Source organism: Bubalus bubalis, chromosome 2 (genome assembly GCF_019923935.1).
Source record: "Bubalus bubalis isolate 160015118507 breed Murrah chromosome 2, NDDB_SH_1, whole genome shotgun sequence".
Classification (NCBI taxonomy): domain Eukaryota; kingdom Metazoa; phylum Chordata; class Mammalia; order Artiodactyla; family Bovidae; genus Bubalus; species Bubalus bubalis.
The window spans coordinates 30737715-31020259 of NC_059158.1; the positions used below are offsets into that span (position 1 = coordinate 30737715).

The following is a 282545-nucleotide window of genomic DNA, read 5'->3' on the forward strand; positions in this document are numbered from 1 at the left end:
CAGGAATTTGGAGTAGGTTGTCATGCCCTCCTCTAGGGCATCTTCCCAACCTAGGGATCGAAACATATCTTTTACCATCTCCTGTCTGGATACAGAGCCCCTGTTGAGTTTCCTGAGTCATACAGCAAATTCCATTGTCTATCTATTTTACATATGGTAATATAAGTTTCCATGTCACTCTTTCCATACATCTCACCCTCTCTTCCCCTCTCCCCATGTCCATAAGTCTATTCTCTCTGTCTGTTTCTCCACTGTAAATAAATTCTTTGTACCACTTTTTTAGATTCTGTATATATGCGTTAGAATACAATATTTATCTTTCTCTTTCTGACTCACTTCACTGTATATAATAGGTTCTAGGTTCATCCACATCATTAAACTGACTCAAATGTGTTCCTTTTTATGGCTGACTAATATTCCATTGTGTATATGCACTACAACTTCTTTATCCATTCATCTGTCGGTGTTCATCTAGGTTGCTTCCATGTTCTAGCTATTGTAAACAGTGTGCTCCAACTTTGGGATACATGTGTCTTCTTCAATTTTTGATTTCCTCAGGGTATGCCTAGGAGTTGGATTTCTGGGCCATATGGTGGCTTTATTCCTAGTTTTTTAAGGAATCTCCATACCATCTTCCATAGTGGCTATTTCAATTTACATTCCCACCATACAATGCAAGAGCGTTCCCTTTACTCCACAGTCTCTCCGGCATTTATTGTTTGTAGACTTTTTGATGAGGGTTATTCTGACCGGTGTGAGGTGATATCTTATTGTAGTTTTGATTTGCATTTCTCTAATTATGAGTGATGTAGAGCATATTTTCATGTGTTTGTTAGCCATCTGAATGTCTTCTTTGGAGAAATGTCTGTTTAGGTCTTTTTCCCACCTTTTGATGGGGTTGATTTTTCTTCTGGTATTGAGTTGTATGAGCTGCTTGTATGTTTTGGAAATTAATCCTTTGTCAGTTGTTTCATTTGCTTTCATTTTATCCCATTCTGAGGACTGTCTTTTCATCTTGCTTGTAGTTTCCTTTGCTGTGCAAAAGCTTTTAAGTTTAATCAGGTCCCACTTGTTTACTTTTGTTTTTATTTTCATTACTCTAGGAGGTGGATCGTAGAAGATCTTCCTTTATGTCATTGAGTGTTCTGCCTATGTTTTCCTCTAACAGTTTTATAGTTTCTGGTCTTACATTTAGGTCTTTAATCCATTTTATCTTTGTGTATGGTGTTAAGAGTGTTCTAATTTCATTCTTTTACATGTAGCTGTCCAGTTTTCCTAGCACCATTTATTGAAGAGGCTGTCTTTGCCCCATTGTATATTCTTGCCTCCTTTGTCAAAAAGAAGGTACTCATAGGTGCATGGGTTTATCTCTGGGCTTTCTGTCTTGTTTCATTGGTCTATATTTTGTTTTTGTGCCAGTACCATACTGTCTTGATGACTGTAGCTTTGTAGTATATTCTGAAATCAAAAAGGTTGATTTCTCCAGCTCCATTCTACTTTCTCAAGACTGCTTTGACTATTCAGGGTCTTTTGTGTTTCCATATAAATTGTGAAAATTTTTTTGTTTTAGTTCTGAGAAAAATACCTTTGGTAATTTGATAGGGATCGTATTAAATCTGTAGATTGCATTAGGTAGTAGAGTCATTTTCACAATATTGATTCTTCCTACTGAGGAACATAGAATATCTCTCCATCTGTTTATGTTGTCTTTGATTTCTTTCATTAGTGTCTTATAATTTTCTGTATATAGTTCTTTTGTCTCCTTAGGTAAGTTTATTCCTAAATATTTAATTCTTTTTGTTGCAATGGTGAATGGTATTGATTCTCTAATTTCTCTTTCTGATTTTTCATTGTTAGTATATAGAAATGCAAGTGATTTCTGTGTATTGATTTTGTATCCTGCAACTTTGCTAATTTCACTGATTAGCTCTAGTAATTTTCTGATACTGTCTTTAGGGTTTTCTATGTACAGTATCACGTCATCTGCAAACAGTGAGAGCTTCAATTCTTCTTTTCTAATCTGGATTCCTTTTATTTCTTTTTCTTCTCTGATTGCTGTAGCTAGGATTTCCAGAACTATGTTGAATAACTGTGAAAGTGGACACCCTTGTCTTGTTCCTGATCTTAGAGGGAATGCTTTCAGTTTTTCACCATTGAGAGTAATGTTTACTGTAGGCTTATCATATATGGCCTGTACTATGTTGAGGTAGGTTCCTTCTGTGCCCATTTTTTTTAAGTTTTAATCATAAATGAGTGCTGAATTTTGTCAAAGGCTTTGTCTGCATCTATTGAGATGATCATATGGTTTTTATTTTTATTTCAACTTGTTAATATGATGTATCACACATTGATTTGCATATACTGTAGAATCCTTGTATCCCTAGAATAAACCCAACTAGATCATGGTATATGACCTTTTTGATGTGTTGCTGAATTCTCTTCACTAAAATTTTGTTGAGGATTTTTGACTCTATGTTCATCAGTGATATTGGCCTGTAGTTTTCTATTTTTGTGTTGTCTTTGTCTGGTTTTTGTATTAGGGTGATGGTGAACTCATAGAATGAGTTTGGAAGTGTTCCTGCCTCTGAAATTTTTTGAAAGATTTTTAGAAGGATAGGCATTAGCTCTTCTCTAAATGTTTGATAGAATTCTCCTGTGAAGCCATCTGGTCCTGGGCTTTTGTTTTTTGGGAGATTCTTGATCACAGCTTCAATTTCAGTGCTTGTAATTGGGTTGTTCATAATTTCTATTTCTTCCTGGTTCAGTCTTGGAAGATTGAACTTTCCTAAGAATCTGTCCATCTCTTCCAGGTTATCTATTTTTTTTGCCATATAGTTGTTCATAATAATTTCTTATAATCCTTTGTATTTCTGCCTTGTCTGTTGTAACCTCTCCTTTTTCATTTCTAATTTTGTTTATTTGATTCTTCACTCTTTTTTTCTTGATGAGTCTGGCTAAAGGTTTGTCAATTTTGTTTATCTTCTCAAAGAACCAGCTTTTAGTTTTATTAATCTTTACTATTGTTCTTTCATTTCTTTTTCATTATTTCTGCTCAGATCTTTATGGTTTCTTTCCTTCTACTAATTTTGGTGTTTTTTTTGTTTTTGTTTTGTTTTGTTTTGTCCTTCTTTTTCCAGTTGTTTTCGGTGTAAAGTTAGGTTGTTTATTCTATGTTTTCCTTGTTTCTTGAGGTAGGATTGTATTGCTATAAACTTCCCCCTTAGAACTGTTTTTGCTGCATCCCATAGGTTTTGAGTTGTCGTGTTTTCATTGTCATTTGCTTCTAGACTTTTTTTGATTTCCCTTTAGATTTCTTCAGTAACCTGATGGTTATTTAGAAATGTGTTGATTCGTCTCCATGTATTTGTGTTTATTACACTTTTTTTCTTGTAATTGATATCTAGTCTCATAGCATTTTGGTCGGAGAAGATGTTTGACATTATTTCAATTTTCTTAAATTTACTGAGGTTTGGTTCATGACCCAAGATGTGGTCTACCCTGGAGAATGTTCTATGTGCACTTGAGAAGGTGTATTCTTCTGCATTTGGATGGAATGTCCTGAAGATATCAATGAGATCCATCTCATCTAATATATCATTTAAGACTTGTGTTTCCTTATTAATTTTCTGTTTTGATGATCTGTCCATTGGTGTGAGTGGGGTGTTAAAGTCTCCTACTATTATTGTGTTACTGTCAATTTCTCCATTTATGTCTGTTAGTGTTTGTCTTATGTATTGAGGTGCTTCTATGTTGGGTGCATAGATATTTACAATTGTTATGTCTTCCTCTTGGATTGATCCCTTGATCATTATGTAGTGTCCTTCCTTATCTCTTGTAATCTTCTTTATTTTAAGGTTTATTTTTGTCTGATATGAGGATTTCTACTCCAGCTTTCTTTTGCTTCCCATTTGCAAGGAATATATTTTTCCATCCTCTCACTTTCAGTCTATATGTGTCTTGAGGTCTGAAGTGGGTTTCTTGTAGACAGCATATATATGGGTCTTGTTTTTTGTATCCATTCAACCAGTCTGTGTCTTTTGGTTGGAGCATTCAATCCATTTACATTTGAAGTAATTATTGATATATATGTTCCTATTGCCATTTTCTTAATTGTTTGGGGTTGATTTTGTAGATCTTTTTTCTTCTCTTGTATTTCTTGACTATGTAAGTCCGTTTAACTTTGTTGTAAAGTTGGTTTGGTGGTACCAAATTTCTCTTAACTTTTGCTTGTCTGAAAAGCTTTGTATTTCTCCATCAATTCTGAATGAGATCCTTGCCGGGTACAGTAATCTTGGTTGTAGACTTTTCCCTTTCTTTACTTTAAATGTATCTTGCCATTCCCTTCTGGCCTGCAGAGTTTCTGCTGAAAGATCAGCTGTTAAACATATGGGGATTCCCCTGTATGTTACTTGTTGCTTCTCCCTTGCTGCTTTTAATATTCTTTCTATGTGTTTAGTTTTTGTTAGTTTGGTTAGTATGTGTCTTGGCATGTTTCTCCTTGGGTTTATCCTGTGTGGGACTCTTTGTGGCTCCTGGATTTGACTGACTATTTCCTTTTTCATGTTGAGGAAATTTTTCACTATAATCTCTTCAAAAATTATCTCATACCCTTTGTTTTTCTCTTCTTCTTCTGAAACCCCTATAATTCAAATGTTGATGCATTTGATATGGTCCCAGAGGTCTCTGAGACTGTCCTCAGCTCTTTTCATTCTTTTTGCTTTATTCTACTCTTCAGAAGTTATTTCCACCATTTTATCTTCCAGCTCACTGATTCATTCTTCTGCTTCAGATATTCTGCTATTGATTCCTTCTAGAGTATTTTTAATTTCAATGATTGTGTTGTTTGTCTCCGCATGTTTATTCTTAAACTCTTCTAGGTCTTTGTTAATTGATTTTTGCATTTTCTCCATTTTGTTTTCAAGGTTTTTGATCATGTTTACTATCATTATTCTGAATTATCTTTCAGATAGTTTGCCTATTTCTTCTTCATTTATTTGGACTTCTGTGTTTCTAGTTTGGTCCTTCATTTCTGCAGTATTTCTCTGCCTTTTCATTACTTTTTTAAAAAATTATTGTGTTTGAGATCTCCTTTTCCCAGGCTTCAAGGAGAGTTAAATTCTTTCCTTGAAGACATTTGAATTCTTTCTTCCTTTTGGTTTCTGCCCTCCTAAGGTTCATCCAGTGGTTTGTGTGAACTTCATATAGGGTGAGATTTGTGCTGAGTTTTTGCTTTTTTTGTTTGTTTGTTTTCCCTCTGATGAGCAAGGCTGAGTGAGGTTGTAATCCAGTCTGCTGATGATTGGGTTTGTATTTTTGCTTTGTTTGTTGTTTGGATGAGGTGTCCTGCACAGGGTGCTACTTGTGGTTGGATGATGCTGGGTCTTCTATTCAAGTGGTTTCCTTTGTGTGAGTTCTTACTATTTGATACTCCCTAGGGTTAGTTCTCTGGCAATCTAGGGTCTTGGAGTCAGTGCTCCCACTCCAAAGGCTCAGGGCTTGATGTCTGGTAAGGAATGAAGATTCCACAAGTGGTTTGTTATGGCATTAGGTGAGATTAAAATGAATATCCAAAAACAAGAAACCAAAGATGAACCCCAGACAAATGGTAGTTACAAAATCAGGCAAATAATAATTAAAATAATGAAATATACACATATACATATACACCCATGAGCAAAGTGAAAACAGTCCAACAAAAATAAAGTACAGTAGATTAACCCAGCAAACAAAGGAAATCAAAAATTATACTTACCAGTTAAGAACAAAACTAACTTAAGCACAAACTAGAAAACAAAGCTAAAGCAAGGTGCTAAGTGGAGGAATAAAGCAATGAAAACAAAACCAACAAATATGTTGAGAGGAAAGGAAAGAAAGAATAGCTATGTAAAATTAAATAGAGGTAGATGAAGAAGATTTATATACATTAAAGATTAACTGCAGGGGGAAAAGAACAGTAGGAAAGGCAAACAAAAAATAAATGTGGAAAAAATATAATAGGTTTAAAAAATTAAAAATTTATAAAAAAGAGAAAAAATGAAAAAAAGGGAAACTCCACAGAACTGCAAAAGCCCAATGTAGAGGCAGAGGTTTGTAACAACAATAGAAAGTGTGACTGAATATACACACATATATATATACACCCATAAGCAAAATCAAAACGGTCCAACAAAAATAAAGTACAATAGATTAACCCAACAAACAAAGGAAACCAAGAATTATATCTACCAGAACAAAACTAATTAAAGCACAAACTGGAAAACAAAACTAAAGTAAGGTATCAGTTGGGGAATAAAGTAATGTAAAGAAAACTAACAATAATGTTGAAAGGAAACCAGACAAAGAAAAAAAAAGAAGGAATAGATATGCAGAATTAGATAGTGGTAGATAAAGAAGATTTATATATGTTAAAGATTAACTGCAAGGGGAAAAGAACAGTGGGAAAAGCAAACAAAGGAACAAATGTAGAAAAAAATAATAATAGGTTTAAAAATTAAAATTAAAAAAAGAGAAAAAATAAAAGAGGAAAACTCCAGAGAACTGCAAAAGCCCAATATAGAGGCAGAGATTTATGACAACAATAAAAACTGTGACTGAGAAAAAAAAAAAAAAAGGCTCAAAAGCTTAATCGGATTCCTTATTGCCAGTGAAATTGACAACTACAACAGAAGGGGGAAAAAATCCGAAAGAATCTACAGAACAAGTCAAAAAATAAGAATAATAAGTGTTTTTCTTGAGTCACTGCTGTCAGAGTCCTTTCCCTTGCTGGAAATCACAGCCCAAATTACCTCCCTAGGATGTCCTCCAACACTGTGCTGATCTCTGGACCTGCTGTGGGGGCAGCTCAGATTCTAATCTGGTCCTATTCCTGTGTGTTGTTGCCTCCAATGTCCACAGCTATCAGAGCTGGTGCATTTTCTTTTGTGGGAGCTCTCAATAGCTTTTTATATATTCTATAGACACAGAGTCTGCATAGTTGATCATGTGGATTTAATCTGTAGCTTGTACAGCTGGTGAGAAGTTTTTGGGTTTTCTTCCTTAGCCACATTGCTCCTGGGTTTCAATTGTGGCTTCATTTCCACCTCTGCATGTGGGTCATTCACTGGGGTTTAGCTTCTGAGGCTGCCTTGTAGGGCTTGGGTTTGCCCTGTGAGGGCCAGGTGTGGAGAAAACTAATACAGCTGCTTGGGTTGCAGGGCTTCTGGCAGCATCAGGTACTCAGAGAGGTTGACAGCTAGGGCAGCAGAAAATATAATGCTCTAGAAGGGTATGGCAACCAGTATTGGCCAATATGCTCCAGTATTCTTGGGAAGGCAGGTTATTTACCACTAAAGCCAACTGGGGAACCCCCTATAATATGCACCATGTCTTATATAATTTCATTTTCATTACCACCATCACCAGATGTTGAGCAATGAAAAAGAAGTTGTGCTTTTGTTTTTGGTAAAGGAGAGTAAAAGTCACAAACATTTTTAAAAGTTTAAAGTGAGTAGAGGTCTTCCCCAAGATGGCAGCATAGGAAGAGCTTGTGCTCACCTTCTCCCCAGGGCACACCAAAATTAAAACTACTTACAGAGCAACTGAAACTCCAATACTTTGGCCATCTGATGCGAGAACTAACTCATTGGAAAAGCCCCTGGTGCTGGGAAAGATTGAAGGTGGGAGGAGAAAGGGACGACAGAGGATTAGATGTTTGGCTGGCATCACTGACTCAATGGACATGAGTTTGAGTAAACTCTAGGAGTTGGTGATGGACAGGGAGGTCTGGAGTGCTGCAGTCAATGGGGCTGCAAAGAGTAGGACATGACTGAGTGACTGAACTGAACTGAACTGAACAGAGCAACTGTCTATAAGAACAACTTGAAGACTAGCAGAAAAGATTTCCACAACTAAAGATATAAAGAAGCGCCCTCAACAAAATGGGTTGGAGGGGTGGACACCTGGTATAGTCAGAACCCCAAGCCCAGATCAGTGATAGTTAAATGAAAGAGATTTCAAACCACAGAAGTTCTCCCCAAGGGAAAAGAGGTCCAAGCCCTGAATCAGTCTTCCCAGTGTCCTACATCAAGAGGATGAGTTCTTAGAATATCTGGCTTTCAAAACCAGTGGGGCTTAGGTTTAGGAAAGCTGCAGGGCTACAGGAAACAGAATATGCTCTCAAAGTGAAAGTGAAAGTGAAGTCGCTCAGTCGTGTCCGACTCTTTGCCACCCCATGGACTGTAGCCTACCAGGCTCCTCCCTCCCTGGGATTCTCCAGGCAAGAGTACTGGAGTGGGTTGCCATTTCCTTCTCCAGGGTATCTTCCTGACCCAAGGATCGAACCCAGGTCTCCTGCATTCCAGGCAGACGCTTTAACCTCTGAGCCACCAGGAAAGCCCATGCTCTCAAAAACCACGTAGAAAATGCCTATGCTCCAAGTCCAAGTACAGAGGAAGTAGTTTGAAAGGCGCCTGGGTCAGACCCACTTGCTGATCTTGGAAAGCTTCCCAGGGAGGCAGGACACAACTGAGACTCCTCCTGAGGACTGAGATGCTGGTGGTAGCCATTTGGGGGAGCTCTTTCTACCTGAATGATACTGTCACTGGCAAATATCCCACTGTTGGTGGGATGTAAATTGGTGCCGCACTGCAGAGGACAGATGGAGCTTCCTCAACAAATTACAAACCAAACTAACATATGATCCAGCAATTTCACTTCTGGATATTTACTCAAAGAAAATAAAAATACTAATTCGAAAAGATACATATACTCTAATGTTTATAGCAGCATTATTTATAATAGCCAAGATGCAGAAGCAACCCCACTGTTCACTGACAGATGAATGGATAAAGATGTTGTATCTATATTCAGTGGAATACTACTCTGCTATAAAAAGAACAAAATCTTGTCATTTGCTGCAACACAGATGATCTAAAGGATATCATATTAAGTGAAACAATTTAGATGAAAGACAAATGCTGTATGATCTCACATATATGTGGAATGTAAAAACCAAACCAAGCAAAAAAACAAGATGAAAACAGACTTATAGATTCAGAGATCTAACAGGTGTTTACCAGAGGGGAGTGTGGTGAGGGTTTAGATGAAATAGGTAAAGTAGATTAACAGGTAGAAACTTCCAATTACAAAATAAATAAGCCACAGGAATATAATATACAGCATAAGGAACATAGTCAATAATACTTTAATTATTTTGTGTGAGGACAGATGGCCACTAGACTAAATGTGTAGGCAAACACTGAATCACTATGTAGCTCACCTGAAACTAATGTAATATTGCAGGTCATCTATATTTCAACAATAAAAAAGGCTAACTAAAATGTGCTAAAATATAAAGATTTTGTTTTTCTGTATTTTCCTTCACCTCAATTATCCTTTGTTGTTGTTGTTCAGTCGCTAAGTCATGTCCAACTCTTTGCCACCCCATGGACTGTGGCCCACCAGACTCCTCTGTCCATGGGGATTTCCCAGGTAAGAATACTGGAGTGGGCTGCCATTTCCTTCTCCAGGGGATCTTCTCAAGCCAGGGATCGAACCCAGGTCTCTTGCGTTGGCAGGTGGATTCTTAACCACTGAGCCACTAGGGAAGTCCTCAGTTATCCTAAATTATGGTGATTTTGCCCATATATACCTTGATGCTGGATACCATCAAACCAAGAGATGGTAAACTTTCAGAATACAGGCTCTATCAGAAATTGCTTATAGTATAATTTTTAAGGAATTTTTAATAGAAAAAAATGCTTTGCTAGACATTTGTTTATATAATAAGTGTGCAGTGAAATTTTTGGTGTGAATTGAAAGCTGTGAAGAATTAAAGTACTAGGGAGCATGCTCTTTTAAAAGATGACTGAGCACTATTGAACTTTACTTCTTTCAAGAATGAAGCAAAGTCAAGACGGAAGTGCAATAGTTGATGAATATCACACATGACTTGTTTTATTATTTGAATATTTATGGCTACTAAGGTAGCTACCAATGCTCATTCTATATTTTGACGTATTGTCTGCAGTATTGAGTGGCCAGTGCTATGCATGGCTAGATGGCAAAGGATAGAGATCTGCAGCCGTTAGCAGCCTGATGTTCTCATAGAATAATTATTTTTGTCTCCTGAGGTTTGTTTGCAGCCTACTGTGGAAAAACAATATATGTTTTCAAATCAGGATGTTTCAGTTCAAATCCTAGCACTGATAATCATTAGCAGGATGACCTCTATGAGCCTGCTGCAAAATGGCAGTGAAAATATCTGCTCGGCAGGGCTGCCGTGAGGATTAGAGACAATGTAAGCTAAGCAGCCTGTAAAGTGCCCAGCTGATAGCCGCAGCTTTCTAAGGAGAAGCAATGTTTTCATAAGCTTCCCTGGGAATGACTTTCTCTCCAGCCAAATACCCAATGATCATGTAAAACAACTCTTGTTAATTTATCAATATTGACACAAAAGATAGCAGGTAAGTAGTTAAGTAGTGACGATTTATAAAAACTTGTGTGCATTTCTGAATGTGTATTTATTTAACATTGTTCATAATTAGGTCTGGAACTGTAGCTAACATTAAAAGACCTACTTTAGAAAGACATTAATTTTCTTATAATAATGATGTAGGTTCTAAGTATTTATTAACTAAATCAAAGTTTAATATACCAAGAATTATTGAAATGGATTGAAATCTATAAAACAGCTCTGATAAGCTATAGTAAAATGGTGATAAAACATTAAACGATACATCAAATTGACTCTTCAACCAAAACAAACTTCTATACAAGAAGGTAGATGGATAGTATTAAAGAAAAAGAACAAATAGAAATGAAAAGAGAGGTAAAGTAATCATGTAGTGGTGCAGGATGTGAACAATAAGAAAAATAATCACACAAGAGGCATAGGAAGGGACACCCGTGAGATAAAATTCCAATTTATAACACTGGGAACAAAAAGTTGTAATGCAGTTGATAAATGTATTGAATACTACCCAATGAAAAGATTTTTCTCAACCTGCTGAATGATATATATACTCTATATAAAAGAGCTGATTAAGGAAATTTAAGAAAAAAAAACTTCCAAAATTTTACACAAGAGTACAGTTCAACAATGGGGGTTATGACAATGAGTGACAAAATTAAACCAGTAATCTAAATATTCATTCTCAAAACATTTCTCATCTCATATGAGTATGATTATTGGTGGTCTTTGACTGTATGGTTGACTACATTTTAAAATGTGTTACTATTTTACTACCAGTCAGAATCTGTTAAAACAGTAAGTTCTACATAGGTATAGCTAATTGTGATTCTTGGTTTTATGGAGACAGACTAATAAACTTTATATACCCAATTCACCACTGATTTAGTGACCATAACTTTCCATAGTCTTAGAGTCCACTGTTATGTAATGTATTAAATAAATAATATTTAGAGCATCCTTAAAACCCTGTCTATCCTAGAATATGTACATTGTAAATTGTTCTGCTGTCATTATCATTTAATTACTGTCAACCTTCTAGGAATTTCCACCTTACCTAGCCCTGTTACTATTGACCTCACCCCGTTATGGCGTCAGTATCCCTTTGTTACATGGGCAAGCTTTCATCAGAGTGATGGTCACCCGTGTTTCTTTAACTTAGAAATTTGGGCAAAGCCTGCATGCTGAGAAACAATACAGGTCCTTTAGACTTTGTGAAATATGTACATTTCCACCGCATTAAAATCACAGAGCTCTTTAGTCCTCCAAACACTTACTGATATTCTTAAATGATGTTAGAATTTGCTAGAGTTTTCTTGCTCTCAGCTTTGAAATAATAAGACCACTTCAACAACTCACATCTACACAACCACCCAGACTTATGAGTAGTCATTTGAAGCACTGCTTAAAAAAAAAAATGTCTCCCATAGTCATCTTTAACACAATCAATTGATAATGATTTAAACAGAGGCCAAAAATTCAACTACTTTTTTATGGAGACAAGAGGTATTGGAAACTTACCCATTTTAGAGCTTGGAGTTTTCATAAAATAAGTTTTCTAAAATCAAATCGACTTTGGAGCAGCTAAACTATGTGGGGTAAATCAATCAGCTGACCGAAGAGGTGAGGCCCAGTCTTCCAAATAGGGCACACCAAAATACTAACAATGGAGACTTCTAAAAAATATGGAATATTATTTGCATTTTATCAGATCAACCAAAAGATGGATGCTTTCTTATAAACATTCCACAAGAAAAGACAAAGAGTCTATGACCCTGAGTTTCTTATTGACAGTGTTGTAACCTAACACGTTCACTCAAAAAATTATTTTGGTTTTGAAATAAATACAATTAGTGGTTATATTCCCAATTTATTGCAATAGCATAAAATAACATTTACATTTTATCTGAGTTGTTCTTACATTAATATATTCTGTATACTGCCCACTTCGTCTGAGATTTACCTTCCTAAGAGGCTACCACATAATAGTTTCACTGAAAATAGAGAGGCATATACATTATAATTGATACATTATACATTGAAAATAGAGATACATATACATTATAATTGACCCTTGTCTTGGCTGCATAACTCTTTAATAATTGAGAGCTGAGGGAAATAACATTTCACACAATAGCAGATTAATTTTTTTTAGATAGTTATAATGTTTTCATTTACCTCATCAACTTTCTCTTTAGAATCTATATACAGGCTTTGGAACAAAAAAACATCTGGATTGAATCTAGGGTCTGCTATCTAGCAGTTATGAGAACTTAAGAAAGTCATTTATTCTCTGGGAGCCTCAATTAATTCATCTAGAACCCTATAACAATGAATACCATCAACTCAGCAATTTTGTGAGAATTAAATAAAACAGTGCATGCAAAGGTCCTGGCTCTTAGTAAGGGTGCCATAAATGTTCATTATTATGACTGAGATCATTAGCATTATAACTGATTTATTAATATTGTTGCTGTTCAGTCGCCAAGTCATGTCCAACTCTCTGTGACCCCATGGACTGTAGCACACCAGGCCTCTCCGTTCCTCACCATCTCCCAGTTTGCCCAAGTTCATGTCCTTTGAATCAGTGATGCCATTTAACCATCTTATCCTGTTGCCCCCCTTCTCTTTCTGCTTTCAATCTTTCCCAGCATTAGGGTATTTTCCAATGAGTCAGCTGTTTGCATTAGGTGGCCAAAGTACTGGAGCTTCAACTTCAGTATCAGTCCTTCCAATGACTATTCAGCATTTATCAGTAAGAAGTATTACGATAGCACAACTTGGTTTATCAAACTTGTTATTGTATCACCAAAAGGTACTAGTTTGAGAACCTGTCATAGGGCCTGAAAACTAGTACTAAGTATGAGACTCTGGGTACTGGGACTTCTGAAAGCATCAAAGAGGCCAGAAGAAGCAAGCGTTGAGAGTTGTCACAAGGGACAAACACCAAATCCCATTTCAAAATGTATCTAGGTTCAGCCTAGTCCTGTTCTGAAACAAATGCTGTGTTATATCACTACACAGATAAAACCAGGCCTAAGGAGGGGTAGCTGGGCAATGGGTAGGTGATAGGAGTGAAGTTGGAGCAGCCTCCATGTCTTCCATTTCAATGTTTTAAATACTAGGCTGCTCCATCTCTGCGTAATGTTTACTTTGATACAAATAGCCCTTTACAGAAGCTTAGAATATTAAGATAAAGGGATTCTTCTCATTACCTCCTTTAGATTAACAAGAATATTGATATAAATGATTTCTTATTTGCATTTTTAGAAAACAACAGGGATTACAAAATCTAGTACAAATTTGATCATTTGTGCAAAAACAAAACAAAACTAGTAATTGTAGAGAGTTGTGGTGGGAATGTTTATTTCCTCCTGTATATGTGATATTTTCCTCTGCAGGCATTCTCACTTTCTTGAGCTGATGCATTCCCCCACCCAACTGAAATTCAAAAATTTAAAGGGAAGAAAAATCCAAATGTCACTTTTCATTTATGTTAATCTACTGCCATCTCCTCATAGTGACCTGAATTCTTAGTTCATTAGTTCATCTATAAGCAGAGAGTGCCCTGAGACATAAGTCAATGTCCTTCTCCTTCAACCTCCATACTCACCATTTTTCCCAACTACTTTTGCACTGAAGCCTATTAAAAAAAAAATGGTAAATATTTAGTGGTTTAAGTTTATTTGGAGAAGTAAATGGCAACCCACTCTAGTATTCTTGCCTGGAGAATCCCATGGACAGAGGAGCCTGGTGAGCTATAATCCATGGTGTCGCAAAGAGTCGGACACGACTAAGTGACTAACACATACAAACACACACGTCTATTTGAAATTTTTGATCTTTTATTAAAGGATATTCTTCTGGTATAGGGGTCTGCAAACTACAGCCCAAAGGCCAAATCTCAACTTCTCTTTTTGTATAGATTATGAGCTTTGAGCTTTAAACAGGCTTTTCCTTTTTAAATCACTGAAGCAAAATCAAAAGAAAAATAATTATTTGTGGCATGTGAAAACTATATAAAGTTCAAATGTTAGCAACCATAATAAATGTTTTGTGAGAATTCAAACATACCCATTCATTTATACATTGCCTATGCCCGTTGCCTTGCTCCAACACTGGAGTTGAGTAGTTGTGACACAGACCATATGTTATACTCTCTTTGCTTTGCATCATTGCTTCGTTCACTACAAAATCACAGTGACAGTTCTAATTCTATGGCATTTCTGATGCCATGAATATCACTATACCACAGCATTTATTACCATGACATATCATGTCAAAATAACAAAGTGGAATTTGAATATTGCAATCTAATGGTACAGTAGACTATAGATTATTTCATTATCAAATTAGATGACAAAATATCTTCTTTATTAAGCAATGATACTTAATAAATGTTGATCTTTTCAGACTATGCACTCATCACATCTCCTACTTATGGAAAAACAACAACCAGGGGAAGTAGAAAAATTTAAGTAGAATAATCACAGTAGAATTTATTCACAAAAATTAAAAATGAGGCTACAATTCCTCAGCAGCTCACTCATTAGCCAAGCAAGAAATGAATTTACCAATGTTGACTTAGCAATTGAAGAAATGTAATGAGAGAAAGTAAGTAAGACTATCAAATTTTTAGCAAGAACAGTTTCTCAAGGTGTTGAAAACAGAGTGACATCAATAGTCAATTATAAACAAGGCAAATGGTCTTGAGTGGCACTCCTTGGCACTTAATGTCAAAAAATGTTACTACTTCTGTCAAAACCAGCTCGACAAGCAGGGTTTTCGAACGCGCGATACGGCGAGAGAATGAGAAACGAGACACAAGAATTTAGAGAAAAGCAAGGGTCAGGGGACCGACAGCGCTCCAAGGTGAAGGTGGCGAAACTGAATCCAAGCCAGCTTTATTATACTTTCAGCTGTAAATGAAAGAATATGTGGGGAGTTAAACTATAACTCATGTGGCCTTCAGGAACAAAGAACAAAATAATCCTTAACTATTGAGTAATTAGGAAACAGTAATCAATAACAAATCAGTAACTAGGACTAATATTCTTATCTATAGATTTTCCACCAGATACGTAAAACATGTGACTCTGAAACACCAGTTGAGAAACATTCTGGGGTCAGTTTTCCAACCCCAGGATCATATCCTGTTTTCAAGATTATGAACTGTTCCCTCTGGACTTGTTCCAAGAGTCTCATGCCTTATAGCATCCAGTTTATCAATAATTATAAATTTCTTTTGCAGCCCTTGCCAGGGCCTGCTTTTCTTTTATTCTTCCTGTCTCCTACATACTACTAATCAGCTGTCGCTTATCAGAGAAGTAATTGAAGAATTACTTTCTGGGACCAAGCTGGATGGAACATAGTTAGGTGAGAATATTTTCAAGGAAGTTGAGGAAAACTAATTCAGTACAACCTCAAGTGGAATCTGCTAAGATGTGTTACCACTGATGATGGTAAAAATGTGTGGAACAGAAAAGGGCTTTTTTTTTTTTTAATTAATTCACAGACCTTTTGATGAATTCAAGTGTTTAAAGCTTAAGGTTATTCCCTGCATTATTCATCAACAGGTACTTGGAATATTGAATATTTGAATCTCTCTGGTATCACTGAATCAGTGGTGTCAACAGTGAACTTCATTCACTCTTGTGGACTTAAGCATTGTCAGTTGGATGATTTTGAACTCAAGACCAATTTTTCTGAATGAGAAGTTCTCTTAACCACTGTTATCAAATCCTGAGCAGCTCTGAAATTAGCTTTGCTGCTAACTTGATAATGTTTCTTAATGAACATGAAGAAAAGCAAAATAGTACTTATATGTAAAATGCATACTTCAGTATGGTCATTTACGCAACAACTGATGTTGCTGAATCACAGTAATGTCAAACATTTTTTTAATAAGTCTTATGCTGTCAAAAGTTAAAACAACAAGCTAGATCTCCATTCTTAGATGAATTGGTATTGGGCTAACTTAGAGTTCTGAGCTAAAACGACAATCACAGTAGTATTTGCCCTTGATGAATATGCAAGGAAATTTTCCATATTTTGAAATCAATTTAATGGTGCAGCTGAGGAGCTTCCATCTAAGCTTCTTTGGGCATGGTCAGTCTGCAAGGTAATGACATGTTAAAAGGCAAACATTAAGAAAAGCACCTATCAGTCTATAAATTCCTCCCAAGAGATGAATATGTTCAATTAAAAACCATATATTTGTGGATTGTTAACAGCATATGGTAGTACCTACTTGTGTAAAAAGACATTTCATTGATGAAATATTCAAAATCTCATTTCAGATCAACACTGATAGATGGACATTCCCAATGAATTTTGATGATACAGCAAACAAAATGTGAAAGCCCAAATTTTGTCGTGAGTTTTCAGTCACTGCTCTAACAAATGACCACAACTTAGTGGTTTAAAGCAATACTCAGTTATTATCTCAGTTTTGTAAATCAGAGTCTGAGTGGCAGCTCAGAATGATGGCTAAGCTCAAAGTCTCAAAAAGCCAAAATCATGGTGTCTGCAAAACTATGTTCTTTTCTGGATGCGCTGGGAATGATTTCACTTCTAAGCTCATCTAGGATGTTGCATGAATTCAGTTCCTTATGATTGGAGAACTGAGGCCCTCATTTCTTTGCTGATTGTTGTCAAGGGGCCAATCCCTGCTCCTAGATACCCACCATGATCTTTCTCATGCCTTCCATATGGCCCCTCCACCAATGGGGGTCAAGTCCTTCTCATGTTTCTAATCTCTACAATTTCTTCCACTGCATCTCTTGGTCTTGAGTCTAATAGTATTCTCTCTGCTTTTAAAAGCTCATTTGATTCAATTAAACCTACCCGCCATGAATAATCTAGACTAATCTATTTTAACATCCATAGTCTCAAATGTATCTGCAACTTCTCTTTTGATATATAACATTAACATATATAGAGGATTTGAGGACCAGGATGTGAACATATCTGTAGGGTCATTATTCTGCCTAACATATATAACTAAGCAAAATGCTATTTCCCAAAAAGAATCTATTCTTTTTATTAGCAGATCTGTGTTACAAAAATATTGTCCTTTATTCTTATTCTCCTTATTATTGTTATACTTTGCATTTTGTTAAATAAAAATGTATGGGAATGTGGTTCTCTCTTGTTATATAAATACCTTCTTAATATCTTCAATTTTTCCTTTGGCCTGTAAACCTAAAATATTTACTATCTGATTCTTTACAGAAAGTTTTTTGATCCTGTTATAGTGGAAAAATAAGTCAGCCCAGACTTTCTGGAAGGATGTTTAACAATGTGTTTCAGTAACTAAAACCAAGAAGACAGAAAACTGTACTAAAAACTATATCACTAGGAATTTTTCCTAGGAAATTATGGATGTGTGTGTTCAAATTTAGCAACAGATTTTATTAGCATCATTTATAGAGGCCAAAATTTGTAGTTAAGTATGTACCAATAAGAGAATGGTTAAGTAGGGTAAAGCTATTTGGTACTAAAATTATTTTGTAATAAATGAAGTTATTTTTATCATCATTGACTATATGCATTTTAATGTTTTTAATTATGCCTATTTATAATATTTAAAGACATAACCATAATTAAGTTATTTTTATAAAAATAATTGACTGAATTTTGTGAGAAAATTTTTAAAAAGCAATAGAAAAAGGTCTAAAATGATTAATCCTGAAATAGAGCTCTATGACTATTGTTTAGAGATGTGGAGAAATCTTTCAGAAGAAAGAGATAAAAAATAATGAGTTGTCTCTCAGGAGTGAGACTGAAAGTAAGGATTTTTAGAGAAGAGAGCCTTGCTTTTCATTATAAGGTCTGTGTACTATTTGATTTTACCTTGATAACAGTGTAAAAATAGGAATTGTGTGTGCGTGTGTGTGTATGTCTGCGTGTGTGTTTGTGGTTTCTTCTTTTAAGAAACATGGCATGGAGGCTGTCCTTTTCTCAAGAAATCATTATGCTCCACAAAACAGAAATGACCGAAGAATTGAAAGTGGAGCTCATTACTAAATTTGCTCCTTTTGACCAAACCGGCCAGAGCTTAAGTGAAAGAAAGATAAATTGAATGAAATCTCAAGGGACTTGAAAACAATCTTTTGTAGGTCACATTTTCTTTTTGGTCCAGCCTGTTCTCTCTACACTCATTTCCTGAAGAGAAGTGTCCCGAATTCTGCTGTGTTGTAGAAAGCCTTTCTTTCCCACCAAAATAAGGGAAATAATTAAGCAAAGGTCTTTTTCTCCCCAGCGGGAAATTTGACGCAGGCAGTGGAATAATTCCCTTGAATACATGAGGAGGAAAAGCAAGAAAAGGTCAATAGATAGGCAATTTTTCTAAACAAGGAAAAATCCACGGTAAACTAATACACAGAAAATTCTACTCAGCCTGAATATCAGAATAAGCACATGCTTTAAAGTAGGGAAAACCGATTTCAAATTTTAATAATCCTTAAGCCTACGAACCTCAGTTCTAATATCTGTAACAGTGAGTAAGTGATATATAGGCCACAGGATTCTTTAGCAATTAATAAAATAATGAATATAAAGTAACTAGCAAAATATTTAGCATTCATTAAACATTCAACATAGCTAAGGCTCTATGCCTATTAAGGTAAATGTCTCCCCTTAAACTACATCCTTTGAAGTATCTGCAATCTTATAAATAACATCTAAACCTAACTCTATATAGGCACTTAGATACAACTTTTAAATAAATACAAATGAATTTATCTGTTTTACTTCCAAGTAATTATGTAGTTCCTTTCACCTTAAGTACTTGAAGGCAAGAAGCACATCTAATAATTCTCATATAACTCTATACAAACCTGAATCCTTCTATTAATGTATTTGCATATTTACATTCAGTATTTCACTTTATCTGAACACTAGCACCTGAGGTATGAACTTGTATTATCCCACTGTTACAGATGAAAAGGCAAAAACTTAAGAGTGGTTATTAAATATCCTGGCCAAAGTAATATCACTAGAAGAAGGAAGAAAAGAAGTCTGAGGGATTTGAACCAGATGTGTCTACCCAGAGGCCAGATACCCATTACGTGTACTGCGATCACCTGTAAAAATGCAAGGGAAGAGTTGTTGGGGCAATCTGAGCACAGTTTGAAAGAGAATTTCCAGACACAGGGTATTGCAGAAGGGAGTGAGTTTATTAAGAACAAAGAGCAGAGATAAAGTGGGCACTGTGAGCGCAGTGGGCTGACAACTCCTGACAGGCCAGGGAGAATCGACAGTTTTCATGAGTTAATAGCCAATTTTTATAGCCTTGAGATAAAGAAAATTCCTGCTGGAAGGTTGGCATTAGGTGATTGGGGAGCTTTGGGTGTTTCATGAAGTGGGCATCTTGGCCTAATTTGGAGTCAGGAAGCCTGTTAGTGATGTTCAGGGGCTTTTGGCAACTATTACAAAGGGGCTTGATTTTGGAGGTATCCTTGGTTCTGGGATCTGCTTCTGTGACCTTGGTATAAGACCCCACACCTGTGGCCTGGGGCAGGACTCAACATTACTGCCATTGCTTTTATGCTTATCTTTGTAGGTGCATTGAGGGGGTATACTCTCTCTTTCCAGTGTACACATCCACATTTAATCCAGCAGCAAATTGTATCTATTTTCACTTGCAAGGGACCCTCAAATCATTTCATTCCTTAATATCTCTGTGCCTATTACCTTGGTCTAGCACGCTCTTGTCATTGGCTCAAACAACTGCTTTGGCTTCCTCTTCACTCTTGCGCCATCCAGCTCACGGTATACACTGCAGCAGAGCTGTGCTCTAAAACCCAATCTGTTTCCATAACACTTCAGTAGCCCCCACGTGGCTCTAAGGAAGAAGCTCCAACCCTTTTTGCTCCCCTTACAATGTAAGCTCTGGGTGACAGTAGCCATCCTGTCCAGTTTGCAGAGGAAGTTTTGCACATTTTTGTTATTCATTAACTCTTCAGTCAGTGCACAAACCTAGTTTTCAGCTTCTTTATGTTCTTACACCTGACCGTTCCTTCAGCTTCATCTCTTGCCAACTGCTGCCGTTGAATTTACACTCCAGCTATAATGTTTATAATGTTGTTTAGATCCTGAAAATCACCAAAAACAGAAACAGTTATCAGAAAAGCACAACACTGAGAAAAAGAAAGGTAAAAGCTCCAAGACTCAGACAATCTGATAAAATGAGGAGAGCCGAGGCTAGTGACAGGGCAGTTAGTAGAGTCAAAAAGAGATACTTGGGAATAAAAGGCAAATGGACAATGGACACAAGCAAACAGGAGTACAGACCTATGTCATCAGCCATGAGGACCAAATCTCTGGATCAAATATTGTCTATATACCTGTCCTACCTACCTTAGTGCCTTTCATTGATTGGAAGAGCCTTTCTGGGATGAGTTAAGTAGCTATTATGCTACTACATGGTTATTATATGCCAAGCATCCTGCTAAAAACTGAGGGTGCAAGATCAGTGGGTAGCAGCCACTGCCCTTATGAAGACTGCAACATATGTAGGCAGGCGATATTGATTATTTCAGTATAATAGAAGACAGACTGCATAGCAAAGGAGGGGTACTTTGCCAAAGATGAGGGCTTGCAGAAAAAGGTTTCATCACAGTTTCTATAAACGTCTATTGATTTTGCCTATGTCAACAAGATAACTAAATCTCCCGATGTTTAGTCTACATGTTTCATGGACATGCATGGTTGTTTACGTAGAACAGGTAAACGGTCATAGGAAACTGTTATTTTCCCATTTGAATATGAATTCATTTTGTTGACATGGCTTTACCTAGCTAAAAGGCTGAATTTTTCCCAAAGGTCACAGAGGAATTCCTCACTTTGTTTGACAGGCTGAAGACCAAATTTTTGAATGTCAAGCACACTTATAAATAGTTTGAGTTTATCTGATGTCCAATGCCATTTAACTTATATTTTTTTCTGAAGAAATCTGTTTTCCCCAGCATGAAAACTCTATTTGAAATTAAGTCATATGCAGGTCCTGATGCACCAGGAGTGAGGCTCTTTTGTTTCTCTCCCTACAATCTCCACACCATTGTGGGAGGTGGGGAGATGGGGAATCAGCCAAGGGACGGGGGTTGCAATCATATGAATAGTGCAACTCAGTCTTTCATATTATGATCCCAAATGTGCCACCCCAATATTTTCAGAAATATGCTGCATTGAATATGCAAAGTAGGGACTTGCTCAGAAATCACAGTTGCAATTCCAGGGAGCAGTGATTTACCGGTACAGGAAGAGGGCAGAGTGGTGGAAGCCCTCCACCTAAGTGTAGGCAGTAAAAGCACTGGCTGTACAAAACTGAAAGAAATAATAAGACTGATTAAAGCCTTGTCTGTTTTTTATTATCCCCATATATTGTCATTCTAAACAATGTCAGTGGTAAAAATCCTCCTTTCTACTGGGTTAAACCATTCCCACTGCACCACACCCTTTCTACAAAGGAAGGGAGTCTCTTTCTCCTGCACCTACTAAACAAAGGCTGCTGTTAACCAGAGACAGGAAGTGTTGCTGTCATCTGCTGCTGTTTTTTTTTTTAATATAAATTTATTTATTTTAATTGGAGGCTAATTACTTTACAATATTGTGTTGGTTTTGCCATACATCAACATGAATCCGCCACGGGTGTACATGTGTTCCCCATCCTGAACCCCGCTCCCACCTCCCTCCCAGTACCATCCCTCTGTTTTCTTTACAGTGGCATCAGTGTTGCTATTAGATGCAATATTTACATTGCAATAGTAAAGGCGGAGCTCTATCAAGGGGCAACATCCTACTGCTTCCCTAGTAGAATATCTCTTCCCTGGCAAATAGGATGCCCACTTCCACTCAGCAAATGGCTTCACAAAATAAGTTTGCCAAGATCTGATGGGAGAACTGCCTTATCAGGGAATAGGAGTGATTTTCAAGTCACACCTTGAAAGTGATGAGCACAGTAGTTAATAACCGCTGGTCCTTTAAGAACAGGTTTCTCCCTGGGGCAGTAACACCAATAAAAGGCTAGTTCAGGGCTTCCCTGGTGACTCAGAGGGCAAAAAAAGTCTGCCTGCAATGTGGGAGACCCAGGTTCAATCCCGAGTCAGGAAGATCCCCACTCCAGTATTCTTGCTTGGAGAATTCCATGGACAGAGGAGTCGTGCTGGCTACAGTCCAAGGTGATGAAAAGAGTCAGACACAGACTGAGCAACTAAACTTTCACGCTTTGGAAACCAACAACCCATTTCAAATTTAAACTCAAGTCTTTCAGAAAATGTATAACTTTTCAAATAACAGGTAAGTAACAGCCTCTTGAGTTCATCTGGAAGAAAGAGATATTTTTTAGAACAATTTGTAGAAGGCCTTGGTAGGAATATTTGAGCAAACAGAACTCATATTGAGTGGAAGGGAGGGAGGGTAAAAGAGAGGAAATAAGGAGGGAAGGAAAAATGTGTAGGAAATTCTTCAATCTTTGTAGAGCAAAAGTGTACTACATTTGGATTTTTTTTAGAAAAAGCAAAATTAAATTTTAAAATGCTTTAAAAAAAAGCAGTGTGGTCTGGGTCTACCTAAGTTAGAAAATGTGTATTTAAATGGCTGAAAATTGACTGTGTACAAAGCAGCATGTCATCTTTGTGCATTGATCCAATAAGACTCTGCACTAACTGTATTTTGGCAGGCAGTTTCTAATCTTCAGTCCAGCTACTCCTCTGTGGCCAGAGTATTCTAAGTATTTTTCCAGCCTCCATCTATCTTTTTCTAGACCCATGGCAAAGCTTGTGGTCTCCTTGAATGCTGGGCCTCTCCCCACCCTCAGAGATTCTGTATTTGATATTGTATAAATAGTATGGAATTCTCTAGACAAGAATACTGGACTGGGTAGTCATTTCCCTCTTCACAGGATCTTCCTGACCTGGGGATCAAACCCAGATCTCTTGCATTGCAGGCAGATTCTTTACTGTCTGAGCCACCAGGGAGGCCCAAATAGTAACCAGGAAAGGTAAACTGAGACTTGGAAATCAGAGGTTACAATTGTTGAGATGTAGCAAACCTAGAAAATGAACCCCATGAAGTCACATTCCAAAAGGATAGAGGCATCAAACCTGGAGTGAAATTAACGTCACTTTAGCTCAATTATAAAACTTAATTTACAAATATAAATTGTATGCATATGGATATTTAATGATTTGACCAAGGTGATACAGCAGTTAAGCAGGAGAAGAAAATAACTAATGACTATAAGACAAAAGCAGAACCTTGCTGCATGAAGTCTTCTCCAGAACTTTAATCATGTTCCACCATAAGAAAATAATAGTTATGGCAAAAATAGTCCTGATGATTTATTTATAAATGGTAGAACGTGGATGTCTACAGCCTTCTGTTCCTTTTTTGAATGTGTACTGTGGATATTTTACTGTTAGAATGAGAACAGTTTATATTTTAGGTTTTAAGCATACAGGGTGTAACAACATAGCAGTGAGATGGAATACTGCCACATTTGATGCACAATCATATGTGATAATATGTGGGTTATCAATTAATGCAAATCCTGTCTGAACTCCTTATAATTTTTACTAAGGCAAGATGTTTGCATAGACACCTGGGTCAGTCAGTTTCATCCTATACGAATATGGTGATCAGAGACAGTGAATTTTCTAGGAGAGTAACATCTGTCTGTATCCTATTTAAATGAAGGCAATTTTAAGATACCAAATATTCATTGTATACATAGTATTTTAGCATAAATAAATTTCAAACCAGAAAAACAATCCCTTTGTTAGATTAGAGCTCTAATTTCCATTTAGAAAATGTGGTCCCCCCAAAATAATTTCCTCCACACAGAAAAACTCAGCACCAAAGTTAGTATCAGATACCCACATTCAAACATCCCCGCCATCACACCATGCTGCTGCTGCTGCTGCTAGGTCGCTTCAGTCGTGTCCGACTTTGTGCGACACCATAGACGGCAGCCCACCAGGCTCCCCCATCCCTGGGATTCTCCAAGCAAGAACACTGGAGTGGGTTGCCATTTCCTTCTCCAATGCATGAAAGTGAAAAGTGAAAGTGAAGTCGCTCAGTCGCATCCAACTCTCAGCGACCCCATGGACTGCAGCCTACCAGGCTTCTCCATCCATGGATTGTCCAGGCAAGAGTACTGGAGTGGGTTGCCATACTTTTTCCTAAAAACGAACAAACAAAAGAAAACCTTTGCTTAAAATAAAGCAACAACACAAAACAAGCTAACAAAGTGAACCCCACATAAACTTCCGTTTGAGGAAGCACTCAGAGAGGCGGCTCACCCCTTTCCCAGCCACAGTGTGAGTCCAGATTGGTCTAAGTCCATTACTGTGTTATTATTCCTCTCACCAGTGACTGATTTAGATGATGGTCTTCTGGGAAAGAGTTCCTCACTCTTAGAAGAGATTAAGAGAAAGAGGCGGCTTCCTTTTCTTTGGGATCTTGTTTTGCCTGAACGTATGGCCCATAGAGTCAGCAGGAGCTTGGAGCCCATGCTCTAGGGATGGGTAAAGCAGAATGAGCTTCCCCAATGGCTCAATGGGTAAAAATCCACCTGCACTGCAGGAGACACGGGTTCAATCCCTGAGTCAGGAAGATCTCCTGGAGAAGGAAATGGAGGCCCACTCCAGTACTCTTGCCTGAAAAATCCCAGGCGAGCCTGACAGGCTACAGTCCATGGGGTTGCAAAAGAGTGGGAGGTGACTGAACAACTAAGCATGATGGATGCACAGTGCAAAGCAGAATGAGAAAAAAAGACTTGGATTCCTAGTGATACCCTAGAACCCAAATTAACCAGTTCTATAACTGCCATTCTTCTGGACATCTTGTTATGTATAAGGAATGTTCTTATTACTTAAACTAGTTGCAACTGGAAACATCCAACATGAAAAAAGACCAAAACTGCCTCTAAAATTTCCCTCTCAGACATGCTTTTTCTGGATACAACCAGCCTTACCAAGAGGGTGGGAAAGCTGAGGAAAGTTCCTTAAAGCCATTACAGAAGGAGATCAGTTCTGAGTATTTCCTTCAAGCCCCAAAGCCAACATAGCTGGCAGTGCAGAGCAATGAGTCCTCTGTGAACTGGCAAAGGGTGCCAGATGTTCACCTTGAACACACATCAGGGGTTTAGGGTAAACAGGGCAAGAGAGTCCAGGAAAGGGATGAGAGAGTTGGCACCATGATTGCCATACCCATCTCTTCTCCCTAGATACACAGCTGACCGGCACCATTCATCTTCTCTTGTGACTAATCGGAGGCATATAAGACGAGGTGATGTATGCCTCTCTCCAGACTGAGCCATAAACCTTCCAGATGTGCGCTTCCAGGCTCTCTCCCCCATCCAGCTGGCTAGCTAGAAAATGGCATTAGGAATGACCTCGGGAGCCCTGAGTTAAAGGCAGATGAGTGCCCCAAGGAAACAGGCCTCTGTCTTCTACCTGTTCTGCTCAGCAGGAATATCCAAAATAGACTGTTAATCTTGAACAAGATATAAACTTTTAGTGTTTTACACTGCTGAGTTTTACTGTTTTATTTGCTACAATTGCTCTTATTACAGTATTAATTGATTCAGCAGAGTTACACAGTTTTGGTGAACAGCGATATGACTGAAGTGAACAAGTAGGTTAATATAATCTAGGTTTATAAATAAGGACAACCTGAGGCTCAGAGATTTAGTGTCCTGCCCAAAATATCCATGAAGTAACTTGTAGAGCTGACCTAGAACTCAACCATTCTGTGTCCAAGTTCACCTCCTTCTGGTATCCTAACCTACAAAAGGACAAGTGGATAAAATCTGACTTGGTTCCAACTCTTGAAATTTCACCTTGACCAAGATATATCAGAAAAGACAAATCCTGTATGAACTAAACAGTATAGATTATTGTGCTATTACTGACTGGTCCCTACGTGCACTAATTTCACCTTTATACTAAGCTTTATTTTACATCAGATTAACTAGAATTATCACACAACTGGTATCCACTGAACGGTTTAGTGCAAATTAACCTGTAGGTTGATCTGGAATATTGTTAACATCTCATTTAATTTTGGCATATAATTTATCTTTCTAATATGATATTCGGCATTAACTTTTTGTAAAACTGAAATTAAGAAACCATACTTTTCTTCTTTCTCTTAAATATTTTTTTTTTCTAATTATAAGTTAGTATGCTTTCATTATAGCAATGTGATTTCAAATTTTCCCACAGAGCCAGTGTCTCATTGTTGGAGGGGAAAGTTACAGGTAAGCAAGGGGAAGAGGCTACAGTTATCCATCTGGCAATAGATTATAGCTGGAGACATAAGTATAAACTCATATTTAGCTTAACATAGATACAGAGAGTTACATAAAGAACTCGATATATACACATATACAGGGATTAGTAAAGACCCATGTGTTTCCTTTCTCTGTCAGGCTTAGAAGCAATAACATCCCAAGAGCAAGCAGCACATAAGGTGCCCAGATCTTTGTTTCTATGACCACCGTACAATAAAACGAAGCATGGCTCCTTGGAAAAATGGATGATTTTAGAACTGGGGCAGGAAAGATAGAAGACGAGCCTGGGGTATCTTATAGTGCCAGAAAATAAGGAATACTTTTAAAAAAGGTATCCCACAATAATGGGATATGTCAAAGGAGCTCCCTATAACCAAAACTGGAACCATTTGGGAAACAAAGTAATATCAAAATTATAGCCCAAAATATAAAAGAACTCTCTAGAAATATCCATGAGTCTGTATTGATACAAAATATGGACTAAATGAACGGAATAGAATTGACAAGTATTCCATGTAGAAAAATTCCAAATAACCTAGGGAGACTCCAATCTCAAGGAGCAAGGAGGTAGACCATAACTCCCACCCCTTAAGTGTAGGTTGTATATATTGACTTCTTTCCAAAGAAGACAGTGTGGAAAGGCAAAGGGAAGAAGAGTAACTTTAAAGCGGAAAAATCTAACAAGCACTACTTTAGGTAGGGTATTCAAGGTTCACATCCACAGTGACAAGTCACATTGATAGAATGTACCCTCCACAAGCTGTACTGAAAGCAGCTGTAATGAAAGAGGTAAAGAATACCTCTGTATTGTTCTTCAACAAAACTCCTTACTCCTGTCTAAACACAGAAAAAAAAAAATCAAACAATTCCCAGGTGAGGGACATTTTACAAAGTATGTGACCAGTACTCCTGAAATCTATCAAGGTCACCAAAAAAGGAGGAAAGTTTGAGAAGTATCACAGCCAAGAAGATCCTAAGGCAATAAGACAACCAAATGCAATATGATGTCCTGAATGGGATCCTGGACCAAAAAAATGGATGTTAGTAAAAATGAAGACAATCTGAATAAAGTATGGAATTCAGTTAAAAATAATGTGTCAATATTGGTTCATGAATTGTCATGCAAGTACCATACTAACATGAGAAATTGATAGCGGGGAACTGAACGTGAAATGTAAGAGCACTGTGTGCCCTGTCTTCACAACTCTTCCATAACTTAAAACAATTCTAAAATTTAGAAGTTATTTTTTCAAAAAAAAAAATCTTAATCCTATCATCTTGCAATAGACAGACATTTTAATGCCAATTTAACCTTTTTTTAAAATGGGTCTATCTTCATTTTTCAAAGTCATTTCATCCTGTACATACTTGTTCACTTAAACTTTATGTCATTACGTATTTTCATGTCATTATAATCTTACAACATAATTTGTATTCATATCAAGGTAGTTCATCTTAAGGATGTATCCAAAATTATTTAGTCAATTATCTACTGACTATCCTTATTCTTCTGTGTGCATGTGCTTAGTCGCTCAGTCGTGTCCAACTCTTTGAGATGCTATGGACTGTAGCCTGCCAGGCTTCTCTGTCCATAGGATTCTCCAAGCAAGAATACTGGAGTGGGTTGCCATTCCCTCCTTCAGGGGCTTTTCCTGACCCAAGGAAGACATCTCCTGTGTCTTCTGCATTGCAGGCAGATTCTTTACCTGCTGAGCCATTACGGAAGCCCTTATGCAGGTCAGGAAGCAACAGTTCGAACTGGACATGGAACAACAGACTGGTTCCAAATAGGAAAAGGAGTACGTCAAGGCTGTACATCGTCACCCTGCTTATTTAACTTATATGCAGAGCACATCATGAGAAACACTGGGCTGGAAGAAGCACAAGCTGGAATCAAGATTGCCAGGGGAAATATCAATAACCTCAGATACGCAGATGACACCACCCTTATGGCAGAAAGGGAAGAGGAACTAAAGAGCCTCTGGAGGAAAGTGAAAGAGGAGAGTGAAAAAGTTGGCTTAAAGCTCAACATTCATAAAAATAAGATCATGGCATCTGGTCCCATCACTTCATGGGAAATAGATGGGGAAACAGTGGCAGACTTTATTTTTGGGGGCTCCAAAATCACTGCAAATGGTGACTGCAGCCATGAAATTAAAAGACGCTTAATCCTTGGAAGAAAAGCTATGACCAACCTAGATAGCATATTGAAAAGCAGAGACATTACTTTGCCAACAAAGGTCCGTCTAGTCAAGGCTATGGTTTTTCCAGTGGTCATGTATGGATGTGAGAGTTGGACTGTGAAGAAAGCTAAGCACTGAAGAACTGATGCTTTTGAACTGTGGTGTTGGAGAAGACTCTTGAGAGTCCCTTGGACTGCAATGAGATCCAACCAGTCCATTCTAAAGGAGATCAGTCCTGGGTGTTCATTGCAAGGACTGATGCTGAAGCGGAAACTCCAATGTTTTGGCCACCTCATGCGAAGAATTGACTGACTGGAAAAGACCCTGATACTGGGAGGGATTGGGGGCAGTGGGAGAAGGGGACGACAGAGGATGAGATGGCTGGATGGCATCACCGACTTGATGGACATGAGTCTGAGTAAACTCCAGGAGTTGGTGATGAACAGGGAGGCCTGGCATGCTGTGATTCATGGGGTCTCAAAGAGTCGGACACAACTGAGCAACTGAACTGAACTATTCTTCTTTAATCCTACTGAATTTACTGAGGAAGGAGGTATGGAAAATGGACAGAGTAAGAAGACAGGAAACAATTCTGACATATTTGTTCATTGTGAGAAAGAGAGGAATGGGCCCAATCCAAAGCTGCCAGGGAAATTGCATTGGGCCCAGAAACAGGAGACCAAGACCAGTCACTGGTATCAGCTCTGCAAATAACTCTAAGTGTAGCCTTAAAGTCACTTCACTCTATAGTTCTTTATCTACAAAATGCCTTTATCCATAACATAAAGTAGTTAACTTACTTGACACCAAATAAAATTCCATTCCTGAAATCTATTCTATATTTTGCAACAAGACTATTTCTTAGAAAATTTCACATAGGTGATACAGCCAAATATACTTAATATAATGAAGAGGGTGTAGAAAATGGACGACAGATACATTTCCTCTTTGTTGTATAGCCAAAAACAATTCTCCATCATGTGGCACTAATGGAATACATTACATAAAGTGACTGTTGGATGCACAGGGGACTCTTCGAGTGAAAAAGAGGGAGTACTAGTCCATGAATGTTGCAAGAACAGTGAGTTTAGCTGAACGTAAGAAAAATGTCTAACAACAGAATGGTTCCTAGAAAAATTAGTGAGTTTTTAGTTGTGAGAGTTTTGCAGCCTGGGCTGGATAGAGAACCATTGAGAATACTACAGAAAGTATTTCTGTCCTGGGTAGGAATTCAAGCTGAATGGTCACCGAGAACACTTTCCATTTTTAAGGGCTAAGATTTTTCTTTACTCTTATGAGCAACACCATCTTTAGTAGTGACCCTGTTTCTGAGCTCTCTCCTATCTCCTTGGTCTCTCAACTGAAGAACAGATTCATTAACCAAAATAAAGGCATCAATTAGGTGGATAAACCCTTTGACTAGTTTGTATGCTTTGATGGGTGCATCTCTAAGTATCCTGTGAAGGATGTGATTAAGAGAGTGTGAGTGGAATCATCTCTATTAGGTCAATGCAAAAAGAATAGAAACTATGTAGAGCAGATCTCCAGTTCACCATCAAACTTTAGAACCTGCCCTCAAAATTTCTTCCTATTCTTTCTAGAACATGAATTTGTGAAAGTCCCAATAGATAGTATACACATTTATTAAAGGTTTTGAAATTGATCTGATTTGCAAGTAAAGATTCTTCACCTTCACACTGTGGAGGGTATATATTAAGGGAGAACCTGGGGGTTTTCTTTTCCATATGGGGAAGGTGACTGTTTTATACACGGTTCTGCTGCCAAGTCGCTTCAGTCATGTCCGACTCTGTGCGACACCATAGACGGCAGCCCACCAGGCTCCCCCATCCCTGGGATTCTCCAGGCAAGAACACTGGAGTGGGTTGCCATTTCCTTCTCCAATGCATGAAAGTGAAAAGTGAAAGTGAACTCCCTCAGTCCTGTCTGACTCTTAGCGACCCCATGGACTGCAGCCTACCAGGCTCCTCCGTCCATGGGATTTTCCAGGCAAGAGTACTGGAGTGGGGTGCCATTGTCTTCTCCGATTTTATACATTAACTGACTCCAATGTGTATCCCTTCTACCTAGCTCACCTTCTTTCTTCAAATAAAGACTAGGCGCTAGGCGTCCCAAAACTTTTGTTTCTGGAATTTCCCTCCGAGGAAAAAAATCAGATAGGTTCTCAGTCCTCAAGGATGAGGGGCAGAAGGCGAAATGGGAGAAAAAGACTAAAACCAATTTTAGGAACTTTTGGTCCTAAACTTCAAAAGTACGGAAGTGAATGCAATATTTTATGAGAAACCACATATTGCCTGCGGATCTTCACTTCCCAACACACACACACACAAACACACACACACACACACCCCGAAGCCAAAGGCGACTGCTATTGGCAAATGCCTCCTCTCCAATCACCAGAGCAAGGAAGGATCCCTAGAGCCCCAACGCACCGCCAATAGACGGGGTCTCTGCAGCCCGGGGAAAGACAGCGTGGAAGGAAATCCCTTGCAAGCTGTGTGGTGTGTTAAAAATGCAGCATCATTCTCTCAGCTCCTTTTCTTGGTCCGACAAGCCGAATTCAAGAGCACAGGGAAACTGGAGGGGCGAAAAGGCTGCCTCCTCCGGAAGCCCTCGAGTCCCTCCTTCCACGCCCCTCCCACCCCCCTTCTGAGGCTCCCATCGCCACAGCTCCAATGGGCCGGCGGCGCCTTCCCCATCTTGTCTTCCATTCACTCCGGAGGGGAAGGAGGAAGAGGGAAAACAAAACTCTAAAAATAACTGTTAGCCTCTTAAAAAAAGGAAAAGCTTAGCTGCCCACCCCCCTCCATCCCCCGCTCCCGCCCTCCTCTTCTCCCTCCTCCCGCCCCCCACCCCCCCGCCTTCGTGGGGCACATGTCTGCTTCTTACAACACCGAGCCACATGGTTCCAGTTAGGCGCCGAACCCCACCGGGACGAAGAGGAAATTCACATCTGTGGGACGCTCCGCACGGAACCAGCTCCAGCGAGGGAGACCGGGGACTGCAGCACCGAGATGAAGGGCTAGACCGCGGGATCGCTGCTCATGCGGTGAGAAGGGGGCGCGGGAGGCGGCCGGGGCGGGCGGGGAGGGGGTGGGCCCGGGGGCCCTCGCAGCGCCCGCCGGCCACCCCCGCGCGCGCGGTCTCTATCTGCCCGCCTTGCTGCAACTTGCTGCAGTGTTTGAAAGAGTAGTAGGAGCGCATGGAGGTGGGGCCGGGGAAAGACCGGGCGGAGGAGAGGGGGGGCACGGGGAGCGCGGAGGGGGCTGGGAGGCGGCGGAGGCTGTGGGGCGGGGGGCCGACCCGGAGCGGGTAAGACGGGGCGGGGGGGGCGTGGAGAGAAGCGGGGTAGCCCGGCGCTTACACATGTCACATGTGCTTTTTAAGACGGCCGGGAGCGCCTGCGAGCTGGATTTGGTGGAGGATGCTGCGGCAGGTGCTTCGCAGAGGGCTCCAGTCGTTCTGCCACAGGCTGGGCTTGTGCGTGAGCCGGCACCCGGTCTTTTTCCTCACCGTGCCCGCAGTCCTGACCATCACCTTCGGCCTCAGCGCGCTCAACCGCTTCCAGCCCGAGGGCGACCTGGAGCGCCTGGTCGCTCCCAGCCACAGCCTGGCCAAGATCGAGCGCAGCCTGGCCAGCAGCCTTTTCCCCCTGGACCAGTCCAAAAGCCAGCTCTATTCGGACTTACACACCCCCGGGAGGTATGGCAGGGTGATCCTCCTCTCCCCACCCGGGGACAATATTTTGCTCCAGGCTGAGGGGATCCTGCAGACCCATCGAGCCGTGCTGGAAATGAAGGTGAACTACAAGGGCTATAATTATACTTTTTCCCATCTGTGTGTGTTGAGAAATCAGGATAAGAAATGCGTGCTGGATGATATTATTTCAGTGCTAGAGGATCTCAGGCAGGCTGCCGTCTCCAATAAGACAACAGCCAGGGTGCAAGTGAGGTATCCCAACACTAAATTAAAGGTATGCTCCTCCTGCATGCTTCTGCCAATTAAAGAGGCAGCACTTCATTTCTTGCCCTAAACAAGCAAAGAAAATGCAGAGGTCTCATCCTTAAGACTCAGAAGCTGATGCTTCTTTCATTTTGGCGGGGTGGTGGGGAACGATGGGCAACCGAGTGAAGAAAACAGGCAATAAATGGCATGACTAGATATTAAGCAATTCAAAGCCAAACAAATGCCAAAAATGAGAAAAAAAAAATGGATGGAAAAAAAAAGTTGTTTCTGAGACCCTGCAATTACATCTTTGTTCAGGGTTAATAAATCAGTGAATGGAAGGGGGAGGGGGAATCCTGAACAATTTGGGGGATTTCTTTTCATTCTGGGGCTCAATGTATTTCTTATTACTGATTACACATCCCACCTGGTGCCATATCCACCCCTTTACATCTTCAGCCTTGCTTGATTTTGACATGTAGGGAGTTTGTGCTTGGCTGCCCTGCGAGTGTGTGTCTGGAAGCAGTGGGTATGAATGGCTAAGGATTCCAGGAATTATGTGTGTGTGCGTGTTTGCACAGGGAAAGAAGCAGGAATTTTCTCTGTGTGAAAATGGAGATGTGCAGCTTACTGATGTAGTAGTTAACTGAGTCCTGTTATTTCCTCCCCACCACACACACAGACACTAAATCCAAACCAAAGCAAGATTATTATAATAGCCCAATAGCAAAAGAAAAAATTCCACAGTCAGCAAAAGTTGCCATGAATGATAATTCTGGCATTAAATAGACAGTACTGTTTAAACTCTCAATTCGGATTTTGTTGCTCAAATGAGATTTCTAAACTCATTCCACACTGTCAGGATAGAGCTGCTGCAGGCAATGAGGCATGCAGTCTCCAGGTGACTGAAGTTTCAGGGACAAATGTGACTTCCAAAAGAGTCACTGCACCATTTGTATGCTCAGCCCTGAGCAGCTCAGAGGCTGCACAGTCAAGAATTCCTAAGGCAGGTGTTTCCCAAGAAGAAGGAATTTTCTTTCTTCTAATGTGTATGAGGTTGTGTGTGTGCTTCTAGGGAAATCATGGAATAGAACATCCCAGTTTCGATGAATGGGTGGCCAGATATAGGAAATTGCTAATATTTCTATTAATTTATTTGATACAATCAGCATCTGTACACAATTTAGAAAAATTAATTTCTCAGGATTTTTGAGGTAAAGGGCTCTTTTTCCTGAATTGAAGGAGAAGTTATTGCACTTGGAAACTAGGGATTCCTCAGAAAATCCCATAACCTGCCTCCTTTTAACATATTGCCCTTGTTTATGGATCCAGAGGCTGACAAGGTTTCAGCCCCCTGTTCGCAGGAGCAGTCCCTTGGAGTTTAGTGAGACTAGACAGATGATTCATTAGCTTGAAGTCTAGGTAAGGGCTTGCCTGCCTCACACTTATTGAAGGGAGCGTGATGAATAGATGTGGTCGGGTTGCACGCTTTTCATTTCCCAGACCCTTTGCCATCAACATTATTGCTCGTTCGAGAGAAGGACGCGGTGAAGAGGTGATCTTCTTCACCTACAGTCTTTATCTGAGTTCTTTCCTATGTCAAACATCGGGTGTAAAGAAAGATTTGAAATTGTGACGTATTTAAATTTCAATTTGTTTTCCCTATTGAAGCAAGTTTGCAGTTTATTAATATGCAGGCTTAATTGAGCCCCTTATTTAGTTTAGTCAGCAGTACTCTCCAGGTGTAAGGGCTCTGTCCAATCAGCCACCATGGGCATTTTATTTATCCAGCAATATCATTATGATATGTGGGATACAAACTCCTAAGGCCTCTAATTCACCTCTTTAATAATGACTGACTGTACTCCTATGATTTACTGGATGCTCTTCTAGGCACATGGGACAAGTCTGCAGCAAGAAAAGCAAAGTTCTTACCTTCAGGGATCTTAATCGTCGATGTCAAGGTCCTTCCCTTGATTATCTGTAAGCAGGGACTCTAATCCTTGGGTCCAGAGGTTCTCCATCTAAACTTTCTGGCTGATTGGTTGGTTCATCTACATCTTGATAGGAATCAGTGGATAAGCATAAAAGAATGGAGTAATTGATTACAAAGGGCCATGTAGTATTAGTGGAATTATTCTGCTAACCATAATAAGAACAGGAGAATTATACACTGGCTATCTGATTTATAAAGCCCTTTTTCTGCTACATTCTATCAATAATATCAATGTGTCCTCCAGTGCATTGGCATGACTCTTTCTGCATGCAGTCAGTGGGGTCCTTAAGGTATTTTGGGGTAAATGTCTTCTGAGAGGAGTGGACTTCCCTGGTAGCTAAGATAGTAAAGAATCTGCCTGCAATGCAGGAGAGCCAGGTTCAATCCCCAAGCTGGGAAGATCCCCTGGAAAAGAGAATGACAACTAATTCCAGTAGTATTGCCTAGAGAATTCCTTGGACATACCATGGGGTCCCAAAGAGTTGGACATGACTGAGCAACTAACACTTTCACTTTCTGAGAGCAGTGGGTTCTCTGAAGCATCCAGATGGAATATCACACATGCTAATGTAATATAAAGTACAACTGGTGGAATTCCAGGGATACCTAGAATCCTATGAGTCTCCAGGGACTTTCAGGTGAAGAACTCCCTCACACAGAGCGAAGTGAGATGGCCCTTTGTTTTGTTTATATGTGATATGGAAATTACTTTAATTCATACATGACAGTGATGCTCAAAGAATGTCCCTAGGATGCTGACCCATAGTAAACTTTGAAAACTTCTGTTGTATGATATTTGAGAGAAATTTTATATTCACAGTTTTTGGCCGTTTAATTAATGTTGCTTTCATCTGCTACACTTGGGTCGCCAATCGTCCCAACTCTGGCCAGTATGAAAAATTTCAGTGCTGGATAATGCCATTGGTGGACAGAGAATCAATAGTTGAGGGAAAATGCAAAATAAATAACAGGGGCAGGATGGTGTGGATAGGAACTGGCAATCTCCTGACATAGAAGGAGCAGTAGGTCAGAGCCTGGAGATAGTCTGAAGATGTATAAACACTGATTGACAGAAAGCTTAGGACAGAAAGCTTTTTGGCAGAGGTCAGAAAGCTTAGGTTATGACAATTGGAAGGACATCTTCCAAATATTATTAAGACACCCAAGTAGTTCTGAGCACAAAAAGGTTTAGAACTTCTGATAAACATGATTATCTTGACAAGGTGATCCAGACAGGCAGGAACACAGAAAGTTGCTGCTATGGAATTCTAAAGAGAGGCTCAGATAAAGATGATATGAAAAAAGGAGCAGTCAGCTTAGAATACTACAGAAGAAACATATGCACTTTCAAATGCTGTGTAGGAAAGGAGCCATGATCGGAAATCCCTACACCTATATAATACAAACTCTACTGTTGTGCCTGTCATTATATTCTTTATGTTATTATATCCCTGAGCAGGCACAAAGCTCAAGTCTTACATTCCTTCTGTACTATTCACATCCCCCAAACCCAACCTGTACAGTTCTATGCAGGCAATATTTCCATCATTGATTAGTCTATTGACTAATGTGTTCATTTATACTGTAACATCACAAAGCTATTATCAACCTTCAAACCTCTATGATGTGCTTTTACTTTAAAGATATTCTCTACCCTCTCCAGATTTCTATAAATTTTTTGACCCTACTAATTCAGGGACCATTTTTTCCCACTTATTTAAGCATACATATTGTATAAATTGCTATAGTGTAGCCAGGCTGAATTTTGAAATTAAACACATAGTGTTGGAACCAGTCTCCTGATTAAAATGAGACAGGCACTCAAAATCCTTAAGCAAGGACTGCTCTGGACTCCAAAACATAGTGTCATTATAATTCCAGGGGCTCAGGTGGTTACAGGTAATATTTCCTTACTTCTTAGGTAGGCCATGATGACCTCACTTTTCCATCTGGCTAGTTCTAAGAAAGTACCAACTTCCATATGTCCCTGTTTCTTTAATTTTGCCACTGAAAAAGGCCAAGTAATGAAGAAGCAGAGAAATGTGGTCCATGACAAATGGTAAGAAAGAAGTGAAACAATCCCCTGCAGCCTGTCCTTCCCATTAAATTCCATTAATACATACCTCTGAACAGATGTTTAAGTGAAGTATATATTTTCCAAGGTACCACATTTAAGAAGAGGAACAAAGATAGATTTTCCTGCTTCTTAAAAGAGTGTTTCTCTGGGCACATTTTGAGTACACCTTCCTAATTTGGAAGCTGTTGCCATTAATTATTTAGTTCCAATCTCAGTGGAAGGGCAGTTAAAGCCCACATGAAAAGTAAAAAACAAGCATTACTTTTAAAGATTTCCAAGAAAAGTTATTCCATAGACTCCTTTCCCTAATTCATTCTAAAACCTTAAAAACTAGCTATGTCAGGATCTTCTGTTAGATTTAAGTTTGCATTCCTAATTCTCTCTCTTAATGGAAAAAAAATCACTACCTTATTGAATACATAGTTTGTGTCTTAACTGACATGGTGTTTCATACACAGCATGTCATTTTTGCAAGCTTATGAATCAGGAAGAATATTTTTATTCCCATTTTATGAGTTGGGAACCTAAACCTAAAGACCAGGAGATTAAGTAAATTTTAAGAGGACCCCATGTTAGTGCATGTTGGAGCTGGGCTTTAAATCCAGGTCTGTCTGACACTGAAGTTGATATTTTTAACCATGAATACTGTATTGGGTCCTTGCATATCCTGCATCTTTCTCTGTGACAGCAACCCCTTGTACTAAGGAAGAACTAGGTTGTAACTCCCAAGCCATCTCACATCCACACTTTGACCGCTGTTCTCTCATACCAGTCCCCTTGCTTACTGGAGAGACCAGCCCAGATGAAGGTGCAGTGAAGCTTCTCTTCCCTTACTAACCCACAAAGGAGTAATACTTCCAGTCTGGGTAAACTCTGATGTTGACCCAGGTGCTGCAGTGGTAAAGAATCTGCCTGCCAATGCAAAAGACGCAGAGTTTGATCCCCAGGTCTAGAAGATCCCCTGAAGGAGGAAATGGCAACACACTCAGGATTCTTACCTGGACAAGTCCATAGACAGAGGAGCCTGGCGGGCTACAGTCCATGGGATTGCAAATAGTCGGACACGACTGAGCAGGTAGTATCTGTATACCATCCATATGGTACATGGATTTGCCACAAACAATTTAACAGATTCCTTAGCAACATGTGATTTCACCTTTCATATTATTTCACATCAACTCAGAACAAACTAATGATCCACTGAGAGTGGGGAAGCCTGTTAGGTGACCGAGTTCCAAGCCAGGGTCTTATGTGCCAGACAGGCTTGAGTCCTTCTGTTTAAAATTGGCATCAGGAAAAAGAATTGATGAGATATGATGGGATAATACAATGCGGACTAAATTGAGAAATATTCAGGAGACCTGAGTTCTGACCCCAGTTCTGTAAAGACCAGTTATGTGACATTGGACAAGTCTTGTCACCAATCTGTGCTTCAAGCTCTGGGATTTCTCTGTGACATTCCACCATGCCATAGATAAATATCATCGCAGTGGATCTGGGGATATATTCTAGAATATTTCTTCTCTGGAGTGAAGTAGATGTCTTGATTAGTTAGATTTGAACTATGCTGTTAAGCAATAATCATAGTTTCCTAACTAAATAGTTGTACATATATTTCCAAGCCACTGTATCAGGATCAGTTCAGGCATTAAACTTTTCTGAGAAACCAGGTGGGCAAAAATCTTGCCTGGTATTGGGACACAGATTCTGCTCTTTGGCTTCAACAAAGACCTACTTTAAACTACATTAGGTAAATTTCATAAGTACTTATTCATGCTTCTTTCCATAGTTTTGGAATTCAAGGATTAAGGTAGAATTTTTTAGAAAGCAGAGAAATGACTTTCTCCCTTCTAATTTTCTTACCCTCAGCTGAGCTGATCCAGTGGTTCAGAACCACCAAGGGCTTGGGGTGGACACACGGAGCAAGAACGAAGTGTAGGAGGGCCTAGAGGCCTGTCTGCCCCCTAAATAAAGAAAAAACAAACATTCCTTTGCTCTCACTGCTCTTAAGTATTGCTTTAAGCAATACTTAAATTTAATAGCTTTGTCCTGAATCTTTTCTACTTTAATGCTATTATAACTGAAACAAGCTATGGTGTTGTGCTTTTCAAAATATATTGTGTTAGGAGAATATTTTCATTTTAACCCATTAGCCCTCACAGCATGATAGGGCTTCCCTGGTGGCTCAGATGGTAAAGTGTCCACCTGCAATGCAGGAGACTGGGGTTCTATCCCTGAGTTGGGAAGATCCCCTGGTGAAGGGAATGGCTACCCACTCCAGTATTCTTGCCTAGAGAAATGTCTATTGGACATGATTGGAACACATTGGTTTTATCTCAGTTTAGAGTTGATCGGTCAGCAGATGTGCATACCTATTCCAGATACATCCAGACATTTCTTCACATGCTCAATATCAGCATTTTTAAAGGAGAAATTTGGAAATTCCAAGATTCTGGATTTTCATGACACAGCTCTAGATTAAACAGCAGGCCTGTTTCTTCCCTAACTTAGTTCAACAGACAGGTCAAGCCCCTTCCACACGGAGAGGTCGTGGCAGCGATTCCTATCTCTAGATTGTTTCTGCTAGGCTGCTGGGGGACAGGGAGACAGCTATCACAGCCCTGGCACCCAGAAACATTACGGCAATGCTTTTGATTTAAAAGAGTGCCAAGCTGCTTTGTAAGCTACAGAATTAATTTCTTTTTGTTTCTAAAACCTTTTCCTCAAAGTGTTGTGTATGGACCAGTGGTATCAGCATCCCTGGGAGAACTCACTGGGAATAGAAATATCCCAGGTCTTACCACAGACCTACTGACCAGAACCTGTGTTTTAACCAGCTCCCCAAGTGATTCATAGGCCCCTGAGAGTTTGGGAAACTCAAGTCTCAGATGCAGGGTTGACATTAGTGTTCCCTATTCACAGCTTGAGTTTGAAGTCACGTGTGTTGGCTTAAACCAAAAACACCCTAAGAAAATTGAGTAATTAAGCCTGCACCATCTCATTTTGACATGTGATAGAGACATTAGAGAAATGCCTAGAGAATTATCAAGCAGCTATTCCACACAGAAAGGCTCACCCTTATCCTCTGTGGTTGGGCCCGTCACCTGGTTGAGCTTAAAGCCTATTACTGTCGGTCAATATTTTCCAAAAACGTCAAAATCAAATCTAACCGTGTCTTTAAGAAAAAAAATCAGCAGCGATTTTCTCAAGCCTCTTTGCGATTAGTTTACAACAGTAGCAGCATTAAGCCCTCGTTAGCCTAATCATGTTAATATTATATGGGAACACAAGGTATAGGAACTATACATAGGCACAAGGGTATTTGGGGAAAATGAAACACAAAATTAGAGTGGAGTAGATTTTTGAAGTGGCTTTGCAATCCATGCCTTTCTCAGACAGGATTATTATGGCAGAGCCATTCATTGAAATCAAGGCTCATTCTCTGTAATTCAGGGAAATTCAGGGCCTCTGAAAGGTACCTGATGAGCAGCACTTAAAATGAATGAGTCTGTTTAGTTACAGGCTTTGCGTTGGAACAGCCAATGTTTTCCCTTCAGAATTCCCCTTCTACAAGAAGAGGCTTCATCTGGGCCACGCTTACTTCCCTCTGCTGTCTCAAAGGCTAAAGGCAGAGGATGACTCGGCTTCTGGAAAACAGAAACCTGTTTACAGGGTTCTTAGAGCTTCAGGAGGGTCTGAAAGCAGTTCCAGGTGTTCAGGGTAGATGGAGGCTTGCCTGGACATTGAGCGCTCAGCCTCAAAGTTCTCTCTGCCCTTTGAACATTCAGGTCTGTTCTCTCACCTCACCAGGTTTCTTGATTATGTGAAGGAAGAGAATGTTCAGTTCTGATTGTCACTGTGGATCATACTACAGTAGGTGAAGTGCACCTTAGACTCAAAGCCATTCAACTATAGGTATACCTATGGCTGATTCATACTGCGGTTTGACAGAAAACACCAAAATTCTGTAAAGCAGTTATCCTTCAGTAAAAAAATTTTAAATAAAGCCATTCAACTAATGTAACAGATTGTGTCTGCTCTGTGCCACGCCCTGTGTTGGGTGCTGGAGACTTGAGTAAAGAACAAAAAGAAATGTGATGCATGACCCTCCAGGAGCTTGAGTCTAATACAAAAGACAAAAATCAGATAAATGTATCATTACAGATTATCACAGAGGAAAATTTCCTGGTGCTGTGAGAGGGAAAATTTCATGGACAGAGGAGCTTGGCGGGCTACAGTCCATGGGGTCACCAAGGACTAAGGACACACACCAACAGTGAAAGGAAGATACCAAGTCGTGGGCTCTTGCTCAACTTTCTTGAGCAAGGAACTGTGAGCTGATGTCGAGGTTAGATGGTGGAAGCATCTAGTACCTTAAGTACATTGAATGAAAGCCACTGTGGGTGGAAGTAAAACGCTGTCATGGTGAAGGTGCTAAGGGCTGTGTTGAGAATTTCTTAAGAGTTGGTGTCACACAGTTTAGATCAAGATCTGTGAAGCTTGATAGTCCAGTTTACATCTTTACTCTGTCCCATTAGCTCTATGACTTTGTTCAGATGTTTTAACTTCTTTGTAACTCAGTTCTATCATCATAACCCCGGACTTCTTATCATTCAGTTGGCTAATTAAAGAAGGGCTTCTCAAATTCTGATTGTCATCTGGAGATCTTGATAAAAATGCAGATTCTGTTCCTGGGATGGAGTGAAATTCTACATTTCTAGCAAGCTGAGGCCTCTGGTCCTTGAACCACACTGAGCAGGAAGAGTATAAAGCATTTAGAACAGTACCTGATTCTTTGCAAACTCTTAACAAACGCTCTCAGCTTAGCTCTTCAGGCACTGATATTCTGCCCTTATTCAGAATTGGTTAATTGATTTTTCTTGTGAACTCTTTTTTTAAATTTATCTTTTATTGAAGTATAGCTGAATTGCAATGTGTTATTTACTACTGTACAGCAAAGTGACTCAGTAATAATATATATATTCTCTTTCATATTTTTTTCCATTATGCTCTATCACAGGATATTAAATATAGTTTCCCATGCTATACAATAGAACCTTGTTTATCCATTCTGTATATAGCATTTTGCATGTGCTAATCCCAAACTCCCATTCCAACCTTCTCCCACTTCCCTCCCCCTTGACGAGCACCAGTCCATTCTCTATAGTGATCTCTTGATTAGATGAATATCTTTTTGTTTCAGTCCTCAAAACTGAAGTTGTTTCTATCCTATTATAGTCATTGCTATTTCCTTAGTAAGTAGAGTATGACAGGCATAGATTCCTCTGATTTTTGCTCCAAAGAACTTGAGCTGCCTTCATTCTGAATGTGACATGTCTTTGCTAAGGACAGTAACGAACAAATAAGGAAACTGTGAGACCTTGGTTTCAGTGTCCACTGGGTCTGGAAATATCTCAGAAGTTGTATATTCTTGTCACTTTCAGCACAGCTAGCCTTGACCCCTTATCCCCTCTGGGTTTCTGTAACATTCGGTTCTCCTCTTACATCTCTGATATCTCTCTGCTTCTTACTGGCTGACTCCCCTTGCTACTTCCATAGTTATAATTATTCCCATGGAACGATCTTTTTCCTGGTGTGTTCTCAATATTCTCATTCAAGCCAAACATCAGTTCTCTTCCACGTCTATAACTCCTTGAATGGCATCTCTATTCTGTCGTTTACTCGGGCTCAGTCACTATGATTAACTCTTCCCTTCCCTAGACTCCCACCCAGCAGAGACATAAACAGTAGGAGCTGATTCATTCTAGGCCAAGATGGCCCTTAGATCAGTAGTATCCTGATCACCTGAAAGCTTGTTAGAAATGTGCATTCTTGGACCAGATCTGCTGAAGCTGAGGATTGGGTCCCACAAGCCCTCTAGGTGCTTCTGATTCCTGCTGAAATATGAGAACTCTCGTGCAGAAGAGATGTTCAGTCTTGGCTGAATGTAGGCATCATGAGGGGAGCTTTAAGAATATTGATGTGTGGATCTCATCTCCAGAGGTTCTTAGTAAAGAGGTGACATGGACACTGAAATTTTTTAAATCTCCTCTGTTGATTATAATGGATTAGCAAGGTTGAAGACTAAGTTCTCCTTTTCAAATTTATTTTCCTTTTCTTTCTCACTGTCTCTCCCTTGGGTTTTCATTACCTTGTACCTGTTTTATCTAGGTAATAATCTAATCTCTATCACATGATTTCTCTCACCTGGAACCTAACTTGTGTAATAGGGTCATACATCTCTTGATATATTTTCCTCTAACCAAATCCTGCAAGAGTTTCTCATTGCCTAGAGAAGAAATGGCAAACTCCTGACCGTAGCCATTGAGAACTTTGCTTAGCCAGGCCTCTAACTTTACTTGAAGTTTCAGGTTGCAGTACATCTTATGCAGCAACCAAACCAAAGCAAACCCACCCTGAATTTTCCTGTTTTCTTACCTTCATTCATAATGTTCCTTTTGCTTGGAATTTCTTTCACACCGTCAAATTCACATCTCTTAAAAGTTGCTTTTTCCATGGAACTTCTCCAAAGTGCCTCCAAAGGTAGAAACCACTTTATACACTTTAAGAGGTACTTTGATGGCAATTTCCTTAATCACACTCTAACTTTGTTAAACTGTATGTGCCTGATGTAGGGCTGGTAGCTTTCACTACATACATTGATTTGCCTATGTGGAGCCAGCTGGTATGTGGGGAAGTTGCAAGGAAACAGGAAAAAAGGCCCATCCCAGCCAGCCTCCCCTTCTATCAGTTCAGTTCAGTTGCTCATTCATATCTGACACTTTACGACCCCATGGACTACAGCATGCCAGGCCGCCCTGTCTATTGAATCTTGCTCAAACTCATGTCCATCGAGTTATCCAACCATCTCATCCGCTGTCATCCCCTTCCCCTTCTATACTGCTGCTGCTGCTAAGTCGCTTCAGTCATGTCTGACTCTGTGCGACCCCATAGATGGCAGCCCAGCAAGGCTCCCCATCCCTGGGATTCTCCAGGCAAGAACACTGGAGTGGGTTGCCTTTTCCATCTCCAATGCATGAAAGTGGAAAGTGAAAAGTGAAAGTGAAGTCGCTCAGTCATGTCCGACTCTAGTGACCCCATGGACTGCAGCCTACCAGGCTCCTCCGTCCATGGGATTTTCCAGGCAAAAGTGCTGGAGTGGGGTGCCATTGCCTTCTATGGCTGTACCTAAACCTTAAAGAGAGATAGCTACTGGTAAAGTCATTGAGAATTGCCTCTCTGAGTAGTCCTGAGATGCATGAGCCACAAGCAAGATTGCTTGGGGCTTAGGAAACAAGGGGCCACAAGAATAGGGAGAGTCTTTCTCCACCTGTACATGGTACACGTGTGACTTCAGCTCAGGAGAGCCTGCAGGGAGGCAGCTTGAGCACCTGGAAGGGTTACCAGATTTAGCAAATAAAAATACAGAACATCCAGTTAAATTTGAATTTGGGATAAACAAAAATTTACGTTTTTAGTATAAGTATGTTCTAAATATTGCATTCTTCACTTATCTGAAATTCAGATTTAACTAGGCGTCCTGTATTTTATCTGGCAGCGTAGCACAGTGGGAACTCACAGAATCACATCTGAAGACCCACGCACAGACTTCAGAATGCCAGGAGACTAGCCCCAGTTCTAATGCACAGGACTCACCATCAGCCAGGGGGCCAAAGAGCAGAGCCTGAAAGCCAATTTGGGAAATAATAAAGATATTAGGGGCTTCCCAGGTGGTGCTAGTGGTAAAGAATCTGCCTGCCCATGCAGGAGGTATAAGAGATGAAGGCTCCGTCCCTGAGTTGGGAAGATCCCGTGGAGAAGGGCATTGCAACCTTCTCCAGTATTCTTGCTTAGAGAATCCTATGGGCAGAGAGACCTGACAGGCTACAGTCCATGGGATGGCACGACTAAAGCGACTTAGCACAGCACAGCACAAAGATATTCTAAAGACTCCCAGAATGGGTAAAAGTTTTCAGGGGCCAGAGTTTCTGTCTTATTCAAGTAGGGATGCAAGCAGATGAAATTTAAACTCCTTTTGATATGACTTCATATGTGTATTCTGTCCTGAGGAAACATAACTTACACTGGTCGTTTTAATAGTTCCAAGTCTTCATTTGCTAGTGAAATGAAAATTGAATGGATAAATGAAAGAAACCTAATTTACATTTGTTTTATATTTTATCTATGAGAAGATGAAAATATTTATACATAAGTGGAACTATAATTAAAGAAACTAAGTTATAAGATAAATAAGTCTTGGGGATACAGTGTGCGGCACAGTGACTATAGTTAACAATGCTGTATTGTATATTTGAAGGTTACTAAAAGAGGGATGTTAACTAATACAATATTCAAACATATCAAATCATTATATTGTATACTTAAAACTAATACAGTGTGATAACGTCACTTCTATCTCAATTTTTAAAAATTTAAAAAAGAAAAAAAAACTGCCCACATTTGCCAGAACCATATCTATATTGAAAACATCAATTTATGATATATAAATTAATTTTGGTCAACAGTATGGTTTCCAAAGACTTTTGTTTGCTTCTTTTTTAAAAGGGTCCATCAATTACTCAATTGTGAGAATCATTCGATTGGAGAGAGGGATATTTATTTAGCTACCCATGCTAAATGTAGGACTGAGAGTATCAAAAGCAGAAATTCAACTTTCTTAGTGGCTCAGATGGTAAAGAATCTGCCTGCGATGCTTGAGACCCAGGTTCGATTCCTGGATCAGGAAGATCCCCTGGAGAAGGGAATAGCTACTCACTCCAGTTTTCTTGCTTGGAGAATCCCGTGGACAGAGGAGCCTGGCAGACCACGGTCCAGACAGAGGAGCCTGGCAGACCACGGTCCACGGGGTCGCCAAGAGTCAGACGTGACTGAGAGACTAACACTTCCTAAGCAGAAATACTGAAGGTCATAAAATGTAAAGTAAGAGATTTTATCATTTCTATTCATGTGATGGTAAAGAGTGAAACTGATTTCTTAGAACTAAGGGAATTGGTTAAAAAAGTGAAGAGCAGAAGTCCTATGTTAGAAAGGAAGGGAGGGAGAAAGAAAATAGATGATGCAGCAGGTTAGTGAAAATTTGTTCAGTGAGAATATTAGCAAGCCAAAGCTAAACCCCTAGACAGGATTGGTTACCCTTTGTGTGTATGAAATGTGGCATTAAAATCGAAGAAGCATGCTCTTAAACATCTGCGCACCAGCACTAAGCACATGGGCTACTTAGAACCCTTCTTATTTTTCTTTTAAGATTATCAAGCTTGTTTTAATAACCAGATATGTTTTTATTGGGCTGTTGTTATCCTCTCTTGTGACATATGTTCCACTCAGAAAAATAAGTCTTTAAAAAAGGATCATTTGAACAAAACTGCTAAAATTACTCTCAAAAACAATTTAAAAATAGGTAATGAGTCCCCCATCCCTGCACTGATAAACTTTCTGTTTGTAATTTATCTGCAAGTCATCTTTTATTTATAAAGTGAGAAATCACCATTCTGTTGTATATTTTGATTAATATTTTTTTTGGTAAACTTATATAATTACATATGTATAGTGAAAGTGAAGTCTCTCAGTCGTGTCCGACTCTTTGTGACCCCATGGACTGTAGCCTACCAGGCTCCTCCATCCATGGGATTTTCTAGGCAAGAATACTGGAGTGGATTGCCATTTCCTTCTCCATATACATATGTATACATATGTATATATGTACATATATTCTTTTTTTTTTTTTCATTTCACATTTCTTGCTTAGAAAGAAATGGGAAGAACTTTCCTGGTGATGCAGAGGCTCCGGTTCGACATCCTGGTCAGGGAACTAAGACCCCATATGCCTCCTGACCAAAAGGCCAAAACATAAATCAGAAGCAATATTGTAAAAGAAAGGGACAAAAAGTCTAGCATGTCATTTCTCCCTTCCTAGGATCCAGGTCTTCTTGCACAATGCAGTTTGGAGGATGATTTCTAGACTCCTGGGTGGGCAGGGCAGAGCCTGAACAACAGAGCGTGAGGTTAGGGTCAGTGGGGCCCCAGTAAGTGCCCCTGGAGACAAACACCCTGCTTGGCTCCCCGGGGGGCGTGAGGCGCTCAGTGGCTGCACTAGCTTAATGACCCCTCTTTGTAGATCAAGCATACCTCTCTAAGGGAATAGCACACAAAACTGGTACTCGCTGCTCGACTTTATTATCATTACATTCTTTTCAACCATTGTACCCTTGGGGATTATTTTTAAGGACTTAGATCCTTTCTAGGCTATGAAACTTAAGACATCTTTTATCAACTAATCACATCAGCATGTCTCTTGCTAAACAATGTTCACTTACATTTTTAGTTAATTTATCTCAAAATGTTGTTTATAAACTGATGTTATCCTACTCATCTTCCTGACAGAAAAAATATTTTGGTAGTTGGTAACTAAACTGACATAAGATTTTTACTTCCCTTTTTGCCCTCAGCTCTGCATCCTTAAGTTATTGATGATGTTAAAGTTACAAGCATTGACAGTGTGACCCATTTAGCTTAAAACAGCAATTTTTTTTTTAATTGAGATGGGTCCTAGTTTTTAATGGATTGAGATGGGGGAGGCTCTAATTGATTGAGCCCCCCCTTTGAAATTATTAAATAATGATGAAGAGGGTAGTAAAAAGGAAATAGATCTATGTGAGAATCTAATTCTATCATTTATTACTGTATGACCTTAGATGTGTTATTTAGTGTTTTTGTCCCAGTTTTTCTATGTAAAAAAGTATTATTAATATTTTTTACATGACACTAAAAGTATTTTTAGTATCTACTCTCCATATTTTGAAATTTTCAGACACTTAGTGGTTTCTTAATAAATTGTAACTTTTTAATCTAAATCAACATCATAAAAACACCAAGTGAAAACTTGCTCACAATCCTATTGACCAATTTTATAAACAATTGATTTCCAGTCTTTGACTGTGAAGTACATAGATGCTATATAGAGTTCATGTCTTTCTTGAGGCTGTTAAATTTTTCCATAAAAATTTACATAATATTTTTTTGTAGCTCAAAAACCTGGCAAGTGATTGTAGCATAATTTACTTAATTGTTCATTTACTGTTATCTTGAGAGTAGACTAGGACTGTTTTTGGATTTCCACATTCCTTAGCAGACAAAAGGAAGAAAGCAAAATATTCTGGCTTGTCAACAGAAGCTGAAGAAAAAGAACATTTTCTTATGTGATTTAAAATGTAGCTTTCATAAGTATATGCACTTATGCAAGCACAATACAAATTTAGGTCAACAAGTTCCAGGGGAGCAGGTGTCCCAAGAAAAACCTTGGATAGAAATTAGAAGGACCTGATTTATTTATAGACCAACTACAAAATGCTGTAAATTGCTTTGTTAAGGACCACATCCAAGAGTAAGCTTATAAGAGTACCATGTGGCTTGTCCTATTACAAAGTGATTTTTAGTGCTTTTCATTTGGTATAGCTCAATAATTCTCAAAAGGAACATTTCAGGAACTTTCCTATTAAATGATGTCTGGGTCCCTTCCTCAGACCAACTGAATCAGAATCTCTGGAGAAGGGGCCTGAGAATTGGTGTTTTCTTAAGCTCTTTATATGATTCTAGTGGATAAGCAGGTTGAGAAACACTGAGAGACCTTAGACCAGAAAAAGATCCCCCTGTCCTACTCACCTCCTTTACAGATTCATAGGATGAAAAGATAAGGGAATGATACCGCTTCCTTTGACCCTCCACTTCAAGTCTTAATCTGAGGTCTCAAAAAAGAGAGCATTTGCCTTGACACAATCAATCACAGTACCATTTCCTTAGCACGTAAGCTGCCTCCGCAAGAGCTCTGTAGCTAAAGTAAACAACTTCATTCTCTCTTGTAATTCCCTAATCCGGTATTGATTGGCCAGAAATATGATGTCTTAATCATTTTGCTCTGCTCCAAAGATGTCCAGGATTGCCAATCATTGGGAAAATATATCCCTTGACATTTTAGAAGGCATCCTTTCTTAATATACTTCTTCTAGGAGATTAATAATAAAACCTCTAAATATTTATTATTATGGTGATAGAGCCAAAGGAAATGAATCTTGATAGCTCAAATAAATCTATTTCAAGTATAGGCTTTCAATTCTTACGAAGCTGTTATTAGCTCCTTGATTTCCATTGTGTGTGTGTGTGTGTTAGTCGCTCAGTCGTATCCAACTATTTGCGTCCCCATGGACTGTAGCCCATTAGGATGACCTAAATTCCTTCATATCCTGAGACAGTGTTTGCTACTTTGTAACCAGTTCATTAATACTACTCATTGTTAGCCCATTCTTGTAATAAGCATGTAGTAGGAAGGCAATGGCACCCACTCCAGTCCTCTTGCCTGGAAAATCCCATGGATGGAGGAACCTGGTAGGCTGCAGTCCATGGGGTCACTAAGAGTCAGACATGACTGAGCAACTTCACTTTCACTTTTCACTTTCATGCGTTGGAGAAGGAAATGGCAACCCACTGCAGTATTCTTGCCTGGAGAATCCCAGGGATGGGGGAGCCTGGTGGGCTGCCGTCTATGGGGTCACACAGAGTCAGACACGACTGAAGCGACTTAGCAGCAGCAGTAGGAAATAAAGAAATATGTACGGAATAAATGAAGGATCAAGTGAATTAACTATTTGGCTTTTTTTTTTTTTATATTTATTTTTTTATTTTTTTTATTTTTAAACTTTACATAATTGTATTAGTTTTGCCAAATATCAAAATGAATCCGCCACAGGTATACATGTGTGCCCCACCCTGAACCCTCCTCCCTCCTCCCTCCCCATACCCTCCCTCTGGGTCGTCCCAGTGCACTAGCCCCAAGCATCCAGTATCGTGCATCGAACCTGGACTGGAGACTAGTTTCATACATGACATTATACATGTTTCAATGCCATTCTCCCAAATCTTCCCACCCTCTCCCTCTCCCACAGAGTCCATAAGACTGTTCTATACATGAGTGTCTCTTTTGCTGTCTCGTACACAGGGTTATTGTTACCATCTTTCTAAATTCCATATATATGCGTTAGTATACTGAATTGGTGTTTTTCTTTCTGGCTTACTTCACTCTGTATAATAGGCTCCATTTTCATCCACCTCATTAGAACTGATTCAAATGTATTCTTTTTAATGGTTTTTAATTGTCCCATATTAAGTTTTAAAGAGCTTCCCAGGTGGCGCTAGTAGTAAAGAAGCTAAATGTAGGAGATCAGAGATGCAGGTTTGATCCCTGGATCAGGAAGATCCCCTAGAGGAAGGCATGGCAACCAACTCCAGTACTCTTGCTTGGAGAACCCCATGGACTGAGGGACCCAGCAGGCTCCAGTCCATGCGGTGGCAAATAGACACAACTGAAGTGACTGAGCATGCTCAAGCTTTGAGAGTATCATATTAAAGAATTTCAAAATACTCCCAGTGTTAACTTAGTCGAAATTTACTTAATCTTCAACCAAATCCCACACCTTCTATCTTTTCATCTGTGAAAATACTATTATCCTTTTCTAGATGAATGAGTTCTGGGAACTCTCTCTAGTTTTAGCAAGCCTGAGACTTCTAACTCCTTCATAAACGGATCTTGGCGCCCCCAGATCAGTGTGGCAAGTCCATTCATATAAAACAATATTAACACGATGTCTGATTACAGAAAAAGTATGTTCATTAAAGTGCAATGAATATTTAAAGTAGTTCAAACTATAGAGGAGCCATAAAAATCTAAGTGCCCTTCCTGGGTCAGTAGAAAGCTTTCCATTGGCATCCCAGTGGGTTCACAAATCTTATACTCCCTCTCTTATTATTTTTAAATGGCAATTATAAATCACCTGGTACAGTGAGGTGAAAGGATGTTTTCTGCATCAATATGAATGATGTGGGTATGCACCACTGGCCACCAGTAACTGGAAATTATACATTGCAAAAGGAAAGCCAAACATTTGGTGTCCCACGGTCACTTTCTATTAAATATTTTATTTTATTTATTTATTAAATATTTTATCTTAATATCTGTAAAAGTATTTTACAGAGTTGAATCCATACTTATATTTTGCAGAACCATATATAATAAAATAAGGAATTGACCTTTCTTTTATTTACTGTTCTAGAATAAAGTATTTTTTTTACTTTTTCTTACTTTTTCACAAATAGTTACTGTGACATGCCTTAAGGGAGTTTGACCTAATCCTTGTTTTGTGTGCACATATTTTTACAAGGCTTCAATGAAAGATATCTGGGAAGGTTATCTAACCTACATGTTTCAGAAAGCCCTGTTATATATAAATTGCTTCAATAAACTACTCACTATCTCTTCAGAAGAAAATTACTCCTCATATCTATTTAAAACAGGTATTTCTATTTGTTCTTCCTTCAGTAAAAAAGAAAACTGGTCTTTGCTATCATTTTTTAATCATCCTATGACCTTGGAAATGACCATTACTTTCTCCTGGACTTCTGTTTAACTGAATACTCTCTTATGCATAGACCTCATTTGCTACTACACAGCCTTTTTGTTTTTAGCAAACTTTTAAGTTTTGGGAAATTGATGTCTCCTGAGTTTTGAACACCTATGTTGTGTTCAAAAGATATACAAATTATCTTTCCTGATCCAAACATTCTCTACGTATTTGTCTTACCCCAGTGAATAGCTTTTCTCAATAGGAATGTATGCTATGCTTATATTGTTTCAGACACTGGGCTAAGTGTTGGAGTTATAGAGAAAAGTTACAGACCCTCTTTCCTAGAAACCTACAGACTAGTGAGGAAGAGGGGCAAGTGGGAAAGTAGCAGTAGAGCATGGTAACTTGAATCTTAAAGGTTAGTTCAAAATGATTCAGAGCACAGTAAAGTCCAGAACTGGTGTTGCATTAGATTCAGAATCCTCCAGGGCTCTATAATAAAAACAAATACTCTTTCCTGGTGGGAGAGGTCTTTCAGGAATGCTTATTTCAATTGGTAATAAATGCTTTATTTTTTGAAATGTATTCATTAAAACTAAGGTCAGGGGAGAGCTGCTTTCTGTCAGCAGGGAAATGTTTTGCCGTGATCGGTTACTCTGAAGGTTATGAAGTCAGCATAAAATCCCAATAATGCTGTAGACTTAAAAAGTGAATACAAAGCAGAAAAATTTTATGGGTGCAGACCAAGAAATATCAAAATGAAAAACATGAGGGTTATTCACCATCCACAAGATCTGGCCAGAAGATTGTGGGATACTGGAACTTTCCATGATCCCCCCAAGTCCTCCTACCCTCAGATCTTTCTTCCCAAGTGATAGTAACTGGTAAGGTAATTGTGCGATTATTTAACCAGCAAAAATAAAGGATCTATGCAAGTACAAGAGGGTTGTTTCACGATTTATTAAAGATGTCTTGTACTTACACAGATGCATCATTTTGCTAGCTAAATAATCCCACAGTTACCTTAACAAAATCGTAAAACCACTGATAAAACATTGAGCATTTTTAATAAGGGCAAAGAATAGGTTAATTCTTACTTTGGGGCCGGAGGGATAATGTCTGATTTAATAAACATCTCTGACTTAATGCCTGCTTGGATGGTAAATCAGCAATTTTGTTTCCACTAAACAAATGAGTTAAATCTCTCTGGAACAGGATAGGTAAATAAAATCAACAAAATGTATCTCACGTCTTTGCTGATCGAAAGGATGTTAGATGTATGCTTCGGAGAGTTAATGTTTATATTCAAATTCTAGGACTTTAAGTCTTTGTGTTGAGAAACATAAAATGAAAATGTGCCTTCTTTTTTCATAAGATTTTTTGTACTAACAAAGTGAAGTGGGGCATTAAAAAATCACCCAGTGATTTCAATCTTTATGGATAGAAAATCGAGACATAATTCTCTAACTGTCCTAAAGCCACACTTATTTTACTCTACTTATCTTAGTAATTACTACTTCTCTGAGATTTTGTTGTTGTTTGTTGAATTCACACATAGTACAACTGAAAGTTGGCAACTCTCTTTCTTTGAATTTTTTGGAGGCAAGGATAGACCATGGCGTTCGTGATGAAGGTCCATGGGAGCAGTTCTACCATATAATGTGGAAGAGTCATGACTGTTATGTGGAGCTGCTACCCTTCCAGATAACAGGCAGGAATTCATTTGGTTCTCACCAGCAGCCGAGTGAGGTGCTACCTTGTATTATCTTTTATCTCTTCACAAGGAGGAAACTGAGGCACAGATGGTTAAGTAACTTGTCAAAATTCATTCAGACAACAGGAAGCATGCATCCTTATTGCAGTGCCAACCACTCTTACTCCTATAACCACTGACCACACGGTTGACTGCTGATCATATGGGTCTCTCAATCTCTAGTTTGGCTGCACATAATATTTCTAAAGTTATTCCTGACAGTTTTCATGGGAAACTCAAGATTAAAAGTGGAAAAGGACTCACAATATCATCAAATTCATCCTCACCCAAAACTAATAAAAGTATATTCCCAGTAGCATTTCTTTTCCAAAGCAATTTAGGCAGTTTTATTAAGTTCAATTTATGTGCACCTCACTTAATTGATCGAATTTCTGCCACTTTCTTAGAATAGCTCTCTAAAGTCCTAATAAACCTAATATCATGACATTTTTCTGTTATAAAACTCTCTCTCTTTATTATGGTGATTCATTATTCCTTTTTCTATTAACAACTTAAATTGACCCTAAATAATTCTTCTTTTTCTAATAAGTCATGCTGATTTCCAGTTTTTTAAAAGACCAGAAATCAAAGCCCACATCCCAGTTTTGTGGAATAGGAACCATTGTAAATAGAAACATATTTGATGTAATTTTTAAATGACCTCTTCCTGCCCCAAATTTAGACTGGAGGAAACTGGCGGCTAAAGTTCTTCTAAATTTTATTTAGTAACCACTATGCTGAGGGTACCTATAATATTTGAAGACATGACAAATAAACATTGATAGAGTTTTTGCTATGCGCAAAGTCAGAGTTGACTGTGTTTCTGAAGCAGTCTTCTGTCCCTACTAGCAGGGAATTTACAACTTCATTAACATGTCACACGTGTGCATTGAGTATAAGGCAGTAAGTGCCCAGTGAGAACGCATACACAGCTTGCTATAGAAAGGAGTTCGGAAGAGTGATCACCTTTATCTTTTCCTAAGCTTTAAGGATGAAGTAGGATTTGAGCTAGTTCCAAAAGCAAAAGTTAGAGTCAGCTGAAGAAGTATGGGGATAGCACTTGAGACAAAAGAAGAGCACGTCTGTAGAGTGTGCCCACTGGGTGGTAAGTCAGCATTTTTTTTTTTTTTTTTTTGCATTAAACAAATGAGAATTATTTTCTTTCCTCGAACTGGCCCTGGTACATTAATTAGACTTATAGAAAGCCCTTTTGAAACAGTGAATTATAGGACTCCCTGAGTATGCCAAATTTATGAGAACTGAAAAACTGTGTAAGATTTCTAGGTACTGTTGACATTGAGTGGGATAATTCTTAGTTGTGCGGCAGTTCTGTACATCATAGGCTTCTCTGGTGACCCAGATGTTAAAAAATAATCTGCCTGCAATGCAGGAGACTTGGGTTTGATCCATGAGTCGGGAAGATCCCCTGGAGATGGAAATGGCAACCCACTGCAGTATTCTTGCCTGGGAAATCCATGGATAGAGGAGCCTAGGGGTCTTCAGGCCATGGGGTTGCAAAGAGTTGAACACGACAGAGCCACTAACCCTTTTTTCATTTTCTGTGTATCATATGGTGTTTAGGGGCATCCCTGCTCTTTATTCTGTAGACTGTGGTAGTATTGGCTTTCTCTCCCAAGTTGCAACAGACAAAAACAGTGTCTCCAGATAGTAAGCACCCAAAGGGTGCAAAATTGCTCCCCACTGAGAACCAGTACTCTAATTCTTTGAACATGGAAGGAAAGAGTCCTCTTAGAATTCTTCCCACCTTCTGTAACACAGACCATCAGGAAAATAGTCTTTATTTAACCTGAAGCCCTCATATTGCATGTTGTAAATCCTCTTCTTCAGTAGCCTGGGAGCATGTGCCTTGCATGTCAGGGGTACTCAACCCACTTGGCAGGGCGTCAGGCTTTTCTCTCCAGAGAATGTCTAGGATGCCTAGTGAAATCCACGAAGACATGCTCGCCAATATCTCTTCTCAGAGGAGGAGAAGCTCTTTAGGCTTGTTCACTTGTCAAAATTGTAGTCCCTTTTAGATTAGAAACCTATTTCAATTGTAAATTCCATTGGTGGGAGAAGCTCAGCCTTTAGGAGCAAGCACAGCTGCTGCTTCCTGGATGTTAAATAATTCATCTTCCTCATTTTGGGAGAGTCAGAAACAGCCGTGGTGAGATGCTAAATCCTCAAGGTAATATTGCAAAAGCTAGTCCTTGGCACCAAGGAGGCAAAAGGCCTCCTAAATCACAGAAGCCATCCTCCACGGCTTTAGGGGAAGCCAGAGAGAGGATGCGATTTGCTAACTTGATTTTCCCCCATTTTGGTAACATGGGGAAGATAGGTTTCCCTGGGAGAATTTTATGAGGCTCCGTTAAGCAAAATCAGCCTTTCCACATTTTATACATTGTCACGCCTGTGTCATTCACACATATAGTTCATTTTTCAAGTGAAATACTTTGACCTTTCTAAAATATATTTTCCCAAGAAATCAGAAACTAATAATGGAATGGGAAAGCACTTGCTAGAAAATAGGTGACTTTTGAACAATTGCCTAATGATAACTATTTCTCATTAATGGTTCTATTCTCACAGTTGGCTATTTATTTCAGTCAAAATTGCCCCTAGTACCTGAGCTCATTCTGGGATTTTCATATTATTTCTTTGAAGCTGTGTTAAATCTTCCAAAATGCACAGCTCCTCAAATAGTATTCCAGAGCAGTTCATTAATGCTTTTCAGCTAACGAGTAACCTTGGAACTTTTATTTATGTGCCCTGAAAGAAGTAACATTCTAACCATAATGCTGTTTTTAACGTCTTAATGAGACAATGTTCTTCTTCATATATGACAGGGTCTCCAGGTGTTACTGCACCTGTGTGCTCAATTCAACCAAGATTCTTGACTGTGGGACGCAAATGAGAATTTATAATGCCCCAGGATTGCAGAAGGGCTTCCCTGATGTTTCAGTGGTAAAGAATCCACCTGTAATGCAGGAAAGGTGAGTTCATTCCCTGGTTCGGGAAGATCTCCTGGAGAAGGAAATGGCAACCCATTCCAGTATTCTTGCCGGGAGAGTCCCATGGACAGAGGAGCCTGATGGGCTACAAACAGTCCATAGGGTTGCAAAAGAGTCAGACACAACTTAGCAACTAAACAACAATAGAAAATACAGAAACCTTCATTTTAATCCAGGATGCTTGTGTGGTTGATCCCACGTGATAAAAATATCAAAACTACCAAACTTCCATTTTTTCCTTTGGTTAGGATCTAAGAGTACATTAGACAAAGGTAATAGAGGAAGTTTGCCTCCAACTGTTGTGATTATCAAGGCAACACAGATTTATACTGATCATTTAGTTCTTTATCCAGGGGCATTTCACAGAGTACATAGCTAGACAAAAAATTGAATTTCCCAACTGGAAATTGGCCAGGTGTGATTTGTAGCAGCTATGTTCTTTTGAAAAAGTCATTGTAGTCATTAAAGCAAGAGAGAGTTCTAGCAAATACAATCGCATTTTGAGTTCATTTATTAAAGTCTTTCTTCGTTGTATAAGAACAGAGAGGAAAAAAATTATCCTGGTGATTGGGCCCTGGGCCAACCAACCCAGTATTCAGGCTCTGACAGTTTGAATCCAGGACATCTCAAACAAAGTTTATGGCAGTGATGCCAGGGGACATATAGGAACATCTACTTTTTTCCTTCATGATGTTCTCTTCAGAAGTTAAGAGTGTAACCTGAGCTCCTCTAGCTTCTCAATAACTCAGCTTGCTTTCATATACCCTGGAAAGGAGCATTTATTTCAAATAAGCCTTTGTTTTATTATGTTCCAAAGATATTTTCCAGGGGAAACCTCATTTTATGTGTATTTTGTTGCATTTGAAAATTGACAACTTGTATCATAAGTCAGATGTTATATTGCATATTTAAATAAAGACTTTTAAGAAGGCACAATTGAAAAAGCTGTTCTAATATAATATCAGTAAACTTGGAAGCATACAGTGGAAGGAAAATAGAAGTTGCTGAAGAAGTTTAAGGATCCCTAAATATAATACAGTTAACACAGTTGAAATGCTAGTTTATGACTAATATTAAAAGGTATGAAAGAATAAGCCTATACATATAATTTATAAACCTATAAATTAAATGTATATTTGCTTAATTGAAATTGAAATTATGGTACTGGGAATAAAACTGACACTTTAAAATCTCCATTCAAAGGAGATTAGATTGTTCACTCAAAACACTTTGCAGGAATGAGCTTTCCCAACAGAACTACTTGCATCTTGAATTCTTTTATTTCTGTAAAGGAACAACTCCAATAGGAAGGAGTGAGAGAAACAGATTTAAACATGGATTTTGTTGTTCAGTTGCTAAGTTGTGTCCAACTCTTTGTGACCCCATGGACTGCAGCACACCAGACTTCCCTGTCCTTCACTATCTCCCAGAGTTTGCTCAAGCTCATGTCCATTGAGTTGGTGATGTTATCTAACCATCTCATCCTCTGCCACCCTTTATCAATTAATTAATGACCCAGAAGAATGGTTATGAAAAGGCCTTAATAATGAGACGTTTGAAAATTAAACTAGTTCAAGAGATGGCAAGTTTTATTTTCTGATTTTGTCCTCCCAAGTAACTTGTCTTTATTTGTTCCCTTGTACTGTTTAATTTATAAGTGTATTTACTCTCTAATTTTTTGTTTTCTCTGAATGTCTGGTTCGACCTGAAGAAAGTGTTAGTTGTTCAGCTGTGTGTGACTCTTCAGGACCCCATGGACTGTAGCCCTCCGGGCTCCTCTGTCCATGGAGTTCTCCAGGCAAGAATAGTGGAGTGGGTTGCCATTGCCTTCTCCAGGGGATCTTCCCAACCCAGGGATTGAACCTAGGTCTCCTGCATTGCAGGCAGATTCTTTACTGTCTGAGCCACTTCCTGACATTCAAATTGTGAAGTAGCCAGGCTTGCTCGGTCACAGCTAAACCAAGACATGACAACTACTAGAGATGCAGCGAAAATTTTTATGTAAACATTTCACACTTTGTTTAGAGTTGGTTTAGCTCTCCTTTCATTCAGCGTACATTTGAATGAGATTCTCTTCAGTATCAGAGTTTGTGCTGGACCCTGGAAAAGCAAGAGGACTTAAAAACACAAACCCTGTCCTCCAGGTTGCAAAACGTAGTAGACAAAAGCCGTGTCTGTGGCATCAGACAAATCTAGGATTCCATCCTGATCTTGTACCACATTTACTAGCAGTGTGATATTGACAACAACAACTGAACTAAAGACATTCTCTTTCTAAACCTTGGCTTCTTCAGTTCAAAATGGGGTAATGATAGGAATGATCCTATAGTCACTGGAAGGACTGAAATAAACACTTTTCAGTATCTATAGCAAAATAAGCAATGAGTAAATGTCAGTGTTTATGCTCTAAACTGAAGCAACACATTTTTAAAATGCAAAACAGCTATACTGGAGAGGTCTCTAGAGGAGGGACACCAAGGATCTCTTGGCATCTCAGGTACAAGAAGAATGAAAATGAACCATCCTTTCTGAGTGAAGGTGTGGGTTAGTCACTAAGTCGTGTCTGACTCATAATTCCATACACTGTAGCCTGCCAAGCTCCTCAGTCCATAGGCTTCTCCAGGTGAAAATACTGGAGTGAGTTGCCATTTCCTTCTCCAGGGGATCTTCCTGACCAAGGGAGTGAACCCAGGTATCCTGCATTGTAAGCGATTCTTTACTGCTAAACCACCAAGGAAGTGGAGATATTGGTGGAATAATCAAACCCTGCAATTTTAGAAATATGACAATACAAACATTCTTAAGTGAGTTCAAGGAATTATTCTGTTCCTCATCTCTGCTGAGTTAAAGAAAATAGAATTAAACCATAATAAAATATTCTAGAGGTTGTTAGTAAAATTTATCACCCCCCAAAATGTATTTTTAGAAATACGATGTGTAGCTGTCTTCCCTGGATGATTTGGGTGCGGTGCTGACTGAAGCCAGAGGGGTGGAATCTCTAGGATCTTCCTCTTCTCCTATGATTGATGCAGGAATGACACGCAGGGTTGACAACGTGTAATAAACCATCCTGGCAGAGATGGAAGGGCTGTGGTAAAAGGTCAGAGAAAGAAGCAGCAGTTATATTTTTAATAAGGAATGGAACAGATTCTGTAATGTGTGGAATTGCATAGTCTTTTGAAGGTTTGATATGGAAATATCAACATATAAATTCTGTTTGCAAATGTTGTTTAACATTGCAGCCTCCAAATCTTATGGTGCTGTTGCATAAAAGCCCAATAGCGTTTCAGTTCGTAAGATGCTGTTTGACAAGATTTTGAGGACGGTGTCATTTGGAATGCGTGTCAAAAGTATTTGTTAATTTAAACCTCAACATTTCTCTGTGCCTTCATTTTCAAAATGCATGTCACTCATTTCAGCAAAAAAGAGATTCTAAGCACAACGAACCATGGGGATAAATAAAACTGAAACATACAGATATCTGTTTTGCATGCTCTAAAGTTTGTTCCAGGTGTCAGCAAGCTTTTCTGTAAAATTCCAGAAAATGCATAAAGAAATGAGGATGACTTTGTACCAGTTAAACTTTACTTAGAGAAATTGGCAAGGGCTGGATTTGGTTGGTGGGCTGTAGTTTACCAACTCCTAGTTTAGACTTTTTAAGCTATTTTTTCAAAATGATTAATAATATCTTCTTGAGCTGAGTATCAGAGGCCCCCATCTCAAATCTGGTTTACAAATTTGTTTTCTTCCAGTGTGCAGAATGCAGTGTCTAGAACTGCACTTAGACTAGGGAGTCTCAAAGAAAATTAGACAAATGTACTGCAGGTCTGTATTATAAACTTGCGTTCAGTTTAAAGAGAATTAGTGGACACTTAAAGGATGGCTGAGAAGAATCTAGTTCCGGTGACATGAGAATATCTTCATGGTATATTAAACCTTTCTGCAAGCAGGGAAAATAAAATGTCATATTTCCCCTTTGCATGTTCAAAATTGCTCCCTTCATGAAAATGTCTCATGAGGCAAGTGCAAAAATTAAAATATTAATGAAAATACATGAAAGAGCATTAAGCTTCCCTTGAAAAAGGCCTGATAAAATAAGACTTATGCTGGACCCTGCCTAAAGTTTCAGTGGGGAAGAATGAGGTTTCCCATTTTATTCCTTTTTTTCTCTCCTTCCCTGCAGATCCCTGAGTTTTTGCCATTCTAATTCTCACGTGAAAGTGAAAGTGTAGTCGCTCAGTGGTGTCCAACTCTTTGCATCCCCATGGACCGTAGCTCACCAGGCTCCTCTGTCCGTGTAATTCTCTAGACAAGAATACTGGAGTGGATGGCCATTTCCTTCTCCAGGGGATTTTCCTAACCCAGAGATTGAATCTGGGTTTCCCGCATTGCAGGCAAATTCTGTACTGCTTGAGCCACAAGGGGATCCTCGTTGAAGACAATTTTGCTTTAGATTTTAGATTGGGGTCTAAGCCTGAACACTCTCTATTTCTGCCTGCAAGTTCAATAGCATCTCATCCTTATAACCACAACAGTTTCGTGTGGCTGTTACAGTGCATCTGACAAGCTTCATACTCTCAAAGAGGCAGACAGCCTTACTTTACAAATACTTGGCATCTGGAAGTACATTTTAAATTTTTGAATATTGTTATGAGCTTGGCAACTATTTTTGGTGGCATTTCTTAGAGACATACAAAGTGAGAATAACTAGCATTGGACTCCTTTGAATTTAAGGAGTGATAACATTTTGAGTTTAAGATTATATCCATGCCATGCCATATATAAAGCATGCTTTATAGCAAATATAAGTTGCTGTATGACTGGAGGTGCCAGCAAACTCACGTATTAAAAAATATTCATTTATATAAATGTGATATAAGTTATCACTCCAGTGGCTTAAACTAAAACTGAAGAAGTATACAGAAAGTACAAATGGGCTTGAGGCAGAACTTTTGAGACTCAGATGAAAAAGTGAGAAAATAAGATCTAGACATTTCAAGTCAGAGTCTTTTGATTTGGGGCAACAGAAAATGTTGCCTCTTAGCATGAAAAGAATAATTAAATCCTTTGATAGGGAATGCATCCTATGAGGTGTATGCCTCAGATTGGCTTCTGGACATTTCTAATGTTGCTGTTGTTTAGTCACTAAGTCATGTCTGACTCTTTGTGACTCTGTGGACTGCAATACTGTTATAGATACTAAAAGAAGAGTTTGGATCAGGAAATTGTAATTGTGGAAAAAACACTCTGGGAAGGTTTGGGATTAACATGCAAATTTCGTCTAGTCAAGGCTATGGTTTTTCCCGTGGTCATGTATGGATGTGAGAGTTGGACTGTGAAGAAGGATGAGCGCCGAAGAATTGATGCTTTTGAACCATAGTGTTGGAGAAGACTCTTGAGAGTCCCTTGGACTGCAAGGAGATCCAACCAGTCCATTCTGAAGATCAGCCCTGGGATTTCTTTGGAAGGAATGATGCTAAAGCTGAAACTCCAGTACTTTGGCCACCTCATGCGAAGAGTTGACTCATTGGAAAAGACTGATGCTGGGAGGGATTGGGGGCAGGAGGAGAAGGGGATGACAGAGGATGAGATGGCTGGATGGCATCATTGACTCGATGGACGTGAGTCTGGGTGAACTCCAGGAGTTGGTGATGGACAGGGAGGCCTGGCGTGCTGCCATTCACAGGGTCGCAAAGAGTCAGGCACAACTGAGCGACTGAACTGAACTTATTGAAATGAAAAAAAATTTAAAGATAAATAGTGCTTGTGCATATTTATCTAATGTTTGTGCCTCCCTGGTGATGAGTAATTTTTAAAATGTGGGTTTGCTTGCACCTCCAGCCCTTTTTAAAAATGTACATGTGTTTGGAACTAATTTGTCCGAATTCTAATATCTGTTCCCTCACATTTTCAACTTAGTCACTAATGTTGTTCCTCTGGTACACAGTAGAAACTCTACAAATTTGTTTGATACATTAGCTAAGACCTAAGACTACAGATATTCATCAGAAATCAGAGTAGGCAGCAATTTGGCAGTCTTTCTTTTTGGCTACTATTCCTTGGGTTAAAATTAAGCAAACGAGAAAATACAGGCAACTCTTTGTGGTGCTGGATTTTGTTGGCAGTTGTTTCTGATTAATCCTTTTATTGATTGATGTAGTATTTATTAAGTTTCTACAGCATCAGGTGTCTGCCTAAGTGCTTTGACTAAGGCAAGACCTAGAAACTGCAGAATAGAGCTGCAGGGCAGAAAATAAGAAGGAAGAAACTGCACTGCAGTGGCCTGTGGAAGTTGCCCGAAAGTGCTTCCAGCCAATGGCATCCAGGAAAAAAAAAAGGTTGGGTCAGTGACTTGGTTGGAAGGGGCAGCTGTTTTCGTCAATTTCCATCTCTCTGTCCAGAATACTAAGCTCATATTTCTACCACACTTTTCTGCCTCTGTGAAGAACTTGTTTTATAAGGAACAGGGGCTCCTCTGGCCTGGACAAAGGTTGGAGTTTGTATTTCTATTGTACTGAAGAGTATTGCATTAGCATCCTCATTTAAAGATCAAATAACTAAGATTCCTGGAAGGAAGTGATTTCTCCAAGGTCACAGAGCTAGGAAAGAATGAACTCACATGCAGGACTTCTGACTTCAGGCTTAAATGTTGGCCTTTTTGCACATTGCCTGATAGGAGCCATTCTTACTCCCATATGGGAAGCCCCTGTTTGTGGACCTATATTCGAGTTAAAAATTGCTCAATATGGGTGATGATAGTAAGCAAAAACATTAAAGAGTGACTTTTCCCCCTTCTTTTCTTGGAGTTAATCAATGAGAAGAAAAGAAAGTGCTTATACCTGGCATACCATTGGTTAATATCCACACAGGTTGTAAACTTTAAGAGACTAGTCTGTTTTGTTCTAATAGCTATGACCTTGAGCACCAAGATTCTAATCAATTTGTCAATATGTTTCTGTGCGTGTCTTAAACTGTACCAATCAAAAGGAATTTTATAGTGTGTTGCCCTTTCTTCCAGCAACCTAAACATTTTGAAAACTTTTACTAGTTACATAAATATTCACAAATAATTTCAGGTGGATTTTAAAAAGATAATGAAAACTGAAGAAAGACAAAAATGAAAATGTTACTACACATTTGCTAGCAATTGTGGCCAAATGGTTACTAAGTTTCAACTTCAAATTGGGATGGTTTTCTAGATGCTTCTGGATACAGCTAAAAATAGTATGACCCTCTCAACAGGAAGACTATAATTCTATCAGTTTTCCCATCACTGAATCTTAAAGAACTGATATCCTGGACAATAATCCCAGTGACATTTGGGCAAGCACAGAGGGAAATTCTATGTTGCTGTTGCTATCAGTAACCTGTGTTAAAAATGGAAAGCATAGCATTAAAACATTTTAATGATGGAAACTCTGCTAGAGTTAGGTGTGCAGAACCCTCAAATTCTAATTGATACCAAGGAGAGATTTTAGCAAGTTCAGCAGGGTTGGTGGGCAACATGTAGGCAGTCAAGTGTTACTAAACATTTGGTAAGAGTTGAATTTCAAAGTGTTCCAAATTGCATGCTTTGATAGGGAACTTCAGAGCTGATGGCCTATATTCCTAAGTATGGAAGGGTGAATGCTTTTAGAAACCAGAGGAAGTATCAGGGTTGATACTTTATTATGAAAATTGAGAATCCAGTGAAATTTTCAACTGGTTAAAGAACAGCTTTCTCTCCTCTCTGTGATATAAATTAGTTTACTCACTAAATTGAACTTGTCATTGCTAAGTTACCTTGGAAACAGTTTTTAAACAAAGCTCATCTCACTGAAATTAAAAAAAAAAAATCTGGTAGTTTATATCTAATGAATTTATTTCTGGATTTTAGTTAACACTTGAGAATCAGAATTAATACCTGCCACAGTCATCACCAGGAGTTTTTATATATATCAAAGATACAATTTCTTAGATGTTTCTGAATAACCTAATGTGCATGGTGAAGTGAAAGCGTTAGTCACTCAGTTGTGTCCGACTCCTTGCAACCCTATAGACGGTAGCCTACCAGGCTCCTCTGTCGACGGGATTCTCCAGGCAAGAATACTGGAGTGGGTTGTCATTCCCTTCTCCAGAGTATCTTCCTGACCCAGGGATCAAACCCGGGTCTCCTGCATTGCGGGCAGATTCTTTATCATCTAAACCATCAGGGAAGCCCAATGTGCATGGTTCTCTCATTTATGCTTTACTAGAATGAGATTTTGCTCCTTTCTAGAAGCTACAGGGAGGCAGTGTGATGGGCCAAAAAAGGACAGTGCCTTGCAAATTAAGTGATTTTCATTTTTACTCCACCTATCATGAGATGTGCTGCTTTGGATAAGCCAAATGACTTCACCCTATAAAATGTGAAGAAGAATAATACTCATTTAATGACTTGTAGAGAGAATTAAAGCATAAGAAAGCCCCTACCAATGTATCCAGCATGCAGTACAAACTTGATAGATAGGTTTTACTTTTTTTTCTTCCTTACTCTACACCCACTGTTTTCCATGTTGTAAAGTCTCCATGCTATAAAACACTCACCGTTCATAATTTAGAACCATCCTGCATGCATGCTAAGTCGCTTCAGTCGTGTTTGACTCTTTGCAACCCCATGGCCTGTAGCCTGCCAGCCTCCTCTGTCCATGGGGATTTTCCAGACAAGAATACTGTAGTGGGTTGCCATTTCCTTCTCCGGGGGATCTTCCCGACCCAGGGATCAAACCAGCATCTCTTAAGTCTCTTGCACTGGCAGGCAGATTCTTTACCACTAGGGCCACTTCATTCACAATGATCCTATTGACCCTGAAATTTATAACTAATCATTATAATCACTTATGAAAACTAGAATGCAAGTCACACTTGATAGTTTTTCCTTTCTTTTTGATCACCCTGAGACAAAACCTGACTTATTCACAGTATAGGTGCCCTGAGGGAGGGAGGAAATTGCCTCTGGACCATGGTGGCTAGTCTTTCCACTCCGTGGGTTACAGAGAAAAAGTTAGGATGAATACTTACTAGAAAAGACCCTGATTCTGGGAAAGATTGAAGGCAGGAGGAGAAGGGGATGACAGAGATTGGGTGGCATCACCGACTCGATGGTTGGTTTTTGTGATTACTTCTTTCCTTGTTTTCTTTTACAGTTTTTTCATTTAAGTATACATGCTTAAATAATGATTGTGTTTCACCTTTTTTGAGCATTAAATAAATGGAATTCTATGGCATGTGTTCTTGCTAATTCTGTTGTTTTTGTATAGTTATGTCTGACATTTTGCAATCCCATGGACTGTAGCCCACCCGTCTCCCTGTCCATGGGATTTCCCAGGCAAGAATACTGGAGTAGTTTGCCATTTCCTTCTCTAGGGGATGTTCCTGACCCCAGGGATCAAACCTACATCTCCTGCATTGGCAGATGGGTTCTTTACCACTGAGCCACCAGGGAAGCCCTTGCTAATTTTATTCAAGCTTGTATTTGTATAAGTTATCCATGTTGATTTGTTTAGCTCTCATTGGTTTATTTTCATTGCTGTTGTAGTATTTCATTGACCACTGATTTCACAAGTTATTCTAATGTTGATGAACATTTGTGTTGTTTGCTCTTTGGAGCTGTTATGGACAATACCAACATGAACACTTGTGTACAGATCTCCTAGTTCAGTTCAATTCAGTTCAGTTCAGTTCAGTCACTCAGTCATGTCCGACTCTTTGCGACCCCATGAATCGCAGCACGCCAGGCCTCCCTGTCCATCACCAACTCCCGGAGTTCACCCAGACTCACGTCCATCGAGTCAGTGATGCCATCCAGCCATCTCATCCTCTGTCATCCCCTTCTCCTAATGCCCCCAATCCCTCCCAGCATCGGAGTCTTTTCCAATGAGTCAACTCTTCGCATGAGGTGGCCAAAGTACTGGAGTTTCAGCTTTAGCATCATTCCTTCCAAAGAAATCCCAGGGCTGATCTTCAGAATGGACTGGTTGGATCTCCTTGCAGTCCAAGGGACTCTCAAGAGTCTTCTCCAACACCACAGTTCAAAAGCATCAATTCTTTGGTGCTCAGCCTTCTTCACAGTCCAACTCTCACATCCATACATGACCACAGTACCTATGTGCAAAGCTGATCCAGGCTACCTAGCTGAGAGAGGAATCCCAGAGTCCTGGAGTCTCTGAATCTCCAGTTTGGCTTGATGATGCTGGGAGTTCTCCAAAGTGGTCCTGTCACTAACATTCACGTTTACATGACAACCAGCAGAGTAAGTGAGAATCTGGTCACTGTCCAGAAGAGATGTTTTCAGATGCTGCCTTGGTAGAGACCAGTGCACAAGGTCCTCTGTAATTCTTCACGTATCTGTCTGTGATTGTTTTTGCTTTAAAAGCAAAACTCAAACCAACATTTCATTAACCCTATCTCTTATCTTAAAATTGTTTACCCACTACTACCTGGAATATTAGGTTTCAAACCAACATCAATCCTTATAGAAGCAGGTGAGAAATGTCTTTCCTTTTTTAAAACCAGATTACATTTGCTCATCCCCAGGCTCCTGATCCCACGTCGTTCCCCATGATTGCCTCAACATCACCGTTGGCAGCTTCTGTTCTCTTGGAACAGTGGGTGGTAATTAACCCAGGTCAGGAGACAGATCCTTTAAAAGCACTGTTCAGCAATGTTTTCAGCATCTTCTATCCATTCCTTAGCTTAAATTCCTTTTTCCCCATATTCTTCCCACTCCTTCATTCTCATAGAAACAGAAGACAAAAACCAAGTCGTAGTTTTAGTCTTCAATTTCTTTTCTTCTTTGTTAACCACCAAGAGATACATTAGAAGCACAAAGCCGTGGGCCTATTTATTCTCTGAACTGCTCCGTCCAAAGAAAAACAAAACAAGTCAAACATTAACAGCGACAAACAAAAAAGAGCTCTTTTCTTACTTTTAGCATTTTGGTTGCTTATTTTAAATTTAGCCTTCGGAAAATTATTCTTATAGATCCATGATGTTCTTTTAAATTACTTCCTTCTTTTCATTATTTGGACTTCTCCTTTTAAAAGGTAACGTCATTGGAGAACATTCTGTGCCATCTCATTCTCTGTAGGTTTCTTCCCTTTTCCTTCCTCAGCGCATTTTCTTCTATTAACACAGTCTAAGTGGTATTTTAAAGACTTTTCCAATTTCTGAGCTTTCTTTTTCTGTTTTGGAGCTGCATGACATAGATTATGTCAGCTTTTCCTTAAACCTTTGAAATTCTTTCTGAAATTCACAGTGTATGCCTGATTAAGTGTACTTGATCAGAATGAGATTTTTTAAAAAGAAGAAAAAAAAAGACACAGATCTGTGTATACTTCCAGTATGATGAAAGGACCTTTGTTTCTAGAGTTTGTATACTCTGTGTTTCTTCAGTATAATACACCATCACTAAGTACTTTCCTACCTCCTCGCTTTAGTGTTTTCACTTTTTCTCCTGGCTGCCCAGGAGCCTCAATCTGTCTTACTAGCATAAACTTTCTCTTTAAATTTTTTTTGTTTTGTTGCCTTCTTTAAACCATCTCTCTGGTAATATATACATTCTTAAGTTCTTAAGAGCCCCTCCAAAAAACCTAAACTTCTCACCATGTTTCTGATATGAAATTTGACTCATCATCACCCATCATGCTAATGGGAAGATCCCCTGAAGAAGGGAATGGCTACCCATTCCAATATTCCTGCCTGGAGAATTCCATGGGCAGAGGGACCTGGCAGGTTATAGTCCATGGTGTTGCAAAGAGGCGGACACAACTGAAGCAACTGAGCATCCGTGCATGCAAGGGCTTATTAAAGTAAACATGACTCAAAAAAAGACCTAAATGGGAAAAGAACCTTAAAACAAAGTGGATATGTGTATATGTATAACCAATTCATTTTGCTGTACAGCAGGAACTAACAAAACATTGTAAATCAAATATCCTCCAATGAAAATTAAAAAAAAAAAAACATAAAACTGTGCCATACTCCTAAGGTTTTGATTCATAGAAATAGAATCTTATAGAATTTGTATTTCTATCAAGTTCCCAGGTGATGCTAATGCTGCTGGGTCCAGGGAAACACATTTAGAAAATCACTGTACTCAAGTGAAATCCTAGAATCTTCTGAAAGATTGATTTTCCTAATTCACAGAGACCCATCTTCATACTTTGTTATTATAAAGTCTCAGTGTGGGTTCATGCATTGCCATCTTCTAAGTGTTTCAATGGAATATTATATGTATTAGGAAAAAGCATATTTTAATATCACATATTTCTCTGCAGAATGAAGAGGTCATTATCTAGCACAAAGAGAATAACAACAACAAAAAAAGATTTAAAGAAGAAAAGAAAAAAGCAGTTACATTTTGCCTTTGATACACGGTATACAGGACAGTAGTGTATAATGATGCAAGGGTCCCATTCTTTGAGAAATAAGTCTTCTTTGGGTAGGGGTGGTAAATGTAAAACGTGCACAGCAACTATTCTGGAAGGTACTTCACTGTCCCTGATAAGGTAGCTCACTGCCCAGATGGCTTTAACCAGCATTTTATTATTGATCAGTTCTTCAGAACATTTTATCTTCTTCTCATTGTTTGGGGAGTGAGAAGATGAACGAGTGAAAAGCAAAATGTTCATTGATTGCAAAGGGAGTTTATTCTGATAAGAGATGGTGCCTGCAGTAATCAGGTCTTGAGAGATAGACTTGCCGACAGATTTGGAAAAGTGCACAGGATGCCAAGACTTAGACGAGAAAAAGCAGCAAATGAACAGAAAACAGGTCTGAAGACACCCTTTCTCCCACCCCAGCACTCTGCCTGTTACACTTTTTGTGTTAGTCTTTCGGTCCTTTCTGACTCTGTGACCCCGTGGACTATATCCTGCCAGGCTCCTCTGTCCATGGAATTTTCCAGGCAAGAATACTGGAGTGGGTAGCCATTCTCTTCTCCAGGCGATCTTCCCAACCCAGGGATTGAAACTGGATCACCTGAATTGCAGGCAGATTCTTTACCATCTGAACCACCAGGGAAGCCCAGTATGCTTTAAAATTTCAAACCTCTATTCAAATATGAATAATACTACAATTCTCTGAAGTCATAAATGTTTTTGAATACTGTGCCACCCTCGGCTTTGTTCTATATGTAACCCAAAAGGTCATCGGGCAATCTTTACTGTTTTTCAAAAGAAACTTAGAGAATGCAGTACAATTAACTTCTAATCTTTATCTATAATTCTTAATTCTAGTCCCTTTTAGTGAGACCTTTGCCCAGAAACCTCACCTCCCAGGGTCTACCCTGGCAACCATACCCAGTCACCTAATCACGACTTCCCTTAGCTCTCCTTATCCAAATGTGCCATCATTCTGGTCTAAACCTGTCTGCTTAAAACCGACCATTTTAGGTTGTATGCACCTGTGGGCTTTCTTTGTTTTTGTTTTCATTTTTAGTAAAATAAAAAGGACTATTGCATCAATCACACAAAAAAATTCCCACAGCGAATTTTAGTTAAAAGGGTACAATATGCTCAAGTTGCCTTTTCTTCTCCAGTATCTGGTAGCCCAGGGTTTCCTACGGTGTCCTTCAGGGCCCACAAGTCCTCAAGAAGTGCTGCCTGTTTGATTCTTTAAAGCCTATTTATTGAATCGGTCCTTCTTTCAGGCCCTTGCTCTGTGCCCTCCGAGGTAACAGACTGATACTCTGGGCTGACCTGAGAAAGCAGCGGTATCCAAGGTAACCATTTCCGTTGGGAATTAACATTCTTAAGGTTGATCTTCTGGGGAATGTTGCCTCCACCCCCTTTGTTCTATAACACACACCTGGTGGTTAGGATTTGGCACCTAGAGAATAGGTGAAGGCAAGGCTTGGATATTAATGGGAAAGATATTTGCGAGAAGGCGGAAACCTTCTTGGTACCAGCCCAGCAACCATTCTGACATAAGAGAAAGCCATGACTCACCTGGACCCCATCCTTCTGCCTGCAACTGTAAGGTCCTGTCCTCCTCTGTTGTAATCCAGTGTTACAAGTCTCCACACAATTCAAAAAGAAGAGCTTTTAGCTGATAAAGCACACATCACTCTTGGTTCAGTAACAGAGTTTTGAGGAGCTACTCTGTTGTAGGCAATTACACAAAACATAAGATTTATTCTGCCTCCGGGAAACTTCCAGTTTAAAAAGGGGAAGAACTAACATAATGAACATACCATATAATGATTGTAAATGCCACAGGAGCAGCCCAGAACATATCATAAGACTTCAGAGGAAAGCGCTTTCTTCCAATTTAAATTTCTTAAAATGTTTTATATCAGTTCTAACTTTTTATTCACCACTGATAAAGAAAAGTTTTCTTATAGATGTTACCTCAGACAGTTCTCAGGTTTCCTAAGAAATATTGTGGCCTTAATGGTCATATTGATTCAACTTGAAAATTTGTCCATTTTATTATTTAGTTATAAGCAGCACATGTAGCAAGTTGCTAAAGTTATTCTTATTGTAAATATGCCATTGCTTCATAAATAGGAGCTCATTTTTGTTATTTCCTTACTATTTAAACCAATGTCTCTCTCGTGAAGGTGTTGCTATGGCAAATTAAATTAGAATTTTGGACCTCTCTCCCCTTCACACACTCATACACTGCTATTTTCATGCTGACTCATGTGGCCCTGAGTGATCAAAACTCTTTTACAAATAATTCTTAGCATATTCAATGACCTAACCTAACTTGAGTCTATTTCTGACCTGTTCAGTCTTCACAGATGCCTGACTGTGAAACCGGAAATTCATGAGGTCACCTCTAAGATTTTTTTTTGTATTGTGTACAGCAGAGGGGAGGGAGGTATTTTTCGTACTTATTTTCTTTTAACTCTGCTTTTTAAAAACTTTCTGCGTCTGTCATTGCTATATGCTAAGCATATGGTCCAAAGAAGTTCCTGCTTCTGTGGAGAATAACCAAGTCAAGGACAGAGGGTACATTGTAATAATGAAATGCAAAGTTCTCATTAAAAGGCAAATCCTTCATCTCAAAAGATTGAACAGGATGCAAGCTCAGTTGACTGGTGGGAATCTCCTATTAAAGCACTAAAAAAGTATTCCAACTGAAGACTATTTTTTGGATCTGTACCACTTTCATTTCAATGAATTGAAATATTTGAGTGTACTTTAAGCGTACAGCCTATAAAAATTTATTCTGGGATACATAAATGTCAGCAAATGGGTTGCCAGCCATTATAATTCCTTCTTTGTTTAATATATATTTTCCCATCAGGGATTGTGACATGTTTCATCAATATAGACTCTACAAGAAATGTTGCCAGTTTTCTGCATTCTTGTGCCTCTTAATGAAATTTCCTGACCTTATTTTTCTCATTCCTGTGGAATCTCACCATCTTCCTTGTCTTCCTGCAGTCTGTTAGCTGCACAATAATTTTTGAAGTGTTCATCTCTAGCCTGTCTTAAACACTCTACCCATAACTTTACTCATTTCTAAAATCTCCACCTTGATGTTTTTCAGGTGCCTAATAAAGCTCAAACCCCATTCCCCTCATCCCACCTAAACATGATCTTCAGCGAGGGTAGGACCACTATTGTCTACAGGGTTGCTAAGCCACCACTGTGGAACCACCACCTCCCTCTCCCTGCTTCCATTTCTCACCTTCAGTCAGGCACCAAGTTCTATCCATGTGCTTCTTAAATACCCCTTTATTAACTCTCCTCTCTGTTGCCATTTGGTCCATTTAGGGATTCATTCTCTCTCACCTGGATTTCTACTGGAATTTGCTCATCTACTGCTGCCCTGTCAACATTGTCCTAAAATCCTGACATCAGTTTAATTAGGTCCCACTTGTTTATTTTTGTTTTTATTTTCATGACTAACAAGAACCTACTGTGTAGCACAGAGAACTCTGTTCAGTGCTCTGTGGTGACCTAAATGGGAAGGGAATCCAAAAAAGAGGGAATATATGTATATGTACCACTGATTCACTTTGCTGTACAGCACAAACTAACACAGCATTGTAAAGCAGCTATCTTCCAATTAAAAAAAAAAAAATTTTTTTTAAAAAAACAAGAAAAAGAAATAGAAGGAATCCAAATTGGAAAAATAAAATCCTGACACACACATACAAACATAAATAAATATGCACAGGCATTTCAGATCATCTCTCAAACTGCTACCAGAGGGAACTTCCAACATATACAACTCACCAGGTCACTTGTAGTTTTAAACATTTTTCAATGGCATTTCTTCCCAGTGACTCAGATGGTAAAGAGTCCGCCCATAGGGCGGGAGACCTGGGTTCGATCCCTGGGTTGGGAGGATCCCCTGCAAAAGGGAAAGGCCATCCACTCCAGTATTCTGACCTGGAGAATTCCATGGATTGTATAGACCATGGGGTTACAAAGAGTCGGACATGACTGAGCAACTTTCACTTTCACTTTCAAGCCCCTTTTGATGTCTGTCTTGGGGTGGGATCATCCTTTTCCATCCTAGGTGAGCAGTAACAAACATCATTGCTCAAGCTGCTATTAGAGGGTTAGTGGCCCTCATCGTCCTTCCAGGCAGGGGTCCTTTAATTTTCCAAACTGGGTAGCTTAGCCCTGAGTGCCATTTTATTCCTTTAGAACCTCACTCAAGATTTCCTTGTAAAGAGCTCCGATGTGGTGCAGACAGCTGCCAGCCCCAGTTCTCAGGAGTGTTGTTTTCGTGTGTGTGTTATGACCAGTGTTTTTAACAGCGCATTGACAACAATGTGTGTTTGAAAAGTCTCCCCTAAATACCTGCTTCTGTAACTGATTGCAGTGGCTTCAAGTAGCCCTGATCTTTTCAGCCAAGTCAGACACCCACTTTCCAAGTTAACTCTGCTTCCACAAAGTACTTCCATGTAAATGAAAGATGTTAGACTTCTTTACATAAGCTCTGTAAAAGAGAGAGCCTCTCACCTTTTTTATAAGGAGGCCTGAAATATTCACCGTGAATTCTCTCACCACTTGAAAAATTACAGGGAATTAATGTCTGTTGCAGTAAAGGAAAATGACAGTGAATAGTCTTAAGGAGAATGAACCAGCCTTTTATATTTTTGTGTCTGTAAAGCAGCTTCATTTGTAGCAGATACTTAAAAAAAAAAGGCTAGTTCTTTGTCGAATGTGCTTAGTTGAAAGCCATGTCTGTGTCTCCTTTTTGTATTTGCACTTCTCAGTAGGCATTTTTTTTTCCCTCTCTTTACTTAGATGTAATGGACTCATTTGAATGAAGATATCTGTGATCAATGGGGAAGATGAATAACATGGAATTTTTATTGACACTGCATTAGACACTGTTCTTGGCGTCCTTTGAGCATCAGTGACGCCTGTGACATGTGATAGAATATTGGAGAGAACACTGAATATCTATAGCAAGCATGAGAACTGGTACTGAAACAAATACATTAAAATCAAAGTTTCATCAGATATTTGGATGAAATTATATCCCTTGGAATGATCCAGTAGGGTGCTCAGATAGCACGTTAGAAAACACAAAATGAAGCCCTGTGAGTGTAGGGTCACTTCATCTGTCTTTTGTCTGCTGCCATTTTATATGTGAAATGTAAAGACAGGTGGTAAAATAGGGAAGTTATGTGAGGCTCCTGCATGATTTCACTGGGTGCTTTTAGTTACAGGGACTGGCAGTGGGGGCCGTCTGTATTGTGGAATCTGGAGGTTTGATTCTTATTTCCATCGTAGTCTTGGCTGCAAAGAAAGCCACAGAGCTGCAGCAGGCCCTCTTTTCACCGTGGAGTGTGTCACATCCTGAAGTCCACCTGTTTGCTGCCTAAAATAAAAGCACATGGCAGTGCGATGCTGGGCTGGACTCAGTGTCTCAACCCGGTGAATGCTGGGAGCCCCACAGTGAAGGAGCCTAAGCTTCACAAGCTCAGATGCCCCGAAAGTTTGCTTTGACAATAGACTGTTTCCTGGATTAGAAAAATCCTATGTCCAGGTGATCATTTGGCATATGTTAAAAAAAAAAAATATTTGAGCCAACTCCCCTAGATTTGCCCCAAAAATACTAGGTACATTTTGTCATCTGAACTTGGAGCAAGCTCTCAGTCATATGGCGAGTAGACACCCAGGATTGGAACACCAGGACAGGATCTTTTTGTTGCTCCTTTTAGCTAAATATACCCTACTTAGGGAACCCTGGAAACTTCCTGTATTTGTAGTGTAGGCTGGGGGTGGATGGAATGTCCTTGGTATCAAGGGTCATGGTCTGTTTTTAATTCATTTTAAAATCACAGAATCCCTCAACCATCATTTTGTAATTAGATAACAACTGTTGATAGAGCCCTTGCAAAAATAACACAGGGTGCCATCCCTCTTTCAATATCATAAAACATTTCTCATAATAAAGCTTATGAGCTAGGCAGTCCTATTTCATAACTGAAGAAAGAGACTCAAAGAACCTAAGTAACTTTCTAAAAGCCACAGAGGTTGTAAGTGGCTAAATCAGCACTCAAACCCAAGTTTTTAAACTTTAAAGTCAAGCTGCTCTTTCCAGCCCTGTGGCCCTTGATGCTGAAGTGGTTTTTGCTTCACCATCACCGTCATGGCAACCAGGCAGCCATGACCTGTAGTATGTGCTGTAAGTCTTTCCTCTGAAGAACAGGAGGGAACCTGTTCTTTTTCTACTAAGTCCATTTTCTACTAAGAGCTTTGGAAGAAATTCTCTCTGCCAAAGTTTTATAGTTTGAAAAGGAAGGTAGTGATTTGTTAAAGGAAAAAAAAATATGTTGATTGTCAGATTATGAGAAATTGGGCTGCTGAAACTTGGCCCTGTTTTGAAAAATCCAGAAGCAAATTGAAACCAACCTAAAAGAGGACTGCAATTTTGATTAGAAGCCTTGTCTCCAGACTCCATGAAATAGGGCTAGGTGACACAAGAACTGACGCAACGAAGAGGGATATTTATGGAAAATCCCATGGACGGAGGAGCCTGATGGGCTGCAGTCCATGGGGTCTCGAAGAGTCGGCCATGACGGAGCGACTTCACTTTCACTTTTCACTTTCATGCATTGGAGAAGGAAATGGCAACCCACTGCAGTGTTCTTGCCTAGAGAATCCCAGGGATGGGGGAGCCTGGTGGGCTGCTGTCTATGGGGTCACACAGAGTCAGACACGACTGAAGTGACTTAGCATAGCATAGCATAGAAGCAGCGATCATGTTTATGTAGTGAAGGCAATCAAGCTCCCAAAGGCTGGAGTGTGGGTTGGCCCACTTAAAATTGGCCAATTTTGAATAGTAAATTTACAGTGATGCTTACTGTCATTACCATGAGACTGGTCTTCATATTTTTCCCTGTTGCCTAAAAATCTAAGTAAATCAATTGTCATACCTTCTAGCATTACACATTGTTATTTACCCATCATAACTTTCTACCACCTAACTTACTCAGGTTACCATGTGATCCAGGCCAAAAGGGATGTGCAATCAAATTAAGGACTCTAGTGTGTGAATATTACTAATTAAAAAGCCTCACATAGGCATAGGACTAAAAACACACACCTGTAAGTGTTCCATGAATTGATCTTGTTTAAATAAGTGAAGTCACTCAGTCATGTCCGACTCTTTGTGACCCCATGGACTGTAGCCTATCAGGCTCTTCTGTCCATGGTATTTTCCAGGCAAGAGTGCTGGAGTGGATTGCCATTTCCTTCTCCAGGGGATCTTCCTGACCCAGGAATCGAACCCGGATCTCCAGCATTGCAAGCGGACATTTTACTATCTGAGCCACCAGGGAAGCCCCCCTTGTTTAAATAATAAATTACTAAGTTTTATCTGCCTTACTAAAACTAAAGTCTGCAGTCATTAGACATAACTTAAGTGCTTCTGACTTATTCCCTTGCTTAACACACTCAACTTTATGAGTCACTTTTTTCCTACATCAGACAAGCATTTATAAATGAAATACCAACAAACTTTAATATTAGCCTTAAACAGAAACAACCGGAAAGGCAACAAACCACCAGAAAAATTAAAGCAGGAATTTATTTTATAAATCTTTAAAGATTTTTGGATAATCTTTTCCTGGAATTTAAGTTATAGAGCAAAAAAAGCATGCACTTTACTTTTGGGTTAATTTTTCATTCAAGTGCTTTCAAAGTTTTAATTAATTTTTATTTTTATTTATTTTTATTATTTGCTATTTTTATCTTGTGGCTATGCCATGCAGTGTGTGGGATCTTTTTTCCCGACCAGGGATCAAACCCTCACCTCCTGGATTGGAAGAATGGAGGCTTAACCACTGGACGGTCCAGGCAAATCCCAAAAGTTTTAATTAATTTTTAAAAGTTTACCTCCCAAGACAGCCAGAGGCTCCTCTGTTAAACATCCAGGAATATAGAGCTAAATTAGCCCATATATTTGACTAAAATATGTCCCATCGACTTGGAAAATGCTAACATAGTTGCAAAGTGAGTCATGGCGGCCTCATCTCCTAGAAGTAATATTTAGCTCCCTCATGGAGCTGTGAGCTAGGAGAATACCTACTTTCTTGGGTTTATCAAAAGGCTTTCAATTATTTTAATATCTTTGAGACTGAATAGGTTGGTAGTGGTAAAGAGCAATTGCATGGATCTCATTAGAATGTATATCACACACAATACTTCCAAAGCATGTCTGTCTTTTCAGAGATTAAAAAGAAAAGGTAATTTAGGGAAGATAGAATGGACTTAAGCAAGCGTTGTATTCTTTATCTGGCATTTTACTGACATAGTTCAGTAATTACCCCTCGCTGTGGCTTTGTGGTAGTTGTCTTTCAAATAAAGGAAGGACAGAGATGGGAGGGGGAAGAAAAGGAAAAGGAAGGGGAAAGGTCAGAGCGGAAGGAACCAAGAATGAAAAAAATAGAGAGCATGCTGGAGAAAGAGAGACAGGAGAGGTAGGGAGAAAGGAGGTGGGGTCAAGAAAGAGGATGGAGGATGTTGATACAAGACCATGAGATGCTGTATTAAGGTCTGATTCGTCTTCAGGATAAGTCAAAAAGAGAAAAACAAATATCGTATATTAACGCATATATAGGGAATCTAGAAAAATGGTACTGATGAACCTATTTGCAGGGCAGGAATAGAGATGCAGATGTAGAGAATGGACTTTTGGATGCAGTGTGGGAAAGAGAGGGAGGGAGGAATTGAGAGAAGCAGTGACCTGTATACACTGTTGTTGTCGTCCAGTTGCTAAGTCATGTCCAACTCCTTTTCGACCCCATAGACTTTAGCCTGCCCGTCTCCTCTGTCCTTGGGACTCCCCAGGCAGGAATAGTGGAGTGGGTTACCATTTACTTCTCTAATATGTATACTACCATATATAAAATGGATAGCTAGTGGGAAGCTGCTGTACAACACAGCTCTGTGATGACCTAGAGTGGTCGGATGGCGGGGAGGGAAGGGAGGCTCAAGAGGAAGGGAATATATGCATACTTACAGCTGGTTCACGTTGTTGTACAGCAGAAACTAACACACATTGTAAAACAATTATCCTCCTACTAAAACATAATACTTAAAAAAAAAAAGATCTGATTCATCTTCAGTAGAGAAACAAAGGTGCACCTTCATTTTATTAAAGGATTAAGACACAGGTAACCTCACCCACAGCTGCAAATAAAGGCTGCACCACCGGTTTCTTCTTTCTTAGTAGGTCAATTTCTCTACATTTTGTTGAGATATGTGCCTCAAATTAATTTCCTTTAGCTGGAAAAAGCTCCTACCTTCATTTCCTATCTTCACTGAATTTGGAAATCTAATTGGAGTGATAAACAACAATGAAAAATGCATATTAATTATTGGAAGAAGCCTTTTCAATGAAAATTTTATACAACCTTGGAAAGCAAACAAAAATAGAAATTAGAAACATGGGGCACATAACTGGCAACATTGTTTTCAAACTGCCTAAATTAAATGGCCTGTCTCCTGGAAGTTTTAATCAATCTGATAATCATTAGAATTATCTGGATAATTTAAGAAAAAGAAATCAGCTTTTGCTTAGCTTTATGTTTTATGTATATCAAATCCTCAAAAAATTTTTTACTTTGATTAGTCAAATGATTTGGCTTCGTTTTCAGATTAAAGAAAAACCCATGGGAAGGAAAGGTACAAAGACAAAAATTAAAGAGAACCTCATAAGGACCATTTCTGAACTCAAGTTCAATACAAGGAAAACTATATTGAACTACCAAGGTCCCATGGTCTTTTCTCTGAAAACATCCTTTAGCCAAGGGCAAGATCAGATCACCTTGAGAGTTAAGTGAATGTTAGTACTGTACTCCACCCTTGGAAGCCAGGAATCTGCTGTTACTCTAAGTCGAATACCATCATTCCTTCAGTCTCAGTGGCCAGAACCACAGTCCTTCATGAGAATGAATAAACCACCATAATTTGTTTGCTTAGAAGCCTGGAGCTTGAATTCAAGTTTCGAGCTTGAATCTGAGACTAAAGGACTCTTGATTCTTGGCCTTCCTCCTCTCCCACTCCCTGTTAGAGTGAAATTTGAAGTCTTACTTAGTTTCTCCCTCTCCCTCCCATCTACCCTTTATTCAGTTCCCTTCACACGCTTATTTTTATACTTTTCGTGGGTGAGTCAATAGGTTTTTTAAAAGGATAATATAAAATAGCATAATTAGCCAAGGAGGTAGACATGACCTATATAAATTTTATACCAGATAAGAGCCAATGTTAAAATTTTGATAGTTTCCTTTGAATATTGATATGTGCATATCTAGTTTTACATGGTTGAGTTCGTGCTCTATGTGTATCATTTTGCAGCCCTCAGCAGTTACCTTGATTCTTCAACGGATGTCTCCTGAGTTCTAGTGCTGTATGCAGTTTTATTTTGTTACCATCTAATGGGCTTTGTTTTCATAACAACAATATAAACTCTTCTAAGGAAGAGACTTTATAGTCCATTTATTTGTCCTTGTTTTGCTTTCTACACATGCCTTCCTAAGCACTCAAAACATGTCTTGTTTTAATTCATTAGATTTATGGAAATCATTAAAAAAAGTAGATCCCTTTCAGCAACCCCTTCACCTCTAGAAAGTAAGCTTTCCTCTAAGAATCCTTCAGCACTCCAAAATGAGTTGTTCTTTGGGAAAAGGACCTGGGTGTGGGGAAAATTTACTTTCAAACAACGTGCATGCCATAAAATCTGAAAAGTCTTTTTTTGATGCTCATTTAATCAGTTATATAAGTCTTGGATTCGATAGAGCTGTGAGGAAGGCAAAAAACAAAAAAATGATCCCATGGACCTTCTCTAGTGTCCAGCTCCTTCCTTAAGGCCATGCATGAAGTTCATTTTTCACATTGCACTTAAAGAGAACTTTCGAATAAGCAAATCTCCATCCTCACTACCTGTACACATCTCTGCATCACCCTTTCTTGCCCCCACTGTATATCCCAGTCATTACCAAAGTGCCAGTAATGCGGTATCTTACACTTGTCTCTAGGCCTTTGCACATGCTGGTCCCTCTGCCTAGAAGACCACACCTCCCCATGTCCACCATCCAAATCCCCCATCTTCACTTGGGGAATTGTTATCGTGTTTCAGGTCTCAGCTAAGAGGCCACTTTCTTTGGACATCTTCTTAGTCCTCGATAGGCTAGTGATTCCATCTAGCGGTACCTTAACACCTTGTGTTAACTAGTATCATAATATATAAAATGCCTGCCTGCTTACTTATCTTCCTCCATCTCCCACTGCACGGCAAAACCACAAGCTGTTTGAGGATAAAAATTGTATCTGTTCACGATTCTGTCCTCAATAGCTGGCTCTCATAGAGCAGGTCCTCACTGAATATTTCCTGGAATGAAAGAATGACTTCCCTTCTTACCTGTTTCCACCTCTGTCATGTCCTTGGTACCCCATAAGTTTACCACACCTGGAGTACCTACACCTTTGATCTTCCCTAACTTTCCCCTTTATGGGAGAATGGCCTGGGCTATACACTGAGGTTTGCCTCAGTAGTTTGTTAGTCTGATCTACTGTTCCACTCACAGGTGCTAACATCACAGTCCTTACAAAGCGTGCATGTGTGTGTGCTAAGTTGCTTTAGTCGTGTTAGACTCTTTGTGATCCTGTGGACTATTATCCACCAGGCTCCTCTGTCCATGGGGATTTTACAGGAAAGAATACTGGAATGGGTTGCCATGCCCTCCTGACCCAGGGATTGAACCCATGTCTCCTTTGGCTCCTGCATTGCAGGCAGATCCTTTACCACTGAGCCACCCAGGAAGACTTCTTACATAGCACATGATTGTAAACTAGAGTCTTGCTGCTGCTGCTGCTGCTAAGTCGCTTCATTCGTGTCCGACTCTGTGCGACCCCATAGACGGCAGCCCACCAGGCTCCCCCGTCCCTGGGATTCTCCAGGCAAGAACACTGGAGTGGGTTGCCATTTCCTTTTCCAATGCATGAAAGTGAAAAGGGAAAGTGAAGTTGCTCAGTCGTGTCCAACCCCCAGCGACCCCATGGACTGCAGCCTACCAGGCTCCTCCGTCCATGGGATTTTCCAGGCAAGAACACTGGAGTGGGGTGCCATTGCCTTCTCCGAAACTAGAGTCTTAGCCCCAAAGAAAGCCTATCACAGCAGACTTTCAATCCTTCTCTGGAAGGGAGCTTTCTGCATTCCTCAAACACTGGCGTGAATTACAGCCAGCTTCTTTTGTGTAGACCAGTGTCAGCACTAAATCTCTTTGAATAGTGGATACTTGCCCTGAGTGGTCATTTCACTTTGTGAAAGACTAATTTAAAATGAAATTTAAATGAGTCATTTTAAAGGAAATGTAGGGGATAGGGTCACTAATGACTTAGAGAGAAATAAAAAAGTCATTGTTACATGCTTCACACTTAATGTAGATATTAATTCTACTTCCACATGTTACTTACACGTTTGTGCAATGATTTCATTTGAGTTGAGGAGAAATTAAATGTATTTATTTTACTATGTGAATAAGTGGGGAGGATACTCATGAAATAGAGATCTGAAGAAAACATGAATTTTACTATCTAAGAAATAAATGAATTCATCTGAACTACTTAGAGATGATTTCCATCTAGGTAAAATTGGGCAAAGTCTTGATTTTTTACCATTTGAGAAAAATTCTCTCTGGAAATTCCTCAGAGAGGAGGAAAAGCTACTTGGTTCAGATTTAAGAGAAGATAAAACGCTTCTTGTTTCTATAGAAATGAACATGGGTCATCTTGCGTTTCTCCTTTCTTCTTATTTATTTTTTTCCTTAGGGCAGATTTCTCTAGCCTGCTTTGTAGTGTCTGATAACTTTACCACAGATGAATCATTAAATACAGAGCTAGTGAAATCTTTAGAGATAATATAAGTCAAATCTTTTATTTTGGAGATGAATAGTTGGCATTCAGACAAGGCAAGTATTTTGTCCTCTGTCACCCTGCTATAGAGCACCAGACTTGGAATTCACAACCAGTCTGGACCCTGGACCCTGTATTCTTTCTATCACATCACAGACATTTACTGGGAAATGTGAAATAATGCTAGATGGCTAAATAAACAGCCCCACTCAAATATTTAATTGATGCCATGTTAACAATTTCCAACATTTTCTGACCACTGCTGCTGCTGCTAAGTTGCTTCAGTTGTGTCCGACTCTGTGTGACCCCATAGACGTCAGCCCACCAGGCTCCCCCGTCCCTGGGATTCTCCAGGCAAGAACACATTGCCATTGCCTTCTCCAATGCATGAAAGTGAAAAGTGAAAGTGAAGTCGCTCAGTCTTGTCCGACCCTCAGCGACCCCATGGACTGCAGTCCACCAGGCTCCTCTGACCACTACTCTAAGTGTTTTATGTATATTAACACACCTGATCCTCACAATACCTTATAAATCTTGATGATGACAGTCGCTCAGTCGTGTCCGACTCTGCGACCCCATGGACTATACAGTCCATGGAATTCTCCAGGCCAGAATACGGGAGTGGGTAGCCTTTCCCTTCTCCAGGGGATCTTCCCAACCCAAGGATCGAACCCAGGTCTCCCGCACTGCAGGCGAAATCTTTACCAGCTGAGCCACAAGGGAAGCTGAAGAATACTGGAGTGGGTAGCTGATCCCTTCTCCTGCGGATCTTCCCTACCCAGGAATCGAACCCGGATCTCCTGCATTGCAGGCTGATTCTTTGCCAACTGAGCTATGAGAGAAGCCCTTATAAATCTTATTTTAGCCAGTAATAAAGCTGACGTGCCCAGAGCTCAGGAGACTTCCACAGCTTGATGGTGATGACATTGGAGCTTTAAGTCCGACAGTGGCCTCTTGAATCTGTGTATCGAACTGCTACCTTGTATTTCCTTTCATTCAGGTATATTTGCAGATTATTCAAACATATGTGCAGGTGTGTTAAGAACATGAGCATTGGCGTTAAAAACAAGAATCAGACGACTGGCTCTGCCTCTTAGCTGTGTCACCCTACTTTTCTTCCTCTTGCTAGGTCCCTGTGTCCCAGGGGTGACCTGAAGCTACTCCAGAATAGCAACTTCCTCTCAGAGAGGCCGGAGAGTTACCTAGGTGAACGCAAATGAAGTGCTTGCATCTGGAAACTGAGTCTGCCACATGTGTTAAAAATTAATAAGCTAGAATGTTTTGTTAAACTTACTTTACATTCTCATTGGCTAAAGCTCTCGTTTTATTTCAACACCAAAACCTTACTTTTTTTAACCTTCTTTTTTGGAAAAAAAAAAAAAAATTTACACCACTTAGTAATGTCAAGCTTAGCCAGGTCACATAAGAAGTTTATTCTTTATTAGGGCATTTTAACACTTTAAAGTCTTCCTTCTGAAAATGGCTTTAAAAAAAAAAAAAAGCCCAAGTATCTTGTGGGAACTTGCTTTCTTATTATTTGCTTGTTTCTACTAAACATAAGGCTCTAGAGAAGAAATTCAAGATAACTGAAGATTTTGTTTAATCCTACTTTGTGTGTGTAATCAGTATGGAGAATAAAACAGAGATATGTTAAGAAATAAATATAAGAAAAAAATCTTATTTAAACAAACAACAATGGTACAAAATGTACCATTCTTTTAGAAATGTCACTCTATGGTACACTATCTGTACCATACATAGTCATTTTTCTTTTCAGCAATTAAAGACTATTGACCATCTAAAAATTTCCAGTATCCTTTCAGTGTCTACCGTATTGAAAATCTATGAGATCAAAAGTACAGTTGTTCTAGACAGGAGCTATGCTGCCGAATTATGTTGTACAGAAAATATCTTAATATCAACCTAACACACATTCCGAGCAGATATGAAACTTAGTCCCCTATAATTTCAGAGCATCATTGAATAATTTGTTTCTCTGCACAACAGTTTAAAACATTAACATCTCTTTCCTCTTGTATTTCTTTGAGAATTTATTCTTTGATCTTGTCTCTAAAGAGTTTGATTTCATTTCCTACTGCAGAGGTGTGGATTGGGTGGGAGTAATTTTAAAAGCTACAAAGTAGTAGCCATAAACAAAATAAGACCCGAAGAATGGAAGGTTTTTTTTTTTTTTTTTTCTGGCATTACTGCTCCTGGAGAGTTAATGTGATAATGTGATGAGCTTCCCGGCTGTGAGATAGCATCGTGACCTGTAATTCTATTGATTCACCTTGGAACCATTCACCTACTAGAGACATTTTTTTTTTTCATGCTGCATCGAGAAACTGAAATACTGCAGGGAGTTCCTAACTGACCTCCTTCGTTTAGAGTCACCCCAACTCCCTAAATCATTTCCCACAGTACAGTGAGAGAGCACTCCAGAAAGTAAATCATGTCATCCTCTGCTTAGAATTCACCAGTAGTTTCCTATTACAAGACAGTAAGTCCAACTCCTTTAATAAAGCTTTCCCGGTCCTTACAGAAGAGGGCCTGCTTTCTTGTCTAGTCTCAAATCCCATCACTTACCTCGGTTCCTTAAACATCATTTGCTGTTCCATGATGTGCATAATCCATGATCCAGCCCCATGATGTACATAAAGGCCTTTTCCAGGTACTCCCCAAGTCCCCTGTGTGTTCACCAGCTTATGGCACATGCTTGCTTGTGCAGTGAAAAATAGAAGAGGAAACATATTTTGGACTAAGGTCACACTAGATAAAAGAGGTTGAAAAAAGGATAAAGTTTGTTTTTTTCTCTACCAACTTCTAATCTCTGTATATACTATACCTCTTTTCATCTGACTGCCTGCTAATCTCAGACACTTATACTATCTCTTACTTCCCCTATTCTTAGGGAAGCAGGCTCTAAAAAATAACCTGTGATTAGTGAAATACACTCAGTGTGAATCACTGAGTCAAATATTACGGAGTGTTTATTATATACCAGGCTTTGTTCTAGGCTCAGGGAGATTACCAGCAAACAGGATGGTGCCAGCTCTCAACAAGCACACATTCTAATGAAGGAAACAGAAGAGGAGCAACTAAATCATTAAATAAGATGGTTTCAGGTAGAAATAGTAGGGAGAAAACAAAATATTTCTGTTACATCCTATGGAAAAATCTGAATGAACTTTTGGGCCAAGTCAATAGGAATAAGTGCTGGGAAGAAGGTGTCTAGTTTAGATTACGTGGTTCAAAGGGTCCCTTTGAAGCTAAACCCTCTGTGAGGAAGAAGCCTCGGCCTTAGAGTAGAAACACCGGGCAGAGGGGTGAGTCGTGCACAGGCCATGAGGTGAAAATTAACTTGGTGTGTTTCAGAGTAGAAAGAAAGACCAGGATAGCTGGAGTGGAGTTCAGGAGAAGAGGCCTGAGGGCTTGGCCAGCAGCAAGCCATGCAGTGCCTGGCAGACCTAGCAAGGGGTTCTTATTTTATTCCTAGTGCAAGTGAAAGCCAGTAGAAGGTTTTAGGTGCATAAATGATGTGAGCTTATTTAGAACTGTCCAACTAGGCTCTGGCTTCCATGTGAAGTATACTTCGAGAGAGAGCAGAAGTGGACCCAAGGATACGGGTTAAAGACCTAAATAAAGAATCTGCCTGCAATTCAGGAGACCCAGGTTCTATTCTTGGGTCAGAAAGATCCCCTGGAGAAGGGCATGGCAACCCACCCCAGTATTCTTGCCTGGAAATTTCCATGGACAGAGGAGCCTGGCAAGCTACTGTCCATGGGGTCGCAAAGAGTCAGACACGACTGAGCGACTAATGCTCACTACTTTCACTTTCACTTAATGATATTGGTTCAATTCATGATAGAGCTGAAAAACTTCTTCAGTATTATGTAAACATTTTTACTCATATCACTCTTTTTATAGATGAGAAAACTGAAACTTAGAAGGGAAAATGAACCAGCTAAGGGTTTCTTATCCAGTTATTAGGAGATGCACACTACAGCCCAGGCGCATGAATCCAACCTGACTCCTTACAAACCCAGGGAAGTTCTGCCCAGAGGATAATTATTGTACTCATTCTTTGTTTCTCCTACATAGAAGCACTCATGTGTTGGGAAATGAATTGACTCTTCTACCACAGAAGAGTAGAATTATCTCTTACAAATAATGTGCAGAAGTGTATTTCTGGACTGTATTGAGTAGATTTGATTGGGCCAATGGTTTGTACAAGATGTTCATTCAATAGAGCTTTTGATTCAAGGATGTGCAAAGACTGTTTATTTTATCCTAGTGTGTGAAGTAGAGCCGGTTAAAAGAGAGAAATGCATTCAATTTGTTACATTCATTTACATATAATAAGATGAAAGCATATCTTTTATGAAGTCATTTTTGTAAAAAATGGATATTAGACAATTTTAAAAAGAAGCAGTGAACAGCTAGCCAAACCCAGTATAGACCAGCTATTTAAAAATCTGTATTTTGCCTTCTTCAAAATTTTGACTTTTGTCCAGACACATTATCAGCACCCTCTTTGATCCAGAATAATCTCCAAACGAGGCCTGAGGGAGACATAAATCTTTGTTCTGCTGCTAACAATCCCTCAGAAATCTTTTTGATGACAGAAATGAGTAAACACAGAACTGCACTTTCTTAAGTGAATAAATAAAGCCTTTAAAATACTTTTATTTTTTTTTTTTCCAAATAATTTGAAGCACAAGTCAACATGGCAGACGGGATTTCAAAGAAGTGGAGACAAGGGCGGAGCTAAAACATTTACCAAGCTTAAAGCGAAAATAAGCCCAAAAGAGGAGCAAATTGACCTGTACTGAAAGAACAAAAGCCATCCTTGAAAATCTGTCAGTGCCAGAGCAGAATTTCCCACCTTTCCACCTGCAGCTCACTGGGGGACTCCAGAGAGTTTACTAAAGACAGAGCATTGGGAACCTACCGCCAGAATTTCAGTTTGGCTTTTTACACGGAAAAAGACGGGGAAATTGCAGAGATGCCATAGAGAGTGGGAAATAATGCCAAATGAAGGGGAAATATTCTCACAACTCTTATTTAGAAATATATTGTTCATTTAGAGTTCAGTTCAGTTCAGTCGCTCAGTCGTGTCTGACTCTTTACGACCCCATGAATTGCAGCACGCATTTAGAGTTGCTGCTGCTGCTGCTACTAAGTCGCTTCAGTCGTGTCCGACTCTGTGCGACCCCAGAGATGGCAGCCCACCGGGCTTCCCCGTCCCTGGGATTCTCCAGGCAAGAACACTGGAGTGGGTTGCCATTTCCTTCTCCAATGCATGAAAGTGAGAAATGAGAGTGAAGTCGCTCAGTCGTGTCCGACTTTTAGCGACCCCATGGATCGCAGTCTACCAGGCTCCTCCATTCATGGGATTTTCCTGGCAAGAGTACTGGAGTAGGGTGCCATTGCCTTCTCTGCATTTAGAGTTAGGTTTAGTTAAATAGAAAAATTGTTTTTTATTAGTTTTTATTGGAGTATAGTTGCTTTACAATGTTGTGTTAGTTTCTACTGTACAGCAAAATGAATCAGCCATACATATACATATATCCACTTCATTTTGAACTTCCTTCCCGTTCAGGTGACTGCTGTTCTTTAAGTAAAGTTCCCTGTGCTATACAGTATTCTTTCACTAGTTATCTATTTTATATATACTATCAATAGTGTATATATGTCAATCCAAATCTCTCAATTCCTTCTATACCCATCCCCCTTGGTATCCATATATTAGGGTTAGTAAGTATCCATATATTAGGGTGAAGTAAGTCAGACTAAGAAAACAAATATTGTATATTAGTATATATATGTGGAATCTAGAAAAATGGTATAAGTGATCTTATTTGCAAAGCAGAAATAGAGACAGACATAGACTGTTTTTATTTAACATGTTGGGAGGAAATGGGTATATGGAGTGACTATTAAATTTTTCTTGTAATTCTTGATGATCCTTACTAATAAAATTTGTTATTGTTGTTCTGTCTCAGTTGTGTCCAACTCTTTGCAACCCCATGGACTGCAGCACACCAGGCTTCCCCATCCTTCACTGTCTCCTGGAGTTTGCTCAAATTCATGTCCATGGAGTCCATGATGTCATCCAACCACCTCATCTTCTGTTGCTCTCTTCTCCTCCTGCCCTCAGTCTTTCCCATCATCAGGGTCTTTTCCAATGAATTGGCTGTTCGTATCATATGGCCAAAATATTGGAACTTCAGCTTCAGCATCAGTCCTTCTAATGAATATTCAGGGTTGATTTCCTTTAGAATTGACTGATTTGATCTCTTTGTAGTCCAAGGGAATCTCAAGACTCTTCTCCAGGACCACAGTTCAAAGGCATCAGTTCTCTGGCATTCAGCCTTCTTTATGGTCCAACTCTCACATCCTTATATGACTACTGGAAAAACCATAGCTTTTACTGTTGGCAAAGTGATGTCTCTGCTTTTTAATATGCTGTCTAGGTTTGTCATGGCTTTTCTTCCAAGGAGCAAGTGTCTTTTAATTTTGTGGCTACAGCCACCATCCACAGTAATTTTGGAGCCCACTTGAATAAAGTCTGTCACTGTTTCCATTGTTTCTCCATCTATTTCCCTTGAGGTGATGGGACCGAATGCCATGATCTTAGTTTTTTGAATGTTGAGTTTTAAGCTAATTTTTTCACTCTCCTCTTTCACCTTCATCAAGAGGCTCTTTAGTTCCTCTTCACTTTCTGCTATTAGGGTAGTGTCATCTGCATATCTGAGGTTATTGATATTTCTCTCAGCAATCTTGATTTCATCCAGCCCGGCATTTTGCATGATGTACTCTGCATATAAGATAAATAAGCAGGGTGACAATATACAGGCTTGATGTGCTTTTTCCCAGTTTTGAACCAGTCCATTGTTCCATGTCAGGTTCTAACTGTTGCTTCTTGACCTGCATAATATTTGTACTCTCTGTAAATTTCTCAAGTTTTTTGTGTTTCAACACATTCTCAAGTTCTAGGGCAGCTTTGGTATAAAAACAAATACTTCAGATATAAGTATCTAATCTAGCAAGTCCACAATAACGTCCCTTGAGTACACAGTGCCTCACAGCCCTGTAAAAATAGTAGTGGTAACCAGAGTTGGATTTGTGGCCCTTATCTACTACCTTTCTGTTTCCTGTTCTGACTCTCCACCTTTATATCTTCACAAGATAAATGTCTTGCCTGATGTAGCAAGTGCACAATCTATTCATGACATAAATTCACCTTTGTACCTGTGTCTCCTCCAGGACCTGATGCACATTTTCAGAACCAGAATCCATCCTGCAACCTGCCACTGGGTTCGATATTCCATCTAACAGCCACAGCAATTAAAGTACATGACAGTTGTGGCCAAATTAATTAAGATTTGATGATGGCTGTCTGGGATTTCTTTCTGAATGTACAGCACACTGGTTGAGAATTAACTGCGGTGAATCTGGTTAAGCAACTCGGTGTCCACCTTTTGAATACCCTGGTGGGCTTCCCTTGTGTCTCAGCTAGTCAAGAATCTGCCTGCAATGCGGGAGACCTGGGTTTAATCCTTGGGTTGGGAAGATCCCCTGGAGAAAGGAAAGGCTACTCACTCCAGGATTCTGGCCTAGAGAATTCCACGGACTGTATAGGTCGGACACAACTGAGCAACTTTCACTTCACTCTTTTGATTTTGTCCACTCTACTTCATGTGAAATCCTGAAATTGAAATGACTTTTGACAATCCCACCTGAAGTCTTATCCATCTCATTTGGAAGGTCTGTCCACTGTGTTTTCTGGTCAACCTACAACTGGTGGATTAGGTTTTAATGAGTGAACAAGTGCTCACATTATATTTAGTAAACATTTCAATGCTATTAAATTATTTGTTAAAAAGCAGTATTTTCTTCTACTTGTTTTACAATACACAGCTGTACTCCCAAAATATAAACAAGGAGGGATGTTTGTAATGCTTGGGTGTGTTAGTGTATGTGTGTGTGTTAATGTAGGTGTGTGTATTAATGTAGGTGTGTGTGTTAGCCTTAGAAAGTTTAGCATATATTTTTAAAATACATTATTATTGTAATTTTTTAAAGATTGTTAACTTCATGCCATGCTTCACTTTTGGCCAAAACTGAATAATTAAACTTGATCATGCATAAAGGAGTTACTATTGATTAGTCCAAAAGGAAATGGTAAGAATGAGGTTATGGATGAGATCAACATAATCTGTATGTACATTTTCCTATGCATGCAGCGAGTCTTGTATAACTTCATGATACTCTTTGCATCCTTTCTAATCCCAGTCATCTTGCATGGTATCTCATGGAGCTCCAAAAGGTTGAATATAAACTCATCACATGCTACTCCACCCACATCAGTTCCTCAACTGCTAGAGCCTACTTCTGCCTTTTTTGACCCTTCACTTAGAGTAAGAATCTGTTCTCTGGAATTTGCACCCCCCTGGTAACTTCAGTCTCCCCTTTTTCTGTTTTCAAGGATGGGAGGAACAGTTTTATTGGACACCAGCTGGGCGGGGTAGTGGAAGTGCCAAACAGCAAGGACCAGCGGGTCAAGTCAGCCAGAGCCATTCAAATCACCTACTACCTCCAGACCTATGGCTCTGCCACTCAAGACCTCATAGGGGAGAAGTGGGAGAATGAGTTCTGTAAACTTATGCGGAAACTCCAGGAGGAGCACCAGGACCTCCAGCTCTACTCGTTAGCATCCTTTAGCCTCTGGAGAGACTTTCATAAGACCAGCATCCTGGCCAGGAGCAAGGTCTTAGTGAGCCTCATGCTGATCCTGACCACAGCCACCCTCTCCAGCTCCATGAAGGACTGTTTGCGTGGCAAGCCCTTCCTGGGCCTCCTGGGGGTGCTCACCGTGTGCATCTCCATCATTACTGCAGCTGGGATCTTCTTCATCACCGACGGAAAGTACAATTCCACCCTGCTGGGAATCCCGTTCTTCGCCATGGGTAACTATCCATCCTTGTGGTAATCGGCTTCTTACCGGTATGGGGCAAGGTAGAACATTTCTTGAATTCTCAGGTGGAAATCTGTTTTAATTTTGCATCAGTGTGTCTGTGTGATGATGTGAAATTTTACTTGAGGTGGTGTCTGTTTTCCCTTAGTCCTTTTTCAGTCATCTGTAGGCTGACCAAGTCATCTTCCCATTAGTACCAGGGACTTTAATGCTGTTCAATGTTTGTTTTTTTTAAGTACACACTACTGGAATTCTCTACTCAACTTCCTCAAAGATCATAGGATGAAGATCATGGGGTACAAATTTAAAGAGATCCAAAATCTGCTTCACAAAAAACTTTGTGGTTCATACTTGTCTTGAATCCTCAGATTAATGGTGGTCAAGAGTGGATATCATGGGATGAAAATTCTGAGAGTCGCTGTTAAGTTCTAATCTCAAAGAACTTCTTCATGAAGTTTTGTCTATTAATTCATTTCAAATATTTTGCAAAAATATACTCCATTTCCCCACCTCTACTTAAAATTTTCCTGCAACCATTTAAATATGTGTGTGTTGTGCTAAGTCGCTTCAGTTGTGTCTGACCCTTTATGATGCTATGGCCTGTAGCCTGCCAGGAGTCTGGGATTGCCCATGGAATTCTCCAGGCCAGAATACTAGAGTGTGTTGATATGCCCTCCTCTAGGGGATCTTCCCAATCCAGGGATCAAACCCATGTCTCTTAAGTCTCCTGCTTTGGCAGGCAGATTATTTACCACTAGCACCATTTGGGAAGCCCACTTAAAGATGAGTCCTCTAATTTTTTGATATCTCGGTGAAAACAATTCATGAGTATCTTCAGTCAAGTTTATTCCTTCTTATGTGTTTTCCCCAGACAAACATAAACAGTGTAGAAAGTGGAATGTGTGTGTATGTGTGTTTCTTGCAGAGAATATCAAGTCTGGGAAGAAAAGTGAGTGACGTTTCATCAAGATTGATGGAGCTTATCAGAATACATATGATAATGGTGATATTGTAGTACTGCTGAAGAGTTCTGTCCCTTGTGGTACAATTCCCTACATAAAGCAAAGGATAAGCTGTGAAAATGGTCTCTAGATGGTGAACTGATATTCACAGGAGAGTTTTCAGCTATAAAATAATTGTTTTGCACTCCCTGGCTTAATATCAGCCATAAATTATAGTTTCACTATTAAGTAACAAAGATATAGGCATGTGGTTAAAGTCTTCAAGGTGATCTGGACTCTTTTCATGTTGACTGAAACAAACATTTTTGAAAACAGCCCTGCAAAGTGGATTTATCTAGAAACACATCTTCACTGCAGCCATGTTAGCTCATCCCCTTCTCAGTTTCCTCTTATATAAGACAAGGATAAACAAAAAGTCAGTACCAATTTGACCACCATGGTACAATAGAATTCCTACTTAAAACTAAATCATAATAACAATGATAATTATAATAATAATAAAGCTTTGATTATCAGTTTAAAAATGAGGCTAATTATTGAATAAAGTAATGAGGATAAAAAATAAGTCAAAGAATTGTTTTCTGAACATAATAGAATATCCTAAAGGTATTAGTACAGAGTAGCAGAGTAGACACTCAGTAAGATTTATTGTGTTAGTTCTTAACCAGGGGTGTTAAGTGCAGTGTATTCAGTGATGAATAGGAAACAGTCCCTGGCTTCAAGAAATTGAAAGTCTTTCTTGCATTCTGTGTATCATCTTTAAATGCGTGTTCATTTTGTTAACAAAAAGAATTTTTCTATTTCCTGAAGGAATATATGAAATTTTTTTCCACTAGGGACAAGGATAGGTCTAGATTAGAACCATTTATACTTGTTATGTTTGGGAGCTCAGTGTTTTAACTAAATACAAGATTCTTATAAATCATGCAGCATGATTCACCGATGAAACATGGATCATTCAAGATGGACAAATTAGACACCTTAGAGCTGAGAAGGCTTTTTATAAAACTGGTAGCAATATAATTAGGTAGTGGAAAGACTTATTAGGAAAATTCTATAAAGTATGCAATTACATAGTTTATACAAATATAGAGAAAAATTGTCTTTGGTGGTGCTGAGTTGTATCCTACTCTCAGATACAAAATCAGAGTGAAGTTTTCATTCCTTAAAAAGAACACTGAAAGCCACAGTGAGGAAAATGTTCAAAACCTAAAACCCACACCTTTCATATTTTCTTCTCTCTCAGTCATCTTTATAACCACAAATCAGCCCTGGACTGGATTTGTACAGACTCCAGAAGCCCAGTGAATGGTTACTCTTCAGTATTTCTACAATTCAAGTTCTTAAAATATTCTTAAAGGAAATGTTCTGCTATCTTCTGAAAACATGGCACCAAAAGACCTGTAAACATATACTTATCATTGAAGATATTTACTCCATCAAGAGAGTGTTGGTTTTGTTGTGCTTTGTTTTGCTTGTAAAATGATTCTAATATTAATAGTAAAGATACCAAGATGGAGATCTAGTGAAATGAAAAGGACATGCCACAGAGCTCGGACATCTGGCTTTCCATCCCAGCTTTTGCACTAACTTTGTATGTTTTGTTGGGCAAGTTATGAATAGTCCCTTTGTCCCAGTTCTTCATCTATGAAATGAAGGATTTGGACTCTTCAGTAGTAAATGTTGAAGATCTTATAATATTATTCATTTCATTTCTCAATTGAAGTTAGAATTTTGTCATTCTTTTGTAAAAACCTAGAAGGTATGTATTATCCTCAGACTTCTTATCTCCATTCTGCTTTGTTGACATGCATGTGTGTGTGTGTGTGAAAGAGAGAGAGAGAGGGAAGGGGAACTTTAGAATAGGAAAATCACAGCCTTGCATGCAGAGCCTCAGATCCACAAAGCACATCTCGGTGACAGTGGTCAGATGTATGTGATGTCAAGCATCCATAAGCTGAGTCTGGCAGATATATACCTCCTGGTGGTACACACAGCATTGTTTAAAAGTAGTCCTTTGATGAATTAGTTGACATGGTGTCAAAACTGCACAGTGCAATGTCAGTTTAATATAAGGGAAAGAGGCCCAACTCTTTTTATAAGCCTCTATTTCTGTGTTCCTTCATGGATTTCTTTAAGGTAGTGAATATTCGCTCCTTTATGCTCCAGGATTCAAGCCATTCATCCTCATTAGAACGTATCCCTAAAGCGGAGTATGTCACTGAGGTGTTCTACTCTTCAACCATTTTATTTTTGACTGCCTGTCTTCCTTTTATACTTCATCTTCGTGTCCTTTTTTCTGACTATCTATCCACTTAATGTCCCCAGTGTCATTTCAGAAGCGTGTGTACAATACTTCTGAATCCTGTATTTTTTAAGCCTGTACCAATTTTCATATTTTGCCCTGGTGTCCGTATTAGTAGGGCTTCCCAGGTGGTGCTAGTGATAAAGAACCTGCCTGCCAATGCAGGAGACATAAGAGATGCGGGTTCCATCCCTGGGTGGGGAAGATCCCCTGGAGGAAGGCATGGCAGCCCACTCCAGTATTCTTGCCTGGAGAATCCCATGGGCAGTAGAGCCTGGGGGGCTACAGTCCATTGGGCTGTAAAGAGTCAGACTCAACCGAAGCGGCTTAGCACACACGTGTGCCCTGTAAGTAAAGGTATGTTTGTCAAGTTGTACATTTAAGATATAGGCTTAGAAAGAAGTTAAAAATAGGCATGTGTATTCTTTCTAGAAAAGATTTCAGAGAGAGAAATCCAGAATTAATTTCTTTAAAAATGCCTAAAATGACCCCTTTTGGCTCCAACCTAATGTCCTTTCTCTGCACAAGCATAAACCAATGAGAATGCCACTAATTTAATTTATAACTCATTGTCAGCTTTTTTTTCACCTCATTTGCTTTATGTGGATGGGTTTCCTCTTTCTGGAAGGAGAAATATGGGCTAATATCACACACAGACGCCAAGCTGGCTCCTGCTGTATCTCTTGCTGATCTTCTGTGGATCGCTGCCAGGGACATTAAGAGCCTTGGTTCACTATTATTTTTGCTGTCCATCCTGAGTTTGTTTTATATGCCAGGAGTCTTAACTTTAGTCAGTTTGATTCTACTGGACATGTGCAGATGACTTGTGATTTTTTTTTTCAGGTGAACCCAGGGTTTTCAGATAGAAGACTTTCTCATTCATTATCCAAAACTGAGCTCCATATTCATTTAGCTATTAATTTATTCAAATATTTGTTGAGCACCTATCATGTCCTAGAGTAAAAGGTATTGAACAGATCTGATCAAGTTGTCACCCAAATGGAGCCTACATTTTAGGGCTGCTAAGGAAAGATGTGGGGCAATAAACAAATAAATATATACTGCTATATTATTGATAAGTAACATAAAGTATAGTCATAAAACAAGATAAGGGATAAAGAGCATAGGTGGGCAGAGAAAAGCCTTTTTAAACAAGTGAAATTGAAACAGAAAGCTAAATAAAATGAAGTAGGAGCCATATACTGAGAAAAGAATGTTTCTAACAAAGAAAACTACCCATGCAAAGGCTTTGAAATAGACCTTCCTTGGTGAAGTTAAGGAAAAGCATGAAAGGGCGTGTGGCTGGAGCAGAGTGGGTACCTCTCTGAGTTTTATGCCAGGTAGCATAGAGCTATGTCATATAGGGCACTGAGAACTTAATACTTAAGATGCTAAGCTATCTGAAGCATTTTGAGATGAGAGTGTGATCTGACTTACACTTTATGGTAATGGGTCTCAATGGAGCAAGAATGGTTATGGGTTATACCTCATACATAGGTAAGAGGTTATTGCGAAGTCTTCATGGGCTATAATGGTGGCTTGAAATAGCCTGGGAGCAGTGACAGTGGTAAAAAGGGATTAGACTCAGGATAGAAACTGGCAAATAGAAGTGACAGGACTTGCTGAAGGACTGGACATGGTATGTAAGAGAAAGAGGAGTCACAGATGACCTCAAGCTTTGAGGACTGAATAACTAAGTGAAAGCAGCTGTCATTTCCTGTCATTGGGGGATTGTGGGAGGAATACATTGTGGGGGACAATACAAGAGTTTAGCTTTCTATCTGCTAAGTTAGATGCCTATTAAGTATCCAAGTAGGAAAATGTGGAGTTGCCTATATAAGACAATATACAGATCAGGTTCAGAAGTAAAATCTATTCAGCTGGAGCTGAAAATATAAATTTTGGATTCATCATGAAATAGCTAATAACAAAAGCCATTGAATCTGATAAGATCAACTGGAAGGATAAATATTAATGAAAAATAAAAGAAGTCTAAGAATCAAGCCCGGGAGTCTTCCAATGCTTGCAGATTGGGCAAATGAAGATGATTCAGAAAAGAACACTAAAAAGGATCAGACTTTTTAGTGAGGATCAGATCAAGTGAGATACAAAGAGAATCAAGAGAGAATAGCCTCCTAGCGGCCAAGTCAAGAAGATACTTCATGAAGGAGCAAGAGATCAACTGTTCCAATAGCTGTTATGAAATTGTGTCTAGTGAGAACCGGTCATTTGATTTAGGAACTTAAAGGTCATTGGTGACTTCAACAAGAGTTGCTTTAGAGGAGAGCTTAGTGTAATTTAAAGATATTCAGCAGAGCTGGGAAGAAAGTGAAGACAGTGAGTAAAGCTAATTCTTCCAAGGGATTTTTCCCTAAAGGGAAATAATGATTGTGTGCTGTTGACCTGCAGTAGAAACAGCTTTATAGTAAAGCAGAGAGAAGAAGAGATTGCAGAAGCAATGTCATTGAGCAGAAGAGATAGGATGAGATTCAGAGCACAACTAGAGTTGTTGACTTTATGTAAGAGCCTAGACTGTAGGCTCATCTGTAGTTAACTTAACTGTAGTTAGCTTAACTGTAGACAGCTCATCTACAGTTAAGAAAAGGGAAGGTAAAATATATGGACAGATCCAAACAGGTTGGTACATGTGGGGGTGGAAATTCTCTTCTGTGGCTTCAACTTTGTCAGTAAAAGAGGAAGCAAGTCATCAGCTGAGAATAAATTTGGGGAAGGAGGCGTTAATGTGAGGAAAGTAAAGGCATTTTGAAGTGTCACTTCAGAAAACTGGAGAATGAATTAAAGAAGAAAATTTAGGGGAACAAGCTAGGAAGCACAAAGGCCCCCTTGAGATTACTGTGCATGAATTAAAAAAAAAGAAATCAGAGAGGTTGCTGAGTCGGTACCCTCCTCCAACCATATATAGCTGCTTTTGAGAGGAGTTGAGTAGGCATTGAGTTGAATTTAATAGGATAGAAACTCCCAGGGGAAAAAAAAAAAAAAACAGGGAGTTTATAGTGTATGCAAAAGAATGACTATAATGACAGATCGTGAAAATTGTAACAGTTAGGTCAGCTAGACCATGTTGCAATAACAAAAAATGTGTTCAATCCACTTAGCTTGACAGAACAAAGATCAATTTCTTGCTCATATCACAGTTTGGTGGGGGTCAAGAAGCTCTCTTTGGGAACTCTTTTCCAACAGAGATTCAAGGAAGTCAACATCTTCACTTCTCAGTTTGTGCTCCAGCACAAGAGAGAATACACAAGAGAGAATAATTAGAGAAATCACACCTATTTAGAACTACCATGTCACTGAAGTGATTTGATTACTTCTCATCACATTCTGTTGGTCCAGAACTAGTCATATGGCCATAAGCTGACTGCAAGGGAGGAGAGAAAATGTAGGAGAGCAAATAGATTATTTTATGAGCATCAAATGTCTCTTCCACATAAACCAAGCCAAACAATAAAGGTAATGAGGATTTACTCTGCCTCAGCATCATGGCAAAACACTGGTAGCATTAAATTGGTATGATTCTTTGTGGGGTCAGAGAACTACCTTAGGTTGGAGTCTGTTCTGGTTATCTATTGCTATATAGTAAACACCACAAAGGGACTTCCCAGGTGACACTAGAGGTAAAGAACCTGCCTGCCAATGAGGAGACATAAAAGACAGGTTTGATCCCTGGGTTGCAAAGATCCCCTGGAGGAGGGCATGGCTACCCACTCCAGTATTCTTGCCTGGAGAATCCCCATGGACAGAGGAGCCTGGCAGGCTATAGCCCATAGAGTCACAATGAATCCAGACATGACTGAAGCAACTTAGCATGAACACATGTGAACACCATAAAACTGGGCAGTATAAAACAACAACCATTATATTACGCTCATGGAGTCAGTGGGTCAGTAATTTGGAAACGGCTCAATGAGATGAGCTCCTCCCACCTCTAAAATGTCTAGAGCCTTAGCTGAAAGTAATTTGAATATTTGAGATCTGGAATAGCTGAGGCTAGAACAACAGTTTTCAATACGGCTTCTTTGCTCACAGGGCTGGTAACAAGTCTGGGAATTCTGAAGGAGAATCTCAGTTGGGATTGTTGAACATAGCATCCAAATGTGACCTCTCCAGCAGGGTGTTCCCAGGGTAGTCAGACTTCTTATATGGTAGTTCAGGGCTCCAAGTAAAAGTATTGCACGAGACTGAGACAAAAGTCCTAGGGCTGGCCTAGACATAGGAGTCACATAACATCATATCAGTCCTATTCTACTGCCTGAGTATTAGTCCAGATCCCGGAGGAGGGCACTGGAACTCCACTTATTGAGACAGTGGCAGAGAATTGAGAGAGTGGCAAAGTTACATTGCAGAAGAGAGTGTGGCATGGGAGCTACAGATGTGGCCATCTTTGGAAAATGCAGTCGCCGCACAGTCATGATGTGAGTGAGAGATAGAGGTGGATTCTAGAGCTGCTTGCTACAAAGGTTTTGAGATGAGATGATTACTAATGAAAATGGCTATGATTTGATCATTTGGGATTGGAAGACAAATGTTAGATTAAAGACATTAGATATTCAAAGGTCCAAACTTAACAGACTTGGGTATTCCGGGATCTCCAAGGCTCAACAAATCCAGCATCTGCTACCTCTCTGACCTCAGGTCCAGCCTGTCTCTCTCTCCTCTACCCATGGAAGGCTCTTCCTTAGATTTTTCCTTACCGCCTGCAGGTCTTGATACAAATGTCACTTTCTAGTGGGAACTTTCCTGGCCGTGCTATTCAAAACCACAAGTGCCTCAACAGTGCTTCCTATCTCCCCTTCTGCTTCAATTTTCTCCTTAAAGTTCATCATTATCTAACATACAGTATGTTTTATATTTTAACTTCTTCTCCCTGCAATAGAATGTAAGCTCCCAAAGGATGTAAATTTCCATTTGTTCCCTTCACTCCTGTTTTCCAAATACTTCAAATAGTGCTGGTCTTGGGTAGGCCCTCAGTAAATATATGGGGAATTAATGAATGGATGATCTCTTAGCATTTCTCAAATGGGTTATGATCTATTGCGTGCATGCTCAGTCCTGTTGGACTCTTTGTGACTCCACGGACTGTAGCCCGTTAGGCTCTCTGTACATGGAATTTTCCAGGCAAGAATACTTTCCTGGGTTGCCATTTCCTCCAGGGGCTCTTCCCAACCCAGGGGTTGAACACCCATCTCCCGCACCTCTTGCATTGACAGGCAGATTCTTTACCACTGTGCCACCTGAGAAGTCCTGATCTATTAGAGTCATTAAACTAATATAACATATCATGATCCACATTTATATTTAACTTATGAGAAAAAAGAGAGTAGAAAGGTATGGGAAAGATCAAAAGATGTTGCACATAATAGTGTATTATTGCATCATATTTCTGCTATAGTTTAATATACATGTGTATACTAGATATTATATAAAATGTATTTCCTAATTTGGGTCACAGTCAAAATGTTTGGAAAAAACACTGTCTAAATACTTCTTTGGACTAATGTCTTAAGCCTACGTGGTGATAGGTAAGGATTTATTAATGAGGAGGCAATTGGGAAAACTCATCAAAAGTATAGGTAGCTGTTCTTGATTCTTCTGGAGATAGGATCTGAATGTGGGAAGCAGAAGGTATTGCCAGGGACATAATGCGTTACTTCTTGGGCACTTTTATTTTCCTCAATTTGAACCAGTACAATGTTTAATACATAATGAGCACTCTAAGGTTTGATAGTTGGCTAAAGTTTTTTTTAACAATTGTATTATGGTTTTTGAAGTGTTTCTCAATAAGCTGGTTTTGCCCAAGGACCTAACTCATCAAAGGCCTTCCACAATAACCCCATTGCTAGAAGCTCTCTCATTGGAGCTCCTTTTTAGCCATGTCTGTTGCAGCCATCCTGCTCTTGGTGATAAATAATTATCCCCTTTGGGAAAAGGTTGGTCAATGATGTGAAACTGTCTCTATGTTTAGAAGCTTGGAGTCAAAAGACCTGGGGTCCGTCAAGTGTCTCTCAGTTCAGGTGACTTCTTCTGGGGCCATGTTTTCTCTTTCATGAGATGAGGGAGTTGGACCCATTGGTGCTTGACGTCTTTTCCACCTTTACTCTTTAATCAATGAATCATTGATTTGACATTTAGGCTATATGTATTCTCATCTAGATTTTTGGCTTGTTGGGGGTTGAAACTGAGTCTCTTTGGCATCTTTTCAAGTGTCTACTCAAAGTGCCCATAGAATGCCTTTTACAAATGCTGACTTATTGGTGGCTTTTGCAAGGGAAAGCTTAACTTTGGTTGTGTATCTTAATGTCCCTATTTTTTGTGTGTGATTTCCTTAGTTTTCATTTCTTTATATTGATTTCTGTTCTTTTTGTAGCTGTAAATGGACCTCCTGGGACATAAGTTTTTAATAAGTTAAGATGTTATCCAAATACCTGGTATTTGTAGATATTTTGAAGGAGGTGGGAAGGGAACAGATCTTGGCATAACAAGTAGAAAGCTGAATTTTATGCCAAGCATTTGAGATAGCATTAAATATGTACTTTGTATTGTGTAGCACTGTCCAACATTGCTAATAATTACATCCCGACTCCTTAAGATTCTTATGTTCTTTGGAATCCGCCTCCGTCTATTGCACTTTTTACTGCTAATGAGCTTCTTCCAGTGGTAGCTGGAGTTTAGGGATAAGGAAGAATACTGTTATGTAACACTTTTACCCATAGTAAAGAGAATATGGTCCCATTTTGGTGATTGTGTTTATCTCAAGGGTAGCTGACATGCTAGTTTAGTTTTTTTTAATGGAAAAAATTTGTAAATAAGCCTCATGCTTTCTAATATGTTGTGCCCTTATCTTTTTACTTCTTAAGTCAGATAATGAATCAGGCTTCAATATTTAAGCAGACAGGGAAAGGAAAGAGCATCAGTTTATCCAGGATATGGTAGAACTGTTCCTCTGTCAACTCATACCACTTCTCTAGTCAGGACATCTAAGCCTTTCTCAAATACACATCTATCACAAGCAACCTTAACTATCCTCATTGATTGGAGTTGACTATCATATCAGAATGTTCGAAGAAAAAACATTTTCCTGATGCAGGAGAGCTGCAGTTGCCAATGAGATTGGGACTTTCTGCAGTCCTGCCTCAAGGCAAACACTGCAATTCAAGCCCTTGAAACATGAAGGGTGAAAATGCGCTAAGCCCATGCCATTGCTTTTCCGAGGAAAAACCAAGTCTCACTCAGATAAAAGTCATTTACAAACTGGAGGCTTGCTTCCGAGATCCAGTTTTCACATCAGCACGTTTCATACTCCAATATTGAACAGAAAGGAAAATTAGTGGAGAAAAATGAGATAAATCTTGCATTGATGTGAAGATCCTAGAGGCCAGCCTTAAGTTTCTGAGAATTGAGGAATCCTTGTACACTGATTTTCACTTGTCCTTCTGGAAAATGGTGATTTAGGTATGCATCAAATATCTGTGCATCATCGTGGTTGGTTTCCTCTGTAATGAGAGAGTGATGCCTTCATCCAGATCAAGACAAAAAAACTATCATTCAAGCCTTGGATTATGGATATCACTATGTGCCCTTCAGTTCAGTTCAGTCACTCAGTCGTGTCCGACTCTTTGCCACCCCATGAATTGCAGCACACCAGGCCTCCCTGTCCATCACCAACTCCTGGAGATTACTCAGACTCATGTCCATCAAGTCGGTGATACCATCCAGCCATCTCATCCTCTGTCGTCCCCTTCTCCTCCTGCCCCCAATCCCTCCCAGCATCAGAGTCTTTTCCAATGAGTCAGCTCTTCACATGAGGTGGCCAAAGTACTGGAGTTTCAGCTTTAGCATCAGTCCTTCCAATGAACACCCAGGCCTGACCTCCTTTAGAAAGGACTGGCTGAATCTCCTTGCAGTCCAAGGGACTCTCAAGAGTCTTCTCCAACACCACAGTTCAAAAGCATCAATTCTTTGGCACTCAGCTTTCTTCTTACAAGTTATTTCTTCAATAAATAACTATTGATTAGTTTTGTAACTAAGAAGTGCTCAATAGTTATTTATTGAAGAAATGACTTGTAATTTCACTAGCTCACAACAGAGATAAAGATGATTTTTTAGAAATAGATGAAAAGCTGTTTGAAATTGTACATGTTCTTTGGAAAATTTTAGAACCATGGCTTTTAAACAAAGCCTGTGAAATGATTGTGTGATGAGGAAACTGTATTTCCAACCATGAGTATATAGTCTAAATGTTTTCTCTTTTGTTTGCTGCATCCCGTATGCTGCAGTGGTAAAGAATCTGTAAAGAATCCTCTTTTCAGCCCAACCTCCCATTTCCTGCCTCCTAAAGTACCACTCAGAGAGGGCAATGGCACCCCACTCCAGTACTTTTGCCTGGAAAATCCCATGGACAGAGGAGCCTGGTGGGCTGCAGTCCACGGGGTTGCTAGAGTCAGACATGACTGAGCGACTTCACTTTCACTTTTCACTTTCATGCATTGGAGAAGGAAACGGCAACCCACTCCAGTGTTCTTGCCTGGAGAATCCCAAGGACAGGGGAGCCTGGTAGGCTGCTATCTATGGGGTCGCACAGAGTCGGACACGACTGAAGCGACTTAGCAGCAGCAGCAAAGTACCACTTGGGCTTCCCTTGTAGCTCAGCCATAAAGAATCCATCTGCTAATGCAGGTGACACAGGTTCGATCCTTGGCTTGGGAAGATCACCTGGAGAAGGAAATAACAATCCACTCTAGTATTCTTGCCTGGAAAAGCTCATGGAATGGACAGAGGATCTTGGCAGGCTACAGTCCATAAGTCATAAGGTCAGACATGACTGAGGGACTGAGCAGGTGTGAACGCACCTTCAAAGTATCCCTCTGACTACGTGATCATGAAAATGGCTTCCTTATTGGCCCAGAGGAAAGTGGGGCAGTTGTTTCCATTAAATGAGGAAATAAAGTCGTGAGACCTATTCTCAAACCTGGTGTGGAGCCAAGATGAGAACTTTTATGATTTGATTTTTCCTATCTGCTTCCTTGACTCTATTTGCAGTTCTCAAACGCAGCCCCAGGGGCTCCCCAGGATGTGCTGATGGTGCAGTGGACCTGGGAAAGAAGCCGGCAGAGCTCCTGGCTACTTCTTCCTGCTTCCAAACGTACACTTTACTCTGATATTTTTACATTTCAACTCTCCATAGAGACTTAGTTTGAGAAAAAATTCTTATGAATTAAAAAAGAGTTTGACAACTGCCCATCCTTAACCTTCCTATAGTGCCTCCTTCATAATAAAAGGGAAGGTAGAAACTAAACTTGAGATGAATGAAGTATATTTTATAGTCTGGGTGGCTGTACTTTGATCACCTGTTGTATCCACAGACAGCCTGTAGTCTTTTTGCTGAAGTGTTTCTAGAGGTGGAAACCTCTAGAAAAACTTAACCTCTAAGTTGTTTTTTTTTTTAACCTCTAAGAAAAACTTAACACCTTACCTTTCTCTCTTGCAGATGAGTCAAGCTATTTTTAAGATGCAGAAAATCTACAAGGATGGAGGCAGTGAGGTTGTATGGTTGCCAGAACTGAGTAGGACTGCCACGAGACTCCAAAAGATAGAATTAATTGTAATTTTACTGTATTCTAGGGTTAGAATGGCTGTCTTATGGGTCAAGAAACTGCATTATAAAAACACAGTGGCAAAACTAGATTCTCAGGGAAAGAATCCCATTAACTAAGCTGACAAGGGTAATATGTTAGCCAGAATCTCTGCTCTGATAACCTTTTCAAAAAGTGATTTACACTGGCAAGGCTTCCCTTTCTCAAAATGTATTAAAAAGACCAAATATTGCTCAGAAGGCTGTATGATGAGCATAAATTTAAACTCAGTGATGTCTAATGAATTTTCTTGTTCCCCACAAAGAATACTGCCAAAATGCCCACCTGTGCCTCCCAGATTCAATGTCATTCTCCCCTGGGAAGTTCTGTGTATACAGAACTCACATTGCTAGACCTTACCATTCTATGTTGGCCACCACCAATGATAAGCTTTCTCTCTAAGATGACTCAATATTGCTGACTATGATAGTAAATGAAGTAAGTAAATAGTGGTTCTGTTGGGAGTAGGAGACATTCTTTCTCCTTTGATTATTGATGAAATGAGTTTAATCCTCAGAGAAGGACCATCTTTCTATGATTTCCAAGTGTTTGAAGCTCCTCCTTTCTGTTCCCCCTGTAAACTTTCTTTTTGGTTTTATTTTTTTTTATTTGCATATTTTTTTAAATTTTATTTTTACTGTTTCTTTTCGGTTGTGCTATTTATTTCAGTCTGTTTATCCCTTTGCCCATTCTGTTCATTCTTCTTCACCTTATCCTGAAAGATGAGAACTGTAAAGGAGTAGCAGGTTAGGTGAGTCCCTGTATTTCCCCAACTTCTCCAAACATGGTTACCAACACCCCATCTACTCACTCAGCTTAGCACTGCTGTGTGTCTATACGAGTCTGGCCAAGGGGGACTTGTCTGCCAAAGGAGACCCATGGGCTTCATCTCTTTGCAGCTTCTAATTCCAATTTCCTTCACATTCTTTGCTCAGACCAAGACAAAACTGCTGTATGCCCACATATACAAGGCTGCTTCTTGTCTCCTGATGTTCCTTTTCCTAGAGATTCTCTTCTTTCTCTGCTTTGTTCTGATTTTCGTAGCTTAAGTATCTCTTGCTCTATGGGAATTTTTAATGATTTCCAAACCTCCAAATAACTGATTTCCTTTTTTGCTTATCCTTGTTTACATGCCTATCATCGCTTTCATGTTAGGTTGCAAAGCTTTCATTAGAAAGAATCGATTTACTGCTTTTTATCCTTAGCAACTAATAGTGGGTCCAGCACAAGACAAAGGACTTTGCAAGTGGCGCACTGGTAAAGAATCTGTCTGCCGGTGTGAGAGAAACAAGAGATGCAGATTCAATCCCTGGGTTAGGAAGATCCCCTGGAGGAAGAAATGGCAACCCACTCCAGTATTCTTGCCTGGAGAATCCCATGAAAAAAGGAGTCTGGTGGGCTACAGTCCTTGGGGGTCACAAAAAGTCGGACACGACTGAGCACAGCACAGCAGCACAATACAGGAAGTATTTGTGAGCTATTTTTGGACTGATCTGCCATACTGGTCCACCGTGCCTAACTGGTCTTCACCTTGGATTCTTCGAAAAGCACTTGTGCCTATAATTTTGTTTGCACTTATCATCATCATCAACGGATTTTCTTCTCTGCCCTTCTCTTCCCTGGTCTCTGTTCTGGAAGGCTGATTCCTATGGACTGTGTCATCTAGGCTCTGTTATTCTCCGGCTTTGGCCAATAAGAGGCATCACCAGGAGACGGTAGGACAGAAGGAGAAAGAGGTCAAGGTCTTTCTTCCCTGCTCCCTCCCTCTCTGCATTGGCTCTGTTTCTCTGGCAACAGCTGCAGTCTCTGACAGACAGCCATTCCTCTGTATCTGTAGCTCTTACTGGACCCTGGAAATATTATTTCCTTCCTTGATTCCTTTAGATTTAAAAGTGGTAACAACAGCTTTCTGACCTTGATAGTCTTTTGTTAGCTCAACATACTTTGTTTTTGTTTTTGTTTTTTCCACTGACCTTGCCCGTATCTCTGTAAGTAGTCTTTCAATTGAGGCCTTCTTATTTATACCATCAGAGGGATTTCTACATGTCCTGCCAAGCCTTTTAGTCCCTTGCAAGATATACAGCATCCCAGTACCTTGTTGGATCTGATATCCTGCCCTCAAGTCCATCTGTCTGCCTTAATTCTCTGCTTAATTCTTGCCAAGCAACCTTCTTTAAGGGCACTGACTACTACTCTCTACCATTCTAACTCCTGGCCATCAGTAGACCTACCTAAGAAGTAGTCTGCCTTGCCTACCTGAGTTTGATTTCCAGTTGACATCTGGATATCTACCATCATGTTCTGCCTGCCATTTTGGACCTCTCAAGTTCCCAATGTCCCTTGGACACTGGGCAGTGTATCTCCTTTTAAAGGTGAGTCTTGTGTGAGGATTCCTTTCTCCTACTTTATAATTCCTATACTTTGCTTTCTCCAGTGAGCTGAAGTCTTGAGGGAATGTAAGCTTCCTATATTTTTGTTTCTTTCATGGCTATTATGATATGTCTCTTTTGAGAAAGATTCTTCAGAAAAAAATTAAACATACATGTTTTTACCATCACCCTTGGTAAAATTTCAGGCTGTCATTAACAGAGGTTATGCCCTCTACAAAGCAAGAATAACAAATTATCTTGTTGAAGAATTCTATACCATAGTCATTTTAAGGTCATGGTGGCTATTTTCTTCCTTGTACCTAGTTTAAGCTAAAAGTAGTTTGAGATAAAATTGTTGCCTTACAGTCAGATTTTCCAAAATATATATAAAAAGAGGCTGCGTGTCCTTGTTTTGTGCCATGGGGCCTGTGCTTTTGCAGCTGAAAATAGCATCGGCACTCATTCTTGGCACATTTTACTGCAAGCTTCTACCTAATTTGCTGTCCACACTCACTCCAAAGTCCTTTTCAGCACTGCTGCTTTCCAAGTATTTCCTTCCCATTGCCTATCTGTGTCTCACTTTCTACAAAGCTATTCATTTTCCAGTTTTGAGGTTGATACACATCCTTATACCAACCTCTCGTCTCGCTAGAAACCCTATTTTCCCTATTCCTGGGTAGAAAGGTTTTTTTAATTTATTTGTTTCCATTATTACAAAAACAATACATTTTTGGAAAATACAGAAAGGCAAAGAGAGTCTAAAACTGTCATCCAGAAATAATTGTTGATAAAAATTTCATGTATATCTTTTAACTATATCCAGACATAAATAAATATGTCAGTGTATAAAACGAAATGAGATGACTTTTTATATACACTATTATGCTGCCTATTTATCTTAATTCAGTATCTGAAAATTTCCATATGTGCAAAAAGGAGTGGGTAGCCTTTTCCTTCTCCAGGGGATCTTTTGAACCCAGGTCTCCAGTATTTTAGGCAGATTCTTTACCAACTGAGCCACAAGAGAAGCTCAAGAATACTGGAGTGGGTAGCCTAGAGACAGATAAATATGTCAATGTATTAAACAAAATGAGATGACTTTTATACATACTATTATGCGGCCTGCTTATCTTAATTCAATAACTGAACAATTTCCATATGTGCAAAAAGGTATGCAACCTGAATGTATACTATTTTCACTAGTAGTTATATGTTAACACATGTTTGAATGCTGCTCAGATTAAAACAGGGAACATTACCATCATTCCAGAAGCCTCCTTCTAATCACGTCATCTGCCTTGCGATTCTGTAATCATTATCCTGACTTTTAAGATAATCAGCTCTTACCTTTTCTTTATAGTTTCACAACCTGTGTTATAACATACATACAGATATGTATTATTATCTCTTCTTGGTAAACTAAATACTTTATCAATGTAAACTAAATGCTTTATCAATGCAAACTAACTTTCTATATCTAAAAACTTTCACTTTAAAGTCTGTTTTCTTGTATTAATATAGCTTCATCAGAATATTTTATTTATACTTTGAAAATATGTATTTTTCCATTATTTAAGTATCAGCCTTTTGTTTTCTTAAATTTTCTGTATGTGTCTTATAAGTTGCATATAGTTGGTTGTGGAGATTTTTCCTGTTTAATGATTTTTGTCTTTCAGCTGAAGAACTTAGTCCCTTGAGTTCTTTTAATATAATTTTATGTATTTGGAAGTTTACATTTACCATTTTATTTTGTGCTTCCTTTTCATACTTCCCGTATAGATTCCTATCTGTTTGTCTGTCCCTCTTATCTGTGTGTGTGTGTGTGTGTGTGTGTGCGTGCACACGTGCGAGTGAAGATCGTTGAGCTTACAGTTAAAAAAATATCAGTCTTTGACATGCTCTGGGTTCAAGTTTCATTAGACCAGATTGACAGAAAACACAATTCATCTCTACTAGTCAAAACAGATCCAGTGACTTGATGACAACAAACATAGAAAGCATCTCATTTAAAGCCTGTGAAGACAGTTAACAGATACACATACCTCTTTATCAAAAGGTTCTGAACTTAAATTCCTCAGGGGACAACTTGCTAATACTGATGTGTTTATACCATAGTTGTTGTTCAGTCACTGAGTTGTGTGCAACTCTTTGTCACCCATAGACTGTAGCCCACCAGGCTGTCTGTGGGGTTTCTCAGGCAAGAATACTGCAGTGGATTTTCATTTCCTTCTCCTATGTTTACACAGATGGGTGGAATAGACCACTATAGGACAATAAAGAATGCTGGGGATTGGTGCATGAGAGTATATATAGGCAACCAAGCTCCTTGAAATTTAATTTTTTTTAAAATCCTTTATGTATATGTCTAGTCAAGGCTATGGTTTTTCCAGTAGTCATGTATGGATGTGAGAGTTGGACTATAAAGAAAGCTGAGTGCCAAAGAATTGATGCTTTTGAACTGTGGTGATGGAGAAGACTCTTGAGAGTCCCTTGGACTGCAAGGAGATCCAACCAGTCCATACTAAGGGAAATCAGTCCTGAGTGTTCTTTGGAAGGACTGATATTGAAGCTTAAGCTCCAATATTTTGGCCACCTGGTGCAAAGAGCTAACTCATTTGAAAAGACCATGATGTTGGGAAAGATTGAAAGCAGGAGTAAAAGGGGATGACAGAGGATGAGATGGTTAGGTGGCATCACCGACTCAATGGACATGAGTTTGGGTAAACTCCAAGAGTTGGTGATGGACAGGGAAGCCTGACGTGCTACGGTTCATGGGGTCTCAAAGAGTCAGACATGACTAAGCAACTGAACTGAACTGAACTGAACTATGTATATGAGATACTTCTGCAGGCAAGATTGTATGTTCAAGCAGTCAGGAAAACTGACAGTAGAGATTTAATAGTAACTAATATGTATCCAACACTTGGTATGTCTCAATAATAACATTTACAGGTATTGATTTACCTAATCCTCACAATAATCCATCATATCAATATATGAATTTTGTTATAGATCAGAACACTGAGACAGAATTTTACTAATTGGCTGAAGGTCATATCAGATAGTATGTGGTGGAGCCAGGGTACGAACACAGGAGTTCTGGCTCCCTCCACACTCTCTGCCATTAAGCATATGGTCTCTCCAAGTCTTGATAAGTATCTAATTATTAGACAAATCAATATTCTAGAAACAAAATTAATACTGTCTACCATATTCTCTCAAAACTCAGATGTATTTTCCATCTGATAAAATGGAAAATGTACATAATATTAATATAATATGTTATATTAATATATTAATTGTATACACATACACATAATTACTCAGTTAAGTATAGTTTGAAATTTTAGCATGACATAGGTCTGCTTTGGTCTCTACTCAAAAACAATTTGGATATTGAAAAATCAAACAAGCCAAAAAATGCAAACACAATTTTGAAAGGAAAAAACTCACCTCAATATGAGAATATCACCATAAGTTTTTCTCACCATTTAGACTCCTTGCTAAAAATTGGATATTTGCTAAAATATTGCTAAAAATATCAGTGTGTTTGAATGAAAAATTTTATGTTGAAATATTAAGTTTTCTATACTTGCAATGAGTGGTAAAAATAAGGCAGAGTAATAAAAAGTTTTCTAAATATGGATATCCAACATAAATAATAATTGAATCAGCATTAATTTTATTTACTTAAAACTAGATTTTTCATCTTCCATTAAATGAAAGATTTCTTCTAAGACAAGAATATTAAATGGGAATAGAGAATATATATATATAGAATATATATGTATACAGAATATATATATTGTCTATATCATGAATTTCTCTTCCTCCACTTTTTATATATTTCTAACTTCATAATACTAAAAATATTTTGACTAAGTAAATGGCTTTCAAACAACTTCTCACTACATTGGCAAGTCCTTTGTTACTACAAATAATTTCATTGCTGTTCAAAAATATCTGACCATTATAGCTAGTTGCTTCACAGAATTCCATGTGTCCTCATGTCTGTCTTTGTACCCTGCTATGCTCAGTTGCTAAGTTGTGTCTGACTCTTTGTGACCCCATGGACCATAGCCTACCAGGCTCCTCTGTCCATGGAATTCTCCAGGCAAGAATACTGGAGTGGGTTGCCATTTTATCCTCCAGAGGATCTTCCTGACCCAGGGATCAACCTTGTGTCTCCTGCATTGGCAGGAGAATTCTTTACCACTGAGCCACTTGGGAAGCTCTTGTCTTTGTACCACTTGTACATTTTTAGCATGAGCTTCATTTTATGCCGTGTGGCTTTTTTGAATATTTACTTAAGGCATAGAGAACCAATCCCATCACTATGATAATTTTTATTCAACTGTGTCAGCCTAAAGGAGCAGCAAGAATGGCAGCTATGTACAAGGAAGGCAGGACTCAGTAAGAAGATTCCCAGGAATCACATGAAGAGATATATTATGTTTTATGAATAAAAATCAGTTTTGAAAAGTAAGTGGAAATGTGTTAGAATGGTCACAATTTAAATTAGAAATTCCTGTATTATTCATTTCACTGCAGAGAACTGAATTAACCCTATACTCATGTTAAAGTTATAGGGCAGTCATAACACAATTGAAAATGGGAAAATTTGTCTTAAACACAAACTTAAAGAAAATCTTAAATTATACATTATTTAATTACTTTCCTTATCTTTGAAATTCCTCCAATCTATCTTATATCTCATATCTATTATTCTGGGTTCTGGGCAGGATTCCCCACACTAGGCCACAGTGGCATATTGATTATTTTGAACTGAAGCTGCTTAAGAAGCAGCTGATGAAGGAAACTCTGACCATCCTCTGTCTCCCTGAAAGAAGGAAATAAATCTCCCATATGAAAGATGCCCTAGCTATATCTGAAATTAGAAGGACACCCTATTGCCAGAGATTGGGAATTGGGCTGAGATGCCTGTGTAAACAAACCTCATTACTTCTTTAATTTACTATCTCACCTAAAGGAAATCAGTCCTAAATATTCACTGGAAGGACTGATGCTGAAGCTGAAGCTTCCTACTTTGGACATAGGATGCGAAGAACTGACTCATTGGAAAAGACCCTGATGCTGGGAAAGGTTGAAGTCAGGAGGAGAAGGGGACAACAGAGGATGCGATGGTTGTATGGCATCACCGACTGGATGGACATGAATTTGAGCAAGCTCCAGGAGCTGGTAATGGACAGGGAAGCCTGGCATGCTGCAGACCGTGGGTTGCAAAGAGTCGGACACAACTGAGCGATTGAACTGAAACTCTGTTTAGATTTTTCAACAATTAAATACTTAAAACCTAAGTTTCTTTTTCTTGTCAATCTCTCACAAATTTATCTTTTTCTTTCTCTAAAAAGCACAGTAGCTGCCTGCTTTGGCCATTTCTTAAGTCCTTATTTCTATGAGAGCTCCATGAGCACAAATTAAAATTTGTTTCCTTTTCTCCTGTTAATCAGTCTGTGTCAATTTTATTTATTAGTCCAGCCACAGACTGAGGTAGAGGGAAAAATTTTCCTTCCCTGATGGGTGCAATTGTGACATACTACATGTGCATTAAATTGTTAATTAAAACATACTCGTAAGGCATTAATAGTTATTTTCCTTTCTGATGCATAATCATTTGTAAATATCTTCTGAAACTGTACCCATATATGCTGTTCAGTCACCAGGTCATGTCCGACTCTTTGTGACCCCATGGACTGCAGCACAACAGGCCTCCTTATCCACCTCCCAAAGTTTGCCCAAGTTCATATCCATTAAATCGGTAATGCCATCCAACCATCTCAGACTTTGTCGCCCTCTTCTCCTCTTGCCCTCAGTCTTTCCCAGAATCAGGGTCTTTTCCAATGAGTCAGCTCTTCTTATCAAATAGCCAAATTATCACTGGAGCTTCAGCTTCAGCATTAGTCATTCCGCAGAGTATTCAGGGTTGATTTCTTTTAAGATTGACTGGTTTGATCTCCTTGCTTTCCAGGGGACTCTCAAGGGTCTTCTCCAGCACTACAATTCAAAAGCATCAATTCTTCAGCGCTCTGACCCTTATTGTCCAGCTCTCATATCTGTACATGACTACAGGAAAGACCATACCCTTGACTATTCGGACCCTTGTCAGCAAAGCGATGTCTTTGCTTTTTAACAGACTGTTTATCATAGCTTTCCTTCCAAGAAGCAATTGTCTTCTGATTTCATGGCTACAGTCACCATCCGCAGTGATTTTTAGAGCCCAAAAAGAAGAAATCTGTCACTGCTTCCACCTTTTCCCCTTCTGTTTGCCATGAAGTCATGGGACCAAATGCCATGATCTTAGTTTTTTTTAATATTGACTTTTAAGCTGGCTTTTCCACTGTCTTCCTTCACCCTCATCAAGAGGTTCTTTAGTTCCTCTCTGCTTTCTGCCATTAGAGTGGTATCATCCACATATCTGAGGTTGTTCGTGTTTCTCCCGGCAATCTTGATTCCAGCTTGTAACTCATCAAGCCCCGCATTTCATATGATGTGCTTACCCATATATGTACCTTCAGTATTTTTTTAAGTATCTATTGATTTGCACTAAAACTCTATATGAAATAGTAGCTTTCTATTTAAAAGAATCATTTTTACCCTTTAATCATGGTTCTGAAGATTTAATATATGACAAACTAGGGAATCCTTTTTGTAGGTTTTAGTAATTATGAAGTCAATTATAATTGTCAAGTTATATAGTTATGTAGAAATATTACTAGTGAAAAGATATTCATAATAAAAGACTTATTGACTATTAATGTTGCTATTCATACACAGCCTCTCATTTCTATTTAAATATACCGTAATACAAGGTGAAGGAACTATGTCATTGTTTTTGTTTAAAAATTACATATGTGATATGACCATGAAGTTACATAGATACTGGGTTAAAAGATCATTCTGTTTACTGACATGTTTGCTATTTACGATTTATAGAATTTTTTAAATGCAAAACTAGGATTATTTTGTTTTCTAGGTTCTAAGGTTATAATGACAGGTTAGCATAGATTACCATCACATTCAAAGTTTTAAATTTTGAACTTCATAAGCTTTTGAACCTTTAGCATAGCATTTGCTGAGTTTATTGGTAATTTACTGTCTTCTTTATTTTTCCTTAATATGCTAAATTAACTTCAGGCATTTGTCAAAATTTTATTTGATTACACACAAAGACTGATTGTTGCATATGGTTGCACTACAAAAGACTAAACCTGGAAATCTCAGTTATTTGCCCTTCAAATCTTGAAATAGCAAATGTGCTTTCCTAAATAGAAATATATATATATTTTTTTTCAAAACTGTTTTAATGTCATGCTTTTAAATTGCTTTCAGAATGTCTGCCTGAACTGTAAGAAAGCTACATATACCACTGAGAACTAAATCTTCCTGTTTTGAGATTCAAAAACTTATTTTGAATCATGAATAAATCCAACATTGGCATTATAAGGCATCATCAAAACTTTCTGTAGTCAAAGTCTTTTAACATGCTTAAATTCAAACCAAAAAAGCAAGCAAAAATACTTTGCACACCAGTAACCACACAATTCTCTTTCTGTCCTCCATATTACCTCAAACACAGTTTTCTTGCCTTTGTCATTTATTCAACTTTTGATGTCTACTTTTTTATTTTACTCTAACTTTTAGAAATGTGTATTCTAAGTATCTTCCAAAATGTATTTTTATATTTCATTTATTTTCTTAAATTTATTGCTTCCCTGGTGGCTCAGTGGCAAGGAATCTGCCTGTCAATGAAAGTGACATGGGTTCGATCCCTGGGTCAGGAAGATCACCTGGAGAAGGAAATGGCAACCCATTCCAACATTCTTGCCTGGGAAATCCCATGGACGGAGGAGCCTGGTGGGCTACAGTCCATGGGATCCCAAAAGAGTCGGACACGGCTTAGCAACTAAGCAACAAAAACAACAAATATTTAATTAATTTTTAAATTCAATTCCATTCTGAAGAAATTAGTGGAGTGAAAGTCACTCAGTCTTGTTTGACTCTTTGCGACCCCATGGACTATAGAGTCCATGGAATCCTCCAGGCCAGAATACTGGAGTGGGTAGCCTTTCCCTTCTCCAGGGGATCTTTCCATCCCAGGGATTGAACCCAGGTCTCCTGCATTGCAGACAGATTCTTTACCAACTGAGTTTATCAGGGAAGCCCCTGAAGGCATTAAGGGCATGCCTATTCTGTGCTGTGCCATATATATCATATATATTATTTTGTTAGCCCTTTTAAATTTTTTTCAGAGTTATTTATCTTGATATACATTGCATGCATGCACGCTAAGTTTCCTTATTCATGCCTAACTCTTTGCAACCCTATGAAATGTAGCCTGCCAGGCTCCTGACCCAGGGATTGAACCTGGGTCTCCTGTATTATACGCAGATTCTTTACCACTGAGCCACTGGGGAAGCCCTGATATGTATTCAGTTCAGTTCAGTTCGGTTCAGTCGCTCAGTTGTGTCCAACTCTTTGCGACCCAGATGCCCTCAAAAAATGTAATTTGGTTTGCAATTTAGTTTATGTTACATTTGTGGGTTATTTTGTTACTTCATTCAAAATTCTTATTGAACACCTATTGTCTTCCAGGCACTATGCTAGGTAGTGGGGGGAGAAAGGTAAGTCAGTCTGATGTGGTTCCATCATTCATGGAGATTAATTTCTAATTTTTACACATTTTAAAAAATAGGGACTAATTTAGGATATAATCTGAGAGGTAAATAGTATGAAAGGGCTATAAAAAAAAGAGATCAGGTTGTAGTTGATTAGTTGAAGAAAATTCAAGGGAAAATACAATTTGATGTCAGCTTCATACATAGGCAATTCTTTTAATTAGAGATGTTGCTACAGACATTTTTAATAGCATACATTACCTCCAAACCACTGAAAGCAAACCTACGATCTACACTATAAATTGTGAAGAATATCTGCACTTTTGGACCAAGATGAGTGGAAACAGTGACAGACTTTATTTTGGGGGGCTCCAAAATCACTGCAGATGGTGATTGCAGCCATGAAATTAAAAGACAATTGCTCCTTGGAAGAAAAGTTATGACCAACCTAGACAGCATATTAAAAAGCAGAGACATTACTTTGCCAACAAAGGTCTGTCTAGTCAAGGCTATGGTTTATCCAGTAGTCATGTATGGATGTGAGAGTTGGACTATAAAGGAAGCTGAGCACCAAAGAATTGATGCTTTTGAACTGTGGTGTTGGAGAAGACTCTTGAGAGTCCCTTGGGCTGCAAAGAGATCCAACCACTCCATCCTAAAGGAGATCAGTCCTGGGTGTTCATTGGAAGGACTGATGCTGAAGCTGAAACTCCAATACTTTGGCCGCCTGATAAGAACTGACTTATTTGAAAAGACCCTGATGCTGGGAAGGATTGGGGGCAGGAGGAGAAGGGGATGACAGAGGATGAGATGGTTGGATGGCATCATCAACTTGGACATGAGTTTGAGTAAACTCCAGGAATTGGCGATGGACAGGAAGGCCTGGCGTGTTGTAGCCCATGGGGTCGCAAAGAGTAGGACACGACTGAGCGACTGAACTGAACTGAACTGAGAGAAGATATAAAGTCAACATGTATCCATCTCCTTGGTCTTGTAGCAGACTGCAGATTTCTTAACAGTTAAATGGCAGAATTCTGAGAAGAGCTCAGACTATCTTTCTAATAGCAGAATGAGATGTTGAGTGTATGCTCAGTTGTTCAGCCATGTCCGACTCTTTGTGACCCCATGGACTGTAACCCACCAGGCTCCCCTTTCCATGGGATTTTACAGATAAGAATACTGGAGTGGGTTGCCATGCCTTTTTCCAGGGGATCTTTCTGACTCAGGGATTGAACCTGGGTCTCTCAGATCTCCTGCATTGACAGGTGGATTATTTACCACTAGTGCCACCTGGGGAGCCCCAGTGAGACGTAGAAGCCAAGGCAAACCTTTAAAGAGTTGGAGCAATGTCCGGTAGGAACTCAGCCTAATACTGTAAAGTGTTAGGGAAAACGGAGCAGAGGAAAAAGCAGTCTTCACTGATGTAGGTAAGCCTGGGTGAGGGCTAGAGGGGGAGCAGTGTGGATACCTCTTAATTTCAGAGAACCTGTCATTTCAGGAGGGTCTCCACCAGCCATCCAGACTTCCTGAAGTGCAAAAGGTAAAAGAAAATGGGCGAGGTGGATAGAGGACAGAGAGGATTTAGTGAGGGAGGACTTGGATGGCCAAGTCCACACTGAGGTGTGAAGGGCGAGACCTCCTCACTTCTGCTACCATCCCCTCAGCATTCAACAATAACTGCTCCAGATAGAATTGCTCCCATTTCATAACCAGGCAGGTGCCAGAACACAACATGAAGGAGAAAAGAATATAAGCAAAATACAGATAATGAAATTCTACCAGAAGAGCAATTTATCCCAGAAAATAACGTGCTCCGTGGAGGATATGAACACCATGACCTCACTAGGAACTAAGAACATGTGAAAAATAGACACGGAAGGAAACAGAAAAACTGCAGAGACAGTAAAAAAAAAAAAAAGGAAAAATAAGTTGGTAGAACTCGGGCAGAAAAGGGAAGGAAAAAATAAAACAATTATTAGAGAGAAGAGCTACTTTGAAAGCAACAAAACAAGTGAAAACACGTTTAGAAACATAGAACACAGAAGTGAGGAAATCACATAAAATTAAATAAGAAAGGACAAAAATAGGAAAATAGAGTGAAGCTGATTGAGAGGGAGACAAAGGCTTCAACATAATGACAAGCTATGATTCTGAGTGAAAATATAGAAATATGGAACAGAAATGAAATATTCGTAATTATCCCAACTGTCTTTCAAGCTTCAAGATTAAAGGTAAATTATCTCCTTTGCATAATAGCTCAGGAAATACAGCACACATGACCCTTTCTTTAAAAAGAAATTCCTTTATGTCACTAAAAAGGGAATCAGAATAAAAACTCAAAAAGGAGAAACCATGATAAAACTATGGAACCAAAGTTACCAATTCTTATATTATAGTTGTGGTGTTCAAAGATAATGCTGTAAAGTTCTGTAAATATATGTTTTAGTTATCTGTTGCTGCATAACAAATTACCCCAAGACTTATCAGCTTACAACAATGAGAATTACTATCTACCATTTCTGAGAGTCAGGAATCTGGGTATGGCTTAGCTGGATCCTCTGTTTCAGGATCACTTATAAGGCTGGAATTAACTTTCAACTAGGGCAGGATCCCTTCCAAACTCATTCAGTGATTGCTCATTGGATTTAGTTCCTCAAATACTGTAGGATGGATGGTATCATTTCATCAGTGGCTATTGGCTAAGGACTGTCCTCAGTTACATATCACATGAAATTCTCCAAAATGAGAACATGTTTCATGGAAGCACAATAGATCTGTGAGCAGGATGGAAGCCATAACCTTTTGCAAGTTAATCACAGAAAGGACATTCATCACTTTTGCTCTAGTCTATGTTTTAAAAGGAGAAGGCAATGGCAACCCACTCCAGTACCCTTGCCTGGAAAATCCCATGGACGGAGGAGCCTGGTAGGCTGCAGTCCAAGTGCTAAGTCTAGCTCATGCTCAAGGGTGAAAGATTATAGAAGAGTGAAAATAGCAGGAGATGGGGGTGACTGGAAGTCACCTTAGAAGTCTCTTTACTACTATTGCTGTGCCCAAATTCTGTTCATTCACCCATCAATATATTGTAAATATTTTGCAATGCAATGCATGTTTTAAATTATTTAAAAGTCAGCATACCATTCCATCATATGGATGTGTGATAATACTGTCAGCCTTATATTCTTAGTAATTATGAACAGAATATAGAGATGTTTTGCCTGGGTTGGAATCTTGGTTCCCCCGTTTAGTATTTGTGAAGCCTTGAAGAGTTACTTAACTTCTTTATAGCTTCATTTTTTCATTGGCAAAATGGAGCAAATCTTAATACCTATTTCAAAGAGTTAAGAACAGTGCCTGACACATAGTAAGCTCTCATTGAATGTTACCATCATCATTATTGCTATTATTCCAGTGGTTAAAATGCTGCTGTGATCATCACTGAACATGCAATTGTATTCATTTCTCTAATTATTTCCTTATGATAAATTCCTAAAAAATGAAACTGCTAGGCAAAAGGATATATACCATTCATTGTCAAGTTAGTTTTCAACAAGTTTATGGTAATTTACCTTCTTAGCAGAACATGACAATGTCTGTTTCCTCACACTCTCACCAGTTCTGGAAGGTTTCATATTGATAACTGATGATGACTTGAAAAGCAAGAAAGTCTATTGCATTTTCATTTTAATTTGTATATCCTTATCATTGACCCTAAATTCTTTTTCCATTTTTTGTGGAGGTATAACTGACATATAACATTGTATTAATTTCAGGCGTACAACATAATGATTTGGTATTTGTATATATTACAAAATGTTCACCACACTAAGTCTAGTTAGCACCCATCACCATAATAGGTACAGAACTTTTTTCTTGTCATGAGAACTTTAAAGATTTAATCTATTAGCAATTTTCAAATATGCAATACTTAGCTATAGTCACCATGATGCACTGAACATCCCCATGACTTACTTATGTTATAACTGGAAATCTGTAACTTTTTTACTTCCTTCATCCATTTGCCTACCACTCCACTCCCACCTCTGACAAGCACAGATCTGTTACCTGTATCTATGAACTTGGCTTTATTTTTATTTCATATATAAATGAGATTATGTAGTATTTGTCTTTCTCTGTGTGACTTATTTCACTTAGCATAATGCCCTCAAGGTCCATTCATGTTGTCACCTGGTGTTTTCTCTGGATGACTAACCAGAAGTGGAATTGCTAGATCAGAGGCTGAACTTTTTAATCTCCTTATTGGAAGTATAAATTTCTTCTTTTGTGAATTACAATTCATATTCTTTGTCCATTTTCAAGTGGGATATATTATTTGAATTATTAATTTGTCGTTTCTACTTTCAGAACATAAACGCCTCTGAAATATTGATGAATTGAGATTTTGGCAGGCTTTTGGCTGGTTAGAATTCACTTCCCTTTTGGAAGCAGGTTGTTAAGGCTCTAAGGAACTCATCCTCTGTCTCTGGGAAGGTAGAATGATGAGTTTGAGCAGACTCCAAAGACAGTCAGGAGCATGTTCATTCCATCTGTGCTGTATCATATCTAGTAAGTGCTTTTTAAGGTTTTGAGGGCTTCAGCAACAAGCTGAATGCGGTATATCAAATGGAATACCCATTTCAGTAAGTGCTTTATCAAAGTTAAAAAAATAAAAAGTTGGAGTGATGTGGTCTGTAAAAGTCCTCAAATGATATGACCAACCTAGAAGAAGAGGACAGACAAGGCATCTGAGAGCCAAAACAGGGGAGACATGAGACACAGGGGAACATAGAAGAATTGAAGTCTTGCTGGGGGACCAGTCTCAAAAAGTGACCCATCTCTTCTGGCCCCCGTCTTGTATACAAAGGACCAGGGATGTGTGTGTAAAGTAGGAAAAGCGAATGGCACATTATACACTTTCCAAAAGCAAGAGTTTCTGTGTTTATCTTTGTATGCAGAATGCTAAGCACAGTGCCAAACTCATAATAGGTACTTTAAAAGTATTATTGCTCTAACTAAAGAATGGCTGTTGTAGCACAGTTAGGAAAAGGCAAAAGTGGGTGTAACAGTAATACATGGACGCTTGGAGGAAGGGAGGTACTGAGAAGAATGATTGGAGGTGGGGTGTGGTTATCAAAATCAACCTCATGAAGTAAAAAAAGAAACACTAAAGACAAGGCAAGATTACTTTACAATATTGTGGTGGTTATTAGCCTCCAATTTAAAATAAATTATTTAAAAAAAAAGACAAGATTAGTTAGGCAAACTGTCAGGAATTGAGATATTAATGGAAACCAAGAACTGGTCGGGAATACAGATATTAGGAAACAAGGGTTTCCCTGGTGGCTCATACAGTAAAGAATCTGCCTGCAATGCGGGAGACCTGGGTTCGATCCCTGGGTTGGGAAGATCCCCTGGCATGGCAACCTACTCCAGTATTCTTGCCTGGAGAATCCCCACGGACAGAGGAGCCTGGCAGGCTACAGTCCATGGGGTTGCAAAGAGTCCGACATGACTGAGCGTCTAAGGGCAGACATAAAAGGAAACAACAAAGGGATGTCTTGATATTAGAAAAAACACCTGCTTCAGCCAGGATAGTTATATATATTTAATAGATACTATAACATTAAGCATCTTCCAAGTAAATTAGTGATTTACTTACTTAATAGCTATACATTGAGCACCCACAACGTGACTGAATATGCTACTTACTAGGTACGTTTTGGTGAACAAGGTACTTCCTGTAACTTCAAGAAGCAAACAATTACTGCAGAGAGTCAAAGTCGTGATGGAATAAGGAGAGTTCTAAAGGAGTCTCACTGGGGAAGCCTAACTCAGCCTTGGGGGTGATGAAGGCTTCCCAGAAGAGATGAGGCAAATAGAGATGATTGTGATGACTGACAATTCAGAATTCACTGGTTGAGCTGCAGGAGAGTTGGAGAGTACCGTCAGTCCTCAGAATCTGCAGGTTCCACGTCCAAGAATTCAAACAAATGCAGACTAAAAATATTTGAAAAAAATTCAGAAAGTTCCAAAAAATAAAACTTCAATTTGTGTAGTGCTGGCAACTATTTACATATCACTTACATTGTATTTACACCTATTGTCATAGCACATTGTATTAGGCATTGTAAGTAATCTAGAAATGGTTGAAAGTACATGAAAGCTATACATAGATTATGTGCAAATATTGTGCCATTTTCTATAAGGGACTTGAGCATCCACTGATTTTGGTATCTGTGAGGATCCTGGAACCAATCCCCCATGGATACCAAGGGGTGACTTTAAGTTCCTAAAAGGGGCAGCAGAATGCACTAAAATATGAAGTTGAGAAGGAGCTTGGAGCACTCAGGGAACCTCTTGTATTTTGGTGTAAATACAACCTGGAACCTATAATAGAAACAGGCATACATAATTGCTTGGATTTAATAGCTCAGTTGGTAAAGAATCTGCCTCCAATGCAGGAGACCCCAGTTCTATTCCTGGGTTGGGAATATCCCCTGGAGAAGGGATAGGTTACTGACTCCAGTATTCTGGCCTGGAGAATTCCATGGACTGTGAGTCGGACATGACTGAGCAAATTTCACTTTCACTTTCAAAAAACGTTTAACCACTAGTCATATTCTTAGTGGCATGACCTAAAACAACCACATTTCCTGAATGTTATTTTAGAATTGCTATGGGTTCAAGGAGACGTGTGAGTCAACGATCAGCTAGAACAGACTGAGAATTTGCATTTTACTGTAATACGTGCGTGCAGACGCAGACATGTAAGTTCTGTGAGGGACCAGACAAAACTATTTCTTTCACCATCAAATCCCCAGTATCTGGAATGGTGCCCAGTAAATAAATATTTGTTAAAGGAAAGTGAAAATGAATGATGATGCCACAGCTTGGTTATAAAAATGTAAGCTTAGTATGAAATGTTTTAAATTCCAGATTGGTTTCTGGCAGCTATTTTTACATTTATTGGCCAGTTTCCCTGTTTGCCGATAATTTGTGGTCAGCAAATAAAAACCAGTGTTAATATTAGCCTACTTTAGACACAATTAGAAAGGAAAGTCTGCAAGAAGTAAAACTACTGTGCTTTCCAAAATCAAGTCTTTTTCTTAGAGTATTGCAATGTTCTTAACCAGAGGCAATTTCCCCAGCTCCCCACCCCAGCCCCCAGGGGATATTCTGCAATGTCTGGAGATAGTTTCCATTGTGAAGATGGAAGGGATTTTACTGGCCTCAGGATACTGATAAATATACTTTGGTGCACAGGATGGCCACTACAACAAAGAAATATCCAGCCTAAAAATGACAGTAATGTTAAGGTCGAGAAACCCTGGATTTTTTGAATCAGGGTCTGTTTATTTGGTGCAGATCATCAAGAGATGGTTTTATCTTTGAACTCTTTTAGCTCTCAAAATCTGTATTTTTATTGCAATGAATATAGTTGGTTCCTTAATAAAATGAAATACATTAGGAAGTAGGGAGGAGAAAATGAATTTTGGCTCTTGAACGAAGTATGCTCTGAAGAGTTAGCCATTTGCCTGCTGCTAAAATGAGATGAAATATTGAAGCCAACTTTTTCTTGTTTTCTTTCCAGAAGGGAGCCTGGGGAAAATTAACAAGTAGGGAATGTCTTTGGCATTTCTCGTAACTTACTCTTATCGTTACTGGTACTCACCCTCCTCCACGTCTTTATGTCTTCTCTTTGTGTGTTGTCACCTCACTCATAAAGGATCTTATTGTTTATATAAGGGTCCCCTAATTGTAAATATATATGTCCCTCACTCTCCCCAAATTGCCCTTGTCTTGGTGTCCTGTTCTCAATCACCTGATGGGGCCCTGAATCAGTGTTAGGGTACATCATGCTTTGATGTACATGCTTGATAACTTACATTTTCAGGCTTTTAAGAAAGACAGTAAAACTTAATCCAAAGTTATTGATCCATGATGGTGAGGTTTCAAGCAGTGACTTATTCGAAGGCACTCTTTAAAGCCAAGTTTCAACTTTGTCTTTGTTCTTTAGGATTGAATTTATATGTAAACTCTTAACTCTGTAAGCGTAAGAATCTATAAAGATTGGACATCATCCTTGGCTATAGTACTAACTATAGTTAGCCATCGATAGTGGTTAAACTACTAAAATATTTCCACACTGATAGCTATGTAGCTCCTTCTCTAAGCCTCATAAATCTCCATTATCATCCCCAATGACCCAACCCCACTGAGAACCTTCTCCATCTCCCCCCTGTTCAGCAACTTCAGGGTTAATAATTGCCCAAGTGGGTGCCTTCAGCTCTTAACAGCTTCTGCTCTGATTTCAATTCACACACACACACACACACACACACACACACACACCAGGTTGTTAAACTGTTTAAATAGTGTTTTGATTACAGCTATAATTGTTGTCAAGGTATTCTATCATTATTGTTGATAGAGGTGGTTCTTATCTTCCTAGATCCCAAGAAGTAAGAGTAGGTGGAAAGCTTCCTTTTCTTGATATTTGGATACTTGTTTGAATATTTTCAAGAAATATAGAAAACCTCAGATAGGAACCAAAACTTGATCTGCCACAATATCTTTCTTAAAGCTCCAAAAGTATATATTTGTATCTTTCTGCAGGAAAATTAATTATGGTAAAAAATATCCATGGCAAAAATATTTCCATTCTGTTTGTAACCATTTCAAATGTGAAAGAGAATTATAAATAACAGTATATGTTAAACACAATTTTCTGACTCATAGGGATAAAAAGTACAATGTAATTATATTTACTTGGAGAAAAATAGTAAATGAAGAAAATGAGCTATAAGAAACAAGTAATTTAAATTATCAGAGAGCTAAAAGCATATGAAAGATTATAATATAGAAGCGTAATAAAAAGGGAATGACATCATTCAAATTTCAAGCACTAAAATCTATTAAAAGAAGATCCCTTTAATTTCCAAATTAAAGATGTTTTAATAGTGATATCATCATTATTTTTTTAAAGTCCAATCAAAACAAAAAATACAAAGACAAGAGTAAAAAATAATTTCAAGTCTCACCACTCAGAATAGTCATCATTAACAACTGGTGAGCCTCAATCTGGATGTTACCCAATGCACTTATGTAGACATAAGGATGAATAGATGGATGGATGAAAGTTTAGATTGATGACAGATTGGAAAATGAAATTATGACATGCTGTATTTTATCATAAAAGATTATGTTTTATTTACTTAAATTTGTAAGAAGCAAAAGAATTTTTGGAGCTAAAGTTTGATAAACTTTGCACAATATTCAAAAAACACACAAAAAATTCGTTTCCAGAATTTCTACAAGAGAAAAGGCCTATGTAAAATATTAGGAATTGCATTTTTTAAAATATTTGTTTCCCTTTTTAAGGCCCCCCATCTGTTCCATATTATGAAACATTTTTAACTCAGCACAGTTTATTTCCTTATAGCTCTCTCATAGAAATATATATTTATATTTCTAACATAGCTTTATATATATATATAAAATATATATATATATATTTTTTTTTTTTTTCCTAACATAGCCTTTATCCTCCCAATTGTTTAGTTTGAGTTCTACAGTTAAATAGAGTCCAGGCTCATCTATAGCCTTTTGTCTGAATCCATACACAATTATTCTGCTGTTTTGCAATTTATTTAATAATTGTCCATTATCTACTGACTTCCAGTCATGGAATGTGAGCATTTAGCCTGTTTAAAGCACCTCAGATGCACACGCTTCACTCCTGACATCTTTTCATTATGGCTATATCATCACATTGATTAAGTCAGTAGTTAATGATTACATTAATATGACTAAATGTTTTTCAGAACTGAGCCATGATTCCATTTCTACCCTGTTCAGACTTTTTCCTCAAATTAGTCATTGCCTTGCTTTTCTAGATTAATGTTGCTAATTCTTCCCAAATTCAGTGTTATTTCCCACATGTCAAAACGCTTTAGGTAGTTGGTTAGGTCGTTTTCCCTCTTGGAGATGTCGCTTCTGAACAGTATCTCCAGAACCAGTCAACTGATTACTCTCCAAGTTTGCTGCACTCTTGTCACCTTTGGCTGAATTTGATCTTGAGGATCCCCTTTTTCTATGTCCTGTGATGGTAACCCTACTTGCCAAATCTTCTGTCTTCTTCTTTACATCACTAGGCTTCATTTCAGAAATGGAGAGTCAGTAGACATAGGGATTTATTTGGGATTTATTAGACTGCAACACAGGAGATACAGATTCAAGAAAGCACTTGCTTTGTGTCCAACCAGATTACAAAATGGAGGAATCTTTTAAAGGCAAAACTGCAAAGCTACAGTTAGTTACGTGACTTGGTCAAGAATTATAATTGGAGCTGGCAAGAAGTAAGGGTGCTTGTTAAGCAAGGGTTGGTTGGGCTTGGAAATGGTTAGTAGTTACAAGGGGGAACAACCTTAAGACACAAGGTTGCAGCTGGCAGGTGTTTTAAAAGCAACTGGTGTACTTGGGTTTGGTATAGTTCATAGAAAGTTCAAATTCTCAGTGGTGCAGTAGGGTAGGGTGTAGGGACCAGATCCTTAGTGGCCTCCAGCTCCATTTTGTATGACTAGATTATGATTACTTCATTATGATTTCAATATGTCATCACACGGAGTACATTCCAAGAAAGGCAGCTTAGCAGGTAAATTTTTGAGATCTTTTTCTATCCTTACATCTTAAAAATAGTTTGGCTGGGTGTTAGTTAGAAGCTTCTTTCTGAAATTTGGAGGCATTTTCCCATTATGTCCGAGGTTCCATAATGTGGTTGCTACAGTTACCATATGCCAGTTTAATTCCCCAGGCCTTATAAGTAACTTGCTTTCACCTCCCTTAAACTCTATTGTTCTGAAATGTGGGGTTCTGAATTGGTGCGGGTATTTTTTTCATTTTTACACTGAATACACAGAAGGTAATTTTAGTTTGAATGACCTTCACTTATAAGTCTCCCAGAGGGTTTTTTCTTTTTTAATTTCAGCAATCATGCGTTCAATTTCCAAAGAGCTCTTTTTTTATTTTCCTACTGTTCCTTTTTTTAAAACATCCTATCGGGTTTTGTGAATTCAGCCTCTTAACTTTTGAAGATATCGTTTATAATTTGTGAAGCTTCTTCTGCTCTCTTCAGTATCACATTTCTCCCAATGTTCTTTTTCCCGTTTGAGTTTCTGTACTGCCTATATGCAATTGTCTCCTCAAACTGTCTTGTGATCTCTTCCATGTCAGTTTTTTAAAAACATGTTAGGAATCCTGTGTACACGCTTGGGTAGAGCCAACTGGAACGCTTCATGGCTGAGTACTCCGGTTGGCATCAGAGTACTCTTGAGCTGCTGCTGCTGCTGCTAAGTCACTTCAGTCGTGTCCGACTCTGTGTGACCCCATAGATGGCAGCCCACCAGGCTCCCCCGTCCCTGGGATTCTCCAGGCAAGAACACTGGAGTGGGTTGCCATTTCTTTCTCCAGTGCATGAAAGTGAAAAGTGAAAGTGAAGTCGCTCAGTCGTGTCCAACTCTTAGCGACTCCATGGACTGCAGCCCACCAGGCTCCTCCGTCCAAGGGATTTTCCAGGCAAGAGCAGTGGTGCTCAAATCTGAGTTTGAAATTCAAACCTGAACATCTCAGACATACCTTTAAGGCTTGCTGAAACACAAAGTGCTAAAGCTAGGCATTACCCTCAGATTTTTATTCAGTAGGTGTGGTGCTGGAAAGAAAAGCACAATGTGAGACTTGTGAGTTAAGTTTTTTGGGGGGTAAAATGAGGACTATAGCTCAGAAGACCACATTTCAGACTGCTCCAAAGAGGTGGAGGAAAGGTCAGTATTATATGTGATTTTAGTAGAGGAGAGTATGTGCAACCAAGCACATATTTTGCCAGAGGTTTGCTGCTAGCCGTGAGGAGCAGACTTTACTGTTAACGATTTTAGTGCTTTTTTAAATATGAGAAGATGCAAGAATTTGGGCTCATAAAAACCTCCTGAAAATATCTAACTATCTGAAGGCGTTTTCTGCCAGTTTTTCCCTGAAGTGCCTCGTTCCCCATCTTCACTCTGAACCCCTTCCAGGGTGTGTTGAAGGCCAGCGGTTGCAATGGCTGGTCACTTCATCCTTGCAGAGGCAGATGGCAAGTGTCAATCTTTAGTTGGCAGATAGAACCTGAGAATTTGCGTTTGTAAGAAGTTTGCCGGTGATGGTGGTATTGCTGATCCTGTAGCCACAGTTTAAAAAGCATTGGTCTAGAGAAAGCTCAGTTCAATTTCCTGCCTAATGGGATTGCCTCTGCTACTGGAAGCAGAGCAAAGGAATCAGACTGGGAATGTCATTCTTCAGTACTGAGCTTTCTCTAAAACCTTCAGTTTTAGAAAGTTCTCATTCCAGAGCTTTTTTTGTACCTAGTATCTTATAAATTACAGTCCCTCTGATAATTTAATCAGAAAATAAACTTCACCCTATTTGACGGTCTGCTGCTGCTGCTAAGTCGCTTCAGTCGTGTCCGACTCTGTGCGACCCCAGAGATGGCAGCCCATCAGGCTTCCCCATCCCTGGGATTCTCCAGGCAAGAACACTGGAGTGGGTTGCCATTTCCTTCTCCAAAGCATGAAAGTGAAAAGTGAAAGTGAAGTCGCTCAGTCGTGTCTGACTCTAGCGACCCCATGGACTGCAGCCTACCAGGCTCCTCCATCCATGGGATTTTCCAGGCAAAAGTACTAGAGTGGGGTGCCATTGCCTTCTCCGTATTTGACAGTTTAGCTATTCCTTTAAAGAGTTCAACTAGGCTTCGTCTTTTTAGCACAACCTCCCATTTCCTGCCTCCCAAAGTACCACTTAGAATTCCCTGATGGCTCAGGGGTAAGGAATATACCTGCCAATGCAGGTAACCCCAGTTCGATCCCTGGGTCAGGAAGATCCCTTGGAGGAGGAAATGGCAACCACTTCAGTATTCTTGCCTGGAAAATCCCATGGACAGAGGAACCTGGTAGGCTATAGTCCACAGGCTCACACAGAAGTCAGACATGACTGAAGTGTCTTAGCATAACGGCTGGTTCATTTTGTAGAAACCAGTATTCTTGCCTGAGAAACCCATGGACAGAGGAAACTGGCAGGCTACAATCCATGAGGTCACAAAAGAGTCAGACACAACTGAGCCACTAAACAACGACAAAGTACCACTTGCCTCCAATTCCTGAATCCTTCTGAGCTCTCTGCATCTTAAGCCTGCCTGGCATCCTTCTGTTCAGGCACACACATTTCATTTTCCCCATGCTTAGTTAATTATTCTTCTTTCACCTGCTTTCCATTTTCCTCCCACTTGTTAACATTTCATTATTGTCTCTATTCCCAATTTCTTTTTTTTTTAATAAGGTATATACCTTCTTAAAAGAAAACTATTTCATGGAAATTATAGCCATTACCTTGTAATAACTGTTGATGGAGTATAATCTGTAAAAATACTGAATCACAGTGCTCTACACCTGAAACTAATACAATAAAAAATGAATATGAAAATAATTATTTCATTTAATATGGCTCCAGGAGGAAACATGTGTTCAATCTACTGTTTTATTAAAAATCTCTCTTTCCTTCTTTGCCTTCACCCTACCTCATTTCATAGTTTCTTTTTTCTAGAACAAAACAAAGTTATAGATGACGGACACAGTCATAGGTATATGGTTTCTCCTTTATGATAATAGTCCTGTCTTATCCTATGATATACTCATGAGCTCAGGCTGTGTTCTAACTTGTAGGGCCAGTGTGAACTACCCAAGGTTTTGGATGGAGTTATGTGTCAACTTTCTCAGCTCCTTCATTATTTTGGTCTGTACTTGACAGTATTGTGATCACAGTTTACTATTTGAGTTGTGGATATGCCCCTGTTTCATTAAGGACAACTTTTTATATAATTTTTATTTTCGGTTTATATGGGTAAATTTCAAGGAAGAAGACTGCATTAGAAAATTGCATTCTCCCATTTTCAGTTGAAGTTATGATTTATGAGAATTTTAAATGCCCTGAATTTTTATGTAACCTAGCTTGAGGTAAAATGAAAATTACCCACTTGGAAATTCTTTAAGCTCCCTGAAAAAATCCTCTTTACAATAGCTGCACAATTTTATTTCATTTCTTTCCTTTATTAAAAAATTTATTTTAGAAAAATTAAATCTATTTCATGTATAACTTTAATATTTAAGTTTACTAATCTTTCAGTTTAAATAGAATTTTCCAACTTTACATAGAATATATATCTGTGAAAAGCAGTGAGTGTGAATTTTTAAGAAAAAAAATCTTTTAAGGATGAGCCAAAAATGATATAACAAATATATTTTTCAGATTTTCTGGTGTGATTCCTAAGATTATTAGATGTTCAAATATATTATCTGAACCAATGAGTGCAAAAATGCAGAGGGCAAAAATGTGCTCCCATCAAATATAGGCATGCTTGTCAGATTTCATGCCCTGTTTTTGGTTCCATCAATGTAAGCCTGTCACTGGTAGGGGTATTCAAGAGGAAAACACAGCTATGTGAAAACAATAGCTCCCTCTGTACTTCTGAGATCCTAAAGTTAAAGGCCTTACATGTTCAATAGCCCTAATTTCTTTTATTTTGTCTTAATTTAATGTGCAGTCCTGTCTTTTTTTTATTTTGTTTACCTCAAGAGCCAATGAAGTTTTATGAAGCAAGAAGTTTTACCAATATCATAGGGAATTCAAACCATTAGAGATTATAAACATTTATTGATTATTATAAAATGTATGCAATATATCAGAAACTGTATATATCTTTTTACTATAGGAATTTTGCAGGTTAATCAGTAAAATGAACATGACTCTAACATGATTCAAAATAAATCGAATCACTAGGGATTTAGAACAATAACTAGAGAGATTGATGAAGTCCATACAGCACATTATTAGGAATGAATTTGTTGGGCACTTAATATAAAATGTGTCATATTATATCATTTTCTTTTCTTTCTCTCATTTTCTCATATATATTCTTCATAATATTTTCCTTGACTAGGTCTTAGAGTCTAGTGTGTATTTATAGAGGAGTTCAGGTTTCCAAGACATCTTTTCCTGTCCACCTTCCTGCCTTCTCAAACATATCAATAAGATACTATTTGAGGTGTTTTCCATATAGCACTAAAGCTGCTGTATGAAAAAAAGTAAAAGATTCAGAGAAATACCCTTTTCATTAGGCTACAGGCTCACAGAGAGTATACTCCCAAATATGACCAGTTGAATCTTTTCTGTTTCTTTGTGTACACAGAGCCATACGTTTGTCATTACTCAATTCTAGATGCTAAACTGTCTTTAAAGCAAGAAGCAATATTGTCATTTATCCTGAATTATGTCATATAAACCTATGTTTTCTCCATTTTTATTCCCCAAAATGCATTAATTCAAGGATGGGAACTTAGCACAGTATTGAGTTCCTTCAGACCAACAGTTTTGATTTTCCTAAGAAATAATAGATTTCACTTTTTTAATCATTATTACACTTACCCTGGGGGCTTCCCAGGTGACCCTAGTGGTAAAGAACCTGTCTGCCAGTGCAGGAGACATAAGAGATATGGGTTCTATTCCCTGGGTTGGGAATATCCCCTAGAGGAGGGCATGGTAATCCGCTCCAGTATTCTTGCCTGGAGAACTCAATGGACAGAGGAGCTGGTGGACTGCAGTCCATAGGTCACAAAGAGTTGGACATGACTTAGTGACTGAGCACGCACACGCACACTAACATCTACACCATGATTTATAGATGACAGGCCCCGAGTAAAGGTTGCTTCTTTTTCCTTTGAATTTCTTACATCATTAATTAAAATTATTAAGCTTCTTTTAGAATAAGTGACTCACACTGTTGTAATATTTTGGGTTATTCCGAGACCTATTTAAAGGAGAGTAATATTGAAATGCTTATTTCACCAGATCATTTAAAAGATACAATGCTGCTTTTAATACTTCAAGAACAACAGTGCTATAAAGTACACTTTTAAGCTTGCATACCTACAAGTGATATCTTGCTTTGTAACTGTTTTTTCTTGAAAAATTATCTATCTTCAAATATATTCTAATATGTTTAAGTTAAAAGTCAACCTAATTTAACACATGTTCATAGCATTCGAATTCATTTATTAAAGCACTCAGACTGACGTGAAATTATGCAGATATTTTTTATTTAAAAACATTTTCTCATTAGTATCCCATCAAAAAGGCACAGAATAATAAGAATAATGATGAGTAAATGCAGCTCATGAGAAACATGAACAATAATGAAGTCCCAACTAAATCTGGCAGGAACTCTGTTAAAAAGAGAAATGTGCAAGCAACCTAAATGTCCATCCACAGAAGAATGGGTAAATAAAATATGATACATATATCAGTCAGTATCAGTTCAGTCGCTCAGTCATGTCCGACTCTTTGAGACCCCGTGGACTGCAGCACTGCCAGGCCTCCCTGTCCATCACCAACTCCCGGAGTTTACTCAAACTCATGTCGATTGAGTCAGTAATGCCATCCAACCGTCTCATCCTCTGTCGTCCCCTTCTCCTGCCTTCAATCTTTCCCAGTATCAGGGTCTTTTCAAATGAGTCAGTTCTTCACATCAGGTGGCCAAAGTACTGGAGTTTCAGCTTCAGCATCAGTCCTTCCAATGAGTATTGAGAACTGATTTCATTTAAGATTGACTGGTTGGATTTCTTTGCAGTCCAAGGGACTGTCAAGAGTCTTCTCCAACACCACAGTTCAAAAGCATCAACTCTGTGGTGCTGAACTTTCTTTATAGTCCAACTCTCACATGCATACATGACTACTGGAAAAACCATAGCTTCTACTAGATGGACCTTTGTTGGCAAAGTAAAGTAATGTCTCTGCTTTTTAATATGCTGTCTAGGTTGGCCATAACTTTTCTTCCAAGGAGCAAGCATCTTTTAATTGCATGGCTGCAGTCACCATCTGCAGTCATTTTGGAGCCCAAGAAAATGAAGTCTGTAACTGTTTCCCCATCTATTTCCCATGAAGTGATGGGACCAGATGCCATGATCTTAGTCTTCTGAATGTTGAGTTTTAAGCCAAGTTTTTCACTCTCCTCTTTCACTTTCATCAAGAGGCTTTTTAGTTCTCAGCCATAAAAAGGAACAAGAGTGTGCAATTTGCAGAGACAGAGATAGACATAGATACTGTCATACAGAGTGAAGTAAGTCAGAAAGAGAAAAACAAACATCGTATAATATCACTTAACTGTGTTATTATATTGCTTAAATGTCTTCCGAGTAGTTACATTAGATATATTATTGTCAGTCTATAGCAGAGGTATTTATGCTCATCATGCAATTTCCAGGCCCCAAGTAGTTAAGCTAAGTAAACAGTTCTAGCCAATTAAATCCCACAAAGGATCTGTGTGTCACTTCGGGGAGTAATAGTAAGGGTCATATCGTTTGTTTCCTGTTTCTCAGAGATGACTATTGTTAATTGTCTGATCTAGAAAAGTGATACAGATGAATTTATCTGCAAAGCAGAAATAGAGACACAAATGTAGAGAACCAACATACGGATACCAGGTGGGAAGCAGGGTGTGATGAGTTGGGAGATTAGGATTGACATATATATACTGCTATATGTAAAACAGATAACTAATGGGAGCCTAATATAGTACAGGGAACCTTACTCCATGCTCTGCAGTTACCTAAATGGGAAGGAAACCCCAAAAAAGGGGATATATATGTATATATAAATATGCATACATATATATAGCTGATTCACTGTGCTGTGCAGCAGAAACTAGCACAACATTGCAAAGCAACTATGCTCCAAAAGATTTTTTAAAAAAGAAAGAAAAATGTGCAATATAGTTATCAATATTGTAGTGTCATACTCCAGAAGGTAGTTCAGTTGCAAAAAAGAGCCACTTTCCTGTGCTATTTTCAAATCTTCACAGTATGTGGAATATGGCATAAGAAAAATATTATTTCAAACTAAACGTTAGTGTTGGACTAAAGTTTATGCTGCTAACCGCTGAGAGTTATCACAGCCCTCGAATAATCAAATAGCTATGAAACGGAGACAGACCTATTGTGATACGATTGAGCCATTCATTCCCAAGATAAAACTACTTTATGTAAAAGGTTTGTTGTAGATACCAATAATTAAATAATCTCTGCATAAATCTAGAAATGCATTCAAGGTATTTGGAATTGTCAATCTACATTTTTTCCCCAAGAGGAAAATAGTCTTCCAAGTAGTAACATTAGATACATTATTGTCAGTCTATGGCAGAGATGTTTGTGCTCATCATGCAATTTCCAGGCCCCAAAGAGTTAAGCTAAGTAAATAGTTCTGGCCAACTAAATCCCATAAAGGATGTGTGTGTCACTTCTGGGAGTAATAGTAAGGGTCATGTCATTTGTTTCCCATTTCTCAGGGATTACTATTGTTAATTGTCTGATGCCTATATACTTCCTCCAATACCATCGTTTCATATCATCCGTTCAGTTGGGTTTTTTTTAAAGCAGTTATAATAACTGTTTTAATGTTCTTGTCTGCTAATCCTAATATTTGTTGTTTCAGGTAGGTGGGGATGGTTGATCTGGCCCCTGTGATTCTATCTTGGCCAGAAGTGCAAGTCCAAGCCAAAGGGCATTTGAGATTAATATGCTAGTACTACAAAATCTAGTCTATCCTGACTAATACACATATATTATCCTTAAAGCATTAAGATTATGAGCACAGCATCTGTTTTGAATATTTGAAATAAAAACAGAATCCACAGTGGTTTAAGACAACTTTGATTTTCTATTCCTTTTTATTATTAATTTTAAGTATTTTCATGTTAAAGTTATGAGACTTTCTATTAGTAGTAAAAGGGCTGTCTCAAATACTGAGGATTCTACACAATATATTTTTGAAAACTAAAGTGGATTTGATTGCCTTCAGCCTCCAGTGTAACAGTCCTGCTTATTAGCATTGAATTATGTCCATCTAGTCAAGGCTATGGTTTTTCCAGTGGTCATTTATGGATGTGAGAGTTGGACTGTGAAGAAAGCTGAGCACCAAAGAATTGATGCTTTTGAACTGTGGTGTTGGAGAAGACTCTTGAGAGTCCCTTGGACTGCAAGGAGATCCAACCAGTCTATCCTAAAGGAGATCAGTCCTGGGTGTTCATTGGAAGGACTGATGCTGAAGCTGAAATTCCAATACTTTGGCCACCTCACTTGAAGAGTTGACTCATTGGAAAAGACCCTGATGCTGGGAGGGATTGAGGGCAGGAGGAGAAGGGTACGACAGAAGATGAGATGGCTGGATAGCATCACCGACTCAATGGACATGCGTTTGGGTAAACTCCAGGAGCTGGTGATGGACAGCGAGGCCTGGTGTGCTGCAATTCATGGGGTCGCAAAGAGTCGGATACAACTGAGTGACTGAACTGAACTGATGTGGGTCTACTCTTAAATTTGAATAGTAGAAATACATTTACAGTATTCCTTTGGTTGGAGGGGGTGGGGTAGAAGCATAGAATAACTAATTCAGATTAAACTTTATAAGAGATGCACCATATGTTACTTGGTCTGAAAATTCATAACAGGAATAGAATGCACAGCTTTAGCAATAGTATTTTTGTGTAGTCTTAACAAATCATGGAAATATGACCTGCAATAACAGATGTATCTTAGGTAATAAGTCTCAAAATGGGATGTCAAAATTCATATGCTACACAGTCCACTTCAGTCTTAATTGAATGAAACTAGACTGGTTTTTTTTTCTCTTAACTATCAAATTCTTTACATCGTTTCCTTCTCTTCTGTTTAAAAAGTATTTAATACATTATAGGCAATTTAAAAAATGATGAAAAACATTCATGTTCCCACTACCTTAAGATAATCGTTTGTAAATGTTTTTGTTATCTTCCAGTCCTTATCTGTGTGTGTGTGTGTGAACAGTTTAAGCCATAGCACAGTGTTTAAGAACTTGGATTCTGTACTGTACACTCTGATTTGAAATCCTTACCTTGTCATTGCTTAGCTCGTTGATCCTGGACAAGTTATTTATCCGGGTATATCTGTATAACATGGAGAACATATTACCTACTGCATGAGGACAGCTTGACAAGCTAATGGAATAATATTTGTAAAGTACTTAAAACAGGCAAGCATGTAATACACAGTTAGTGCTGCAATTGTTACAGATATGTGTTTCTATAGAATTTTCATAATTATTTATATTTTGACTACATTCTAACATCTTAAGGGTCTGTAATTTACTGAATTAACTTCTAATATTTATTCAAATTATTTCTAAATGTCATGATACAAGGAAATCTTCATAAACGTATCTCTGATTCTGTTGAATTATGTTTCAGAGTGGGCTTATTATGTAAAATGTTTTGTAAGTGATGCTTTTCCAAAAGGGCTGTACCAATATATAATTGGTTTCTTGGATTAATTATTTTAAAAAATGAATTGATATTTCTTTCATAATCAACCTAAAGCAGAAGTAGACTGAAAATCACTTCAATATTTTAAATCCTTAAATACTTATAGCTTGATAAGCTTTCTCTCCACCCATATATAATAATATATCTCGATGAAAATCGTATATCCCAGTGCAATACTTATTTATGCAGAAATAACATGAATGGGAATCGAAGTAAAATAAAAAATATAGATATGCATTCTCAGACATCAAAAATTAATATATAATGAAACTAGTATATAATAAAAACTTCATTACATAGTCATTAAAAGTCTCCCCTCAAGCAGAAGAGTGCTTCATAAACTATTTAAATAGAAGTCCAATTTAGGTAAAACGTGTGAAAGAGGGGGAGATGCATCTAAAACTGTTGTAGAAGGTTCTGGAAGAGCAGAAGTACTGCTGTGGCCACATTTGTGTATCTACCTCACTAACACTTGAGCCGCACTACGAGTGCCACAAAATACTGATAATTCCATGTATTAAAACTATAGTGTTAGTACTAAGTTAATTAATACAAATGAAATTAAAAGATGCTTGCTCCTTGGAAGGAAAGCTGTGACAAACCTAGACACTGTATCAAAAAGCAGAGACATCATTTTGCCAACAAAGGTCCATATAGTCCAAGCTATGCTTTTTCTAGTAGTCATGTACACGTGTTAGAGTCGGTCCATAAAGAAGGCTGAGCACCAAAGCCTTGATGCTTTCAACTGTGATGCTGGAGAAGACTCTAGAGAGTTCCTTGGACTGCAGGGAGATCAAACCAGTCAATCCAAAGGGAAATCAACCCTGAATATTCATTGGAAGGACTGACACTGAAGCTGAAGCTCCAATACTTTGGCCACCTGATGCCAAGAGCCTACTGGGGAAGACCCTGATTCTGGGAAAGACTGAAGGCAAAAGGAGAAGGTGGCGACAGAGGATGAGGCGGTTAGATAGCATCAGTGACTCAATGGACATGAATTTGAGCAAACTCTGGGAGATAGTAGTGGACAGAGGAGTGTGGTGTGCTGTAATCTATGGGGTCACAAACAGTCAAACATACTTAGCCACTGAAGAAAAACAAGTTAATACTAATACTACGGCTGGCAATGCCATATATTAAAACATATTATTAATACTAGTACTGCAATCCTTACCACATACCTCTGTGGTAACTGCCCCACCTTAGTGAACTTTTTGGATTTTATGGCCATCTCTTTTACCGGACACAGGTTCCCTGAGAACAGGGTTTATACCCTGGTTATATGGTATTTCAAAACCTCGCAGAAGGCTTAGTGCAGAATAGGCACTTAATACATGTTTGTTGTATGGGTCAAAAGTATGAATCATCACAAGTAATAAAACCGATGCGAAAAGCTGACTCATTTGAAAAGACCCCGATGCTGGGAAAGATTGAGGGCAGGAGGAGAAGGGGACGACAGAGGATGAGATGGTTGGATGGCATCACCGACTCAGTGGACATGAGTTTGGGTCAACTCTGGGAGTTGGTGATGGACAGGCAGGTCTGGCGTGCTGTGGTTCATGGGATTGCAAAGAATTGGACATGACTGAGCGACTGAACTGAACTGAACTGAGCTGAATATACAATCATCCCCCGATGTCCATGGGGTATTGGTTGCAGGGTCCCCTGATACCAAAATCTGCAAATACCCAAATCCTTCTACAGTTGGTGTCAGTGAGTTCCACGTGCACGGAGGTTCAACCAACCTTGGATCAAAAATATTTAATGGCAAAGTGGAAAAAGAAGATGTCAAAAGAAGAAACACAGAAGGAGTTAAAAAGGTAAACTATTGAGTTAGGATGTAGTCTTTCCCACAGGAAATGCTAGGGGAAAATTATACATTTGGAAGATACTATGATGTTTAGCTTCTGCTCCTGCAATCCATTTTGGCAGACAGCATTCAAAACTGAAGGAAGTTTCCAATTTACTCCAGATAGTGTTTTATGTGATATTATCATTTAAACAGTCAGTGTTTTCTTGGGAAATTACTTCATAGTCCTTACTTACATCAATACATCACCCAAATACTTTTTCTTAATGGAATATTTTTGAATGTGCAAAGTGCTTTGAACAAGATATACTTGGTCTCATTCTACTTGCCATTAATGCAGTTTATATGCTTTATGCTTTACAGACTGATTCCAATTTTTAAAATACTCCTGTGATTTTAATCTAAACCAATGTAATATTTTGTGTTCACATCAGAATCTTTTCTGTAGGGATACCTTAGATCATTTAACCTAATGGGATTCTTTCTAAGATATATAGTGTGATTTTACTTATATTCTAAATAAGATATGAAAGAGCACAAAGATTACTTCTTTTTTTTTGTCTCCCCAAAGATTACTTCTTGGTTAAAAATCTCAAGCAAACTCAGAAGTAGAACTCCCACTAGTTTGCAAGTAGTGGATTTTCTCAAAACGGTTTTCACCTCAAAGTAGAATTCTTAACTTTGTTTTTTATAATCCAGACCATTGGAAATGCTGATGAAAGATAAGGACCTCACCCTCAGGAGTAAAAACAAACACACACATGCACAGAGTCAAACATTTTTATTGTTGTTGTTTTGCAGACGATTGCCAAAGCCATCCAAGCTCCCCAAAGAACATTTATTATCCAAAAGTTAAGGGTGAACTCCTTGTTCTGGAGGGTGTATTTTAACCCTAACCCTCATCACCATCATTATCATCCTCATCATTATCACCACAATCATTAGGTGTTGTTTCTATAGTAGTTTAGAATTTTCATTGTTCCTGAATCTATACTGCTTAATTTCAAAGACAAATTGTGTGTGTGTGTGTGTGTGTGTGTGTGTGTGTGTGTATACATGTGTATAGGGCTTCCCAAGTGGCTCAGTGGTAAAGAACTTGCCTGCCAATACAGGAGATACAGGAAGCATGGATTTGATACCTGGGTCAGGAAGATCCCCTTGAGGAGGAAATGGCAACCCACTCCAGTATTCTTACGTGGAGAAACCCATGGCCAGAGGAGTCTGGTGGGCTACAGTCCATGGGGTCACAAAGAGTCAGACATGGCTGAGCATGAGCATGCATAAGTGTATACATACTTATTTTACTGTTACTTTAGTCAACATTCGGTGAGTATTTTCTTTGTGACAGACACTCTTTTAGAAGCTAATAATAAAAATGTCTGTCCTGAAGGAGTTCATATATCTTAGTGTTGATAGACTGACAACAAATAATTACAGAGTAATTGGAGTACAAAGACAAGCGAGCTGTGGCAGAGATAGATAAGTAAATGCTGTGCAGCATAGCCCAGAAGACAACTAATTCCTTCCTGGAGGAACTCCATCACCAAAGCTTACATTCCAACAGATGTGGAATATCAATATTTTATCAATAAAATAAACTCAAATGACTTCTACCACCATTATCATTTATTTCATTGTCTGCTACTCTGGAAAATGTATTTATGCCCTTTTTTTTTCAATTTTTTTCTAGTATATGCACATACCCAGCCTCCCTGACACACCCCCTCAGATACTTGTCAAAAAAATTAAAATTTTTTTGTAATAGCATAATCAGGGACTAAATGTTGCTTTGTCTCTATTCCAAATGGTTTTCTTGGACATGCAGTATATCTTTTCCTCTGAAATTTTCTCATACCCTGAATCATTGGTGTATTATCTTTGTATGTCATACAACATCTCTATCTTGGTTTTTTTTTTTTTTCTTCTCTAACTTGGACAGCTTTTTGCGACCCTTTGGACTGTAGCCCGTCAAGCTCCTCTGTCCATGGGATTCTCCAGGCAAGAATACTGGAGTGGGTTGCCATTTCCTTCTCCAGGGGATCTTCTTCAACAAGGGACAAACCCAGGTCTCATGCATTGCAAACAGTCGGTCAGTCATGTCTGACTCTTTTGCAACCCCATGGACTATACAGTCCGTGGATTTCTCCAGGCCAGAATACTGGAATGGGTAGCTATTCCCTTCTCCAGGGGATCTTCCCAACCCAGTGATCAAACCCGGTCTCCTGCATTGCAGGCAGATTCTTTACCATCTGAGCCACCATCAGGGAAGCCCAAGAATAATGGAGGGGGTAGCCTATCCCTTCTCCAGGGGACCTTCCTGACCCAGGAATTGAACCAGGGTCTCCTGCATTGAAGGTGGATTCTTTACCAGCTGAGGTACCAGGGAAGCCCATCATAGTAATATATTCATATACAAATTAATCCATTTTAATTTTGTGCTGTTAACATTTATCTCCTCAATAATCTTCTATTCTGTTTTTTGGTAGACTGATACCTGACCAACTATTTTTTCCTAGGATGTAAAGAAGGATCTTCTTAGGTGGAAAGGTCACTTAAGCATCAAAATATGAAAAAGTGTCTAACCTTCCTTGTTTTGAGTTCAGACTATCCTCGGTTATTCAAGCAATAATTACTGAGTGAAGGATGGCTATACACATTGCAGGACTTAGTGTCAAAGATCTGGGACTCTTGTCCAAAAATTAAGAATTTCAAGATGCAGCAGCAGAATACCAAACCAAGTGTGGGGCTCTTCTCTGCATGGAGCTTGTCGAAATTGTATATGTCACATTCCCATGAAGAGGGCCCTCTCTTAATGTATACTATGTGCCTAGCACAGTAAGTGTCCAGACAACCAAGAAAACTAGGAAAAGACCACTGTTTCCCAGGGAAAACAGGTAAACACACAATTGCTATACTAATTTAGAACCAATGAATCAACACAGCATCATAATCTATAGAACCACAATTTCATCGCCTAGAAACCAGTTTAGATATATATTGAAGACTTTCACTAAAGTTCCAAAAGGAAATTAATCAATACATAGATAAAGTTAGGAGATGTATTTCTTTTCTTTTCCTTTCTATGTTCTAAACTGGATGATCCCTGCCTGTTGTAAACTGAATATTTTTGTCCCCCCACCCTCCGCAAATTCACAAGCCAGAACCCTACAATCCAATATAATGATGTTAGGAGGCAGGGCCTTTGGGAGGTAATCAATTCTAGAGGAGGTTGTGAGAGTGGGGTCTTCAGTAATGGGATTAGTGTCCTTGTAAGAGTCACAAGAGAGCTAGATTAAAGAAAAACACGTTTCTCAGTTGCTCAGTGGTATCCAACTCTATGTGACCTCATGGACTATAGCTAGCCAGGTTCCTCTGTCCATGGAATTTTCCAGGAAGAATACTGGAGTGGGTTGCCATTTCCTCCTCCAGGGAATCTTCTTGAGCCAAGGATCGAATCCACATCACCTGCAGCTACAGCGCTGGCCAGTGGGATTTTTTTTTTTAACCACTGAGCCACCTGGGAAGCCCCAAAGTACTAGTTAGGAGAATATTATAGAAATCTCCATAAAAGACAAAGGAATAAGAAAATACAACAGGTTCCAGCTCCTTCTCTCATGTTGATCCTTTCTATTTCTCGCTTTAAAGATAAAATTTATAATTGTAAATCAATTATCAGTTCAGTTCAGTTGCGCAGTTGTATCCGACTCTTTGCGACCCCATGGATTGCAGCATGCCAGGCCTTCCTGTCCATCACCAACTCCCGGAGCCTACTCAAACTCATGTCCATTGAGTTGATAATGCCATCCAACCATCTCATTCTCTGTCATCCCCTTCTCCTCCTGCCTTCGATCTTTCCCAGCATCAGGGTCTTTTCAAATGAGTCAGCTCTTCACATCAGGTGGCCAAAGTATTGGAGTTTCAGCTTCAACATCAGCCCTTCCAATGAACACCCAGGACTGATCTCCCTTAGGATAGACTGGTTGGATCTCCTTGCAGTCCAAGGGACTCTAAAGAATCTTCTCCAACACCACAGTTCAAAAGCATCAATTCTTCAGTGCTCAGCTTTCTTTATAGTCCAACTCTCACATCCATACATGACTACTGGAAATCAACTATACCTAAATTAAAAATCTAAAAATCATAAAAAGACAAAATTTACAAGATGAGACAAGTAGCAGTAAAAAAATAAAGTAAGCTGGAAGACTATGTGTCTGTGGCAAAACTCTACAGTAACCCCTGTGATTCCCAGCTCTTGATATTCATACCCTGTGTGAGTCCCCTCTCGTTTAGGCCAAGTCCCAGACCTGTGGCTTGCTTTAAATCAGTAGAATTAGGCAAGGGTAACGGATGTTTGGGCCATGATTATGCTTCATAGCATTGTGCCCTCTGCCATGCACAGAGACTAGCTACCTTGCCAGTCAAGGCCCCAGTTCTACAACCACAAGGAACTGAATCTGGCCAACAACCACATGAGCTTGAAGGTGGATCCTTTCTTGGTTCAACCTTGAGATGAGACCTCAGCTTCACACAGCATTTTATTGTGGCTTTGGGAGACTCTGAAGCAGAGGACCCAGTCATTCCATATCCAGACTTGTGCCCCACAGAAACCATGATACATCATGCCTTGTTTTAAGTCTCTACTTTTGTTGTTATGTATCTACTCAGCAATAGATAATTAGTATGACATAGGAAAAAAGTAAGAAAGAAAAGACCGTAGAGACTAAACATGAAAACTACAGCTTCTCAGAGCTGGGCAGGACCCTGTGAATTATAACAGTAAATTGCCAGCAAAGGTCTGATGTCTGTACCCTTGGGTTCGGAGTTTGCTTTCTTTTATATTATTTACAAGTAGTCATAATTATAATAATGTAAATTTCCTTTTTTTAAAAAAATGTTATATATATATATTTGTTTGGCCGCTCTGGGTGTTAGTTGCAGCATGTGAGATCTTTAGCTGCAGCATGAGAACTCTCAGGGCAGGCAGATTCGTAACCCCTGGACCACCAGGGAAGTCCTTGGATTATTTTCTTTTTTAATATTTACTTTTATTTCTTTGGCTGCACTGAGTCTTAATTGTAGCCGGTGAACTCTTAGCTGTGGTATGTGGGGTCTAGCTCCCTGACCAGTGATCCAACCTATGTCCCCTGCATTGGGAACATGGAATCTTAGCCACTGGACCACCAGGGAAGTGCTGTAAAGTAAGTTTTCAAGTATTTGCTTGACTCCTATCTCTCTTAAATAGACTTTAAACTCATTAATACCAGGGAATAGTGGGGATGTGTCTTTCTTTTTTTTTCTCCATTGTATCTTTAGGCTTAGCACAGGAGGAGTAGTCCCTCAAAAATGCATGTATTTAAAATATTTGATGGATAATTAAAAGAATAAGCTTCAGCAAGTTCCTGGGATCTAGTATCTGAGGTCCAAAGTTGTACTGTAGGGACACCTGGCAGAGAACCCTGAGAATCTGGCTCTATGTACACACATGAGCAGTTACAGTATTTCCTAGAGAAGAGCCATTTTTATCAGGTCCAGGAAGATCTTGTTGAACTCTAGTCCATTGCAATTGAAAGACAACATCCCTATGAACATCCCTTTCTTTGTTCACCCCATCTCACTAACTTTCAACCTGAGATGTGTTTCTTCACCGAGTACTGTCTTCTGTCTTCTCAATGTTGAAAAGCAAAATATTAAATTATAGAACACTACTTTATGAATCATTCTTCACACTGTTGGCTCTGGTGGCGTATGTGTGACCTGCCCTGTCACTCTTTAGATCCCCAGACAGATTGTTCCATCAGGGTTTTAGAAAAATTGGCATCAAATCTGCAAAGACAGGCTTTTGCTCATTTCCAAATCCCCAAATGCCAACTTTTCACATTATTTTCTCTCCCAAAGTATTCTGAAAATTCTCACTGTTCAAGACATGTAGATAAGAAACAGTGGTAAGAAAAAGGAAAAAGTCCAATCATCAAGGAATAACTGATGGAAACATCATTGTAATTTCCTTCCAATATTGCCTTATGGTAAATAAGAAAGAAAACTAGACTAATCCATTCTTCTTTTCAGAAATATGGCAGTATGAAAAAGTGAAAGTGTTAGTCGCTCAGTCATGTCGGACTTTTTGTGACCTCATGGACTGTAGCTTATCAGGCTCCTCTGTCCATGGAATTCTCCAGTCAAGAATACTGGAATGTGTAGCCATTCCCTTCTCTGGGGATCTTCCCGACACAAGGTTGGAATGATTCTTGACCCAATGACCTACCAGGGAAACCCCAAAGAGTAACCTGTACCCTGACCAGAAATTGAACCCAGGCCACAGTGATGAGATATCCAAAAAAGTTTCAACCAGGACCAACACCTAAAAATGCTACATAGAACATTTTGTGAAAATCTTTTTTTATATAGCAAAGCTAATCTGGCAGTGAAGGAAGAGAAAGATCAGAGGTTACAGATGACAAGGGAGCATAAATCTGGACTCGTAATTGTGTCTTGAAGTCAGCATTTGCCCTAAGGGAACTGCTGACCCCAAGGCCTAAGGCTTGGGTTTCCATGATGCCTGAGCAAGATGGGAGAAAAAGCCTGTCCCCTAAGGAGAGAAGGGGCAGGATTGGGCTCTCACACCTGACCAGGAGCTTCAGACACGGTACCTTTTTCTGTTGAATTTGGAAAAATTGATTCTGCAGAGGAAACAGTGGGCAATGCATGTCTCTTTAGCCCCTGGTGCTGGGTGAAATGAAAACAAACAAAAAATTGAGAATTCTTATCTATAAATTCTACATTCAAAAGCAAACATAGATGCTTTTTTGAAAAATATACTTTAAGTCCCATCTTCAAATAATTTCAGTATCAAAAGAGCACATGCTCACATACAACAATGGGCAAGGGTCAACAGAAAAAACAAATTGCAGAATCAGAGCTTAGAGGTTGCAGGTCTTTGAATTGTCCAGTATAATAAACAAACTAGGAGTGTTACATATGTTTAAAATTTTTAAAGAGGGCATTAAAAGATTGATAAGGGGATTTCAAGATTTTCAAAACTGATGAAGCATATTTCTAAAAGAACAAAATCGAATTCTAGAAATTAAATAATAAATATAATAATTAAAAACTCAGTGGATGAGACAAAGAAAAGGTAAACTGGAAAATAAGAGCTGCAGAATTGATAAAATACTGGGCCTAGAAACCTAAATTATGAAAGAAAGGCTAAGGAACATGCAGGATAGAATGAGAAGGTTTAATGAACATTAGTTCATAGTCCCAGAAAGAAAGAACAGACAGAATAGCATAAAATTTGTATCTGAAGAAATAATGAGTTAGAATATTTCAGAATTTATTAAAAGACTCCATTTCTCAGATCAGAAAGTTCAAAAGAACTTAAGCAGTCTAAATAAAAACATATCCATACCCAACCAACTACATTATACTGAAATTGCAGAATACTAAGGACGAAAGGAAGATTTTAAAAGCAAAAAAATTAACTGGAATGAAAAGGAAGACATCATGGAACAAAAATTAAACTGACATTTTGACAACTATGAAAAGTAGAACATCATTCTCTTTAATGTACTGAGAAAAAATGACTATCAACATGGAATTCTATGTCTAGCAAAAAATATCTCCTATGAGTAAGGGTAAAATAATGACATTTTCAGACAAAAAAGAAACAGTTAAAAATGAATTAACACTAAAGGAACAGCTAATGAATGTTATTCAAGAAGAAAAAAATGACCTCAGAAAGAAGATGTGATCTCCAAGAAGAAATGTGAAAAAGAAAATGTAAACTTTTGGTAAATATTATATACACCAATAATAATATCTGATAACAAACATATAACCAGTAACATTTTTAAAGAGAATTATTATTTTTTTCTTTTGGGGGAGGACAGAGGCAGAATGGATAAAGGTATCAAGATGGAAACAAATGTCCGGGAGGGAGGAGACACAGGTATACCTATTGCTGATTCTTGTTGATGTATGACAGAAAACCACAAAACTGTGTAAAGCAAGTATCCTTCAATTAAAAATTTTTTTAAAAAAAGAAAGAAATGACTGGGCAAAAAAATAGTATATGTGTGAAGAGTACTATTATAAAATGTTTTTGCTGCCTTGGTGAAAAAGTAAAGATATCGATAAACCTCAGATTTTCTTGAGTTAAATAGACAACTGAACATTTCTAGAGTACTCATTAAAAATAAAGAAGTAGAATAGAAGTTGTGCACATGATTTCAAAATTAAGAGGGAAAAGCAAATTATTTGGGGAAAGCTCGATACAAAGCAAGGGAAGAAAGAGTAACGAAAAGGAAGCATAAAAATCAGTATAAATAAGAGGATAGAAATAATCCAAATGTGTTAGGAGTCATGGTCAAGGCAAATTAACTAAACTGTCCTGTTTAAATTTTTCAGATTACATTTAAAAATATATATACCCTAATGTAGAGTAAAGATGAACGTAAAATAATAGGAAAATACATATTGGCCAATGGAAACCAAACAGAAACAGTTAAACTATATTAATATCCTGGTGGCTTAGCTGGTAAAGAATCCGCCTGCAATGTGGGAGACCTGGGTTCAATCCCTGGGTTGGGAAGATCTCCTGGAGAAGGGAGTGCCTACTCGCTCCAGTATTCTGGCCTGGAGAATTCCATGGACTATAGTCCATGGGGTCACAAAGAGTCGGACACAACTGAGCAACTTTCCTTTGTATTAATATCAAGTGAAAAAGGCATAAAGGCCAAAAAGACTTCACTAGAGATGGAGATCACTGTATATTGACAGAAAGGCTCTAGCTATCAGAAAGATGAGAATTCTAACTTTATATATTCCTAATAACATAGCTTCAAAATATATAAAGCAAAACTTAGCAGAAATACAGAAATAAATTGAAAATATAATAGTATAGTGAAAATTTTTAACATTCTTCTCTCAATAATTAATAAATCTAGCAGAAAGCATTGGTAATAATACAGAATATTTGAACAATACAAAGAACAAATTTATTTTAATAGCCATAATGCACCAAGAATGGGAGGATGCACATATTTTTAAGTATAAATGAAGCAATAATAGAAATTGACCAGGATCTTAATGGTATGCTGCTACTGCTGCTAAGTCGCTTCAGTCGTGTCCGACTCTGTGCGACCCCATGGACTGCAGCCTACCAGGCTTCTCCGTCCACGGGATTCTCCAGGCAAGAACACTGGAGTGGGTTGCCATTTCCTTCTCCAATGCATGAAAGTGGAAAGTGAAAGTGAAGTCGCTCAGTCGTGTCTGACTCTTAGCGACCCCGTGGACTGCAGCCTACCAGGCTCCTCCATCCATGGGATTTTCCGGGCAACAGTACTGGAGTGGGTGCCATTGCCTTCTCCTAATGGTATAGCAAGATTCAACAAATTGCAAAAAATCAGTGTATTTACCACATCCTGACATCAATGCTATTGATTAGAAATCAGTAAGGAGAAAAATATCCAAAATCTAATTTGTTTGTAAATTAAAGGTATACTGCAAAATAAGTACATATTACAGAAAATTAATAACTAAAATTTTAAAGTACATATAATTGAATAATGGTTACAACTTAAGAGAATGTGTACAATGAATCTAATGTGGTAATATTTAGAATAGCAGCTAAAATATGTTAGGAATATCCTAACAAAAGATGTTTAAGGCTTTTATTGAAGAAAACGCTAAAGATTTATATTTAAAGATAGTAAAGGGGACCAAATTAAATGAAGAAACTTGTGATTTTCATGGGTAGGACAGCACGATGTCATAGAGGCATCTGTTTTTCCAAATTGATCCCCATACAAGCAGTAAAATAAATGAAGGTAAATGAACTTCAGTTCCATGACTCAATGTGGGTTAATTTCAAATGTATGCTGTGTGAAAAAAAAAAGAAGAAGAAAAGAAAGAAAAGCTAATCTTAGAAAAAGATATACAGGATGATTAGATTTATTTTATAAGTGGGCAAAATAAACAAAATATTGTTTCGGCATACATACATATGAGGTAATGTTTTAAAGAACAAAGTGATTAATATAAAAGTTAAGAGAAAAGCTACCTCAGGGAAGAGAAAGAAGAGGGAAAATTTGAGAAAGAGTCTTTGTAGTACTGAGATTTTTCAGATGGCGCAGTGGTAAAGAACTGCTTGCCAAGGCAGGAGACTCAGGAGACGCAGGTTCGATACCTGGGTCAGGAAGATCCCCTGGAGAAGGAAATGGCAACCCCTCCCCAGTATTTTTGCCTGGAGAATGCCATGGACAGAGGAGCCTGGCAGGCTACAGTACATAGGGTCACACAGAGTTGGACATGGCTGAGCACACATGCATGCACGCATGCATTTTGTAATATTGTATCTCTTAGGCTGGGTGGGATGTATACAGATGTTAGGTTTTGTTTTCTTAAAATGCCAGAAACATGTTTAAAGAAAATTATACGTCCCATTTTGGGAAGTATAAACCTTCATCCTAAAAATAGAATTCTTAAGATATCAATTTTACATAAAATGTTTAAAACAGGTTACCATAATCCAGCTAATGAGTCCTGTACCTCATGATTGTAATAAAATATTGCTGCTCGGTTTCCATGGAAGACAGTCTTCTTTTCCTATTGCCTTTTTTGTTTTCTGTTTTTTTTAATTTTATTTTATTTTTAAACTTTACATAATTGTATTAGTTTTGCCAAATATCAAAATGAATCCGCCACAGGTATTGCCTTTTTTGTATCATCACCTTGCAGAAGAGAATGGATCCTGTCACCTTTAGATTGGTCATTTTGTTTTTCTCACCTGCTTAGCATCTACCTGTCTCTCTCTGATGATTTCTACTGAACACATGACTCATTTATCCACGTTTTCAAATGGCTCTTGGGTCAATTTCCTTTTTCAGATTTTAAGCAGCTGGAAATAAGAAAAGATGGAAAGAGGAGCTATACAAAGAATGGAAGAGTAGGAACAAGGGAAAGCCCGTGGGTTCCCACTTCTTCTCTTCCTTCGTGTCTGAGGTGACAGTCAGGGAAGACTCTGACCCCATAGCTTAGACCAAGTCAGATTTTCCTGGCATGTCCTTGTAGGATTCCACATTCCCCTACCCACACTGGCACATCATATTTTATTATCATCGCCCAGTGTCTCTCTTCACCCATTAAACCACCTGCACAGTGAAGTGAGGAGCAACTTTGCCTCATTCTGCATTGTATTCCCAGTGCCTTGTTCAGGGTTTGGCAAAGAGCGGGTCTTCAATACATATTTGTTGAATGAATGAATGGACAAGAGAGATGCTCCCAAGCTTCATTAGCAAGTATATACATCATTACAGCAGCCTCAGAAGAACACAAGGGCCCCGGTCCTTTGCTTCCCCTCCTTCTTCTCTGCTCTTAGTGCTATACTTGTTAGTTAAATGGAAGTCTTCCAAAAGGGTTTGTTTTTAATTGAAGTGCAGTTGATTTATAATATCCTGTTAGTTTCAGGTGTACAGCGTTATAATTTGATGTTTTTTCAGATTTTATTCCATTCTGGGTTACTATAAGATAATGGCTATAATTCTCTGTGCAGTACAGTCTATCCTTGTTGCTTATCAATTTTATACATAGTAGTTTGGATCTGTTAACCCCATAACCCCAATATGTCCCTTCCCCCTTCCCTGTCCCCACTGGCAACCACAAATTTGCTTTATATATCTCTGAGTCTGTTTCTATTGTGTATATACACTCATTTATGTTATATTTTCAATTCCACAGTAAGTGGTAGCATATACTGGCTTTCTCTATCCAACTTATTTCACCAAGCATAGTATTCTCTAGACCCATCCACAATGTTGCAAATGGAAATATTTCATTCTTTGTGTGGCTAATATTCTTCTGCATGCACATGTGTGTTTGTGTATTGTCTGTGTATTGTCTGTTGTTCATTGTTCAGTTGCCCAGTCATGTCTGTCTCTTTGGGACCCCATGGACTACAGCACACCAGGCCTCCCTGGACCTCACCATCTCTTGGAATTGTCCCAAGTTCATGTCCATCGCATCAGGGATGCCATCCAGCCATCTCATCCTCTTGCCCTCTTCTCCTCCTGCCCTCAGTCTTTCCCAGCATCAGGGACTTTTCCAATGAATTGGCTGTTGGCATCAGGTGACCAAATTACTGGAGCTTCATCTTCAGCCTCAGGCCTTCCAATGAGTACTCAGCACTGAATTCCCTTAAGATTGACTGGTTTATGTGTATTACAACTTCTAAAGTCCATCGTGTGTTAATGGGCACTTAGGTTGTTTTCATATCTTGGAATATTGTAAACAGTGCTGCTGTGAACATTGGGGTACATGTATCTTTCATATTAGCATCTTTATTTTTTCCACATATATACCCAGAAATAGAATTGCTGAATCATATGGTAGCTCCATTTTTAGTTTTTCAAGGAACCTCCAAACTGTTTTCAGTGGCTGCCCTAACTTACATTCCAACCAACAGTGTGATAGATTCACTTTTCTCCCAACAGTATACTGGGTTCCCTTCTTTCCACACCCTCTCCAACATTTGTTATTTGTAGACTTTTTTGCGGTAGCCATTCTAATAGGTGTGAGATGATACTTCCTTGTGGTTTTGATTTTCCTTTCTCTAATAATTAGTGATGGTAAGCATCGTTTCATGTGCCTATTGGTCATTTGTATGTCTTCTTTGGAAAAATGTCTATTCAAGTCTTCTGCCCATTTTTTAATTGAATTGTTTAGGTTTTAAGATTGTTTTGGGTTGTAAGTGCTGCTGTATATTTTGGATATTAACCCCTCGTCAGTTGCATCATTTGCAAATATTTTATCCCATAGGTTGTCTTTTAATTTTATTTATGGTTTCCTTTGCTGTGCAAAAGTCTTTAAATTTAATTAGATCCCATTTACTGATTTTTGCTTTTCTTTGACATTGGATCAGGAGACTGTTCTAAAAAAATATTACTGCAGTTTATGTCCCAAAGCATTCTGCCTATGTTCTCTTCTCAGAGTTGTATGGCTTTAAGTCTTACACGTAGGTCTAAATCATTTTGAGTTTACTTTTGTATCAGTTCAGTCACTCAGTTGTGTCCGACTCTTTGCAACCCCATGAACTGCAGCACGCCAGGCCTCCCTGTCCATCACCAACTTCCAGAGTCCACCCAAACCCATGTCCATTGAGTCGGTGATGCCATCCAACCATTGCATCCTCTGGTGTCCCCTTCTCCTCCTGCCCCCAATCCTTCCCAGCATCAGGGTCTTTTCCAATGAGTCAGCTCTTCGCATCAGGTGGCCAAAGTACTGGAGTTTCAGCTTCAACATCAGTTCTTCCAATGAACACCCAGGACTGATCTCCTTTAGGATGGACTGGTTGGATCTCCTTGCAGTCCAAGGGACTCTCAAGAGTCTTCTCCAACACCACAGTTCAAAAGCATCAATTCTTAAGCAATCAGCTTTCTTTATAGTCCAACTCTCACATCCATAAACGACCACTGGAAAAACCATAGCCTTGACTAGGCGGACCTTTGTTGAGAAAGTAATCTCTCTGCTTTTTAATATGCTGTCGGGGTTGGTCATAACTTTCCTTCCAAGGAGTAAGCGTCTTATAATTTCATGGCTGCAGTCACCATCTGCAGTGATTTGGGAGCCCAGAAAAATAAAGTCAGCCACTGTTTCCACTGTTTCCCCATCTATATGCCATGAAGTGATGGGGCCAGATGCCATGATCTTAGTTTTCTGAATGTTGAGCTTTAAGCCAACTTTTTCACTCTCCTCTTTCACTTTCATCAAGAGGCTTTTTAGTTCTTCTTCACTTTTTGCCATAAGGGTGGTGTCATCTGTATATCTGAGGTTATTGATATTTCTCCCGGCAATCTTGATTCCAGCTTGTGCTTTTTCCAGCCCAGCATTTCTCATGATGTACTCTGCATATAAGTTACATAAGTAGGGTGACAATATACAGCCTTGACATACTCCTTTCCCTAATTGGAACCAGTCTGTTGTTCTATGTCCAGTTCTAACTGTTGCTTCCTGACCTGCATACAGGTTTCTCAAGAGGCAGGTCAGGTGGTCTGATATTCCCATCTCTTTCAGAATTTTCCAGTTTATTGTGATCCACACAGCCAAAGCATTTGGCATAGTCAATAAAGCAGATATAGTTGTTTTTCTGGAACTCTCTTGCTTTTTTGATGATCCAGCGGATGTTGGCAATTTGATCTCTGGTTCCTCCTCCCTCTCTAAAACCAGCTTGAACAACTGGAAGTTCACAGTTCATGTTTACTGAAGCCTGGCTTGGAGAATTTTAAGCATTACTTTAATAGCGTGTGAGATGACTGCAATTGTGTGGTAGTTTGAGCATTCTTTGACATTGCCTTTCTTTGGGATTGGAATGAAAACTTCAGTATGTGGTGTGACAAATATTCTAATGTCATTGTTTTATTTGTAGCTGCCCAGTTTTCCAGCACCACTTGTTGAAGAGGCTGCCTTTTCTCCATTGTATATTCTTATCTCCTTTTTCATAGATAAATTGACCATAGGTGCACCTGGGCTTATTTTCAGGCTCTGTATTCTGTGCCGTTGATCAATTTGTCTGTTTTTGTGCCAATACCACCCTGTTTTGATTACTGTAGCTTTGTAGTATTTTCTGATGTCTGAGAGGGTTGTTCTTCCAGCTTTGTTCTTTTGTTTCAGTATTGCTTTGGCAATTTGGGTCTTTTGTAGTTGCATATAAATTTTAGTATTATTTCTTCTAGTTTTGTGAAAAATGTCCTGGGTATTTTAATAGAGATTACATTAAGTCTGTAGATTGCTTTGGGTAGTATGGCCATTTAAACAATAGTAAGTCTTCCAATCCAAGAACATGCGGTATCTTTCCATTTCTTTGCATCTTCAATCTCTTTCATCAATATTTTACAGTACTCAGAGTATAATTAATATGTGTCCAGCCCATTCTCAGATTAAAAGCTCACATTAAAGTTTTTATCATGTGTCTTTATGGTTCATCAAGACTAGGTAATTTAGGAGAAATAATTATTGCCATCAAGTCTTCTGTTAATTTCTTTTTTTGTGTTTTATTATTCAAGGGCATTTTTTTCATGTCATATTCACCTGCTAGAATTAATATGTGTCAGAGATGGGTTGTGAATTCTGCATGTTTTTTCATAGCTGTTTTTTGAAAGTTCTTTAAATAATGTGTTATTGATTAGGATTTAATCCTTATTTTTGCAAAATAAAATTTGAGAAACTTGGATTTTTAATGGTAAAATTATATTCAGGCTTGTCTCAGTCCTTAATTGATTTTTGTAAAACTGTGGTGTGTGCTTGCTCCAGCTGCAGGCCTACCTTTTCATTTTAGCCTTTGCAGTTATTATTGTAGAAATATAGAGGTATGAGATATTGGTAAAGAATCCACCTGCCAATGCAAGAGATGTGGGGATACAGTTTCAATCCCTGGGTTGGGAAGATCACCTGGAGAAGGAAATGGCAACCCACTCCAGTATTCTTGCCTAGGAAGTCCCATGAACAGAAGAGCCTGGCTACAGTCTGTGGGGTCCCAAAATAGTCGGACACAACTGGGTGATTAAACAGCAGCAGGTAATTAATACATTTAATGCCCCAGATTTTGAGTTCCTCCAGATTAGATTTACAAATCTGCAGGTCCTAGCACACAGCACCAAGACATAGCAGTTCAGTTCAATTCAGTCGCTCAGTCGTGTCCAACTCTTTGCAACCCCATGGGTTGCAGCACACCAGGATTCCCTGTCCATCACCAACTCCCAGAGCTTGCTCAAACTCATGTCCATCGAGTCCGTGATGCCATCCATCCATCCCTCTCATCCTCTGTCATTCCCCTTCTCCTCCTGCCTTCAGTCTTTTCCAGCATATGGGCCTTTTCAGATGAGTCAGCTCTTTGCATCAGGTAGCCAAAGTATTGGAGTTTCAGCTTCAGCATTAGTCCTTCCAGTGACTTTTCAGGACTGATTTCCTTTAGGATGGACTGGTTGGATCTCCTTGCAGTCCTAGGGACTCTTAAGAGTCTTCTCCAACACCACAGTTCAAAGCATCAATTCTTCAGCACTCAGCTTTCTTTATAGTCCAACTCTCACATCCATACCTGACTACTGGAAAAACAGTACCTTTGACTATATGAACCTTTGTTGGCAAAGTAATGTCTCTGCTTTTTAATATGCTGTCTAGGTTGGTGATAGATTTTCTTCCAAGGAAAAAGCATCTTTTAATTTCATGGCTGCAATCACCATCTGCAGTGATTTGGGAGCCCAAGAAAACATAGTCCATCACTGTTTCCATTGTTTCCCCATCTATTTGCCTTGAAGTGGTGGGACTGGATGCCATGATTTTAGTTTTTTGTGTTGAGTTTTTAGCCAACTTTTTCACTCTCCTCTTTCAACTTCATCACGAAGCTCTTTAGTTCCTCTTTGCTTTCTGCCATAAGGGTGGTGTCATCTGATATCTGAGATTATTGATATTTCTCCCTGCAAGTTTCCATTCCAGCTTGTGCTTCATCCGGCCTGGCATTTTGCATAATGTATTCTGCATGTACGTTAAATAAGCAAGGTTGACAATATACATTGACTGTATACTGACTGACATACTTCTTTCCCAATTTGGAACCAGTCTGTTGCTCTATGTCTGGTTCTAACTGCTGCTTCTTGACTTGCATACAGATTTCTCAGGAAGCATGTGAGGTCGTCTGGTATTCCCATCTCTTTTAAGAATTTTCCAGTTTATTGTGATCCACACACTCAAAGGCTTTAGCATAGTGTAGTCATTGAAGCAGAAGTAGATGTTTTTCTGGAATTCTCTTTGCTTTTTCTATGATCCAGTATATGTTGGCAATTTGATCTCTGGTTCCTCTGCCTTTTCTAGTCATTTATTAAATGTTAGTCAAATGAATGAATGAATGTATGCTTTGGAAAACTCCAGAAAAATCATGAAAATAAGTAAATTTTGTGCACAATCATCAAAGAATAAAGATATCTATAGGCCTTTATTTACAATCTTTACATTAAGCATGCACAAGAGTGTACATGTTTACATATGTAAATCTCTGATTTGCATTTGTAAATATTTTAAATTTACAAAACAAAATGAGACTTTTGCAATCCTCAATCAGAGATTTTCCTCAAATGGATAGTATTAGCAAATTAGGCATATCCTAAAGACTCTTCTTAATAAATTACTGATATCTGCATTCAGCTGAGTTGAAACAGCACTAATAACCAAATCATTTCTCTTGAGAAACTCTGCATAAAAAAATTAATCCACAACCAAGTTGCCAACTGTTGTCACAAGCTTCAAGACGTCTAGAGAATGTTTCATTTATGTTAATATAACACGTGAAAAATATTTTTCAGGTTATCTGACATATGCTGAATTTCTCAACTGATGACTGAGACAGGAAGAAACGAGAGCTAATTTTTTTTACACCTGAGAGAAAAAACAAGACAGAGTTTGTTTGTTTGTTTTTTTCCTCTTTCTCCCCTGGGTGACATCTGCCAAGTAACAAAAAGTGTATCTCATTTTGCAAAACTGAGCAGTGTCTACAAGGAAAAGCACAGAAGGGTAAATGTTGGTTTGCTAGGAAATAATGAAGCCTGCATTCTTCCAAACTAGAACTTGCAGATATGTCTGTACCTAGAGGTTAGGGCCACCTTGCCAAGTTCGCCAGCTATGACAGAAGTGACAGAGAAAGATCATCATGACCCTGCAGCTTATATTTTCTGTCCTGGAATCTATTTTGTGTATTGCTTTGAAGTGTTTTGTTTTGTTTTTTGATGGTGTTGTGTTTTGCTATTTTCTACTCTCACTGCAACCCTTGAAAACTTATGAAGGACAACCACTGCATACTCATAAATTATTATAAAGTAGAAAAATTATTTTTCTTTAAATATATCAACCAAAGAGTTCTGTCTTTTTCAAGTTATTCTGAGCGGCTATGAGCTTATGCTGGTGATGGTGCCATTGTCCAGGGTGCATTTGCAGCTGCCCAGTGGGAATCTTTTCAGATTCTCTGCAACACTGTTTTGAACCTTTTTGAGGGTAGCAATGTTTTATCCTTTGAGAGTGTGTTTGATTTGGTATAAACAGTCCCAAGTCATTCAGAACTAAAGGACATGAACCAGGTGAGTGGCCAAGTTGCATAACAGTTTTTCATCCAAAGCTGAGATGGACTGCTGGGGAGAGATATGTTCTGGGTCTTGGGAGCTTTCTACACCAGAAAGGGAAGCAGAATAGAAGTGGGTCTGAAATTGCAGTTTTCTTTCTTTTATTTTCCAAGATGCATGGCTTGTGGAATCTTTAGTTCCCCAGTGTTAATCACTCAATCATGCCTGATTCTTTGCACTACCATGGACTGTATAGCCCACCAGGATTCTCCATCAGTGAAATTCTCCAGGCAAGAATACTGGAGTGGGTTGCCAATTCCTTCTCCAGGGGATCTTCTTGAGCTAGAGACTGAACCCAGGTCTCCTGCATTGCAATCAGATTCTTTACCCCTGAGCCACTAGGGAAGCCCTCTTAGTTCCCCAACCAGGGATCAAACCTGGAATCTCAGCAGTGAAAGCATCCTAACCACTGGGGTGCCAGGAAAGTCCCAGAAATTGCAGTTTTCTAATGTGACTGCTAGACAGGGTGTCAACACAATTTCAAAAATGTCCACAATCCAGGAATGTTTGCAGCATTGAAATCAGTGTCTAACTTACCATGAAGAATGCTTTTAAGGGAATGTTCATGTGTGCCTTTTTAATTAATCTTTTTTAAGCAAAAATCAAATAGTACTAACCATTCCTTATTCTACAAATTTCACCAATATTAGTTCATTAAGCTACATAACTCTAGGAAGTCTATACTGTCATTAACTCCATTTTACAGATCAGAAAACTGAGGTCAAATAACTTATTCAAGGTCAAACAACAAGCATGTGTTTCAGTGATCTCCCACTCAAGTTCAGCTCCAGAGCATTTAATATGCTTCTGTGTGGCATTGATTTTACTGTTTTATGGCTATGCCTCCTATGCAGCATGAATTCCTAGGGTGAACCCCTGCCTCCCAATTCATGTTCTTTCCCAAATCTGGGTATATTAGACAAGTTCCATCAAGAAAATGGGTACTTCAAGCCAGAAGAGATTTAATATAGAGAATCAGGAGCTTCCAAACCCTTAGAAGAGCCTATAAATGCCGAACAGAAAGGGCTCTGGAAGTCATCAGGAAACTGGGAACCTGCAGACACTCCAGAAGTCTGTGGCTGCCTCCACACAGCACATCTGCCAAAGCACACGTGATTTTTGCATCAACTGGAAGAACACAAAGATACACACAAGTATATTCTCCAAGGTCTGATTGGAGGACTTCTAACCAGCAGTCCTGCTAGTAAACATTCTGGAAAATGTAGCTCCCATGTATATAGCTCCTGCCTGACAAGGGAGGACATAGAAGGGAGCAGTGATGCTCGTTGCTGACAGACAGGCCTGCTGGAAGTCAGGGAAAGTTTGTTCTAAAACAATCGATATTATGGCTCACTAAGCAGGCCAGATAATGAAAGGTCTATACGTTAGCCTCAGTGTCAGAGAATCAATATTTATTAGTTATTTGTCCTGGACCAGCAATGGAACAGGTGCCATGGGAGATGTTAGATTTACAACCACCTTCCATATTTTAATATTGATTTGACTATAAGTCTGGGATGGCCAATTCCTCCCTCTTGAAATTCAATACAAAAGTGTGTGAGTCCTAATCTTAAGCAGGAGTGAATAAATAGAACGGAAAGAAAAATGGAAACATGTAAATTGGTTTTTCTCTTCTCTTATTCTCTGTGTGACTGCTTTCAAGCCACATTTTTCAAAGTGCTATTTCTCATATTTAAAAGCACAGGAAAGTGGCAAAGGGAAATGCCTGTTTTTAACAGCTTTTAAAGAGTACGGAAATTAAAGCTTTAAGTATTTATGGTTTTAATTTTAGGCTCAGATGCAATACAGTGACCTAGAAAGGCTAATGCTTCATGGTATAAAGTTTGAAAATATTCAGCTGAATGAATATTCAGCTGGGGAACTCCCTTTGGAGATGGAAAAATTCATTTGTTAAATTGTACTCTGTCTCTGATTTTATTTGGAAAGTCATTCATGGGTAAATACATATATCGGCAACCTAGACTCCAAGTTTTGCTAAGCACCCACCTAATACTTCTTCCAAATTACATTGCATGGGTTGTAATGCAGGAAACATGACATGGTAATAATTTAAATCCAACATACAGACTAGTTTCAATTTGTTACAATGTCCAGTGAGATTATATAATCACATTAGAGAGGCAATTGAAATGTTTCTATGTATTTCTCTATATTTTCATTAATGACTTTCTTTGTGGTCACTCATGAGATTCAAGACAGAAAGATCTTGAAAGAGCTGTGGTCAAATCCATCTCTCCGCTGGATGAGAGACCTTTGCAGAAATAAAACAATTATGGTTATTATTATAGTTTACATCTGTGTAATGACAGTGCTTTCGTGTATGTCACTGTTCCTTACAACATTTCTAGTCCAAAGGAATGGTATCTAAATCACATAAAGTTCCATTGGTTGTAGAATTCCAAATGAGGTTAAGAAAAGTATAGAGTTTCTCATCAAATCAGAGACAAAAGATCAGTTTCAGAGGGAGATAGATTTCAGGAGAGCTCATTTAAACAGAACAGGAAGAAATAAATAAATGACAGGTACAACTGTGTTGAGTCTATTGAACACCATGTACTTCCCTGAGAACTTGAGCCTTTGTGAACTCATTTATCCTCCCATCAACCTCTGCAGGTACATTTATTTATAGCTCTGCTATAGAGATGGGGAAGCAGAGAAACAAAAGAGGTAAACAACTGGTCCAAGATCACATAGCTGATAAAGGGCCAGCCTTACTCCATATGCCTCGCTATGAGTCTCTTGATAAAAGCAGAATCAGAAGAATGAAACAGAAGTTTGCCCTGCAGTAGAATCAGACTATACTCCCCACTACAGCTCACAGAAGCTGGTCACCCAGCTGGGTCAATCCTTTTCCTTTTGTTTTGGCAACTGTTTTAGCTCCAGATTCAGTGTCACTCTCTCCCCTGCTATTCTTATTTAACTCTTGATTTTGATGCACCTGTAGGACAAGGTTCCCAAACGTAGTTCTCCAACCAGTGACATCAATGCCACCTAATTCTCAGGCCCCACTCCAGACTGAAAGTGAAAGTGAAAGTCACTCCGTCGTGTCCGACTCTGCAACCCCATGAACTATGCAGTCCATGGAATTCCCCAGGCCAGAACGCTAGAGTGTGTAGCTGTTCCTTTCTCCAGGGGATCTTCCCAGCCCAGGGATCGAATCCAGATCTCCCACATTGAAGGCATATTCTTTACCAGCTGAGCCACCAAGGATGCCCAAGAATACTGGAGTGGGTAACCTATCCCTTCTCCAGCAGATCTTCCTGACCCAGGATTCAAACTGGGGTCTTCTGTATTGCAGGTAGATTCTTTACTAGCTGAGCTACCAGGGAATTAACTGAATTAAAATTTCTGGGAGTGGGGCCCAGTCACAGAAGCTGTAATAACCTCTCGATGGCATCTTAATACAGGTGAAATTTTGCAACACTGTGGGTGATCCACCTTCATAGCCTCTGAGTTCCCTGAATTCCTCTTACCGGGTGAGCTTTCGCCACTTAGCCTCAGGCACTCCCTCCTATGGCCATCACCAAGTCCTTCCCCAGCGCACTTCTAAATCTCTATGTCATGCATTTGTTCTCTGAACACCACCTGTATCTTTCCATCTCACCCTTTCTTGTACCCTGAACTCTCCTTCTACCCCACTGTAACCTCCAGCAAACTGCTTCTACCAGCTTACACTGTCCCTCATCCCCTCATAGCCCCTCTCTCTTCCTTGAAGAGTGAAAGATTAGTTGCTCAGTCATGTCCGACTCTTTGCAACCCATAAACTGTAGTGCACCAGGCTTTTCTGTCCATGGAATCTCCAGGCAAAAATACTGAAGTGAGTTGCCATTCCTTTCTCCAGGGGATCATCCTGACCCAGGATTCTAACCCAGGTCTCCTGCATTGCAGGCAGATTTTTCCCATCTGAGTCACCAGGGAAGCCCCCTTCCTTGCTGCTGCTGCTGCTAAGTCATGTCAGTCGTGTCCAATTCTGTGCAACCCCATAGACAGCAGCCCAACAGGCTCCTCTGTCCCTGGGATTCTCCAAGCAAGAACACTGGAGTGGGTTGCCATTTCCTTCTCCAATGCATGAAAGTGAAAAGTGAAACTGAAGTCGCTCAATCGTGTCCGGCACTCAGCGACCCCATGGACTGCAGCCTGCCAGGCTCCTCCGTCCATGGGATTTTCCAGGCAAGAGTACTGGAGTGGGGTGCCATTGCCTTCTCCAAACCCTTCCTTACCTAGCTTAAATTCCATGATTAATTATTATAATCACTCTCTCGGGAAGACCCTCAACTCCCTGGTCCTTTCTCATGTGGTTGACCTCCCCTGGTGAAATTATAATCATGGTTAAATCTAATTCTGCCTACTCTGCACCTGTGTTCCAGAACATGCTTTAACAAAAATACAAAAGCAAACTGACCCTTCTCTCTTTAAATTCGTGGCCATACCTGAAGTTGGTCCTGATGCTGCCTGGCCATCATCCCCAGTCCACTTTCTGCCCCACTCACCTAGATGACAATCACACCTTCTCATCCCTCCTCAAAGATCTAACACCTTCACCCCATTTTCACTTTCAACTCATGATCTCACTTTATGTTTCACCGAGAAATTAGGAACATACAGCAGGAACTTCCTTGGATTTATCATCTGCCTTTTAGCATCTGTAGCCAATGCTTTCCCTCCCTCCCTACTTGTTTCTAGAGTCAGTCCCTTTGCTTCTTCACTAGATTATTGCTACTCAAAGAGTGGTCCCTGGTCCAGTACCAGTGATATCATCCCTGAAAGCTTCTGAGTCATACAGAATCCCAAGCACCATCATTCCACCAGATAACTCCTATACAGTCTCCAATGACCCCCATGCTGCCAAACTCAGTGGTTAATTCTCAGTCCTCATCTTTCTCCACCAATCAGCAGTATTTTGCAGTTGAGTTTCTCCTTTTTGAAGTATTTTGTCCACTGGCCTATCAATTTTCTTTCTTGTTTTTATTCCAGTGCCATTGCTGGCTTTTCAGTCTCCTTTATAGGTTTCTTTTCTTTTTCCCATCTTCTTGCACTGAGTGCCTTGGACTCAGTTCTTTCTCATCTTGTCCATATACATTCTTTTTCTCTCAGTGATTTAATACAGTCCTTGGATTTAAATACGAGCCATGTGCTGACAACTCCCAGATGTATACCTCCAGCCCAGACGTCTATCCTGAACTCAAGCATGTGGTGATGCTCATGTCCCTAATAGCCATTTGGTGCCTGACAGACATCATAAACCCAACAGGTATAGAACAAAAGCCTGACCATCCCCCAGAGACCTGCTCTACCTCCTGCCTTCCCTATCTAACAACAAATTCTCCATCTGTGGAAAGTCCCTTGACAACTATCTTTCCCTCACACAATCCATTAGGAAATAATGTTAATGTTATCTCCAAAATATGTCTAGACTCTCACTGCTTCTCACTCTACCCACTATTACCATGCTGGTCCAGGCCATCTTCATTTCTCATTGTGCTACTTTAGTAGGTTCTGAATGAGTCTGCCTGCTTCTATCTCACCCCTTTACAGCCCATTATCAAAAAGCAGCCAGTACTTTCTACCCTCCTTATCTCTTCACTAGTTTTATTTTCTCCATGACGTCTATCACTACCTAACATTATATGCTTTGTATATACTTACGTATTGTTTATCTTCCACATTGCAATGTAACATCAAAGAGTGAGAATTCTTCTCTTTTTGTTGTTGCTATAGCCCAGCACCTATAGCATTCTTTTAAAACAACAACCATAGCATGCTTTTCCTTGGCTTAAAACCCTACATTAGATTCTGATTCTACTCAGAGGAAAATCTCAAATTCTCCCAGTGGCTGCAAAGTGTTGCATGACCTGGCTCCATGATTACTCTGAGACTTCCAATGATTCCTATTGCTCACACTGCCCCAGTCATATGGGCTTTCTTGCTATATTGTTTTTTAATCACACTAGACTTGCCTTTGTCTAGAGACTTCCCTAGTTCCAGCTGTTCCCTCTGCCTGGAACGCTTTTCTACTTGATTCATTCACCTCCTTAGACTTACCTTGACTACTTCCAGGTTGAGACTGGACTCTCTTTGAGCAAATCCTCTCTATCTTCTACTTGTTTCCATCATATGCATATATTCTAACATACTAATTACTTTACTTATTTCTTATATTTGTGTTTAGTATCCCTTCTGTCTGGCTAGAACACAATCTGCAGAAGGACTTTTGGTTAACTATTGTGTCCTAACTGCTTCAAACAGTGTTTGGTACATGCTAGCCATGAGATTAAAAGATGCTTACTCCTTGGAAGGAAAGTTATGAACAACCTAGATAGCATATTCAAAAGCAGAGACATTACTTTGCCAACAAAGGTTCGTCTAGTCAAGGCTATGGTTTTTCCTGTGGTCATGTATGGATATGAGAGTTGGACTGTGAAGAAGGCTGAGCGCCGAAGAATTGATGCTTTTGAACTATGGTGTTGGAGAAGACTCTTGAGAGTCCCTTGGACTGCAAGGAGATCCAACCAGTCCATTCTGAAGGAGATCAGCCCTGGGATTTCTTTGGAAGGAATGATGCTAAAGCTGAAACTCCAGTACTTTGGCCACCTCATGCGAAGAGTTGACTCTTTGGAAAAGACTCTGATGCTGGGAGGGATTGGGGACAGGAGGAGAAGGGGACGACAGAGGATGAGATGGCTGGATGGCATCACTGACTCAATGGACGTGAGTCTGAGTGAACTCCGGGAGTTGGTGATGGACAGGAAGGCCTGGTGTGCTGCGATTCATGGGGTCGCAAAGAGTTGGACACAACTGAGCAATTGAACTGCACTGAACTGAATAGATATTTAAAGAATAAATGGGTGGCTGACTGAGAGGATGAATAGTGTGTTTGTGCCTTGTAGATGCAACTTGAAAAAAACACCAAAGAGGAGGAAAAAGAGTGTTACCTGGAAGCCAGGCCACTTTTGGATTTACCGTTACTACCTGTGAACATGGAAAAGTCACCAAAACTTTATCAGCTTCAGATTCCATGTCTATCAAGGGAGAATTGTATCTATTTTTTCAGGTTGTTTTTTTTTTTAGATAATGTTTGAGAAAATGCTTGAAAAACAAAGTGTTCTATAAATAGGGGGGCATATAAACTAAACTGGAACACTTTTGAGAGTAGAAGAGGATACTCTTAATAATTATAACCAGAGTGACCAGTAAAAATCAGGACATGGTCATCTTATATATATCAAATTCATTTGAATTCACCTTCAAAATAAACACCTAGAATCTCATAATCTCCATCATCACTACCACTACTACCTTAGTCCAAGCCCTCCTCTTTTTTTCACCTGGTCACTGCAATAGCCCTCCGTCTCAGTCTCTCTAGTTCCCTATAAAGTGTCCTCACCCGCTCACTCTGAGTCATGCCATTAAATATAAATCAGATCAGGTCACTCCTCTGCTTCAAATGGTCCAGGGGCTTTGCCTCTCCTCAAGACCTCAACTACTTAGCATGACCAAATGATCCATTTTATCATTGACCTTCCCTCCAGTGACTACTTCTCCTTCTTGCCCACCGGAGCTCCTGGCTATTTCTCCAACATGGCAAGCATGCTCCTGCCTCAGGGCCTTTGCACTTACCATTTTCTCTGCCTGAAAGTCCTTTCTCAGCCTATTCACATGTCTCCATCCCCCCCCCACCTCCCTGCTTAAACACCACTTTATCACCCATATAATAAAATGACAAGCCCTCTCTCTGATCCACAATGCCACCGGCACTTTCTGCTCTCCTTATCGCTTCACTAGTTTTCTTTTCCTCCATAGCATCTATCATTACCTAACCTTATATGCTTTTTATATACTTACATATTATCTGTCTTCCACATTGGAATGTAATAGCCAAGAGTGAGAACTCTGCTTTTTCTGTTGCTACAGCCCAGCACCTAAAACCATGTCTAGCACCTAATCAGGAATCTGTACATTTGCTGAATAAATGAATAGATAAAAGAAATTGAAAGCATAATTAAATGCAAGTCAGATATGGGTCAACTTGTATAAGGAAATCACAGCCAAGCTAGGGTATGCTGGTGCATTGGTCTTGATGAATTCCCCTCTAAATGTTTCCACAGTGTAAGGCCTCCATTGATGTGATTTGGTATGTGGGGAAGAGACTATTAAGACAGCCATGGTGGTGATGTAGATGAGAGGTGGCAGAAAGCACAGGGTGTGCCAACTGGTGTTACTCCGCTTGAGTTCATGCAGACATTTGAACAATGCAAAGTGCCCCATGGCATATTCTTGTTTTAAAAGAATCCAACATATGAATTCCTTCTCTAATTTGGACTACCGTAAGAACAAATCTCTTAATACAATGCAAAGTCACAAATGAAGAGGTAGCATAGGGATGATATACTTCTTGGTTGATTTCATAGTTTAATTTAGGTATTTAACCTAAGAGCAGCCTTCCACAGAAAGATTATGTGCAATACATGAGAACAACATAAAGGGGAATGGCTTTAATTCTATGACAAGAGGCTCCTTAAAAAGATCTGGTTTCTAAATTTGTGACTCTATTACACAAAACAGCTTACTGAAAATGAAATAGTCACTTTAAATAACACTGAAAAAGCAGTTAAATGATATCTTTTTCACTGGAGTCACTTTGCACATGGACCTTGTTTAATTTTAGATTTGGGAAGAATGAAATACTTAAATACTTAGTTAAATAATACTGTGCATATCCAGTCATTTCAATTGTTTCATAAGATTTAGAAGTATGAGAATTTATTTAAAATCTCCCTTTTCAAAACTGACATAGATTTTACAGTCAAATACAAACAATACCCTTCACCAAAAGATGAAGATGACAGAATTAAAATGAGTGAAAGAGAAAGTGAGTGAATATGTAAATTTTGGGGTTGGGATAGTGGTGGATGGAGTAAAGACATGTCACTTCAATGTAATCCCAAATTTCTGAATAAGATATGGTTTCAGAAGTTTGAGGAGGCTATTTTAAAAGAAAGAATATTGAGAAGTAGACTAAAAAGCACAGGGGTCAAGTTAAACTGTTTATATGTGCTTTAGCAAGTTAAGTCCAGAGAAGGCAATGGCACCCCACTCCAGTACTCTTGCCTGGAAAATCCCACGGACGGAGGAGCCTGGTGGGCTGCAGTCCATGGGGTCGCTAAGAGTTGGACACAACTGAGCGACTTCACTTTCACTTTTCACTTTCATGCATTGGAGAAGGAAATGGCAACCCACTCCAGTGTTCTTGCCTGGAGAATCCCAGGGTCGGGGGAGCCTGGTGGGCTGCCATCTATGGGGTTGCACAGAGTAGGACACAACTGAAGCAACTTAGCAGCAGCAGCAAGTTAAGTCACACACATGTATTTTTATGTGACTAAATTATGTTATTAGATTTAAACCTGTAAAATGTGCTAGAAACCAAGCATGTTAATTTTCCTTTTTTCTTGGGTTTATATTCAGAAAGCTTTCATCTGTAGTACCTTTCAATGTAATAGTTTTGTGAGGAATTTGGTGACATGGATGTACATGTACATAGGTATACATGAGTATTTTAAGTTGTTAGCAAATGACCAAGCTATTCTCCAAAGCATTTATAAGGACAACACCTCAAGTTGCCCTAAGTTTAGTGTAATAATCGAATCAAACATAGCGACTTACTCAATTTCCAAATTTTACCAATAAGTCATAGTTTTTTATAATGCATGGTAATCGCCTGTTCAGGAAATCAATATAATCATCAGGTAAATTTCTGTTGTTCAAAATGGAGAGGAAATAAGTCATCTTTGTCATTGTATTTGTGGCAAGGCATTTTCCCCTCAATAATAAAGACTAGCCTCAATGTATAACTGATACTGAGGACTTTTAAAAGAATGGACTTTAGTTAACTCAGTTCAGTTCAGTTCAGTCTCTCAGTCATGTCCAACTCTTTGCGACCCCATGAACCACAGCATACCAGGCCTCCCTGTCTATCACCAACTCCCGGAGTCCACCCAAACCCATGTCCATTGAGTCGGTGATACCATCCAACCATCTCATCCTCTGTCATCCTCTTCTCCTCCTGCAATTAATAAAACCATGATTTTCCAACATTTGATCGACCTATGTATTATAGCAAAGCTAAAACTCAGTTATCCAGAGCTATATCTGAATCCAGTTCATCTTGCAGGATCCATTAGGAATTTGCTTAACTTAAAATGTTTTCTAGTTTCTTAAGAAGTGATATGGTCAGGATGGATAAATGTTGATACTTGCTTTGAAAACTCTCCAAACTAAAATTATATTAGCCAAGCTCTCTCTGTCACACAGAATTATGGCCCTTGAAGATCCCTGTGTATCTTAATGGATCCAGAACTCCTTCTTGAGAAACATTTGGACTCCTCCTCAGATAGTGCTGCGGTGCTCGTAGTGGCGGGGTGGTCTTCCATTCACCATGTGTTCACTTGGCTTCTGGTCTTCTTTACAGCCTTCCACTTGGTTGATGATGAGCATATAGTTTCTTCTTTTGTCAGCCGTACAGAATTTCTGCAGGCTAGGGTCTTGTCAGAAGCGTAATCTCAAACTTGTCTCTCCTAACTCTGATCAAGAGTACAGCAATGAAATGGTATTTATTGTGTGTGGCTTAAATAGTGTGAAGTTTTTCTTCTAGATGCTTTATACTTTTTCCCTCTGATGAATAATAGCTTAAGCTTTGTGCCACGGTGCTATTCTAAACCCTTCACATGTATCAACTAATTTAATCCTAAGAACAAATCTGTGAGGTGGATAATATCATTACTCCTAATGTATAGATGACTACACTGAGCCAGAGGGATAAAGCACTTTGTTCAATCATACATATTCAGAAAGTGGCAATGTTGGGGTCCAGACTCAGCCAATTTGTCTCCAAAGCCCATGCTCTTAATCTTTGCACTATACCATACACAACTAGCCATGCACTTATAACAAAATATGCAAGTCCCTCAGAACCGTGTCTTTGTTTAGCTTTGCTTTGGCATCAAAACACCTATTGTATTGATGGTCATCTTAAGAAGTAGTTTTATAAAACTTAACATTGGACATGTTGAAAGATACTGCTCTGGATATAGAGCACTACATCATACCAACTACCCTTTAGGAAAAGGAATTTCTTAGGTGTCAAAAACAAACATATCAAAAAAGCTGTGCTTTCATCATGTGAACGTTAATCCAGTCTCATAATTTACTGTATTTGTCCCTTTATTCCAGCCCCTGGAAACCTCCAAACCTGATTCTTACTCCACTTCTATCTCCCATCTTCGCCCTCTTTGTATTTTGTACACTGACCCTCCTACTATTCAGCCTTATTTCCCTGCATTTATCTTCCTTGTGCTGTTATTTGTGCCTCTTTGAATCACTTCAAATGCAGTTTTAAGAGCAAGCCTGAAAATGAATTATCATTATTACTAAATGGATCCAGTAAAGATGGAATATGCATGTTGACAGAGAGGTATGCTATTCCAGTGCGTGTGAAATGTCACCAGTACCTACATTTGCCTAGCAAGCATTTTAGGGTCAAGAGCTAGAGACAACTGCTCACTATACTTCCACCTCATAGCTCAGTTGGTAAATCATCTGCCTGCAATGCAGGAGACCCAGGTTTGATTCCTGGGTCAGGAAGATGCCCTGGAGAAGGAAATGGCACCCACTCCAGTATTTTTACCTGGAGAATCCCATGGACAGAGGAGCCTGGCAGGCTACAGTCCACGGGATCCCAAGAGTCAGATGTGACTTAGCAACTAAACCACCACCACCACATACTTCCACCTCTGAGTTCACAGCCACTCAGGTTTCTGCTTACTCAGTAGAGGTGTTCAGACTTCAGGCTTACATCCACAAACTGAAGGGAGATGAAGAAATTTGAGAGTCAACCCTAGATCTGGCTTAGAAACAAATGGAAAAAGAACAGAGCCCATTTCAAGACCATAAAGGTAAGGAGGAGCTCTGGAAACATAAAGACAAAAGAAAAAGGTGATATTCTGGTTTCCAATTTATAATTAATAATAAACCAACGACTCCTGGAATAAGACATCCAGTCTGGGCTTTCTGAGAGTCAACTGAATTATATACATTAAGAGAAATACCTTCAAAGGGCCTCTCCCAGCACCTAGAATCCAATATTGCAGATTCCTTTGAACTAATCTGAAAACACTCTTAGTGGGAAGGGCCTCTATTATGTGACCCTGTTGACTAATATAGTTAGTTAGCTTTCCTAAGACCTTGCTGACATTAGCTGAATGGATTAGAGTTTGGATGAAAGTGAGAAAACAAGAGAAACAAGAGGTAATCTTAAGCATGGGGCCCTTCAGAGAAATACTAGAGTGAGTGACATCTTTACAGGGAGGAGTTGATAAAGGAGAGAAATACTGAGTGCAGTTGTGATCCACTGAGTTTTTGGTGCCTTTGGAACATGTGAGTAAAGAGACTGGAAACTGGTTATATGCAGCAGACACACCAAAGAGTGTTCTGGAAATAAGTTTAGAAATGGTCAGTTTAAGGATTTGCTCTCAAGGGAGTGAAAGAGAACATCTAGGGGTGGACAGACATTTAGGTAGAGGAGAAAGAGATCCAGAACAGACCCCTGAGGGGTAGATGAACTGGCCAGAAAGAGAGACAGAAACCAGTGGGGATATACGGGAAGTCAAGGACCAGCGTGTGTCATCTGTGACCTGGCTCCATCCTCCCTGGGAGGACCCTGCAGCATATGTGAGGCTCTCAGAGGACCACTCGGAGGACACAGCGGACTCCTCAGCTCTGAGAGCCGTGGAAGGAAGAGGTCTCGTCTGAGACAGAAAGGCCTTCAGAAAGGAAAAACATCAGGAGCAAAGGCATGCAGGTAAACTCTCTGCGAGGCAAATTTATAAAAGTACACACAGTTTGCCTTTGTTGGAGAATAAAATGTGAGAGGAAAGCAGAAGTGAGGAGAGACTTTTATTCACATAGCAAACAAGGCTCAGCCTGGGCTCCACACTGTCCTGAGTATCCTCCATAAAGGAACACTGAATCCTCCTTGCAATCCCAGAAGCAGCAATGACGAGAATCCTCTTTACAGAGGAGGGAGTGGAGTTTAAGGAGGGGAGGTAGGTTGTGTGAAGTCTCCGCCAGCAGCGGACAGAATGGGCCTCCTCACCCAGACAGTCTGGGTCCAGAGTTGATGTTCTTAACCACCATACCCTGCAGCTTCCGCAACAAGGAGCTAGGAGGAAAGAGGGAAATAGTAGGCACCCAAGAGCCTGTTTCTCAAAGGAGGGAGATTCTGTGTGGAGAATAGTGCCAAAGGGTTAGGTGGCAGTGGTTCCCATGCTGCATGGAATTTGAGGCCCCTCTCGGGTTTTGTGGCACTACGTGGACTTCTGCAGTATTCAGTGTCCCTGCATCACATCACCTTCAGATCTCAATTTCCCCCTCAACAAAAGTCACCATAGAAACTTCCCTGATAACCAGCGTCCAGTGGTTAACACTCCATGCTTCCATTGCAGGTGGCCTGGGTTCAATCCCTGGCCAGAGAACTAGATCTACATGCTACAACTAAGACCCGATGAAGCCTAAATTAATAAATAAGCAGATAAAGGTTAAGCATACATCCTTAAAAATATCACCGTGATACTGGGAGGATTTATGACCCACTACCTAGGAAAATTCCTTGGCCCCTTCCAGAGGAGCGTTATTACTATTCCTGCCATTGTTATGTCATGATTATGCTAATGATGCCTTTTATCATCATATCACAAGGTGATGTGATTCAGGCCAAAAAAGGAAACTGTGCATTTATTCAAAGAGTACACAACCTAAATGAAAATGAGAACTTATTGTTTCTTCACATCCTACTTGGAGAATGTGCTTAAAAAGCAAATAGCATTTTAACAGGAAGTAAAAGAAGCATTTCATTGCTCTTCAAACAGTCATGCTTATACAATTACCTGCTTACTTCCATCTGAAATTACCACTAGACGTGTACTCCTTTACTCATGCATTTAATTTGTGGCTTTTCAGCTGCCATTCGACAAAACACTTGGCTTTGAATGTGCACCTTCAATCCCGTGTTTGGCCATCTGAAAAAAGACTTCTTTTTCCAAAGATGGAAAAACTCTATTAAAGAGAAAAGTCCCAAGTGTGTATCTATAACTTTCACTGGACCCTGGTGATATTTGCATGCATCATGGTAAGACCAACAAGCTGCGGAGTGACTGGGAACAAGGAGGCCGACTCCAGGGAGATCTGGGTGCAGCTTCTGCTCAGTGGGAACACGGTGTGCTCAGCAGGACATGGCCAGACCTCACATTCCGGGACCTCAGGAGTTGATTAGTATAGAAAGTCAGTGTCAAATATAAACCGAAGTGCTGTTCATAAATCATGTGAGGTAAGGATGCTGCCATTTCCAGTAGCCTGACAAAAATCCCCTTAATGCACGTCAGCTGTCTGTCCTGCTTGATGGAAGGAAAACAAGGGCTCTCTAGGGCAAAATCATCAGATATTCGAAGCTCTCTCTCTCTTCCTCACTGCCCCTCTCCAGCCTCTCTGTTTCTGGGTCTTTTAGCATTCCTCCTTGACAGAAATCACTAGGCCTAACCAGCTTCCCTGAATCCACACTGTGAAGAACTGGTGACCCGGCATTTACAGACTGACAGACCCAATTAAGTTTGGGCTAAAATCAATTCACACCACAGTGTTATTTCGGCTTCAGGTTAAACCCCGTATGAACTGTCTCTCTGGAAAACACATACACCTTCTTAAAGGTATTTTTTTTCTAGGTATCAGCAAAGAAATAAGAGGTCTTAGGAAGTTGTAGTGAGATCAGAGAAGACCACTTAAAGGCCTCCCACCAAGGGAAACCTGACCGACACTTTATAGATAACAGAGGGGGGTGGCTTCAAGGCGATAGTGTGGAATCTCCCCACCGGTAGAGAAGGACAAGGTGATCTTCAGGAATTGCCTTCCAACCTCCTCCAACTGATGAATAACTGTTTGAAGAAGTAATTGCTAAGGACAAAAAGCCTGTCCTGTTCATTTACCATCCCCTCTTAGAACCACATCCTGCTTTATCCATGGTCCTATGGGCACACAGCTTCCCAGGGGCCCTGCTTTTATGCGGAAGAAAAACTTAACCCCTCCCTCATTGCACCATTGAACCTAATCTGTCTTCCCCTCTGTCAGCTTTTCCATCACAGATATGAATGCCTTTAACCTTGCATATCTAACATACTGATCTTTGTGTTTTTGCAATTGAGCTTTCCTTCTCTGATAATAAGAAATACGATGCTTCTGCTGCCGCTGTTGAGACGCTAAGTCGTGTCCGACTCTTTGTGACCCCATGGACTGTAGCACACCAGGTTCCTCTGTCCATAGGATTTCCCAGGCAAGAATACTGGAATGGCTTGCCATTTCCTTCTCCAGGGGATCTTCCCAGACCAAGGATTGAACCTGAGTCCCCTGCATTGGCAGGCAGATTCTTTACCACTGAGCCACCAGGGAAGCCCTGGTATCCATATTTCATACCTATTTTAAGGAAGTTTATGATAAGAAAGAGTGTTCCTAAAAGAGTATTGCCTTGCTGAATAGGAGTATTATAAGAATACTTATTTTTATATTGAGCAAGCAGTTGTGTCTAGCACTTTGGGAGTCCCCAGATGGATAAAAGGCAAGTTTCCTTTCCTTAAGAAAGTTTTATGAGCTTACCTTACCATACATGCGTGGGTACATGCTAAGCTGCTTCAGTCATGTCCAACTCTTTGTGACCCTATGGATTGTGGCCCACCAGGCTCCTCTGTCCATGGAATTTTCCAAGCAAGAACACTGGAGTGGGTTGCCATGCCCTTCTCCAGGGGATCTTCCCTACCCAGGAATAGAACCCATGTCTCTTACATTTTCTGCTTTGGCAGGTGGGTTCTTTACCACTAGCGCCACCCAGGAAGCCCTACCAAACATGGCACAAGGTTAATAAGTATTAGCTAGTTATTGTCAGCAATGTGTCCCATTAAGCAGAAAGAGGAAGCCTCATGTTATTACACTTAAGAGGAAAAAAAGGGTCAAATTACTCTTACTTTTGTCTGAATTCTCTGAAAAATGCAAAACAGTGTGTCCTGAGGAATCCAAGTAAGTACTTCCCTACATCTCTGAATGTTTAACCGTTTTTAAACAACCAGAGTAAAAACCAATATAGAAATTCATATTCAGATGTAGTTCCATGGGATTTTTTTTGGCAAACAAGGTATTAGAGCAGGCATACTCCACACTCCTTCATAGGTAACTAAAAGGAAAGTTGGAGTATAACATTACTCTTCATGAGTACACGAACTTCTTGATAATACTAATAGTTATAATATGAAAGCACAAATATTTCCAAGACCTTGCCTATGCATGTGAAGTTGCTAGCTTACTCGGAGCTGACGCAGAACTGTCACTTAAAGTGTAAGTTTTGACAGCACCCCACATACTTTCTAAGCATGCATAGCTCTCATGAATGTTTCATTTTGGGTTTTCTGCAAAGAAAGTCTCCTAAAATATTTTCTTTAGTGTATGCTGTAGACCCCTGGGAATACATAGAAATATGATGATCTAGTGACACTGATAGCTAAAATTTTGTAAGATTTGATGTTGTGGAGACTAAGAAGAAACCTCTTGGATAAATTCTACTTTAGGAATCAATGTCCCTATCACTGACTTTCTGTCAGATCCCAAATATCTATGTGCAAAGCGAAATTACTCAGATATGCTGGAAATGTATCCTTGGAATTATTTAGTATAGCTGAATGTTGAGGTGTAAAATATTGTCGTGTCTGCAGAACATCCGGCTTTGTTGCCCTTTCAAAGAGTGTGCCTCTGTGCTGACCCCAATGTGCTACTTCTCCTCCCACTCACTTCTTTCTCCTTCTTCCTTCTTTTCCATACACTTTAGAAAAATCATGCTATTTTCTGACAGTTGATGTAAGGACGCTGACCCAGCTTCAACCACAGGACGTGGAGGTGGATAGAAGGCGTCAAAGCAAGTTTCTTACCTAAGATTACATTTTTGTCACAGAAAAAGTGAATCTAAGTGGCTGTAGAAAAGCTATAGGAAAAAAAAAAAGAGCAGGAGGCATTGCCCCATTGGCCTGACCTCTGACTCACCGATCTGTACAGAGGACGGGCTGCTCCCACTAGCGTGAAACACAAAACACATGAGGGATGGAACCACAAACAGATACTTAGATGTGAACTAGGATCAAGGTGGCCAGTGCTGGCATCCAGTTGTACACACACTGAATGTCTATAAATCATCTACAAAATAGCACCAAAGCCAGCAGGACCCACTCCCCAGGCAATGATTCAAATCCCTTCTAGCAGCCTGGGGTTCCTGTCTGGAAATTCACAATTCCACCTCTATGAGCGTTTATGGCATCAGGGTGTCATAAACTAAAATGCAACGGTGATTTGTCATTGTTTACAACATTTTTCTGACTGCAAGAAGGGAAGGGATAAAGTTATTTATGTTTTCTTCAAGACAGGTAGATACTTAAAGTACTTGGAAGACTCAGGGAGTAAGGGTTATAGTGAACTGCTACAGAAGCATCTCTTTGGGCTTATCAGGTTCTCTTCCTTATTATGGATGTATTAATTATAAATGTAAAGAGTAAAGAAGGGTAACTGCAGGTAGGTTCTTGATATTCAGTGACCTATTTGAATTTTGTTTACTTTTATATCTTCCTTCCCGGAGTTAAAATCCTTAGCTCAAATAAGCTTTTAATTTTAATATGTAAATAGTCTTTTTTTTACGTGGGTTACTTTACTTGCTTCACTGTTTTTTTCATTTTGTACCGATCATAAAGATGTTGCATATCAAGCTGCTTACATAGCATTTGATAGGAATTCATATTTAAAATTGTCTAGTTATTAGAATTGTATTAGGTACCAATTCATAATTTTAAAAACAGCTTCTTTCTAAATGTAGCTAAATTTAGAGCACTACTATCCAAGAACATTCTCTATATCCCAGATATGGCAAGATTCAACTCAAATCTTGTTTTCATTTATGAATTTCCATTCTAAAGTGGGAAGGCCATGATTAGTTATAATACTTTTTCTCTCAACTACCATTATGATAAGTTCCTTATATTAGGACATTGCACATTGATTCATTCATTCAACAGTAAAAACACATTTATTGGGTATCAACTGTACCAAGAACTGTCTTAGCTCTTGGGAGAAAAAAGATTATTAAAATTTGGTTCCTGTCCTCAAGGAACACAGCATCAAGTAGAGTGGGCAGAAACGTGTCAAGTCTAGGAATTTCTATGCACTAAGATAGATGCTCTAATGTGACATAGTGTAACATTATGTAATACAATAGCTTAGGGTTATACACAAGACATCAGAGAAGGCGATGGCACCCCACTCCAGTACTCTTGCCTAGAAAATCCCATGGACGGAGGAGCCTGGTAGGCTGCAGTCCATGGGGTCACCAAGAGTCGGACACAACTGAGCAACTTCCCTTTCACTTTCCACTTTCATGCATTGGAGAAGGAAATGGTAACCCACTCCAGTGTTCTTGCCTGGAGAATCCCAGGGATGGGGGAGCCTGGTGGGCTGCCGTCTATGGGGTCACACAGAGTCGGACCCGACTGAAGTGACTTAGCAGCAGCATACACGAGACATAGTGGTATAACAAAGGTAGAAGACATCGGCTTTTTCAGGACTGGGAATGCTCAGGGAGATAACATTGTTTGGGGTAAATGCTAAAAAGGGGAGGTTAAATGGTAGACCTGTTATCCATTGGTATAATGTAATCCAGATCAATGAAGACTATAGAAAAGGCCAAAAGTAACTTTAGATTTTTCTTCCCTATTAGTTTAAAAAGGCCTTTTGTGAATTTTATCCCAAGCAGTAAGTCCCTTCCTTAAATAAGATCCACTTTAATTCAGAATTTCCTTAGATTTATTTTTTTCTCTTTCCTATTTATGGAAATAATTGTCAGTGCCAATTTTAGAAGCTATTCCTTGCTAAACTTGAGATGAAAATTTTTCACTCATCTTAGATAAGTAATGCTCTTTTCAAAATTATTTGGATAAGCTTTTTTTTTTTTTTTTTTTAACTGCCAGAGGAGCAGTTTTTTAAAACTCAGTCGCTAGGAAATCTTCCAGTGCATGTGTGATTCAGTTCAGTTCAGTCACTCAGGTGTGTCTGACTCTTTGCAACCCCATGGACGCCAGGCTTCGCTGTCCATGTGAGCTTAGGTAAGCCAATATCCTGATAAAACAGAGCTACTGGATGAGGAAATCCCCCCTCACCTCACATGGACTACAGATTGTTTACATGAATAATGACAGACAAAACAAAAGATTAAAAGCCTTTTATTTTGAAAAACTAATACAGTATATTCAGTTCAGTTCAATCGCTTAGTCATGTCTGACTCTTTGTTACCCCATGGACTGCAGCACGCCTGTCCATCACCAACTCCCAGAGCTTGCTCAAACTCATGTCCATCAAGTCAGTGACGCCATTCAACCATTTCATCCTTAGTCATCCCCTTCTCCTCCTGCCTTCAATCTTTCCTAGCATCAGGGTCTTCTCCAATGAGTCAGTTCTTCGCATCAGGTGGCCAAAGTATCTGAGCTTCAGCTTCAGCATCAGTCCTTCCAGTGAATATTCAGGATTAATTTCCTTTAGGATTAACTGGTTTGATCTCCTTGCAGTGTATTACCGAGCAAGAATAAGAATTAAGAATTAAAATAAGAAGGAGGAGAGGAGGAGCAGGGAAAGAAGAGGCAATTGTTTTTTGTTTTTTTAGTGCACAAACCTAGTAGCAAGATGGAAGTTACCAAATTATAAATTCCAGTTCAAATTATTTCCTCTTTAACCATAATATTACAGGAAAATTTACATAGAAATAGAAACCATATTTTAAAGTCCGTGCTCACATTTTTCACTTTAGCAAACAGCATTGTTTACATACTTTCATTTGCATATGGGAATAAAATATTTCTCCCCAAAACCAAGCCTGAGACAAGTTAAACCTTTGAATTGTGTTCCTGGTGAGACCTCATCTATGTGCAGAAAGGTCCCAGAACTACCTTATTAGACCTGGGTACTAGGTTAGGTGGGCTTCCGAGGTGGCCCAGTTGGTAAAGAATTCACCTGCAATGCAGGCAACACAGGAGATGCAGGTTCTATCCCAGGTCGGGAAGATCCCCTGGAGGAGAGCATGGCAACCCACTCCAGTAGTCTAGCCTGGAAAATCCCATAGACAGAGGAGCCTGGCAGGCTACAGTCCTTGGGGTCACAAAGAGTCGGACATGACTGAAGCAACTGAACACACATGCATGCGCGTGCACACACACACACACACACACACACACTGGGTTAGGTGATTCAGAGGAAGGCCATTCTGGGAAAGTAAACTTCAGATTGAAAGGGAATCTGGCCTCAAAATAGCCACACTTAGGAAAAGAGATAAATAAGTAGGTTTGCAATCTCATGGTCAAGTCAATAGTTTTTCTACACATGAACGTTGTTCATATATTTGATAAAATCCCAGTCCCAGGGAACCCCCCAACTCTTTGGGATTTGAGTTCATAATGACGTTACAGACAAAGGCATGGGGGTGGAGTAGAGCATGGCTGAGGGGAAGCATAGCCCTTCTTAAAACAGTCTAGAAACTCAAGATTGCCAGGTCGTAATCTGTAAGTCATTCTGTTCCCTCTCCAGAAAAGATGGTCCTGAGGAGGAGGTGATTGGCGAGGTGATTGGCCATGTGTCTGTCCTTCCATACCCCTGCCCCCATCACTCACCTCTGCTCTCATCCTAGAGTTCTGAACTTCTGTGTCCACAGGGAAAAAGGGAAGATCTAAGATGGTAATACCTGGTCTTGGTGGAATGTAGGGGCAAATGGATGCTCACCTATATTGTTGGTGCCTACTGGGCATATCCATTTTTTGAGACTTGTTACTCTTTAATCATTTGAATGGCCCTTGATACAGAAGCCCTATTTCAGCCAGCAAGGGAGTTTCCAGGGAGGGTCCAGAAAGGGATCCCTAAGTTGATTCCGATGTGCATTCAGGTTAAGGGGCCTTAGCCGAGGGGGGCAGTTCAAAAGGAGCTGTGTGAATTCCCTGTTCCACGAGGAAAGACAGCTCTTGCTGACAGGCCCAGATCCATGTTCTTGACTTAGTGGCTGGGTTTAGTCCTCAAGACAACCTCGCACTCCTCTCTGCGTGGATTTGCATCAGTACAAAGCGCATGCTCCTGAGCGCAGAAAAGGATGGCAGAGAGGTTGCTCCCCACGCCCACTACCAACGACACGGATGCTACCTGGCAGCCTGAGCGCCCTTAGCTACTGGTGGCAGAGCTTCCGCAAAGGAGTCCAGACATACTGGTAATCTCAGCTCCCCTTGTGTACTGTCCCTGTCGGGGGAGCCAGAGCTTCCCAGGTGGCTCAGTGGTAAAGAATGTGCCTGCCAATGCAGGAGACGTAGGAGAAGGGGGTTCCATCCCTGGGAGGGAAAGAGCCCTTGGAGAAGGAAATGGCAACCCACCACATTATTCTTGCCCGGGTGATCCCATGGACAGGAGTCTGGTGGACTACAGTCCATGGGATCACAGAGAGTGGGACAGGATTGAGCACGAAACACTCACTCACTCAGGGGGAGCCAGGCTTTTGCCTCCCCCTGCTGCAGGAGTGGTCCATGTCAGAGACTGAAGCAGAAGTTATCTGAAGACGGTGCTTCCATTCTTTATGAAAACTTAACATTACGGGAAGAACTGAACCACTTGTACTTGGTGGGGGGAGAGGGGTGGCTCAGAGGACACAGAGAGGGAGAGAAAAAAAATCATAAAAATGTTTTAGTCTAAGTTATTTAGGGTGATATTAAATAATATGAAAGATAATAAAATTTATAAATTTTCCCCCAAAATCCATGGATTTTTCATCTCAGTGCATGTGAGATAAAAAAGGAAGAAATCATCCATTTTTAAAGTGTAAAGATATTTAATCCAGTATTCTCTCCTTTGAAAAATGAAAACTCCAAGGCTTAGATTTATGAAATGTACTAGAAAAGATGAGTCAGATATTTGTCTACATGTAATTAGACTGCAAGTCTCAGCCCTGGTAGAATGTTCTTCTCCTGCTCCTTTTTTTTTTTTTTTTTTTATGAGATCCAGTTCTGGCTTCTATATCATAGCATCTTATACCACGTAGATTAAAAGGTGGCTGTTTTATCTGTCACTCTTTATTCTTGACACAGATACTATTGGGCAAAGAACTCAGGTAGACGTGAGTAGCATCACTGGTTGCGAGCCGGAACCCATGGACAAGAGGACTAGCAGTGAATGAGAACCCTGCTAGTTCAGCATCCTGCAGAAAGAGACTAACACAGGGAGACTGCTCATCCCCACGGAGAGCTCCTGCCCTCTCATAGTTCTTCCTTTTTATCTTTTATTTTTTATTGAGGTGTTGTTGCTTTATAATATTTTCAGATGTACATTGTGATTCACAATCTTTGAAGGTTATGCTGCCATTTCTAGTTATTATATAATATTGGTTATATTCCTTATGCTGTATAATATATCCCTGTGACTTACTCATTTTCTGCATAGTACTCTGTACCTCTTAATCCCATATCCCTATCTTCTCCTGCCCTCTTTCTATCTCCCCACTGGTAACTACTAGCTTGTCCCCTATACCAGTGAGTCTATTCCTTTTTTGTTACATTCACTAGTTTGCTTTATTTTTTAGATTCCATGTATAGGTTATATCATACGGTATTTGTCTTTCTCCCTCTGACTTACTTCACTTAGCATAATACCCTTCAAGTCCATCCATGTTGTTTCAGATGGCATGATTTCGTTCTTTTTTGTGGCTCAGTATGCACACACCCTACCTTCTTTCTCCATTCATCTGTTGATGGAGACTCAGGTTGTTTCCACATGTTGGCTATAATGCTGCTATGAATATTGGGTACATATATTTTTTCAAACTTGTGTTTTCATTTTCTTTGGATATATACCCAAGACTAGAATTGCTGGATCATGTGGTAGTTCTATTTTTAGTTTTTTAAGGCACCTCCATAATTTTTTCCCCGAGTGACTGCACCAGTTTACAGTCCCACCAACAATGCACAAGGGTTCCCTTTACTCCACATCCTTGCCAATGTTCCAGTTGCCATTGGACAATGATACTGGCTTTCTGGGCTTCCCTGGTGGCTCAGACGATAAAGAACCCTTCTGTAATACAGGAGACGCCGGTTCAATCCCTGGGTCCAGAAGATCCCCTGAGAAGGGAATGGCTACCCACTCTAGTGTTCCTGGAGAATCCCATGGACAGAGGAGCCTGGCGGGCTACAGTCCATGGGGTTGCAGAGTCGGACGTGACTGAGAGACTAAGCACACCCACACTGGCTTTCTACCAAATGAACTTGAGTCTCAAGAATCCTATAACTGTATAGATTTTAATGAACTAATTATACTAGTTATCAGACTTGGGTGCCAGACATTGCATGTGCTAGTGCTTTATGTGTATCCCTTTTAACCCCACATCTACCCTGAAGCCAATATTATTTTCTCCACGTTATAAATTAGAAAACTGAAGGTAGAATATTTTCCCAAAAATTATTAGTGATGGAGCTGAAATTCAAATTGAGATCTATGTTCTTTCCACTGCATGCTATTATTTGCATTTAGATAATAACATTATTTAACCTAGGAAATATAATCTTAGAATCTCAAAATATTAGAGCTGATGATCAGTGCTTCACGATGTGTAAGGGCATGTGAATCATTTGGGAGCGTGTTAAAATGCAAGCTCTGACCCAACAGATCTTGCGTGGGGCCTGAGTCTCTGCCTTTCTAAAGAGATCCCAAGTCAAGCTGATGCTATCTGTTCAAAGCTCATACCCTGAACAGAAATGCATAAGTTATCTTATAGATAACCTAGTATTTAAATGGGATTTAAGTTACAGAAAATCAGAGATTTGTCACATAGAAATAAAGGATAATTATATCTCACTTTTTACCAAAGAAGTAGCTATTTTCAAAAATAGTCATATCTCTTTAGCATAATATATTGTATACCATATATATACATACACATATTTAACTGATAGACTTCATTTTAAAAACTGAAGTTACCCACCCTCAGGCGAGATATCGGCCCATTAGCCACTGTCGACCCAGAACTCACCTTTCTTCCTCACCTCCGGTGGTGACTTTCTGACCAATGCCCTGTCAAGGATTCTACACTATCACAGTTACAATATTGAAGGGAGGATGTCCTTCAGATGTCCTTTCCTAACAAGAATGAGTTAAGCCCCAGGCCCCTTGAATGCAGCATGGTGTTTTGTGCCTGCTGGCCTTGACAGAAGGAAGAAGATGAGCCAGAGTCCAAGGCAGGGATCCTGGAAGCCCCTCCTGCCGGCACCCAGATAAAAAGCGGTTTCTGAGCAACAAACTGCTCATTAGTGCAGGATGCTGAGATAATCAATCCCCAGAACCTGTTCTTTGCTCAACAGAAGAAACGACATTAAAGAGGCCTGTTCAACCGGGAGTGAGTTGGGAAACAAGCCATGATGAATTGTCCCTGCGACTGAAAACAGAGTAAGCAGCAGTCCCGCGTCTGAGAGGAAGGAAAAAGAAAAAAAAAAAAAAAAAAAACTGGACAGATTTCTTGAGAAGGAAAGAGTGACTAAAAGCGACGGAGAAAGTCACAAAAGCTTTTGAATTCCGAATCTTGTGGAGGTTGACACAGGTCCTGGGCTCTGAGAGACAGGATCATGAGCAATTTTAAGGAGCCATGATGCTTTTGGCTTTCTTTTAGGGTTACAGTAAATCCAAAAGGGATTTGTCAGGTCCTTGGGGAGCAGAATCTGTTTCCACCACATGAGTTGTTGCCATAAATTAAAGGACTTTCCCTGGTGGCTCAAGATGGTAAAGGATCTGCCTGCAATGCAGGAGAACTGGGTCTGATCCTTGGGTCAGGAAGATCCCCTGGAAAAGGAAATGGCAAGCCACTCCAGGATTGTTGCCTGGAAAATCCCGTGACAGAGGAGCCTGGTGGGTTCAGTCCATGGGGCTGCAAAGACTCGGACACGACTGAGCAACTAACACTTTCATGACCAAGAAAACAGAGAATACTAGGAAAATACCCTGCCACTCATACCTAAACTTCTGTCTATATGTAGCTGCAGATATTCACCATAAAAGCAATATATTAATAAATAGGAAGTAGGAAAAATGATTCATCATAACTCACCCAACAAATCTTCATTTAATGCCTTCTTTGTTCCAGATATTCTTCTTGGCAGTAGGGATACAGCAATAAACCAAAGTCTCTTGCCTTATGAAGCTTAGATGCTGTGGAAGGAAACCACACTCTCAGTAACAAAAACCATACATAATATGATGTCTGGTTACAAGTACTGTGCAGAAAAACAAATCAAGATAAGGAAAAGAAACTGAACTGATGGGTAGTGCTATTTTACATAGAATGGTTGGAGGAATTTTCTCTTAGGAGGCAACATTTGAGTAGAGATTTGAATTGAGTAAGAGGAAAGAAAGAAAAACTTAGAGGTAAAGGCTTGTATTTGTGTTCTTTGCTTGAAAACATTACAATCTGCTCTCAGCTGTTTTTTGTTGTTGTTTGGGTTTTTTTGGTTTGTTTGGTTGAGCAATGCACAGCATGCAGGATCTTAGTTCCCTAACCAGAGATGGAACACATGCCCCTGCAATGGAAACACAAAGTCTTAACCGCTGGAGCCGTAGGGAAGTCCTGAGCTCTCAGCTGTTTTTCAACAAGCCTCAGTAAAAATTCTTACAGGATTCTGGGACCTGCTCTTTCAAAATACCAGTTACACAATGTACTTTATGGGCCAGATATTGTGCTAAGCAGGTCACATACTTTATCTCCTATAATCTTCATATGACTTTAAGGGAGATGCCATAATCTTTTCTTTTCAAATGGGGTAACTGAGACTCGTGGCATTAAGAAACCTGCCCAGCATACTTAAAAGCAAGTGGCATGCTGAGATTCACTCCTGGGTCCATCCACTTGATGATGTCACCTCCGAAATCTTCCCTCATTTAGAGTGCCTCTGTACCACTGAGTTTCAAAGCCATCTTAATCTTCACGTTGATAAAAATTTGAAGCAGCCTGTTAGACATCCTTCTCTTTCTCCTTCTCTTCCTCTCATGCTTATTCCGAAGTGGGTCTCCCCTCTCTGGGCTTTTCCACATAGTCAGGGTTCCACCAAGCTGGGCATCAGAGGGACAGTATTGACCAGGAGTGACCTGGACCAACCATCTGGCTAAGCAAATGAGACAGTGGCTTAAGAGAGGGCAAGGCTCAGAAGAGGAGACCATTGATATTGACCATGAGATTGAATTTCTTGTAGAAATCAGAGAGAGAATAAAGGATTCAGCGGGCAAGCTACAGAGCCTACACAGGTAGAAATATTGAGGGCCGTGTTAATAAGACCCAGAAATGTCAAGGGGAGCTCTATCTGAGACAGTCTTTTGCCCTCCATTCACACTTTGTTAGTGATAGCTCTCAGCCCAGCACTGCCAATTACCACTCAGAAATCAGGGGATTTCAAGGGATTCATACCCTTGGCTAGGACAGGAAGCTTGCCCCAAGAGGGCTGAGGTAACAGTGATCCCCTGAGCTGATTCCATGGAAGCTCTTCACCTTTGCAGTCAAACTTTCTTACATGTTCAAACTCATTTTTCCATCCAACAAATAAAATTTAAGACCAGGAAAACCTAACAAGGAGCCTATACCATTTACAGCAGATTTACAGGCACATCATCTTGACCATGACACATAAATCTCAAATTTGAACTCATCTTTGCTCTTGGCACTGGGACAAGGAAAAGAATCAAATGAAGGGCACAGGAACCACACTGTATGGTTATGGCAAGTGGGGAAAATAACAGTAGTAGGAGTTCCATTCTTAACCCCAAGGGCATCTGGTTGAAAGTGACGGCGAGATGGAGCTAGTCCTGGTTGTTGTACACTGTGCCTCATGCAAGTTGAATTTATGTGTGAGGACTCTGGAAAAAAAAGACAAAAAATGTTTTTAATTATATAACTTGTGTAAGGACAGAGATCTTTGGTTACATTGATGGAAAGAGTAGTAAGACAACTAGAATTTCTAAAAAAAAAAGAAAAAAATACAGTATGTATTACTGAGTCCCAGAAATTAAGAGGAAAGAGCATAAAGAAAATCAGACTATTTCCAAAAGCACATAGAGGAATCTCTCTATGGAATATTTTTATTTTCCCCCTTACACTCTAATTTGGAGAGTATTTTAAAATACCATTTCTATGATGAAAATATTTAATTCATGACTCAGGGACTACTCAGTAAGTTTGATTCATTTCTGTTAATTAATTTCTGTATCCATTCCTGTCCCCCAGCCTGCATCAGTCTTAAAGACATCAGCACAAGAGGAAGCTGAGAATAGGGACAATAAGAATCAAATACATACTAAGAGCTAAGAAAAGCAAAATAAACAACCAGATAGGCAAACACAAGTAGAAGCTACCAGAAATGGTATCAACCATGTAGATATATGAAGACAATAAATGAATCTCAGTAGGATTCTTGACTATAATCAGGAATAAGATAAGCAAAGAGAGTCATTAAGCTGAAAAACCAATAAAAATAGTAACACTTGATGCTAAATCCAGATGACTATTTTTTGAAACTCAGTTCAGTTCAGTTAAGTTCAGTCACTCAGTCATGTCCGACTCTTTGCGACCCCATGATTTGCAGCATGTCAGGCCTCCCTGTCCATCACCAACACCCAGAGTTCACTCAGACTCACGTCTATCGAGTTGATGATGCCATCCAGCCATCTCATCCTCTGTCGTCCCCTTCTCCTCCTGCCCCCAATCCCTCCCAGCATCAGAGTCTTTTCCAGTGAGTCAACTCTTCACATGAGGTGGCCAAAAACTAAGAGGTTCATATATATGTATTTTTATTGGAGTTACATTGCAGATGAGCTGAACCTGCAGATAAAGGACTGGCTGGTTGTAAACATGGACATACAGTTTATTGCACAAGGGCACTCGGCCAAGGGAATAAGTAGAGATTGAAAACCAGCCCAGGTCTCATGATTAATCCTTTTGCCAAGTCATGAACCAATGGCATTGCAACCATCTTGAACACGGCCTCTCTCTCTCTAATGCCTGAAAGGGGCCAACTGAGACAGAGGAAGCCCTGGTGAAGGAAAGGAGACACACACATCTAGAGTAGGAATGTGATGGTGAAGAAAGAGACGACTAGGGAGAGGGAGAAGGGAAAAGAAAAGGAAAAGAAACAGTCAGAGGGAAGGGATCAAATTAAGATATAAAATCTGAGAACTTTATAGAATAAAGGTATTTCATGATTTCTTCCAACAACTACCTGGCATTCAGGAAGTCTCTCAAAGCTAACATTTATTTGAAAATGAGAAGTTGAATTCAATATCTATATTGGTTAAGAGTAGGCTTAGCTATGAGCAACAGAAATCTATAAAATAGGAACTTCAACAAAATATAAATCTGTTGTTCTCTCACATAGAAGTTTGGACAGTCCAGGGCCAGTGTAGTGACTGTCCCATGATCTGGAACCCAGTGTACTTCCTGGCAGCCATCTATAGAGGCTGCCCTTGTTCTCAGCATCCAAGATAGAGATTCAGCCATCATAGCCATGTCTTCAGGATTAAGATGGAAGAAGTATGTACATAAGGGATTCATGCCATTGCCTCTTAAGGAAATTTCCTGTAAGCTGATATACTGCATTTTCACTAACATTTCATAGGCTAGAAGTTAGTCACATAGCTTCACCTTTCTATGAAGGAGGCTGGGAAATGTTTTATATCAAGTTTCCTTGCATGCCAAGTCACTTCAGTTTTGTCCAACTCTTTGTGAGGCTCCTCTGTCCATAGAATTCTCCAGGCAAGAATACCAGTTTGGGTTGTCATGCCCTCCTCCAGGGGATCTTCCCAAATGGCCTTAAGCACAGTTAAAAGCTAAGGCTTCAAAGATGGGAAGATGGATATTTGGGTAGGAAAAGTCTAAGGATATTAACAGTTAATTGACAAAGGATAAATGTTCCCAGGTGGCAAATAGAGAGGTAAATCTGTTAATGTGCTAATATTTAAAGGAATGTAAATTGAAGGGTGGCACTTTTTCTTATCCAATTAACCCCCCCTAAAGAAAAAATAAATAAATTTGGGGAGTAGCTTATGGAACAATGTAATAGTTGACAGTGGTCATCTTAGAGCAGTGGGACTACAAATAATTTTTTTCAGAAGGCGATGGCACCCCACTCCAGTACTCTTGCCTGGAAAATCCCATGGATGGAGGAGCCTGGTAGGCTGCAGTCCATGGGGTTGCTAAGAGTCAGACACGACTGAGCGACTTCAATTTCACTTTTTACTTTCATGCATTGGAGAAGGAAATGGCAACCCACTCCAGTGTTCTTCCCTGGAGAATCCCAGGGACGGGGGAGCCTGGTGGGCTGCCGTCTATGGGGTCACACAGAGTCGGACACGACTGAAGCGACTTAGCAGCAACAGCAAGAGATTCCCAGTCTTCCTGTCTGTTCTTTTCTTTGACACTTGGGTGGTAGCTTTCACTCTTCTGGGAAGAGAAGTTTAACTAAAAACCAATGTGTCTATTCATGGTCTAATTCTTCACGCTGTGTTTTACTTGCCTGTCCCGGCTCACATCTCCATATGTTCCTCTCTAATAACATGTGCGCTTGCGCTTGTGTACCTTTATAACGGTTGTGAACCCAAACAAAAACAGTGGTAAGAAGCGGGCACATTCAGGAGAAACAGCCTAGTTAGTGGACAAGTGTTGTGAATACAGGCATTGATTTAGTCCACGTTGGATGGTTCCAAAATTGATCTTCAGCCCTTCCCTGTCCTCTGGGATACAGATGCACACAGCCAGCATTTCCCTTTCATTGTAGAAGTGTCTAAAATGTATCCTAACCAGAGCAGAATGCTTGACCCCCTCACTCTACATACAGGTGCCTCTTCCCATGTATCCCCACCCAACACCCACAGTTAATGAAATTACAAGCTACACAATGAATTGCTCTGGTAAAAATCCTAGCGTTTTTGTTCTTTCATCTTTCTTATCTCCATCTCATTCATCAGTTAAGTTGTGTTTGCTCCACTTTAAAATTATATCCCAAATCCAGTCCCCGCATGCTCTCTCCAGTGTTACCTTTGGTCCAAGCCGGTATCATTTCTGGCTTAGACTACCACACTAGCTGTCTGTGCAATCAGGTTCAGCTACTGCTTCAGCAAGGAATATCCAAACTTCAGTGGCTTAGCACAATAAAGGATGATTTCTAGCAAGGAGACTCTGCTCCATGCAGTCATTCAAGGACCAGGTTCCTTCAAGTAGACTTTGTCATCACTTACGTCCTCAAAGTACAGCATCCAGTCAGAAGATGGGAGAAAAAAGAACTCGCAGGCATTCCCAGGTGAAGTTTCAGGACTGAGGCCTTAAACTGATCTACACCATTTCCACCCAAATGCCACTGGCCAGAAATCATAGGGCCCCGCCTACCTGCAAGGGAGACTGGGTAATGTAGTCTTCCTATCCGGCCAGGAGGAAAATAAAATATGTTTTGGTGAGCCCACAGCATTGTTTTTGTTACACCCTTTTCCTGCTTCTGTAACAGTGAAAGCATCTTTTCAAATAGATTAAAAATCAGAGTATGCCACTGCCCTTTTAAAAGCCACGCAAAAGCTGCCCACTGCAATTCTATCAGAATACAAGCTTCTCACCCTTGTTGTGAAATTCTACATGATTAGATACCTGTGAGTCTCTCTGACCTTGGATGCTTCTACACTTGCTTTTTGTTCACTGTTTTCTGACATCGCTCAGCAATTCTAAGCTCATGGTCTACTTGAGGTTATGGCACTTGCTTGTCCCCTCTGCTGGAACACTCTTCCTAGTCTTATTTTATTGCACTTTGCAGATATTATGGGTTTTTTTGTTTGTTTGTTTGTTTTACAAATTGAAAGTTTGTGGCAACCCTGCATTGTCAGATGATAGCACTTTTTGGTAGTAAAGTGTTTTTTAATTAAGGTACATAATAGTTTCTCTTTTTTTAGACATAATGCAGTTTCATACTTAATATTGAATACACTTTAGTTTAATATAAACATAGCTCCTATATTACACTGAGAAACCAAAAAGTTTGTGTCACTTGCTTTATTGTGATATTCTCTCTATCATGGTAGTTCTGAACTGGACCTGTAATATCTTTGACATATGCCTGTAGCTCCTTCTTATCATTCTGATCTCATCTTAATTGTCACCTCCTCACAGAGGTTGTCCATAATTAACTCATTAAAAGTAGCCTCCATACACACCTACTATCTCACTCTCGGTTAGATTACTATGTGCTATTCTGTTTACAACATTTATAATTATATATTATTTTATTTATTTATTGTCTGAAACCCCTTTACTCTATTAAGAGCAAGAAAGTGAAAGTGAAAGTCACTCAGTCATGTCGGATTCTTTGCGACCCCATGGACTATACAGTCCATGGAATTCTCCAGGCCAGAATACTGGAGTGGGTAGCTTATCCCTTCTCCAGGGGGTCTTCCTGACCCAGGAATCAAACCGGGGTCTCTTGCATTGCTGGTGGATTCCTTACCAACTGAGCTATGAGAGAAGCCCAAGAGCAAGAAGCTGGTATCACAATAATGACTAGCAGAAAATATGCATAAAATATCAATTTGATGAATGAATGAGCAAATAACCCTTTCAGTTAGATGTGAGTTTGGGTTCAGCTTAAACATGATTAAAACTTATTTTGCTTACCAGTTAATAATTTTAGTATGAGTGTGTGCATGCTAAGTCACTTCAGTCATGTCCAACTCTCTGGGACCCTATGAACTGTAGCTTGCCAGGCTCCTCTGTCCATGGGACTCTCTAGGCAAGAACACTGGGGTGGGTTGCTTTGCCCTCCTCCAGGAGATCTTCCCAACCCAGGGATCGAACCTGCATCTCTTAAGTCTCTTGCATTGGCAGGCAGATTCTTTACCATTAGTGCCACCTGGGAAGCCCCAGTTCTGGTATAAAAAGCCATGTTTCAACATCCTAAACTTCACAGAATCAAAGTACAAGAGCCCTTCTTCCTTGTTTCTCTTCTGGGCTTTCCTATCCTGACCAGTCCACCATGGCTCATACCTCATAGACCGCCCAGCGAGCAGGTGGGGTTAAGCTTTTATATCCAGACTCAGAAGTTGAACACACCATTCCCTCTTGTATTCCATTGCCCAGAACTTAGTCATGTAGTCATACTTAGTTGCAGCAGTAGATGAAAACTTCAGTATACATAGCTATGTGTCAAGATAAAAACTGCAGGTGAATGGGGTTCTGTTATTACAGAGGGGAAATATACTAGAAGAAAACTAAAATCTCTGCCATAATATTTGCAATGATTTTTTTTCCATTTAGAATTTTACAAGGAAAAGTGAAAGTGTTAGTCGCTTTACAAGGGGAAAAACACCATTAATAACTGAACCTACAATATGGAATGACCTCTATAGTATTTATGATTGTTAAATAGCTAATCAAGTAGAAATACTGTACGAATATTCTAACATTAGCTACCAATCCCTTTTCATTTAAGTATCTGTAGTATCTTCACAAAATTCCTACTATAGAACAATCTCTTTATTAGCTCTGATTCAACTCATCTGGCATTCAGTGGCCCTGGCTCTAGTCTCTTACTCACTCCTACATCCCACACAGTGTTATTTCCCCAGGCTGATCTGGATTCTTCCTGGTTCGGAGCCCAGTGGACTAATTGCAAAGAACTCGATTTCAAATTTAATGGAAAGGCATTGCATCTTTATTACTTTGACTCTGTCAATGACCTTCCTATTCCTTTAGTTAGTTCTTTTTCTCCTTAGAAATGCCCTAATCTATGCAAATTTTAAAGTGAAGTGAAAGACGCTCAGTCATGTCCAGTTCTTTGCGACCCCGAGGACTATACAGTCCATGGAATTCTCCAGGCCAGAATACTGGAGTGGGTAGGCTTTTCCTTCTCCAGGGGATCTTCCCAACCCAGGGATAGAGCCCAGGTCTTCTGCATTGCAAGTGGATTTTTTACCAGCTGAAACACAAGGGAAGTCCAAATTTTAAAGGGTGGCTATGAAAATTTTGAAAGGGTGGCTTTCTGATACAAACATGATCAATCTTAGCTCCAAGAGCCTGTAAATGTCCTCTGCAACTGCTCTTGGAGGTGGGTTTAAGAGGACTTTCTGGGTTTGCATAGAGAAGATCAATTCTAGTTTGAGTTTAGGCTAGAAAAAAAAAAAAATACTGTGAAGCTCTTCTCTCCAGTGAAAGCGTCCCATCTCCTTATGAGAGATCATATCCATAGCTCCACTCACACACCCATCCCCAATCACTACTAGACCTTACCATTTCAACTAGTTAAATTAAAAGTTCTGCTTGGGTTTTACTTTTTCTATTTCATATGCATTTTCAATGGTTGCAACTGTTTTTACCATCTAACTACTTGGATTTACTTTTTTCTTTCCCTTATGAGTGCCTTTAGCACTATAAGGATAGAAATAAATTTTCAGGCATATTTATCTCCAAGAAAGTAAGATGGGATCCCTGAAGATAAATCTTTCAAGCTTCCAGTAACTCTACATTCAAAACATATATATAGTGTATTCATTTGGCACCTGCAAGCCTTCAAACCTCTTTCCTCCAGCATCTCAATTTATTTAAGTTTGGGAAAATTTATTAAAGAATATATGTAGAAAAATCAAGTGTTTTCCTCAGTATTGGCAGATGATCTAAATGGGTTATGGCATCCTTAAAAAAGGAAGGCTAAAAAGAAAACCTTTCAAGCCCAGGACACCACAATTTATGGAGTTCCTGTATTCTGACGCATCCGCCTACGTGATAATATGCATCATCTGTATATCAGAGTCTTCGTCCATTTCACTGATGCCTTTCCTTAGCCTGACTTGTTATTTGAATGGAGTAGGCTGAGTGGTGATGCATACAGTTCTAGACTAAGCTTGAGACATGACCTTGAGCAATTTACCTTCTTTGTGGCTTTGGAATTTTAGAAGGAAGGACCAATTCTTTTCTTCTGATTCTTTGAAAACATAGTGCTTGTTTTATCCAAAATAGTAGTGTTGAAACTATTAGTGTAAATTGAACTGTGAAAGATATAATGGTGTTTTAAGTGCAGAGCTGCTCACTGTACATTATATTGTAATTTAGCTCAGAGAAGGAGTCTTTAGAAGACCAAAAACTGCATTTTATTTAAATTCAGATATTTTAAAAATCAAAGGATTTCTTTAAATGATAGATTGAGGAGTGCCAACCAGAAGGATTTAAGTACAAAGTGGTTTTATTTTTCTCTAATTATTGCCTTCGATATAAGCCTTCAGATTTTGGACAGATTCTGTAATTTCAGATCAGTTTTAGGTATTTCAACTCAGTCTGTTTCACTCTAAGTCTTTAACTTTCTGTCTCATTAGCCAACATCACGAGTTGTAGGATGGAGCATGGTATACTTCTCCCCATCTAACCCCTTGGAGGGAACGTGTATGTATGCGGTTATGGTGGATGGTGAATGGGAAGCTTTGGTTTAGAGACACCTGCTTCTGCCCTCTCTTCTAGATCTAGCTCTTCCATAATTTGGAAGAAGAGGAAACTAGGGAGAGCAGATCTTAAGCAACTGGCTACAGGTAGGTGATGGGGAGAAGACTTCCTGCTGTGGCTCACGATGGTCCCACGCGCTGCTGACAGCATCCACAGGTGTGGTAGTCTCCACGTGGGTGATGGACGTGGAACAGGGTCTCCCTTCAGTCCTACAGCATATAGGTTCCCATGTGGAGTATAACCTCACTTGGCCAGCTTATGCTTTGGTTACCTATACCTAGGCTCCCATATTAACCTTCCTGGAACTAAAGGAACTGCTAAGGTCTTCTTCTACCCTCTCGGAGAACCACGAGACCCCAGAGGAGAAAACCACTACCCTCTTCTCCCAAGTCACACTACACTTCAGTCCCCTGTCATTCTGCTGATGTCAGCAACTCCAACTGCTTTCCCGCACTTTGTGGAGTTGGCAGCCCAGAGGCGACCAACAGTCTCTGTTCACACTCACAACTTCCAGGCATGCACACACATCACACTCTCCCAAGAAACTTCTCACCATACACTAGGTGACAATGCTAAAATGGACCTCAGAGTTTGCAGCTCAGAAACTTGACAGCTGGTATGTGAAAAAAATAAGCTTAGAGCACGGCCAGCTACCACCAACCATCCTCTCTCTGCCCCAGATTCCTCACTTTCTTTCTCATGCTTAACTCAGTGGTCTCTTTCAGACTGTTACTGATTTTGTGGAGTTACGCATTTTCTCAGGATACTTTCTGCTCCTCTGTCCCAGGACAGGGCAGTTCTGAGGCAATGGGAAAAGTCCCAGTCTTTGTTTCTAATAAACATAGTGAATATAAATACCAAGCACTATAATGTATTATGAAATTTATCACAAATAGAATGGCATTATCAGTATCCCAACTTTTAGCTAGATTTCACTCTTCTTTTGACTTCAGTTTTCTTCTATGTGAAAAAAAAATCTCTCCTATACTACCCATGAGTCTATTCTACCAGCTCAGAAATTTCTGGAAACTTTCCACAACTTTAGTTCAGGTAAGATGCAGAGTCCAATTACTCATCTCCATCTCCATTGTTAACCTCTTGGCCCAATCAGTCAACTGTTAGTGCTTGTTTATTCATCTGTAAAAAGGGGGAATAATATTACTGACTCGCTTCAAAGAGTCCTAGAGATGAAATAATAAAGAGAGAAAATGGCATAGGGATTGAACTCAAACTATAAGCTCATAAATCATCATTAGACAGTTGAGGATAACAAAAGCATTTGTCAGTTGGCTTACAGTAACTATTAGTTTTAAAATCCAGCCCTCCAAATCAAATACTTCATTTTTAACACTGGAAAATATTAAAGTCTTATTTGATATTAATAATATGTTGAATATATGACTGTGGTTCTTAATGTAAATATGTCCAGGAATGGTGCACTGAATTCATAATGGTTTACAATAGTATAATATGAGCAATTTCCCCTTTAGGTAAGCATTAAATGCTTATTACCAATGGATGGCTCTTCTCCATAGCCAGACGTTGTCATTATCTGTAAAGAAAATTTTTTCTATTTTAACTTGTACTTAAATTCTGACTGTGCCTCAGGAATGGGAAATACTACAATATGAACCTAATACAGAAGTCCCCACACCTAGTAATGTAAAGATGTACTGGCAGACTAAATACATTGTTTTTTTGAATAAATAAGAACTTAAAGATTTAAATTCAGGTTTTACAATTCATATTGACAAGTATTTGGGGGAGCCTGAGGCAACCCCCCTCCTGGCTCTGCTTTTTTAAGCAGAGAGGTAGTAAAAAGTCCATGACATTTAATTAGGTTTCTTTTTCATGAAATTACCTTGTAGACCTTTCAATATGGATGGTTAATCACTACCTTAGGCAGACATATTTTATTGCCCCAAATTTGAAATGAATTCTAATAAAGGTTCAAGAAGTAGCTTTGGGGAATTTTGACAAAGCTGATGAAAGTGGAGAGAAAAAAGAACCTCATAATAAATAATGTGTTGTTTTCATGCTCTCTTTAGACTGACTTATGCAGGATTCATTCCTTTCTTTTTCCTTTCCTTTATTGATTGGCATAACTGTATTAGTCAGGGTTCACAGAGAAACAGAACCAATATATTTATAAGGAAATAATAAGGAACTGTTTCATGTGATTATGGAGGCTGAGAAGTTCCATTATATATCTGCAAACTGAAAACCTGGGAGAGGTTGTAGCACATAGTTCTGTTACAGGAAGAGGAACCCCTTCCGGGGCCAAGAGTGGGCTTTTGTTTAATACTCAGAAATGAATTGGCCCAGGAGACACATGTGCTGACAAAGGAAAATACTTTATTGGAAAAGGGCCCCTGGGTAAAGAGCAGTGGGGTAAACAACATAAAAGAAAAGAAAAAAATCAGTGTCCTGTTAACACTTGTGAGTAAGGCATATTCTGAATTAATCACAGATCAGCCTTCTAGATCTGGAGTATATTATTATTTTCTAATTGGCTTTTTTTTTTTTTCAAACTTTAAACTTTTTATTTTGTCGTGGGTTATAGCTGATTATGGAGAAGGCAATGGCTTTCTCCACTCCAGTACTCTTGCCTGGAAAATCCCATGGACGGAGAGTCTGGTAGTCTGCAGTCCATGGAGTTGCTGAGAGTCGGACATGACTGAGCAACTTCACTTTCATTTTTCACTTTCATGCATTGGAGAAGGAAATGGCAACCCACTCCAGTGTTCTTGCCTGGAGAATCCCAGGGACAGGGGAGCCTGGTGGGCTGCCGTCTATGGGGTCGCACAGAGTCGGACACGACTGAAGCGACTTAGCAGCAGCAGCATCATAGCTGATTAACAATGTTGTGGTAGATTCAGGTGAACAGCGAAGGGACTCAGCCATACATATACATGTATCCATTCTCCCCCCAATCCCCCTCCCATCCAGGCTGGCACGTAACGCTGAGCAGAGTTCTCTGTTCTGTACAGTAGGTCCTTGTTGGTTACGCATTTTAAATATAGCAGTGTATACATATTCATCCCAAACATCCCCTCCTCCTGGCAATCATAAGTTTGTTTTCTTAAGTGACTGGGAGAATTTTTAAAATCTAATCCAGAGATGGCCTGCATCAGAAGTCTTTGTTTAAGAAGCAAGTTTCTGAAGTCCAACTCAATCTACAGAAAAATGTCTGGGGAAGGGGTTTTAGAATCTACATTTAACACCTCTGCAGCATAAATCTCAAACATGCTCAAGTTTGAATCTCTGCTTACAGACTCTTTCTTTGCAATACAATGAAGTAAGTGAAAGTGATAGATGCTCAGTTGTGTCTGACTCTGTGACCCCATGGATATGGGAGTTCCCAGGCAAGAAAACAGAAGTGGGTTGCCATTCCCTTCTCCAGGGGATCTTCCTTACCCAGTGATTGAACCTGAGTCTCCTGCATTGCAGGCAGAATCTTTACCATCTGAGGCAAATATGAAGTAACTAATGCTTAAAAACAGGAACTAATGTGGAGAGAAAGAGTCAGGACTTTGTTTTTGAACTCTAGCCCCACCACTGATGGAAAAATGGCTTTCCAAAGGAATTTCTTCTTCTGAGTTTACATTTTCCCCTTAAGGAATCATGATTTCATCTGTTCAAGCACCAGATTTATATTTACTTATTTATATTTATTTATATTTATGAAAATATAAAACCCTTTATTCCAATTCTTCTCTTTCCCTGATTTTTCACTAGACTGAAAAAAAAAAAAGTTATAACAAAGAAAGAGCAGAACGTTGCCTTAGGTTTTGGAAATGGAATTGGAATTACAGGTCACCCAGATTGAAGAAAAGCTAAACAGTGTGAAATGCTTGTCCACATTAGGGGGATGAGTTAAGATTTTTCTTGGTGGAGACAGTCATAAGAAACAGTGGAGACCACCATAAAGTGAAGTCCACAGAACACATACCATCAGGATCCCCCACCACTAATAAAGTCGACTTATGCCAAGCAGAACAAAGGAAACTCCTTGAAACAGACAGGAGCTGAGTTAACTATTGCTTACTGGAGAAGCCGCTATTTTGCAAAGCTGGGCTTTCTGAGTCTGAGCTTTAGCTCACTGCTGGACAAGACTCTTTGCCTTTCTTTTGAAAATCTGCAGGATAGAAGCATCCCAAATTATAGCAACTGATGAAAAAAGTGAGAGTTTAATTATAACCAAAGGCCACGACCAGAAATTTCAGGTAAGTCACATTGTATGTGTAACAATTTCTAAATAGAAACGAAATTGCACTTGAGCTATTTCTGATTTGTATCACCTCTAATATAATCTCTATAAATATGTAAATGGAGATTTTGCTTCAGGCGACTAGTTACAAAGATGCTGAAAGAACTAGAAAATCAAAAGCAGAAGGGAGGACTTTTGTTGTTGTTGTTGTTCAGTCGTTAAGTCATGTCTGATTCTTTGCGACTGCATGGACTGTAGCCCGCCAGTCTCTTCTGTCCATGGGATTCTTCAGGCAAGAATACTGGAGTGGGTTGCCATTTCCTCATCCGGGGGACCTTCCCAAGCCAGGGATTGCACTGGCATCTCCTGCGTCATCTTGCATTGGCAGGCGTATTCTTTTACCACCGAGCCACCTGGGAAGCCCCACTGTCGCTTGTACTGCTGGCAGAAAGTGCACCAGAAACCACAAGGAAGAAGAAAACCACTCCTCCCCTTCCTGCTGTCTGCTCTTGTACCAGTGCCCATCTATGGAAGCCAGCTGGCACGAGACCTTAAAAAATACATTTTCAGACAACCACCACCCCGCCACACACACACACAACACACAGTAGAATGCAAAGGAGTGGGTGTTGAGAGCAAGGAGCAGATGACTGTCACTCTGTTTGTACAATGTGGGGAAGAAATCAAGTTGCTGCTGCTGCTGCTGCTGCTAAGTCGATTCAGTCGTGTCCAACTCTGTGCGACCCCATAGACGGCAGCCCACCAGGCTCCCCTGTCCCTGGGATTCTCCAGGCAAGAAGTTATGAGAGTATAAAAACAAGTGGTAGACAGAGACACGGCAAAAAGACAAGAAATTTTTTATTCATCCTTAATGTAATGGAAGATTAAATGAGGGAGATTTATGCAAGAACTTCTGCTTCTAGAATAACTGGTCAATTTGGAGTTGAGACTTATTGAAAAATTCCCTGCAGTTGTTAATTTAGTAACTCACTGTTGAGTATATATTATGCTCCACAACCGTGCCAGGCAAGGGTAGCTGCTTTTGCAACTGCAAGGAGTGTGGTTTTCCAGTGCTGGGGATAAGATACAGTCTTATCTGTGCCTTTAGGATTTTTACAAACTGTATAACCTGGGCAAAGGATTCACAGATGTCTAGTAAACAAGTGCCTGCATCTAAACAAATCATTTTTCCATATGAACTGTTTCAAAATGCAATTCCTTGGTGGGAACGCGAGGGGTGGATTCACAAAGCAGCCTGTATGGAGGGGACCTCGCTTTCCAACAATGCCCTGCCTGAGACAGGAGAAAGGAGAAGAATGCCCTGGGTTTTCCCTCCCCCTTGCCCTCCAGTCTCCTGTTAGTGTCTCCCTTTGGCCAAACCTAGCTGGAAGTCAGACAGCAAGGAACCCTCAGAAATGTAATTTCCAGGAAAATGACTAGGAATGGATCCAAGAGCAGTGAGCAAGTGATCGTCACAAGTTCTGACCACCCCTTGACTTGACTGGTGTACTCAGTTACTTGTCCTTGCTGCTATTGCTTTGTTCAATGTCTGTCTTCCCCATTAGAACATAAGCTTCAAAAAAGGTATATTTAATCAACTTTGTTCTCTCCTACATCTCTGGTGCCTAAAACAGTGCCTGACATGCTGCACTGTTAATAGATTCTTATACACAATGAGGGGGTCGTGGTTTTTCAATTAGTTTTTATTGGAGTGCCTTACAGCAAAGTGAATCAGCTATACGTGTACATATATCCCCCTTTTTTAAGATTCTTTCCCATTTGGATCACCAGAGAGCATTGAGTAGAGTTTCATGTGTTATACAGTAGGCTCCCATTTGTTATCTATTTTATATATAGCAGTGTATATATGTCAATCCCAACCTCCCAATTCATCCCACCTCCCTTTCCCCCTTGGTATCCATAAGTTTGTCCTCTATGTCTCTATTTCTGCTTTGCAATAAGTTCATCTGTAGCATTTTTCTAGATTCCACATATAAGCTTTAATATATGATATTAGATTTTCTCCTTCTGACTTACTTCACTCTGTATGACAGCCTCTAATAGATTCTTATACATAAAATCTGAATACATACATACAATCTGAATAGAGTCTTATACCAAATGAGGCAATTGTGATTTTAACTCAAAATATTTAGACCATGCCCTTCTACCCAAAGTCTTAATAAATGTCTTATTTTTCTTCAAAACCTCTTAACATCTTGAAGTCCATGATTATCTCTGGCCAAGAGAGAAGACTACAAATCTCTTAGAATAAGGAAGATTTAGGGAAGGGCTTGGAGAAGGAAATGGCAACCCACTCCAGTGTTCTTGCCTGGAGAATCCCAGGGATGGGGGAGCCTGGTGGGGCCGTCTCTGGGGTCGCACAGAGTCGGACACGACTGAAGCGACCTAGCAGCAGCAGCAGCAGGGAAGGGCTGCTAAGGGTTGGGAGAGAGTGCTGTGAATAAAGCCATACCAGGAGGTAGAAAAGGCTTAGATTCAGGATGAGTTTGCTGCTCATAAGGGCTATCTTGATTTGGAGGATCAGAGTTTGGGGCACAGCTAAAAGAATATATTTTTCAAACACATTCTCTTTATTATTTACATGGAAATCATATAGGAAGAGAAAATTAGACTGGAAAGCTTTTTCGGAAGGGTTTTATTAAGGAAAAATGTGATTTTTGCTTATTTAAGCAAAAAATTAGAAGATAGTAAACATTCCCAAAAAATGAGCTTAAGGCTGTGCTTTTAGGAGCATTAATATTCACAAGCAGTATGTCCTGCCTCTGTGCGGTAAATGTCCACACTACAGAGGGCTGGCAAACGTGGGCTTGAACCGATTAATTCATGATTCTGGAGCGAGTGCTTTGAGTAGCTCTAACAGGAGCAAGCATCTTAGGTAGGTGAAACAGGAAGTAAACACCTCGTCTGCTGGCCCATTTAATGTCATAAAGTGAATAGATGGCCAAAGCAAAACGCCAAAATATTAGCTAACTAAGCAATATCCATAGACTAATGTCTGCAACCAGGAAAGTCCTAGAGAGAATCAAAGTGCTTTATACATTCAATAAAGAGGCATGTTGTTTTGGTCGCTAAGTCGTGTCCAACTCTTTGCCATCCCATGACTGTAGCCTGCCAGGTTCCTCTGCCCATGGGATTTTGCAGGCAAGAATACTGAAGTGGGTTGCCATTTCCTTCTCCAGGGGATCTTCTCAACCCAGCTATTGAACACATGTTTCCTGCATTAGCCTGCAGATCCTTTACTGCTGAGCCACCAGGGAAACCCAATACAATCATGCCAAGATCTTAATTATCCCCCACTCAGGGCTCACCACTACTGGACAGATGTCATGAATATTGATTAGTTATTAGTGAGCTCCTAAAAGCAGCTGAATACAAAAGTGTTACTTAAATATCAATAGCAGTTTATTTCAGACTGCCCCTTAAAATATTAGAGACATAACTTGAGATACTGATCCTGACATTTCTTGGGCTGGACCAGAGCCAGGGCCTGTGGTATGTGGATTAGTCAGGATTCTCCAGCAATGCAGAATTAGTAGGAAACACTAGTGTGTGTGTGTGTGTGTGTGTGTGTGTGTGTATACATATGTGTGTGTGTGTATATATATATATATATATATATATGATTTGCTATATAGGAATTGCTTCATGTGATTATGGAGACTGTGGCCTACAGTTTGCTCTCTGCAAGCCAGAAAATCAGGAAAGCCCCCTCCCCAACTGTGGCCTAATTCAGTCCAAGTCCCAAGGCCCCAAATAAGGGGCCTATGGTGTAAATCTCAGTCTGAGTCTGAAGGCCTGAGAACCAGGAGCACCCATGTCCAAGGGCTGGAGAAAGTGGATATCTTGGCTCAGAGAGAGCTCTTGGAGGTGGTCATTGAGAAGCTGTGACAACTGGTTGACCCTTGAGCTAAATCTGAACAATTGGAGACTCCTGAGCCCCTCCCTGTGCTTGGCATGTGCATTCCACACTAGCAGCCTTTTCAAGGATGCAGCCTTGAGAAGGTGAGGTGTTGGTGAGACTTTCTGGACTGAATATGTGACTGAGCCCAGTGAAGACTTCGCTGTACATTTTTAAGGTTCTGATGGGCGAATGGGGAGATTACTCACTGCAAGACAAACCTCATATGTAAGTTTCCTTGCTTATTAAATCTGCCAACTCTTAGTCTGGAGTAGCTGCTCTTCTTTTGGTCTATCCCTGCCTTCCATGTACAGGGGCCAGTTTGCAAACCAACAGAGTAAATGTGTCTCCCTGCCCCCGCCTCTTAGTTCTAGTCTGGTCAGCAGTGGACTGGATGCCTGCATTGGTGAGGGGCATCATCTTCACTCAGTCCACCATCTCAAATACTAATCTCCTCTGGAGAGGTCGTCATGGACACACCCAGAAATGATGTTTTTCCAGCTATCTGGGCACACCTTAGCCCAGCCAAGTTAATGTGTAATTATTAATATGTGATGTCCTAATGTCATGAAATAGAAGACAAGGAAGGAAGGGAGGCATGAGGGGAGGAAGAAAGGGAGGACAAACTTTACCAAGGAAATCTAAAAAAAGAAGTTAAAATAAAAAAAATAAAATTGGGAAGAGAGGGAAGTATGAAATGGATTGCAAAAGGAAATTCGATGAATAGAGAAAGAAAACAATGGGGTTGAGATGCCTGAGCCCCATCAGCAGTAGGTTGATGGTGTGGGCGGTAGAGTGGCTGTGGTCACTCCTCTTCTGCCTATTTTTTTGAAAGTTTTTTTGCCTCCACTTCGAGACCGCAAGCAGGGATCCCCATGCCCCAGCAGTGGAAACACAGAGTCTTAACCACTGGACCACCATGAAGTCCTAAAGGGTGTCTTTTTTCATTTTTATTTTATGTTGGAGCAACATATGGTGGAGTTGATCTGCAACATTGTGTTAGTTTCACGTGTACAACAGAGTGATTCAGTGACATATACACATGTATCTATTCTTGTTCATGCTGATGTCTTTAAACACAGCCATTGTAGTGGTGGGAGATTAAGCCTGTTACTGACAACTCGGGTTGTTTCTGATTCAAGGATCCCAGGAGTCAGCACACATGCCTGTTTTTATTAGTTTGCTCTTGCTGCTTTCTGAGGCAATCATGGATCAGCCCATCTTAAAGAGAAAGATGTCACAAATATTTGAGATCAGAAAACCAGGTGCTGTTTAGATTCCTTTATTCTAGCTTCCAAAACCTAGTTTCGAACTAAAGACATAGATTGATGGAAAGATGAAGAAGTATTTGATGAATAAATAACAACCTGATGATCGTAAAAGGCAAAATAGTCCCTTTACACGAAACAGAGATTATACCTTTAGCCTCTCAACTAAATTCCAAGTGCCTAAAAAAAATATGGAATGTGTGTATGTGTGTGTGTGTGTGTGTGTCTTTGCCTGTGCGGTGTACCAGATGTCACCCTGACCTTTCAACTCCTCTTTTAGCTTCACAGTCAAGTCTCAACAGGTCCCTCCATTAAAAAGAAGAGACCCTAAATACAAAGGAAGCTGTTGTCTTCTGATGTTATTTCAGAGAATTGAAAACTAGATGAGATCTTATGAAACTCTCAGTGCAAATTCAAGATGTGAAAATTGAAGGTCAGAAAAATTAAATGACCAGTTCAGATCCACTTAGCCACAAAGAAGTAGAGTGATTTTCCCTAGTCGAGGGGGAATGCTGAAGGAGAACCACCCCCACTGCCATGTCCCCCATGAGGACAGATGGCTCACTCCTTATATTCTGAGGAACAGTTTCTGCTTTTTAGTTCGAATGTGATGCCTATGCAATGCCTCCAGTGTTGCAAGGCAAGAGACACCAGATCCCAGGAGGGGTAAGATTTAGAGTCCCATTACTCATCTCCATCTCCATTGTTAACCTCTTGGCCCAATCAGTTAGTTGTTAGTGCTTGTTTATTCATCTGTAAAAAGGGGGGATAATATTATTGACTCACTTCAAAGAGTCACAGAGATGAAATAATAAAGAGAGAAAATGCATAGAGACTGAGTTTGAACTAAGTTAATAAATCATCATTAGACAGTTGAGGATAACAAAAATATTTGTCACTTGACTTACAGTAACTACTTTCTTAGTTTTAAAATCCGGACCTCCAAATCAAATGCTTCATTTTAACATTAGAGAATACTAAAATATTTAAAGCTTTATTTAATATTAATCATAGGTTGAGTATATGATTGTTGTCTTTATTGTAAATATGTTAAGGAATCTTGCACTGCATTTATAATGGTTTACGATAGTATCATACGAGCAACTTTCCCTTTAGATAAGCATTCAGTGCTTGTTACCAATCTGCTTCAAATGGTGTGAAAAAAATATTTAAGTAAATGTTATCCTGAGATGAGAGAACTGGGCTGGTTTTGCAAATCTGTGGTCTCAAGTGTCTGATATGTATTCTCTCTGGTATTGAATCTGCTTCCTCGCGAGGTCACTGTCTCAAACTACAATGATAATTTCTTTCTCAAGATGAGAGTTCACTTCTAGACTCCTTTTGACCATCATGATTAAAGTAGCATTTGGAATATCCATTAGTGTGAACAGACCATTCAAAACATAACTTATGGTTTTAATTTCAGTAAATACATGCTAGCTCCCACTGTATAGCAGGCTTCCTGCTAGGTAGTGTGACATTCAATTCATGTGGTATTCCTAAGCAAGAGAGGTTTTTTAGAATAAGGGAACCATTATGTCTTTTCTGTTTACATCACTATTATTATTTCATTATTCACATATTGTAATCTCCTCAAACAGCTCATTAGCCACCCACGGTTTCACTCTTAGAAAAGAAGTTATTAAAACGGATATTTCATGAAATGAAGTTAGTAGGAAAGATATGGCTCCTTAGTGATGGAATTTATATAATTGTGGCATAATTAGATATGAAAAAAAAAAGATTTGGTGGGCTAAAGTTTCTTTTCTGGTAGAAACCAGGACATTTTGTTAGAAGAGTATTGACAGAAACCATGGTTGGATCTCAACAGCCTGGGTTATTGGAGAGGAGAAGTAATTCTAGCTCAGACTAGGTTGGCAAAGAGTGCTGTCAGGGAAACTGACTCAGTCCTAGGGCAACCTTGGGCATTATGTACGCAGAGTACCCCCACAAAATGGGGCAGAATCATATTTCTATTCGCTTGACCCATGCACAAGAGTCTGTGCACCGCTGGGACCACGTAGAACAGTTCCCTCTGTTGGAAACGTTAGTCATGTCAGGAGTTGCGGGCGCGGGGCGTGTGTTTAGAATCGCAGGGATCAGTGTCAGTAGCGGTGTTGGGGAGGTAATTAGAATCAGGGCTCCAAGCTTTAAGCCGGAAAAGAAAGACAAACCCCCAACTTATAGGTCATGTCAAATGAGCAAGATCTGAAGTGTGGGGACAGTGCTGAACATGCTAGCCATCACAGAGTCTGGCATTCATGGCAATAACAGTATCTGGACATTTAAGGTATCAGGTTTTAAGACTCCAGATCCTAATCTTCTTTTAGTCAATCTTTCTTTAGGTCTGTTGATACAGGTCTTGTCCTAGTTTTTTGAGACGTGGTTCTAAATGACACCTTAGTTTTAACAGTCTATGCAGTGATAATCTAGTCTGCTTTGTGTGCAGTCTACTTAGAGGCCAACATGAACTCTAGGGCAGTGTTCTACAGTATTTCTGTCTTAAATTCTGACCAGTTTCACATGTGAATTACAAGGGATCTGCCCACAGAAAGCATTAAAGAAATTTTTTTCTCCAGCTCCTTTCTCTCCAAAGTCCTGCCCCCCTCTCTAAATTGATAGAGCACCATAGCTTGGCGGGGGATTGGAGGTAGGGGAGTCATGGACTCCAGGTTTCTGCAGATCTTTGCCGACATCTGCAGGGGACTCAGAGCTACCTGCCCCCTTGACACACTATCCAGACAGAATGGGAAGTCCAAGGTCCCACTCTGTCTCTGCGGATGTCATAGGAGAGTAAGGGGGGAGGGCAAGGTTGCTCCATGATGTTTGTCCGGAGTAAGTTGGATATTGTCATAAATATTGCCATCCTGCTGGATCATTCACTTTCTGGTCCTTTGGATGGAGAAGGCAGATTATGGGGGATTTTGTTTTTGTCTGTGTCTTTTGGCACTTCTAAATTGAGGGCTTCTCCAAAAATCCTGCACCAAGCCCAACTCCAAACCCGGGATGTATGGAAGGCAAAAAGAAAGAACAGGAAACTCACCTCAAGTTGTTAATGTCCCAAGGTCCCTGGTCTGTATACCCTCTTCATTCCACATTTCAAAGTCTTCTTATGCTTGTTTGTTAAGTCCAGAGCTTTTATGATTATACTTAGCAAGAGATGGAGCAAGAAAGGAGTCTTCTCCATGTTGTCTGAAACCAGAAGTCTCACTTCAAGAACAGCATTAATTGTTATAATCATTAACAAAGCACATTCTTCCCTTTGTTCTTCTGGGAATCTGAACTAATGTAAGGTTAAGACCAAGATCATTTGGCTGGCGTGTTCTTGGGAAACATTATTATTGACTTCATGGGGAGATAAACAATCTTCTACTGAGAAAAGTTTTCTCAATTCCAAGCAGTCATTTCCAAAATCCCTTCCCATCAGTTCCACTTGGCCAGTAGAGACCTGTAACTGCACCCAAGATTTGAAGGCATGTTTGTTTCAAAGGGTGTTTTGGAGGATGGAATAAAATACAAACATTATATTGATGTATGCTATTCAGCAAGGTCCTCCTTTGGAAAACAAAGATGGGGAGAAACATGTCAGACTTGAAATTTTTTGTCTTTCTCTGCATGAGTGGCAATATTTTAACTCAATAAATGATAATAACCCATCACAGTAAAAATCCACCAAAATCTATAAGTGGGTCCCAAAACATCCAGGTCACACTATTATCAAGTCAGTGAAATGATGAGGGTGAGCCATCCAAAGGGAACTGCTAATCTCCTAACCAAACATTTGTACATGAGCCACATCACAGGGTTTCACCATAGCTACCACCCATCTCATGCTGATCTGATGTCAAGATTTACATTAAAGGCATAACCAAGTGCAGATTTTATTATTCTCCTTCTACAAATGAAGAACTTAAGATTCAGGGAAGTTAAAAAATTTGCCCCATGTCACACACAGCCTGAACATGGCAGCATAAAGAAAGAAAATGAAAGAATTTAGGCTCCAAAGGCTCAGCTTTAACCCCTGCTCCATCCATTCCCTCAAAGACATAGTCTATGCCCCAGGCTAATTCAAGCTCCACTTCTCAGTGTTATTAAGGTTTGTATTATACTCTCTTCCTGAGCCGGCTCATGCTAGCTGAAACTCATCCCACAAGTGGAAGTGATGTCAGCTTGGAGGACAAGACAGAGAGTGGAGCTTGGCACACGCATCAGGAAAGCAGCCTAGAATATCCTTTGTGCAATGTTCTTTGAACTGGTTGAACTGAAATGTCTCACGTTTCACTGTTTTGGGTTTATTATTATTCAATTAATGTTTATTAAACACCCAGTGTGTGAAAGTGCTCATGGAGGGGCGGGACCCTCCTATAGATCCAAACTGAACTGAGTAACTCTTGGCCACAAGACGGGATACACTTGTCAGCTCCCAGGCTTCTGTCAACTCCTTGTGTTTGGCATACTCCCTCCTCATTCTCGGCTCCCTTCCATGCTGTGAGGATGGACCCAAGATCACCTGGTGAAGCTGTCCAGCTGAGTGTCATCATTTCTCTCCTGAGCCGCTGCACACCAACTCCTAACTGGTTGCTGGACTTTGATCCTTAACCCCCTCCAATCCTTTATCCTCATGGAACCAGAATTCTGTATAAAAAAAACAAACCTAATCATGACTTTTTTGCCTTGCATCCTTCAGTGGCTCCCCATTGGACTGAAAATAAAAGCAGAACTCTTTCACGTCATCTACAAAAGCCCAGTATTTTTCAGTCCATACTGTATCTCCAGCCACGTTCTACAGTTGTTTCCTAATGACTCAGCCATTCACATAGGTATGTGTCCATGAGGGGTGTGGGGGTGTGGGGTGTGTTTTCTTCTGAGTTCTTCTAATTCTCTCTCCAGTTCACCACCTGTGTACATCCTGTTCCTTGTGCATGAAATGATTCTTCTGCCTTTCCCCAGCACTCATCCTTCAGGTCTTCTCACCTCAAATGGGATTTCCTTTGCCCTCCCCAGATACAAAGTATGTCCTTTGTTGTTCTCTCCACCAAACCCAATCCTTTCCATCATGACACTTGAGTGCTTTGGTAATTTTATATTCACTTGTATGTTTGTTTATTTGATATCTCTCTAGCTCATTAGATAGTAAATGGCATTTTCAAAGAATATTTCTTGAGCGAATGAATGATTTTTCAATGATCTCTTATTGAAAGTCTACTCTTATTTTCATTTTGTCCTATTTACTAAAACCCAGATATAATTCTCTCTACCTTCTGCAAAGTGCATAGAAGGCACAGAATTGAACCAAAATGATAATTTTTTCACAGGCTCTTTTGCACATCCAGAAGGCAAGCTTCACTGCTGGAATCCTCCTCCCAGGAGATTCTAAGTCAGAGGTGTGCACATTTTTTCTGTAAAAGGCCAAATGCTAAATATTTTCAATTGTATTGGCCATGAGATCTCTGTTGTGACCCTTCAACTCTGCTATTGTAGGGGGTGAGAGGCTGTAGGCAAAAGGTAAATGAATGAGCATAACTAAGTTCCAATAAAATTTATTTTCAAGAGTCAGGAAGCAAATTTGGGGCAGCAGGCTAGTTTGCCAACCCCTGTACATATGTAATCAGCTCTAGATGACACATCTGTATTACCTAGATTTGTGCAAAATCCTCCTGTCTGATCCTTTTTCACCTGCGTCCTTGCCTTCTATTCTTATCTCAGCAACCAAGGTGATCTCGTCCAGTTGTCTCCCATCTCACTCCACATAAAAGCCAAAGTCTTCACTTTGATATGCACAGCTGAGTCTGCCCTCATCTTGATCTCTCTGATAAGTGGTAACTTGGGTTTCCCTGGTAGCTCAGCTGGTAAAGAATCCACCTGCAAAGCAGGAGACCCCAGTTCGATTCCTGAGTCGGGAAGATTCCCTGGAGGAGGGCATGGCAACGCACTTGGGTATTCTTGCCTGGAGAATCCCATGGACAGAGGAGCCTGGCAGGCTACAGTCCATGGGGTCGCAAAGAGTCTGACATGACTGAGCAACTAAGCATAGCACAGCAGTGCACTCAGTCAACTCTTTACGACCCTATGGACTATATAACCCATAGGCTTCTCTGTCCATGAAATTTTCCAGGCAAAAATAATAGAATGGTTTGCCATTACCTTCTCAAAGGGATTTTCCCAATTCGGGGATCACGCCGCATCTCTTGCGTCTCCTGTATTGGCAAGTAAGTTCTTTACCACTGAGCTACCTGAGAAGCCACTCCAGCCCACGCTGGCCTTGGACTGCTCCTTGACCATGTCAGGCAGGTGCGTGCCTTGGTGCCTTTAAACTTAATGTTTCTTCTGCCTGAAATACTCTTCTCCTAAAGACATCAGACCTATTTCTTCACTTCTTTCTGGACATCGTCTAATGTTGTTCTTATGGTAACGTCTTTCTTATCCACTCTAAAATTGCCTGTCTCTACTCCAGACACATATGACTCCCCTTTTTTGTTTGTTTTCCTGATTCACCAATACATAATGCATTCTATTTTGCACTTATTTATCTTATTATTTGTCTTCTTCATTAGAATTTACCCCCGTGAAAACAGGGGCCACCTCTGTGCTCATCACTTCTGTATCCCTAATGCTATAGTAGTGCTTAGTGCATAGTATACTATATACTCAATAAGTATATATTGAATGAAAGAATGGATGAGGCAAGTCATTTTCCCTTATAGAATTCATGTGCCTGAACCAAGACACCATCACAAGTAATTTTTTTCCTTTTAATATTCAAGAAAACAAGTCAAGTTTCTAGTTGAAAAAATATATATACATTGTGTTCATCTTTGTACTCAGATTCAGTTCAGTTCAGTCACTCAGTCGTGTCCGATTCTTTGTGACCCCACGAATCACAGCACACCAGGCCTCCCTGTCCATCACCAACTCCCAGAATCTACTCAAACTCATGTCCATCGAGTCAGTGATGCCATCCAGACATCTCATCCTCTGTCGTCCCCTTCTCCTCTTGCCCCCAATCCCTGCCAGCATCAGAGTCTTTTCCAATGAGTCAACTCTTCGCATGAGGTGGCCAAAGTATTGAAGTACTCAGATTAACAACACTTAATAGTTACATTTGAGCAAATTTCATTTCATCTGAACTGACTCCACTGACAGGATGAAACTAGAGGGAGGGAAATTAAGTTTCAAAACTCAAAAAGAAGTTTTATCTTGTTTCTAAATTAAATGCATGTGCAGAAATTGGTTGTCGAGAAGTTTGACTTAAATTCTCTGGGTATTTTTGAATGTGTTGACCAGACCCTTAGCTCATGGGTCAAAATAATGTCAGCAAAACTCTTCTTAGATCCAAGAACAAGTGATTTTCCTAGCTTTCAGCAAGCACTATGTGAATCTATGTTTCCTTTGTACTTTAGAACAAAGGAAAACCAAGTTTTGGGATTTATAAGTGTGCATGGGTTACTTATAAGCATATAATTGACTCAAGGTGAGGCATATTTGACTACACCAACAAAAGAGAGAAAGATTAGAATATGGACTTATTTATATGTGATTAAAAGGAAATCAAAGTAAAGAAAACTAGTTGACAGTTTTTAAATTGGATGCTTTGTTTGAAATGGGAGGGAAAACCATTGCTAATTAATCTTCAGACTGAAATCATTGTTAATGCCTTCGTTTCTTTATCAGTCCACATCCTCATCGTCTTTCTGTGTTTTGGAAGCATTTTCTTCATTTCAGCTTTCCCATGTATTCATTTTCCTGGACTCTTATAGTTTCACCTCTGAGTGACACACAGTGTCTTGAACACAGAAGGTAAATGAGTGCCTGTGCCCAGGATTAAAGTATCTTGAATTCTTATTTAATTATTTCTTAAAGATATGTCCTTTTTCAATAAGACTGTAAACCCTTCAAAAGAAAAGGTGTCTGGACCTTTTTTCTCTAATCCTTAATACCCAGAACACACTAGTTATTAAAATATCTATTGGATTCGATTATTTAAAAATAGAACCATTTCTATGCAGGATATATTTTAGAAATTAAAGAATTATAATTTTTCAGCATTTAAAATGAAGCATTTTATGGAGGTTCAAGAGGGAGGGGACATTTGTATACACCTATGGTGATTCATGATGATGTATGGCAGCAGAAACCAACACAATATTGTAAAGCAATTATCCTTCAATTAAAAATATATTTTTTTATAAATGAACCATTTTAGTAAAGCCTCATCTTGTAAGAGGAGCCAGACCATGTTAATTTATCCAAAGTCAGACAAGGTATTTGTGCTGCTGTTGGTGCTGATGTTGTTGTTATTGTTGTTGGTAAAATCTTTAATTCCCCAGAGTTTTCACAATAGTAAGTGGGAAATAAGAGTTCAGCTAAGGAAGTAACACTCTAATGTTAGGTATTGACTTGCTTATTTTATTTTTAAGGCATCCGTGGGTTATCTCCACTGTGTTTATCTTAGGCCAGTAGAAGATTTAGTTTTTAAAAAAGAAAGAAAGGAGGAAGGGAGAGAAAAAAAGCCTCTGGTAGGAAGAAGAAAAAAAGAAGCAAGGTTTAGAAGATTAAACACAAAGATTCCCTTCTTAGAGTCTAAAGGTAGGATATAAAATAGTGATAATAGCCATAATAATAATAAGCAAGTGATTTGTGAAATACTGGGATTTTATTCTGATCTAAGAACCAAGCTCACTGCCCCTTTGAGGGTCAGTATTCTCCACTTGTTCCTTTCCTCCTTTGTGCTTAACCACTGTACATCTGTAATACACACCATCTCTCACCATCTTCCACCTGACTTCTCTCACAGGAATACTAAATTGGCTTAAATCATGTGGGAGCATTATAAATACTGCTTGGTGATGAGAATAAATTGGTTCAAATCACATAGGTACTTTCCTAAGTGCTGACTGATGAGGAAGTTTAGATATGCCGTAATTTATAAACAAAATGAAGAAGGTTACCTGGCAAGATATGAGAGGTAGGAACAATTTTTGTATTTAAGAAATGTAAATTGAAGAGAAATAAGCACATCCTAAATCATTCTGTGAGGCCAGTATTACCCTGATTCCAAAACCAAGGATATCACAAGGAAAGAAAGCTATGAACCAATATTACTTTTGAATACAAATGCAAAAAAGTCTTTGCAAAATATTAGCAAACAAAATTCAACAACATATAGATAGGATTTTACCCCACAACTAAGGGGAATCTATCCCATAAATTCAGGGTTAGTTTAATATCTGCAAATCAGTTAATATAATACATTATCTCAATAAAAAGATCAGAAATAATAAAATAAAAATAAATAAAATAATAAATAAAAATTATCATCTCAACAGACGTAGTAGAAGAGGTATTTGACAAACCTCAACACCCTTTTGTGATAAAAGACACTCAACCAACTTGGACTAGAAGGGAACTTTGTCAACTGGATAAAAATGCTTGTGAAAGCCCAAAGCTAACATCGTATTTTTAAATGAACATTTTTCCTTTAAGATTAGAAACAACACAAGGACGTCTACCCTCACCATTTCTATTTAACATTGTACTGGAATTTCTGGCTAGGACAGTAAGGCAAGCAGATGAAGTAAAAGCCATTCATATTGAAAAGAGGAAGCAAAATTATATTTATTCAAAGATGACATGATCTCGTTATAGAAAATCCTAAGGAATCCACCCCAAAATGGTTGGAACTCATAAAAGCATTTGGCAAGATTGCAGGATCAGTATACAAAAGGCAATTGTACTTTTAAAAAATAAAGTATAAGTGTTAGTTGCTCAGTTATGTCTGACTCTTTGCGACCCCATGGATTACAGCCCACCAGGCTCTCCAGTCCACGGATTCCTCCAGGCAAGAATACTGGAGAGGGTAGACATTCCCTTCTCCAGGGGATCTTCTTCACCCAGAGATCGAACCTCAGTTTCCTGCATTGCAGCTGGATTCTTTACTGTCTGAGCCACCAGGGACTAACAATGAACAATCCAAAAGAGAAATTAAGAAAACAGTTCCGTTTAAAATAGCATTATAAAGAATAAATTTCTAAGCAATAAAATTTACCAAAAGCAACACAAAATTGCACTCTGAAAATCATTAAACGCTATTTTAAAAAAAAATTTTAGAAGACCTAAGTAAATAGAAAGACATTCCATGTTCATAGACTAGAAGACTTATCATTAATCCACAGAAATGAGGACCAGTGGTACTGGCACAAGCATAGACATACAGATCAGTGGAAGAGAACTGAGAATCCAGAAATACATTCTTCCATTTATAGTCAATTTTTTGACACAGATGCCTAGATAATCCAATGGGGGGAAAATGATATTTTCAGCCAATGATACTGGGACTGTTAGATATCCATATGAGAAAGAATAAAGTTGGATTTCTTCACACTATAAGTAAAATTCAACTCAAAATGGATCATAGACCTAGATGAAAGATCTAAAACAATAAATCTCTTAGAAGAAAATGTAGGAATATCTCTTCATGACCTTGGTTAAGCAAAGTCTTCTTAGATATGACACTAAAAGCAAAAGCAACAAAAGGTGGATGATGTGGGCTTTCTCAAAATTAAAAACTTCTGTACTTCAAAAGATAGCATCAAGAAAGTGAAAAGACAACTCACAGAATGGGAACTGTGAGAAGCCCAGATTTGTGGTGTATGCGATCCTTTATAGCCATGCTCTAAAGGGGAGAGCCTCATCTTGACCCAGATCTATTAATACTTGGGTGTTCTGCTTTAGTCTTTTACTTCTCGTCTCTTATAGGAGCAAATACTCTTCCACAAATAGATATCTTCACACTTAAGCCCGTCACTGGATTCTTCTCCAGGGAGAAATTGACCTGTATTCCTATTTCTAGAGAAATAGGGAGATTCTGGCTTCCAGTGGCCCTACCACCAGTAGTGACCTAAAAAGCAAACTTATTTCTCTTCTTCCTCTTTCTTCCCTTCTGTCCTTCCTTCCTCTTCTGTTCTCATTCCCGCTTATTTCTGCACAGTGACATAGACTTCTTCCTCTTGCAAGAGATGCATGTCTTTCTGGAGTGACTTTGCCTTTCCTAGAAGGATGTCTGCATCAGGTTGGGAGGTGCTGTGCTATGCTCAGTTGTGTCCGAAATCTTTACAGGCCCCCTGGACTATAGCCCACCAGGGTCCTCTGTCCATGGGATTTTCCAGACAAGCATACTGGAGTGGGTTGCCATTGCTTTCTCTAGATTGGGAGACAGAGGGCTCCATTCTCCTCCCACTGAGTTTTACCATCAGCAAACTGCTCCACTGCTGTTTAGCTCAGGTCTTTGTGTTTTCTCTGTTTCCAAGAGCCCTTGAAAAGACTTATGGGTGGTAGCATGCACTCACTAAGCTGACCCTCAGTCTCCAGCACTGTTGATGAGACCTTCTTTCACTGACCCTATGTTTCTAGTCTTCTTCATGAGGCAGATTCCTTAGACGCTATATATGTTTTATAGTTTTGTCTAATTACTGCAGAGAGGAGAAAACTGAGAAGAACAGAGTCAGGTCAAATAGTGGGAGTGGTACTCCTTAAGCAGACATTTAAATATTAACATTAGCTTAAAAGATTCTGGAAGTGCCCTAGAATTTTAGCTATAGGGTTGTGATAGTTAAAATGCAGTTTCGAAATATAAAATGTGGGACTTTCCGGGTGGTCTAGTGGTTAAGACTCCACCTTCCCGTGCAGGGGGGTGTGGGTTTGATCCCTGGTTGGCAAGCTAAGGTACCACATGCCTCACAGCCAAAAAACCAAAACATAAAGCAGAAGCAGTATTGTAACAAATTCAATAAAGACTTTTTAAATGGTACACATTAAAAAAAATGTTTTAAAAAATCAAAATGCTGTTTTGGAAGGATTCGATAATAATAAGTAGCAAACTGCAGCTTTGATATGATATGTCTATGATATGCCTTCTGTAAATGCAGCACCAGGCTCTATGCTCTTTCACTGATCATCTTATAGACAGAGTGTGGAAAACAGTCATCTCAACCAATCAACTGTCCTTCTCTCTGGGTTCTATGCAGTGGAGACTGTACACCCAAGGAGCTAAAGGAGAGTCAACTTTTCATCCTTATAAATGGAGACGCACTATTTTCTAAAGTCCCTGGTAAAGCTGGAATGGTGACCTTATATGGGGCCAGAGTCAATGCAGTGATCCTTACTTAATAAATCTTGAATCTATTGATATTGATATTGATATTTTCTCCGCCTACCTGTAGGAGACTTATGTTTTCAAGGCACCCCTCCCTAAGATTTCCTTAACAGCCAACTGCATGGAAGACTGGGGTTTGCCTCACAAATCCAGTGGCTGTCAGAAAAGAGATGAAGGTTAAGAGATGAATAACCTGCCTTCCTTTAGAAGGGCAGTGCCAGGAGCTGTGCCTTATCTGGATGAGAAAGCTGAGGGCGAGCCCTGACCCTTCCTCTTCATCTGTTATACGAGTAGTGCAGGAAAAAGAAATGGGGTTCAGCTTGTTCATTGTTTTAGAGGAATAGCGGCCAATCCAGTGATAAATTGTTACAAGTGTTATCAGGGTCTCACCATCAGATCAGCTATTGCTAGTGCTTAGAAGAAAGAATGTAGTCAAAGAGAAAAAGGAAAGAATGGGAGTGTCCTCTCCAGCACTATCTAAATGAGAGTAGAATTAAAGTCTCCTCTTCACGGAAAGGAGAAATAGGGGTAAGTATTCCGTTTCCAATGTACTAGAACACCAGAAATCTTGGAAGCTCAAAGGCACACATTCATTAATCAATTTTACAATAAATATTTACTAAGTACCAAGTACTGCTTTAGGAAAGGGACGTATAAAAATCAAAGTAAGATACAGATACTGCCCTCGAGATCATGGTCTACTCTCTTTAGGGTGAGATGGGCTTCCCTGGTGGCTCAGACAGTGAAGAATCTACCTGCAATGCAGGAGAAATTGGTTTGATCCTTGGGTTGGGGAAGAGTCCGTGGAGAAGGGAATGGCAACCCACTCCAGTATTCTTGCCTAGAGAATCTCATGAATGGAGGAGCCTGGTGGGCTACAATTCTTGGGGTCTCAAAAATTCAGACACGACTAAGTGCATACACACTGAAGATTTGAGTTCTGATTCTGAGTACCAAAATAACTCTGTAAACTCTACATGCCTCCGCTTCTTCTGAATCTCCATTTCCTAATCATTTACTGAAAAGGGAAAATGATCTGTTCATGAAACTCACATGCAATGATGTGTCTCAGGACTCCTTTTGTGTACGTCTCCTCCTTTGTGGGTTCTTCCTTTGCAGGAACACACACGTTATCAATACAGGTCCATTTTAGGAAAGGATATGAATGAGTTATTCATCAAAATTCTGAAAGAGATGGGAATACCAGACCACCTGACCTGCCTCTTAAGAAACCTATATGCAGGTCAGGAAGCAACAGTTAGAACTGGACATGGAACAACAGACTGGTTCCAAATAGGAAAAGGAGTACGTCAAGGCTCTACATTGTCACCTTACTTATTTAACTTATATGCAGAGTACATCATGAGAAACTCTGGGCTGGAAGAAGCACAAGCTGGAATCAAGATTGCTGGGAGAAATATCAACAACCTCAGATATGCAGATGACACCACCCTTATGGCAGAAAGTGAAGAGGAACTAAAAACCCTCTTGATGAAAGTTGAAAAAGTTGGTTTAAAACTCAACATTCAGAAAACTAAGATCATGTCATCTGGTCCCATCCTTCATGGCAAATAGATGGGGAAACAGTGGAACAGTGTCAGACTTTATTTTTTTGGGCTCCAAAATCACTGCAGATGGTGATTGCAGCCATGAAATTAAAAGACTTTTACTCCTTGGAAGGAAAGTTATGACCAACCTAGATAGCATATTCAAAAGCAGAGACATTACTTTGCCAACAAAGGTTCATCTAGTCAAGGCTATGGTTTTTCCAATGGTCATATATGGATGTGAGAGTTGGACTGTGAAGAAGGCTGAATGCCGAAGAATTGATGCTTTTGAACTGTGGTGTTGGAGAAGACTCTTGAGAGTCCCTTGGACTGCAAGGAGATCCAACCAGTCCATTCTGAAGGAGATCAGTCCTGGGTGTTCTTTGGAAGGAATGATGCTAAAGCTGAAACTCCAGTACTTTGGCCACCTCATGCGAAGAGTTGACTCATTGGAAAAGCCTCTGATGCTGGGAGGGATTGAGGGCAGGAGGAGAAGGGGATGACAGAGGATGAGACGGCTGGATGGCATCACCGACTCGATGAACGTGAGTTTGAGTGAACTCTGGGAGTTGGTGATGGACGGGGAGACCTGGCGTGCTGTGATTCATGGGGTCACAAAGAGTCGGACATGACTGAGCGACTGAACTGACTGAACTGAACTGAATTCTTCAAGAGGAATGAAGAACGATGCTTACATAGTGGATCTTCCCAGGCATATTTCCATTTTCATGGAAGACTAACCCCTTAAGTTCAACCATGATTTGCATACTGTAGGAGCTTAATTAGTATCTGCTGATTAGTTGATGGGTTTCCTTGAGAGACCTCTATTTTATTAAAGATTCCCATTCCAGTTAATGTAGTCTACCCCTTGAGAAATCTCAGAAAGTGTCAAAGAGATAATACATTTTAGAAGTTACTGACATTATTTTCATCGGCTCTTTACTTAACATTTCTGGGTCCTAAATTGTTCTCAGTTAATTAGAAGTGAAAAATGTTCTGAAAAGAGTAATGTGAACCTGCTTTGGGTTTTTGTTATTCTTGTAATTGCAGAAATACTCCTGGGTTTTCTTATGTCTCTAAGGATTAGAACTTTCAGATGGTCAAATGGGCAAACTCATCCTTCCAAGGTCCAGTTAGTTGTTTCAGAGTCATAGCTATCTGAAAAGGTTTTCATTTGACTCTTTCTTTTCATTGTTTCTTGATTACTCTTTGCCTAATAGAAATGGTCAGGATAAAGTCCCCGAGGATTCTCAAGACAGAAAGGAATAAGATTTATCCCATGACAGCAATAAGAGTTTCGTACAGCTTTCACTCCTTGAAGCTCTGTTTGGTGGCCTGGTGTATTATCCTGATCCACTGTCATCTCTCTTGATGACTTCAAGAATGAAATACAGCAGTGGGCTGTGAGCGTTTAGCTAAGACCCCAAATGAATCTTCAACCATAAATAAAAGGTGATGGCTACTATTTACTGAGTTTTTAATATGTGCGGAGGACTCAGGTAAACACTTGATGTGGATGATCTTGTTTATTATTCTGAGCAACACACTGTCAGGCTGTTGTTGTTCAGTCACTAAGTCATGTCCAGCTCTTTGCAACCCCATAGACTGCAGCACGGCCCTGGGAGTTTGCTGATTCATGTCCCTTGAGTCTGTGATGCTAACCATCTCATCTTCTACTGCCCTCTTCTTTTGCCTTCAATCTTTCCCAGCATCGGGGTCTTTTCCAATCTGCACATGAGGAAATTGGCACAGAGAGGTTGCTGCTGAAGGTGTGGGGGTAGGAAGTGATGCAGCTGGGATGTGAACTGGGGCGTGAACACAAGAGCTGTACTCAGCGCCCCGCTTCTAGCCTGCTATCCGCCCAACCATTATCCTCTATCCCTGCCTTCGGGAATTAACATCTAACTTTTTCTGCAGTGACTCCTATTGGTTAATTTACGCTGTGATAGAGCTAAATTCAGCTGTAGATCACTGAAAGGGGACAGATTACAGGGAAATACAGTGAGAAGAGAGCCTTTTCAACTGCAAAGAAAGCCTGTACTCATCAGGGATATAATCAAATGACACCAATTCTCACTTAGAGAGGACCCTCTAGGAAATGGTCTCCTTGCTCGGCCCCCTGCTGGGGCTGGTAGAATTGAGCTGGCTTCCCTGAAACCCTGCGGTGCACTTTCTGGAAGTGAGTCTGGTTTGTTCTGTGAGCTGCAGAATGAATCAGATTCGTGGCTGGAAATCTCCCTTTCAGCTTCTTGCCTGCAGAATGAAAGTGATTCTATCAGCTTAGCCTGAATAAGAGCATTCGTGTAAGAAATGCCACAATTAGTTAAATCCAGTTAAAAAAAACCCTCTATTAATCAGCACTTTTCCATAAAGAACTTCTAAGGACAGGGAAGGCAATTTGAAAATAGTCATCACAGAAGAAAACTTTTAAGCTTTTCTTTAGGCCTGGTGTACATTCAATGCAAACTCCCACATTTCTGCAACTTTGTAATATTGTTCAATACTGGCTGTCTATCGTGAGCACACTAATTGTGTGCCAGGTATTTGTATAAAAGGATTCATGTGTCTGGGTCTCCTTTAACACAGCAATTCTTTGAAGCAAATATTGCTTGTTTTTTCCATTTTACAGGTTGGCAATCTAGCCAAATGATGGAGTTCATTATTTGCCAAGGTCATACATCTCATAGATGGTAGTGAGGAAGCTTGGGATTTCCAGGTGGCTCAGTGATAATTACTTTATCTGCCAATGCAGGAGACATGGGAGATGTGGATTTGATCCCTGGGTTAGGAAGATCCCCCTGGAGGAGGGCATGGAAACCCACTCCAGTATTCTTGCCAGGAAAATCCCGTGGACAGAGGAGCCGGGTGGCCTACAGTCCACGGGCTTGCAAAGAGTTGGACACAGTTGAGCGACTGAACATACATTAAGCTTAAATCCACAAAACTCCGTTTTTCAACCAATATGCCAAATTACCTCATTTTATCGATGCATAAAGATGATGAGCCTCAAGTATCTTATTCAGTAAATAATAAAAACTAACATTTATTGAGTGCTTCCTGGGTTCTAAGCCTGCTCTAAGCGTATTACATCTCTTACCTCATTTAATCTTCATGTTAATCCATTAAAATAGGTACCTTTTTAATCCCTATTTTCCAATCTAGGAAAGTGAAATACACAGAAGTTAAACTAATTCACCCCAAACCATACATCACAAAGTGATGGAGCCAAAACTAGAAGCAAAATATATTGCTCCAGAGTATGTCCTTTTAATTGCTACATATAATGCCTTTTTCCCTTGTTTTAAGAACTGGTTGCAGAAGAGGAATACAAGTCTAATGCATTTTAGAAAGATTTCCAATAAAGTTAACCAACCAATAAAAATGGAATCAAAAAGGAAGTTCTGGTTGATTAATTTAATGACGGTTCAAATAATCGGATGATCCAATTCCTGAGCTTCTCGTTTAATTGAGTTTCCACTGATTTCAGGCCATTCTGTTCAGAGAGAATTCTCATTCATGGGAAGTTAAATTTATCTTCATTGGTAAGAAAGGCAGCAAAACCTTGAAGGATGCTGCTAGAAAACTCTCCCTTTGAAGCATTACGCTTTTATCAAGGATTTGTGCTACAACTTTGAAGATTTTCTTTTGAGTGATATTCATAAGAAACCACAATTGTGCATAATTTAAATGTGCTAAGTAAGAGTCCTTCCATTTCAAATGTCTTTCTTAATGATTGAAGCAAACATTTTAAAAGCATTCTCCAGCTCTTGGTGTTATAGAAATCCTAAGTCATCATCACTTCTCCTCTTTGTAGGATAGACGATCCCCCAAGCTTGTAATTAATGAACCATTAACTTCAGGCATACGGATATGATATGGTTTTCAAATGGGACAAATGGGAGTGATTAAACTTCAAAGTGATGACATTTTACTATATCTTCCTAATGGGAGGCACTCAGGCAATGTCCTTCAAATGAATGAACTAATTTTTCTAACTAATTTTTGTTCTTTGAATGTCTTTAGCTCAGTAAATACTTAGAGTATCTTTATTTTCTTTCGTTCAAGTTCTTACTATTTTTTTCTCTTATGTAATCTCCTACTCTGGGTCTTTATTTTTTAAGTACATGCTTATGTTTAGTTTGTGTGTGTTTACTCAGTCATTTCAGTCATATCCAACTCTTTGTGACCCTATGTATGGTAGCCCTGCAGGCTCTTCTGACCGTGGGGTTCTCCAGGCGAGAATACTAGAGTGGGTTGCCATGCCTTCCTCCAGGGGATCTTCCCAATCCAGGGATCACTCTTGACAATTGTAAGGTTTTTAGTCCCACCAGTCATTCTCCCATTCATTGCTCTTCTCTGCTTAAAGCAATGATTTTTTGTTCCTCATGACTCCTTCTTCCTTCTCCTGTTTTAACATCCATGTTATCTTCCTTTCCGAGCATCTTTCCACTACCCACATGCCCAACTGGCTTTCTCTTTTTAGTGAGAATACAACTAAAATATTACTGCCACCAGAAAACCATCCCTTTTACTAGTGACATGGTTTGAAAATTCAGATCCTCCAGGGATTAACTCTCATCCAGTGCTCCTGTTCCAACTCTTACACTTCTAACTCCTACACTCAAAGAATTCAATTTATAAAGTCAACAGTAATAAAAATTTTAATTAACTCATTTTCCAAAACTACTTATTTAGTATAAAATATCAATGTCCTCCAGCCCAAGACCATCTGGAATACTAAGATAATTGAAGAAATTTGGGTTTATTACCTCTCTGCAATCAGGAAGAACACACACCATTGGGGACTATGAAGCATTTTGGGAAGAAGATTTCAGAATGGACGTCTATGATTTTTGAAAGTGTTAGGTGATTTGGAAGAGGGTTGAAGGCAGCATGGTTAGTTACTGTCAGAAAGAGAGGGTAAATCTGTCATCCATTGTCTTTAACAATTCTTATACCTAGAAGGCAAGAAGACCAGACTAAGATTTAAGTGTGATTGATAAGGAGGCAGAAATCAGGACTTTCCTGGTGGTCCAGTGGTTAAGAATCCACCTGCCAATGCAGGGGACACAGGTCCCCTCCCTGATCTGAAAGAATTCCAGATGCCAAGAGGCAACTGAGCCCTCACACTGCAACTACTGAGTCCATGCACCTGGAGCCCGTGCTCAGCAACAAGAGCAGCCACTGCAAGGGAGAAGCCTGCGCACCGCAACTAGAGAGTAGCCCCCAATGGACGCAACTAGAGAAAGCCCATGTGCAGCAGCAAAGACCCAGTGCAGCCAAAAATAAACACATACAAATGTTAAAGAAAGAAAAAGCAGCGATCAGTCCTACCAGTCTCGATGAAAGGATGTTTGGTCTGTTTTGTTTTGGACAATGTTTGCCTTTTGTCTGTGCTCAATCATGATTACAGAGTGGTCTTGTTTTGTTTCAGTCTATCCTCGGTCACAAAGTGGTCCTGTCTGATGTGGTTTTTTTGCCAGACCATCTGTGGACAACTGGACAACACTAAACCTAGCTGTGAGGGCCAGACCAGTTCCAGGCAACAACAAGACCTACTTGACAGCATCCGGCTACCAGGACTGCTTTTTCCTTTCTCAAAAATATACTCCTTTCGTAAAACTGGAAGACATAGAAAGCATTGGGAAGAAAATGAAAAGCTTCCTGGGAGTTTTTTTCTCCCAGAATGGGAATACCAGCGTGAGGGAGAGGCTAAGAAAGCAAGCCACCATGTGCCTGCTGGCTCTGCAGTGGAGTTCAGCTCTTGGCAGCGCTGAGTTCCCGCAGCAAGGAAATCTGAAAAGATAAACTCAGAGTTGCCCTCAAAAGCCAACTCAGCTCTGGTGGGAAAGAGCATAGGAACCAGGTTGCATTCAGAAGCTGGCGTGCATGTGTGCTAAGTCGATTCAGTTGCATCTGACTCTTTGCAACCCTATGAACTGTAGCCCCCCAGGCTCCTCTGTCCGTGCGATTCTCCAGACCAGAATACTGGGGTGGGTTGCCATCCCCTCCTCCACTGGAAGCTGGCATTCCAAGTCAAATGTCACATAGCTTAGATGGCTCACATAGCTTAGAAGCCCAATAAAAAATCAAAATGAAGCAGGGAGCTCAAAGACGGTGCTCTGGGACAAGCCAGAGGGATGGGGTGGAGAGGGAGTGGGAGTGGGGTTCAGCATGGGGGGACACATGTGCACCCATGGCTGATTCATTTTGATGTATGGCAAAAACCACAACATTGTAAAGTAATTACCCTCCAATTAAAATAAATTAATTAATTTTTTAAAAATCAAAATACTTTTCCCACCAGAGCTCAGTGGTGATTTCCACAAACACAACTGCTGAACACATAGTTAACCAAAGCAGAAATAACTGCTCAGGAAAAGTAGAAAGCTTTCTCTGGAGTGAGTCGTGAGGAGAATTATTTTTAACCTCTATTTTTTTTTTTTTTAATGTTGTTGCAATAGGAGATGTCAAACTCTCATGACCTGCTGAGGGCTTACCATGTTCAAGTGAAAGGGTGAGACCCACCAGTTCATCTTCAGAACAGAATTGGGAAGAATCAGAAGTCCACCAAGAAGTGTATCAGAGCCATAAATATATCAAAGAAAAGCCCAGTAATTGGGTCAGTTACAGTAGTTCTGATTGGATTTTATCCTTGTTAAAACTGTTTTCTTTGGAATTCTTGATTTTGGAGAGATTGGGTTTGGGATTAAAATGGCAACTGTAAAATTTGTGTTAGATTTACAGAAGAAAATCGTTACTTTAAAAGAAGTCACTTGCAGTCTAGCCATGAACCAGAGAATCTCCTGTAGCACTGCCAGGCTGTAGGGTAAAAGTTTACACTGGAAGTGCCAGAGTTTAGAGAAATACTGTAAAATGTGGTTGGAATCAGTTTTCAGAGAAGATTTAGCTCACTTTAGAAGTCATATTTATTTGTTATAGAGTGATTGCTTGGGGTTCAGATGGGATTATAAACAGTCCTGAATATTGTTCACCTCACCTAGGACTGAAATGAGTTGCGTTTGGTGGCAAAAATCTATTTTTTTAAATTTTGATCTGTTAAAATATTTCCTCTGGCTGACCTGCACTGCCATGACTAAGGATAAGAATCTACATACTCTTCATTTTCTCATTTCTCAACTGTGAGTAGCAGAATTTATTAAATTATTGTTAAATATGATATGTTAGCAAGCATCCAGCTAAGTTTTCCTGGTTATTGCACAATCCTTCCATTTTCCTTCATTTAGAAAGAGGACTCCCCAACGACATCCCTGAAGAATGTTGGAATATTCAACACACACATACACATGCAAATATTTTGTTTGTATTCATTTCCGCCCTTGCATTGTTCTCTCAGTTCCAATTCTGTCCAAATCATTTCTACTCCTAAGAGTTCTCTCTCTTTTCTTTCATGAAACTTTATCAAAATAAATGTCAGCTATCTAATAATGACCCAGGTGAGACAGATACTTGTTATTTTATTCTAATATAGTTTGCAAATGTATATTATTATAATATAGTGGGAGGAAATTATGATCAAAGTTTGGCAGTCTTCTTTTGAAACATTAAATAAAGTGTGCAATTTGGGCAATAGACTGTCTCTGCCAAGAGAAAAAAATCAATTATAAATGTTAAAAACACAACTACCTTCCTTTAATTTACAAGTGTTGTGCCTTTATTCATGTTATTCCATCAGTCTAGATCACCATTGGCATAATCCTCTGCCTACTAACACCTTTAGGAGCTTTCCCTGATCTCCCAGAGAGAATCGGCTGTATTTTCACAGTACACAGCATACATCTCTACTTAACAAGAGTGCAAGCCTTCTTTTCATATTATGCAAGTTAGCCACTTGCATATTAGCTGCTTTCACCACTCAAGAACAGGAACACTGTTGTTCATAAAACAAACTGAGGCCTTAGCTGAGGATTAAGGCTTTTGGTGGGAATGAGACAAAAGCAAAGAACTGTTAGGACCGGGGTCCCAGGGAGCAATATAATAGAATTAGTTCACATCGTTGTTCAGTGGGGCAAGTCACACTTGTGTATATTTCGTGCATCGCCACCTCAGATGGTCTTTTGAGTAGACACCAGTATTTTCGTTTCAGGTAAGTTGTTTGAACTGAAATAGGACTCTCAGAATACGGGTGAAAATATAGTGAATATGACCCTTTCTAAAAGCTACGGTGACAGTCAGGGATTCTTTCAGGTGAGCAGATGTTCAGAAAAATGACTCTAGCCTCAGAATGGAAACCAGTTAAGAAACTAAGTTAGAAAACGGGATCCTTGTAATTAACAGGCCATCTGGACAGAGCAACAACATAATTCCAAACCCTACTTTCTCCTTGTAGGAGCCACGATCTGTGAAATCATTAAACAGTTTTTTCTCTGGATAGATGCATGGGTGGGTAGGTGGATGGATGGATAGGTTAGACAGACAGACAAGGTTAATACGTACATACATATGTAGCTAAAATAAATGCACAAAATTTTTGGCAGCAGTTATCTGTGTTTTGGGACTCGGAGGGTTTTTTGCACCATTTTCTTTCCATTTTCCCCAATTTTTTATGGAAATGTCTTATTTTTATAATCAGAAAAAAAGGTGATTAAAGCATATGTGTCTATGGTCATATTGTTTTTTCATTTGACTAAACCAATCATTCTCAGTTGGGGGCAATTTTGTCCCCCAAATAGCCTTTGGTAATGTCTAGAGACATGTTTTCTTGTCATAACTGAAGAGTGTGCTCCTGGCATCTAGTGGATAGAGGTCAGGGATGCTTCTAGACATCCTACAACATACACAGTGGTTTCTACAATTCTTATGTTTCAGAAAATATAATCACTATCTCAGAATTACCCAAGTAAAAATGATTTCTGGACTGATGGATATTGGAAAAGATTGTGGTTTTGTTTACCTTTAAGTTTTATATAATTGACTAGCAAGATCCTCGTATCTTAACAAATTCCAATAAATATATATTGGGTTGAGTTGAATTTAAAGTGTATAGTTCTTTGAACACAATTAATATAGGTACAAAGATGCATTGTAAATTTTTGAATTAATAATTAAGGAGTATATTTCTCTAGACCCATCTAGAATCAAGAATTAAGGTTGATTTTTGAATGATGCTAAAGCTGAAACTCCAGTACTTTGGCCACCTCATGAGAAGAGTTGACTCATTAGAAAAGACTCTGATGCTGGGAGGGACTGGGGGCAGGAGAAAAAGGGGATGACAGAGGATGAGATGGCTGGATGGCATCACTGACTTGATGGATGAGTTTGAGTGAACTCCGGGAGTTGGTGATGGACAGGGAGGCCTGGCGTGATGCGATTCATGGGGTCGTAAAGAGTCGGACACTACTGAGCGACTGAACTGAACTGAACTGAATTCAGTAGGAGGTTACTGAGCATCTATCACTTCATCGGATGTTCTGCAGAGTATAAAAGTAATATAAAAAGCATTCCCTGACCTTGAGGAATTTGCAATCCAACCAAAAAGATAGAACATGTCCTGAGAAAATAATCTTGTTCCAGAGCAAAACAACACACGTTTGCGTGCCAAAATGAGTAGCAAATTAGTGCAATAGAAGTTTAAGAAACAGAAAAAAAAGTCAGTATGTCTGGAATTGTCAGAAATGGCTATAAGACAAAGAAGAGAATTGGATTAACAGACTGATGGGTAGAATTTCAACATAAGCAGCAATCAGGGGAAGGTATTGAAAGGCAGAGAAAATAGCATGAACAGAACTTGGAAAGACTGATCATAGGCAGGTTGATAAGGAGTCAGAGAACTACCTGGCTGAGTGGGTAGTAGATTTGAACTGCAGTTCGAATTTAATTATGGTGAAACCTATTTAATTATGGTGAAAATCAAATGAGCATTATTAGGAATACTCTACAGAGTGAAGTAATAAAGAGAAAAACAAATATCATATATTAATGCATATATGTGGGATCTAGAAAAATGGTATAGATGATCCTATTTGCAAAGCAGAAATAGGGACACAAACATAGAACAAATATATGGTTAACAAGGGGGAAAGCAGGTGGTGGGAGGAATTGGGAGCTGGGGATTGACATATAAACCCTATCAATACTATGTATAAAATAGACAACTAATGAGAACACACTGTGTAGTGCAGGGAACTTTCCTTAATGCACTGTGGTGACTTGAATGGGAAGAAAGTCCACAAGTGAGGAAATATATGCATATGTATGGCTGATTCATTTTGCTTATAGTAGAAACTAATGACTCAAATGGTAGAGTCTGCCTGCAGTGCAAGAGACCTGGGTTCAGTCCCTGGGTCAGGAAGATCCCCTGGAGAAGGAAATAGCAACCCACTCCAGTATTCTTGCCTGAGAAATCCCATGGATGGAGGAGTCTGGCAGGTTGGGGTCACAAAAGAGTCAGACATGACTTAGTGACTAAACAACAACAATACAACATTGTAAAGCAATTGTACTCCAATAAAAATTATGAAAAAATGAAAACCTTGTAAAATATCTAAACCTGTGAATGGGATAAACATGCCATCCCCAAAGTTGTGTTTTCAGTCTTCATCACAGAGTGATTATTTGACGTGAAAGGAGTTAGCTTCATCTTCCCACACGTACAGACCTTTCTACTATATAAAGCAACAACCTGGCCTATATAATGTACCTAATATTCCATAAAAGTGGCCAAAAGCAGAGACAAGCCAGATTTAGCCGTAGCCTCAGGTAGCATTTTCCCCACTGTGACTGCAAAGATAGCAAGAGTCCTCATTTCAGAAGAGAAGTCCTCTAATTAAAGAGTGATTTTAATTACTTTAACTAATATCCTAATATTATGCTTTTGTCAAGAGAATCAGAGAACAAGTATTCCATTTGGTCAAGGAGTCTTACAGAAGATAGAAATGAATAATTAATGTTGTTCAGAATTGTTAATCTTAATTCAGTACACATAGATGTAGAGCTAGTAATTAGTTTCCAGAAAAAAATAGATCATTGACTCAAAACAAAACAAAAAAAAACTTGCCTTATACTTAAATGTACTCTTCAAAACCCTTTCTAATCATTAGGATAAACATATCTTTCCTGACTGGAGACCCAAAAGAAATAACATTGGAGAAGGAATAGGTTTTATACTGTGGACAAAAAGAACTCCAATGCAATAACAATTGATAATTAATAAAAGAAGAATTCCCAAGAAGAATGAACCAATGTGTCTTTAAAATAAAAAATTAGCATTTATACCATTAAACCTATACATACTGTAGTCAAATTAACTATAAAATGAGAATTCTTAGATACCCATAAAAGAGGTTTTGGTAAATGTGAACTTACCTATAAAGTTTTGTTGGCTGGGAAAATATTTAGCTGCATATAATAGCCTCAATTACAGTGGCTTAACCAAACGGAGATTTTGTTTTCTTTAAAGAGAATTCAAGAGGAAAGTAGGCCTTGGTTCTTACTGATGGCTTCATGATGCCATTTAGAACAAAGTCCCTTCTGATTTTCTAATAAGCATCCTTAGATGACTTCCAATTGCATTGCATTGCCCAGAAGTGCATCATGTGAACCATCCCTAGCTGAAAGGCAGGCTGAGAAATATTGTTTTTAATTGTATGCATTGCAGCTCCAAATAAAACTAAAAAAGAAGTAGAAGCATTATAGAGACCAATTAGCAACTCTTTTCAACAACACAAAATCAGTGATTATGCTAAGACCCTAAGCATTACAATAGGTTTGTTAAAACACTGCTAAGTGAATTGGGTAACACATAGCTCCAATATCCAGGTGCCACACAAGTCTATTTTCTAGGATTGCTTAAACTAGGTCATTTTGTGCCTTTAAACTACATTTCTCTCTAATGAATTTCTTGGAGAACAGCCCAAGCACAGCTTGTATCCATTCATAGAGAATGTTTGTGTGTAGGGTTGATAATCCTACAAGAGCAAGAGTGATCCATGAAGATTTCCAGTCAGTCAGAAAGTTTCCAGTTGTTATTCCTGGGTGATAACTGACAGAGCTAATCCAGAGAAGTGGGAAAAAAAGGGTTAATTGAAAATACGGTATCGTACTTTTATTTCCCAGCTGCTTTCTCTCTGTTATTTTAGTAAAGAAGCAAGTGGTAGTATCTTAAGAACTGTCAAGCTCCTAAAAAAAAAAAAAAAAGCTCAGTATCTAACTGTATCTGGCACATAATAGGTGCTCAAGGAATAGTTCTTGAATAAACCTTTTATCTGTTTACCCTTATCAAAATGTGTACAGAAACTGGTTAAAAATAAGCATTCTCCATCCACTTTAATGGAACAGTCAAACATTCAATCATCACCCACTGTTTGTGAATAAAAGCTCTCTGAGGAACTGCTTGCCATGATCTCTCCCCGAGAAGGACTTATTCTGTATTTTGTGTGACCTGGCAGATTTTTTCTGACTCACATCCAATGTTAATTAATCAAATCTATAGGAATTGGTTTCTAAGCTATTTGGCTATCAAGCAGATTATTAACATTGTAAAATCAATTTAAAGCCATTTTCAAGTGTTTAAAATCCCCTTAAAATTTCTCAAATCAGCATATAAGTCAGTTTGAGATGGAGCTTGGGGACTATCAGTCAATACATCAGTTGATCAAGCACTGAATTTATGTTGAGCAGCATTTAAAGATGGGTGAATAACAGCCCCTGCCCTTGATGACTTATGATCCATTTAGAGAGACAATATGTGTGCGGGGGTGGGGGGGAATCATGAAATAGTGTCACATTGCATTTATAATTTGTCAAATGAATAGAAGAGACAGTAAATGATTCTTTTTTCCCAGAATACCAATTAGTTTGGACTTGACTAAAACAGAAACATGAATCAAATACATCCTGGTATGTAACTGAAATTTGAGACCTTGGTAGGAGAATCACAGCACTTTGAAGATTAGAGTGTGACATACTGGTTAGCATAGATAAGCTATAAAGAATCCACTTGAACCATAGGAAGCAATGAAAACAATTGTTCTTTTCCTTCTCTCTTTAAATTAGGTCATGGAACAAAAGGAGTATTTGAGCTTCTATCTGGATGGCGGAGAACCAAAGAGAATTTGCCCTTCAAAGACAGGGTAGCAGATGCTTATTCGGACGTGATGGTGACCTATACCATGACCAGCTCCCTGTACTTTATCACCTTTGGCATGGGTGCCAGCCCATTCACCAACATAGAGGCTGTGAAGGTCTTCTGTCAGAACATGTGCGTCTCCATCCTGTTGAACTACTTCTACATTTTCTCCTTCTTTGGCTCCTGTCTGGTCTTTGCTGGCCAACTAGAGCAAAACCGCTACCACAGCATCTTTTGCTGTAAGATCCCTTCTGCAGAATACCTGGACCGCAAGCCTGTGTGGTTCCAGACAGTGATGAGTGATGGACATCAACAGACATCCCATCACGAGACGAACCCTTACCAGCACCACTTTATTCAGCACTTCCTCCGTGAACATTACAATGAATGGATTACCAATATCTACGTGAAGCCATTTGTGGTCATCCTCTATCTCATCTACGCCTCCTTCTCCTTCATGGGGTGCTTGCAGATCAGTGATGGAGCCAACATCATCAATCTACTAGCCAGCGAGTCCCCAAGCGTTTCTTATGCCATGGTTCAGCAGAAATACTTCAGCAACTACAGCCCTGTGATAGGATTCTACGTCTACGAGCCCCTCGAGTACTGGAACAACAGTGTCCAGGAGGACCTTCGGAGACTCTGTAGTGGGTTCACTGCAGTGTCCTGGGTGGAGCAGTATTACCAGTTCCTGAAAGTGAGCAACATCAGTGCCAATAACAAGAGTGATTTTATTAGTGTCCTACAAAGTTCGTTTTTAAAAAAGCCAGAATTCCAGCATTTTCGAAACGATATCATCTTCTCCAAGGCAGGAGATGAAAGCAACATCATTGCTTCTCGCTTGTATCTGGTGGCCCGGACAAGCAGAGACAAGCAGAAGGAAGTCATAGAAGTGCTGGAAAAGTTGAGGCCTCTGTCCTTGTCAAAGAGCATCCGGTTCATCGTGTTCAACCCCTCCTTCGTGTTCATGGACCATTACAGCTTATCTGTCACCGTGCCTGTTCTGATTGCAGGCTTTGGTGTCCTCCTGGTGTTAATCCTGACTTTTTTCCTAGTGATCCACCCTCTGGGAAACTTCTGGCTAATTCTTAGCGTCACCTCAATAGAGCTGGGCGTTCTGGGCTTAATGACACTATGGAACGTCGACATGGATTGCATTTCTCTCTTGTGCCTTATCTACACTTTCAATTTTGCCATTGACCACTGTGCACCACTGCTTTACACGTTTGTACTAGCGACTGAGCACACCCGAACACAATGTATAAAAAGCTCCCTTCAAGAGCACGGGACAGCCATTTTGCAAAATGTTACTTCTTTTCTTATTGGGTTGGTCCCCCTCCTATTTGTGCCTTCGAACCTGACCTTCACACTGTTCAAATGCTTGCTGCTCACCGGGAGTTGCACACTTCTGCACTGTTTTGTTATCTTACCTGTGTTCCTAACCTTTTTCCCCCCTTCTAAAAAGCACCACAAGAAAAAGAAACGTGCCAAACGAAAGGAGAGAGAGGAAATCGAATGCATAGAAATTCAAGAGAACCCTGATCACGTCACTACCGTCTGAAGGGTGTAGACTAATGGATTATTTTTCTTTTCCAGTATCGCACGATGATGCAGGGCCGATAAAGCTCAGACCTCAGCTGCTTGGGCTGGCCAGGGGTAACAAGGCAAGTCAGATGAAGAGTGAATTATTTATAACACGTCAAGGTGTCCACTTCCAGGGGGGCAAGAGGGACTCAAAGAAGGGGAAAAAGCTCTTTGAAACCTTGTTCTCCACTAAAGACAAGTTTCTGGATGTGATCTTAAGAGCTCTTCCAAGGAACAGACAAATCGACGGAGTGTTAGAAGGCCAAAGGAACAGCTACTTTTAAAAATAAAATGCTTAGGAGAGATTGAGTAGAGAAGGTGGGGGCCTCCAAATAGCAGAGAAGACTTCAGAAATGTCAAAATTGCCATGGCACTTTTCATATTTGTTTTTTGAATAGGTTGGTCAAAGGAAACCTATGCACTTGGGAAGTACATGTCTAATCCTGTCTAAACCAAAGGACTTCCCGACTCATTTTACATGTACATATATATGTATATATGCATATATACATATACGTAGATTTGTCTTTAGTGTACATCGATGTCTGTGTGGAGGCAGGTGCCCATTTGCAGGTGGGCTGGCCTTTCTTTAGAGAGTCCAATCAGCCTTAGCCAAATCTATATATGTTAATGGCCACTCTACATCAACTCAAGTGGTGCAGCAGCAAGAGCATTTTTCAGCTGTGCACTAGGCAAAATAAACAGATATGGGCCCATCATATTCATACACCATGTTGTCAATCTTTGAGATCCTTGCTTTGGATGACTTGGCAAAAAAACACAAAAGGCATTTGAATTAATTGCCATGGGGGCAAGGTTTCAAATCTCATGTTAATGCTAAATAGTTACTGTGGCTTTTTATTGGCTTAAAATGGTTCTCTGTATTTGGGAAGGCTGATTTAGCTGCTTTTAGGGAGCTCACCCACTGCAAATGAGCATGTATTGTCCATACAAATGTGTATAAGGGTGCACAAGTGTGTGTGTGAGAGAGAGAGAGAGAAAGTCGAGGTATTCCATGGTTACAGTATTCTCATTTTAGATGGTGAAAATATACTGCCTTGGAATATAGGTAATGAACATAGGAGAAAGTGAACGGAACTCGGAAACTTGTTGCAGAATGAAATAGAGTAAATGAACCATCGCCACTCACCATGTCCCCTCAACTGGTTCTTAGTGTTAAAAAAAAAATATTCTAATCCTATAAAATCTAGTGTGTTCCTTGCGTTAATATTTGGAACATTAACCCAGGCCACGATCACCACAGTAGTGGTCTCTATAACTACTGCAGTATTGTTTTGTAGCTTCTTGCAATATCATTTTTTTTTGTTACCTGAAAAGTGCTTGTCGGTTGGCCTGCCTCCTAGGATGATTGTTGCTCTCCATGAGTGACATAGTAACTGTAACTGCTGCTGAATTCTCTCTCAAAAAAAGTACTGAGGTAAAGGTTTTCATTGCGTTAAAATTTACAACTGCTCCCCAGCAGATAGACTCAATCTGTTGGGTGCTTCCTTGGATGAATGCTGTGCTTCCTGTCACAGAAAATTACTAGAAAATGCCTTTTCCCATGCCAAGTTGTAAAATCAGTTAATTTTCAGGTAGGACTTCACAAATGTCCAATAATCATAAAATCTGCTAGTCAACTCTTTTAACTGGAAGAGCACTACTTTCTGCACCAACTTTGGTTGCATAATTTAAATGAATTTAGAATATTAAAATCTCTAACAAACAAACAAAAAGCTTCTGGACTCAGGTTCAGAAAAGAGATGCAAACCATTCCATTCCGATTTCAGTGTTTTTTAAAAAAATGAAATTGGTAGGTGAATGAAGTAATGAAACAACCAAATGAGCATACTTTTACAAATGAAGGATTTACCTGAATATTAAGGGAAAGGAGAACTGTTTCTTTACGGCTTCTTTTTAGTTAAATGAAAAACATTTAACTAAATTTCATTTTATTGAATGGGGAGTTTGTTTCGTCCTACCTTGAGGTTATTGAGTTTCTATTGGAAATGATCCATGTCTTCTCGATTGTGTTCATGTGGGGAAAATAGCAATAGACGGAATATGGAAAATACTTGCCATGACATAAGATTATTGTTCATACATTATGTGTAACGTCGCGTCGCAGATAAGTCTAGCCTTTTGCCTCCTGAGCTGCTCTGCTAGGATGAACTGGTATTTGACACTAGCAGACCTATAGACCTTGGTCTTATATCTGAAAGGGAAGTTTTTGAGGCATTGGGTGTTTGGATGGAGGAGACAGGACTCTTCTTTCACAGTTGACTCATCATTTGTGAAGATTGGTTTTACATCCTTTTCAAAAGATGGGAGGTCATCAGCTGAGAAATCCCATTAGCTATCAGTCCATTTCTTTGTAAAATGTGCCATACTCCATTACTTTACCAACTTTTAAAAAAGCTTGCCTATTTGAGTCATTTTTTTTTTCTTGATTACCTTAGACAATTCCACATGCAAAGAAGATTGGCAGGTTGGTTTATAAAGAAAGGATCAAGCATGCCAGTTGCCAAATGCATGTGGGAATAGTGGCATAGCTACCCCACCACGGGGGCAGTTCTAATATCATGCCCCCATCATTGAGACAGTCTCTATTTGGACAGGGAAAACAGTTCTTTTTAGGTTAGATCTTCAAGGATCAAAGTGACTAAGAAAAATATGAATTTCTCATTGTTCAAGTGACTAGAGGTGTGGAATTTTGGAAGGGACATTATCTTTTCCAGGACACCATGGTACTCTTTAGTGAACTGCAGCAATAATTTATTGAAATGGAACTTCTTGTTCTGGAAAAGTTAATATACCACACAAAATGCCCTAACTTAGTCCTTGGAAGCAATTTAAGTCTAGGAAGAATGTAGAATGTAACTGAGCATCGTCTGACCTCCCAACCTCACTGTGAAACAGACATTTCCAAGAATTCCATTCACTGAATGCCAAGATGAATCCTAAAATAGAAGATCATGATTTGCAAGTGACACCAAACCTCTGCCTTTATCAGTAGCTGGTGTGCAACTCTTCAAGTTTTTCAAGTTTATTCCCACTGTCTTTAGTCCATTTGTGAAATATTGATGGTGTTCAAATTAGGAACTTTTTTACTTCTAGAAGATGACCTATTGAATCCTAGAAAAGAAGAACGCTATGGGAAATATCTCAGATGTGTAGAATATTTTATTTTGCTGAAACATGGTTTTTCCCTTAAAGTGAGAGAATTTTAAAGTCTCAAAAACCAAAGTCCAAACCCTTTCTGAATTTAAACTGGAATGTGGATTTGTTTCCTCCCACTGGAATTTAAATATGAATTAGAGAGAGCTGTAAGAGCTGCACGCTCCATGATGGTTACTAAAGCTTCAAAGAGGTACTCACCTAAATGACAGAAAGGAGATTTGGCTAACAGATTCTTTCCCTCTTATTCGTTAAAGATAATCATATGCCAACTTAGACCTTGCACAAGTTTTTTAAATGAAAAGTATACTTAAATGTCATCCCATGAATTCTTTCAGGGACCAGTAAACCTCTTTGAAGGTTGTGCACGAATATTCTGTGAAAGAATTATCCTCCACTGTGGCTGTATCATGTGAGTGTTTCTTTCCCATTTTATTCCTATTTATTTCCACGGAGTTTTTGGTTTTACCTTGTGAGATTAGAAGAAGAATTAAGATAAATGAAGCTCCTGTGATGCCCTAATAGCCATTCTTGATTGTTGAATTCAATAGGATGAGAGCTTGGTCCATTTTGTAATTACCCATTGCACTTTCCCATAACAAGCTGATCCTCCTAGGCTTGTGGTTAGAGCTAGGGATTAACTATTGCCATTCAGAATTACATGTATTTTTTATAAGTTGACTGTAAATACTATAATTACAGTCATATATTTTTATGACCAAGTAGTTATGAATGCCTAGCACTATGCATGCATTGTTACTAATAGTACACAGACTTTTAAAGACACTATTTTCATGGTTATTGCAACTTTTAGTAAAATTCTATCACCTATTCATAAATGCCTTGTAGGTTTTGGTCCCAAGGACCTAAAATTCACAGAAATTTCCATCCCAGGAGGAACAGTTTAAAAACTGCCCTCCCTGGGTGTCAATGGCAGCAACCTCTTCTAGAATGTCCTCTGGAAAATCCTGGAGAGTACGTCTGGCTTCCAGGTAAAGGACATAGCAGATTTTATGTTAGTCAGTGATTAAGCACACCTGAGTGTCCTGTGTTTGCTAATCTCAAAGTGAACCGTGTCATGCCTTGAGAATGGAATTTAGGTGTTGTCTCCTGTGAACTGGGGAACTCAGTCATTCCCTTGACCTCTTTCTAGAGGAATCCTTCTGTTCAGTCTATTTTGTTGATGTTTGCAAATGATACTGATAATCCTTTCAAATGGAAGCCTGAAAACTGTCATTTATACCAAAATAGACTTAGGAGCACTTTCATTCCCTTTAAAAACAAACAAAGCAAAGACACTTCTTGCTTTTTCTGTCTTACAAACAACAAAAAAAAATGGTGACAAATTTTATGACACTGACTCAAAATCTATCCAGCGCTGAATTGGCATGCCCTTGAAATCTCCCCATCTTCAATCTAAATACAAAACTCAGCATCATCACTGTGGTGCAGGCATTTATCCCAATCTTCTAAGCAGTGATCTGCCAAAAGGTTGTAGAGAGGGGAAATGAGCTAAATATTTTTCTACTGGTTTGTCTTCAGAATTATGACAGCAAATATTATTTACCAAATGAGAGCAGTGACATCATGAATGAGAGCAAAAAGCCTGTTTGCATCAGGTTCTGCCCAGGAGGGACTATATATAGATATCACAAACAGCAAATTGCTTTGATTTCTAAACTAAATGGCCAAGGTTTGATCCACCATCATGTTTTCATTGGAAGGGCGAGGATGTTGTTCTGTGCTTGAAGTGTTGTGGAACTAGATCAGGCAGCAATTGAAATAAGATTGAAAGGATATTGAGAAATAATCTCTCATGCTTAAAAATTAAGATGTGTATACATTGGGCAGAGAACAGGTGAGAAAATTCCATATATTTTACAGTTTAAGATATAGCACAGAGAACTGCATGGTGCCTCAAAACTATAGATTCTTAACTGCTACAAAATTGAACAAATGCCAACAAACTCCATTTGAAGATTGCCTTCTCATTTGTCAGATTCATAACCTGACCTTTGCGGATAAAGTGCTCCTGAATTTCCAACCATGAATCAGAACCATAGATCATTCTGTGAATGAAAGTGGGATACTAGCCTGTCTCCTCGAAGACAAGCTTCCAGTTAGTACCCAGATAAGCATTATCTGGGCAGGCCGTTGGCATTGCTCTGACTTTGTGCATCTTTGACATATAATGAGTATTTTGTTGACGTTTTCTCTGTACTTAATTAGGGCCTCTCTGTTGCTGCTAGAGAAGTTCCTTGCTTTTCTCATGATATGGAGAATGATTCAAAGAGAAAGCACATGCATGTGTATTTAGTTGGGTCTGACTCTTTGGGACACTTTGGATTGTAGCCCACCAGGCTCCTCTGTCCATGGGATTTCCCAGGCAAAAATACTGTGGTAGGTTGCCATTTCCTTCTCCAGGGGATCTTTCTGACCCAGGAAGATCCTCATTGCAGGCGGATGTTTTACTCGCTGAGCCATCAGGGAAGCCCAAAAGAGAGAAGTATATAGGGTTAAAAAATCAGATACTGGAATAGTATAGCTGACTAGTCTACAGATAATATCAAATATCTTCTGCAGCTCTAAAGATGTTGTCAAGATCAAATGGGCTTACACCTTCAAATGTGAAGATCTAAAAGCTAGAGATTTTTTTTAATATAACAAAGTATTTATTAAAAATTATTACTAATTTTCACTTTTATAAATTATGCAAAGTCAGTCCCTACTATTTTTCCCAGCTGAAGTTTTCCCTAAGAAAGTTCTTATGGGTCATACTATTTATGAAGTCTTAAAAATCAGAAGGAAACTTCAGAAACAAAAAGATAAGAACACCTACTGGTTACGAGTGGTTCCTGCTCCATGTCGCATGTTTGTACTTATCTGAACGGGGGTCTTTAGAAGTCACGCGTCACTGTGTTCTGATTTCCCATATTGCCAATGGCATGGCCAGATAGTATAGCATGGCTTCACTTCCCTCTATTTCCATAGTCATTAGAGCAACTGCATTACACCAAGGGTTCTGTCAAACCAGTGGAGAAATAAGAACTTTAATGCTTTGGACAATTTCACTGAAGAATATCCTAGGAGGAGCTAGAAAGACTGCCATCAGTAAGGGACAAGGGAAGGGTATTATACATGTGTTACCTTTCAGTCTTGTATAAATTTATTAACTTGCATTTTTGTACAGCCAACCTGCAGTATGTTGTGGGGAACATTTAAGTTATTTCATATAAAACAGTCAACAGAATCTCTCCCTGGAAACTGAAATAGTAACACCTTCCATCATTCTGTTTGGTTCACTGGTTATTGGTAGACACAAGAAAGCTGGAAGAAACCCAGACTGTCATATTCCTATATGCTCTGCTGTGGTATGCGGCATCTCTTTTGAGGGAGAGTCAGGAAATTCTGGCACCTTTTTTTCTCAAACATAAAATGTGCTAGATGCTGATAAATTAGACTTTAAACTCACCAGTGCAAGTTATCTCAAAGTTTTGGCAGAGTTTAAGCAACAATTTTATTATACTTCCCCATTAATTATGCATATTTTTCAGCAATAGATTTTCTTGCCCTTAAATAGGAAATCTGTCTCAGTTGAAAAGGGCAGCGATCTCTCCAAGCTACCTCAAAAAGGTACTAAAAGACAAAATGGCAGGCAACCTTTGATTAAATGGCAATGTGTTAAAGCCACAAAGCAATATTATTTGTCAGCTCTTCTTGATGCTCTTTTCCTTTGTAAATTTAGACTAGACTAAATGTGAAAGGAATAGCCTATGTGCAGTTCTACTTGTGCATTCTGATTACTAATATTCATTTCTATGAAATCTCTCAGGACTGTTGTCTGGTATCTCTCTGCAGACATCTCAAAACGTGATTCAGAAAGAGAGCAACCCGACATTGCCTATGAGGCAGTGGTCCACATAGTGAGGTGCACAATCAAATAATCTGTGGAATCTTCAGTAAAAAATCCAAGTGCACTTCTTCTCAATGGAGGGAAAACTCTTATTTGTTTGCCCTAAGCAAACAGAAAGAGATGAAGTTGCCAGTATTCGGCACTGCGCTTAGGTTTTCTTTTTCACTAGATGCCATTACTATTACTTTTAGCTAAACTGGAGTTCTGAAACAGAAGTCACTTCTGGAAACATTAGAATCAGTGAAGAGAAAACTGTTAGTCAGAAACACTCTCCACTCATGCATAGACAATTTGTAGGAATGAGAGTTAACGTTGAGGACTTTTATTTCCTGTCTTCTCCTAAAACAAAAACCCACTTGCTCTTAATCCTAGCTAATCAAATGCTAATTTCTACAACAAAATAAAGGATAATGATAGAAAGTGTGAAATTGTGAGACTCTAATGTCTTATCTAGATACTTATCTAATGGCAAACCAGCATTTTCAGACATATTTCTCTGTAAGAACATTCTTTTGTTTAATATTCTGTGACATATAGATTCTTACCACCTGTTGTTCATGAAAACAACCTCACTTATCACTTCTAAAATAGTGCAAAAAAACTAATAAGCCATTTAAAGCTCTCTTCTCTGTAATTCGGTATCTTGGACTCTAAAACTAAAGCTCCTTATTGAGGAAAGTTTAAAAAAGAATTCTGAACAAAAACGTCAATGTCAAAAAAAAATATGTATATTTCCTAAGTTGTATTCTCACTCCAACATATCTTCAAAATCGGGAACTGCCTGAATGCCCAGTTTTTAAACCTAACTAAGAAGCAAGAATTTCCATGTGAGTCTTCAAAAGTCTCCAAATTCCCTGAATTTGTTCTGTCATCAAAATTTATCTCAGTTCAATCTAAGCAAAAAAATAATTTATAAATCAGATTTTTCTGACTATAATAAAAATAAAGAAATAGCAAATTATTCCCCATAGGTTTATGTGTGCAAACATATATTTAATAATTAATCTCCTAACTCAATCAAAGGACATTATGTTGCAAATGTTCCCTTGTTTATTTCATTGTTTTCATACTTTGTGCACAGAGATATAATAATTTTAATTTTCTCAAGATTACTTTGTTTAGGAACTGTGTGATCTAAAGTCTAAAGGTAAAAATCTTAAGAAAAATAACACAGTCTTAGCTACTTGCAAAAATGTCAACTCAGTTATATTTATTATAATACCATTAGGCAAAATTATTCACAGTATTTCTGGCTATGTTGACCTTTTATTTTATAAACAACAAAAGTCTGGCTCCATTAGTCATAATAAGGAACAGTTAGCATATTAAAACAGCGATAGATGATACAGGTGCTTACTCTTTCATTATGAGGGTCCATTAACTTCACCAGTTCTTTCTAGGTCACAGTCTCACATGCTTCTAACTAGGATATTCGTAGATTCACTTTCCTCACTTTCATTTCTTATCGCTAATATTAAATGCCCCACAGAATGTAAGGTTCCATGACCTCTTCCTCTAACCTCAGTGAGATCCTTGGGCTCCCTATTCTTTAGAGAAAGATTCTTCTAGGCTAGGAATTAAACTTCTTAAATATAACATCCCATGACATCATAGTGTAACATAACAATCTATACTTCGATCTTTTATTGAATTACAGGTTAAAAATTATAAAAATTACCCTTTAAAAATATAATACATGCATTTAAAATAATACCATGATAGTATATATCAAGGATTCCTACTTGGTTAGGCTAAGGTTTGAAGCAAACACAAGATACCTTGGCATTCTTGAAACATATATTTTACAAGTCTCTAAGTTTACAAATATCTTTATAATGTGTAAATCACTGAAGTGTTACTGAAATAGATGGCCTTTGTGTGCATGCCTGCATGCGTGCTAAGTTGCTTCAGTCGTGTCCAACTCTTTGCAACCCTATGCACTGTAGCCCCTGGCTCCTCTGTCCATGGGATTCTCCAGGCAAAATTACTGGAGTGGGTTGCCATGCCCTTCTGCAGTGGATTTTCCCCACCCAGGGATTGAACCCACACCTCATGTCTCCTGCAATGGCAGGCACTTTCTTTACCACCTGGGAAGCCAGATGGCCTTCCAGGCAATAGTACTGAAATGGATTTTAATTTCCTTCTCTAGAGGATCTTCCCAACCCAGGGCTCAAACCCGGGTCTCCCACATTGTAGACAGATGCTTTACCATCTGAGCCACCAGGGAAGTCCTAAAGATCCCTAATAATTGTATTAACTTGAAATCTAAAGTAATTTATCATCAGTTCAAACAAATTCTGTCTAAAACTTCTCACTTCATTCAGTTTAGTCGCTCAGTTGTGTCCGACTCTTTGCGATCCCATGGAATGCAGCACGCAAGGCCTCCCTGTCCATCACCAACTCCCAGAGTTTAAATGCATGTCCATTGAGTCGGTGATGCCATCCAACCATCTCATCCTCTGTTGTCCCCTTCTACTCCTGCCTTCAATCTTTCCCAGCATCAGGGTCTTTTCAAATGAATCAGCCCTTCGGATCAGGTGGCCAAAGTATTGGAATATCAGCTTCAATATCAGTCCTTCCAATGAACACCCAGGACTGATCTCCTTTAGGATGGACTGGTTTGATCTCCTTGCTGTGCAAGGGACTCTCAAGAGTCTTCTGCAATGCCACAGTTCAAAAGCATCAATTCTTTGGTGCTCAGCTTTGTTTATGGTCCAACTCTCACATCCATCCATGACTACTGGAAAGCCATAGTTTCTTCACATTTTATTAGAGTAGGAACATTAACTACAAAAGTTTCATCCAACCAAAAGTTTTCTTACCATGTGAGAACTCAGAGCTGGGGCTCAGAGAGTGGTACCCAGGCTTACAGACAAAGCACATCCCTCAGGCTGCACATAATACAGTTCCAGATCTGGATAAAATTATTCATGAACTGTCAGCACCATTGTCAAGTCGTTAAAGCCAAGAACATTCTATCTTTGAATACCAAGTCCACTGTATATAATGAATAATGTAATGTCAATTCAGGGAACACATGGATAACTGATATTTTACCAGGTTTAACCTGATGTGAAAATTATACTGAATTAATAATCCATAATCCACTTCCTCATAGCTCAGTTGGTAAAGAATCCACCTGCAATGCAGGAGACTTGGGTTCGATCCCTGGGTTGGGAAGATCCCCTGGAGAAGGGAAAGGCTACCCACTCCAGTATTCTGGCCTGGAGAATTCCATGGACTGTATAGTCCATGGGGTCACAAAGAGTCGGACATGACTGAGCGACTTTCACTTTCACTTCAATCCACTTTAGAACTTTTGTTATTGCAGATTTCATTAGTGACATCATTTGCATGAATAACCAGAGAATTCTAATAACATTTCATGTTATCTAGCATTTCATATTTTTTCAAACAAGATGCCCAGAATTTTGTCTGGAAATATTTGATATACTCAGTAGCCATTTCCTATCCAAATTTAATATTTCAATCAGTAACTTATTTTGCATTTATCCTATTCAATTTTTTTCTAAAATAATTTTACTTAGAGTAATTAAAACATGTTTCCTTTGGTAAGAATGAGCATGTCTAGAAAGGAGTGAAATAAGAACTTGGCAAAATTAAGCTGGACAGGTGAACATATCTGCAGGAGGTAAAGTTTAGGAAAAGAATCACTTATTATTTATATGTGCAACAAGTTGAAATCGCCTACTGCTTTTTCCCCAGCTTTATTGAGATACAATTGACAGATAGCATTATGTAAGTTTAAGGTGAACAGTGTGTTGATTGGACACACTTGCATATTGCAAACTGATTACCACCCTCGCATAAGTCAACACCATCACATTGCATGATTACCATTTGTTTTTGTGGTGAAAACATTTACAATCCCTTTTCTAATAATAGTCTGTCATATCACAATCTAAATTTTACCATAACACGTCTTCCTGTCTGATATTTTTTTTTCTTATTTTCGCTTTTTTTTTTTCTACTGCTTTTAATAATGGCAGCTGACGTGGCAAAGAGTAGATCATACAAGTCCTTCCGCTTAGTGGATACTCACTATTTATTCAGTGAAAAAAATAAATTAAAAATCACTTGCCTCTGACTTGTCTGCCTGTGACCAAAAGAGAAGTGAGTTATTGAACAATCTCAATCTGTGAGAGCTGATTTATGAATGTCTCTGGAATTCTCTTGTACAGCTGGTTACATGGGAATAAAGCCCCATTTAAGGGAAGAATTTCAGGTATGTCAAAACTCACTAGCCTTTCTTGTAAGTTGAAATGCTAGAACCTAGAGCTTTACACATCTTAATAATGAAGTAAAAGAGAATGTGATTTGACATGAAGTAAAATAACAAAGGACAGGGATAGGGGATGATTAAAAAAAAAAAAAAGCTAAAAAACAAATGCAGAATTTCTTAAGAGGGAATGCAACAGCTAAACTAAATTTTATAAGTATAATAAATGTTGAAAATGATTGAAAATGAATGAGATCTTTGGTCTCAATATTGTAGCTATTGAACTTGATATATGCCAGACTGAGGATGTATTTTTAGCCATTGTCTAGTGAAAACAATGGTTTTCACTAAGAAATTCATGAAGAAAATCCACCACCATGAAACACCCCAAAGGGCCCCCTCTCAGTCATACAAATATGATAAAGAATTGCTGAAACTTATATTAGTCACATCCAAAATGCGTCTAGAAGTAAAAGATCTTTTAACTTATGTTCCAATAGTTTTTCTTTACATATTATATCTAAATACTTAGAGAACTCAGGTATTTTTAGAAAGAGGAAGCCATAACTAAAAGTTCACAGGGACAGAAAATAATTATTGATTGGAAGAAAGTTTTCAACAACTGAAACTTTGAGCATTTACCTTGGAGCTTGGAAAGTAAAATGGCATAATGAACCAGCCATATCCTTCACTAATTCATCCAACAAACATTTCAGAAGCACTTTTAATATGCCGATTAATGGGCTAAGTCCTATCCTAGGGTCAAAAAAATGTTCAAATAATTCAGAGGAACATTTTAATGTCTTTTATAAAAAGAGGAAAGTGACTATTTGCTTTAATCCAACAGTTGTATTATGAAACATTGGCAAGACCAGAATTATCAATTACTCACTGTTATCCTAATCTAAAAATTGTTCAATATTTTTAGACAATGTTTGTTTGCCATAATAAATAGCAGTTACTTTATTAACTGTTTCGTTTGCTGGAAGTGAGTGCTAGATGAGTTTGGAACAAAATGATAAAAAAAAGCCAGGACAGGTTAATCAATAGATGTGTGTTATTTACAATGCAGAAGATAAAACCTTTGAGGGCGTAAATCCTTTTAATCGCTATTAATATACTAAAACAAGTTAGTGACTAAAAGTATAAACAAGTTCTAAAACTCATAATTTCATCCAAAAGGGGAAGATAAATAGACCAGTTAGGCCAAAACTGAGGCAGATAAGAAAAAAACCCAAATAAATAAAAAAGGAAAAATTGTTTTATGAAAGAGCATTACCAAAGAATGTTAATGAGGAATCATTCCTGCCCTGTTGCCACCTCCGCTCACTTTATCCAGTGTGACAATGACTAAGACATATTCAGAAGGATGGCTTACAGAAAGGAGAAATCTTGACTAATTCGTGAAAGAAGAGTCCATCTATGTATGGAGGGACAGCTTTGCTCTCTTCACTTGAAGCTCCAAAACGCTGGTCTAGTTGAAAATTTAGCACTGGGAGGACTGTGAGATCTCAAGCTTTGGACTGAGATTAATCTGAGATTTATATTTTCCACTAACATAATGATTTGAGAGGCATCAAACAGCATCTGCTTTTCTTCTTTGTTCAGCTGGGCCTGGATATGTTGTTTATTTCTCAGCTGAACTCTACTCTCTTCAGTACAGAACTGGTGAAAAATGTGTATACAATTATTTTAAGTCTAAAAAATCATAAAGACCTTACCACAAGAGAGATAATTCATTTTTATGAAAGTGTTTTATCACCACTCTTCATCCGTAACCTAAGGAAGTAATCTCAGGCAAGTGGCAAGTGATTCAAATAACTTAGTGGTCTGGTGGACTTCTACTCAGTAGCTTAAATATCCAATATATTTGTAATCCTCTGCTCCATTGACAACCCTCATCCTGCTTGGTAACAGTATCTTGGGGAACTGGAGATATAAATTCAGAGGAAAAAATTATAGTTGATGGCAGACTAAAGGAGAATGGATAGCAGTACTATTATAAAGAAAGAAAGACCCCATTTTCTACAAGGCACAAGAGAAGAGTCTACAAATTCATAATCCCTAGATTAGGATGGACAATGACATAAATCATCAGACAAATTGGAAATTGATCAATTATGTTTCGACCTATTAGTGTTTTGTTGTTGTTGTTCGTTTCCATGGCAACATCCTCAAAATTTCCTGAATTTTTTTTTTTGAAATGTGGATTTCTTCTTGTTCTCTTAATTAACAGATCATTTTATGCATTCCTTTCTTTTAATTACCTTGAGTGCAGTGTTAGGCAGTGTACAGAAAAAGAGGAAATGTATTACATGGTTTCTCCCCTAAATTGCTTGGGATCTATTTGAAGATGCTAATAGAGGAAACAGTCCTGAGTGATTAAACACAGAAAATGGTTGACAATGACTCACATGGTCCATAAGTTAAAGTTAAGAGCATCTCGGCATCAAGGCCTGTTGGCTTTAAAGGGGAATAAGTGCATGAAGGAAAGGCAACTTTATTTGAAGAACACAGTGGACCTGCTTAAGCCAAGGATCCCATTCCCTACAGCCATTCTTGCTGGTGGAAGATGCATGATAGAGGGAACCAGACCCAACCTGTCCGCAGACTCCTCCTCCCTGGCCTCCTCTCTGGCCACAATCCTCTTTGTCCTCTTGTGTTCGATGTTCACACTAACTTGAATGCTTTTTATCCACTCTCTAGCCATAAGTGTTCTTCCCTTTTTTTCCTGGTATTTATTCATAAATACTATGCCATTAGAAAGGCCTTCCATGACCATCTTATAAAAGCACAGTAACACTGCTTCCCTCCTTAGCACAGCGTTTATTTATCATTGATCTGTCCCCAGTAGGTTAAAAGCTCTATGAGGGCAGAGGTTTTTTTCTGCTCTACAAATTGCTATGACCTCAGTACCCTAGAACAGTGCCAGGCTTATATTAGGCATTCAATGAATATTTGGGGAAAGAAGGAAGAAAGGCAGGATGGAAGAAAAGGAAGGAGGCAGGAATGAAGGGAGGGAGGGAATTAGATCAAAGCGTGGACCAGTTTCAGGAGGCCCTGGAAAGGTTCTGGTGTTTCAATTATAAAGTTGAAGCCATTGGATGTATCTCATCGTCTAGGAAGTAATTCAGTGTTGTTGTTGTTGTTGTTTAGTTGCTACATCTTGTCTGACTCTTTTGCAAGCCCTGGACTGTAGCCCACCAGGTTCCCCTGTCCATGGGATTTACCAGGCAAAATACTGGAATGGGTTGTGATTTCTTTCTCCAGGAGATCTTCCTGACCCCTGGATCAAACCTGCATCTCCTGCATTGGCAGACAGATTCTTTACGGCTGAGACACCTGGGAAGCCCAAGTCAGGGTAGACTTACTGAAAAATTAGAAAGTTCCTAGCCTATGAATTCCTTGCCAAGTAATATTAATGTCAGCTTTCCCTTTCCTTAAATATTTATCAGTAGCTTAAATTTTAACAAAAGCCATGATTTCCTTTGACACAGCAGGAAATGTGTTCATATCCTATCTTATAACTGAAAACGTGAAAGATTATCATCCAACCACAAATTTAAGTAAGAGAAATCACTATGGTACTTCTTCCTGGCCAAGGAGCTCAAAGCTTCTGCCTGAAACCTTTTCAGTTGGAATTTTAGTGTTATGTCCACAAGCACCCAAAGCTAGCCTGACATAAATATAAGTTAAATATATCATCTGATACCCAGGAACATTTTCTTCTTCCTGCAAAATGAATAATTTATTGGTATTTTACCTGCTGTTCCCAAACTCATATTAGTGATTCATTTATTATTCCTCAAAACAGATGCTCATAATCAAATTACAGGTTCTGTGAGATCATTAGTCCTCTAATGGCTGCAAGAATTAAGAAGAAATTTTGTAGTTTAAATTCATCAATTTAGGAAGAAATGTAGGAAGCATTTTTCTGTACAGTTGATATTTGCTGTATCATTCTTTCTGGAAGAAATCTCTTCTAAATTTTTGTTATTCTAGAACTCTTTTTATTTATTTAACACCAAAATATTTATTATTCAATTCTAACCACAGAAATTCCAACTCACATGGCTAGTGAAGTGTAGCCTTGCTGCTTATTCTAATTTTTTATTGCTTTTTGTCTCATGCCTTAGTTTATCTTATTAGAATTTCTCCAAAATAATGTAATTTATGTTGGTGAAACAGTATGACATTATTTGTGGCAGAAAATCCTTTATTAATTGTACCACACAGGTTTCAGCATACATGAAGTTTTCTTAGGTTCTGTAGATATTTGGGAGATGTGATAGCTATTTTATTTTCATTAATATTTTCCTCTCTACACTGTGCTTAGCTGAAATTGTTGTTTATATTTTTATCTACCTGAATCTTGAAATTGAGGTAAGCTGAATATATTCAATATTTTTTCATATGCATCATGTTGTCCTACACAAGGAATTTATTTATGGGGGAAGGTGATGAATATTATAAACTAAAATCACATTTTCTTCTTGTGTCTGCCTCTGACTCTGAACCTGGGGGGATGCCTGCTACAAACTCAAGTATATTTCTGAGAAACCTTCCCTCTCCTATAATTGCCAGAGTATTCACTCAGGCTTCTCATGTGGTGTACAATTTCTACTGGAACACTTCTTGGGGAAGGTACAAGAGAGACTGCATAAACAACACTCAAGTTTAAATTTCCATAGATGGTCTGGTTCTGCCACTCTTAGCTCACAAGATAAATCAACTGAAATGTTTCAGAAATGTTTGTGTTTGGATTTGCATTTGAGGTGTGAAAAAAAGTAGCATCCTTAAATGTATTATCTTCAGTTCTCAAGGTACTGATATCTAATTATCTCTAGCTACAGTTTGCTCAAAAACTATTCTAATCAAATTTTCTTTGGGATGTCAAGTGTTAAAGTACCAGCAAGTAAAAAAAAATAATGGCAACCATTTGTGTGTTTAATTTCTAGTGTTCAACATAATGCCATCTTTACTAGACAATTTACTTCACCATTTTTCATTGCCATTCTCCAAAAGAAAATAAGCAATTTGTTAACAGTTTATAGTATTCAGATACGATGGAAGAGACACAGCCACACTTTTAACAGAAACACTGTAGCTTAAAATGGTTTAGTAAAGGTATGAGATTGGGTCAGCAATGCAAAACTGAAAAAAATTAGAATGCAAAAAATGTAGATGTTACATGTGACTACTTCACTCTACCCAGACTCTTCATTTCTTGTTTGGACACAGAACTACTCTTTTATCTCATCGAAAAGCGACTGTCAGGATTATCAGTGTGATGCTTCTTTGCTCCAGGACAGGAACTGTAAGGAGTGAGATATTTTGAAATGATGTAGTTTTGCAGGACAGAGGTTAACTCCTGCAGGAAGCTGCGAATTCACATGAAACTTTGTATTTCACTATGTGTCTGTTCTTAGGAGTCTGGGTAGGAAAAAGTTTTCCACTTTACTGTAGATCAAACATCATTTCCTGCAGGCAGCACAATTCACCAGCACATGGTTACCCCTCTCTGCTACAAAACTGTTGAAAGAAGAGAAAAAGTCAGTGTTTTGAAAATATGTAAAACGACACTAATCATATGCATTTTTTTTTCAAGTAAGGCAATACTACGATAATACAAATTATTGTGTTTTCTCCAAAAGATCATTTTGTTGGATTCAGAAAACTCAAATATTCCCTAAGCATCTTTGATCATAAATTTTGTCATGCTTCAGCTTTTGGCAGTTTTGATAATTCATTACTGATTATTAATATCATTATTTAAATACAAATACTGTTCCCTTCCCATTATGAAAAGCTATTACAAACATATATGGATTTCTATAAAGGTTGATGACTATATGCTTTTTTATATTAGAAAATCATGTGAAAACAAAATTAATCTGATGAATGCTGTTAATTATTTTAACTTTTTTATTAGGTATAAAATGTTCGTAAAATTATTCTCTCTATAACTTACCAAGATTTATCAGCTTGTGTAATTTTTTATAATCAGAGGAGTCTGGTTTTCTAATTAAAGTTTTGTCAAAGAAAATAAGTTGTGTGGCTTGTTTACTTCCTTGGAAGCATATTGTTAAAAATGCCAAAAATACGTCCAGATTTTCTCTCCTCCGCTATGTGGTATGCAAATAAAATCGTATCCAGCCAACACACCTGGATTTGGGGATATTTTAATTTCCCATTATGGGGAAAAATAAACCACAAAAAAAAAAAAAAAACCCTTATGCATATCTGAATACCATTAAGAACAAGCATACAATTCATAGAGGCCCAATCACACCTGCTTAGAAATTCATTCCATCCACTCCCGAGTTTAGGGAGAGGGCGAACACAACACGGTAAATACTATGAAACTGAAAGTCACTCAGTCGTGTCCAGCTCTTTGTGACCCCATGCACTGCATAGCCCATGGAATTCTCCAGGCCAGAATACTGGAGTGGGTAGTCTTTCCCTTCTCCAGGGGATCTTCCCCACCCAGGGATCAAACCCAGGTCCCCAGCATTGCAAGCAGATTCTTTACCAGCTGAGCCTCAAACAATACGGCCAAATCTTTACATCTCGTAGGCCCTAATTATCTCACTCCAAACCCCAAATTAAAATATTTACTATTACTGAGGTTATTATAATCACTTAACCTCAAATCCCTGATAGTCTAGGAATGGGGACCAGAGCAACCGTAAAAAGTGAAAGTGAAAGTCACTCAATCTTGTCAGACTGTTTGAGACCCCATGGACTATACAGTCCTTGGAATTTTCCAGGCCAGAATACTGGAGTGGGTAGCCTTTCCCATCTCCAGGGTATATCTTCCCAATCCGGGTATCGAACCCAGGTCTCCTGCATTGCAGGCAGGTTCTTTACCAGCTGAGTCACAAGGGAAACCCAAATCTGCACTCTCATTGCCAAATTGCCTATGAAACAGATAAGTACAAAGGAAATGTTATCAGATACAGTGTTTAATTGAAACTTTTCTTCTCCAAGGAACCAATTTGCTGAGAGCAGACTGTATGAGATAAATTATAAGAGTGACAAGCAAGGACAACATGACCACCATCATCAACCTGGGGACCAGGTATCATTGTGCTTTCCCTTCTGTGATCTAGAAAGCTTACTACTTTTAAGAGTTCCCCATCAAGATGCAAAAGTCTCTGGAAAAGGTGATACTATAGATTAATAGTGATAAAGTTTAACAGCTTGCTATTAATAATAACAGCTTGTTATTCATTAACAATTTAGCAGGTATTAGCCAAAATGAGAGTTCCTCTTTTTTTACTCTGAGGGACAGTGTGTTAGTTTTCTAACTGGAAGAAACGGAAAGCTTATAGGGTGAGTTAAATTTCACCTCCTCTTTAATTTACCAAGGCCCAGAATGATTAAAAAAAAAAATTCAATTAAATATTTTCAACGCAAGCTCACTTGTCTCAAAATACCCAGTTCTGCTTGAGTAGGTGCTGCAACAGGCTGCGAGGTAGATATTTTAATACAGAAAAGACAATATAAACTGTTACCCACTATGACCCACCGTAACTAAGAACTGAGCTGTTCATCTGGACATCTATCCTCAGTTTAAAAGGATAAAACTTCATCCTTTATTCATTAAACACTCCGCACAGCACCAACTATAAGTGCTTAGCTTTGCTAAACTGGGCCCACTGCCTTCTAATTTTCAGGATGAATGGAATTTTTTTCCTTAGAGAGTTGATGGTGCTGTGTGTGTTCAGTCGTGTCCGACTCTTTGTGACCCCATGGACTGTAGCCCACCAGGTTCCTCTGTCTGTGAGGTTTTCTAGACATGAATACTGGAGTGGGTTGCCATTACTTTCTCCATGGGATTTTCCTGACCCAGGATTGAACCCACGTCTCTTGAGTCTCCAGCATTGGCAGGTGGGTTCTTTACCATTAGCACCACCTGGGAAACCCAGAGAGTTGATAGTACTGAAGGAAAAACAAAAGGGGGGGGAGCCTACTGGGAGAAAAAGGTTTTGATAATTGGTAAAGTAGTGAGTAAAAAGTTTGGTGACCCATCAATCCAGTGGTAGAGTGAAAATCAACACATACCTAAGCCATCTCAAAAAGACCATGAGGGTCACATATTGATAAAAATCATTCAAATCAGGATGGGAGAGAAAATGAATATATAAGCAAGGTGCCCATAGAGTCTGACTTGCAGAAAGCATTTTAGATAAAAATGCCAAAATCTTACTTGCAAATGGCTGGGGCTTTACACATTCTTGTGGTTGGAAGGCTGACAGCATCAATAAATGAATAGAAATGATTCTTGCTGAAGGGAGGTGTCATCCACAGCCCTTAGAGTCCAACGTTGTTTTACATTCTCATTATCGATTCAGAACAACCGATAAACCAAATCTGCATCTGATAATAAAGCAGTCAGTGTTCCTAAACCTCACAAGGGAAGAAAATCAAGAAATACAAGCATAAAGAGGCAAGCATTAAAGAGCCCAAAAGAATCTGGCTGAGAAACATACAGGGAAATTGACCAGAAACCTAGGTTTGGAGGGTGGGTTAGAAAAACAAAACAAAAACATGCACAAAAATAGTTAAACCAACAGAGCTCAACAAAGCTATGAGAAAGCAAGCTGAGAATGCATTTGTAGTATTTATAAGACATAAATAGCCAGTGCTATTTGGGGTGACGTACAGTATTAAATTGAGAGATGAAAATAGTTTTCATATACTATAGAAATTAAGGGACTGGCCATTTTCAATCTCCAATAACATTTGGGACACGTTGGAAGGATCTGTAGTGAGAAGCAAGATTGGAAGCAGTTAGAGGAATACACTAACAAAAATAAACTGTGGCTCAGGAAAAAAATAGAACAATGACACACAATGGTGATGCAAGTCAGAGTCATAAAGAAAATAGTAGATGTGAGCCCATACTTCCAAAATATGCACCTTTTGTTCACTCTCTGTTGAGTTCTCATGGTGACCAGTGCTCAAAACAGCAACTGGTAGCATTTCTAGAAGCAGAGGATAAGTTCCATTACCCCAGTTATGAGAACCGTAGGAGATAAAAGGGGACGCTATTTGGTGTAAATCTGGGTTTCTGAAGTTTTAGATATGGGCTCCTTTCTTCAAATAAAAATCAGCGTATCAACTGCACATATAGCGCAGATGAGACTGGAACAGGAGTCTGTCACTCCCACCATTCTGCTTCCAACCCCTTAAGCTCCCTGGAAATTTTTGAAAACCATTGGTAGATGAAAAAGCAGAGAATCTCCTTTCTCTCTGCCTCTCTATGGCTGAGTGACAATAGTTAGCCTTGCCTATTAAGTGAATGAATTACATTAATGATATCTAAGGCCTCTTCCTGATTTCTCTGGTCACTATAGGTGTGGCCTCTGCAAATCTGGCACATGAAAACCATCATAGCTTTTCTTAACACTGACTAGCTAAACCATGCCAGAAATGGAGACCTTTTTCCGGTCAACTTGCACTCTGTACTACTCAGTATTTACAGCCTAACTTCTCACCCAAGGTTGTAGCCATGTCTACATACATCCAGCTTCCGTTTGCACACTGCTGACAATAGAGGACTCACCCTTTTGAGGCAGCACCTTCCATCTTCAGATAATTGTTAGAAAGCTCGTCTTCACATTGATCTGAAACTTATGCGCATCCTTTGGCACCATCAAGATAAATCTAGCTCATCTCTCCCAAAACAGATCCTCAGTATTTAAAGATATCTCTCTTTTTCCCCTGAGGACTCTCACCTTCCAGAAAAGTGGAAGAAAATAAAATCTCCAGCCCCTTCAACTACTGGTCAGATAACACAATTGGCCAGCCCCTCTTTATGCTGATTTCCTGTATGAGCATGCCCCTGCTTCTAAGCGACACTCTGGAAGCTCCCTGTCCAGATCTGCCCAGCCTGAGGGTTGTGAACCAAGAGGGAACATTTATCACCTCCTTGTGCAGCCTGAGATCATCTGAGTGGTCCCAGCCACCACTTCACATTATTAACACAAGCACAGGACATGATCAAGTAGAGAACTCCATTACTTCTTAAAAGCTCTTCAGCTATCATCTCGTGGATGAGGCCCTGGGAACCCACTCTTTATAGTCCAACTCTCACGTCCATACATGACTACTGGAAAAACCATAGCTCTGACTAGATGGACCTTTGTCGGCAAAGTAATGTCTCTGCTTTTTAAAATGCTGTCTAGGTTGGTCATAGCTTTTCTTCCAAGGAGTAAGCATCTTTTAATATCATGGCTGCAGTCACCATCTACAGTGATTTGCAGCCCAAACAATAACATCTCTCACTGTTTCCATTGTTTCCCCATCTATTTGCCATGAAGTGATGGGACCAGGTGCAGTGATCTTAGTTTTCTAATGTTGAGTTTTAAGCCTAGTTTTTCACTCTCCTCTTTCACTTTCATCAAGACACTCTTTAGTTCTTCGCTTTCTGCCATAAGGGTGGTGTCATCTGCTTAGCTGAGGTTATTGATATTTCTCCTGGCAATCTTGATTCCACCTCGTGCTTCATCCAGCCTGGCATTTCGCATGGTGTACTCTGCATATAAGTTAAATAAGCAGGGTGACAATATACAGCCTTGACGTACTCCTTTCCTGATTTAGAACCAGTCTGTTGTTCCATGTCCAGTTCTAACTGTTGCTTCCTGACCTGTATACAGATTTATCAGGAGGCAAGTCAGGTGGTCTGGTATTCCCATCTCTTTAAGAATTTTCTTCAGTCTTTCATGTCTGGAGTCTTAATTCTTGATTTGAACAATTAAATCAAGATTTCTAAACGATAGAAGAATATGAGCACTGGAAAAATTCCACCTTCTTTTTTTTATTTTAATTAAAATTTAGCTCACTTACGATGTGTTAGTTTCAGGTGTACAGTAAAGTGATTCAGGTATACATATATTCCTTTTTTACATTATCTTCCATTGTAGGTTATTACAAGATATTAAGTCTTTACTGTGCTATATTATAGGTCCTTGTTGGTTATCTATTTTATATATATTAATGTGTACATTAGTTAATCTCAACTTTTAATTTATCGCTCTCTCCCTCCCTTTTGGTAACCATAAATTTGTTTCTATGTATGTGAGTCTATTTATGTTTTGTAAATAAATTTGTTTATATCATATTTTAGATTTCATATCATACAATATATATCTTTCTCTTTCTGGCTTTCTTCACTTAAGTGTAATTATCTCTAGGTCCAACCACGTTGCTGCAAAACCACAATATATTCAACCAGTTCTCTTTAAAGCCCTAAGGTATGCTCTCTTCCAACCTTCTTCATGGAAATAGTTATTACACATCTTGCCTGCTACATCTAAGACGCAAAAGGTGAGTTCTGAAATAAATCACCCTTTATGACAAGCTTCTCCTTAGGAGACCTTGTCCATAATGGGGTCAGCTTCCTGGAAGACAGGTTGCCCTTCTGAGTTTCATGATCTGTGGGTATCCTGACTCCACAGTCTTCAAGCCATGGAATAATGGGCAAATGGTCTAACTTCTCTGAACTTCTTGTTTCTCACATATAAAATTAGGTTTTTAATAACTGTTTACTAGAACTTCATTTTTTTTTCTTTCTTGAATTCTACTACCTGGAGTATTCTCTCTCAGGGCAGTTTAAACAGATGATGTACATACATTGTGACAGACTTCAGGGCAAAAAAGCACTGTAATGTGGGTACTCTCCTGGCAGTCCAGTGGTTAGGACTGTACCTTTCAATGCAGGATGTCCAGGTTCCATCCCTGATTGGGGTGCTGAGACCCCATATGCCTCACAGCAAAAAAATAAAAAGCAGCAATATTGTAACAAATTCAATACAGACTTTTTTTAAAAGGCACTATAACAGAACTTCAAATATTTCCATCACAGCCCCTCTGTAGCCTCTCCTGGTCACAGCTGGGCTGTAGAACCTGGAGCAACACTACAACCACAAGAAGGCTGGCTTCCAGGGCTGCTTGTTCTTTCTCTGGTCCATAGAGCTGCCATACTGAAATGTTTGTCCAGGCTTTCGTTCAGTAGTCTACACTCATCAGTCATTCATTGAGCGCCTGCTCCATAATAGGCTCTGGAATAAGCACTGGACATAAGGACACTCTTCCCTGAGTAGAATACATTTTAGCGAGGGTCATCCCACATGGCCTCCAAAAGTGCTAAGGGTAATAATAGCCGAAGTCCATACAAAGTATGGAAGAGCTCAAAGGAAAGAATGCTCAGTTCTACCTGATTGGAAGTGGGCATCAACAACTAGAAAGACTTCCTAGGGAACATTTCTGGATGAGATCATACATTCTCTTAGGAGACAGACCTTTTTGTCTTAGGTGCTACTGTTCTCCCTGGAGCCCAGTGGAAGTTTCGGGTACCAAAGGAGATGGAGACATAGAATTTGTTTATATTTCCTGATGAAGTTATAAGGAAAGGGAAACATACACTCTTACCAGAATACATGGAGTTTGAGGCTCTCCTCATGCTGAGTCTGGGAAACTAACTATAGTCAGGGTCTAGTTACCTTCTCCAGTACTCTTGCCTGGAAAATCCCATGGACGGAGGAGCCTGGTCGGCTGCAGTCCATGGGATTGCTAGGAGTCGGACATGACTGAGCGACTTCACTTTTCACTTTCATGCATTGGAGAAGGCAATGGCAACCCACTCCAGTGTTCTTGCCTGGAGAATCCCAGGGATGGGGGAGCCTGGTGGGCTGCCGTCTCTGGGGTCGCACCGAGTCGGACACGACTTAAGTGACTTAGTAGTAGTTAGGGTAAACCTGGTGGAGCACATAACCCTGATCCCACTCCCAAACTCTACCACCTTGCCTCCTTCCATGAAAGACAGCCTCAGGAGCAAAGGTTTTCTTTGGTGAAAAGAAAGGTAAAGACATCGAAGGTAAAGACATTGTACTGTGTGAAGGACATTTCCCTCAAGCTATGACAGAATCTGGTGGGCCATCATTTGTCACTCAAAGCAAAAACAAAGCATTACCCAATGTCAGCTGCCCTTAATGTAGGCTTTGTTCTCGCTCAGACCAAGTGTGAAGTAGTGCTCAGCACATCTTTTTGTTCCTCAAAAGAAAAAAGGAAAAATCTGTATATACCAAAACAGTAGTGAGTAGTATTGGATTCAGGGGAGATTTTAAAAGGGAACTCAACTCACACAGCTAGAACATATATGATTTCCATTTCCTTTCATTATTTAGGGTCCATTGTTTGTATCTTCTGTTGTTTTGGGGAATAATTTTCATTTATTTAAAATCCTCACCTTCCCCAAAGAATTCAGGATGTATTTGGATTTTAGTTAAGCCTTTATAAAAAAGGATGATATACTTGGTATACATTTGGGTTTATTTTAACTTTGGTGACCTGTGGTTACAACCTGTCCTGCACCACCTATATATATCAAAGACAAAACTGGCAGAAGAAAGTGTTTCTTGCATAGTTTCAAGTCAATACTTTTTCACCATCAAAGCAAAACCATAAAGGTTAATGTTCCCAAGAAAGAATTATGAGGAGAGGGTAAGCCTCTTCTTTCTAAGCTAACTGCGCTGGGGAGGGAGGTCATAGGAAACACATGTCCCAACTCCCTTTCTTTGTGCCAAAGTCCCAGTTGGGAGAGGCATTTTATGTAGGCTTAGGGAAAATTGAAACAAACAACATTTCCTTCTGCTCTGCTTTGAATGTACAAGGCTCCCAAGAGAACCTTGGAAAGAGCTTTCTGGAATGATTGAGTCAAACCCAATATGAAGGACGACAGCATTAGAGAGTAGCTCAGAGAGATGACTAGAAAAATAAAGCTCTTGCTCCCCCACAGCCTGTGCTGGGCATGTGGAGACAGAGAAGCTTCTGGGTGGCTTGAGGATGGAATAAAAAGACCTTGAGGAAACAAGTATCTGATGAGACCTGGAAATTAGGCCCACATGACACAGAAAAGTTATCATTGACAGCAAAGAGCCAGGGCCACAGCCCTAGCAATGAGTATGAAGTCAAACCAAACCAACCTCCCTATGTCACAGACCCAAGAGGATCCAGAAGAAACTACATGAATCCTAAGTCTTCTCTCTCCATCATGCACTCAGAGACCATATTGCCAGGAAAGAGAGAGAAAACATCTAAGAGCCTGAGCGTTTAACCAAAAGGAGGTGAATGATCCCAAAGATATTATTTAAACCAACACTAATAGGGAGTTACATTGAAATTTATTAAACACTTGGCCAAAACAATCCAAAGGGACTGAATATTGAATCAATGTGCTCTGCAGGAAAGCATGAATTCATAAAGGTCAGAGACAGTAGGAGACCACACTTCAGATTCATCCTGGCACGTTTATCCTACTGGTTTATTCATTATTCCTCATGGTACTAAGAATCAAACAAACAAGACATTTAAGGAATAAAGAAGGCATATATCCATAAGGGCATTTAAGACCAGACAAACAACAGCAAACAGAAGATGTCAACAAAATTTTGGAAGCTTGAAAACAGATGGAACTTCGATATCTGATCTGGAATCTCATTTGGAAGCCCCAGTCTCATTTGGAAGACCAAATGAGGGGAAAACCGAGACTGTAAATTGCGCAACTCATTAGAAGCACACCAGTTTCCACTGTGAAGCTCTGCAAAGTTAAGGGATTGAAGAGAACATGCAAGTTAGTGTTATAAGTGGGTCTAGAAACAAGAGTTGAACTACTCACCCAGACTCAGCCATCCTTCAGTGGATCAGAGCTTCCCTCTCCCAGCACAATGTCAGCTAGAGCTGAATCAGATGAGAATAGAATTTGTAGGATCCCAAACTGGGCTAAGAAGCTCTTTGTCTTGTGGGATAGAAGACTCTGGTGTGTGGGAACAGACAAGAAGTAGGGAACAGATGGAAAGGGATGAAAGAAACAACTTTAGGGAAGCTGTAAGAATTGGGAAGAATACAGGGAGAGGGAAGAATGGAGTGTTCATGTTCAGTTAAGTTCAGTTCAGTCGCTCAGTCATGTCCGACTCTTTGAGACCCCATGAAGGACCAAAGACCTACTTGACAAGGTTCTGTCCCCTAGTATGGAAGAAAAAAAAGAGAAAGTTAGATACAGCAGCCCCAATCTCCAGGCCTCTGATTTTTGTAGTGTTTCAAGGTATCAAAATAACTTATTAAACCTCCATGGGGATCCATAGGTTAATTGTCTTGGGTACATGGGGATGGCCCATTAACGCTCAAGTTTGTAGCTATCACACAGACACTGGCCCACCCCACTGAAAATTAACAGGAAAGGAATAGGATTGAAAAGCAAACAATACCAGCCATGAGTCAAAATTTTTGACTACACCTTTCCCTAAAATAACTAACAGCTTCCCCTTCAGATCAGAAAGAAAAATCTCAGATCCAAAAATTGTACTATTAAAATTATAGAAACTCCCCTGGTGATTCAGTGGGTAAGACTCCACGCTCCTAATGCAGGGACTGGATTTGATCCCTGGTCAGGGAACTAGATCCCATATGGCACAACTCAGATCCAGCACAATCAAATTTAAAAAATAAAACAAAATACTATAGTTTTGTAGATAAAAGTAGCATGGGGATTGGAATTCCTAACGTTAGTTTTAATCTCTGCTCTAACACTCAACACTTAACGAGCACCTACTAGGTTTCAGACCCTGTTCTAGACACTTGGGACGCAGCATTGAAAGGATAAACAAGGTCCCTTCCCTCATCGAGCTTAGATTCGAGCAAAGAGAGAGATAATATGTGAGGAAATGTATTGGGGAAAAAAATGAAATCGTGATAATTATTATCGTGGAAATTGAATCCTATGTGAGAGGAATTTAGAAGGGAATGGGGAAAGTTCTCTTAGTGAAGATGAGAGTTGACCTGTCCCCTGATGCAGCCAATCACACAAAATATCAAGGAAGAGAGTTCCAGGCAAAGGTACAGCATGGCAAAGGCTTTGATGGAGAAAGCTGACAACCAAGGCCAGCCAGCATAGCTGGAGCACAGGGGGTAGAAGAAAAGCAAATGGAGGAATGTCAGACAGGAAGGTACCTTAAAGAACTTGGATGTTATTCTAAATACAGGGAAATCCACTAAAGAGGCTTATGTTGGTGATTAACATACTCTTTTTTAATAACAAATAATTGGACGAAGGAGGATTTGGCAAGAAAGGAAAATGAACAGAAAGGGTCAGTGAGATGTGTGGACTCCTAGGAGAGTGAGGTGTTGAAAGCAGAGACAAGGGAAGAAAGAGGAAAAAGCAGCCATCTGGGTATGATGCAGCTGAAAATCTTGAATGGAGAGAGAGACATATGTATTGAATTTTGCAAGTCAGTAGAAAATAGAATAAGAGCCCCTTGAGGAGAGGTGGGGGACGCTACCCTTCATGCACTGAAGAGTGAGGAAGTGCAGCCATTGGGGAGATGACTCTTTCAAAATCTTTTGCTACGACAAAGAGCAGAGAAATGCGGTGAAAGCCTTGGGAAGGAAGGAAACATAATCGCAAATATTACGCTGATGGGGAATTTCCAATAGAAGAAGCAGGCAATGGATGATGCTCAAGAAGACGGTGGAGCACTCCGATAGCATGTCGTGGAGGAAAGGCATAGACCCAGGGGTATTTCACACAAAGTAAATGTTGTTGTTGTTCTTGTTCTTGTTGTTGCTCAGGCGCTAAGTTGTGTCTGACTCTCTGCTACCCAGTAAACTGCAGCACGCCAGGCAAAGGTAAAGGTGAAGGGAAGAAAAGAGAATATGGGCACAGAAATCTGTGAAATGTAGATCTGCCTCAAAATACAAAGGAGTTTCTCTGTTGATGTCTCCTCAGTGAAAAATGTGCAGCAAGAGCAGGTAGAAGACATGGCAAGTATGAAGAGAAGAAAGTAGGAAGTCATTTTAAAAAATGGGTAAGGGAATCAGGCAGGTATAATCCTCATCTCACAGCACTGTCATGCAGGAAGTATAGCTTTCTATAATCTTCTATAATGGAACTTATCTTTACCCTAGGACTCTACTCTACTTGGTGGCAAAAGCTTGATGATGGTCAATTCAGGATCTTATTCTTTTCTTAAAGCTTACATTTGACTTTTTGTTGTTGTTGTTGTTATACCACACATATTTCTTGATCTTAGTTCTCCAACCAGGTATCAAAACCATGCCTGCTGCAATGGAAGCACTGAGTCTTAACCACTAAACTACCAGGGAGTTCCTACATTTAACTTCGAATACAGGTTGGGGCTTAGCACCAGGACACAGAAGGTGTGACTTAGCAGCTATGGAAATCTCTCTGGCATCCACCAAGATGTTTTTGTTCCTATGGGGTCTTGAATCGTGAGTTCACACACATCACTATAGTTGTCCTTGATCTCTATCTCCAAAGCTCTTTCAAGACCAGATTACCCTTAACTAACTTTGTCCTGCTATGAAACATGGGATTATTCCACTGCCCAAAGTGGGGATTCCAGAAGTGTTGATGCCAAGCATTAGGAGATGAGAAGAAGGAAATGATTATCCAATGTGTGGCTATCAAGGAACTGATAGATCAGGGGGGGAACTGGTTCTTTTATGTGTATCATACAGTTATCATAAATGATGACAGAACTAGAGATGAAGAGCAAGGTAAGGATCCAGGGGTATAAGTCTTCAGGGAAAGAGAGGAGAAAATAGAAGGCCAGCCATCAGCAGTGAGGATTAGAATGATGATATCTGAGTTGAATGCACTGAGGTTCAGAGGAGCTGGGTGTTTCTTTGTTTTCACTTGTTTATTTGTTCTGATGGAGGAAAGAAGAGAAATGGCTTGGAAGCAGCATTTGAGAGTCAGGGATACACCTGCATCATTTTCTGGCCTTGATGTTTGTGAGATGTGAGAGAGAACAAGCCTTTATTTGAGAGAGGACTGAGAGACACCCTATCCTCTCAGAAGAACCTGGTTAAAGAAAAGGCAGGGTTGTGGAAGGAAGGTCCAGAGAACTATTTGAAGATAAAGACAACTCAGCAAATGACAGACCAGTGGAGAGAGGAAGCTGAGGACTGGATCAGTGTAGGGGTTGTACAGAGAAGTGGGAGAGGAGCCACCAGTGAATCACAGATGACAGGGAGGCTTAGATGTGTGGCCTTCCTAGATCACTTAAACCCCCTGAATGGCTTCTATGCAGCTTCGGATGTATATATGCTCTCCACTCCACACAGGGAGATGTGCAAATTAAATGAAAGTGCTGGGAAATATTGATATGCCCAAGCCCATGAGGTGTGGCATAGGATCAGACTTGGGCACCCCATCACCTAAGTCAAAACACCCTGAGACAAATATTACTCCAGAATCAAGCATCGTGTTGCATCTCAAATGTCCAAGGGCCATGGAATTTCAGGGGGAAGAGCAGGCAGGGAAAGCTTTGGTGTCTACTGGGTGAGAGTTGGTGTGTGATGTGGAAACCTACCCAGGACTGGAAGATGGGGTAAAGTTAGTACAGAGGGAAAAGAGAACATTCCAGCTACATTGATCTTCAAGTATTACCCTTCTTTGTTATCATCTCTTGAGAAATGAGAAAGCCCTCCCTTTACACATGGTTACTCCCTCTGAGTATATTGGAATAATGCGGTCTTTTATCACTCCCACCTTTTATGTAGATCTAATTTCCAAATCTAGTTTATTCAGAACTTCAAAGCTAAAAAGGCTCATCTCTGTACTCTCTTTGACATCCCAACATCTACCAGGAAGTTTCCCTTTCACAGATTATTTTTTTCAACCATATCCCCCTTTTCAGGTATTGCTGTTATTGTTGTTTAGATGCTAAATTGTGTCCAACTCTTTTGTGACCCCATGGACTGTAGCTCACCAGACTCCTCTGTCCACAAGACTTCCCAGGCAAGAATACTGGAGTGGGTTGCCATTTCCTTCTCCAGGGGATCTTCCCGACCCAGAAATCAAACCTGTGTCTCCTTCTTGGAAGGCAGATTCTTTACCACTGAGCAACCTTGGAAGCCCCTTAAAGAGAATTTTGGATATACATTTAATTTTTTAACTATAATATATATATTGTTATATATGATTCTATGGAACATAGGGTAAATATTTAAGATAATGAATTAGATCCAAATATATTGATCTAGTCCAAGAGGGCTACCTTTGATGTATATTTTTATTGTTGTTGAAGTATCATTGGTTTACAATATTGTATTAGTTTCAGGAGTGTGGTAAAATGATTTCAGTTATAGTTTTCAGATTCTTTTCTCATACAGGTTATTATAGGATGTTGAATATAGTTTCCAGTGCTACACAGTAAATCCTTTTTTTTTTTCTATTTTATATATAGTAGTGTGTATCTGTTCAGCCCAAACTCCTAATACATCCCTTATCCCCCGCCTCCCTTTCCCCTTTGGTGTCCGTAAGTATTTTTGATATCTGTGAGTCTGTTTCTGTTAGGTAAATAAATTCATTTGCCTTATTTTTCATATTCTATATGTAATTGATATCACATACTACGACTACTAAGTCACATCAGTCGTGTCCGACACTGTGCAACCCCATAGACAGCAGCCCACCAGGCTCCTCCATCCCTGGGATTCTCCAGGCAAGAACACTGGAGTGGGTTGCCATTTCCTTCTCCAATGCATCAAAGTGAAGAGTGAAAGTGAAGTCGCTCAGTCCTGTCCGACTCTTCGCGACCCCATGGACTGCAGCCTACCAGGCTCCTCCGTCCATGGGATTTTCCAGGCAAGAGTACTAGAGTGGGTTGCCATATATCACATAGTATGTGTCTTTGTCTGACTTACATCATTTAGTTTGATAATCTCTAGTTCCATCCATGTTGCTGGAAATGGCAACATTTCATTCTTTTTTATGACACCAATATTCCATTGTATATATGTGCCACATCTTCTTTATCTATTCATCTGTGGATAGACATTTAACTTGCTTCCATGTCTTAGCTATTGCAAATAATGCTGCTATGAACATTGGGGTACTATTTAGAGCTCACTATGTGCCAACAGCTGGGGGAAACACTTTCCACATCTCATCTCATTTAGTCTTCATAAACATGCCATGAAGTAAACACTACTCTTTTTCCCGTTTTATTGAGAAATAATTATATCACTATATAAGTTTAAGGTGTACAGCATGATGGTTTGATTCAGTTAACATCCATCATCTCAGATAGATACAATTTTAATAAACCAAATAAAATATTCCCCTTGTGATAAGAACTCTTAGCAACCACCTTAATAATTTTCCTGTATCTATAGCATGTGAAAGTGGCTCAGTTGTGTCTGACTCTTTGTGACCCCATGGACTGTAGCCTGCCAGGCTCCTCTGTCCATGGACTTCTTCAGGCCAGACTACTGGAGTGAGTAGTCATTGCCTTCTCCAGGGGATCTTCCCAACCCAGGGATCAAACCCACGTCTCCTGCATTGTAGGAGGATTCTTTACTGTCTGAGTCATCAGGGAAGTCCAAGAATACTGTAGTGGGCAGCCTATCCCTTCTCCAGCGAATCTTCTCCCCCAAAGAATGGAACCAGGGTCTCCTGCACTGCAGGCAGATTCTTTACCAGTTGAAACATACAGCCGTGTTAACTGCAGTTCTCATGTTGTACGTCACATCCCTAGTGCTTACTTATCTTAGAATGCAGAGTTCATACCTTTTGGCCGCCTTCCTCCAGTTCTTCCTTTGCCTTATCCCCAAACTCTGATCACAGGTTTGATCTCTTTTTATATGTATTTGGTATTTGGGGGCTTTATGTCATTTTTGTTTTAGATTCTTCATGTGAGATCAGGCAGTATTTGTCTTTCTCTGTCTGGTTTATTTCACCTAGTAAGCCCTCAAGTTTCATCCATGTTGTCCCCCATAGTGGGAGTTCCTCATTTTTCATGGCTGAATAATACTCCATTTGGGTAAATACTGCTCCTTTCCATTTTCTTAGTTAAGAAATTGAAGTACAGAGAGGTTAAGTAACTTACCAGAGATCACACAGTTAGGAATGGGTCCATCTGGGGCTAGAATCCAGAGTGATGCCTAGATGCCTAGCCTCTTAACTATGTTCTGCTGTTTGAGAGTTGGTATGAGCTGTGAAAATACAAGCCTCAGTCTGACACCTATGAGTTAAAGTGAATATATATATACGTACGTGCTCTTGAATCCACAGACAACAAAGATCAGTTTTCTAGAACTTCAAGGATTTGAATAACAGGTCACAGCCAGTGACCAGAATGATTGAAGGGTTCATTGAGGACAGTTACTGGAGAAGCCAGTTGGAGCTTTCAGCTATATGCTACATGGTGTCACCCTAATAGTCACCACCAGGAGAAAGAGCATTGGCCTCTCCTAGTTTTTCTAACATGTTCTAAAGCCAGTTGGAAGGTAACACCTAAAATAAAATTACAAACAAACTCCTAGGAGGAACACTGTTTCTCTGCATCTGAGATGATACTTTCAAAGGTATTTGTTCCGCCAGCATCAGGCTCATTCTTATCAGAAAAAAGGAAGAGCGATCTGATTATGATGGCCCTAAAACTTTTGGATCTCCTACCTGGCAAGCAATTTTGCTTTCTTAAGCATTTTGATAAATTAACTTTGCTCTCCTGCCAAAAGGCCTCGGCTGAGAACACCCAGTTATTAGTACAAATCTAAGGAGCTATCACCCTATCCTATTTTCAACTGAACTTGACCTTGAAGAAGTGTTAAGTATGACTTGTTTAGAAGGGAGGAGGAGAGAATTACTTCATTCTCCTGCCTCTGTCAGCTCTTCTTTATCAGAGGAATTTCACACCAAGAGGAACCTGCAACATAATGAATTACTAATGTGTGAAATCCTCCGGAGGAGATGGACTGCTGCTCTGCAAATGATGGGGCTGAAAATGTCCTACTGTAAATAGATTTTCATAAGACATCCCTGTCACTTTGCCTAGTGAAATAAAGTAATTTTCCCATCATGGAATCTTTAGGTGGGATATGGGAGGAAAGAGAGAAAATGCTTGGATCTTTTTATAAAGGAAGCTTGCTGTTGTGTTTCACCTGCAATTTGATCTTCAAATCATATGAAATCCATATGACCTACATTCCATAAAAAAAAAAAAAAAAAGAAAAGAAACCAAGAAGATGGCAATTTATTGGCAACTGATAGTTCTAAATTTTTTTAAAAAATAAAGCTTGTATTTTTAGTTGGGATTCGTCTATTCTGTCAAAGTTCCCTGAATGGAAAGCTCGGTTTTTCTGACTATCTGAATCCTTTGCATTGTACACCCATCAGCCTCACTTCAAACTCACCTTTTTGCTTTGTCACCAAAGACAATGTTTCAGAGTCATTAATTCTATTCTCACCTTTCTCAGCACATCCAGTCAGTCACCTGGTACCCTGATATTTTTTTTAAATATACACTTTCACCCCCATCTCCAATACCACCACCTCAATACCACCAACCCTTTTTTGGATGCTGCTCTAGGCAATGACTTCTATTTTTATTAATTTTTATTGGAATATAGTTGTTTTACAATGTGTTAATTTCTACTGTACAGCAGAGTAAATCAGTTATGCATATAAATATATCCACTCTTTTTTAGATTTCCTTCCCATTAGGTCATCATGGAGCACTGAGTAGGGTTCCCTGTGCCAAACAGTAGGTTCTCATTAGTTAAATACTTATACATAGTCATGTATATATGTCAACAGCAATCTTCCGGTTCATCCCATCCCACCATCCCCTGTTGGTAACCATAAGTTTGTTTTCTACATCTGTGATTCTATTTCTTCTTCACAAATAAGTTCATCTGTAGCGCTTTTCTAGATTCCACATATATGTGATATTATGCAATATTTATCTTTCTCTGTCTGGCTTACTTCACTTAGTATGATCATCTCTAGGTCCATCCATGTTGCTGCAAATGGCATTATTTCATTCCTTTTATGGCTGAATAGTATTCCACTGTGTATATGTACCATATCTTCTTTATCCATTCCTCTGTTGATGGACATTTAGGTGGCTTCCATGTCCTGGCTTTTGTAAATAGTCCTTCAATGAACATTGGGGTGCATGCATCCTTTTGAATTTTGGTTTTCTTTGGATATTTAGGCAATTACCTTTTTTTTTTTAATTTTATTTTATTTTTAAACTTTACATAATTGTATTAGTTTTGCCAAATATCAAAATGAATCCGCCACAGGTATACATGTGTTCCCCATCCTGAACCCTCCTCCCTCCCTCCCTCCGCATTCCATCCCTCTGGGTCGTCCCAGTGCAGCAGCCCCAAGCATCCAGTATCATGCATCGAACCTGGACTGGCAACTCGTGCAATTACCTTTATACAAGAGAAATCTGACCATCTAAGCCTTTAGTGGCTCCCCATTACCATCAAGATAAAGTGCAAATACCTCAAAACAATTCATGCAAGCCTTACTTGCAAAAGATTTTCAAGAGATTTTGATCCCTAAAATAACCCCAAACTCCCAAATCTGCACCAACAGCAAGTAGGCTGAGAACCTTCTGTAGCCTTCAAGAAGGGTACACTATCCAGTGCCCAGGTCAGATTGAATCACGGACAATAAAAAAGCAAAAAAGAATTCCCTTGGGCAAAGCCAGAGGTCACTGAAGCCAAAGGACAAGAGATTTCTTCCAGTGGAAAAACCAGAAGCTACTAAATGGAGCCAATAAATGAATTTACACTGCTGCCAGGGAGGGAAGCTTCAAAATGCCTGCTGGATTAAATTTGATAAATTTTATGGCTTCCCTGGTGGCTCAGATGGTAAAGAGTCCAGCTGCAATGCAAGAAGCCTGGGTTAAATCCCTGGGTCAGGAAGATCCCCTGGAGAAGGAAATGGCAACCCACTCCAGAATTCTTGCCTGGAAAATCCCTTGGACGGAGGAGCCTGGTGGGCTACAGTCCACAGGGTGGCAAACAGCTGCACAGGATTGAAGGCCTTTCACTCACTTCACTCACGGCTCTGTGATGCTGTCCTTCACATTCCATGCTTTTCTGAATGAGAGCTTTTGTGGTAGTTATTCACTTCCTAGCCCTGCCATGGTCTACTATGTGGGGTTGGGAGTGACGGGTTGTCACTGGACCACAGATGCATCACACAAACCTGACATAGAGAATTCCCATCACCCAGAGCTTCTGGGCTCTTCAGGTGCATTAACCAGATGGGACTTCAGAAATTGTCTTCCTTGGTAAAGGTGATACCAGATAGAGAAATGTGTTCTACCTATGAAAAGAAAGGTGCAAGCTGGTATTTGGGTAGCAAAAAAGTGAGCTGTGCTAGAGACTATTTTCCTCCATCTTCTCCTTTTCTCTCATAATAATAAGACTGCATATTTTAGCCATGGGGGAACAGACCCCTATGCCCCCAAAATAATAAAGACCACTTTTCTTAGTCTTTGTTGTAATTAGAGGTAGCCATGTAACTAAGTTCTGCCTAAAAAATTATGAACAAAATGATCTGTAAGACTTCCAAGTTGTATCCTCAGAGGGGACATGCCCTCTTCTCCTTTCCTCCTTCCTTCTTTCTGGATGTGAAAGAGATGAGAGGATCTGGGAGAATCATGTAGGCCATTGAGATGATACTACCCACTGAGAATGGCAGAGCAGCAAGGTAGAGAGAGCCTGGGTCCCTGCTGAACATGAATCCCAGGACGGCACCAGACCACCTACCAGAAAAATAAGCTTCTGACTTGTTTGAAGAACCAGTATTTGTTGTTTCTATTTATTTAGATGTTAACTAAAATGTTAGGAGACAAGTTAATGACTGTATCTATGACACCATGGATAATACTATTTATCCTCCCACTGTCTCTTAACAAGTTCTTACAAAGACTTGCACTAGTATTTCAGAGTTGATATCTTCACTGATGCCAACAAATAAAACAAAACAACCACCCCCACGTGTGTCACATGTTCAACAAATCCATTTCATCTTCCTCTTGGGCATATAGGAAGACTCTTTTTACCCACACGTGTTACAGATGGGTTGGATCATATGACTCAGTTCTGACCAATAGAAAGCAGGGGGAAGTGATGCACAGCACTTCCTGGCACGATTCACAAAATCTTCCTGCTAAACTATCCACTCTCATCTCCTCTTGCGGTAACCTTAGAGACCTCATGTTGAAGATGGAGATGTCACCAGACAGCTGTGAAGGACCCTGATCCTAAAGGACCGCATGGAGCAGAATCCATCTGCCCACTGGTGTGGAAATGCAGTAAGAACAGGCAATACATTTTTAATTGTTCTAAACTACTGAGATTAGGGGGTCTTGACTTTTGGCTTGTTTGGGGGCTTTTGTGAGTATGTGTGTCATTACTGCAGCATATCAGTCATAACATAATACAGTCATTCAGTTCAGTTCAGTTCAGTCGCTCAGTCATGTCTGACTCTTTGCGGCCCCATGAATCACAGCATGCCAGGCCTCCCGGTCCATCACAAACTCCCAGAGTTTACTCAGACTCACGTCCATTGAGTCAGTGATGCCATCCAGCCATCTCATCCTCTGGTGTCCCCTTCTCCTCCTGCCCTCAATCCCTCCCAGCATCAGAGTTTTTTCCAATGAGTCAACTCTTTGCATGAGGTGGCCAAAGTACTGGAGTTTCAGCTTCAGCATCATTCCCTCCAAAGAAATCCCAGGGCTGATCTCCTTCAGAATGGACTGGTTGGATCTCCTTGCAGTCCAAGAGACTCTCAAGAGTCTTCTCCAACACCACAGTTCAAAAGCATCAACTCTTCGGTGATCAGCCTTCTTCACAGTCCAACTCTCACATCCATACATGACCACTGGAAAAACCATAGCCTTGACTAGACAGACCTTTGTTGGCAAAGTAATGTCTCTGCTTTTGAATATGCTATCTAGGTTGGTCATAACTTTCCTTCCAAGGAGTAAGCGTCTTTTAATTTCATGGCTGCAATCACCATCTGCAGTGATTTTGGAGCCCCAAAAAATAAAGTCTGACACTGTTTCCACTGTTTCCCCATCTATTTCCTGCAAGTTAATACAGTCATTAACTTGCAGCATATCATGGCCTTTGTTTTCATAAAATATATCAGGAGAAATATGTTAAAAGGCTTTAAAATTTGGCTGTCACTACATGAGAACTGATTTATGTCTGTCTGTTAATCCCTTTCATTTGAGGGATTAACAAACACACATGCACACACGCACTCTTTCATGCCTCTACTGTTTAAAAATGTTTCTTCGACTTTCTCTGTTTTTTGTTTCTTTCTTAAATGGCCATAATACAGGGTTGAGATGTTTGCTGTGGTGTTGTGTTTCTTTTTTTTTTTTTTTTAATTGGAGGCTAATTACTTTACAATATTGTGGTGGTTTTTGCCATACATTGACATGAATCAGCCATGGGTGTACATGTGTCCCCCATCCTGAAACCCCCTCCCACATCCCTCCCTATGCCATCCCTCAGGGTGGTCCTAGTGGACTGGCTTTGAGTACCCTGTTTCATGCATCAAACTTAGACTGGTGATCTATTTAACATATGGTAATATACATGTTGGAGAAGGAAATGGCAACCCACTCCAGTGTTCTTGCCTGGAGAGTCCCAGGGATGGGGGAGCCTTGTGGGCTGCCATCTATGGGGTCGCACAGAGTCGGACACGACTGAAGCGACGTAGCAGCAATATACATGTTTCAATGCTATTCTCTCAAATCATCCCACCCTCGCCTTCACCCACAGAGTCCAAAAGTCTGTTCTTTATATCTGTGTCTCTTTTGCTGTCTCACGTATAGGGTCATCGCTACCATCTTTCTACATTCCATATATATGTGTTAATGTACTATATTGGTGTTTTTCTTTCCGACTTTCTTCACTCTGTATAATAGGCTCCAGTTTCATCCACCTCATTAGAACTGATTCAAATGCATCCTTTTTAATAGCTGAGTAGTACTCCATTGTGAATATGTACTACAGCTTTCTCATCCATTCATCTGTTGATGGACATCTAGGTTGCTTCCATGTCCCGGCTATTATAAACAGTGGTGCGATGAACACTGGGGTACATGTGTCTCTTTGAATTCTGGTTTCCTCAGTGTGTATGCCCAGTAGTGGGATTGCTGGGTCATATGGAAGTTCTATTTCCAGTTTTTTAAGGAATCTCCACACTGTTCTTCATAGTGGCTGTACTAGTTTGCATTCCCACCAACAGCGAAAGGAGGTTCCCTTTTCTCCACACCCTCTCCAGCATTTGTTGTTTGTAGACTTTTTGATAGCAGCCATTCTGACTGGCTTCAGATGGTATCTCATTGTGGTTTTGATTTGCATTTCTCTGATAATGAGTGATGTTGAGCATCTTTTCATGTGTTTGTTAGCCATCTGTATGTCTTCCTTGGAGAAATGTCTGTTTAGTTCTTTGGCCCATTTTTTGATTGGGTCATTTATTTTTCTGGTTGACCTGCATGAGCTGCTTGAGATTAATTCTTTGTCAGATGCTTTGTTTGCTATTATTTTCTCCCATTCTGAAGGCTGTCTTTTCACCTTGCTTATAGTTTCCTTCCTTGTGCAAAAGCTTTTAAGTTTAATTAGGTCCCATTTGCTTATTTTTGCTTTATTTCCATTACTCTGGGAGGTGGGACATAGAGGATCCTGCTGTGATGTATGTCAGAGAGTGTTTTGCCTACGTTTTCCTCTAGGAGTTTTATAGTTTCTGGTCTTATGTTTCGATCTTTAATCCATTTTGAGTTTCTTGGGTAGTATGTCTCTCTACATTTCTGGGATTTCTTGGGTAGTATGTCTCTCTACATTTCTGGGATTTCTTGGGTAGTATGTCTCTCTACATTTCTGGGATTTCTTGGGTAGTATGTCTCTCTACATTTCTGGGATTTCTTGGGTAGTATGTCTCTCTACATTTCTGGGATTTCTTGGGTAGTATGTCTCTCTACATTTCTGGGATTTCTTGGGTAGTATGTCTCTCTACATTTCTGGGATTTCTTGGGTAGTATGTCTCTCTACATTTCTGGGATTTCTTGGGTAGTATGTCTCTCTACATTTCTGGGATTTCTTGGGTAGTATGTCTCTCTACATTTCTGGGATTTCTTGGGTAGTATGTCTCTCTACATTTCTGGGATTTCTTGGGTAGTATGTCTCTCTACATTTCTGGGATTTCTTGGGTAGTATGTCTCTCTACATTTCTGGGATTTCTTGGGTAGTATGTCTCTCTACATTTCTGGGATTTCTTGGGTAGTATGTCTCTCTACATTTCTGGGATTTCTTGGGTAGTATGTCTCTCTACATTTCTGGGATTTCTTGGGTAGTATGTCTCTCTACATTTCTGGGATTTCTTGGGTAGTATGTCTCTCTACATTTCTGGGATTTCTTGGGTAGTATGTGTCTCTACATTTCTGGGATTTCTTGGGTAGTATGTCTCTCTACATTTCTGGGGCCCCTGTGGCAATATGCGATGCTTGTTCTACTTATAGTTAGTGGGAACACCAGCTTTTCTAACTAGACAGTTCTGTCTTCTAAGATGAAGGCACAAAGTTTATAACAGAATATTTATTGGTTTTCCCCATTTTTCGAGGGTGACCTTGGGGGACTTGCTTTTGTTTAGACAAGGAAATTAGTGCTATAACTCCCAGGGATATTTTGAGTTGCTCAGATAACTGCCAGTACTATTAAATGTTAAGAAATATTGCTAACCAGTGAGCATTTTTACCTAAATCTTGTTGTTTTAGAAAAGTCCACACAAATCACCATGATAGGCAGAGAGAGAGTTACCAAATTGTACAATTCGACTGGTCCTTTTAATGTAAGCTTTTCTTATTTTAGTTCTGTCAAAGCCTCATTTATTACCCACCATGCTGCTGAATCTTTAGATTTAAAATAAACAATTCCAACAAAACCAAAATAATTCAGAACGTCAGTGTGGTATATTTTCTTTATTGAAAAAACGCACTTGAATAACACAGCTGTGGCTTGAAAAGAAAAGAGAGAGAAATTATTTTAAATGTGTGGATACAGAGCAACTGACAGAGAGGAGAAGAAATAATCCATCTTTCCCCAGTGCAGTAACCAAATGCGCCCTTCAGCTGAACACACAACTGGGCGGGAAAGAACAAATAGGAAACTAAAAACATCTTCTGAATATTCTCATAGAGAGCACTTACAAATGCTTTATACAAGTCGACTTGACAAAGTATGCTTCTAGAAGTTTCCCAAATAAGAGTCTGAATTCTAACCATCTACAGGAAGCAGTACTCGGTAGTTTCAAAGACATGTTTACAACAATAAGTTATCAAGAAGCTCAATTGCTATCACAACAATAAAAAGCTTTAAGCTACTCCTTGCCTCCCCATTGCTAAGGATGCCCTTTCTCTCTCGGTCATTGTTTTTTAATCATGCATGAAGATTGCAAAGAGAATACTTCACAATCTATGTTGCATACGGATGACTAAACTTCAACAAGAAGACTTCAGCTGGCCTTGGTCATCTATTTTTTCAAAGCTGAAAAAATAACTACACAAAACAGACTAATTTTTTTTAGAATTTCAAAATATGTATTAGAATCTGTCATTTTTTTTTCTGAAGCTCAGTGAACAGGTGAAGGGCTTCTTGGCCCCAGAAGATAGCTTCATATTCCTTGTCACAGTTCCCATTATTATCATGACTCATTCTATCCATGTCATGAGTACTAGTACATTCGTACCTGCTCTTTCAGAGAATAACATCTTTGAGGTGAAATCTATTGTTTTTAGCATCCATTCAGTAGCTCTTCATACCTATTCACAGAGGGCACAGCTATAGAGACAATCTACAATCTCTGAGCCGTACTCTCTGAGGCCAGACTCTCCTTTATCTATTTACTCACAGGTGTCTCAGCAGTGGACACTGGCATGGAGATGAAGAGTTGTCTGATGTTTTTACAAAGCATCAAGTTTAAGGCTTGCCATCCGTGACTTCAGATAAATCCTTAAGATGAAAACCCAGTGAGAAAGATAGCACTCCAAGGGTAGAGTCCTAATTGAGTTAAACTTATAACCAGAACAGTCTATTGTGTTGGTCCTACTAAGACATGTGTAAAATTTCCAAGTTAAGAAATTACTACTAGGCTTTCTGTAAATAGAGCCAATTGCCATGAGTAAGACATATGCAATTTTTCCATTTCAAAGAACTCCATAAATAATGCGATTATTACTAATCACAAGTCTTTATAAAATTTTTGGTTAAGAGATTTGTCTATTGTATGCAGGTATACATATATGTATATAAAGACATATATAATGCATATATATGATCACATGCATTGATGAATGAGTAGAAGAAAGAAAAAAGAAAGAAACAGAGAGGAAGGAAGGAGGAAAGGGAGGGAGGGTTATTTCCTCAGATCCTCCCACAGATACACAGATATATTGTGTAGCTATAATGCTATTTGTCATCTTACAATTTTTATAGCACATTGCAAGTCAAAAGCCCCAAAGAGATAACCTTGGCAGAGTAGGATTATGCTCCAGTGGATTCAGGTTAAAGTTTTATCTCTGGATGAAAACACTATTATCTTTCATTCCAACGCTTTCCCATATCATATTCACTAGACAGAGGTAGCTGCCTTTGGAATCAAGGCATCTATTTCAAGCCCATCTTATCCAAATATGCACCTGCTCCAGCTCTTCCTCCCTCGCCATCCCACAAATACATTAAGTCTTTGATTCATTCTACTACTTAATTTACTTGTTCATCTGCCTCTAGATCCTTGATCTCTCTTTCTATGCTCTGAAAATCTGAATCATGTCTCTTTAGCTTGATTTTCTAGCCTCTGCACCTTACAACCACACCCCCAAAGATGCATATTAAATACACTTTAGTGATAGAGCTGTTCTGAGGCTATGTGAGTGCCATGTCACTGCTTGCCACATCACCATAAACTACTTTCTGTGATGCTTGGTTAAGGAAGTGCAGAGTAAGATTTGAAGGAAGAAGTCTGATTATCTAACAGCTCAGCTAAGGGATTATTTTCTAGAAATTATTTTTTATAATTTCCAATAATTATATTAAATAATTATTCTGGGTCTGCTTCTCATGGTTCCTTTTTTTGGCCCTGCCTGACTCTAAAGCCTTCAGTTTATCCTCTACATCGATTAAGCCCAAAGAAGGTAGTTCTGGTTGCTCTCTGATCTTGCTGGGAAGTCTCAAGCACTTTGAAATTCTCTGGTTTTATCTAAAAATTTGTCTCTTTCAACATGCTTTCTCAGTTGTGCGCTGGATACACGTCACACTATTTACACTGAGATGGTTTTGCAGGGAAGATGGTCCATCATCTTTGGTTTTACACGTCTTTGAGCAATACTGCTCCCATTGCTCCAATGAGATTGTGTTACTATTTAAATTTACAAATATCAAATTAAAAACTTTTAAAAATTCTCTTCAGTATTATTTTGCAGTCTCTTTAGGATGAATGGAAATCTTTCTATATTTTTCTCTCACTCTGACATTTATAACATAAAAGACAAACCTAATTACAGAGGAACTCATTTTCCTCCAACAATTCAACCTGCCACTCAAAGTATTTGTAATCTACCCATGGCTTGTCTGAAAAATAACTGGAATTTATTTCCTTTTTCATTTGGAAAGATTATATAGCCTACCTTCTTGTTTAGGATGTAATTACAGCCAACTTTTAAATTTCTTTTACCAGATTGCCACAGATTCCTCTGAAAGTTACCCTTAATATATGTCAGACACTTCTACCTTCCTTAGCTATGTTTTAATTTAAGATCTCTCTTTTCCTTAATGATATTCTTTTTGTAGAATAACAGCCCATGCTTGGCATACTTTACAAAACACCCATCTAACTTGCAGTAGATAGAGCAGCTGGAAAAGCTCCAATTCAGGAAGCCTTCTCTAGCTCTATCATTAGCTCTCGGTACTTTCTCAGAAGAGGCTTTGGGGTTCCCTGAGTTTCAAAACCTCCAGCAATGAAACATGGTTAAGCTGCTTGACTTCCTAGGACAAATGAACACTTTAAATGCTCATTGATTTGACAGTTTGGTGTGAGCAAAAGCCCCCTGTTTCATGGAATAGACAATTTTCATTCTAGACTATCATAACCTAATTAAACCAACCAAAAAATAAACAAGGTTTGCACTCTCTTATCACATTGACTTACACATAATTCGAACCAGGAACCAGGTAACCAAATCGGGGGGGAAAAACATCATTCTTTCTTCTCAGTGTCACAGACCCCAAAATCAGTAAATGCTGGGTTGATACTTAGGATGTGGTTGACTCCTGGGGTTTTCTCTGACTCATTGCTCTTAAGCTAGCTGACTCCCCTCTTATCAGTGAACTTGGAGGCAGCCTAATGCACTCCTGTTTCAGAGACAAGGGTCTCAGGTTTGCACATCCACATACGTCACCTCTTACAGGGGACCCTGTGGTCATTTGTTGCTGCCTTTCTCCTCTAGCTTCATCACTTATATTTGTCGATTCTTATTGTTATTAATATTAACAAAATTTTAAGACTGTACATACCTATATATTATTTGATCCCCAGAACAACATTTGAGGGTCTATTATTATCTTCATTTCCAAATAAGCAAACCAAGGCTCAAAGAAGTGAAATGATTTTCTCAAGGCCTTATTGTCAAAAGCTGATTCCTTGATTCCAGTTATCTAACCCCAGGACCAAAGCTCTTGTTTGTTACATCATGGTGCCTGCACATTTTAAATAAGCTTTAAATTTATACCTTCCTTAGTTATGAGAGGGAATATCATACATAATAATATCATGGTGCTTCTCTCAGCATCTCTCCTCTTTTAATCTCTCCAAAGACAAGTATTTTAAACACTGCAGTGAATGATTGTTTATTATATACTTTTATGGCCCAGATATATAAAGGACTAAAACCTACTGAATTGCCCTTGGTAATTATAGCATGTGGGAAGAAAACCTATCACGCCTGCTTACCTTGACCTGCTTTAATGAAGTGATAATGTTTATTATTAGCAGCCCACCTCCAAACGTTCCCTATCTCCATGCCAGTGTGTCTCAGCCAGAATAAATGCCCAATCAGAAGTGTTTTAGTTTGCCTCAGTAGAACTCTAATAATGCTGGTACTTAATTCTGTGTAGATATTATTCAACTGTTCTGCTTCCCATGATACACTTGAAAAGAAGTTCATCATTCTAAAAATGTTCTGCATAATTTTACACTCAGCAGAGAATTTACCAAACATGTACTCTAGAAGACAACAATTTGACCTTGACAAAGGAAAGTGAGATGGATGGCAAAGAGCTGCTCTTCCAACTCGCCAAACAGTTATTTTTCCAGCCACATCATGGACATCTTGACTAAGGACCACAGAGTGGTTCCACGGAGCCTCTTCCATCACCAGCATGGTGTGGACCAGAGCACCCAAAACAAGTTAGGGATTAGGTGTGGGTGGATATTACAGTGAGCATTGGTGGACTTTTTCCTGGTAAAGGAGTAAAAGGAGATGATAGTCATGTGTTGGGTTGCTGTGCTTAGTCACTCAGTCATGCCCGACTCTTTGCGACTCCATAACTGCAGCCCACCAGGGTCCTCTGCCCATGGGGATTCTCCAGGCAAGAATACTGGAGTGGGTTGCCATGCCTTCCTCCAGGGGATCTTCCCAACCCAGGGATCGAACCCAGATCTCGAGCATTGCAAGTAGATTCTTTACTGACTGAGCCATAGTTGTCCCAAGAAAAGGAAACATTTAGACCTCTCCTTTCCTACCTTAAAATATGAAAAATCATGATCTATAATAGATATTAAGGAAAGCACCAGAGCTTGCCTCTAGAATAGTTTTGTAAAGAGCATGATCACTTGTGGACTCTTGACTATCAGGTTATTCTGAACGAAGTCAGTCTCCTCCCCTCAACCTCTTGTTTTTTTGTATTTTGCTTGTTTGTTTGGCTTTTTCTGCCTCCACAGTTCACATCAACCAGAATAAGCCAAGAGTCAGGGGCAGTCAAAATAAAATGCACTGAACATAAATACCTTGGTTCTAATTCTAGCCCTGTAACAAGCTTGTGACCTTAGGAAAGATATGTAACTTTTCTCTGCCTTAACAGCTGAATAGGAATAATACTCATCCTACTCTTATCACAAAGCAGTGATAAAACTCTGGAAAGTACAAAGCACGATGGAAATAGAAGATATTGCTATTAAGCTTAGCCTCCAGTGTTCTTGCCTGGAGAATCCCAGGGATGGAGGAGCCTGGTGGGCTGCCGTCTATGGGGTCGCACAGAGTCGGACACGACTGAAGCGACTTAGCAGCAGCAGCAGCAGTAACTCTTACCAAGTGCGCTTCGCCTTCCCTTTGTTTCCCTTGTCACTGTAAGAAAATAAGAGGCTATCAAAGCCACTAGAGGCTGTTCATGTCATCAGATATCACTAACACCTCTTCTCCAGATGTACAGCACAGTGGATGAGAGCACAGATTCCAGGATTTACACATCTGGGGGTAAATCTTATCCTTGTCTCTTACCTGCTCTGTGACCCTTGTCAAGTTATTTCACATTTCTGAGTTTCAATTTCTTCACCTAAAAACAGGGCAATATATTCATCAGGAAATCCCATCTCAAGGGGTTATTATAAGGATTAAATAAGCTAATGCATATAAAAATATTTTACAGAAAAATGCTTGCAAAACTAGGCACACAGTAAGTGCCTAGTAAATGTTGCAAACATTCTCTCTTGACGTTTCCTTCATTTGATATAAATAGGATCTGCTGGAAATAAAGAGTTCCAGATTCAATTAAATTTGGAAGATGTTGAAGTAAATGAGTTGTTACATGCAGATTTCTCAGAATTACTAATATGTTAATGTACAGGGCAACTCTTCAAAAAGGAGAGAGAGTATCTAACATTTGCCCAGAGTATTTGAAGATTAGAATCCTTGACTTTTGCAGAAGATTTTCAGGAGAGGGTTTTTGTAGATCATACTTTCGGAAATCTTGTTCTCACAAATCAGACACTCTTAAAATTGTAGTGAAATTCCAGAATGTTGTTTGCTTCAAAATAATGGGGGAAGAGGGAGAGGGAGGTAGTGGATGAGGATAAACAAGGGACAAGATGAGTTATGTGCTGTTCATGGTTGAAAGTGGGTTATGGATATATTGGAATTCATTATATTATTCTTTCTCTTTTGTATATACTTGAAAAATTCCATACAAGTTTTTGAAAAGATATTAAGCAAACATACACATGAAGTCCAAGAGAAAGGACTAATCTTTAGAGGGTCAGAGACCCATGCAAGCAAAGGTAAATTATCTGCTTCTCTCACTAACTTGAAGATAAAGCTCTTCACAGACCTGAAAAATCAGAAGAGGTCACTTGTAGAGACAGTAGTCAAAGAGAACCCAAGTAGCTTAATTTTTTTCTCTCAAACGCCTATGCAACTACAGCAAAGCCAACCAACGTTTAGGCAGAAGGTAAAAGAGAATCAGCTTCTGAATCACCGAGAAATGGATGTGCCAAACATTCAATTGACCTGATGCAATAAGTAGACGTGACTTGAAGGGTCATGTATAGTTTTCATTTTAACTAGGTTTAACAAGGTTTCCAACTGCCAGGGAATCTGCAGGGACTCACAGGTGACCTAGAACCAATTTCATTTGCCAAAGGGCCCAATTTATTATACAAAGGGAATTCACTCTACTGATAACAATAAAATCACTAAGCAACTATCACTTGACTTTTTAGACAAATTCTCCCTCATTGCTCTCTTGTTCTAAATGTCACTATTTTAAACATACCTCATTATTTTTAATTATGCCCAATTAAAGGTACTTGCATATCTGCATCATGTATTTAATGATTTAAACTCTCTTTAGGGCATTAACAAAATTCTAATATTGTACATTTAACCTTTAGAAAGTTCTCAGATGGTTAACCTACCTGCCGCCAAGATTTGTGTTCATGAATTAGTCATCTCCCAGCTAGACCATTTCATAGTCTCCTAGCAGGCCCTTCTTATTCATCTCTTATGTGTCTACAGTCCACTCAAAATTTATAAAATGCTTAAGTTTCTTTCTGTCGTCTAAATTTCCTATTTCCACTCTCCCTCCTCAACTAAGAGTCACCTTGGTAATTAAGGTAGACACTTCTTATTTTGTTCCTACTATATATGTCAAATAAATTTAAAATAAATTTAAAATTATTCTCAGTTCAGTTCAGTCAGTTCAGTCACTCAGTCATGTCCGACTCTTTGCAACCCCATGAATCGCAGCACACCAGCCCTCCCTGACCATCACCAACTCCCGGAGTTCACCCAGACTCACGTCCATCGAGTCGGTGATGCCATCCAGCCATCTCATCCTCTGTCATCCCCTTCTCCTCCGGCCCCCAATCCCTCCCAGCATCAGAGTCTTTTCCAATGAGTCAACTCTTCGCATGAGGTGGCCAAAGTACTGGAGTTTCAGCTTTAGCGTTATTCCTTCCAAAGAAATCCCAGGGCTGATCTCCTTCAGAATGGACTGGTTGGATCTCCTTGCAGTCCAAGGGACTCTCAAGAGTCTTCTCCAACACCACAGTTCAAAAGCATCAATTCTTCGGTGCTCAGCTTCCTTCACAGTCCAACTCTCACATCCATACATGACCAATGGAAAAACCATAGCCTTGACTAGACGGACTTTTGTTGGCAAAGTAATGTCTCTGCTTTTGAATATGCTATCTAGGTTGGTCATAACTTTTCTTCCAAGGAGTAAGCGTCTTTTAATTTCATGGCTGCAGTCACCATCTGCAGTGATTTTGGAGCCCAGAAAAATAAAGTCTGACACTGTTTCCACTGTTTCCCCATCTATTTCCCATGAAGTGATGGGACCAGATGCCATGATCTTCGTTTTCTGAATGTTGAGTTTTAAGCCAACTTTTTCACTCTCCTCTTTCACCTTCATCAAGAGGCTTTTTTAGTTCCTCTTCACTTTGTGCCATAAGGGTGGTGTCATCTGCATATCTGAGGTTATTGATATTTCTCCCAGCAATCTTGATTCCAGCTTGTGTTTCTTCCAGTCCAGCATTTCTCATGATGTACTCTGCATATAAGTTAAATAAACAGGGTGACAATATACAGCCTTGACGTACTCCTTTTCCTATTCGGAACCAGTCTGTTGTTCCATGTCCAGTTCTAACTGTTGCTTCCTGACCTCTATTAAGTTGTAAATATAATGGTCTCTATTCTCCACTTCACAAAAAAAAAAAAAAAAAGATTCAGGTAGCCCTGGTTTGACTTCTTATTTTCTAAAGGTAAGGCACAGTCCCAAGATCCTTAATGAAGTGGGTGAGGGGGCGGTGTGGGGCGGGGGGATGGAGGGAGAGAAGGAAGTAATTCAGGTGTGAGAATCCGGCAGTTTCTGCCCACATGGGACCCACATCTGAGAACCTGCATTTGCAATGACCTCCGCATTGACTGTCATGACCAGGAACATCTGAGTTCAGGATGCCCACACTATCCTCACTGAAACCGCACTTGACCTGGAAAAACCCCAGAGAGTGCTCAGAGGCATCAAGACCAAACCTAACTCCCTAACCTGGCATCCCTTCCCATCAGCAGAAGATGCTACCCAATGCTTTTGTCAATTATAAAAATATATTTTCACCAACCACACTCTCGTCTGCCCAGTACCTCTCCTGTAAGAGAAAAAGTCAAATTACTGTGGAATGAAGCTGCCCCAGAAGGAGACACAGACTGACCTCCTCGAATCAGCTCCAGGTCCAGACAAGCTTTCAAAAACCCAATTCAGTAGACCATCAGTCCCTTATTCACTAGATTAAGAGGGGCCTGGCATGCTGCAGTCCATAGGGTTGTGAAGAGTCGGACACGACTGGAAACCAAGGTGTGCAGAGGAGGATTTTGAAAACACGTGTCTCCAGCATGCTGCAGTCAGTAACTCTGCCATTGTATTAGAATAGGACTATTCAGCTAAGGTAGGTGACTTCAGTACTCCTAGGGTACATTATTATTTTGATATTCCCTGTAAATTACTTTTCTCCTGGTAGGGTAAATAGGGTGTGGGCGGGAGGTCGGGGGACCAACATTTGTAAGCTAACATCTCCATAGATGCCAGACACCATGTGAACACTTTAGGTGCCTTCTTCACAACCAGTAAGCTTGCTCTTCCGACTGTAGAGAAGAAAAACTGAGTTTCCAGGAGAAGCAGACCACCCGTTAGTGGAGAGATTCCAAAACTAAATTCAGACCCTAATCATACCACACTCACACATACACAAATACCAGAAGCCCAGGGATGTGGATGGACATTGTTACTGAGGACAGCTTTGAACTTCTTTTTTCCTTTTCCCACATGTAGTTGGTCCTGCGGGTTCAAGCTTTCCAGATGCATCTCATCCTGCTCCCTTCCTGGACATTCTAATGGTCACTATTCTAGTTCAGGACTCCCTTCTTCTCTGTCCCACCTGCCTAATCTCCCAACCACCATCCGTGTCTTCAGCTCCTAAGATCCTACTGTCTAGAATGAAATGCAAACTCCTAAGACTAACCTATAAGGCTCACCAGGATCTAGCCTCTTTTCACCTGTACAGCCTAACTTACTCTACACACTGTTTGATCAGTATAAACCATTTTCTATCCTCTAGTCATGCCCCCCAGGGACCGCCCCCTCCTATACCAGAAAATCTAATCCAGCCTTTAAGATTCTGTTTAAACTGCTTCCTCCTTGAAGCCAAACCATCCATCTAGCCATCCATCCCCTGACCTTCCCTTCCTGTTAGAAAATCAGCTCCTAGAGGTTTACGTTCATATCTGATTCAACATCACTATCCAGTTACTTGTTGGACCAAAGTCATACAACTAAGCAGGGAGAGAATACAGTTCCAACAACTCCCTCAGCAAGGTTCTTTCCAATCAGATTGTTGCGTGGAGTTTTGCTGGAATCACACAGGGGTTTGTCCTATTCAGAACAGTCAAAGCCAACCAAAAGTGTCTCCTTCAAATGCATGGGAGGAACCTCAGATGCCATTTCTGAATTATCTGTGACAGGTGAGCTTGTGGACTTGTGAAGTCTAAGCCTTTCATTTCAGGGATCTGATCAACAGACATATGGAATGAGAAACTATCAACTAAATAACATTTTCTCCCAGAAATTAAAAAAAAAAAAGATAACGTTGGTTCATAAATAAGTCTTTATTAGCTCTCTAATGGCAAATCTGCCCACAGAAGATACTCCTTCATTTAACTAAATTGCTTTTCTTGCCAGCCTCCACATCCTTCACATTTGGCATGACAATTTCAAAAAAGTACTGTATCCTGTATTGGGATGTACTGTGCTCAGACACTCAGTCGTGTCTTACTCTTTGCAATCCCATGATGGACTGTAGCCCACTAGGCACTTCTGTCCATGGGATTCTCCCAATGAGAATACTGGAGTGGGGTACCATTTCCTCCTCCAGGAGATCTTCTCAACCCAGGGATCAAACCCACATCTCTTACATCTCCTGCATTGGCAAGCAGATTCTTTACTAGTAGTACCACTGAGGAACCCACGTATTGGGTTCTCACTTAAATAAATATACTACATTCCAAACAACCACTCTGGACATTATTTTGAATTTCTGGGGAACTAAACTGAGTGTTCATTTCCAGACAGTCTGGTTCATTTCCAGAATAGAAAACAAGAAGTTAGTGAGCAAGTATCTGAATTATCCTGGGAGAGAAGGCAGGAAGAGGTAGGTGTTTTAGGTGGGAGAAAAACAGTCTCTATCTCATTTCAATAACCTAGGTCAGAATTTCTTAAATCAGGAAGAGCATTTCCTTTTCCTTTACTACCAATTACCCACATCCAATGAATCACCAACTCATTGATTTTTATTTCCAAAACACATCATCCATCTTTTCCTCTGAAGCCTGGGTACCCCTATTGAGACCCACATCACCTAGATTGACACTGCCCTTATTCCTTCTTAAAACTACCCTTCCATGCTTCTTAAACCAAGGAGTGTATAAGAACCACCCAAGATGTTTATTTAAATGTAAATATAAATAAACACCACTGGATTTAAATATCATGCAGATTTAAATAGGTACAACTCCACAGAGAGTCTGATGTAGGAGGTGTGGAAGTCTGATGATTTCCATTTTAAATGAGCATCTCAGACAATTCTGATAGAGGTGCTCCAGTTGCCACATTTGGATGAGAATGAGGACTATACTGACTTCAAATGTATGATCCCAAATGGAAATCTGGAAAACAATCTACATGTACTAAAAACATGTAGCTAGTTCCCTACAGTCAGTTGAAAATGAAGGAAGTTACTGGACACAATGTTACGATGTTTAAAGACCTTCAGGAAGTGATGACCTCTTCCGGGTCTCTTACCCAGCTCTTCAGAGCCTCTACAGCCACCTGGCGGTGACATACGTGTGCTCTTCCTCACAAAGCCCCATTCAGTGTTGAAGACCACATGCCCCTAGCAATTTATTCTGACTTACTCCTATTAGGATTCCCTTTCGCAGGAATATCCAGGGTCCATTCCCATTTCCACAGCAACATGATTTAGAAGCGTCCTCCTATGCTCTTATAACTCCCTGGACAGCCTCTATTCTAACACTCCCCATCATGTATTGCAATCTTCTATTTACTCATCTGTTTTTCCCCCAGAATAACTTCTTTTCCTATAAAGAATAGGTACTATTTTTTGCCTACCCTCCCCTATAGGAAGCACTCAAGAAATGTGTCTTGAATTTACCCTCACCTGCCATCACTTCATTGCACCCCCAGATGATTAGTTCCCTTAGAACATAAATGGAGTTAGGGCCTAATACACCTGCATTGGGACCTTCTGAATCCATAGAAAGGGTCCAGAAATCAGTTCTTAATTCTCCCTGGTAAATTCCCACTTGTAAGTCAAAAAAGTGAGTAGAATTATTATGAGACCTAGAGTAGGATTTTAAAGCAAGCAAGAGGGAAGGAGGAGAGCTAAATCCAGAATAAACACAGTAGTAAGAGGCACAGTCTCTGGAGGCAGGGAGAGAGAGCTAGAACTCGAGCTCTTCCATTGGCACACTGGTAAGTTGTGGGATTTTGAGCACATCGCATCAATTCTATCAATTCTCTGTGCCTCAGTTTCCTCATAGGGAACAAAGAATATCCACTAGAGTCATTAAGACACGTAAAACAAACAGTACAGCAGCTTTTAGCAAACTTTTTCTGTAGTGTACCAGAAACTACTTAATTTAAACTGTGCAAGACAGTCTCTCTTGCAGTCATCAATAATATGGAAGCAACTAAGCATGACTATGTTCCAATAAAACTTTATTGACAAAAGCCATCAGTGGACTGGCCTTTGGCCCATGGGCCATCATTTGCTGACCTCTGCACCAGAGCAATGTTTGCATGTGTTAAACTTAATAATATTGTCACTGTTATTATTTTCCTTGGAAAATTTACATCTTGGTGCATAACTCCAGTTCTGATCTTTTATACTTTTAATTGTGTAGTTCCCACTATAATGAGAATACATCTCACCTATTTGTACTAATTGGAATCAATACAAAACAGGGTGCCATAGAAGACTCACAGGAGATAATCATAGTTCCCACCACTTCTCATTGATGAAATAAAACCAGTGGAGTATTTTCTGGACCACATAGTTTCCCTTTAACTTCTACCATTCCAAACTACAAAACAATTTGAAAAAACCCATAAGACACTTCAGTGGGAAAGTCACAACATAAGCAGTAGCCTGACTGAAGTGAAAATTTGAAAGTCATTTCTTTTGAATGATAAACTATGCTAATTAATAACCATGCTAAATTAAATCAAGACAACACCAAACAGAACCAAGGCACTACACTGCTGAATATGGAGTAAATTACTCGTTTACAACCTTCCAGCATCACATTTATACTTATACTGCCCATACACATAACCTTCAGAATTATTCAGTTCATTATGACCAGCAAAGGCATAGATAGCCTTAGTGCCCCACCTAGGAGATTCAGGGTGACCAAAGTTAGATATTTCAGTCAGGGTGTTTGTTTTGCTATTACATTATGCTCACAATGATTTAACCATTTCTGGTGTTTTCACCAGGAGCTGTTGCTGCCGCTGCTTAGTCGCTTCGTCATGCCTGACTCTTTGTGACCCTATGGACTAGAGCCCTCCAAGCTCCTCTGACCATGGGATTCTCTAGGCAAGAGTACTAGAGTGGGTTGCCACTTCCTTCTCCAGGGGATCTTCTTGACCCAGGGATCAAACCCAGGTCTCCTGCATTGCAGGCAGATTCTTTAAAGCTGAGCCACCAAGGAAGCCCTCGCCAAGAGCTAAATATAAATAATTTTTCAATAAATTTAAAGGAGTCTTCCTTTTTATATCAACTTTGGCAAGCAATTTTTTTTTTTTTTTTTTTTTTTTTTTGTAGTTTGCCTGGAAGGATTGCTGCTCTCCTCTGCCCATAAAGTCCCCAGTTTATGAGATCCTCTAAGTGGCTGTGTCCACTTGCCAGCCCTGGGCCAGTAGCAGCTGCTTCATCCAAGCAAAGGGACATGAAATTCCCTTGTTCATTCACTGTCTCATGCCCCTCCACTCCTCTCTTATTTCTGTGTTATCCGCTTAACCTATCACAGTCCAGAGGTGCTTTGTCCTTACCATTATTACCATGGAGCCAGCTGCTTCTCACAGGGGTACCTGCCTGGTCTCAAGAATCCAGCCTGATCCAACTGCTGATTTTCAGAACTGCCCTGCTCCGGGCCCATATTCTCCATTACAAGCTCCTCCTGGGAGTCTGCTCAGCTACCTTAAAAAGGTACCAGAAAAAGGCTCAATAGAGATGGTGTTGTAAAGAGCTCTTTGCAGAAACCTGCCCTCAGCAGGAGGCCCCTTTTCTTATCACTTTAGCAAAACTATATTGTATTGAATAATCAAGTTTTAAGCCAGCACCTCCATCCTCTACTCGTGCCAGCCCAAGAACACCTTTCAAATCTTTTAATCACACAACACCTGGCCTAACTGGTAGGTTCTTTCTGTGAATCAAAGAAGTAGAAATGAAGAATAAGTAATTAACAGATGACCAGATCTCTTCCCTAGCTTCCCCTTCAACAGTCTCCCAAACAAACTGTGTGATCAAACTGTGTGAACAAGTTTCTAGAAGAAGACCACGAGTTGTCAAGCTTGTACCCAGTGGGGGGTGGCGATTGCTCTGACCCTTCATCTCAGTGGTTAACTGAGATTCCTTCACTGTTTCCCTTTAAAAGCTTTCATGGCTGAATAGAACGTTCAGAGGTAGTTGGGTGGGGGCGGGGGAGTACTTAGGCCACCATCTCCCCATCTCCCCAGATAGCCAGCATTCTGATTCAAGGCACCTTCACTTTCTACCAGCATTTGTGAATACTGATTTTGTAACCAGCAAGCAGCAGGACTCGATTGGCTAACAATGGGCAGATCTTTTCTCACCTTGGCCATCATCCCCATCCTGGGAGAAGTATCATCTTTGGAGAGTTCTTGGTTTCATCCTCATCCTGAGCTAAGGGCTTCATCTCTTCATCTCTTCATCTCTGACCCACCATCAGACTCAACAGCAGAATTAGATTTTCTTTCGGATGAATGCCCTACCAGTTCCCCAGTGACAGTGAGTTCCTGCAAAACCCTAGCTTGAAAGTATCTGTGTCGTGTTCAGGTCTAGTCCTGTATTTAGTGAAGGTTGCCAGTGTTTCCACTCTCCTGGAGTGTTGAAAGTGACTTGCTACTTTAATGCTATTGCTCTTCACTCCCAGTGCTTTAAAAGGTTTTATCAATCTGGGTTCATCTATGGCCATGCTTCCTTCATGGATGGAACATCAAAATTTGTAGATTCAGATATTATTCTGGGCAGTTTGGATAAATCCCACATGCTGGCTGCTGCCAAGTTTGGCTCATTTTTCAAATGGATCAGATGCTTTTCTTTTCCTCTGACAAAATTAGATTTTGTTCATTTGGGGGGGTGTGTGTGTGTGTGTGTGTATTTGGGGAGGGTGGGTGTTGCAAGTGGATGCTACATTCAAAATAGAAAATACTTAACAAAAGTGTGACTCTTTGTATCAACGGAAAATCTCTTTCTGAACAAGTAGTTTTGAGTAGTCTATCCCCATCAAC

The 282545-nt window shown here is 39.5% G+C and overlaps 1 protein-coding gene and 1 long non-coding RNA gene across 3 annotated transcripts; one reads left to right on the forward strand and one right to left on the reverse strand.

The window, feature by feature from the left end:
* Positions 1 to 18168: 18168 nt before the first annotated feature.
* Positions 18169 to 31966, reverse strand: LOC112580246. The gene is made up of 3 exons (XR_003104545.3): positions 31835 to 31966; positions 24569 to 24630; positions 18169 to 20544 (listed from the first exon to the last, which is right to left on the reverse strand). It is a non-coding gene; the product is annotated as an uncharacterized LOC112580246 (long non-coding RNA).
* Positions 31852 to 236302, forward strand: PTCHD4 (patched domain containing 4). 2 transcript variants are annotated; one of them, XM_025268751.3, is made up of 4 exons: positions 31852 to 31994; positions 32333 to 32744; positions 89985 to 90465; positions 225558 to 236302. In XM_025268751.3, exons 1-4 carry the CDS (start codon positions 31990 to 31992, stop codon positions 227189 to 227191), a joined length of 2532 nt encoding a protein of 843 aa, XP_025124536.1. In that variant the 5' UTR covers positions 31852 to 31989; the 3' UTR covers positions 227192 to 236302. The 2 variants fall into 2 exon arrangements, with proteins under 2 accessions (XP_025124536.1, XP_006076175.1); XM_006076113.4 differs by lacking the exon at positions 31852 to 31994 and having other exon boundaries at positions 32319 to 32744.
* Positions 236303 to 282545: the final 46243 nt, after the last annotated feature.

Excerpts from the sequence above, each read along its gene's own strand:
- PTCHD4 (XM_006076113.4), top strand. The coding sequence starts at position 32,319 with ATGTGCTTTTTAAGACGGCCGGGAGCGCCTGCGAGCTGGATTTGGTGG. Across the intron at positions 32,745-89,984 it reads GAGCCGTGCTGGAAATGAAG|GATGGGAGGAACAGTTTTAT; the intron begins GTGAACTACAAG and ends TCTGTTTTCAAG. Across the intron at positions 90,466-225,557 it reads AATCCCGTTCTTCGCCATGG|GTCATGGAACAAAAGGAGTA; the intron begins GTAACTATCCAT and ends TCTTTAAATTAG.